Source organism: Microcebus murinus, chromosome 1, assembly GCF_040939455.1.
Source record: "Microcebus murinus isolate Inina chromosome 1, M.murinus_Inina_mat1.0, whole genome shotgun sequence".
Lineage (NCBI taxonomy): Eukaryota > Metazoa > Chordata > Mammalia > Primates > Cheirogaleidae > Microcebus > Microcebus murinus.
The window spans coordinates 152,845,171-153,133,528 of NC_134104.1; the positions used below are offsets into that span (position 1 = coordinate 152,845,171).

Consider the following 288,358-nt stretch of genomic DNA (forward strand, 5'->3'; position numbering starts at 1 on the left):
TGGCACCCGTGCGGGGTGGCTGCTGCAGATCAGAAGGAGCTGGGGGCTGCAGAGCCCGGGTTCTTGCTAGGCAGAGGGACCCAACAGCCGCCTCTCTTTCTCCCACCTAGAGACCTAAAGTCCTGCCAGTGTTGTGCATACTGGTACCAGTAGACGTCTTTGTTAGAGTGTGTATTAGGGTAGTGTGGGCATGTTGTTGCATTGTGTGTGCGTATTTTGTGGTCCTGGAAATGGGTGCGGAGGCGGAGAGAGGATTCAATCCCACAGCTCAGTGTGGGTCGGGCTGACGCCAGGCCTATTTGCTGCTGCCCAGCTGGTCACAGCCCACCTCCTGACCAGTATCCCGGAAGGGCCCCTCATGTGGTAAGTGACAAACGTACACACCCTACTGCTGCCATGTCCCAGACCCACTTGGCCACAGCACTGGGTTTCTTGCTGACTTTATGCACATAACCTGGGTGTGGTGCAGACCTACTGGAGAGTGGGAGGGCCTTCCCCCCGGTCTTTCCTCTATTTCTTCTCCAGGCAAGCAAGACTAGAGGTCTAGACCCTCCTTGGCCTAGACCAGAGGTCTGTCTTTGTCAGACCCCAGGAAGTGGGTCCCAGCAGATTCAGCCCTGTAGGATCCAGATAGGACTGGGTGGCCCTGTTCTTCAGGTTTCAGGTCCTGGCTTTGAATTCCCTGCCTTGGGGCTTTTAGATGTTGGGTTCCTGGGCTCATGCTGAGAAGCCTGGGTGTGAACCTCCTACTGGCCAGTCAGTATCTCCAGCCTGGTTCTGGCTGAGATAGAGCCAGAGGGTATGACTCCCTCATCCTCCCGCACCATTCCTGGACTCAGACCAGGTGATTGCCAAGGTCACTGAGATAGGGTGGTATTCAACCTGCCCTCCATCCTGAGCTATACCGTGAGCCCTCCAGCTTTGGCCAGCTCTGCCACTCCACCACATCTGATGCAGGAGGAAACTGATCTAGCCCTGGAGTGAGCTAGGAGAGAGGGACAGACTACCCCAAGGGACTCCCAACATCATACTTGAGGATTTGCCCTGTATCTCTGAACATAGCTCCTTCTGGACTGAGAGAAGCAGCCTTCCAGCTTCCCTGGCTAGACACTGCTCACAACACTCCAATCTCTTCACACAGCCCCAGGGAGCACTGCCCACCAGCAGAGCCATGCTTCACAACTCCCACCACAGCAAAGGCATGGTCTAGGTGGGTAAGCATCCCTTGATCCAGATCTTGGGCACTGTGCAGGCAGGGAGGTGCTGGACTTGGGGAGGTCAAATTAAAGTCCAGGCACAGGCTCTGGAGTCTCTATCCCTTAGTGCCCTGTCTGCACTGGGTTTGGGGGTGGGGGGAATGACATCTAACTCCCAGGCAGAAGACAACAGCATTGCTCTTCCAGTTCAGCTTTATTTTTGCAAAAATTGATAGGACCTCCTGTGCACAGAGACCCTTGTGGGGACCGACCACATGAATCAATGCGTGTTCTCACAGTACAGTACAGACTTGCTGGAGGAGACAGGGCTCATAGTTTAGTGCCATGGTAGACAGAGGAGGTGTAAATGGAGCCAGAAAAGACAGGCTCCCTTTCATGGGCTTCCTACCATTGCTGGCCTCAGCTTACCCTGTTCTGGGGAGGAACGCAGAAGATTCAGCCACCACTCACTTCCCTTCCCCTACTATCCTCTCTAAAACAGGGACCAGGATATGGTGGGGAGTTGCCATTTTGTCAAACAGAGGAGGTAGGACAGCAAAAGCAGAAGTCTAGAAGCTTGGGAGAACAGGGTACACCTGGGAAGGGTCAGGTGTCCAGAATGGCAAACAAAGAGGAAGCTACAGGAGATGAAGATAGAAAAATGGGCCATTCGACTCTTCATGTCACGGGATAAGCTTTCAAGTCTACATAGGAGGGACTACTGTTTTCAAACCATTTTGGCAACAAGGTTTAGGTGAGGCTGCCCAGGGGCCCTAGCCTTTGTTGCCTTCTTCCACAGGTAAGACCCTGAGGGGGTAAGATCAGGGATAGGTAAGAAGTATGGGTAGGAACAGGGAGAATCCTGGCCCCAAATACCTCCTCCTCATCTCCCCCACCATCCCGAGCCTCAGCCAGCATCATCCCTGTCTACTGTGCCCTCCTGGCCACCATGGTCCTTGGGCTGCTCGCCTATATAGTCTTTAAGTGGTAGGTGGTCTGGAAACTTCCCTGTGGCATCCCCCTCTCCATCGGGACTCCCAGCCAGCTCCCTCTGTCTTAAAGGTGGGAGGGAACAGATTGGCAGGTTTCCCCTCCTCCTGACAGCTGGCACTCACATAAGCAAAGACAGCAGCTGGCCAAGGCTCAGACTGCAGAGGTGGGGGGCCTCAACAGGGACCAGATGCACAGGGATAGCGGTGTCATCCTGGACTCTCCTAGCAGTCTGGAGGCCTGTGCCCCCAGCCAGGGTGAGCCCCTTTGCCCAATCTGTAGTTCTTTGGACCTACCAAGCGTTGCCCCACCATCCAGCCCTTGTAAGATTTATGTCTCCTGTCCCACGGCCATATCCTGAGCTTGGCTGCTGCCTTTACCTTCATTTCCCTCAGCAGCAGCAGGAGTGGAGCAGCTCCTGAGGTGTTGGGCGAACCAGGCAAGGGCTGGCAGGCCACCTGAGGCTGTGGAGACCATGGCCCAGGACCAGATGCCAGCCTACACTTGCTGAGGGACTGGGCCATCCAAGAAGGCAGTGGTGCCATCCTCAAGGTGCAAGAGGATGCCCTGGCTGCCATGGAGATGTGGTCCAAGCCCTGGGACCCCCAGCTGAGGGCTGCTCTGTGGTGTGGTGCCCCCATAGCCTTGCCTCACAGGGAGCCTGCTATGGTGCCCCCCCCCCCCCCCGACTGCCATCCCCTCAGACACCATCCCCTTCATGGGCCTCCTGGCATTGCTGGCCTTGGCATACTCTGTTCTGGGGAGAAACACAGAAGATCTAGCTACCACTCATTTCCCTTCACCCTACCATCCTCTCTAGGATAGGGACCAGGATATGGTGAGGCGCTGGCAATAAGGAGTGGGCCTGCCCTCTGGATCCCTACTGTACCTCCCCTTATTCAGCCTGTTATTTTTTCTACTTTTGTATGCCATATTAAAGGCAACTTTGGACTTCTCTGCTGGCTCTACCTGGCTCCTTGGGCCCAGGAGACAATTAGGTGGCTATGACGCAGAGGCCCAGAAAAGGGCTGGGAGCTGGGGGTACCTAGGATGTGGAAGGGCTCTCTCTAAGCAGTACCTTGGATAGCAGGCAGTATCTCCTGTAGACTGGTCCTGGGCAGTTAATAAACAAGTTAATAACCTCAAGTCATCTCTAGATGAGATTTAAAAAGAAAAAAAGGCTCTCTTTTAAGACCCAATCTCAGGAGGAGTTCCAAATGTGCTTCCACAGCTGTTCATGTCATTTCTATATAAGCCAACACAAGCAGGGTCATCCTGGGCAGTTGAGACAGGGGAGATGCAGCCAAACCACCTGTGCCCATGCATATACCCACCCTGAAAGGAGTGATTGGTTATTGTGCCTTTTGAGGGAGGTGGTACAGCAGAAAGGCCCTGCCTAGGAATGAACAATAGCTACTATCCAAGCATCCACCAGGATCAGAAGGCTTCAGAGGCATAGCCATCCACACTCATAAGACATGGGCTCCAGCTGTGATCCAGTGGGGCCCAAGGTAGATCATGTCCCCTTGTTAAAATGCGATGTGAATAGCATTAGCTACTCATCAGACCCATCATAGACTGCTGCTACTGCTACCCTTAGAAATAGTTTACCAGGGCTGTTTAATATCCTGTAAATCTTTCCCTTAAAATAAGAGCAGGAAGTGGTTGGGTACAATCACTCACACCTGTAACCCTAGTGTTTTGGGATGCTGAGCCAAGAGGATCGCTTGAGGGCAGGAGTTTGAGATCAACCTGAGCAAGACCCCACCTCTACAAAACAAAAAGAAAAATTAGCCTGGTATGGTGGAATGTACCTGTAGTCCCAACTACTTGGGAGGCAGAAGGATCACTTAAGCCCAGGAGTTTGAGGTTGCAATGTGCTATGATGATGCCACTGCACTCTAGCCCAGGCAACAGAGACCCTGTCTCAAAATAAAAGCAGGAAGTTTATAGACAGACACCTTCCTCCTGAAATGATCCTAGGACAATAACCCTGAATGACCAGGAAAAAAAGCAAGGAAGGTCTGTGTCAGCTGCTGGAAGCATTACACCCTACTTCAGCAGGGAGCTGGCCACAGGACTAAAAACCCTGCATTGAGTGGCATGAACAGGTTCTGAATTAATGGTACTTGTCACCACTGAGGGGATTTGGACCTGAGGGATATGGGGAAGAGATTTTTTTTTTAAAAAAAGAGATAAATAACTAAAGATCCCTCTTTAATGATGTCTTCTCCCCACCCCCAATACCCCACACCCTCTTCAATGATGTCTTATCTGAAACTTGACAACTTCCCAGTCACCATTTTTTTTTTTTTTTGAGACAGTCTCACTCTGTTGCCCAGGCTAGAGTGAGTGCCATGGCATCAGCCTAGCTCACAGCAAACTCCTGGGCTCAAGCAATCCTCCTGCATAAGCCTCCAGAGTACCTGGGACTACAGGCATGCACCACCATGCCCGGCTGATTTTTTGTATATATATATTAGTTGGCCAATTAATTTCTTTCTATTTATAGTAGAGACGGGGTCTTGCTCTCTTGCTCAGGCTGGTTTCGAACTCCTGACCTCGAGCAATCCACCCACCTCGGCCTCCCAGAGTGCTAGGATTACAGGTGTGAGCCACCTCGCCCGGCCAATTGTTTTTTTTTCGAGACACTGTCTCACTCTGTTGCCCTGGCTAGAGTGCCATGGCGTCAGCCTAGCTCACAGTAACCTCAAACTCCTGGGTCCAAGCGATCCTCCTGCCTCAAGCCTCCCGAGTAGCTGGGACTAAAGGCATGCACCACCATGCCCGGCTAATTTTTTCTAGATATATTTTTAGTTGGCCAATTAATGTCTTTCTATTTTTAGTAGAGACAGGGTCTAGCTCTTGCTCAGGCTGGCTTTGAACTCCTGATCTTGAGTAATCCACCTGCCTCGGCCTCCCAAAGTGCTAGGATTGTAGGCATGAGCCACCGCGCCCAGCCCCAGTCACCATTCTTAAATGGAAGGCTGCCTAAATTTCTTTGAAAAATCTGAACCCTGGAGTCTTGTGTCAAAACCATGAATCTGACTTGGCTGCAAGTAGCAGTACGTGTGGTAGCACCCCTGCACTGCAAACCCACTCAAAAGGGAAATATCCCCTTTTAACATGCTCAAACACATTAACTGAAACATTTAATAGATACAACTCTCACAGCTTTAAGTTTAAATTAAAAAAAAATAGATACAAGTTGAAAATGTTAAGGGGGCTGAAAAAATTATGGTCCATCTGATGTGCTTTAGTTAGTTTTGAAGGCTGCAGTATCATGGGAAAACACTTTGGATACATTGTAAAATAGCACATCTAATGACTGATTTTAAAGTAAGAATTTTTCTTCTAGCAATTCCTTTAATACTAGGATATCAGATGAGTTACTGAACCTCTCTGTTCCTCTTAATTTCCTTGTCAACGATGCCAATTCCTGTGCCTCAGAGTTGTGAGGATTAGATGAGTACAATCGGAGCTCTAAGTGTTCAGCACAGCACCTAGCAGGCAATGACTGCTCTAATTGTTGCCCACCCTGTCAAAGATTTGGCAGGCTATAGCCTGGCCTCACCTCCTTCCCAAGGGCACTGCTGAAGCGAGCAAAATAATAAACCCTGGTGAGGAACAGGTGAGACCAGTCTCTTTGCAAAGATGGGCCCTGGTCTGGCCTGAAGCCCTTGGCCCTCCTCACTGCCCAGACAAGTGATCCAACAAGAAGGGGACGGGTCCTCCACCAATGTCTACATCCACCAGGAGGAGATGCCCACTCTCATTATAACCTGTATGCTGTACCCCTTTTAAAGAAGTCCTCTCCTGTCCCTATAGCGTCCAAGCCTAGTATTGGGGGTAAAGGTGGGAGGTCAGAGAACCCAAATATCAAATGAGCATTCCAGTGGGCTCAGAGAAATCAGGTCTCTGGAGGGAAGAAGTTCAATGACTCTTTCTAGCTAGGAGGTATCAAGGGAGAAGACAGATTTGCATTTCTTGACTGGCCTATTAACCAAAGAAGCCCAGCATCAATGAGGACTTAGGTCATACTTCCTTTGCTCTGGAACACATGTGCAAATTGACCGAACCCCACAGCACAGCCACAAAGACCCCAAGCCCACAAATGTCAGTCATATGGCAAATGTCTGCCTCAGACATATTGGGACCTGTGGGGAACAAGTCCTGTAATAAAATCCAGCTGCAGGGATTAATCTTGGACCTCAAACACAGCCACTATCTCTCCTTTCTCCAGTGACATAACTACACCCAAATATGCTTGATCAACTTTTAGTGAACACACACACCAAGTTCTTTAATTGATTTTATTTTTTACATAAAAAGTTCAGTAAAAATTGGATAAAGTAAAGTGATTTTAAGCAGTAAATCAATCTTATCAACATAGCACAAGGCTGGCCAAAACCACAAGGCAGCCTGCTTTGGAATATTTACATGATAACAAATTAAACCTTGCAGGAGACCTTAAACCATCCTTACAAAGTCTTCCTGTGATCCTAGCATGTAGAGGCTAAAAGCAAAACAAAAACCAAACAAAAACCAGGAAAAAACAAATTATTTTCAATATATTCACATATACATTAAAATATAATACAGATCAAGGTAAGGGGTTGTGGGTGGGGATGCGCATGGGTCTGTGCGCTGACAGCACCGCCAAGGAGGAGACCCAGGTTTGAGAGTGGGGTCAGGTCTGGCCAGGCTCCTCCCTAATCCCTTGCTGCTGATGGCTTCTAACTACACCCCAACAGCTCACAACTAGGGATCACTTGTAGATGGAGCTCATTTTTGTGGCTTTCAGTTGACATCTGCAGGTTTGAATTTCCCAGGGTGACAAGTCATCAGTACCACAACCCTGACAGAGGGGGTAGGGCAGAGAGGCCCACAGATTTCATCTCCCCAGAGCCTGCCCTACCTGATCACCCGTCCTCCCACCTGGGCCCCATAAGTCACTCTAATTCAGTGTCCTCTTTGGGTTTGTAAACAGCCCCAAACTTTTGCATGTACTTCTTAATGTACTCCTTGGTTTTGTGTTTCACATTCTCATTACACTCCAGGTCTTCAGGATTCTTACAGTACTTCAGCTCCTTATTCATAACGCCGTGAGTCAGCTGTCCAGGACACAGGAAGAAAGACCACAGCCACCGATCAGAGTGAAAATTATTTGAGGGGGATGGCAGGGGTGGTAATCCATCCTGCTGCTTCAGAGCTGAGAGTTAATAATGGTATGGAGCAGGCTGCTGCCGGGATCACTAGTATGGAAAAGCTCAGCTCCGAAAGTTTCTTAGAGACCTACTGCTCTTAAGTTAGGTGGCCCCCATCCCTGCCCCTGTTCACCCAACCTGCCCTCCCTGTCCCAGAGCCCCAAGCCCTGACATCAGGGAAGAAAAACTACACTTTCTATGATGAAGGAAGCCTTCCCAGAAGGCACACAGTTTGCCCAGAACACTGACAGACCAGAAGCAGAGGGAGTACCTTGCGAGCTAGGTGTTTGAAGTCTTCTGTTGTGGTAATTCTTCCCACTTTGCAGTCAGGTTTCCGGTAAGGGTTTAGGCACTGGACAATGAACTGGGACATCTGCAGGCAGAGGAAAGAGAACACACTGCTTAACAGTCCAGAGAATGCAAAGAGTTATACTGAGGAAATAATTACAAAATGAAGCAAGTAGAGCCAGCCGGATCTTCCCTTTCCTTCCTTAGGATGGCTGCTTTGGACAGTAGAATGCTAGCAAGCCAGTAAGGTGTAAGAGAAAAGGCTCAGCCCTGAGAGAGAAAGAGCTCCCTTGGATGAACTTAACAAGCCTCACTTAAAGCAGTAGCTGGAGGCACCCAGCAACAGAATGTCACTGCTGAGTCTTACAGCAGCCCCAGGTTTCAGCCAACAAATTTTGTGTCCTTGGTATAAAGAGGCCGTAGCTGGTTCTCTGGCCCCTGGAAGCAGGGCAGTGCAGAGCAGGCATTCCAGAGCTACTAGGAGGCTTGGCAACCCCTGGCATTTTGTCACTGAAGCATAGTATGACAGCCAGTAGAAGAAGATCCAGGGAAGAATCCTTTTCATTCTACCACTTCTAATGTCCTCCCCTGGGCTATCTCGGTAGGATCAGCCCTACCTAATGGCTCTCAAAGAGACCCCAGGGAACAAAGAGGCCAATGATGGCCACTTCACAGGGAAGTGATGAACAGGCTTACCCATCACTGAAACTCAGTAAGCCTTCAGGTTTTTAAAGAACAAGGCTATATCACAAGGTTGGCAATAAACAAACAGCTGCTGGTTGGCTGAGCTGAAATACCAATACTTTCACACAGGGACAGTGAGAAACTAAGTTTTATCCCTAGATAAGCCTTTTTTTGAGACAGAGTCTCATTCTGTTGCCCAGGCCAGAGTGCTGTGGTATCAGCCTACCTCACAGCAACCTCAAACTCCTGGGCTCAAGCAATCCTACTGCCTCACCCTCCCGAGTAGCTGGGACTACAGGCATGCGCCACCATGCCCGGCTAATTTTTTCTATATATTTTTAGTTGGCCAATTAATTTCTTTCTATTTTTAGTAGAGATGGGGTCCCACTCTTGCTCAGGCTGGTTTTGAACTTCTGACCTTGAGCGATCCTCCTGCTTCGGGCTCCCAGAGTGCTAGGATTACAGGTGTGAACCACCATGCCCGGCCCTAGATAAGCCTTTTTTTTTTTTTTTTTTTGAGACAGGGTCTCACTTTGTTGCCCAGGCTAGAGTGAGTGCCGTGGCATCAGCCTAGCTCACAGCAACCTCAAACTCCTGGGCTCAGGTGATCCTACTGCCTCAGCCTCCCAAGTAGCTGGGACTACGGGCATGCGCCACCATGCCCGGCTAGTTTTTTCTGTATATATTAGTTGGCCAATTAATTTCTTTCTATTTATACTAGAGACGGGGTCTCGCTCTTGCTCAGGCTGGTTTCGAACTCCTGACCTTGAGCAATCCGCCCGCCTCGGCCTCCCAGAGAGCTAGGATTACAGGCGTGAGCCACCGCGCCCGGCCTAGATAAGCCTTTTATTCAAAGTTCTTCTGTGGTCTTCTGGCCTCCACTCTCCCCCTTTGATTTATTCCCCCAATATAGGAAGGGATTGCATTACCCCTCCTTAAAATCCTGCAGAGGTTCCCCATAATCCACAAACAGTCCCTATATTAAGAAGCACAATACCATCTAGCCTTACTTCCAGCACCCCTCACATAGCCTGTGCTATAGCCCATGGGACTACTTATAATTTCCTGGAAGGGATATTGCTTCCTCTTGCCTCTGTATATTCTGCTGCCTGAAGTGATGTCTTCTGATCCATCTGACCAATTCCTATCCTTGATTCAGGAACCCTTCCTGACAACCTGAATTGTGGCCTCTCGTCCTATTGTGGCACACTCTTCACATGGCCGCTATTACTCATTTAGAGGTCTGTTTCTTCCAAAACACTATAAGCCCCTACAAAGAATGAAGACTGAATCTGGATGCCATGAGGCAGACGAGAAGTTTAGTGCCCTAATTGCTACAAACATATATTTCCAGTAAGCATAAAGAGGAGCTGCATTATCCTAATGCCTTGAGGATTAGGCAGCCACCAAATGAGATACCGAAGAAAGAGAACTTGAACTTTGAGCAAGAAGGCCTGTGCTCAAGTCTTTTGTCTAGAACTTGCCTTCTCTGAACCTTAAGAGTTCCTTCACCTAAATAAGGGGAACAACAATCCCTGTCTTGCCCACAACAAGGGCTGTTGTGGGAATGAAATGAAATAATGGATATGAAACCGTTTAAGCAGTTGTAAGGGGCCATACCCTGACGCCTATAACTCTAGAACTTTGGGAGGCCAAGGCAGGAGGATCGCTTGAACTCAGGAGTTCAAGACTAGCCTGAGCAAGAACAAGAGCAAGACCCCAGTTCTATTAAAAATAAATAAATCCATTTTTTAAAAAAGGGCCATACTAATGTGTTATCCTATAACAACTACATAAGTCAAATCACAGAAGCAAGGGGAGCTCCAAAGATGAGGCAGCCTAACACTACAAACAGCTTTCCTTTGCCATAGATGCTATAGAAGGCCCACAGAGAAACAGGTAAATGTGCTCTGCATAGGCTTCTGTCAAGCAAAGAGATGGCTGAGGAGATCTCAATAGGAAAAGCAGCACTTAGCAAGAGGCATAAGCTAAATTGCATGTTCCTGCCTATTACAGGACAAGGGAAATGTTGTACATACTTAGGACAAGAAACGGAAGAGTCCAGTTTGAGCCTGAGTTGCTTAGTGCCCACATCCACCAAACCTTACCTCTTTTCTGAATACTTCTTTGCTTTTCTTAGCCAGCTCACTGGAGGTATCTGCTTCTGCTGTCTTGGGCTTTTTCGAGGTCTAAAAATAGAAGACAAAACACAACAGTGTTGGCATAAGCAGTTTAGTGATGCCCTACTGTCCCCAGAACCCTATTTTCGCTTCCCCAATTGGGATACCTGACTCTTGGTATTAGAATCCCTTTAGAAGCCCTGACTCAGGTGCACGGCCTAGAGTCAACTTGACTGCTGTGTTTCAAATTCTGTCATATGGCTCTTGCCTCCTTCTTATAAGCCAAGGTCCAATCCTCTACCCTAAGCCAAAGCTATACCCTTTGATGTAGCTATACATTTCCAGTTGTCTCAGAGTTACTTTCTCTAAAGATGAATGTGCTGTACGGCTTGGACCACTAATATAGTCCTGTTCTGAGCTTAAGCTCTCCACACTACCAAGTGAGGCCTAGACAAAACAAGCTTGACTTCCCCTGGCACTGACATTCTAAGATTTCAGGACAAAGGCAAAATACTCTATTCTGAAGACCCTTGGATACTCATCACTTCCCCCCAAACATGGAGTTGGCTAGACTGTACAAGACAGCATGCAGAAGAGGCTGCTTGGAGGTTGGTATCTACAGCTTAGGAATGGAAAGACTAAGGAGGTATTAAGATATTACAGGGGAGAAAACGAGGGTCATTCTAGTCAGTGAACAGATGCGTACAGTAAGACACAAAAGATACTCTGTCCCAAGCTGACAAGATGACAGCAAACCCAGGAACATTCTTTTCTAGCACTACTAGAGGGGAGGCCGCCAAGTGACGCCTAACCAAGCACTATCAACAGGTGACAGGTTGGCAGGCCTGCCATTCAGAGCACCTGCCATGCAGGCCATCTATCCATACTTTTGCCCACCACTAGCCATCAGGCCCCTTCCTAGTAGACATGCTTTTCCACAAAAAAGAGTAATTATAAGCATTCCCCTTTGAATACAAGGTTAGTTGAGATAAATCTAGAAGCTGCGGTTGGCAGTACTTCATGCTTTTGCTAGGGGTGTGGAATAGAGAAATTTTTCTATACCTCACCCATCCCCTGATTATGTTTCCTGCATTTCCACAAACATTATAAAGGCTCTGGTGCTGAAAAAGCATTTGACTCCCTTTGCTCAGGACTGGCTCTTTGGCTTTGAGCTGTCACAAAATCAGCTTTCTCTAATTTTATTAAATCAGAGAAAGTCATATTTTCCATTTTTCTACTTTCTTTCTGTGGCTGTGGAAGCATTAGGGGAGTTAGTTAGAGGAGCAGAGTAGAAAGAACAAACAGATCCAACCTCTGTTTTCAGGAACTAAAACTAAGCCAAAAAAATGCAAGTAACTATTTTCAAATGTTTTGCTTCGGGATTTTGTGATTATATTTTTCCAGTTGTAGAGTGTGGGTTTGCACCACAATAAGATCTCAGGTAGCAAGTCTCAATCACAAATTATTTGAATAAGCCAAGGAAACTTCTACCACATGCCCAGCTGTTTGTAGATCTTAGAAATGAGTAGCAAAAGAATGAGTACAGAAAGCTCCTTCAGGTATGACAACTATCTTCAGTATCCTGGTCCTATGGAAAAAGCCAGGCTCTCAGTGAGGATATTGTATACACAAGAATGTCCTGCTTCCCTCTTAATAGGGTACGTGTTCAGAAAGCTAAATAAATCCAATGCATATTCAATAGCTTTCTGATTTAATCCCTAACTTGATATGGTTGGGAGGACCTTAAAAACACTTATAGAGCATAATCCACTGAGCTCTGTCTAGGAGCTCTCTTGGTCCTTTTGAATGCTGTGCAATTGGGATTGAAATAGGAATTGTTCAAATGAAGGGTGCCTAGACTTACATCATGGAAATCGTTAACCATTCAGAACCCATGGGAGTACTGAAATTCTTGTACCTCTCTCTCCTTGATCTGTGGTCTGCAAATGGCATGGGAAAGTGTTTCAGAAACTGGCTACCACTTACTCAAGACCAAGGTAGGCAAAGGAGCCAGAATCAGAGCTAAAGACAGCACTTGTTATTGAAATGAAAACCTTGGGACCTTTTACCACCCTTACTCCAAAAAGGTTCCACTTAAAATTTTAGCATTTCTTAAGTTCTACTTAAACTTCTAAAACTAAGAGTTATAGTTTGCCTTTTCTCTATGTTGGTTCATATGGGGCATCAGTCAAACAAATTCTGGTGGGAACCTATGTGACCAGTGGCCAGACAAAAGCATATAATAAAATAAGCAGGCTAAGGGTCTGGCAGAAAGCCAGAGTTTACTACCTTCAAAGTTGGCCCTGCTGTCAGCCTTCATCTGTGGCATATTTGGATTCCTAGTGTCTGAATATAACAGGGGAGGCCTAATTACCATCACATCACCCAAGTGAGGCTTGAGTCCTACTGGCTTAGTTGGCAATGGCCTTAAGATTATTGGGCAGCTGTGGTAAACACACACAGACTGTGTAGCACAATAAACATCCTTTATTGTATATACAGACACAACCATGTCACAAAGCCCACGTGACTTGGAACCAAGGCCTGAGTTATAGAAATGGGTCCTGATGGAGAGCAGGGTATACCTAGCTAATGATTTTTTCTCCCTGAATTTAATTAATACTCTTTGAACATGAAATGTAAAACATTATTCAATGAGGAACTATATCTTTTGGGGCAGCAGGAATACAGAAGCATAGCTGAGTCATCAGAAGAAACACTACACACGTGATTCAACCTAAGCTCTGCAAGACATGAACCTGTATGTATCAATTAAAGGTTAAGAAGGCTGGGCACGGTGGTTTATGCTTGTAATTCTAGCACTCTGGGAGGCTGAGGTGGGAGGATCACTTGAGGTTAGGAGTTTGATACCAGCTTGAGCAAGAGCAAGACCCCATCTCTACTAAAACCAGAAAAAAAATTAGCCAGGCATGGTGGCACATGCCTGCAGTCCCAGCTGCTTGGAAGGCTGAGGCAGGAGGATCACTTGAGCCCAGGAGTTTGAGGTTGCTGTGAGCTAGGCTGATGCCACAGCACCTAGCCAGGGAAACAGAGTGAGACTCTGTGTCCAAAAAAAAAAAAAAAGAAAGAAAGAAAGAAAAAAAGGTTAAGAAAGGATATTTGAAATAACAAAAACTTAGTATAGTTGTTATTCTGCATCTGTGGGTTTGAAAAACTGCAGATAAAAAAATATACCAATCCTTCATGGATATGGAGGAATGACTGCAATGTGTCGAAGTTTCCAGTATCTGATTTTTCTTGTCTGTCTTTTTGTGAGACAGGGTCTCACTCTGCTACCTAGGCTGGATCGCAGTGGCACGATCACAGCTCACTGTAACCTCCAACTTCCAGACTGAAGCAATCTTCCTGCCTCAGCCTCCTGAATAGCTGGGACTACAGGTGCACGCCACCATGCCCAGCTAATTCTTTTAGGGTTTTTTTTTTTTTTTTTTTTTTTTTTTGAGACAGAGTCTCACTTTGTTGTCCAGGCTAGAGTGAGTGCCGTGGTGTCAGCCTAGCTCACAGCAACCTCAAACTCCTGGGCTCAAGCGATCCTCCTGCCTCAGCCTCCCAAGTAGCTGGGACTACAGGCATGCGCCACCATGCCCGGCTAATTTTTTATATATATATCAGTTGGCCAATTAATTTCTTTCTATTTATAGTAGAGACGGGGTCTCGCTCTTGCTCAGGCTGGTTTTGAACTCCTGACCTTGAGCAATCCGCCCGCCTCGGCCTCCCAAGAGCTAGGATTACAGGCGTGAGCCACAGCGCCCGGCCATCTTTTAGGGTTTTTTGTAGAGACAGGGTCTCGCTGTATTGCCCAGGCTGGTCTCAAACTCCTGGCTTCAAGTGATCCTACCACCTTGGCCTCCCAAATTGCTAGGATAACAGGCATAAGCCACCACACCTGGCCTAGTATCATTTATTTAATTAAGCATTCTGCCCCTTTCTCTTTTTCTTCTCCTTTTGGAACTCCTATAGTTCATGTATTTGTTATCCTGATGGCACTCCATAGATCTCATATGCTTTTATCCCTTTTTCTTTTAAATTTTCTAATTAATTTCAAATCACTTGTCTTTGAGTTCACTATTCTTTCTTCTGCATGATCTAAGTCTGCTACTGAAGCTCTCTAATGATTTTTTCTGTTCTGTCACTGTATTCTTCAGCTACAGGATTTCTGTTTCTTTTTTTATGGTTTCTGTTAATATTTCTTTATTAAATGTCTCATTTTGTTTATACGTTGTTTTCATGATTTTGTTGTCTGTGTTCTCTTGAATTTCACTGAACATTTTTAAGATAATTATTTTATATTCTTCGTTAGGCAATTCATAGATCTCCATTTTTTTGAGGTCAGGTACTAGAGCTTTATTAGTTTACTTTGGTAGTGTTATGTTTTCCTGATATTTTGTTATCCATGTAACCCTGCAATGATGTCTGTGCATGTGCAGAGGCAAACACCTCTCGCATCCACAAATTCTGGTATCCACAGGCAGTTTTAGAACCAATCCTCCATGGATATGGTCGGACAACTACATTAAGATGCTCCTCGACTTACAACAAGGTTATGTCCTGATAAACCCAGGGTAAGTCAAGAAGTGTACTGAATGCATATTGTTTTCTCATCATTGTAAACTTGAAGAATTTTAAGTTGAACCATCATAAGTTGAGGCCATGTGTATTCTCTTTTGGATGTGCTACCACTTTTGATAGAAACAACAAAATAATTTATTTTATCAGGTAGTTCTAGATAAGGCACACAGCTATACTGTAATTAAAAAAAAAAAAGGCAAGCAGTGGTAAGATAGAAACAAAAAGATCTCTAAGGCACTTTCTACCAATAGTGTTTCAAAAGTATGGCTGGACTGCACACAGACTCCATGTGATGCACTCAGAGGGAAGCAGGGTTTATGAAAAACCTGGAACTAAGGTTCATAAGACATCACCTGGAACCAGCAGGCATCAAGTATAGTCATCTTAACCATCTGTTCTGCAGACATCTGGGCTCTGGCTTCTGACAATCTCCTCTTAACTGTGATTTATGGTTCCCTTTCCATTGCCTAATGAATGATTCTGTTTTGAATCATTCCACAAATTGCCTCACCTCCAATGTGGGAACAACAACTGAAAAAACTTGGCACCTGATCCCACCCTCAGCAACTCTCTCAATCCAACAAATAAATACTCTACACTACTATTTTAACATAAGATAGTTAGAAGAGACCTATTATACTTTGTGACTGAATGTTAATTAAAAGCCAAGACAGAGCAGGAAATAAACTGCTGTCTTCTCAACTATGCAAGCAATCATCAATGATTCAGGTCTGGGGTTCTCAAAGGAAGATTTGACTTTACACTCATGACATGATGGAAAGAGAATACAAGATAACCAAGAGTAGGGAGCATGAATGTAGGAAAACAGAGAAGGAACATTCTCACAATGCTTAGTCTCATCATCAAAAGCTTTTACTATACCACCTAGCACTCTTCAAAGCATTTTCTACCTTCCTATATCATTCCATATACCTGTTTCCAACAAGCACCAATTTACTTGGTGCTTGTTGGAAACAGGTATATGGAATAGAAAGAAATTAATTGACCAACTAAAAAATATATATACAAAAAATTAGCCGGGCATGGTGGTGCATGCTGGTAGTCCCAGCTACTTGGGAGGCTGAGGTAGGAGGATCACTTGAGCCAGGAGATTGAGGTTGCTGTGAGCTAGGCTGACGCCACGGCACTCACTCTAGCCTGGGCAACAAAGTGAGACTCTGTCTCAAAAAAAAAAAAAAAAAAAAAAAGTGAGCCTTTGAACCACAGTCTTATTAAAACAAACAAACATGAGCATAATAGTCTCATTTAGAATATCTGGGGCTCTCAATGCCTTAATACCTAAAAGTAGAGTCACTGTCCTATTGTGTTTCTTGTTTCTATAGCCTAATAGGAAGATATAACTATAACTGATTTCCTGGGTAACAGATTATATAAAATATATTTTGAACAAAAACTACAATAAAGCTAGAAAATATGATTTGAGGTCTTTGCTTAAGTTTGAGATATTAATACTTGATGGGGCTTTATCCTGTAACATCAGTTTGCTTCCCTTCTGTCATCAATGACCGCCTAACCTTAAATGAGCTTTTTCAGTTAAACATATTCCTTTTCTTCTAGGATTTAACTACAAAAAGTGGACATTTAAATGAAGTAAAAGGTATTTATCACAAGTGTTTTTTAAAAAAATTAAAACTATCAAAAATAAGTGAATTAAAATTTTAGAGGTGAAAAATACAATTAAAATAAAAAATTAATCAATGGCTAAGCCTAGCTAACTAGATACAACAGGGGGGTAAGTGAAGATAAGGGGGTAGGAAGATAAGTGAACTTTGAAGAGAGGGGAACATAAACTATATAAACTGAAGAATAGAGAGAAAAGAGCTGAAAAAAAATTTGACAGAGACTTAGTGGCCTGTGGAACAATACTGAGCAGTCTGAAAATATGTATGTAATTGGAGTCCCAGGAAAAGCGGTGATGAAACAAATTGAAGGTGAAAATATTTCCAGATTTGATGAAAACTACCTTTCCATGGATCTAAAAAGGACAAAGAACCATGAGCAGGTTAAATACAAAGAAAACAAACCCAAGGTACATCACAATCAAATTGCTAAAAATCAATTTTAAAAGACAAAATTAAGATATTTGGGGGGAGGAGGACAAAGAATTATATATATATTTTTAAAAATTTATTTTTATAGGCACCTGTCCTGTGAAAGAATTATATTTTTATTAGAAACTATTTTAAGAAATCAATGAGCTAACATCTTTTAAGTGTTGAAAGGGCAAAAAATATCAACTGGGGGGGGCGGGTATATACATACATAATGAGTGAGATGTGCACCATCTGGGGGATGGTCATGATGGAGACTCAGACTTGTGGGGGGAGGGGGAGAAATGGGCATTTATTGAAACCTTAAAATCTGTACCCCCATAATATGCCGAGATAAAAAAAAAAAAATAGGTTGACTTAAAATGCCATTAAAACGTGTAAGGAAAGATATACAAGAAGTGTTGCAAATAAATCATGATATATTATCTACATAAATTAAATAACATAATAAATGGAGGGTTATGCCATGTCCTGGTTTCAATAAATTCAATATTATAATATAAAAAAAAATATATCAACTTAGAATTCTTTTTTTTCTAATCAGACAGAATCTTGCTCTGTTACCCAGGCTGGAGTACACTCGCCTGATCTTAGCTAACTGCAACTTTGAACTCCTGGGCTCAAAGAGATCTTCTCACCATAGCCTCCCAAGTAGATAGGACAACAGGAGCATGCCACCATGCCTGGGAAATTTTTTTTATTTTTGTAGAGACAGGGTCTCATTACATTGCCCAGGCTAGTCTCAAACTCCAGGCCTCAAGCAATCCTTGCACTCAGCTCAACTTAGAATTATATATCCAGTAAAATTATATATCCAGTAAAATATCCTCCAAACTAAAAGAGTCTAGCAGTTTCTTATAAAACTAAACACTCTTACCATATGCTCTAGCAACTCTGCTCCCTGGTATTTACCCAAATGAACTGAAAACTTGGGACCACATAAAAACCTGCACATGGATTTTTTATTACAGTAGCTTTATTCATAACTGCCAAAAATTAGAAACAATCAAGATGTGCTTCTGTAAGTGAATGGATAAATACAATGGAATATTATTCAGTGCTAAGATTAAATGCACTATCAAGCCATGAAAAGATATGGAGAAACCCAGACCAGACGTGGTAGCTCACGCTGGTTTAATCCTAGCTCTCTGGGAGGCCGAGGCGGGCAGAGAGCTCAAGGTCAGGAGTTCAAAACCAGCCTGAGCAAGAGCGAGACCCTGTCTCTACTAAAAATAGAAAAGAAATTAACTGGCCAACTAAAAATATATAGAAAAAAAACTAACCGGGCATGGTGGCGCATGCCTGTAGCCCAGCTACCCAGGAGGCTGAGGCAGAGCATCGCTTGAGCCTAAGAGTTTGAGGTTGCTGTGAGCTAGGCTGACGCCACAGCATTCTAGCCAGGGAACATAGCAAGACTCTTGTCTCAAAAAAAGATATGGAAAAACCCTAAATGCATACTGCTAAGTGAATGAAGCCAAGGTGAAAGGCTACCTACTGTATGATTCCAACTATATGACATTCTGGAAAAGGTAATACTATAGAGACAATAAAAAGATCAGGCCGCGCATGGTGGGTCACACCTGTAATTCCAGCACTCTGGGAGGCTGATGCGGGAGGATTGCTTGAGCTCAGGAGTTTGAGACTAGCCTGAGCAAGAGCGAGACCCTGTCTCTACAAAAAATAGAAAAATCGGCCAGGCATGGTGGCACATGCCTGTACTCCCAGCTACTGGGGAGACTGAGGCAGGAGGATCGCCTGAGCCCAAGAGTCTGAGTGCACTGTAGCCGGGGCAACAGAATGAGACTCCGTCTCCAATCAATCAAAATTGCTGTAAAAATAAGGAGTATTTTTTTAAAGGGGTAAAATAAATACCTCTTTTCAGACAAACAAATGCTAAGAGCATTTATCACCAGTAGATATGAAATACTTAGAAATATTAACACATTGACTGCCACACTAGAAAAAAATTTTTTTTTCCTTGGGGCCAGTGTTTATTACGAAAATAGAAAGAAAATTTCAAAAACAAAACTATCCTTTCTAATTTAATGAAAAATGTGTTATTTTTTATTGTTTTCCGTGAGTGTTATATGCAACTTGAAAAATAGTTCCCTCGGCTTCCAAGGTGAAAAGATGTGAGTTACATGTTTCACTATGCCCCGGGCTCAAAACTAGCGTGAGTTAAATACAACTCACGGGGCAGTTAATCTGTTAAAGGAGTCTATGGACATACTACCCAGAATGTGCCCTATCTTATCTAATCTCAGAAGCCATATAAGGTTGGGCTTAGTTACATTTGGATAGGAGTAATGTTAACTCCAGGTAGAAACTCATATTTACAAGACAAAATGAAGAGTGCTATATAATATATAGTTATATAATATGTGGGCAAACATAGGACTTTGCTGCAAGTTTTAAAAGTTAAGACTGTTTAAAGCAAAAAACCAATATATTCTGGGGTTCATAACATAGAAAAATACAATGTATGACAGCAAAAGCACAATGGAGAGGAAGTTGCAAATTATAGGTTCTTACAATTATAAAAAAGTCAATTATATAAGATAAGTAATTATAGAAAAGTGGTGTATTTTATGCCATGATAGACGTAATAAGGCAAGTATGCATATTGTAAACCTTAGAACAGTGGTTCTCAAATTTTAGATCTCAGGACCCCTTTACACTCTTAAAACACTGAGTACCCCACGGAGCTTTCATTTACATGAGTCGTATCTATCAAAATTTTTCATATTAGAAATTAAATTCAGGCTGGGTGCAGTGGCTCACGCCTGTAATCCTAGAACTCTGGGAGGCCGAGGCAGGCGGATTGCTCGAGGTCAGGAGTTCGAAACCAGCCTGAGCAAGAGCGAGACCCCATCTCTACTGTAAGTAGAAAGAAATTAATTGGCCAACTAATATATATAGAAAAAATTAGCTGGGCATGGTGGCACATGCCTGTAGAGGCAGAAGGATCGCTTGAGCCCAGGAGTTTGAGGTTGTTGTGAGCTAGGCTGATGCCATGGGACTCACTCTAGCCTAGGCAACAAAGTGAGACTCTGTCTCAAGAAAAAAAAAAAAGAAATTAAATTCAAACTGAGAAACAAGTATTTATTAATTTATTTTAAAATAACATTAACAAATCCATTACATAATTTTTGTGAAAAATAACTGTTTTCCAAAACTAAGGAAATTTCGTTAGGAGTGGCACAGTTTTACGCTTCAGAAATCTTTTTAATGTCTTACTAATAGAATACACCTGGAGTCTCACTCCCTTCTGCATTTAAACGTATGATGTACTCTCTGGAAAACTCCACAGTACATTTATGAATGTATGAGAGTGACAAAGACATATAATGTTTTATTAATAGTATCATTATAGGCCGGGCGCGGTGGCTCACGCCTGTAATCCTAGCTCTCTGGGAGGCCGAGGCGGGCGGATTGCTCGAGGTCAGGAGTTCGAAACCAGCCTGAGCAAGAGCGAGACCCCGTCTCTACTATAAATAGAAAGAAATTAATTGGCCAACTAATATATACAAAAAATTAGCCGGGCATGGTGGCACATGCCTGTAGTCCCAGCTACTTGGGAGGCTGAGGCAGGAGGATCCCTTGAGCCCAGTAGTTTGAGGTTGCTGTGAGCTAGGCTGACGCCACGGCACTCACTCTAGCCTGGGCAACAAAGCGAGACTCTGTCTCAAAAAAAAAAAAAAAAAAAAAAAAAAAAAATAGTATCATTATTAAAATAGTTTTGATCTTATGGCTTCTTTGAAAGGGTTTTGGAACCCCTAGAGGGCCCCACATCAAACTTTGAGAACCACTAAAAAATCAGTAAAACAAAGTATGACTAATAAACCAATAGAAAAGAAAAAAATAGGGCATGGTGGCTCACATCTGTAATCCTAGCACTCTGGAAGGCCGAGGCAGGAGAACTGCTCAAGGTCAGGAGTTCAAAACCAGCCTGAGCAAGAGCGAAACCCCATCTCTACTAAAAATAGAAAGAAATTAATTAGCCAATTAAAAACATATAGAAAAAATTAGCCAGGCATGGTGGCACATGCCTGTAGTCCCAGCTATTTGGGAGGCTGAGGCAGTAGAATCACTTGAGCCCAGGAGTTTGAGGTTGCTGTGAGCTAGGCTGACGCCATGGCATTCTAGCTTGGGCAATAGAGCGAGACTCTGGCACAAAAAAAAGAAAAAAAAAAAAATTAGAATACTTGAAAAAAATCTAAATTAATCCCAAAAAAGTATGAAAAGAAAAACAAAAAACTGGAAAACAAAGAGAGTAGACTTTAAACCGAATCCTACTGATATATAGTTATAAAGTATCAACAGAGACTGTCAGTCATGAGTTAGTGAAAAGTTGTTATTTTACAGCCATCCTTAAGACTCTAAATAGTTTTGCACAAACGTGGCAATTTCTTTATTTGCAGTGTCATTTCTGACTCTTAGGGCCTGCAGACATAAGCCTTGAAACATAAACATTGTAAAAATTAATGCACTAGTCACCTGCTCTCTCTTGTGATAGAATAATTCAACAAATATTAAGTAACTCTATGTCTCTAAATGATAAGCCAAATACACTTCCTCCTTTTATTCTTGGTAGGTACAGAACCTAAAGTCAAAAATCTATACATCATTGTTTTTTTTGTTTTGTTTTGTTTTTGAGACAGAGTCTCGCTCTCTTGCCTGGGCCAGAGTGTTGTGGCATCAACGTAGCTCACAGCAACTTCAAACTCCTGGGCTCAGATCCTCCTGCCTCAGCCTCCTGAGTAGCTGGGATTGCAGGTGTGTGTCACCACACCCGGCTTATACATCATCTTCTTGAATATTTATGAAAAGTTTCATATATAGTTATTATTTTCTGTGATATTTTTAAAAGTCTATGAAGACCGACTTTCACTTAGGACCAAAAGTGCCTCTCACTAGGTACTAGAAACATTAAGTGATTCTCCCTATGATTGCCCACATAGAGAGTTTCCCACATGTAGGTGGGGGTGTTGGTCAGCCCTCTCCTAGCTCCCATGGGTGCACAGCAATTTAATGAATTTCACAGATATTCTCTTCCACGTTCTATGACCAAAGTAATGCCAAAATCTTGCTTACCAGTCATACTCAAAGATCATCAAAAACATTTTACAAACCATTATTAAACAACAGAAATGTATCAGAATATTTTATCCTACTGTCATCCTCTAGCCGAGAACGATAACAAATTTTACCAATAAAATATTCAAAAATTTCCCACCATGCACAAGGTTCATATTCTTTTATAACATCTTAAAATCCCAAGGATCCATCCCCCACAATGCCCTTCCAACTTCACACTTGAATACAAGTTTTATGATGCCTATGTTTATGCCCCAAATAAACAGGGCCATTCCCCAAACATATCCTAAACTTTTCCCTCTTCCCTGCCTTTGCCCCAGCTTTCCTTTAGCCTCTCTTTGCTTATTGGAAAATTCTTTATCCTTTAACTTATATTTTAGCACATTCAAATACATTACAAATTAGAATATACAATTTTCCACTGAAACTCAATTAGTACATCCATTATCTTTCTACTGTTGTAACTGTAAATATCACATCATTTTGGGGGCATCCTAGCTTTTCTGGAATCCAGTGTATGCATTTATTTATAATTAATTCTAGGGCAAGAAGTTAGAAGCTACACTTTTGCCTCTCATAGTTAAGCGTATACACATACATACACACATACACTTGTGCCTGCACAGAATGAATCAGTGAAGAGAATCTGACCCAAGCCCCAAAGACAGGGAGGGCAATGGGCACATGGCTTGGTCCACTGTGTCTTCAGGAAATGACTGCTGAAATGAATAGCCACAGTACTAATTGTGCTTCAATGCTGTCAGCTTCCTAGGTCCTAACCTAATGAAAGTGGACATAATTCCATTTAACACTCTGTTTTCTGCTTACGAGTGTTAGTGCAGTGCTTTCCAAACCTTTGGTTTTCATAAGCCTGTTAAATAAAATACAAATTGGGGAAAACCAACACTGACATTGTTAACCTTTTATTTTGCCAAGGATATTAATAAAAAACTAAAAAACAACCAAAACAAAACAAAAACACACACAAAAAAACAACCAAAACACAACCATCACATATTATCATTTAAAAATGAGAATATTTTAACTCTAAAAAAGTCAAAAAGCCAAATAAAGGTCAGTCATTTTAAGATAATACATCTACCTTTAAAGAAAATTCACTACATTATCCTCTTTTGCTGTGGAAAAGTATTCAGGAAAAATGCACAAAGAAATACTTAGATGACCCTTGTAGCCTGGAACAAAACTCCCTGGGGTCACATTAAGGCTGGCAGGAGCTGAGACTTAAAGGAAAGGCCTCAAAAGAGGGTACTAACTCTTATTCAAAGCCCAATTATTCCACAGACCTTGTAGGTCAAAAAAAGCCCAATTAATTCAATTATCACCTTCTTTCTGAAGTTTCTTTGATTTCCTCCTAATGCTACATCTTCTCTTTCTATAAATGTCTCCGGTACTTACAGTCAAAACCTCAATTTGCCACTTAACTACACAATACTGTATAATTTTCAAACCTTATATTCCTATGACCTGAGAGCAATAATTTTGCCTGATATTTCTTTTGTATTCCTAAGTCTAGGTGCAACACTTATGCTCTAGCAGGGGTCCTCAAACTTTTTAAACAGGGGGCCAGTTCACTGTTCCCCAGACCGTTGGAGGGTCCTTGGAGAGTTCAGGGCACATTCCACACATGCGTACTGTGGGCCCGGGAGAAGTCAGCTGCTAAGCAGGACAGGCAGCAGCGGCAAAAACACCCAGTGGGCCGGATAAATGTCCTTGGCGAGCCGCATATGGCCTGAGGGCTGTAGTTTGAGGACTCCTGCATAGGAATTCCAATGTATGATATACAACCAAAACGTAAAGACGAATGGGATTAACCTCAGATCTGTGTGATTTGAAATATGTACTTGGATCAAAAGTTCCAAGCTATTAGACTATAATTCAGCCATTGCCTTTTGGTTGTAATATGTATAACATCTTAATCCCGAAACACATACACACACATCCTACAGTAGTAGCAGAGGAGTGAAAATCAGACATAACCTGACAAATCACTTGCTCTGGGTGGTTATGTATATAGTAACATTTTATGATTATACTTTTCTTATAGTCAATTACAAAAAGTACTTCATATTGCTCAGACTTTTTTTTTTTTTTTTGAGACAGAGTTTCACTGTGTTGCTTGGGCCAGAGTGCCATGGCGTCAGCCTAGCTCATAGCAACCTCAAACTCCTGGGCTCAAGCGATCCTTCTGCCTCAGCCTTCCGAGTAGCTGGGACTACAGGTGTGCACCACCACATCTGGCTAAATTTTTTCTACATATATTTTAGTTGTTCGGCTAATTTCTACTTTTAGTAGAGACGGGGTCTCGCTCTTGCCACTGCACCTGGCCTACTCAGACTTTAATGTATGTGTGAATCACGTAGGAACTTTGTATGACTTCAGATTCTGATCTAGCAGGTCTGGGGCAGGGACCAAAAGTCTGCTTTTTTCCTATTCTTTGAGATGGGATCTCACTATGTTGCCAGGCTGGATGGAGTACAGTGGTTATTCATAGACGCGATACCACGATACCACTACTAATCAGCACAGCAGTTTTGACCTACTCCATTTCCAACTTGGGCAGGTTCACCCCTCCTTAGGCAATCTGGTGGTCCCCAGCTCCCGGGAGGTTACCATACTGACACCACACTTAGTGCAGACACCTAATCAGCGTAGTGTACTATAGCCCAGAACTCCCAGGCTCAAGTGATCCTCCCTCCTCAGCCTAAAGACTGCATACCACCACTGTGCCTGGCTGAAAGTCTGCATTTTTAACAGATGATGTGGTGCTGCTGGGTGCTGAGTAAACCTAATTAAGCTCATTGCAAAGTCCCTGACTACCATGGTCAACCCCTCCAGTTCATCTCTCCCACAGAGCTTTCTAACAGGCAAATCTGATCATGTCACTGTTCAAGCCACTTTAAAGGTTTTCTACCACCTACAGAGAATGGAGATCTAATTGCTTATCATGGCATGTAAGGCTGCCCTGTTACTTGGCCTCTACAAGTGGAAAAGGATAAAGATCATTTTAATTCAATCACTAAGCACTTGATTTATATGACCTCTCATTCCAATTACTGTCTTATCAGAGGGAGCTATGAGGAATAAGCTCTTTCTTACCTTCTCTGCTCTAGTATTTACATAGTAAATTACCTCTGCCTCAAATCTTTACAGAAAGGGGCTTGGGGTGGGTTATATTCCTTTGGTGAGGTTTTTTTTTTTTTTGAGACAGAGTCTCGCTTTGTTGCCCAGGCTACAGTGAGTGCCATGGCGTCAGCCTAGCTCACAACAACCTCAAACTCCTGGGCTCAAGCAATCCTACTGCCTCAGCCTCCGAGTAGCTAGGACTACAGGCATGCGCCACCATGCCTGGCTAATTTTTTCTATATATATTAGTTGGCCAATTGATTTATTTCTATTTATAGTAGAGACGGGGTCTCACTCTTGCTCAGGCTGGTTTCGAACTCCTGATCTTGAACAATCCGCCCACCTCGGCCTCCCAGAGTGCTAGGATTACAGGCGTGAGCCACCGTGCCCGGCACTTTGGTGAGATTTTAATATAACCAGTTTAACTTCATTTCACACCCACCAATCTCAAAATAGCTGGGCATTAAACTGCAACATCAAAGTAAGACTTCAGTCAAAAAAAAGCAAAACACATGTGAAAACACACATACACACCCCTCACCATCAAGAAGATGTAGCAAATCTATACAAACTAAGAAGGAAAGTTAAGATATATTAAAAGAAGTTACAAAGGAGTACATAGTACAAAAGTTACTATGATGACCTCACCTCAGGGCCTCTCTTGTTCTCTCTCTTTGCCTTTTGCTATTATTAGTGTCCCACAAAATGCTTTCATGATTGGTCTATGCAAAAACACTTTTCCTATATATACATTTCTCAATTGAGTAAGTAGGTACTATGCATCTGAGTACTGGAAAGTCTAAAAGAGGTCTGTTTTCTCCCTGACTTCATCTGCACCATGACACATGACTGATTATTCAAATATTTTTCATAATCAGGAAAAAAAGAACCCCAAGATCATGTGGCTACTGGCTTTACAGAATGATAAGACACAGACTCCCAAATGATTAGGCAATATACGTGTAAGCCACACTCACCTTCATGGGATTTTCATCATATGTTGGGGTTCCCAGGTCCATCTCAGCTTCATGCTCAAGGCTGGCATCATCTCCTGGGCTTTCCCAAGTAGGGGGATCCCACTGAGTCTGCCTAGAAGGAGGTAAGAACAGTCATCCTGTCATAGCTAGAAAAGAGAAACCTGGCACAGGCACCTCTGCTCATACATACATAAGACATACCCCTGCTCACTGTGTAGCCCACCATATTTCTGTGGACAATGAATAATATGGCAACATTGGCTGGGTGCTGAAGAAAGCAATAAAACCAAACATCTTCTCTGCCTCTCTTGACTCTTAATGTCCTGAAAATAGGACTCAGCAAAGCCTAAAAAGTACATGGAGTAGGTAACTGCCTATGCCACCCCTCTGCAGGTAGAGAGATCAACGGTGACTGTACCTACCATGTACCTAGAGCAAAATAAAATAAATCACAACATCCCTCACAACCCTTTACCATGTGATAAACTGTCCCTTGCTGTAGCAGCATTCTTCTTTGTAGGCTCTACCCCTTTGGTTTAATGACTGACAGCATAGAAAATATGCACAGGTTAAAAACTCATACCCTCTCGCCAAAAATATTCTCAACTAACTGCAAAAAGAATGGCTCAGCTATGTTAGCTCACTGCATGTTTATAGTTGCTGTGAAAACAAGCAGGAAAAGATTTTTTAAAAATTTAGATCTATAGGGTAAAAACTGGAAGTAAAGATATTCATGATTTGGAGACCGAAGTCAGCTATTCAAGGAATACTATGAACAGTGACTTAAAACGTCAAAAGCCTCTAAGGAGGCGGAAATGGTGGCTCATGCCTATAATACTAGTACTCTGGGAAGTCGAGGTGGAGGATCAGTTGAGGTCCAGAGTTCGAGACCAGCCTGAGCAAGTGCAAGACCCCCATCTCTACTAAAAATAGAAAAAAATCAGCCAGGAACGGTGGTGCGTGCCTGTAGTTCCAGCTACTCAGGAAACTGAGGGAGGAAGATCATTTAAGCCCAGGACTTTGAGTTTGCGGTGACCTATAATCACGCCACTGCATTCTAGGTTGGGTGACAAAGCAAGGCTCTGTCTCCAAAAAAACCAAAAGCCTAAAAGGAGCTAGCAACATATCTGGTAAGTCAATCCTGCCACTGTAGTATTCTGCTTTTCTACCACACCAGTTTTTTTTTGTTTTTGTTTTTTTTTGGTAGCGACAGGTTCTGTATGTTAGCCAGACTGGTCTCAAACTCTTGCCCTCAAGCAATCCTCCTGCCTAGGCCTCCCAAAGTACTGGCATTGAGGCTACCACACCAATCTTTAGTCAGCAACATTTAAGGCACTTGATGTAAATCAGTTATACAGATTATTGTGAAAATAGGCTTATCTCTGACCTATGGAACTAATTTAAAAACAACAGGCTCAAAGAATTCTACTGTAATAAAAGAACCACAAGCAACCGTGGTTTTTATTATAGAAACAGAACAACAACAACAACAAAATATATATATAAATGTCTGTTCTTAGGTGTCAGATAAACAAAACCTTGTACAAAGATGGAAAAGGAACACATATAAATAAATACAACCTTTCCTATTTTTGAAAGACTGATAGTATATTAAACAAGTGGTTTCGGTGTTAAAAAACAAAGTTCTGGTTAAATTTGAAGATACTCATTCTTAAAATCACTATGAATTCAGTTAACATATTGAGGGCTCATTTTATAAAGGTATTCTGAATGGGAATAGAGTAGGCTTTCTAAGCATAAAACAAAGAGGGAAAATATTTGACTATATAAAAATTTTAAACTTCTTTATGTCACAAGATATCAAACACTCATAACATTCTTGATAAAGAGATCTAACAATGCAAACAGAAAACGGGTTGATGCCCCAAAGAAGCAACCCATAAAAGATACAAATGGGCCGGGCGCGGTGGCTCACGCCTGTAATCCTAGCACTCTGGGAGGCCGAGGAGGGTGGATTGCTCGAGATCAGGAGTTCAAAACCAGCCTGAGCAAGAGCGGGACCCCGTCTCTACTATAAATAGAAAGAAATTAATTGGACAACTAATATATATAGAAAAAATTAGCCGGGCATGGTGGCGCATGCCTGTAGTCCCAGCTACTCAGGAGGCTTAGGCAGGAGGATTGCTTGAGCCCAGGAGTTTGAGGTTGCTGTGAGCTAGGCTGACGCCATGGCACTCACTCTAGCCTGGGCACCAAAGCGAGACTCTGTCTCAAAATAAAAAAATAAAAAAAATGAAAAGATACAAATGGCCAATAATCTAATGAAGGCATTTCATCTCAATAATAAAAAAGTTGGGGCCAGGCATCGTGATCTCAGCACTTTGAGAGACCACGATGTGATGATCACTTGAGGTCAGGAGTTCAAAACCAGCCCGGACAACTTAGTGAGACCTCATCTCTACAAAAAATTAAAAACTTAGCCAAGTATGGTCTTACATGCCTATAGTTCCAGCTACTCTGGAAGCTGAGGCAGGAGGATTGCATGAGCCCAGGCATTCAATGTTGCAGTGAGCTGTGATCCCATCACTGGACTCTAGCCTGGATCACAGAGTGAAACCTCATCTCTAAAAACAACAACAAAAAAATGATAATAATTTTAAAATAGGAAATGAAGATTATTAGATTTACAAGATTAAAAGAGGTGACATGAGGAAAAAGGCACTTTTATATATTTTTTGTGTGTGTCCAAATAATATTTCTCAATTTAAAATATGCATCTGTTTTGCTCAACAATTCTAAGAATCTACTTGAAAAAATAGTAAGATTAGTGTTCCTGAGGCCATCGAAGGTTACAGTTAGATATAAAATAGTGAAGATTCATCAATCAGAGTGGGTTAAGTAAAATTTGCCATAGCTATACAACAGAGCAGTGGTTGGCAAACTTTTCCTGTAAAGGATCGGATAGTAAATGGTTTTGACCTTGTGGGCCATGTGGTCTCTATCACAATGACTCTGCCATTGTGGTGTGAAAGCAGCCATAGCCAATTGGTAAGCAAGCGAGCGTGGGTGTGTTCCAAGAAAACTTTATCAGCAAAAACAAGTGGCCTATGGGCAGAGTTTGACAGCCCGAAACAAAGTATAAACAAACATTAAAAGTAACATAATTCTGGTGCAGTGGCTCAGGCCTGTAATTCTAGCACTTTGGGAGGCCAAGGCAGGAGGATTGCTTGAGGTCAGGAGTTTGAGACTAGCCTGAACAAGAGTGAGACTCATCTCTACAATAAACAGAAAAATTAGCTGGGCGTGGTGGTGTGAACCTGTAGTGTCAGTTACTAGGAAGGCTGAGGCAGGAGGATTCGCTTGAGCCCAGGAGTTTGAGGTTGCAGTGAGCTATGATGATGTCACTGTACTCTGGCCTGGGTGACAGAGTGAGACTGTCTCAAAAATAAATAAATAAATAAATACAAAAACAAACAACATAGTTCTGTATAAATTAAGTTCTATAAAATCAATTAGTAAATAAATCAGACTACAAAAACATGCATCCTAATAACTTACCTAAGATTATATACTGATGAGTGTACGCCCCTACCCACTCACACATAGAAAGAACATATACACAACATAAAGGTATCTGTCCAAAATAAAATGGTATTTAAAAAAATGTTAAATGAGTCATCTCTAGGTAGTATTTTTAGTACTTATACTTCCTTCACAGTCTTCTTCTACTATATTTGTTTACTACAATAAGCACAAATAATTTTTGTCAGCATAAGCAATTCAGCTATCTTCAATTGGGAACAAAAAGTGCTGTCATTAAAAGAAAATTCTAAGAAAAAGATAAATTAGGGTTTTAATATATAGCAGGCATTGTCAAACCATGGCCCACAGACCAACTCTAGCCCAATGCCTGTTTTCGCAAATAGTTTAATTGGAATATAGACAAGCCCCCTCATGGTATATTGTCTATGATTGCTTATATAACAGTAGCACAGTTGAATAATTAATAACAGAGACTGCTTGGCCAGCAAAGCCTAAAATACTTATTTTCTGGCCTTTTACAGAAAATGTTTGGCCATGACCCCTGATGTATACAAAATGTTAGATTAAGTCACTACCATTTAAAAAAAATCTTTAGTTTTCTTCAAAAGAGTCTTTCAAATTAAAAGTACACCAAAATAGATCCAAAAAGGACCAAAGTCTAATGTCTAAGATGTGATTCTGGAAATCCAGCAGCCCTTTTAAGCACAATTAACAGTCAATGACAAGAAGTCCACAACTGTAAAACTCGCCATACAGTGGCAGCTTCTTTGATCACGTAAAAGCAGACTTGGGGATATCCATACAGCCCCTCTTACCTTGTGATCACGTGGTAGTAATAAATCTTCCCTTCTGGATCTCGGGCCGTCTTCCAGTTGGGAGGTAAGACGATAGTTTTTGGTTTGGGAGGAGAGGGAGGTGGCAGATCCAGGAGATTATTTGTCACAACCATTTCAGGCTACAAAGAACACAAACATGTTTGTGATCACTGACATCTCTTAATCTGGCTGAATAAGACAAAATAACCCACTTAGGCAATACACAAAAATGTACATATACCTACTCTTAAGTTCACCATCACATTAAAAACTAGACTGCAGCAGTTCATCATTTACAGTAGTATTTTTCAACTTTAAAAAACCAACTCTAAGTGGCATACCAGGCCAGGCACGGTGGCTCACGCCTGTAATCCTAGCACTCTGGGAGGCTGAGGCGGGAGGATTGCTTAAGCTCAGGAGTTCGAGACCAGCCTGAGCAAGAGTAAGACTCTGTCTCTACTATACATAGAAAGAAATTAGCCAAACAACTAAAAATAGAAAAAATTAGCTGGGCATGGTGGCATGTGCCTGTAGTCCCAGCTATTTGAGAGGCTGAGGCAGCAGGATCGCTTGAGCCCAGGACTTTGAGATTGCTGTGAACTAGGCTGACGCCATAGCACTCTACCCCAGGCAACACAGTGAAACTCTGTCTCAAAAAAATTAAATAAATAAAAATAAAAAATGGCAAACCAAATTCAGAATATCAATTAGCTGAATGGGCTTTAGATATACCTGAACCTTTAAAAAAATCAAAACCAAAAATATTTGAGAAACTAATATGACAGAATATTAACATTTATCCATTATATTTTTACTTTGTAGACCTGAAACTTCATAATGGTATTTTTTAAATTTTAGTGCCACATTTTAAAAAAACATAAAAACTTCAACTGTTAGGACCTGAATGTATCTGCCAAAAATATACATGTTAAAGACCTAATATTGTGACTGTTATTTGGAGGCAGGGCTTGTAAAGAGGTAATTAGGTTACATGAGGTCATAAGGGTAAGGATCTAATCCAATAGGACTGGTGTCCTTATAAGGAGAGGAAGTTATACCAGAAGACTTGTGCACAGAAAAAGCCACGTGAAGACACAGTGAGACCGTGGCCATCTGCAAACCAGGAAGAGGGGCTTTATCAAAAACCAACCCTGCTAACATCCTGATCTTGGACTTCCAGTCTCTAGAACTGTGAGAAAATTAATTCCTATTGCTTAAGCCATTCAGTCTGTGGTGTTTTGTTATAGCAGCCCTTGCAGATTAAAACAATCACCATAAAAATACATATCCTTGATTGTTCCTTCTATGTAAGTCTACTGATGAAGAATAATTTTTTCAGCTTTACCTTTGCTTGAGCAGAAGAGGAATCTGAGACATCAGGCTCAGATAAAATGTGCTCACTTTTAAGCAAGCACAGGTCTTTGAGCATCTCTGAATCCTGGAGTTTGTACATACCCTTTATCCCTATTTCACCTAGCCAGGGGTTTTTGGCCCAGCCCTAAGTTTTACTTCCTCCATTTCCCTATCCTCTGTCTGGCCTGGAAAGTGACCTATTTTCCCTAAGCTTCTGTGTCACTTAGGAATATTCCAAATCATTCAGCACTTATTAAATTACTAACCTTTCCCCTACGTAGGAACAATTCTTTCCCTCCTCAAATCCTCCAACACTTTTATCTGCACCTTTCACGACACTAAGCTCTGACTACCTTTAGGGTTATTCACTGTGACCCATTCTGTGACGAATTTGAAATGTAGGCTTATAAGAACATGAATGGAATCCTATCCATGTTTGTATTCAAAATGCCTAGAAGAGCCCAACTCATAACACGCACTCCATTGTAAGTACACATTGTCTTATTCTCCAATTGTTTCACATACAGTATTTTTACTACATCTCCACTATCTTATTTGTCTAAAGTCACCATCAATTGCTGGATTATTGCAAGAGCCTTCTCCAGAACTGTCAGTGTTATAAATTGCTGATGTGATTGATCATGTTATTCTCCTGTTTAGAATCTTTCAATTGCTTCTTATGTCAGTCTTATTTTCCATTTTATCCAAAAACAACAATAACACTATAAGATTTCACTATATCCTTTTATATATGTTGTAAAATACCAAAAGCTTCCCTTGGTATTAAAAATACTGTATAAAAATAAAAAACTGTATAACATGTATAGTGAAGTATATCACACAATTCCACACTTCTAGCCCATGGTCTCTAGTACAGCATCATATTCTAATACAGGTTGAGCAGCCTTAATCCAAAAATCCAAAGTGTTTGAGTGCCGACATGACGCTCAAAGGTCACACTCAAAGGAGATACTCATTGAAGCATTTTAGATTTCAGAGTTTCATATTAGGGATGCAAGTTAAGTATAATGTAGATATTCCAAAATCCATAAAAATCTGAAACACTTCTAATCCCAAGCATCTTGGATAAAGTGATACTCAACCTGTACTCAGTAAATACTAATAGTCTAGAAAATCATCAATTCAAAAATTCATAGTGAAGTATAAAAATATATGGTTGGCTAGGCGTGGTAGCTCACACCTGTAATTAGCACTTTGGGAGGCCAAGGCAGGACTATCACTTAAGGCAGGAGTTCTCAACCAGCCTGAGCACCATAGCAAGACCACATCTCTACAAAAAGTAGAAAAATTAGCCAGGCATGGTGGTACATGCCTATAGGTCCAGCTACTCAGGAGGCTGAGACAGGGGAATCACTTGAGCCCAGGAATTTGAGGTTGCAGTGAGCTATGATGGCACCACTGTACTCTAGCCCCTAACCTGGTCAACAGAGCAAGATCTTGTCTCAAAAACAAAATAAAACAAACAAACAAACAAACAAGGTCAGGGTAAATAATAACAAATAAGAATGATCCTAAAAAGTAAAATATGCATCAGTAACCCAATAAACACAACTGTTAATTCCACAAAATTAAAAATTTAGATAGAATGGCTAAGTGTATGCTCTTAGAGTATTCAGGTAAAATTGGTCACTACACAAACTAAAAAACGGAGTAGAAAACAACAAAAATATAACCCAAACCAAACCAAAACACCCCCCAAAAATCTTCTAAAGACAAAGTACACAGGCAATGAGTGTCTAAAACTGAAATATTTCTTACTGGCTGTAAGGACTGAGGCTGTCCTGGTGCAACTATTGTAGTCACTGCTGCAGTTGGCTGTACCACCACTCCTTGTGGGTGAGCTGTGAAAATCTGTTGGCCCTGGATATACTGAAGACTTGGCTGGGCATAGCTCTGAAAGATAAAATGAAGAAATCAATAATTTATACTTCTCTAGTTATTATGAAGCAGTAGGTAATTTCCAAATTGGCACAGTCTTATTAGAAGATACACCCATAAAATGTTTTAACTTTTCATGTATGTATACAAATATATAAAATAATCTTTTGTTTCAAACACCAAAGTTTCTTTTTGAGTAATGTATTTGTGTATCTAAGCATATCTAAACATAGAAAAAGTACAGTAAAAATATAGTGTATGAGATAAAAAATGGTACACCTATATAGGGCATTTAGCATGAATGGAGTTTGTAGGACTAGAAGTTGCTCTAGGTGAGTCAGTGAGTGAACATGAAGGCCTAGGACATTACTGTACACTACTCTAGACTTTATAACACTGTACACTTAGGCTACACTAAATTTATTTTTAAAATTTTTTCTTTCTTCAATAATAAATTAACCTAAGCTTACTGTAGCTTTTTTCCTTTATAAACTTCTGGAATTTTGTTCGACTTTTTGACTCTTTTGTAAAAACACTAAGCTTAAAAAACACAAACATATTGCACAGCTGTATAAAAATATTTTCTTTATATATATCCTTTTTTCTATTATTAAAATTTCTAATTTTTTCACTTTTTAAACTTTTTAGTTTAAAAACTAAGACATGAGGAGGGGATGAAGAGAGGTTGGTTAATGGGTAAAAATATACAGTTTGACAGCAGATATATACACCTAGTTTTTCATAGATCAGTAGAGTGACTATAGTTTACAATAATCTATTATATATTTCAAAATAGCTAGACGAAAATAATTTGAATGTTTCTAGCATAGGGAAAACAAAAATATATAAGACAATGGCTATCCCAATTACACTTTTATTTTTACAAATTATATGGATGTATTAAAATTATCACATGTACCCTGCAAATATGTACATCTATTATGTATAAATAAAAAAATTTTTTAGACTAAGACATAAACATATTAGCTTAGGCTTATACAGGGTCAGGATCATCAAGCCGTCACAAGGCAATAAGAATTTTTCAGCTCCATTATAATCTTATGGGGACGACTGTTGTATATGTGATCCATTGTTGACTGAAACATCATTATATGGCACATGATTGTATGTATGTATCATTATGTACGGGTTTGAGCATTCCTAATCCAAAAATCTGAAATCCTCAATGCTCCAAAATCTATAACTTTCTGAGGGTCCACATGAAGCTCAAAAGAAATGCTCACTGGAACATTTCAGATTTCAGATTAGGGATGTCCAAACAGTAAGTATATATAATATGAATATTCCCAAATTCAAAAATATTTGAAACCCAAAACACTTCTGGTCCCAAGCATTATGGATAAGGGATACTCAACTTATATATATTTTCTAAGCCCTCTATTCATACTATGTGCAAATGACCATATTCTCTTGCCTGGATTATTCAACAGCTTTTTAAGTGGTCTCCCTACTTATGAGCAGGACTCCTACAATCTCTTTGCCGAGAGCAGCCAGAGTGATTCTCTTAAAATGTGTCAGATCAGGCCACTCCATTCTAACTGCTCCAGCGGATTTCCACATTACTCAGACTAACAGCCAAAAATCCTTATAAAGGCCTAACCATTTATTTTTATTTTTATTTTTTTTTTTTTGAGACAGAGTCTCGCTTTGTTATCCAGGCTAGAGTGAGTGCCGTGGCGTCAGCCTAGCTCATAGCAACCTCAAACTCCTGGGCTCAAGCAATCCTCCTGCCTCAGCCTCCCACGTAGCTGGGACTACAGGCATGTGCCACCATGCCCAGCTAATTTTTTATATATATATCAGTTGGCCAATTAATTTCTTTCTATTTATAGTAGAGACGGGGTCTCGCTTCTTGCTCAGGCTGGTTTTGAACTCCTGACCTTGAGCAATCCGCCCGCCTCAGCCTCCCAAGAGCTAGGATTACAGGCGTGAGCCACAGCGCCCGGCTAGGCCTAACCATTTATAAGTAGGACCATCCCAAGGTCCTACTGTAACTTTTCTGACTTCATTTCCTATTACTGTCACTTTCACTTATTTGGACTAGAATGGGTTTCATAATTATAACACATATTTTGAGCAATAAACATTTCATATTCTGATTTTATAAAATAATAAAAAAGCTACCTCAAAATACTATTTTTGCAAAACACCATCACCAAAGCACAACATGTTATTAAGATTTCTACGGTCTACACTGACCAGGAGGCCAAGCATCTCAATCTATAATGGAAAAATAGTAATATTTTGGAGGAAAAAATTCCTTTGGCCCGCAGTGACAATGTATGTTCATGAGAAATTTGTCTGACAAGATCAGACAGTTAAATAAGGGTCATTATACAGACACTTTAAAGTATTTGATTAATGGAATAAAGCTATGGTTCTGAAGACTGAATCCGAATGCTGGCTGGGAGATAAATTCAGAACTGAAATGGAATCATCTAGCTTGATCATTTCCTGTATTCAGGACAATAGGTTCCAGGCAAATTTTATCTGTTTCTAAAATGCAAAAGATATATTTAAAGAAAGACTATTTAACATCATATATATCACAAATGGAAAATAATTCCCAAAGGAACTGGCAAAAAGTGCTGAACATCACCACCACGGCTAAATAATCACCCAAGATAACAACATTTATTTGGAGATACGCTGTTTGAACATTTTTCAAGGTTCTGTAGTTTCTTTCCATATCCAAACTAGCTAACAACCATGCCAATGTCAAAGCCAACAACAATAGCAGTATCTATTTATTTAAAAAAAGAAAAGAAAAGAAAAGAAAAAGAAAGAAAAGACTTTTAGGCTTTTAATAGTAAGTACTAATTAAGTTTATATAAACTAAAAAGTGCCAGGCAAGGTGTCTCACACCTGTAATCCCAGCACTTTGGGAGGCTAAGGCAGGAAGATTAGCTTGAGGCCAGGAGTTCAAGACCAGCCTGAGTAAGACCAAGACCCTGTCTCTACACAAAAAGGAAAAAAACAAGCTTATATAAACCAAAAAGTAGAAATTGGTTTGCTGTCTGCCTGGAATAACACAGAAGATGTATATCCTTGTAAGACGTACATAGATATGATGTGTCTGTAAATCACTCTATTAGCTAAAGAAAAACCTGTATGTGAGTTGAAGGGCTCGTCCATTCAAATGACTTAAAATTGCATAAAAGCTAATTTAAATCCAACTAGTAGGATCTTCAAAACATGATTTCTATTGGGAATTACAAGAGAAATCTAAGAAGGTCCAATATGTTATAGAGGGAAAAACGTAATTGTTCTGTCTCCACTTCTAGAGGGAAAAAACATTATTACTACATCTTAATCACTTTACTTCATAAAGTAAAAAATTATTGCCTAAGCACTCCACTCAAATTCTTGAGATGCGAATTAGTATAACTTTGTGAGAATAAGTTCACGCATTAATGTCACAAGACCAGTATAAATTACATGATATCTGTTAAAATTGAGCTTTTATGTTTAATGTGCAGTTGTGTAAAAAATGAGTCACTTCCTGAGAACACACTTGCTAATAATGTCAAAGATACTGAGTATGTATTAATACATAAGCACACATGCACAAATCTTTATCATGTTACATTTTACTTCATCATCAAAGTTATGATGGCTTGCGACCTCTCAGCAGCCCATGTTGGTACAGTACATACTGGGCTTGAACAACACAGACCTCAAGGCTTCTTCCTGGAAGTCAGATCTCTGGGCCAGACACCAGGTGGATGAACCCAATCAGCCCATTTATGTTAATATTCCCTCAGTACTATTAAAGTTACTAAGTAATACCTGTAATGCACTCTGCTCATTTTATAAATGAGAAAACTAAGACTCAAGAATATAAGTGCCTGTCTCCAGGACACACAGTAAATGATAAGCCAGGACTCAAAACACACACTAACAATATGCTCTATGCTTCTCATTACCCCAAAGCCCAACATCATCTCTGATCAACTAATCTCACAGAGAGGGGAAGGATTATAGTCTGAACCATCCCAGTCCATTTACCTACTACTCAAGCATCCGCAAAGTAGATCAAGGAGACAATAAGGATTCCTTGGTAGGGACAGACTGAAAGACTGGAAGCAAGTTAATTTGTAATGCTTGAGTCTTAAGGCCAATGACTAAACCCAAGAAAAATATTTTTCTCATTGAAAAGGAAAAAATGGGTTATAGTTTATAAGAACAACCATATGACCAGTGAGCTCTCTATTAAGGAGTCTTTAATGGGTATCTTCCATTGCTGTTACTTAGGGTCTAACACCAAGATTAGGGACATATTTCAGGAACAGAAACAAATCATTCTTATTGTATCCCTGATATACATTTTCAGGGAAAAACTCAAAAATAATGGTCCAATAAATAATATGGTAAGACATAGCAAGACAAGTTAGGATCTAAGTAATTTGTTTAAAATCCCCAAAACATTGTACAGGATGCAGAATTAAGCACACATTAAGAAAATTTATACTCAATGACCAATAATGCCCATTTTCCTACTAGTCTTATGTAGCTTATAATATTCATGTAAGCCAACCATCAAACAAACAAAAAACCAAGTATAAGAATGCTCAATAGGCCGGGCGCGGTGGCTCACGCTTGTAATCCTAGCACTCTGGGAGGCCGAGGCGGGCGGATTGCTCAAGGTCAGGAGTTCAAAACCAGCCTGAGCGAGACCCCGTCTCTACTATAAAAATATAAAGAAATTAATTGGCCAACTAATACATATATATATAAAAAATCAGCCAGGCATGGTGGCTCGTGCCTGTAGTCCCAGCGACTCGGGAGGCTGAGGCAGAAGGATTGCTTGAGCCCAGGAGTTTGAGGTTGCTGTGAGCTGGGCAGACGCCACGGCACTCACTCTAGCCTAGGCAAGAAAGCGAGAAAGCGAGACTCTGTCTCAAATTAAAAAAAAAAAAAAAAAAAAAAAAGAATGCTCAATAGAGGCTGGGCATGGTGGCTCACACCTGTAATCCTAGCACTTTGGGAGGCCAAGATGGGTGGATCGTTTGAACTAGGGAGTTTGAGACCAGCCTGAGCAAGAGCGAGACCCTGTCTCTACTAAAAGTAGAAAGAATTACTTGGACAGCTAAAAATATTTAGAAAAAATTAGCTGGGCATGGTGGTGCATGCCTGTAGTCCAAGCTACTCGGGACACTGAGGCAGAAAGATTGCTTGAGACCAGGAGTCTGAGGTTACTGTGAGCTAGGCTGATGCCATGGCACTCCAGCCCAGGCAACAGAGTGAGACTCTGTCTCAAAAAAAAAAAAAAAAAAAGGATGTTCAATGGAATGCTATTTATAAGTATAAAAAAGAACTTTACATTTAAATGACTACCCCTAAGAAAATGGGTACATAATGATTTCATAAACACATGGCATATTATAGGCATTAAAAACATTTATGTGTGTGTATGTATATACAAACACAGATAAAAATATATAATTTGAAAAATTAGTTAATATCCATAAGATGTTGAGTCCAAATCTCCCTCTCACACTGCAAGACCCTATTGCAGCAGTCCCTATATACTATCACCTTGCCATCCCTTGAATAAAGCCTGCCTTACTATCTTAAAAAATATCATGTTAAGTAGGAAAACATGGGATAAAAACTTCAAGGCTTCAAAACAAACATAAAATACATAAAACATGATTTAAAAGATGAGCAAAAAATGATAGTTAATACAGTTAGGGTTTCAAGCAGAAATTAATACAGGACACTCTGTCATGGCCATTTTAACACAATTTTTTGATACAACTTCATCACGAAGATACTAACAGATGTAAAAATTACCATTTAATACTAAGTAATGTGTGCAGGAAACATTGCTAAGTCTTCAATATCTGGAATAATTCACCTTTATGGGATAACAGTGTATGATTGGAAGGATATAAGAATGTGGTGATGATGATACTTTTAACAGTTTTTTAAAGCCTAAAATATACATCTTTGTATTTATTGAGGGGGGGAAAAAGGAAATGTGATTTTAAAAAATACAGAAATACACTTCAAAATTATTTAGGGTATAAAACATAATATAAAAGCTAGGTCTAAAGAAAGAAAAGGAAAAGCTATCTCCTAACTCAATTACCATAACAAAGGGTTCTCCCTTGGCAGGAATACAGAAGAAAAAACTGTATATAATTCACTACTTATAAGCAAAATGGAGAGGAATAATCCAAAAAATACTTATGTTAACACCAAATTATTTTCAAGGTATAACGTGGTAGCCACACCTCCACGATGGCCCCTAGTGATCACTGTCTCCTGGTATTCACACCCTTGGTATAGTCTTTCCTCCCTCCCAGTGTGACCAATAGAATATAGCAGAAACGGTTATATAATTTGTAAGATTATAAAAGACATTGCGGCTTCTGTGTTGGTGTCTCTGTCATCTTCCCCAGTCCCCCATTCATCTGCTTTGGGGAAAGCAGCTGGCATGCTATGAACAGCCCTATTGAGAGGCCTCTGTGGCAAGGAATTGAGGCCTAATAATAATCATGCAATGGAGCTAAAAAGTGAATCTCCATTCCCAGTTAAGCCTTCAGATGACCACAGCCATGGCTAACAACTTGACTGTAATTTCATGGAAGATACTGAGCCAGAACCATCTGGCTAAGCTGCTTCTAAATATCTGAAAACAGGCCGGCACATCTGTAATCTCAGCTCTCTGGGAGCCTGAGGCAGGCGGATTGCTCATGGTCAGAAGTTCGAAACCAGCCTGAGCAAGAGCGAGACCCCGTCTCTACTATAAATAGAAAGAAATTAATTGGACAACTAATATGTATAGAAAAAAAATTAGCCGGGCATGGTGGCGGACGCCTGTAGCCCCAGCTACTTGGGAGGCTGAGGCAGTAGGATTGCTTGAGCCCAGGAGTTTGAGGTTGCTGTGAGCTAGGCTGACGCCATGGCACTCACTCTAGCCTGGGCAATGAAGCGAGACTCTGTCTCAAATAAATAAATAAATATCTGAAAAACAGTGAGATGATAATTACTGATTGTCTTAAACTGCTAAGTTTTGGGGCAATATTTTACACAACAGACAGCTAATACATATGCTACTGAGCAATATATACAAGTGATCAATGGCAGGATTTCCTCCCTTACATCAGATTTAACTAACATCCTATGAACAGATTTGTAAGAAATGAGAAGTTTCAGAATTAGTTACCTGCACAATTGGTGGAGTTGTCTGTGAGTAGGGTGATGTCACACCATAGACAGTTGAACATGTCTGTCCTTGATAATATATGGTCGCTTGAGACTGTGCAGGAGAGTATTGCTGCTGTACACTGACAGACTGTTGGCTTGAATCCCAAACATTATAATTCTGTCCCTGAACTGGGCCTGAGGCTGGGACTGGCAAGACAGCAACACTGGAGTCTTGGTGTACCACACCATCACTCTGGGCCACATACTGTGAACTGGAAACTTCCACAGGGGCTGCCACATGTGGCACCACTGGCACTGGTGGAGGGGCAGAAAGGGGTTCTGTAGAATGTCCCACCAAGGGCTGAGCATGATCGTAAGGAGCAGGTGAACACACAGGGTCCATGCTGGGTGTGGGCAGGAGCACCTTTCCAGCATTAGGGTTGCTGGGATCCACATAAGCCTGCATGGGATAACCTGGTGGGTAGCCAGCAAAGGGGTGATGAGGGGCATTATAGCCAAGAGAGTCATAGGGCAGTGGTGACGTCATTCCAAGGTTCTGCATCTGCTGCTGTTGTTTCTGAGCCTCCCGCTGAGCCACCTCTTGCTCAAACAACTTTCGGCGCTCCTCTGTAGAAAGTTTATTGCGGTCTTTAATTCGTACTTTCTTTTTAGAAGTTGGTGTATCATATCTAGAAAGAAAACAGTAATAGGACCATAAAAAGTTTCTCCCTAAATCATAGATGTAATCAAAGCACTAATAAATGTTATGTCACGTATTAATAAACTAACCACACCAACCTCAATCTGGCATTGCTTAAAAATCATACTCAATATTACTTAAGCAGTCTTACAGATGGAACAGAATCCCAAGGAAATTGATACTTAGATGAAAATAACTTCATCTCTATTCTCACATTCTAGAACATCAAATACAGATAAATATAGCACCTTATTCTTTATTGTTAGGGACATTTCTATAACCACAAATTCTGAAATTAAAACAAAAACCAAAATAAATGGCATGAACCAAAAAATAATCCAGTACTCAATCAGATTCAGTGCCCCTAAGGTCCACAGTACAGTGAAAATCGGAAGAGAATTAGCTGGAAGATAATCTTCAACTTCAAAAAGTTCAATGAATTCCATCCAGGTTAAAAAGGGGGGGCGGCTAGAAATCCCCATAAAAACATACAGGAGAACGCCAAATACAAAGAGAACACACCTTAAAAGCAGACCGGGAGAAAAGCCAGATTACTTAAAGAATGACAATTAGACCAACAAGTTTCACAAACACAAGAAGACTTAAGCATAATAGCGTCAAAGTGTTAAGAGAAACTGTTAACTCAGCAAAACTTCCTTTCTAAAATGAAGATGACTAGGCCGGGCGCGGGTCACGCCTGTAATCCTAGCACTCTGGGAGGCCGAGGCGGGTGGATAGCTCGAGGTCAGGAGTCAAAACCAGCCTGAGCAAGAGCGAGACCCCATCTCTGCTATAAATAGAAAGAAATTAATTGGTCAACTAAAAAAAATATATATATATATATATACATATACATACATATACATATATATATATATATAAAATGAGCCGGGCATGGTGGCACATGCCTGTAGTCCCAGCTACTCAGGAGGCTGAGGCAGGAGGATCGCTTGAGCCCAGGAGTTTGAGGTTGCTGTGAGCTAGGCTGACGTCATGGCACTCACTCTAGCCTGGGCAACAAAGTGAGACTCTGTCTCAAAAAACAAAAAAACCAACCTGAGTGAGATGCTGTCTCTACTAAAAATAGAAAGAAATTAATTGGACAACTAAAAATATATATACAAAAAATTAGCCGGGCATGGTGGCGCATGCCTGTAGTCCCAGCTACTCAGGAGGCTGAGGCAGGAGGATCGCTTGAGCCCAGGAGTGTGAGGTTGCTGTGAGCTAGGCTGACGCCACGGCACTCACTCTAGCCTGGGCAACAAAGCGAGACTCTGTCTCAAAAAAATAAAATAAATAAATAAATAAAATGAAGATGACTGTTCACGTAATACTTACAGATAGTAGTAATATTCACAATAGTCAAAATGTGGAAATAATCCAAATGTCTATGAACTTGTAAATTTATAAAGTATGGTACATCAATAGAATAGTTCTCAGCAACTAAAAAACTACTGAGACATATAGTACCACAGATTAATATAAAATGATGTATAAGTGAAAGAAGGCAGATGCAAATGTTATATACTATTAATATATAATACCACATAAAAGACATTCTGGAAAAGATAAAAGTAGAGGCTCAGAAAGCAGATCAGGGGATTCAAGGAACCAGGGATATTGCAGGAACTGGCCACAAAGAGGCAAAAGGGAAATTTTAGGTGATGGAAGTATTCTGAATCATGAATGTGGTAGTGGTTACAAAACTACGCATTTGACTAAACTCACTGAATTATACATAAAAGCTGGTTTTTAGCCATGTGTGGTGGCTCATGCCTGTAAATCCTAGTACTCTGGGAAGCCGAGATGGGAGAATTGCTTGAGGCCAGGACTTTGAGATCAGCGAGAGCAAGAACGAGACCCTGTCTCTACTAAAAATAGAAAAATTAGCCCAGTGTTGTGCTGCACACCAATAGTCCCAGCTCCTCGGGAGGCTGAGGCAGCAGGATTGCTTGAGCCCAGGAGTTTGAGCTCTGAAGATGCCACTGCACTCTTGCTCAGGTGACAGAATGAGACACTGTCTAAAAATTAATTTAAAAAAAAACAAATAGAAACTAAAATGAGAGTGAGCAAGTAATACAAACAAGTAAACCTTTTAGACAAAAATTTAAACATTATGAGCAGAAATTCACTAAAGAAACCTTTTAAAGGAAGGTCTGAGATAAGAACAAAGAAACTAGTAAAGTTGGATAAACATAATTGAACTGAATAAACTAGTTTATGTAAATATATATATATATAAATTAACTGATGCAGGCAAGAAGGAATTACAATACTCAACAATAGCATATAAACTGGGAAGACTAAATGATCAAAGTGCCTACAGTGCTTCTGTTGTTCAAGATATTAATTTCAGACTTTATTAAACTGATCGAAACAACCAGTAAAAGGACTATCACAATGTATTAAAAAAAAATTATAAAATATTTATCAGACATAGGAAAGTTCAAAGAAAATGGAAGGAAAACAGATATACCAGCATACTTCCATTAATATCATACAAAAGAGAATTTAAGACAGACTATAAAAAAACCTCAATAAAATCCTAAGAACTGGTATTATACAAGCCAATTATTATCAATTAAGTTGGAAATGTCACAAAAAGAAATTTAAATGCACACTGGAAATCACAATGAAAATTTAAAAAATATTTAGAACCAGATTATAATAAACCTGCATTATCAAAAGCATAGTTCAAATGATACTTATGTAGAAATTATATAATTAAGCACTTTTATTAGAAGAGAAAACATGGCCAGGTGCGGTGGCTCATGCCTGTAATCCTAGCACTCTGGGAGGCCGAGGTGGGCAGATTGCTCAAGATCAGCAGTTTGAAACCAGCCTGAGGAAGAGTGAGACCCCGTCTCTACCATAAATGGAAATAAATCAATTGGCCAACTAATATATATAGAAAAAATTAGCCAGGCATGTTGGTGCATGCCTGTAGTCTCAGCTACTCGGGAGGCTGAGGCAGCAGGATTGCTTGAGCCCAGGATTTTGAGGTTGCTGTGAGCTAGGCTAATGCCACAGCACTCACTCTAGCCTGGGCAATAAAGCAAGGCTCTGTCTCAAAAAAAAAAAAAAAAAAAAAGAAGAGAAAACATGCTAAAAAATAATGAACTAAGAATACCAATTATTTAAATTAAATTACAGGGAAAAAGATGAATCCATATGATATAAACGGGTGACAAGGATTAAAAACAAAAAAAATAAAAAATTCCATGTAAATTATTGAAATTAATAAATTTTGTATCATCTCCAAACATTTAACCTACAAAAGCCAACTGCATATCTAAACACCAGCAACAAACCAAAAATGTTAACAAAAAACTAAGGTTCCTAGAAATGAACATGCCAAAGATGTCTTTCCAGAAAAAACTATAAACTTAATGAGATTAAAGAAAAACATTATCTTTATTAAAATATTTTCTAAAAGACCTAACTAGACAGACATAGGAATACTCAAAATTATAACAATGTTAAGTCTCCACAGAATCATCTCTTGGGGGAGAGGAGGGCAAGCAGATTCTAAGAACAAAAGTCTGAGAAAGGCCAAGACATCCCAGAAGAAAACCAAGAAGGATTAGAGATTTGCCTTACTTGCTATCAAGATTGAATACATGCCAGGCGCGGTGGCTCACGCCTGTAATCCTGGCACTTTGGGAGGCTGAGGTGGGTGGATTGTTTGAGCTCAGGAGTTCGAGACCAGCCTGAGCAAGAGTGAGACCCCGTCTCTACTAAAAATAGAAAGAAATTACTTGGACAACTAAAAATATAGAGAGAAAATTATCTGGGCATAGTGGGGCATGCCTGTAGTCCCAGCTACTCAGTACACTGAGGCAGGAGGACTGCTTGAGCTCAGGAGTTCAAGGTTGCTGTGAGGTAGGCTGGTGCCATGGGCAACAAAGTGAGATGATGCCTCAAAAAAAAAACAAAAAAGATTTAATACAAATTACATTCATTATGAGCCCAGAAACAGATTTTTCCCATATACGACAATTTGCTGGAAAGGGACGGCACTGCAGAGTGGTCGAGAAGGGGCTTTCAAGTAAATGGTGTTGGAACAATTGGCTATTCATTTAGAAAAACATGAAACTTGATCACCACCTTATAAATGTACAAAAGTTAATTCCAAATAAAGATTTAATTCTCTTAAAACACAAAAGAATACCATCATCTCAAGGATAGGGAAGGATTTCTTAAAACAATAAATACAAACCATACAGAAAACATATAATATATATGATACAATGAATTATACCATAATCAATAAATTTTGTGTATCAAAACACATAAACAAAATCAAAATACAAGCCATAAACTGGGAAAAAAATATTTGTAAAAAGTACCGCTAAAACAGAATTATAGGCTGGGCATAGTGGCTCATGCCTATAATCCTAGCACTCGGGGAGGGCGAGGCGGGTGGATCGCTCAAGGTCAGGAGTTTGAAACCAGCCTGAGCAAGAGCGAGACCTTGTCTCTACTAAAGAAACAGAAAGAAATTAATTGGCCAACTAAAATATATAGAAAAAATTAGCAGGGCACAGTGGCCACATGCCTGTAGTCCCAGCTACTTGGGAGGCTGAGGCAGAAGGATTGCTTGAGCCCAGAAACTGAGGTTGCTGTGAGCTAGGCTGATACTACGGCACTCTAGCCTGGGCAACAGAGAATCCCACCCCCCCAAAAAAAACAGAATTATATTTTGTGTATAAAGAACTTCTGAAACTCAAAAAGATAAGTAATTCAAGAAGAGCAATACATATAAAAACACACTCCACAGAAGACAAAACAGAAATGGCCAATAAAAACATGACAAGTTGTTCGATCTATTTGGTAATTAGAGCAATGTAAATTAAAATCACAATAAGTTACCATTACACACGCAGACAGAGTAACGTTTAAAATTCTGGCAGCTGCTATTTCTCTCCATTTTTTTTTAAAGAGAGGGGTCTTGCTATGCTGCTGGACTTGAACTCCTGGGCTCAAGCGATGCTCCCACCTAAGCATCACGAGTGCATGCCACCGCACCTGGGTATATCTCAATTTTTTTTTTTTTTTTTTTTTTTTTTTTTTTGAGACAGAGTCTCGCTTTGTTGCCCAGGCTAGAGTGAGTGCCGTGGCGTCAGCCTAGCTCACAGCAACCTCAAACTCCTGGGCTCCAGTGATCCTTCTGCCTCAGCCTCCCAGGTAGCTGGGACTACAGGCATGCGCCACCATGCCCGGCTAATTTTTTATATATATATCAGTTGGCCAATTAATTTCTTTCTATTTATAGTAGAGACGGGGTCTCGCTCTTGCTCAGGCTGGTTTTGAACTCCTGACCTTGAGCAATCCGCCCGCCTCGGCCTCCCAAGAGCTAGGATTACAGGCGTGAGCCACAGCGCCCGGCCATCAATTTTTTAAAAAGCAAATTTAATTTAAAAAAGAACTTCTCTGAGCTGGCTGTGGTGGCTCATGCCTGTAATCCTAGCACTCTGGAAGGCCAAAGCAAGAGGATTGCTTGAACTCAGGAATTCAAAGCCAGCCTGAGCAACAGCAAGACACCATCTCTACAAAAAATAGAAAAAATTAGCTAGGCATGGTGGCATGTGCTTGTGGTGCCAGCTACTCACGAGGCTAAGGCAGGAGTATCCCTTGAGCCCAGAAGTTTGAGGTTGCAGTGAGCTATGATCATTCCACTGCACTCTATCTCCCAGGCAATAAACAGAGACTCTGTCTCAAAAAAAAAAAAAAAAAAAAAAAAGTACTTCTTTGGGATAAATATTTTGTAGTCCCAGTGGATAGATGATTTTGTGGTTTGTTTTTCTACCAGTAAGACAAGAGAGTTTCTTACTCAGATTTTTTAAAATCAGCATTTTGATTTAAGTATGGCACAAGATTCAACATAAGATGGGATTAGTGGCTCACGCCTGTCATGACAGCACTTTGAGAGGCTAAGATGGGAGAATCTTTGAGGACAGGAGCTCGAGACCAGCCTGGGCAACACAGTAAGAACTCATCTCCACAAAAAATTTAAAAACAAGTTGATGTGGTGGTACACACATGTAGTTCCAGCTACTCAAGGAGGCTGAGGTGAGAGGATTGCTTGAGCCCAGGAGTTAGACATTGCACTGAGCTATGATCATACCACTGCATTCTACAAGCCTGGGCCACAGAATGAGACCATGTCTCTTAAAAAAAAAAAAAAAAAAGACTCACTAGAAAACGAAGTTCTGACTTTTAAAGAACTATCATTATCTTTGAAAAGGTATCTCCCAACAAACCCCCACTGTTCTTCAAAAAATAGGTCTTTAATTCCTCAAATAGCATTTAAATGTTATCAAATAGAAACCATTCAAGTACTAACAAATCTAATAATCTTCACAACTATTATTATTGTCAAAACAGAATCTGTCTTAAGATTTATCAGTAAAGTTTTATACTCATTCATCATGAGAAAATACTAATTATAAAAGCCCTTGATGTCCAAAATCAGAAGTATGAGACTTGAGTACTTTTTCACTTGCTCAAAAAGAAAGTAACTCACACAGGCTACTTACCTGTCATCTGGCCTTTTTGTTCCCCGCTCATAGGCCGAAGGGGGTGGTGAGAGGGAGCCCCTTCGTTTCCTTTTCTCTTTATTTTGAGTTTGCTTGTCTGGGTCTCTCTCTCTTGACCTGTTAGGAGTCTTTGGGGCAGCTGTTTGATCTCTGAAGCCAACAGCATCCCTTCCTCGTTCAGTTACTAAGGGAAAAGGTTTTTTTAAAAGTTTACTTGGTAGACTATTCTCTCTCCTGCTAGTACATCAACTGTAAAATAAAACTTCTACCCAAAAAATGGATCTATGGACTCTTCCTTCATCTGCCCAGTCCTGAATTTAAATGAGATACAAGCTCTTGTGTGTATGTTCACCATTTACTAAATGTCTCTTCTCTGAAATGCCCTTTTCTTCTCTTTCCCACCAAGACTCAGCCCAAGCCTTTAACATTTTTAATAAAATCTATGAGCAAATGCATGCAAGATATTCCCATTAACTTTAGCAAGAGAGTTTGTCAGCTCAAAACATAAAAGCCTTCAACTGCACCTGCAAAATCTCTATATTTCTAATAAGAAGATTAGGCAACTTTTTATGAACTATAGTGGTCCCTTGGTCTAAATGGGGGATTGGTTCCAGGAGAACCCCCAACATATCGAAATCTATGCAAACAAGTCCTGCAGTCAGCTCTCTAGAACCCACTTATTGAAAAAGTTGGCCCTCCTTATACATAGGTTTCATATTCCATAACACTGTATTTTCAGTATGCCTTTGGTTGAAAAAAAATCCACAGTGTAAGTGGAATCGTGTACTTGAAATCATGTTGATGAGTCAACAGCAGATCGGGCGAGGTGGCTCATGCCTGTAATCCTAGCACTATGGGAGGCTCAGGTGGAGGACAGCTTGAGGTCAGGAGGTCAAGACCAGTCTGAGCAAGAGCGAGACCCCATCTCTACTAAAAATAGAAAAAAATTAGCCAGTCAACTAAAAATAGAAACAAAATAATTAGCCAGGCATGGTGGCTCTTGCCTGTAGTCCTAGCTACTCAAGAGGCTGAGGCAGGAGGATGGCTTGAGCCCAGGAGTTCAAGGTTGCTGTGAGCTAGGCTGACACCATGGCACTCACTCTAGCCCGGACAACAAAGCGAGACTCTGTCTCAAAAAAAAAAAAAAAAAAAGAAGAGAAAAATAGCACAACTAAAAATGAAAAGTATTTTTTTATACAGGTAATCACTTAGAAAGTTATCAAAGCCAGAGAGCTATATATTCACAAATAGAATGCCAGCTTCATATTCAAAGATGGCACTACTAACCTTCCTCATTTAGTATCTCTCTTTACCTAGAATGGTTCTTAATCTGTCTACACTTAACCAATTCCATTGCCATTGCTCCCAAAAGCTGACCTAAATGCTACTTCTCACTGATCACAGCTCCTAGTTTCTCATCTTCATAAGAAGTCTAAATTTTACCACTCAACATTTCAATACAAATTGACTGGCATAATATGCTGTTGCTTTGTGTACATTAGTATTGCTCTATCCTGAGGAAAGAATTTCTTATATAATCTCTCTCATAGTATGAAGCAGATTCTCAATAAATATTCATCTGTTTTTCTTTTTCTTACCTCAGAAAAATGTGGTATTAGTTCTTTTACCCACCCTCAGCAGGGTTAGGTTTACACAAGCCATTCTTAGTCGTCTTTTGATTGGCCAAAACCCCCATGTATTTGCAAAACAGTTATTAATCTACAGCCATGCATTTAGCATTGTGAGAAGCTACCAGAACTCATTTGTACCATTTGCTGGTAGAAAATTCTGTACAATAAAACTGTTCCAGCTCACAAGGTAACTAGCACTACATCCTTCTGTAAGGTATCATTATCCAGTTTCATCTATATCTTCTCATGACTAATCTGTTTCCTCCTATAAATCCAGGTTTCTTGCCCTGGTGTGAACTTCCTTAAAATGTGGCTATTTCTTCACTATACCCTGGTAAAACAAAAAAGGAATCATACCAACAGATCATATTCAGACTCTGTATTTTAGAATATGTGAGGCAGAAAAGACAGTCCATTTATTTAGGCTCATTTCCTAATATAAAATGAGGGTAAAGTTAGACTACATATTTCCTGAAGTATCTCAAAAATCCTGTGGAATTTTAGGGATTCTAAGCTTTGTTTGATACTTAGAGGTAAAAAGCAGGTTTGAATTATGAACATTTCCTTATTCTAAAAACCTGAGACTGAGATGGAGGACTCCACATTCAGGAGAGACTAAGGCTGGCACACAAAATGCTATTCCCTGAAAAGATTACAGTCGTTTATTATAGATCATCCTCTGCATCTCCTGGGCTAAACCAGACTCTAGATACCTGCAAAATATTGGGGAGAAATCCTCATAGGTATTTATACTTTCTTTGCCTATGTTGCTAATGGTTTCAACTCAGTGATTTCAGAGAACGAGTGTCTGACAATCAACTTCATAGTGGAGCCACTAGTTTTGCCAACCAATACTGCCTAACCCTGCCTTCTTTCGTAAACAGCTCTTTACAGTCCTAAGTAGAATGCGTGGCTAAGAAGAAACTAAACCAGTGGAATTAAAAATATCCAAAAGATACAACAATAGTGCAAACGATATCTTACAGGTCTTTAACAATAACACTATTTAAGATTATATTAAAAGCCATGCACATGAAAAATAAAAAACCAAAAAAATAAAAAAGTCACACTAGCTCTATCACTCTACTTACACTGGGCTAGTGCTGAAAGGTCTCATGAAATCACTGCCAATATAATTACTCCCATTTTTACTCCCTAAAGTTTACTGAAAACATACCTAAGTGGTAAAGTCCAGAAGCAAGACTACCACGTTATCCCCGTTATCTGTTCTGTAACACTGACTCTTAACTTTTTCAGGGGTCGTTGACGTCCTAAGAACCCGATGAAAGTTTCAAACTTTCATCAGGAAAGTAAATATGGTAGACCCTTGAACAACACAGGCTTGAACTATGCAGGTCCACTTATATGCAGATGTTTTTCCATCTCTGCCACCCCTAAGACAGCAAAACCAATCCCTCCTCTTTCTCAGTCCACTCAACATGAAGATGAAGACCCTTATCTCCACTTAATGAACAGTAAATATATTTCCTCTTCCTTATGGATTTTCTCATTAACATTTTCTTTTCTCTAGCTTACTTTCTTATAAGAATACAGTATATATAATACATATAACACACAAAATATGTGTCAATCAACCTTGCTAATGTTATCAGCAAGGCTTTCAGAGAGTCAAAAGTTATATGTAGATTTTTGACTGTACAGGGAGTTGGGGCCTATAATTCCTGTGTTGTTCAGGGTTGACTGTATATACATAGGAGTTTGCATATAAACATTTAGAGGTAAAGACAGACATCCAGGAGTATAGGTTTAAGAATGCCTGCTCTACAGGAACAAATAGAAGAAAGGCTACTAAACTATGACTTCAAGGAAAGTAAAAACATAGGCAGTATAAGAGATATTTCTTTTGGCAAAGCAGCATTAAGAAAGAATAAAAGTACAAGTTTCCAAACTTTTACGCCAAATACTTCATTTATCTAGTTACTAGTTCTCTGGTTTCAAAATCAAAAAAGCTAAAGGTCTTATCAGTTACCTCTGCATATACCAAAAGAATACTTGTAAAGCCATCTACACAGAGTACCAAATACCTACTTGTGTTCTCCTTTTCAGTTTGACTTTTCTTTGGAATTCGATATACCTCCTGCAAAAAAATAAACCAGAATGAGAGTTATTAGCATGGGTGGAAAGAGAGAGATCGCTTTGAAGCTGATTGATTTCACATGGCAACAAAGAAATAGGAAAGAACAGGCTGGTATTTAATTATTCTCTAAAATTTTACTCACATTTCACTTTTTTAAAGAACATGTCCTGGCCCCTTAAAAACAATTGAAAACATATAGTACAAATGTTTGTTTACATATATTTATATATACATACACATCTACCATATATACACATCTACCAGGCTTGTATGATCTCACTAGCAAAGCAACAAACTAATGTGACTGGGGCATTATATTTCTGGCAAGAATATAATTCCGGAGAATCTTAATTTCTGCATGTGCATTCCTAAATATAAATTGAAGTCATCTACAGTTCCTTTTCTGAAAGTACTCATAAGGACAATTCTAACGTTTCACTTGACATCCCTACCTAAGGGAAGAAAAGGCTAGTAATAACCTAGTTATATAAAAACACTTCAGAAAAATTACATGTATAAAGACAATTACTGCTATTCAGCATATTTTTCTATAAATGCAAAACTAACATGGCTGTTGGCTAAATGTAGTATCTACTTTCATGTTATTAAAAAAAAAAAGAAATGATAAGCATCAGATTACTGCTGCTCTTTAAACGGCATTTAATACTGTACCAAAATTGATCTTGAGAAATGTAAACTAAGATTTTAAGCCTTTTCTTATTGTATGACACTAAGGCCTAGAACCTGTTTTGTTCTTTGATAGTTCCCTACTATTCTAGTCCATCAACTAGCTCTCGGGGACAACACTTTCTCATCCAGTCACCTTGTTAAGTGGACCAATAACAAACCCAAATACTCTCAATGTTATATGATACCCTCCCTTTAAGAATAATCTTATAATATTTACCACACCTTTGTGACCTGGTGATCCCATTTTGGGAAGTATGCCAAGAAAATCAAAGAACTTCTCTCTCCATGATTGTTGGTTCTAGCAGTATTTGTGGCAAATAAGAAATAAGCTGCATGTCACACAACTGAGGAAGGGACAAGATGGCAAGAATTTTAATGGCAAGAACTCACTTACCATTAAAAATAACAAATGTGGACTACACTGATACAGGGAAATCTTTAACAACACTGATTAAAAAAAAAAAAAAAAAACACAAAAAACCTCCAATACTATATATATCTTGACAAGTTATCTAGAAAGGATAACTGAAGGCCAGGTGCGGTGGGGCTACTAGGATCACGCCTGTAATCCTAATCCTAGTAGCACTCTGGGAGGCCAAGGTAGGAGGATCGTTTGAGCTCAGGAGTTTGAGACCAGCCTGAGCAAGAGAGAGACTCCGTCTCTACTAAAAATAGAAAGAAAATACTTGGACAACTAAAAATATATAAGAAAAATTAGCCGGGCATGGTGGCACATGCCTGTAGTTCCAGCTACTCGGGAGGCTGAGGCAGAAGGATCACTTGAACCCAGGAGTTTTAGGTTGCTGTGACCTTGGCTGACGCCACAGCACTCTAGCCCGGGCAACAGAGTGAGAGTGTCTCAAAAAAAAAAAAAAAAAAAAAAAAAAGGATAACTGATTGTTCACTTATCCCATGTGCCAGGTATCATGCTAAGCATTTCAAATGCATTATCTTGCTTGAGTTTCAAAACAACTCTAATAAGGTAATTGCTATTATCTCCATTTTATACACAAGAAACTTAAAAAGCTTAGCAATCTACTCAAGGGTATGATGCTATCAGATAGGCTTAACTCCAGAGTACTTTTATCTTCTGTACTAGATAACACAGGAGATGGCAACACACAAATTTAGGTGACATCCTTCATCCGCTTAGCTTCCGACATAAAAAGACTTCCATTAGAGCTGTGATTCTCTACCCTGGCTGCACAATTAGACCACCCCAGACAAACAGAATCTAAATCTATGGCCATGAGTCCCAAACATCCATATTGTTTAGAAGCTCCTAATACGATTCTGATCCACAGAGAAAGTTGAGAACTACTAAACTACTGGCTTCTATTAACAATCCTGGCTCACGCCTCCTCACAAGAGAGAATCTGGGAGAAAGAACCGTGTATGCTTGCCCCCAGCTCAGAGCCATCTGGTCTCTTCCCTCTTGATCTACTTTTGCCTGTAGAGAGGGGACACATTCCAATCTGCTACTTTTAGGGATGCCTGCAGTTATCTGTCAGTTTCTACCTATAGGTAATACTCGATCAGGGATAAAGACAGGGAGGACAAAGCTGAGACTTTTAGCTCTGACTCCTCTGTTTACCTCTCAGAGGGGTTACCAAATTTAGGATAAAGAATGCCACTTACCAGCACCTATCCACACTATAAAGAAAAAAAGGTATTCTGCTAATTTTAAGAAGCTTAGAATGACTTTTGCATTAGGTACTCTGTAAACCCAGGCTCTCCAAAAAATAATAGGTTCATCCTCAAAGGACACTTAGAACAGATGTATGGAGGGTCCAACTAAAAATAACATAATTTTAACCTACTTAGTTTCTTTTGCATAAAATATTGGCATTACAAGTGTTCATTACAAATGTTTAAAGTAATTTATTACACAGTGCTCAAGTTAGGGACCCACTCTGTGGTGGCAGTTAATGTACCATAGGAAATGCTTTAAAAGATAAATCCTTAGTTCCATTGAAAAGCTTTTATCAACTGCTAAATTAAAAATGTATTTTAATATTCAAAAAATGGATGATTACTACTAATGACAAAGAGCTGCTATTTACTGTGTGCGTAACAGCAAAGAGAACAAGTGCTACCAATATGTACCTAAGTACTCAGAGTTGCCAACTTGATCCTCCTCTTTATATAGTCAAAGCTACCTTCAAATTTTAAGCTGACAACTCAGATTATCTACTCCCTCCTTCTCCTCTTATACATTAGGAGAGTGAGGTCCTGAACATGCAAGTGGAGTTTTTCAAAGGCCCACGATATTGAAAGCTGAGAAGCAAACATGTGAAGATTACTGTGACATTTCTTAAGATTATTCTATCTTGTGAATAAATAGTATTAGTGTTAGCCTGAGTAATATGGAAGTCTGTTTGGAATAATGTCACATCCACAGGTCACAAAGTCCATTACAGAAAATATTTATCTAAATTGGCTTTATTCATGTTATGTGGTGATGTAAAACCACTTTACTTTGCTTAAAACTCTACTCAAGACACTGGCATATTATAACATTGAACTGTGACTCAGTAGACTATGGTTCTGGGACTAACCCTACCCTCAGAAAGGTCTAAACAAATCTTGTTTCCACGCTCCATCTGATATTCTTTTCATATTATCCCTTTTTATTTTTTTAGTGTCTAGGTGCTACTCCCAATTAACAGATATACGTATAGACATTCCAGCTATTAACTGTTATCAGCTCAGACTACCTTATTTTTTGCTGTTATCTCGAGCACCAAGAACAGTGTCTGGCACACAATCAATACTCAATTACCAACAATAAACCAACAAGTGTAATTCTATTTCTAACTTACAGAAATCACCTACATGGTGCTATATAAGCTCAAAGTATTGCATATGCCCCATGCTTTTTATCACTATACCATCACCCTCTTCATCCTATACTACTGATCTCTTTCATCCCTGGTAAGAGGTACTATTTAAAGCCCTTACCTATAACCAAAAACATTATTTTCAGCGTCAGAGTAATAAATGTGCTTCTGCAACATTCTTACTCTCTTCAGTGCTTAGAATAGCCACTTTAGTCAAAGGCTCAAAATCAATCTTCATATTGTTTAATAAATACCAAATCACTGATAAGCTCATGAAATACCAATGGATCCAACATCTATTATAGTGTGTAAATGTTAATAGGGATGTTTTTAATATGTAGACACATAAATAGCATGAGTTCTAAGATATCCCTATTTGTTGAAATCTGGTTTGCTCATCCATATAGCAAGATTTCAGTATCAACTATGTGCTATGAGCACATATTAAGGCTCTCCTTTTTGGATGCTTGAGATACACAGGACCATCCCATCTAGGAGTTCACAGGCTGAGACCTCTTGCTATGTGACGGGTCCTTTGAATACATTCTCATATACTTATACTGTTAAGAGAGGTATTATTACTATATGTCTACAATATATACAAAATATGCTAAGAAGGTTAACTACCCCAACACAGGGAGTTATGCATTGAATCTAGAATCCAAGCCTAGATTTGTGTCTGCCCAAAGCAAACACTCTTAACCACCACAACTATTACCTCAAAAAAACACTCAGGAAAAAAAAGTAAATATGTACTATTTTATGATAGATATGTAATAAAATAGTTAAGAGAAATATAATGGAGGGATACTAAAACTGATGTGGGCCTTTGCGAGAGGACTGGGAAATACATTCTGAAGTGAATATTTGAATTGTCTTGAAGGATGAGGACAGTTGTACAAATAAAGAATGAGGCAGAAAATACAAACGTGGTAGACTGAACACATATTTATCGCAATCTGTCCCGAAGCCCTATAAATAACAATGGAAGAATAAAAAAGGTATAAACCCATCTGTGGTATCTCTTCTTTCTAAGACTATAAATCATATGTGGGTACTGAATTAATATGTATATTTAAGGTTTTTATCTCTATTTCACACATTGCCTGATAACTTTAATTTTTTTATTATTCAGAAAGAAAAACTAATGTTATCTATGAAATAAGGTGTTATAAGAAAACAAAGAGACTGAGAAAAAGAGCAAATTCAGATTTAGTGAAAATATGTTAGAAAAAAAGGGTTAAGAGTTTCCAAGAAAGCACAATAAAAAGTCAAGAAGAAAAATAGGAGAATAAAAAATAAAATTAAAGGATAAATGCCATAAGTTCTATATCTAGTAACAGTAATTCAAGAAAGCAAGGAAAGAGATAACTAAATGGAGGAAAGTATCAAAGAAATAATACAAAAAAAAAAAAATCATTCAGAGCTAAAAAACATTACGAGTTACCAGACAGAGGGGGCTTGGAGCACCTACCACAACAAATACACTGAAATGGTATCAGATTTCAATAGTAACGCTGTAAACTATAAAACGATGCAGTGAGATCTTGAACATATTCAAGGAAAATTTCCAAGTCATAATTATATGATCTGCTAAACAAGGGGGATTAGAATAAAGGCATTTTTCAGATCTATAAGGCCTCAAAATTTATCTACCAGAAAAGAATGCTGAAGACAAAAACTGGAGGTTCTAAGATCTAAGATTCTAAAATCTGTGTCACACATCTTGATAACTGTCTACAAGGTATACTGTACCGTACTCAGTACTTAAAAAAGACGTAATTCCTGAGACAGCAATGGAAAAGCTTTGGATAATGTAAATACATTATCCAGCACATATTAATAACACATGTAGGCTGGGCGCAGTAGCTCACGTCTATAATCCTAGCCCCCTGGGAGGCCAAAGTGGGAGGATCGCTCAAGGTCAAGAGTTCGAAACCAATCTGAGCAAGACCCCGTCTCTACTAAAAAATACAAAGAAATGAACTGACCAACTAAAAATATATATACAAAAAATTAGCCGAGCATGGTGGCGCATGCCTGTAGTCCCAGCTACTCAGGAGACTGAGGCAGTAGGATTGCTTCAGCCCAGGAAATTGAGGTTGCTGTGAGCTAGGCTGATACCATGGCACTCACTCTAGCCTGAGCAACAAAGTGAGACTCTAGGCTGGGCGTGGTGGCTCATGCCTGTAGTCCTAGTACTCTGGGAGGCTGAGGCGGGTGGATTGCTCAAGGTCAGGAGTTCAAAACCAACCTGAGCAAGAATGAGACCCGTCTCTACTATAAATAGAAAGAAATTAATTGATCAACTAATACATATAGAAAAAATTAGCCGCGTATGATGGCGCATGCCTGTAGTCCCAGCTACATGGGAGGTTGAGGCAGTAGGATTGCTTGAGCCCAGGAGTTTGAGACTGCTGTGAGCTAGGTTGACGCCACAGCACTCACTCTAGCCTGGGCAACAAAGCAAGACTCTGTCTCAAAAAAAAAACACAAACAAACAAACAAAAACATGTATATAAATTCAACAACTAGGCATTCAATACAGATAAACCTTTGAAGCCTTAACTTTTGTGCAAATATCTAGGATGTGGTGGTTATTTAAAATAATACCTATAGGCCAGGAGCTGTGGCTCACGTCTGTAATCCTAGCACTCTGGGAGGCCGAGGTGGGTGGATTGCTCAAGGCCCGGAGTTCAAAACCGGCCTGAGCAAGAGTGAGACCCCATCTCTACTATAAATAGAAAGAAATTAATTGGCTAACTAATATATATAGGAAAAATTAGCCGGGCATGGTGGTGCATGCCTGTAGTCCCAGCTACTCGGGAGGCTGAGGCAGTAGGATTGCTTGAGCCCCTGAGTTTGAGGTTGCTGTGAGCTAGGCTGATGCCACGGCACTCTAGCCTGGGCAACAGAGTGAGACTATGTCTCAAAAAAAAAAAAGAAAAAAAAAAAGTAAGTAAGTAAATAAATAAAACAATACCTATAAAAGATCTGGAAATGTCATTCAAACCTGTCACAATTTTGAAAAAACATTGTCTTCCAACAAAATCATCCCTAAAAGAAAAGCTTAGTTATCTGGAAACAGCATTTTCAGAATAATTGCTGTAACTAGCAATAGCAATTTTTTAAATTAAAAAAAGGGGTAAATGTTTTGAATTTGGGTTACTAGGAAAATGATGAAGCTATTAATAGAAATGAACATCACAAGGTGAAGAACCAACTTGTAAAAGATGATTAAGAGCTTGAGTCTGAAGAGCAAGCGGAGGAGACAGCCAATAGAAATCTGAAAAACTACATGTGAAAATTCAGGAAATAGGCTAAAAGCAAAATAGCCACAATTTGAGGAAATCTTAAGAAACAATAAATTATATTGTGATGCTGTTGGGGAATGCCAAGACAGAAAGTATATTAAAAAAATAGGCAAATAAGCGTGATCAAGAGCAAAACCCCATCTACAAAAACAAGAAAAGAAAAATTAGCTAGGCACGTTGGTAAATGCCTGTAGTACCAGCTATTTAGGAAGCTGAGGTGGGATGACTGCTTGAGCCCAAGAGTTTGAGGTTGCAGTGAGCTATGATGATGCCACTGCACTCTAGCCCCGGGCAACAGAGTAAGACCCTGTCTCACAAACAAACAAATTAAATTAAATTAAAAGGTGGAAAGGAAAGTCTTTATACTTGATAGAGTATATTTTCTAATTCTTAGAAAACACCTGAACAAGTTACCTGCTACGACCAGGTTATTACATGGCCTAATCTGGAATGTTTTCTTCTAATAGTCTCAAAAAATACTCATTGGAAGCAATGCAACACTTTATTAACACATCTCAAATGAACTGCTAGAATTATATTGTAGAAATAGAATTAAAACAAAATTTTGAAACAATTTATGAGAAATCTTCTGAAAAGAAATTAACATGGATTTAGACTGTTGGCAAGCAAAACACTTATGAGAACAAAATAATTTACAATGAGAGTAAAATAAATTTCCTACCTTTTATTATATAGAGATAAGATTATCTATTCTGTAATAAAAGATTTTTAAAAAGTAAGACTACTTCAGGCACAGTGGCTCACACCTATGACCATAGCTACTTAGCACGCTGAGACAGGAGGATCCCTTGAGCCCAAGATTTCAAGGATATAGTGAGCAATGACGGTGCCATTTCACTCTAGCCTGGGCTACAGAGACCTCATCTCTAAAAATAAACAAATAAACAAAAAATAAAAAGAAGACTATTTTGTTTTCGTTATCAGCAAATACAAATCAAATCTTGTATGTGCCAACCAACTTTTTTCATAAATATTTTCCTAAATGACAACAATATTGACAACGAGGGGAAAAAAAGTGTCAACGAAGTGCCACTTTCACAGCTAGAAGAACAGACAAAAAGCAGGACAGGATAAAGAGATAGAAAATATGAAGGTAAGTTTTCCAGAATTAAGGAAATATGCAATACACTGATTAATAAAGCTAAGAGGGCCAAACTAGAAACAAAAGGACTATACCCTAGCAAGCCTGCACCTGGGTAGAAGGAGAGTTCTACTACTGTGTTTTCCTGAAAATAAGATAGGATCTTATATTTATTTTTCCTAAAGGAGACACCCCAGGGCTTATTTTCAGAGGATGTGTTATTTTTTTTAAGTATGGTACAACAATCTACATTTATTCAAATATAGTTACGTCGTCTTCTTCTGGAACATCATCATAACTCTCTAAACTTCGAATTCCATCCTGAATTTCTTGTGACTCTATTTCCTTTAGAACCACTGGGCCCAATCTCTCACGTCGAGCAATAGAGCTCTCATTAAATGAGCAGGGATGGCTTATTTATCAGAGATCCAGTGAGCACTGGATCCAATCTGCACAGTGGAGCAGAAATGATCTCTCTGGGCTCAGTAGGAGACTGCTTGCTGAAGCTTTTCCCCTATTCCCTGGTGTCTGTGGGGGGTGAGAGAGGCCCACAGTGCTGAGTAAAATGGCAGCCACAGCTTTCCTTTTTCCCCCTGGGGATACACAATATCTAAAGCGGAGTGTCCCGCTCCTCACTTCCCTGAGGAGACTTTTCCCTCAAAGCCTCAGCTTACAGCACACACAGGATGGCCAGGACCTGACTGGGGAGCTGACCTTGTTGGTGGGGCTGCCCGCACCTTTCCAGTCACCTCTGGGATAGTAGCTGTCACGATGGGGCAGATGAGAAGGGCTGCTCGTCTTCTTTACCACTCCATGATGAAATGCATGGGTTGTGCAGATACGCTGTGTAGCCACGCTCATCACTAGGTCTTATTTTCAGGGTAAGGCTTATATTTGCACAAATGCTTAGAAATCCTGCTAGGGCTTATTTTATGGGTAGGTCTTATTTTCGGGGAAACATGGTGGGTCAGAGATTTGATCAGAAAAACTGGAAAGAAAATGATACAAGAGTAGGAGAAAAGAAGAAGAAGAGGCAGAGAAGAGGCAGAATGAGAGGGGAAAAGAAGAGCAGAATAATTTTGTTTATTAAGAAAAGTTGGTGAAGTATTAACTTTGGAGAATCTGAGTGAAAGGTTTAGAGGGTTCAGTCTAATCAAGAAATCACATCCTTAAAAAAAAAAAAAAGAAAATGAATTAAAAATTTAAAAAAAGAAAGAAAGGTTTAGAGGGATTTTTAAACTGAATTCTCTCTACATCTGTCACTAGAATGTGTATTACATATAGAATACATACAGAATATTATTCTCACAGTTTTTCTGCAAGTCTGAAATTATATTATAAATTAAAAGTTTAAAATATTAAGAAGGAAAATTTATCTTTTGATTATGGTTACATAAAAGACTTAAATTTTACCACCTACATCTATACTGGAATAATCTCTCAAGTTTCTGCCAGACTTGATCACGGTTCTAAGGGAACAACAACATTCCTTAAAGGTCTTTTCTAGCCTGGAAATCCTATAACGTATATGCTCTCCCACTTCTCAGTCTTACATCCAAATCACTTAAAGTAACTTTTCCTAAACAGAGTCAAGACTTAAAAAAAAAAAGAACTTTAATGGCAGCAATAGAAACATGATCACTATGTCTTTAGGGAAACAATTAAGAGCTCACCCAAAAGAGTAAAGTGAAAATAACTTCATTCAAAACCAGAATGTTTAGAACAGCCAGATTCTTTTGGAGCAGATGTTGACCAACTTTTTTGGTAAAGGATAAGATAGTAAATATTTTAGACTCTGTAGGCCAGTCTCTGTGACAACTATTCAACTCTACTACCGTAGTGCAAAAGCAGCCATAGACAAATGTGTATAGCTGTATTTCAAAAAATTTTATCAAAACAGGCAGTGGGGCAGATTTGGCCAACCCCTGATTTAGAGTATTTAATTATAAAATGGACCACTAGTAAGTTGTAGACTATTTTTACCTTTTACCAAATAAAACACTCATTTAAAAAATTTTCAGTGTAGGAGTATTAAAACAGCACTCGTGGGGACAATTCTAAAACTTTTTAAAAAGGATAATATTAATCCTTATGGATTCAGAATAATCTCTTACTCTATTAAGAATTTTAAAACGTGGCCAGGTATGGTGGCTCATGCCTGTAATCCTAGCACTCTAGGAGGCCGAGGCGGGCAGATTGCTCAAGGTCAGGAGTTTGAAACCAGCCTCAGCAACAGTGAGACCCCGTTTCTACTAAAAATAGAAAGAAATTAATTGGCCAACTAATACATATAGAAAAAATTAGCCAGGCATGGTGGCATGCCTGTAGTCCCAGCTACTCGGAGGCTGAGGCAGGAAGATTGCTTGAGCCCAGGAGTTTGAGGTTGCTGTGAGCTAGGCTGATGCCATGGCACTCTAGCCCAGGCAACAGAGTAAGACTCTGTCTCAAAAAAAAAAAAAAAAGTAAGTGTCACAAGTCCAGGGCACATAATTTCATTTTCAAATGTTGCACAGCAGATTCCACATATAGTGTTAATGATGGATTGAAATTCCAAGTAGTGACTCAAAACCTTTCTGCTTGGGCAAGTCTTTATGTTTTAACTTTTCTATAGCGAGAATGCTTAGCTTTCTACACAAATAATATACTTGCTGAATTAAAGATAATGCCTTGAGATAAAGATGAAATAAGAGAAGAATTAAGAGTAGTCATTAAGAAGAGCTAAATGTATCACATATATGGAATTTCATCCCTAAATCATCTAAATCTAGATGTAAATGCAACTACCTAGATTTCATTATAAGGAGAGATGCACATCCTGTAATCTAAGTGTCAATAAGAGCAGCTCTGGAATCACTAACCATTACAATGTCTTGGTGTTTAACGGCAACTGAAACTGCACGTTCATGGAACCTTACCTCCTCTTCTCATGATCCAAATGAAGATAATTCCAGTCAAGTTATAATTAGTCACCACTTATAATCAGCTGTTCTGCCTGTGAAGTTTAGGGTATATTTTCAGCATGAGGGATGATGTACAATTCCTTCTGCAAACAGAAATATATGTACATGTCCCTGCTGAAAATGAAGCCCAGTAAATTTGCACATGAAAATGAATACATGTTCATAAGTTGCAATGTGCCATTTATGTTTCTGGTTGAGGTCTACTTTAGTAGTCAAAATGTGTAAGCCTTGTGGAGTCAAGGCAATAGACCTGTGTATATAGGTATAGAAAAAGTAGCTCACTTAATCCTTTCTCGCCAGGAGTAGGGATTTTCCCGGAACGACATCCATTGTCGGCAATGGACGCACCAAAATAACGCCGGCGCCAGTGAGTTAACCACCTCTGTCCTCTTTTCACCTATTATATTTTTCATGCATCATCCAACTTCCCAACCATCTTCCTGTTTCTTCACAGAATGCACGCTAGGTTCTTGTTTTTCTTCAGCACGAAGTTGGAAATGGAGTTGAGAAAAGGAGACACATGGTCAGCTGGTGATGTTAACAAGCTCCTTGCTGCCCTGAGAAGCTAGATGGAAATGGTTCAAGTTACAAGGGGGATCATCATCAGATCTGGGAGGACAAAGAGTAATTCATGAAGCTTCATTCCCTTCCCTCCCACCCTCTTTTATTTACTGATGATTCCTACAGTTTGCCTTTACAGCAAAACCAAGATTAAGGAATCTGAAGCAAAACACTTTCAGTTCTTCACTCCATCCAGTGTGTAGAAAAGCCAAGTGGAACACATGTCCATCTATGTTATGGTGGCCTCCAGAAGGTCAGGGAGGTTTGGAATGGCTAACATAACCACAATCTTAGATCAATGCTTTTTAGTAAAATCTTGGTCAGCAACTAACACAGTGCTTGGCAAAAGGTGCTCAAAATGTTGGTTGAGTAAGACATTTTCTTTTTAGCTAATGTCTACTCGAACACATAGGTGGAAGTCAGACAGAAGTAGTTAACTCTTTCAATGCCGGGATAATATGGATATTTAGTAATTACATCAGGTCAGTGAGTTTCCCTAAAACATGTTCAAATTATGGGTTCCTGATTTCAGACTTCTGGTCAAATGCTATCAACGCACTTTTTTTTTCTTTAAAAGAACAACCATATTCATAGTTTTGAAATCAGAGCCATAGTAAATTTTAATTAGAATGATAGATGAATTAAGAATCCCAGCTCCAATGTGTAACAAAACATAACAGTTCACAGTCAAATAAAGATGTTTCTCACTAATGCAATTCTAGATGGGTAATGATTCCAGAGCAAGCTAAGATTTGAAGAAGAGAGAATTTTATTTAATGGCTCCCTTGATGCTAAGAATCAGGAAAAATGCAAAGTATGAAGGAAAAGAAGGATATATTTTAAGTACAAATAAAATTTTAAACCTCAAGTCAAGAGGATCATCAAGCTACACAGTATTGTAAAACTGCTTTGATCTTTCAGATAGGAGTGGAGAGCATAAGAAGGGGAAGAAATAATTTCGTAGGACTCAAAAATGTATGTCTAGAGTGTGAGTCTAAATAGCCACAGTTATATCAAAATGGGTTAAGTATATCCTAGAGAGTAATTCATACAACTACTATTACAGAAACGATCACATAGAAACAAAAATATTTACTTTATCCAGATTTTAAGAAAAGACAGGTTTATGATGATTGTATCTCAGCAATTTTTAAAAATTATATCAACGAGTTACTTCCCAGGCAAAAGTGACCTACTGGGTTTACAACCCAACTATGGCTGTAAAGGCCTTTTCTATGTCCACTGAGTAGTTGTCTCCATCTCCATCTTCCTTTCTGAGCTACAGTCATAGTACAATCTCCACCAGCAGCCTCCAAACACAGACTTCTTTTAGGAACTCCTGTGCTGTCACAAAGCAGGCTGTAAATAAAGGTCTACCAAGTGACCATTTCAGCATCTCTTTCAATTGACTACAATTCTGATTCCTTCTTCACATATTGTATCATAAGTAGACTTAATATGAACCCTTCCTTTCATATTTACAAAAAGGCCTGATTTCATAAGATTTAATAAGGCTGAGTTTATGCTCAATAATAACGGATGAAAGAGTAACATGAGTAAGGGCTCAAATGGGTAAACAATAGCTGAAACCACACCATACTTAAGGGTCTCAACACAACAAATTAGGAAGCACAGTGCACAACCAACCAGTCATTTTGCTCAGTGTTAAGGCCAGTTCCATTGGATCGAATCACAGGATATAATGGGGTGAGCTTTTAGTCAAAATTTGGGACAGGAAGGATTCAGGTGTTCATCTTGCTGCAAATAAATATGGATTGCTGGTTTATCTGGTTGTTTCACCTCTGGCAGGAGAAGAGGAGGAATAGAAAAATAGAAGCTAGGAAGTAACCTGTTCCCACAGGGTCCTCCAGACCTGGGTCTCCAGTCTAGATCACTTACAATTGAAATATACCATGCCTCTCCTAGGTTCATCCTGTTTTTCACTCTTGTGTTTATCCAAGACCAAGTCTGAGTTTTCTGCAAAGCAAACCCTGCATGTCTACATTCTTTAATTAGAAGATTATTTATTAGGTATAAGGGTCCCAGGCTTTTCTATTTTTCCTCTTTTGTCCAAAGAAATAGGCATTTAAAACAAGGCCTAATTTAGAAACAATAATGGAAATTAATACCAAATAGCTCCATGAAGTTGTTTTCCTAGAATAGAAATTTATGTTCAATCATTTTTGATAAAAGGTTGCAAAATTACCTTGATTTTCTATTTTTAATTTATTTTCCATTAATCTAATAAATTTTAACTAAATTAAACATTAACTTTTTTTCATTACAAATAGAATCATAAATTTGTTACTCAAAGGATTTTTGTTTTTAATGTGAAGTACACTTAAATGAGTGAACTCAATATTAAGATATGCTTATCTAAATGAGAAGAAAAAGGACAACTATATATTAGTTTGGCTAGTATGACTCTTGCCAAGGTTTAATGGATGTTTGAGACACTTATCATTAGCTGACAGTAAGAGAGATGGTATTTCATTTTTTCAGAAATATGCTTGGCTAGCAAAGTAGTTAATTTGTCTCAGGTTTGTAGAACTCTAAACCTGAGTAATTCAGGTTAAAATGAACAAAGAAAATTTTCATACCTTTAGGTCTTTCCAGCTGTCCAGGAGCTTGGTGGCCAAATCACTTATATCTACTGTTTTATCTGGCTGTTCTTGGCTTCTCTCACTCTCCACATCAGACACACCCTCCTCTTCATCTTGGGATGGTGTTTCCTCAGCAATCGGTTCTTCTAGTTTTGTGCCATTGCTCTCTTTGGGCTCCATTTCAGTGTCAGCCTCTGGTTCAGATATAGGTAGCTTACTGGCCTCCACAGGGGTTTCACTATCAATTTTAGATTCAGGCAGCTGTTGTGGGAGAAGCTGTTGTGGGTGCAACTCTTCCTCTTCTTCTACAGGAACATTTTCTAACTGATCAAGGTCCTCTTTGCCATCTTTGCCTTCCAGCTCACTGGTTGCATCAGAGATTGCACTGTCCATACTATTTTCACTTATAATTTTAAGTCTGCGAAACATGAGTTTCTTGGGAGTATCTGTATCAGCTTCTGTGCTCAGCTTAGTTGAAGGATCAGGTGTGTTGAGTGGTGTGTGAGCACGTGATGTATTCTCACTAGAATACCCATCTCCTTCACTCAACTGAGGGACAGCAGTCTTAGTCTGAGACCAGCGTTGAATAATTGGAAGTACTTTGCTTTCCTCCAACATATTTTTAGTAGGAATGGGCAAGTGTTCCAAAGTCTTTATAATCTGATTAAATATAATAAAAAAAATCATTTTGTACAGCTAACTTTTCAAACCTCTGGATGAGACTCAGGTTATGTAGAAAGTAGTATAGTTTTGCTATTATCTTATTAAATTAAGACCTAAGTCTCTATAAACACAGGTGTATTTAAATGTCATAGTATTGTTTTCCTTAAGAAAGGAAGTAAAACTGTTTTTATAAAACTGATCCACAAGACTAAAATGTAGAGCACATTACTACTCACACATCAAATAAGAGTGATTAATATTCTCCACCAGTATTCCCCAAACCTAGTTAGCTCTTTAAAACCATATATACTACTGGACCTTATCCTGGGTATCTTTTTCTAAAAAGTTCCCCCAAGTGACTGTGATAGAGGACTGGGAACTATGCAATAACAAATATTTATATGATGCCTCACATACAAAAAAATGCAGACATTACCTCTTCAGCCTTTGGTAAACTGCTGTTTAGCAAAGAGAGGCAGTCTTAGAAATCCCTCACCCCTGAAGTCCAGTAACTTCTTCCTAAGTACACCCCAATATAGTTCTACAGAAACCCCAAGGCTTTCCCGATTTCTTACTGCCAAATCTCCTGGGAGAAGGATAGAGGCAAGAACAATTGCTTACTTGCCCAATTCCTTTTTTTATTGTTGTTTTCAAAAGTGTTTTATTAAATAAATGACTTTGGGATTATATTAAAAATTATGATTTTTAAAATGCTACAAGTTAGAAAATACTGTTAATTTCATAGAAAGGTATAAACATTAAAACTCTACTAACAATGCTGCCAACAATCCTTTACTTTGATCTTTTAAAACATTTATTTGCTCCTCAAAATGGTCTTACTCTTGTCATCTAGAATTCAGATCTTCACCAATTATTTAGAACCCCAGAACTCAAATTTTATATGGTTTCCCATCTTAAAACAATGGTTTTAGCAAAAAACTTGATCTTTCACTTAACTATGATATTATTATAATATTTTACTCTTGTAGTTCCCAGCTATGTAGCACCAACCTTAAAGAAATACTGTAGGGAAAAATCATGGGACAAACCACTAGCAAGGTCTTATGTTATAGTTATAGGAATAATACTGAGATGATAAAATTATTCAATTTTTTAATACCAGTGGTAAATATAGTTCTAAATCCATAATCACTAATATTATCATATACCCAAAACCTAAGCAAGCAATGTAACGGTTTTAAGAAACAAACAAGCTGAAAATGAACTGACCTCTTCCTGAAGCTTCTGGTTACTTTCCTGGCCATCGCCTAGCTCTGCCATCCAGATCCACAACAAAGACAGCCCATGACGTTCCAGAAAGGACTTCAGACAGGACTGTGAGTGTGTGTTCTTTCATGGGGGAAGGGAGACAGGATGCAGGCAATACCAAGGTGTTACAGAGAGTCCGTATAGAGTTCACTTACACATGATAAACAGTTCACTTATATTCACACAAAAAAAATAGAAACTCTATTTTTATTAATCCAAATAGAACCGTACAACCAAAAAAAAAAAAAACAAACCCAAAAACAAACAAAAAGAAAAAAAGAGAACTGTACAACAATGGCTTTAAAATAATGGGTTATAATTTTTTCTCATACATAAAATATACATAGTCAACCTGGATTTTACTAAAGTAGAAAGTTATATAAATATTAATAGGTTATTTACAATGATTCAATTCTAAAGAACTAAGAAAAAACTTGAATCTACCATTTATACTAAAAAGGCTGAAACCATAAAAATTAGTCCTTTTTCTTTTTTTGAGACAGAGTCTTGCTCTGTTGCCCGGGATGGAGTGCTGTGGCATGGAGTGCCTAGCTCAGAGCAACCTCAAACTCCTGGGCTCAAGCAATCCTTCTGCCTCAGTCTCCTGAACAGTTGTCACTACAGGTATGCACTGCCATGCCTGGCTAATTTTTTCTATATATTTTTAGTTGGCCAGTTAATTTCTTTCTAATTTTTTTGGTAGAGACGGGGTCTCGCTCTTGCTCAGGCTGGTCTCAAACTCCTGACCTTGAGCAATCCCCCCACCTTGGCCTCCCAGAGTGCTAGGATTACAGGCGTGAGCTACCTCGCCCGGCCAAAATTAGTCTTTAAGTCATTTTCTTTTCTCTCTCCTCTTCAGATGTTTGTTCAAAAGGCCTTTTCTTCCTGTTAGATTTTTTAAAAAATCAATCATTTTTTGTTGTTCAACATCTTGTTGCATACTTAATAAACTGGTGTAAATGAGATGACTGTTAAAATTCCTTGCTTTGAGATCATACAGTAAAAATGGCTTTGGCATGCTAATAATTGGGGGAAAACTATACTAAGTATCATGAACTTAAAACTTTATTTAATTTATTTAACATTTAAAAATCTCACCATGTTCTCTCACTAGAGAAAGTAAACCAGTTCTACTAACAGATTAAATGATACTGAACTCTTCAGCCATTTTTAAGAAAATACTACAAGCTTTCAAGGTCATATATAACTCATATCTCCATTTTAAAAATAACATCAGCTTTTCTCATCAGAATTATTCTTTCTCCATTCACCTGGATTACAGTTTAAATGTCCCACCCCAAAATCAGAAATAAAAATAAATATTAAAGTGTTCACCTGTATAAGCTTGAGACAGGTAAGTTTCTGCTCCAAAGTTTCGATTCTAACCATTAGCCGGGATAAGCTGAGCACCTGGTTTTTATCAGAGAGACCCTCACCATTTTCCATCAGAGCTTCTAGCTCTCCATCCACCTACCACAACAAAGAAAAATATTTAGTCATAAAACAAAAAACAAAACAACCCCCCCCACTAACTTAAGAATCATACAACTTGACAAGATGCTGAACTTCACCAGTAATCAGGAAAATGCAAATTAAGACCATAGTAGAAAATTGTGGGGGTTGGGGGGAAAGTAGTTTGATAGATATCAAGTGTGCTGTTGATGAAAATATAAATTGGTATGATAAATCTGAAAAGCACTTCATTCACTCAAATATGTACCAAGAACTTATTATGAGTCAAATATAATTATAGGTGCTAGAGATACTGCAATCAATGAAAAGAGAAAAATCTGCCCTTATGTGAGATAACAAATTATATGAAATATAAAAGTACTTCAGAGATTTGTTTATGGTTCATAACATGATGACTGAGTATGCACACTATTGTGTGAGATCTGCCTACCTCAAACCTTATTATTATATCAGCAAATTACCCACCTGAGGTAGGCTTTAAAAAAAAAAATTCAGAAAAAAATAAAGCATTAGTTTGAAAAATAAAATATTTATATCCCCATGCCCAGGAATTCCACTTACAAGAATAAACCCAAGAGAAACTCTGAACGTCTTTACCCAGAGATTCTTAAGATTGCTCAGTGAAACAACATTCATAATAGCAAAAACCTGCCAACAACTGAAATATTTGTGGAAAAGTTAGATAAACTGGCAATGTTCACTCAACAGTATATAATACCACAGTAAATAAAAGGAACCAAGGGCAGCCAAATACAACATTCATCCATCTCAAAAACATAATGTCATGTGAAAAAGTTCCAAATGATACACACTGTATGAATCCATTTTTATGCAAATATTTAGAGATATGTATGTGAAAAATTGCTTTTAAAAAGGCAAGGGAGAAAGACAAAATTGACAATAGTGGTAACCTCTAGAAGCTAGACAGGGAGAAGGAAGTAGAGAAGTGTTCACAAGGCTTTTATTTATTTTTGTTTTTTGAGACAGAGTCTTGCTCTTTTGCCTGGGCTAGAATGCAATGGTGTGACCATAGCTCACAGCAACCTCAACTCCTGGGCTCCAGTGATCTTCCTGCCTCAGCATCCCAAGTAGCTGGGACTATAGGAGCACACTACCACGCCCAGCCAATTTTTTCTATTTTTTGTTAGAAACAGGGTCTTTACACTTGCTCTGGCTGGTCTTGAACTCCTGACTTCAAGCAATCCTCCTACCTTGGCCACCCAGAGTGCTAGAATTACAGTCATGAGCCACTGTGCCCAGCTGGATTTATTTTATAATTATGCTTTATAACTTACATGTGTTCTTTGGATGTTTTAAATATTACATTTAAATAATTGAGAGGAAAATCAACCTACCAAAGGTCATTTCCAGCCCTGCACTGCATTGTAGCAGTTATAAGATATAAAGATGTCCTTACAGAAATTATTAGGGGAGATTAAATTAATTCACATTAAACCAAACAAGGAAGCATTACCTGTAAATGTTAATGTTATAAAACCTAAGAGGCCTAAGAAAAATGGGAGCAATTAGAATGAGTCACTGAAATGGGATTAGAAATAGGTTAAGATAAAGACAAGAGAAGGGGGCAAAGTAGTGGGGAAAGTGTGAATAAAGGGAAGCAGGAAATCATGACAGTGCTAACTAGCATAGTTGGAAGGAATGAGGCATAGCAAGGAAGTGAGAAAAATTATATCAAATGGAAGACTGGTGTTAGATTAGAAGATCTCAACGTAACATAAAAGAACTTGCATTTGATGTGACTTAAGCAAGGGAGCTCTACTACAGAATCTGCAACAGCAGAGTAATATGATCCCAGTAGAATTTAAGAATAATTAGTGTAGCAATAACAGAATGAAATTTAGACAAGAGAGAATAAAAGAGGAGATAGATAGCATTAAATGAATTTAGCAGACATTTTAAGTCTAGAATGAAATGATAATTTAGAGAAAAGCAAATCTAAAAGTAAAGACTCTCAAGGAAATTTTCTGTTACTTAACTGGCTATTTATCCTCTTAATATAAATGCTGCCTGAGGGAGGCTGAAGACACTTAAACCCACTTTTCCTTTTAAAAGGTACATTAGGTGTGTAGGCTCATGCCTGTAATCGTAGCACTCTGGGAGGCCAAGGTGGGCAGATCATTTTGAGCTCAGGAGTTCAAGACCAGCCTGAGCAAGAGCAAGTCCCCTGTCTCTATTAAACAAAATAGAAAGAAATTACCTGGACAGCTAAAAAAATAATATATATAAAACTTTGCTGGGCATGGTGGCACGTGCCTGTAGTCCCAGCTACTTGGGAGGCTGAGGCAGTAGGATCGCTTGAGCCCAGGAGTTGAGTTTGAGGTTGCTGTGAGCTAAGCTGATGGCACGGCACTCTAGCCAGGGCAACAGAGTGAGACTGTCTCAAAAAAAAAAAAAAAAAACATTTAAGGCTGTTTCATTTCCAATAAAATTGCTTAAGTTGTTGAACAGATTAATACATGAAAAGCCAACTTAAAGTTAAATTTTAATCTAAGACAATTTTGTTAAAGATTTTTTTTCCTTGTATCTCCTAAACATAAAACTTTGTGTCTCAAATTCTAAGGTATCAGAAAAGTCCAAGGAGGTGCTACAGTAATAGGGTATTGGGCAGGTGGGAGGGGGGAGGGGGGCGGGTATATACATACATAGTGAGTGAGATGTGCACCATCTGGGGGATGGTCATGATGGAGACTCAGACTTTTGGGGGGAGGGGGGGAATGGGCATTTATTGAAACCTTAAAATCTGTACCCCCATAATATGCCAAAATAAAAAAAAAAAAAAATCAAAAAAAAAAAAAAAGAAAAGTCCAAGGGCCTTAATATTCTACTTTTTTCCCCAAGTGTAACAGCCAGAATACTGTTTTTGTCAGAGTTTCAAGATGCATATATTCACTGGGCTAAAAGACAATTTCTTTATAACATGTCTATAACTAGACATGTTATGACTCCGTAAATGTGAAAACTCTTAGGTGAAACTGAGATATGATACTTTCACTAATTCATTCATTCATTAATGTTTCTTGCATAGATATTATTGTATATAAGGCATTTCTGGGATACAAAGAAAATAGCATTCTAACTTAAGGAAAATAAAAAGGAAACATGTAGAAACTACACTATGAAATTTTGCAAATGAAATACAGATTAATAATCCTTCAATGTTCCTTAATGTTGTATTATAATGCATACACACACACAAAAGTTTGCTAATCTCAGCAGTGATATAATACAGCTTCAATAAATTTGGGTGCTCAACTGGAACGATCAATTATGAAATAACTTTTAGGATACCTGAGGGAAGGAGGTAGGAAGACTGAATTAGATTCCTTTCATTAATTCACATTTACTAAAAGTATTTACTTATTAATTATAGGCTACCACCTTCTAGAGAGGATATGAGCTAAGTAACTAAAAGTAAACATAAATGTAAGAATGATTAGGTTGTATTTATAAATTGTTAATTGAAAGTTTATTTATACATAATTCTGTAGCACTTGAAAACTTACTTAAGTATTTAATCAGTCCAAGATATTCTTTCTTTTTAAATAATTTTTGCTAAGAACTTTCACTAAGGGGTCTAAGTACCATTTAAAATACCTTTTGTTGAAACATACAAAAAAAAGCACATGAACAGTTAGTAAGTGTAATAAAGAAATAGCTGACCAACGCCCCTGTAATCATCACCCAGGCAAATTAAAAAAATAACGCCAGCATTCCTGAAATGTCCATGTACTTCTTCAAGTTATAACATTTACCATTTCTGTGCTCTAGAGATAACTCATCCTATTTGGGAAATAGTTCTTTGATTTTCTTTATAGGTTTACTATCTATATATAATTCAATATTATAATTTAGTTTTGTCTATTTTTGATCTTTATGAAAATGAAATCATACTGAACAAAATCTTTTGTTACATTTCTTTCAACCTTACATTTTTAAGAGTCACCCATGTTTTTGCAGGTAGCTACATTCATTCTTATATTATTTCTCATTATATGATTATAATTTAACCCTTCTAATGTTGACAGATATTTTTAGTTGTTCCCAATTTTTCCCCCTTTTAGACAGAGTCTAACTCTGTTGTCCTGGGTAGAGTTCAGTGGTATCATAGCTCACCGCAACCTTGAACTTCTGGGCTCAAGCAATCCTTCTACCTCAGCCTCCCAGAGTGCTGGGATTATAGGTGTGAGCCACTGCACCCAGCCTATCTTTTCTGATATTCTAAGCAATTCTGCTGTGACTCCTAACACACATTATAGCTAGTTTACAACCTAGGAGTGCAACTGCTGGCTCATATGGTATATGTACGTTCACCTTTAGTAAATAATGCCAAAGTGTTTTCAAAAGTAGTTGTATCCATTTATACACCTCCCCGCCAGCAGTGTATAAAATCTCCTGTTGTTCCTATGTATCAGGGGACTTAATTTTTATGAATCTGGTATGTAAATGACATGCAATAGTAATTTTAACTTGCACTTCCCAATTACTAACAAGGTTAAATATCTTTCCATGTTTATTGGCTATCTAGATTAGTGATATGGTTGTGGAAGTTGCCTGTTTTTCTTTTGTGCTGGCAGTTTTTTGCTTATTCTTAAGGAGGAGCTCTAAACATGGTTGGTGCAAAAGTAATTGCGGCTTCGGACCATGAATTTTATTCTAAACCATTATAACTAAGTTCAAACATATCTTTATTAATCAAAATTGGAACCATTACAATCAACATATTTTTGCCAACAAAAAATAAGTTTATTTATTCCTATAGCATAAAAATCCACGCTTTGAGATTTGACGAACTCTTAGAAAGCATTTTCTGGATCCTGCTGGTTGCGCAAAGTGTTTTCCCTGCAAAAAGTTGTCGAGATGCTAGAAGAAGTGGTAGTTGGCTGGCAAGAGGTCAGGTGAATATGGTGGATGAGGCAAAATTTCGTAGCCCCATTCGTTCAACTTTTGAAAGTGCTGATTGTGTGATGTGCAGTCAGGTGTTGTTGTGGAGAACTGGCCCCCTTCTGTTGACCAATGCTGGCTGCAAGTTGCAGTTTTCGGTGTATCTCATTGATTTGCTGAGCATACTTCTCAGATGTAATGGTTTCACCAGGATTCAGAAAGCTGTAGTGGATCAGACCAGCAGCAGACCACCAAATAATGACCATGACCTTTTGTGGTGCAAATTTGGCTTTGGGAAGTGCTTTGGAGCTTCTTCTCAGTCTAACCACTAAGCTGATCTGTATAAAATCCACTTTTTGTCACACATCACAATCAGATGGAGAAACGGTTTGTTGTTGCATACAAGAAGACAACACACTTCAAAATGACGATTTTTTTTTAGTTTTGGTCAGCTCACGAGGCACCCACTTATCAAGCTTTTTCACCTTTCCAGTTTGTTTCAAATACCTAATCACTGTAGAATGGTCGACCTTGAGTTCTTTGGCAAGTTCTCATGTAGTTATAAGAGGATCAGCTTGAATGATTGCTCTCAATTGGTTGCTGTTAAATTCCAATGGCCAGCTACTGTGCTCCTCATCTTCAAGGTTCTCGTCTCCTCTGCAAAACTTCTTGAACCACCACTGCACCGTATGTTCATTAGCAGTTCCTGGGCCAAATGCATTGTTGATGTTGCAAGTTGTCTCCGCTGCTTTATGACCCATTTTGAACTCGAATAAGAAAATCGCTCGAATTTGCTTTTTGTCTAACTTCATTTCCATAGTCTAAAATAAATATAAAATAATAGCAAGTAATAAGTCATTAGCAAAAAAACATAAAGGGAGAAATGTGCATTAAAATGATGTATATAACATAACCACATTTATTTAAGAATGTATCCCAATATCAAATGGCAAATTTCAACAATGCTAAAACTGCAATTATTTTTGCACCAACCTAATATATTCTGGCTACTAGTGTATGTTTTGTGTTGAAAGTAAATATTTACTCTCACTCATATGGCTTTTTACCTTCTTCATTGTATAAATTAGTTATTAATTCATTTCACAAACTGAAACAGTAGAAACTAAAGAATGTTTCAGAATACTTCCTTTTTATATTTATGAACTATAAATAACAACACCAGGTCATGACAGGAACTCATTATACTTCCATCAAATAAGTAATTAAGTACCTGGTATGTGACATACCTAAAGACAGCAATCACCTGTCCTAGAAAACTTACAGTTTTGTTAAGGAGATAAGCTGTGTACAATCATAAGAACAAGGAGGAAAAAAGTTTATCAATCAAAGGGTAATTTGGGGGATACAGGATATAGTGCAATCACTATTAACATATTCTTATAAGTAGTTTATATGCAAAATTATCCTAAACTGCTATCTTGTCCTTCCTACGACATCCTCACCTGAAAGAATTCCAAAGCTCGCTCACTCTTATGAATTCAAGAGCTGCTACTTCTATGATTCTGCTCAACTGTAACTAACCGACCAGAAGTAAAAATCCAGGCATGCAAAAGGGAATTTGAGTAGGAGACAATCTAAGTAAAATTAAAGTAGAATTAAACTCTTCATTAGAGTCAAGGGCAAATGATCTTTCACATCATTCTAGGAACTTAGATTCATTCTAAGCATTCCTCTATCTGGGCAAAGTTTGATTCAAATCACTTTGTTCCAGAATGACTTCAAATTCACACCTGGAGCAACTGATGATTTCAGCCCACGAAATCACTTGATGTAAGTTACATCTAATTCAGTTCACAAGCACTAAGGGCTACCCTGCAATGGACACATCATAACTTCAATATAAACAAACAAACCAAAGGGATACCTTAGACATTAGTTCCTTTGGGTTGTCATTAAATCTTGTCAGAAAGGTAAAAAGCCATCTGATATATGTACAATACAGGTATAACACTGCTAATTTATAATAACATTATAAAGACACTCCTCACCAATAATTTTAGGTCATTAAATATGAAATGTCCGATTTCAAATCAAAAGTGTAGTTTATTATATCTCAAACAAGAAGCAGTACAGTTAATCAAAGCATGCGCCTAAACTACTGACACAGGTTTGCCATCTGAACTGTAGCTTGTTTATGCCAGCAACAAAGAAGCCTGGAGAGTGAGTGGTGATGAAATCGTGAAGGGTGTTTTCCACAGCTTGTTGAGAACTGAATGTTTTTCCTTGCAAGAAGTGGTCCAAAGCCTGGAAGAAATGGTAGTCAGCTGGTGCAAGGTCTGGTGAATATGGCGGATGACAGTTTCCAAGTGCAGCTTCTGTAGTTTGAGCATCATTGTTTGTGCGACATGTGGTTGAGCACTATCTTACAAGATCACTGGCCTGTCTCTATTGACCAATCTCGGCTGCTAAATTGCAAGCATCCTCCTTATTTTGTCCAGTTGGTTACAGTAGACATCTGCTGTAATTGGCTGACCAGGTTTCACGAAGCTGTAGTGGATAATACCAGTGCTGGACCACCAGATAAGACAGACACCATTAGCTTTTTCTGACGAATATTAGGTTTTGGACTGAGTTTCAGCACTTCATCTTTATCCAACCATTGTACTGAACACTTGCGATTGTCAAAAAGAATTTATTTTCATCACATGTAACAATACAGTGTAGAAATGGTTAGTCTTTATGTCATGACAGCAAAGAAAGGCATGCTTCAAGATGATTTCTCTTCTGATGCTCGTTTAATTCATGTAGAACACATACCTATACAGCTTCTAGACCTTGCCGATTTGTTTCACGTGGTCCAGTGTTGTTGGAATAGTAACGTCAAACCTTGCTGCTAATTCATGCTTAGGTTGAGATGGATTTGCTTCCACTAAAGCTTTCAGCTCATCATTATCCACCTTGGTCTCAGGCCACCCATGTGACTCATTTTCAAGATTAAAATCCCCACAATGGAACTTCTCAAACCATCAACGTACTGTGCGTTCATCAGCCAGATCCTTCCCAAACGCTTCGTTGAGATTTTGAGCTGTCTGTGCTATAGTGGTTTCACGATAGAACTCAGATTTGAAAACAACACGAACTTTTGATTTATCCGTGGTTTCACAAAAATTGCTCTAAAAAAAAATTTGAAAGATAATCACAAGCCAAAACATGCATTTGAAAGACTGAGGCTGAATCTTCACAATAAACATAACACAAGAAGTGTCAATGTGAAATGTCAGAGATATCAACTGTCAAACCTAGGATTTAAGGAAATTGGACATTGCATACTTAATAACCTAATAAAAATGTGTTTGTTGTCTAAGTTTTGAAAACAAGAAACAGCCACTGGGTAGTTTCTACGGAGATGCTAGCTTAGGTCAACATATTTAAATGACTATTTTGTGGCTGTTCTGGTACTATCAATTATATGAAACAAAAGTTGACAATAAAAGCAATCTTAATGGAGTTTAAGAAAAATCTCCCATAATAGACAAGTGCAGAAGGCTAACTAACAGGCCATGACCCAGCGATCCCAGTTCTACAAATAAACCTTACAGAAATATGCAAAAAGAGACACGTACAAAGATATTAACTCTACATTAAGAGTAAAAAATTGGAAACACAAGTGTCCATCAGTAAAAAAATACGTAAATAAACTATTAAATGAAGAAAAACATTATAGCAGTTAAAAATAAATGTTCATCTACATATATCAACACAGATCAAATTTAAAAATAAGAGTAAAGAACAAAATGCAGACATGTACATACATATTATATCTTTTGTAGAAAGCTTAGAAAACTCTACACAAAACAACTCAATATATTCTAAAATGCAGAAACATTGACTGTTAAGGTCATAGTTGCATCATATGTGGGAAAGGATGGGACTGAGCTCTATAGTTCAACTGTAGTGCAGCATGATGGTAAAGAGCAGAGACAAGACCTCGACTAGAGCTCATTTACATCACCTACTAGGTGACACCGTAACCTCTGTGCCTTACTGTGTTCTCAGCTGGAAAAAGCAGAAATTGCCATACCTAATTTAAGAGCTTATTGCTAGAATTAAATGAGTTAATGTGTCCAGTGCTCAGAAGAGTGACTGGCACAAAGTCATACGATACATACTCTCTAAAAAGAGAGCTGAAGAACACATGACACTCCAAAGAACATCTGTTCATCTTGGGCGGTACTTGGTATAAAACTGTCCTTTTCTGTATTTTTAAATGGCCCTTTTTCTCTGTCCTTTTGCACATTTTAAGTGGCACTTTCCACTGCTTTTTTCTACCTATGTACTCTTTTTTTTTTTTTTTGAGACAGAGTCTTGCTTTGTTGCCCAGGCTAGAGTGAGTGCCGTGGTGTCAGCCTAGCTCATAGCAACCTCAAACTCCTGGGCTCAAGAGATCCTGCTGTCTCAGCCTCCTGAGTAGCTGGGACTACAGGCTTGCGCCACCATGTCTGGCTAATTTTTTTTTCTATATATATTAGTTGGCCAATTAATTTCTTTCTATTTTTAGTAGAGACGGGGGGGGGGGAATCTCACTCTTGCTCAAGCTGGTTTCCAACTCGTGACCTTGAGCGATTCACCTGCCTTGGCCTCCCCATAGTGCTAGGATTACAAGTGTGAGCCACCGCGGCCAGCCTGTACTTAGGAGTTTTAAAGGCTCTGAAAAGCTACCAGCCCAGGTATTTTCAAGAATACTTCAATAGTTCTCAGTACTCAATTCTAATCTCTATGAACCTGAAATAAAAATATCAACCATATCTCTTTCCTAGTAACATTTCATCTGATTCTGAATTTCTCTGGTAGTAGTGTGACTTTTTAAACTTCAATCAGAATAGGTATCTCCCTTCTTAAAATTTTAATCGTGAAAGCTGAAAGAATGGAACACTTACTGAATCTTTCTTACGAGATCGTTCCTTCTTCATCTTCCCTCCTGCTGCTCTGATACTGACTCTGTTTTCTCCTCCCAGGTAACCCCGACAATTGGCTGACCCGCAGAAACATTTCTGAGCTTCTTTTCTGTTTAAGGAGCATAGGAAAGAAGTTTGTTAGGTGGAAGTAAACCAAATAAAAATGCTGAAAATAGAACAATTACACATGAAAGTCATACAAGTCAAAGGAAATAAAAAGAAAAAATCCTCACATTAAGAGACTCCACCAACCTGCTACTATCTAATGGAAATACCTGAAAATTACTCTTTAAAAATATTCATTCTTTTTCCAATTGTCTTTTATTCGTTAGACAAAACTAGCTAAGTTAGCACAAAGTAGGATGGAAAGAAAATTAACCACTTCAGTACAAGCGTTGACTATACTCCACAGCCACAGATGAACGCTCACAGCCAAGCGTCAACTTTAGCTGACAGCCGTGATATGACTTTTCTAATTTTTCATTAATCAAAATAAAATTGTGAACATTTAAAAATAATGTAATGAAAAGATATATGTATATGTTATCTATTCTGATTTACATTACAAGTAAAGCTGCCTGTAAAGTAAAACAAGCTTTCAGTGCTTTAAAGCTTTCTTCATCACACAAGAGCAAAACGGATTTGTCATCAATGCACAGTACAAACTATCGTGTGGACTATGAGTGCCAGCTGTGGGCAAGGTTTCGCGGCTGGTGAGCACCATACTGAAGTGGTTAATAAAAGAAAAAAAAGTAGCCAAGAAATTAATTTCTCCACTTTTATGAGAATGCCTACTAACTGATAAAAATAAGAGATCATATACATATCTGAGCTAAAAACAAAATTGCTTGAATAGCTCAGCTAATGATCACTTATATGTAAATGTTTAATTGGCACATAGTAAAAATAAAATGCATTATTATAAGCAGATATAAAATGGATCAGGATTCCTAAAAGGAAATAGATGATTAGTAAAAGTTATAATCACAAAAGAATAAGACACTATAATAACAAATACAGAAATAAATGAATATAACCATGGAGGCAAGGGAGACTGGTGGAAAAGAACACGCCTCAACAGAAACCACCTCTGCCATTTATTAGTGAGAACTACCTGAAGAAAACATGGAGATTCTAAAAGTAAACTGACAGATTTAGTATATGACAGTAGCAATTCGAGGCACAAAAACAAATTGTTCAAAAAATAAAACAAAGATTTACAAACAGCACTTGATTTCTACTTTCCTTTCCCTACAAGAGGACAATACAAGCATAGAGGGAGAAAAAATGGAGCCCAACACAAAACCTGATCTGCACTTATGCCCTGCATACCTGACAAAAGCAGCAGATAAAATAAGAAATAACGATCTTGCATTTGTCCTGGATTATAATCAGAAAATCATTTTCAGAACTGAAAGAACCTCAGTGTTCACTAAGTTCTAAGACATGAAGCATGAAACATGTGAAGAAGTATCTGAAACAGCTTCACTGCCTGAGTATCAGTGACTGACACCAGAGTGAATACAGCACAGGAATTAAATCCTTGTGATACAATAGCATTAAAAGGATTAAAATACCCAGGAAAACTATCTGTATGCTTTTTTTAGTATAAACACCAGAAGTTACTAATTCATATAATTCAAAAAAACAAGCAAGAGACTTTTAAAAGAGATGGGGTCTTTGCTATGTTGCCCAGACTGGAATCAAACTCGTGGGCTCCAGTGATCTTCCTGCCTCAGCCTCCCAAGTAGCTGGGACTACAGGCAGGCAGCACCACACCTGGCTTGTGTTAATTTCTTAATAATCAGAAATCATCTTGTGCAAGACAGTGATCCTTAGGACCCAAAGAAAGATAAAAGAAACTAACTGAAGAAAAAAGGAAACTATATAAAGTACCAATTTATTACCAGTATTTCAGGATGTATATCTAGAAGGACATGTTCTTAAACATATAATACCATTATCATGTTAAGAAATTAATAATTACTCAATATCAAATAGCTGCTAATTATTCTGATTTTCCCTATTATCTCAAATACCTTTTAGCCAATTAATTTATTCTAAATAAGGCCCAAACACTACAATTTTGTCTCCTAATCTGAAGGTTCACCCTCTGTCTTTGTTTTTCTTACAAACTATTTTATAATAAAATCATACGTCCTACATAGTTTCCCAAAGTCTGTTTTTATTCATTTATTTATTTATTTATTGAGACAGAGTCTCGTTTTCTTGCCCAGGCTAGAGTGAGTACCGTGGCGTCAGCCTAGCTCACAGCAACCTCAATCTCCTGGGCTCAAGCAATCCTGCTGTCTCCTGAGTAGCTGGGACTATAGGCATGTGCCACAATGCCCAGTTAATTTTTTCTATATATATATATTTGCTGGCCAATTAATTTCTTTCTATTTATAGTAGAGACGGGGTCTCGCTCTTGCTCAGGCTGGTTTCAAACTCCTGACCTTAAGCAAGCCACCCACCTCGGGCTCCTTGAGTGCTAGGATTACAGGCGTGAGCCACCGCGCCTGGCCCCAAAGTCTGTTTTTGATTGCATCCCTGCATGTAATTTATTTGTTCCTGTTTCCCATATTTCCTATAAATAAATAGTTAGATCTAGAAACCTGATATAATTGAGATTCAAAATTTCTTTTAGCAAGACTATTTCACATGTAATATTTTGTTCTTCATCAGGAAGCACACATTAGTACTCTTTTTGTAATATTACCAATCACCAATGACCACTGTTTAGATCCATAGTTTACTAAGTATTGCAAAGTGGTAATTCCTTTACTACTACATTTATTAACTAGAATAACTCTAGTTAACTTCCTTTCATCAACTATTTGGTTTAACCTGAAGCACAGTCAGTTGTGAAAGGCAGAATAAATGCTTAAATGCTTGATTTTTTCCTATTTTTAATCTAGTTCTCAAACTCATTAATTCCCTTTAATAACTAATGTAGTTTTATTTTTAAAATATAATTAAAACTCATAGATTTTATATAATGTGTTTCAAATAAATTCAATTATTATCCTTACTGATGCTTAAGTGTTAATAAGAACTCCTCCACTTTTGGCGTTAGAGGTGCTCTTTGCTATTACATAACTTACAATTTTTGGTAGACAGAACTAGGTAACAAATATCACTGCAGCCTTGAATTCCTGGGCTCAGGAGGTTCTCCTGCCTCAGCCTCCTGAATAACTAGGAATATAGGCATGTGCCACCAAGCTCAGCTAATAAGAGCTACAGGTCAGGCATGGTGGCACATACCTGTAATCCCAGCACTTTGGGAGGCTGAGGACAGAGGATGGCTTGAACCCAGGTGTTTGAGACCAGTCTGGGCAATACAGGAAGACTCCATCTCTTCTGTGCACAAAGCTGGGCATGGTGAAGTGCGCCTAAAGTCCTAGCTTCTCAGGAAGCTGAGGTGAAAGGACCACTTGAGCCCAGGAGTTCCAGGTTATGGTGAGCTACGATCATCACATCACTGCACTCCAGCCCGGGGAACAAAGTGATACCCTGTCTCTGTAAAATTAAACATTAAAACATAAAAATTTTTTAAAAAGTACAATATGGTATAGATGAAACAAGATTAGTCATGAGTTGATAACTCTTAAAAGCTGAATGATGAGCAAGGAGTGGTGGCTTATGTCTGTAATTCTAGCACTCTGGGAGGCCGAGGTGGGAGGATTGCTTGAAGTAGGAGTTTGAGGTCAGTCAACCTGAGCAAAATCGAGACCCTGTCTCTATTAAAAATACAAAAACTTAGCTGGGGGTACAGTGGCATGAGCCTATAGCCACAACTACTCAGGAGGCTGAGGCAGGAGGATCACTTGAGCCCAGAAGTTTGAGGTAGCTGTGAGCTAAGATCCCGCCACTGCACTCTAGCCAGGGCAACAAGAGAGACTGTCTCAAAATGAAACAAACAAACATAAAACAGTTGAATGATGAATACACATGAATTTACTATACTGTACTATTCGCTTCAGACACACAGAGAACCTGCATTTCTATAATGAAGGTTTTAAGAATGTTAGAAACATCATTATATAAGTTAGCATGAAGTTGAGAAGAAAATTATATAGTTGCTATACAATATCCCTTAATGGCCAGAAGTGTCATACAGTAGGCAAAGCACACAAACAGTATAGATAATAACTGATAGTAAATATAACTCTTAAGAAATTCACAAAGTTTTATATCTCTATATCTCAACAGCCTATTTCCCTATCAGAAGCAACAAAATAAGTACTTACCCATATCTTTGGAACTGATAGTCAAACGTTAACTCTGAGCCTGAAGGAACCAGCTTGGTGGTAAAAAACCCAACCCTCAGTTGTCCATTCACAGTCCACTGAGATGTTGTTTTAAAAGAAAAGAAAAGAACTTAGTAACTTATTAATGTGTGCATATAAAAGTCATTATCATCTGCCTCTATTATGCATGTGGCTCTTTAGGCAATAAAGGTTTTCCCAAATGGCAAATGTAGAATTTTTTCTTTAAATATTTAAGCATTACTCTTATTTAATGGACTATCAGATTGAATATATCAGTAATTTATCTCTAATAAAAGTAGCTGCTAAAAGAAGGGGAGGGGGAAACTAACTGCTACTTTAACATTTTCATCCAGTAAAGATTCTCTTGTACTAAGGCAAATCAGGGATGCTTGGTGTCACTGAGTATCAAAGACAAATCTACATTAACTTATCTTAAAAATAACCAGGTTCTCAGATAAGATGGGGCATGGAACCTGGGAAACACTAAGGCCAAAGGCTTAATTTCCTGAACCAGTAGTCATATAGCTGAGTACAGTGAAAGGGAGCAGCCGGGGACAATGGCTCATGCCTATAATCCCAGTACTCTGGGAGACCTGGGTGGGCAGATTGTTTGAGCTCAGGAGTTTGAGACCAGCCTGAGCAAGAGTGGGATCCCATCTCTACTAAAAATAAAAAGAAATTAGCTGGACAACTAAAAATATATAGAAAAATTTAGCTGGGCATGGTGGCACATGCCTGTAGTCCCAGCTACTCGGGAGCCTGAGGCAGTAGGATTGCTTGAGCCCAGGAGTTTGAGGTTGCTGTGAGCTAGGCTGACAACAAGGCACTCTAGCCCAGGCAACATAAGACTTGTCTGGGGGGGGGGGGGGAGAAAGAAAGGGAGGAAGGATGAGAACAGATACATAAAACTGAAAAATTAAAATGAGGGCAAATACACAGGAGGCAGACCATGTAAGCAAGTTATGGATTACAGAGCTCTAATCCAGACCATTTGCACATGTTACTGATAAAAAAAACAAAAACCGACTTACAGAGATTAAGGGACAATGTATAGTGGGAGTCTCACAGTTAGGCATGTGGCCACCAGATGTGGTAAAACTAGAACCAGAACTTGGAATAAATGATTCCAAACTGAGTTTTCCTCTTTGTTACACAGCTTGGCTCTTAGAAGAGCCATACATAAAATCCATTAGTGCATAGATCAAAGGGCAAAAATATCCAGGAATCAAAAGCACTATTTCAAAATAAGAGAAAATCAATGATATATATTTATCTGAGGAGTGGGTTCACAGCTTTCTTAACCTGAAAAAGTTACAACCCTTCTCAACTTTGGTCTTGTAGTCCCTTATGAATGTTATTAAAACAGTCAAATAGCACTTGGATAAGACCTAATAAAGAATCAGAGGCCGGGTACGGTGGCTCACGCCTGTAATCCTAGCGCTCTGGGAGGCCGAGGCAGGCGGATTGCTCGAGGTCGGGAGTTCAAAACCAGCCTGAGCGAGACCCCGTCTCTAATAAAAATAGAAAGAAATTAATTGACCAACTAAAAGTGTATATATACAAAAAATTAGCCGGGCATGGTGGCGCATGCCTGTAGTCCCAGCTACTCGGGAGGCTAAGGCAGGAGGATTGCTTGAGCCCAGGAGTTTGAGGTTGCTGTGAGTGAGGCTGACGCCACGGCACTCACTCTAGCCTGGGCAACAAAAGTGAGACTCTGTCTCAAAAAAAAAAAAAAAAAAAAAAGAATCAGAATATGGCAGTACACACTGGAGTTCATAAAAATTAAAATTTAGTTTTATATTTTGGCACCTTTGAAATAATATCTAAAATAATTACGGGCAAGGAGAGGTGACAACTAAATGCAATGTGAGTTCTTGGATTGGATCTTGTATCAGAAAAATGACAGTAGTCAAAATTTGAATAAGGTCTTCAAATTAGTTAATACTATTCCTTGTATATGATAATTTGGTTAGGTACAACATTAACATTAGGAAAGCTAGGTGAAGGGTGATACATATGTAATATAGTTTATACTATTTCTGTAATGTTTCTATAAAATCTAAACTTACTTCAAAAGAAAACTTTTAATAAAGCAGAATAGAAAAAACGACTAAAAAATAAAATTCATGAGTACCTTTGGTATAGGATCTAAAATCAATGATCAGAACAGCAATCTTCAACAAATACCCCAAACTCTAAATCCACCTCAACTTACTTTTTGGGTTTCACAGTTTGGTTCACAGCTGTGATTCATGAAACGAGAGCAATTTCCTTTCTGAGTGGCATCTATTATCTAGAAGAGGAGGATAATTTAAGGGTTAAAAAAATGATACCTTAAAATATTCATGCATTTTGCAAAGGAAAGGCATTAAGGCAAATTCAAGATAAACACACACACACACACACACACACACACACCCCGTTCCCCCTACCCTCTGCCCCACTTTAGAGAACTCTCTTATACTACTTTATACATTAAAGTGACAAATACCTGTTTCTTCTGGAAGATCTAACTATAAACCTTTACCTACAGGCAAAATAATGTCTGTATCTACAAATGTCTCTCCCATTTACTCTTAGCTATTTCTAACATTCTATACATTTCACTCTCATTTGTATGTGTAAAACTTCATTTTAAAGTACACGTTATATAACAGTAAAGTAGCTCTCAAATTTGAGCATGTATCCAAATCCCCTAGAGAGTTTGTTAAAACTTGCTGGGCCCTCCTCCAGAACTAAATTAAGCAGGTCTGGAGTCAGATCTCTATAATTCACATTTCCATATTGAATAGAAAGGCAGAATATATGAGAATATATATGAGAAACCAACTGAATTTTACTAAGCCAGACTTTAAAGACATTCATAAAATGTAAAGCAACGCCACTATTCTCATTAAACATTTTTTGAAAATATCTATTTTTCATTATACAATGTTTACCATGCGATCTGTATCAATAAGTAACAGGGTTATTATTGTTACAATAAGTACTCACTTAAGGTCATCCCTAGGCTCTTGGAAACTACATAACAAAACCAATTTTACCACAGGCTGAGTTAAGTTTCATGGCACATTTCTAAATAAACAAAATACGGTCAGTTTCCTTATTCAAAATTTTTTTTCTTTTTTCTTGAGACAGAGTCTTGCTCTGTTGCCCAAGCTAGAGTGCTATGTCATCAGCCTAGCTCACAGCAACCTCAAACTCCTAGGCTCAAGTGATCCTCCTGCCTCAGCCTCCTAAGTAGCTGGAACTACAGGTGTGCATCACCACGCTTGGCTAATGTTTTCTATTTTTGGTTGTCTAATTTCTTTTTATCTTTTCAGTATAGACAGGGGTCTTGCTCTTGCTCAGGCTGGTCTCGAACTCCTGACCTCAAACGATCCTCCTGCCTCGGCCTCTCACATTGCTAGGATTATAGGCGTGAGCCACCAATGGCATGGTCATTATTCAAATTTTCGCTGTCGTTTTTCCAATATAAGATCCAACCCAGGAACTCACATTGCACTTAGTTGTCACCTCTCCTTGCCCATAGTATTTTAGATATTATTTCAAAGGTGCCAAAATACAAAACTAAATTTTAATTTTGATGAAGTCCAATGTGTACTGCCATATTCAGTTTATTTAGAAATATGCCATCACCAAACTTCTAACTAAAGACCAAAACGCTGAAATAAATGTGAGCTATACATTTAAGAAACATTAATTAAAATGAGATAATTGGCCAGGCGTGGTGGCTCACGCCTGTAATCCTAACACTTTGGGAGGCCGAGGCGGGCAGATTGCTCAAGGTCAGGAGTTCGAAACCAGCCTGAGCGAGACCCCATCTCTACCAAAAATAGAAATAAATTAATTGACCAACTAAAAATATATATACAAAAAATTAGCCGGGCATGGTGGCGCATGCCTGTAGTCCCAGCTACTCGGGAGGCTGAGGCAGTAGGATCGCTGAGCCCCGGAGATTGAGGTTGCTGTGAGCCAGGCTGACGCCACAGCACTCCCTCTAGCCTGGGCAACAAAGTGAGACTTTGTCTCAAAAAAAATAAAAATAAAAAAAATAAAATGAGATAATTATTTTTTTTTTGAGACAGAGTTTCACTTTGTTGCCCAAGCTAGAGTGAGTGCCGTGGCGTCAGCCTAGCTCACAGCAACCTCAAACTCCTGGGCTCAAGCAATCCTGCGGCCTCAGTCTCCCAAGTAGCTGGGACTATAGGCATGCGCCACCATGCCCGGCTAATTTTTTCTATATATATTAGTTGGCCAATTAATTTCTTTCTATTTATAGTAGAGACAGGGTCTCGCTCTTGCTCAGCTTGGTTTCTAACTCCTGAACTCAAACGATCTGACCGCCTCGGCCTCCCAGAAATGAGATAATTATATACCCAATTATTCCAGTTCAAGGTTACAGGTGGCCAGCACCTATCCAGCAGCTCAAGGACCAAGGCTGGAACCAATCCTGGACAGGACACCATTCCATCACAAGGCACACTCAAATACACACTCATACTCACTCACACTGGGACAATTTAGATACACCAGTTCACCTAATGTGCATATCTTTCAGATGTAGGAGGAAACTGAAACACCTGAAGAAAACCCACGCAGACATGAGAATAGGCAAATTACACAAAGCCAGTGGCCCTAGCCAGAAATTATCTTGTTTTCTCATCAACGTTATGACAAACTGTAATTCAAGGACCTAGTGTACTTTTAAATGGATAAATATTTTTAAATTTCTCAGTCTTAACTTTTAATGTGATACATACTGATAAATATAATCCACATAACCCACATAAACAAAAGCACTTTGGGTATCAATAATTTTTAAGAGTTGTAATCTGAAGCACTGTACATTTACATTTACCTATGTATGTGTAAATACCTCCCTCCTCTAGATCCTTTTTTGTAAACAAATCTACTTATATACCATTCCGACCCTCCTTTTTGTCATTTAATATACTTAGAGATCAGTATCAATGACCCTTTCAAAGCCAATCAATTTTTATTTCCAGGCAAACACATCCATGCTGCTTACCTCATCATTCTTCAAGGCCATGAAATAATAGTGAATGTTTTTGTTTCGTGCATATTCCTTCACTCGAGCTTTAAACTCTTTATGATCAAGTACCTCTCCACAATATTCTAGAACAAAGGTGTTCCTGAAAACAAAAATGAAGAAAATAATAGAACTTTCTCCCTAGGAGCAATACAGAAAACATACATCCAGGCAAAAACAAAAAATGTAAAGAAATACAACAAAGTAGATAAATGTTATTATACAAAATATATTATTAGGTTTTTTAAGTATGAAATGTCCGATTTCTTTAAGCACTAAGTTTGACAGTTGATATTTCTGACATTTCACACTGACACTTCTTATTTTTATTGTGAAGATACAGCCTCAGTCTTTTTCTTTTTTTTTTTTGAGACACAGTCTCACTCTGTTACCCAAGGTAGAGTGCCACGGCGTCAGCCTAGCTCACAGCAACCTCAAACTCCTAGGCTCAAGCGATCTTCCTGCCTCAGCCTTCTGAGTAGCTGCGATAACAAGCATGTGCCCGCCATCCCTGGCTAATTTTTTCTACATGTTTTTAGTTGGCCAATTAATTTCTTTCTATTTTTTAGTAGAGATGGGGTCTCGCTCTTGCTCAGGCTGGTTTCAAACTCCTGACTTTGAGTGATCTCGATCCACCCACCTTGGCCTCCTAGAGTGCTAGGATTACCAGTATTAGCCTCTGCACCCAGCCCAGCCTAAGTCTTTCAAATGCATGTTTTGGCTTGTGATTATCTTTCAAATTTTTTTTTCAGAGCAATTTTTGTGAAACCACGGATAAATCAAAAGTTCGTGTTGTTTTCAAATCTGAGTTCTATCGTGAAACCACTATAGCACAGACAGCTCAAAATCTCAACGAAGCGTTTGGGAAGGATCTGGCTGATGAACGCACAGTACGTTGATGGTTTGAGAAGTTCCATTGTGGGGATTTTAATCTTGAAAATGAGTCACATGGGTGGCCTGAGACCAAGGTGGATAATGATGAGCTGAAAGCTTTAGTGGAAGCAAATCCATCTCAACCTAAGCATGAATTAGCAGCAAGGTTTGACGTTACTATTCCAACAACACTGGACCACGTGAAACAAATCGGCAAGGTCTAGAAGCTGTATAGGTATGTGTTCTACATGAATTAAACGAGCATCAGAAGAGAAATCATCTTGAAGCATGCCTTTCTTTGCTGTCATGACATAAAGACTAACCATTTCTACACTGTATTGTTACATGTGATGAAAATAAATTCTTTTTGACAATCGCAAGTGTTCAGTACAATGGTTGGATAAAGATGAAGTGCTGAAACTCAGTCCAAAACCTAATATTCGTCAGAAAAAGCTAATGGTGTCTGTCTTATCTGGTGGTCCAGCACTGGTATTATCCACTACAGCTTCGTGAAACCTGGTCAGCCAATTACAGCAGATGTCTACTGTAACCAACTGGACAAAATAAGGAGGATGCTTGCAATTTAGCAGCCGAGATTGGTCAATAGAGACAGGCCAGTGATCTTGTAAGATAGTGCTCAACCACATGTCGCACAAACAATGATGCTCAAACTACAGAAGCTGCACTTGGAAACTGTCATCCGCCATATTCACCAGACCTTGCACCAGCTGACTACCATTTCTTCCAGGCTTTGGACCACTTCTTGCAAGGAAAAACATTCAGTTCTCAACAAGCTGTGGAAAACACCCTTCACGATTTCATCACCACTCACTCTCCAGGCTTCTTTGTTGCTGGCATAAACAAGCTACAGTTCAGATGGCAAACCTGTGTCAGTAGTTTAGGCGCATGCTTTGATTAACTGTACTGCTTCTTGTTTGAGATATAATAAACTACACTTTTAATTTGAAATCGGACATGTCATATTTAATGACCTAATAATTAAGATGGATATAAAGTATCAAGGTTACTTTTCTCCTTCCTAGTACTTTCCAAAGAATGTTGATTCTAAGATGCTTTTATAATTTATACATACTACCAAAATACATATCCTTTCCCTAACTAGCTATTAAAACAAATGTTTGAGTCTGGTTTATAATATCATGAAATCAGTGATTCACAGAGGGAAAACAGCTCTGAAGAAATTAGAGGCTTATTGTTCTGGGAAAAAAGAAAGCAACTTAAATATAGCAGCTCTTCTGCTGCCTTTACTCTCAAAGGCTCTAATGATGTGAAAGGTCAAATCTAACACCTCTTCTCTGTGAATTCTCTGTGAATTCTCTCTAGCCTTTATCAATAATTATGATTAATCTCTCTTTGGCTTCTTTTAGTTACCATACCCTTGATTGTCCTTTCCTTGGTTATTTTTACCTATTTCTTTTGTATTGAAGATATTAAGTTCCCAGTCTTTTCCCCCTCCCTTTATTCTCTAAAAGCTCATTCTCACCAATGACTTCAACTTTTAATTCTATGTAGAAAAATGCTTCATTATGCTTTGCCCCCAAGTTCTGACATGAAATGTCTTGCCTGAAAGTTTCGCTTTATCCCCTCAGACATACCCCTAACTCTGACCAAAGAAATTTTTAAAATGTAAATCTTTTGTATTTGTTTACAACATACTGACATAATCAATGTACTTATTAAAGGAGTTACCTTGGACAACTGAAAAAAATTAAATCCAGTTAATTTGGAAAATAAAGCAGTTAAAAATGAATGAGAAAAGAAGATTATATAAAAAAAAGCAAAACCCAAAAACAGGAATAGAGAAACTTACACTGGACATATGTATATTGGTACAGCACATTTAGGTGTCAATAATGAAAATCGGATTATTCATGGATAAACCAAAAAATGCAAATTACTGTTCTTTTATAAACAATACTTAAAATTTCCTTTTTTTTTTTTTTTTTTTTTTTGGGGGGGACTGCATCTCACTTTTCACTCTGTTGCCCAGGAATACATTAAGGCAATCAATCATAGCTTACTCTAACCTTGAACTCCTGGGCAGGCTTCAGCAATCCTCCTGCCTCAGCCTCCCCAAGTAGTTGAGATTATAGGTATGTGCCATCACACTCAGCTAATTTTTGTTTTTAAAGAAACAAGGTCTCGCTATGTTGCTCAAGCTGGCCTCAAGCAATCCTCCTGCCTCGGCCTCCCAAAGTGATGAAATTACAAGCATAAGCCACTACGCCCAGTATTAAAATTTTCTTTTGAACCCTAGAAGCTTATCATCTTGTAATTCAGGATGGCGACAAAATTTGAGGTCCCACAATGTTAGACTTCAAGGATCAGTCCCTCCCTTAAGAAAAGGAAAATGACACATCACAGGGTGCTTTATCAATTAAATATGATAATGACTACAAAACATGCCTTACCTTATCCATAATCTAGAACTTCATAGGGAAAATATATTCCCATCCCCTCACCTACCAAAACAAAATTCTCTGCCTTGAATTTGCTCATTTAAAGCTTACTGATGCTATGTAACATAGGTATTATGCCCATCAGACAGACAAGACAAGAGTTTGAAGAAAGTAGTTGATCTGTCCAATATCACAAAACTTGATTATATCCTAGGATTCAAACTCCACCTATATGACTATTTCTCCCATTGTATTATAAACATATTTTCTTCTATCACAGTAGAATATTCAATTCTGATATTACTCATAAATCACCTTTTCATTTAGAAAAGGTTCTTAAATACCAGGACCTGATTAACCATTAAATCACTCAGAGCAGAGACTTCACATCAAAAAATCTGAAGGATATACCAATATCCATGAATCTAACAGTCTGAGCTTGATGAAGCTGCTGAAAGAAGCATCTCAAAATCCTCAGTAACTTAGGGAATACAGGGAGAGTGACTAGACCCTTCAGCTGCATAACCTCCAAAGAAACGAAATAAGGCCAGTGTAAAAGCCTATCATGCAGTCCTTAAAACTCTAAGGTTTAAATTTCTTAGAATCTTCATCTCTATTTAAGAAAAAAAGCAGAAAAACATCAAACTGCTTGGCATGCAGTGACTAAATTCCATGAAGGAATAGGCAATGAGACAAAATGATTCTTATTAATCTTTTTCTAAGTATGACTTTTGCTCGCGGCTGAATGGGTTCTCTTTACTGAACTCCTTAAGGCCTATTCAAGGCAACAGGGTTCCACTGTGGAAGGTGTAAGGGGGCAAAACCTGTCACTATTACTGCAAAGGTAGATGGTTATAGTTATGTAAGGTTTAGGGGTTAACTGCAATGTCTGCAATTCTCTTTTAAACATCACCAAAAAGATAGACTGATGGATGGATAAAGAGATAGGCCAGGTGTAGTGGCTGATGCCTGTAATCCTAGTACTCTGGGAGGCCAACACCAGATTGCTTGAGGTCAGGAGTTTGAGACCAGCCTGAACAACAGGGAGACCCTGTCTCTACAAAAAATAGAAAAATTAGCCAGGCATGGTGGTGCATACCTGTAGTCTCAGCTACTTGGGAGGCTGAGGCAGGAGGATTGTTTAAGCCCAGGAGTTTGAGGTTGCAGTGAGCTAAAATGATGCCACGGTACTCTACCTGGGGAGATAGAGCAACACTGTGTCTCAAAAAAAAAAAAAAGAGACAAGCAGATGGAGAATATATAATAGAGCAAAATGTGAACTATAAAATCTAACTGGTAGTTATAACAGCATTAACTGTTGAACTTTTAACTTTGCTGTAAGTTTAAAATTTTTCATAAAACACAAGAAAAAATAACTTCTATAAAAGTGACATTTGCCCAAATGTCCACCAACCAATTAAAGGATAAACAAAATGTGATATATCCACACAATATTTAGTCATAAAAAGGAATGAAGTGCTGATATACTACAAAATAGATAAAACTGGCCAGGCGCAGTGGCTCACACCTATAATCCTAGCTCTCTGGGAGGCCGAGGCGGGCGGATTGCTCGAGGTCAGGCGTTTGAAACCAGCCTGAGCAAGAGCAAGACCCCGTCTCTACTATAAATAGAAAGAAATTAATTGGCCAACTAATATATATAGAAAAAATTAGCCGGGCATGGTGGCGCATGCCTGTAGTCCCAGCTACTTGGGAGACTGAGGCAGTAGGATTGCTTGAGCCCAGGAGTTTGAGGTTGCTGTGAGTTAGGCTGATGCCATGGCACTCACTCTAGCCTGGGCAACAAAGGGAGACTCTGTCTCAAAAAAAAAAAAAAAAAAAAAAAAGATAAAACCCAAAAATATAATGCTAAGTAAAAGCAGCCAGACACAAAAATATTGTATGATTTCATTTATACGAATTATCCAGAATAGGTAAATCCATAGGAACAGAAAGCAGGTTAGTGGTTGCCAAGCCTGGGAGGAGAGAGAAATGGGAGGATTCTGCTTAACGGGTACAGTTTCCTTTTCAGATGATGAAAATGTTTCACTAGAACCAGGTGTCCTCAAATTATGGCCCGAGGGCCACATATGGGCCGCCTAGCACATTTATCTGGCCCTCCAGGAGTTTTTGCCGACACTGCCTGCCCTGCTTAGCAGCCGACTCACATCCCGGGGCCCACAGCGCACACTCTCCAATGGTCTGAGGGACAGTGAACTGGCTCCCTGTTTAAAGAGTTTGAGGACCCCTTATGTAAACAAAGGTGATAGTTGCATAATATTGCAAATGTACTAAATGGCATTGAATTGTAAACTTTAAAATGATTAATACTATATTATGTGAATTTTAGGCTGGGTATGGTGGCTCACGCGCCTGCAATCCTAGCACTCTGGGAGGCCAAGGCAGGAGGATCGCTCAAGGTCAGGAGTTCAAAACCAGCCTGAGCAATAGCAAGACCCTGTCTCTACTAAAAATAGAAAGAAATTAATTGGTCAACTAAAAATATATAGAAAAAATTAGCCAGGCATGGTGGCACATGCCTGTAGTCCCAGCTACTCCGGAGGCTGAGGCAGGAGGATCACTTGAGCCCAGGAGTTTGAGGTTGCTGTGAGCTAGGCTAACGCCACAGCACTCTAGCCCGGGCAACAGAGTGAGACTCTGTCATAAATAAATACATACATACATACATACTATATTATGTGAATTTTACCTCAATTAACAGGCCCACTTAAGGGTATCCAATAACATTCAGTCAACCTGGGTTGCTCTGCCTTCCATTCCTACAAATGGCATATTTCCTTTAAAACTAAAGGATTTTGGTGCGGATTTGCATGATTTTTTGGGTAGGGTCTGCTGTGGTACTTTAACTTGAACTAACAGCTTACCTCTAAATAACTCCTCATCCTGTGCACATCTTACAATATGTCCTTACTAAATGAAAATACAGGTGACTAAAGAGCCTTCAATTAATAATTTATGAAATTACTCTTACCACCAGCATATGGAAGTTACAGGAGTAGGAAGGGATACGAAATATGTAAACTTTAATTCCTAGTATATTTTACCAAAGCAGGATTCTTTCTGTATGGCCAAAGAAAGCTTAAGAGCTTTAGGAAATTTTAATGTGCTCTGTGAACCAGTCACACATTCTCTCCTCCTATTCCCAGTCTTTTCCCCCATAATATAAGAGGGATCCTGAGCTATCAGAGTTCCTGCTGCACATAACAAGAATTTAGATCAGGTTTGAAGCAATGCTGGTGCAGACTCTACCAAGAACCAGTGTCCAGACACATAAACCACTATTATCCCTTGTGCCCAAATTGTAGTACCTTAAAAAAAAAAAAAAAAAAATTACTCGCAAGGAGAAAGCCTGGCTGGCTTGAGCAGAATAAAAGAAGGCATTTTTGGGCCGGGCGCGGTGGCTCACGCCTGTAATCCTAGCTCTCTGGGAGGCCGAGGCGGGCGGATTGCTCGAGGTCAGGAGTTCGAAACCAGCCTGAGCAAGAGCGAGACCCCGTCTCTACTATAAATAGAAAGAAATTAATTGGCCAACTAATATATACAAAAAATTAGCCGGGCATGGTGGCACATGCCTGTAGTCCCAGCTACTTGGGAGGCTGAGGCAGGAGGATCCCTTGAGCCCAGTAGTTTGAGGTTGCTGTGAGCTAGGCTGACGCCACGGCACTCACTCTAGCCTGGGCAACAAAGCGAGACTCTGTCTCAAAAAAAAAAAAAAAAAAAAAAGAAGGCATTTTTGAAAACCAATATCTGGACTAGAGTTAGTGATTTTAGAAAATGCACTCGGCTACACTGAGAAGTAATGAGTTTTATGCCATTAACAGTGTTCAAAGGAAGATTAGCCAATTATTTGTCTAAAATATTATAAAGGATCGAATGAATTGGATATGGGACATGATGAGACAATTCTGTGAGATATTTACTTCAAAGAAATAATAATAATAATCAGTAATGAGTCAAGAAGTTTTGTTAAGGCCGGGCGCGGTGGCTCACGCCTGTAATCCTAGCACTTTGGGAGGCCGAGGCGGGCGGATTGCTCAAGGTCAGGAGTTCGAAACCAGCCTGAGCGAGACCCCGTCTCTACCAAAAATAGAAACAAATTAATTGACCAACTAAAAAAAAAATATATATATATAGAAAAAATTAGCCGGGCATGGTGGCGCATGCCTGTAGTCCCAGCTACTCGGGAGGCTGAGGCAGTAGGATTGCTGAGCCCCGGAGATTGAGGTTGCTGTGAGCCAGGCTGACGCCACGGCACTCACTCTAGCCTGGGCAACAAAGTGAGACTCTGTCTCAAAAAAAAAAAAAAAAAAGAAGTTTTGTTAACACTTTGTAGTGAGGGAAAAATCTATGAGTTTCCTACTACCCACTTTTTTATATAACAAAACATGTTTTGTCTGGTTGGGTTCCCAAAAGATAGACTGGTAAGAACAACATTTCCTATTTTCATAAGAAAAAAAGAACAATTTGGCTTTCAAAAGATATATGAAGATTTCTATCATAAAACTAAATTACTGCTAAGGGATGACAAGCAGAGGGGGGAAAAACTAAATTACTGCCTTAATACTTGGTTGATTTGAATCCCCATAATAAATGGATTAAACCTCCCTGGCTCCACCCCCCCCCAATTCCCATCCAAGTATGGCCAGATGCTTAGAGGATTCTGAAAGAATAGTTGTGTCTGAATTATGAGAATCTAGTAAATATTTTATTTTCTTGTTTTCTTTTATGCATTTTTAAAAATTTTCAACCATAACCACACATACTCTGTACATCTTTAACTTCAACGTAAAAAGGCACTCAATTTTCATTAAGAATATTTAAACATGCTAATAAGAAAATTAAGCATTTCAAGGAAATACCGAACATAGTAGAAAATAAAAGTGAACCTCTTGAGGCATTACATTCAAAACTTACATGAATTAGACGAAGGGCAACATTTATTCGATTAACAAATGTTTACTGGGTATATATCAAGTATGCTTTAATTATTTGCCTTGATATGCTCTGATACTCTCCTATACACTTATGCCAACTCAATTTTATATGCACTAATAGATTCTGTTCCAACTCCTTTTAATATAGCTTCACAGCGATTCTGGGAGTCTATAGCAAACACTTGATAATTACGTGAAATTAAAGGAAACATAACCATCAGACAAAAAAGACCTATGTAGTCCAAATGTCAAAATGACCAATATGTTCTTCCTATATAGACAGAAGGGTGGTTGTTTTTTAAAATTTCCTAGCAGAGGTGAAAATTCTTTTTCCTATAAAGGCGCTAACAGGTAGTCATTCTATACAATAATCATTATTAAACATTAGTGTAACAGAGAAATTATTTTCCTACAAGTTCAATAACACAAAAATGAAGTGAAAGTTGATCAAGTCAGAACTTACGAAGGAAGATCTTTGGCAGCTCTCAAGCCCCAGCCTTTCTTTTCTGTGAGTATGACTTCCACATCTGCATGCTGTTTTCTCTGAAACCGTCTATTGGAACAATAATCCCCATTTGGACACCGAGAAGAACTGAGAAATGGGTGAAAATTAATTCTTTAAAGTAGCAAAAGAACCAAAATATTTTCACTAGAATGTGTTGTGTAACTATATGTGTACATATTTTTATGGTATAATTAGCATATACGTGGTTAACTCTAAGTGAGCCTTCCTTAATAATTACTTTACAGCACAAAGGGATTCCTCAGAACCAAGTGTCTACATTGTTAAACACATCATATCCAAAATACAGCCTTGTCATCTGGTCATCACAAAAAAGATTTGTCTATCATTCCCTGGGTGCCCCGGATACATTTCCAGGCCGCATGTAAGCTTGCAGTACATCGACAACTCTGCAGAGCTAACTGTATCAGTGCACTTTCCCTTATATCCCACGCCAATCACCATTAATTTAGTCTTTTGAATGCAGTGAACTATTAATACTTGATCTACATTTTAGAGAAACCAAAGTCATTAAAAATAGCCCTATTCAGATTAAATGCAATGTAATATGGTAAGGCTCTTTTCCCATGGATCCTAGAGTAAAGATAATAAAATCAAACATTCAAAGAATTCTTAATATTCTAAAGCTGACACATACAAAGGCTTTTAATGCTGATTAACGCTACAACAGAAATTACCAATCATTTCTACTACACTATTATTTATTATCAAACCAGCAGTAAATAACATCTTTACTAATGTTCAAAGGATGGAGGATTCACCTGAGAGTGAGGTAGTGAAGGAAAGCTATCAGGAGGAAAGAGGATTAATGCAGAATCTTTAATGATACATAGGATATGAATAGATAAAGAGAGCTAGAGATAGATCTGTCCCCGCCAGTATGCAGAAATAGCAAACAAGGCCTACTTGGGAAAAGGGAATAAAACAGCTAAGTGATAAAAAATGTAGATTGCTGAAGGATAGAAAGGTAGGCTGGTTATATACTACAAAGGGTTCTAAATACAAGGCTATGTTGTATCCTGAGGACAAGAGAACTACTAAAAGCTCAAGTGAGGGAATAACATGAAGAAAGAAATTCTGCACTTCATATATGTTTAACAAGGTTGGCAGGAAAATTCAGAAGATTTACTAGGGCAACAATATCAAATTAGAATAGTGCTAGCCAATCTTATCTCCTCTTTGTATATCTGTACTGTCACCTCAAATTTTTGTTTGGATAAAACAGTACCAAAAATGCTCTTTGTTATTTTTTCTAGGTATAAATATTTTATTTTTGCGATACTCTAACATGAGCAAAACAAAAACCAAGCTTTTAAAAAAAAACATTTCATTAACAATAAAAAAAAAGGTATCTGCTGGCTGGCTGGTGAGGTGACTCCTGTCTGTAATCCTAGCACTCTAAGAGGCCAAGGTGGAAGGATCCCTCAAGGTCAGGAGTTCAAAACCAGCCTGAGCAAGAGCAAGACTGTCTCTACTAAAAATAGAAAGAAATTGGCCGACTAAAAACATATAGAAAAAATTAGCCGGGCATGGTGGTGCATGCCTGTAGTCCCATCTACTCGGGAGGCTGAGGCAGGAGGATTGCTTAAGCCCAGGAGTTTGCTATGAGCTAGGCTGAAGCCACAGCACTCTATCCCAGGCAACAAAGTGAGACTCTGTCTCAATCAATCAATCAATCAATCAATCAATAAATAAAGTATCTACACCAAAAATCACCTTAATACTTTTTCCATGTTAAAAACAGGATAAATTTTTCATCAGATTTTTAAAAAAAATTTATCAAATTTTTGTAGAAATATAGAAAAAAGTATCAAACATTTTTCTAATGTAAATATATCTACTGTTCCTAATAATATGGAAGCAAATGTCTGTCAATAGAAGATTAATAATTATAGGTTAGTTAAAAATAGAATATATAATGCAGCCAAGAGAAAGATTTAGGTAGACCTGTAAGTATAGTTCTGATTAGCAAATCCAAGAAGGTACATACAGTAAGATTTTACTTATATACATAAAAGGAGGAAAACGTCTACCTATGTTGGCATAGGCATTAAAAGATTACAAAAAGGGACTGAGGTTTGCACTTTATGCATTTACAAAATGCTAGGGTTTTATCTCATTTTATAGTAAAAGCTAAAAACACCAACATTTATCTCTCAGGACATGAACATTATAGGAGATAAAAGGGCACTGAATAAAAATAAATATTATAATGTTATTAGTAATAGGACTATTTATAAAGCACACAAAGCATGCCAGGTATTATAACCTTATTGAACCGTGCAAGGGAAATTTGTCCCCTTATTAATATTTGTTTTCTACTATCCATCAGAGATTTTATTGTGGATGAATTTATAAATATTCATCCACTGAATATGATAATGTTTCCATAGGAAGAAAGTTAAATTTTACCCTTATTGATCATTCTTTTTGATATTTAGAGACATTTAATAAAGGGGTTGGCTGAGCGCGGTGGCTCAAGATTGCAGTCTCAGCCCTTTGGGGAGGCGCCAAGGCAGGAGGATCACTTAAGGCCAGGAGTTTGAGACCAGCCTGGCCAATATAGTGAGACCTCGTCTCTCTAAACAAAAATAAATAAATAAATAAAAATTAGCTGGATGTGGTGGTGTACACCTGTACTCCTAGCTACTCAGGAGGCTAAGGCAAGATGGCTCAAGCCCAAGAATTTGAGGTTACAGTGAGCTAGGACTGTACCACTGCATTGTAGCCTGGGTGATAGAGACTGAGACCCTGAGTCTTAAAACAAAAACAAAACAACAAACAGGGATTGAGCAAAAGCAGAGCATTCTAATTTACTTACCATTCAATCATGAGGAGACGATTAAGACAATCTTCTCCACATGCTATTTCACCTTGAGCTCTTTCATCTTTAGAAAGAGGTGTACACTCACACTGCATTCGCTTAATATCCCGATGGGATTTGTTCTTCTTTCTATTGGATAAAATTTCATAAAAACTGGTTAAATAAATCTGGCAATGATATAACATCTACATTCAAATATGTGCTAAATATCATTAGTTTCACATTTAATGATTCCTATAAATCAACCATTCAAAAGAAAGAAAACATCTAATCACTAGCATTTGTGAGACGAAAAACCCTAAGTACTGTGTTGGAAAAAAGATGAGAGAGGCAACCTTAACCTTGGCATATGGGGAAGATGGGATGAGTTCAAGACTATCATTTTGGAACTCAGCCCTTATTTCCTAGTCTAGGTTAGTTAAGCCTTGAAGTCTGACGAAACTGAAGTATTAAAGTCATATTGGGCTCAAGGGAAAATAGGAAAACTCAGGTGTTTCAAATAGTGACACAGTTGGTTAAAGTTAAGTTTAAGAATCAGACCTCGGCCGGGCGCGGTGGCTCACGCCTGTAATCCTAGCTCTCTGGGAGGCCGAGGCGGGCGGATTGCTGGAGGTCAGGAGTTCAAAACCAGCCTGAGCAAGAGCAAGACCCCGTCTCTACTATAAATAGAAAGAAATTAATTGGCCAACTGATATATATATAAAAAATTAGCCGGGCATGGTGGTGCATGCCTGTAGTCCCAGCTACTCAGGAGGCTGAGCCAGGAGGATCGCTTGAGCCCAGGAGTTTGAGGTTGCTGTGAGCTAGGCTGACGCCACGGCACTCACTCTAGCCTGGACAACAAAGTGAGACTCTGTCTCAAAAAAAAAAAAAAGAATCAGACCTCATAGATGAACAATTAATACTTGAAATAAAAGGTTGAGAAAAAAAAGGAGTTTCTAGAAAATTAAGGCTTTTAAGTTAAGACTTTTAATTCAATCAAATCTTTTAGAGAACCCTTCAGTAATATCACACTTGTATAAATCTTATTTAAAAGAAAATAGAAAGATTTTTTAAAAAAATGAAATGTAATTATGGAGCAAGCAGATAAAGTTTTCAGAAGGCTCAACTTTTCCAATGCAGACAAACTTATTTTGGAGGGGAAAGGAAACTGCTCAAATTTGATTGAGTTCATAAAAACACATTCAGAGTTTTCAAAACAAAGGTGAAAATGTGATTATTTATTGGCCTTTTTGTTGAACTCTATTTTTCGATCTTGGTCAAAAAAATAAAATCAAGGGTGGTCAAAAAAGACCTGCTTCAGATAAGGGAACTATAACTCATTCTCACTATCAAATGGGGACGGAGAACATAGCTGTTTTAAGTGGCTATCTTAATCCCTAACTCTAATCTGATTTAATCCTAAATGTGTTATATTCTAGCCCCAGTTTTATAAATTACCTAAAGAGTATAGTGATAGTTTCAACTAAGTTTAGGTTAAAAGAATGATCCTTCTTGACCAACTAAGGATACAATTCATTAATAAGTATATGAATATGCTTAGCCTAAAGATGACTAAACAAAATATCTATTTCCAAGTACTTAAAAAGATATTATTCTGAAGAATCAGCAACAACTTTATTTTGTATTGCTCTAGAAGGCCAGATTAAGACTAATGGGCACAGATTTATGTCAACAGACATAAAAAAATTTTTTCATTATTCCATACTATTTTTACAACATCTTCTTGGTGCATCCTAAATGCCTAACATGTAACAGGCACTCTAAAATGCTGAATATATATAAATGCTTTCCACTCCAAAATGGTGGAGGCCCTCCTCCACCAACCAAATCTATATGACACTATCATATATCTGATTCCTCCCTCAACACACACATATATACCTGATTCTCACTGCTGAAGAAAAGCTAGAGGATTGAGCTGATTAGTTTTATTTTATACTCTTTTACGGGGACCCTGTAAGATCCACCAGTTACATAATTCCTAAAATGTACTACTTAAAATATACAATTTTAAATGTAAACCTAATTTACAACTGGATGTAAATGAATATAGTGTAAGAGTCTCTCTACAACATAAAAAATAAAGGTTATTTTTTAATAGAAAAAAACTTCTGGTGGGACCTAACTTTAAAATGAAGTCTTTTACCTTCTCCACAGTGGAAAATTTCTTCAATTTAATAAAATTTTGAATGCTCATAAGCATGATGGCTAGGTTGATTCTCAACTAGGAGGAAAATTTCCAAAAGGCGGGGGGTGAGTAGGTAGGAAAGTATAGTGTTTTCTTTTTTAAGCACATTCAACATATATTTGTATCAGGAAAATGAGAAAATTATCAAGGAGGAGGTAAAAGTTAAAACAGACTGTGAAGCTCTGCTCTAGAAGACTATTTAGTCATTATTCCTACTCTCATTATACCTTATTTTGTGTTAGGGATTTTTGATAAACCATTTTACCATTTGTAAAATATTTGTTATGCTATTGCCTGATTTAATCTATTATCAATAAGCTTTAAAAAAAAAAACTTACAGGAGAAAACTATGTCCTAGTCTAGTTCCATCTTTATAAAGGACCTAGACACTTCATTCTGCACATTTTTGAAAGGTTAAGAAAAAAATTCAACATAACTACTTTTTTCTTCTCTAAGAGTAGACTATTTTGCTGGGGTTTTGTTTCGTTTTCTGTCACACTTTCACATGTAAAAGGAATTAGAGAAAAACTAGGCTAGCCTAAATTATACTTTTAAAACCAAAGTAGTAACAAGAGAAAAAAATTAGGTATCATTTTCCCTGGGAAGAAAAAAATGGGGGGAGGGAATCTACACTATCAAATCTAAATAAAAACACTTTAGAGTTTTTAATTTACATTTTATCATATAACTCTTTCATATGGTTAAGAATTGTTGAAAAGCTAATTTTTTTTAAACAAAAAGTAGGTTAAAATTTGTCAAGTATAAATTAGGCTTACCTTTCTGTTAAATAAACATTTTCTTCGATAAGATCAAAGTAACAAGGCATCTTCCCCTGCTTGGCACATTCCTTCCATCGCAGTGGGTCCCTGAAGTCATCCATGACACAGGAAGGCCCAATCAGTGCAGAGCCTGGGAACACTGATGACCCTCCCTGCTCTATCTCCATTCTAACTTTCTTTCTGTCCTGAAGTTCACCATCACTTTCAGAATCACTCTCCAATTCCTGCCTCCTTTTTTTAGGAGGCCCTCTATCTTTGATATCATTTTTTTCTACGTTTTTTGAAAAATCTTTCTTTTCATTCATAGCTAAAGAGTCCTTAATGGAATTGCTGCTTATTTCAGGTGCTTGTACAGATCCCTTATCTTTCTGAAAGGAAAGAAGAAATTTACTGGACTGGCTTAAAAAGTGGGATCCACTCTGTTGATCCCAATTCTCCTCCTCTTCACGGTCATCTGTTAGGGAATCTGGTACCTGTCCTTGAATTCGATCATATACAACCCCAGTTCCCGGAGATCTACCTGCTGATCTTGGATCCCAGTAGCCATTGCCTTGCCAGTAATTTCGTGTCCCACCATAGTGTTCCGCACTTTGCTGATACTTGTGTCCACCACAAGCTCCATAGCTACTGTCAGGTTGCTGATATGTGGTAGTAGGCCTTTCTTGTTGAGAGAAGTCCCACCCTAGGTTTCTAAGCTCTTCTGATGAGTGCAAGCCATCCATACGGGAGATGTCACAAGATGAAGAAAATCTCAACTCTGTTTTTCCCAGTCTACTGTCTGGCCTGTTAGTGAAAGTGGTGTGTTGCCAAGACTTATTTGAGGCATCTTCAAAATCATCAGAAGAATAAACTGGCAGCTCTTCTTGCTGTCTAGAAGATATTTTAGCTTTTACTGCTTCCTCTGAATTTGAGTGTCCTAGAGAGTCAGATTTCACATCTGTATGACTTGTACTATCAACCCCATCACTCTGAGGATGAGCAATTTCTGGCAGGTGGTTTTCTACTTGTTTTCTACTTGACTGTGTAAAAGAAATTTCTGGATTCTTCTCTGATCCTTTATGAAGGAAGAATTTCTCAGTTTGAAGACAGCCTTTACTTGCTATACTCTCGTATTTTTCCTCGTATGAATATCTCCTTGGTTCCAATCTCTCATCTTCCCAGTGGTCAGAATAGTGTCTGTAACTTTGACTGCTCCGGGAAGAACAAGGACTTGTTTCTTCCATGGGCAAAGTAGAATTCTTTGGCACAACCACAACAGACTGGAGACGGTTTCTTGGAATACTGCTGTCATCAGAATCTGTATCTTCTGAATCGCTTTCATCACTTGAACTTTCAGAAGAACCAGAATAATCTTCATGGATAGTAGACACAATTTCTGGAGCATGACCACTACTATCACATTTTAAGGTACAAGTTATACTACCACCAGTATCTTCCATGGTTAAATTCAAATCGCAAGAAGAAAGTACAACTTCTGAATCATCAGAAGTATGTGCATGTCCTCTTTCTCCTTCATCTAAAGAGATTTCTGGTCTTCCTCTTCTATCAGGCAATATAGAATTCTCTTCTTCTTGAGCCTCTTGCAAACATTTCCCAGATAAACCATTATTATGCCTGTTCTCCCAGCAAATAAATCCCCTTCCTGAATCAGGAAGGCCACTACCTACTTCCATTGTTTCTTTACCTGCATGTTTCAGAAACTCTTTGCTTTTTTTACTCTTCACCACTGCATCCAGAACTGGAGATGTGTTTTCTCCACATGGCAAGAGAGTTAAACTGTCCACCTTTATTCCTGGTGGAAGACTCTGAAGAGATGAAGCAATAACTGAACTCCCAAGAGGTTGATATAAATCATCAAAATGATTAACAGGAGTTGAACTACTGCTACCAACACTCTGCTTATATTCTTCACATGCAAATTTTGAGTGATCTGTCAGATTCCTATTGTCACATACAACTGGTTTTGATTCCAAATACACATTCATAAAACTGTTTGAAGAAATCTTCATAACTGAAGGCTCAATATTTTCAGCTTCTGAATAACACGAAGGGTTGTTGTCATTTGAAGTACAGTATATATCTGAATCTTTGGTTTTACAGCAAGAAACTCTTGTATCAACTGGTTCTTTAATTACTGTTTTGGAATAATCTATAGTCATTACTGGCAAAGACATGAGTTTATCTTGCTGTGGTGACACCACAGGTTCTGTTTCCCTAAATGGGCTTTCTGATTTACTGTGCTGCACACAAGTATCATCCAAGTCCTTTTCTTTGCATCTACTAATATTCTGAAATCCATTTGAAGACAGCATGCATGCTTTGACCAAAGGGGATACCTCTGATCCAGTCACACTATCATCAGAAGTCGTCAAAACAGCATCTGTTTTAGAAGTGCAAAATGTTGCCAAACCAGATTCTGCTCCAGGAGATCCATTTACATTTAATTCTATGGGACAAAAACTTCTTAACTGATCATTCTTCACTTTAGATAAAGAGTCTAATTCCTTAATACTATCATGGCTATCAGGTCCTATGAATTCAGACTTAAAAATAGGTGATTCATCTAGCTTTTTTAAAGTAGGTGAATCATTTAACTCATGTGATGGAGATGGGGACCCTGTCTTTTCTCTTTCAGGAATTTTATTAATCATTCTCAACTCACTACCTTTTGAACAAGGAGTCTGTAAACTAAAAGAATGAGACTGTTTGATTTCCTCATTTAATTCTGTACAACAGAAAGAATTTTTAAATTTATCAGACTTGGGTGTAGGTTTTGAAGGGGTAGATTTATAACGGGAAGCACTATTATCGTGCTTGGAATATGATGACCCCCGTCGGAATCCCAGTTCATTAGGGGGAGAACAACATCTTTTCATTGCTTCATTTTCTGAAGTCCTTTTGGATTCTCTTTCTAGTTTTGAAGAATACTTTCCTCTTCTCTCCATCTCTAAGTAAGAGGTCTCAGCTTTACAGTCCCGATCAGATTTAGAATAAGATGATGATGTCCTTAGGTCTCTGTAGGAGGAAGAATGAGATGAGGTGCGCCTTGAGTATGTCTTCTTATACTCTTCTTCTGAGTCAGAACTCTCTCGTGCCCTGTTATCTGTATATGGCCGAGAATAGCGTGTCCTCTCTCGATAAGGGGAACTCCTGTGGTAGCGACGATCAGAGTCATAATAATGAGATCGTTCTGACCGGGAATAGGATAAACTAGTTCTAGAGCCTCGGTCAGACCTAGAACGAGATCTGCTCCGCCTTCGCTCTCTTTCTGATCTACATCGGGAAGACATATACCGAGTATCTCTTTCAAGTTTTGAGTAGCTGAAATATTTATCATCTCTCTCTGTTTTAGATCGTGAAGATTTCCCTAAATCCTCACTTTTTAAAGGTGCTGAGCTCTTTTTTAAATCTCTTTCCTTTTCAATGCTTGCTGAAAATTTTATATCATGTGATCTCTGACTTGAAGAAGTCCGTACAGAATCTTCATCAGATTCTGAACCAAGAAAGGTGCCTTCAGATTGTAAGGATTTCTTCTTAGAACTTGTTTTTTTAGAGCTCAGACTTATCTTAGAACTATCAGGAATTTCTTCTTCCTTCCCAATATGGGAATCTTCTTTTTGAGAGGGAATATCTGCTTGCTCATTCAAATTTTGAGTTATATGTTCTTCTGAACTATTAGATACAGTGTCCTGCTTAGTATCCACTTCTAAAGATTCTGGTACAATTATAACTGGTGGTTCTTTCAGAGCTCTAACTGCTACATCTACTGGTAAGGGTCCCGGTGTTGTCATTAGAACTGTCATTGACATGTGTGGCAAGGCCACTGGCTCGGTTACTGGTGCTGGTGGTGAAGGTGTTGTGCATTGAGGAGGTGGAGGTGGAGGTGGTGGAGGTGGAGATGAGGGTGGTGAGTCTATAGTTGTTGATTCTGCTATGGCTGCTGGGACTGTCGTAGAAGGCGGCGATGCTACTGCTGTGGTAGTAGCCAGCAGTGGCCTGGCTGTTACATGAAGCAGATGTTTCTTAAAATGAATTTTGCCTAATTCCACCCTTGATTTTGGTGGGGAAGATTCTTCTGTAGTAGATAAGGTATCACCAAGGTCCATTTTAATTTTAGGGGTTGAGTCTACTTGGAGAGGTACAGCTGGGGAGTTGGTAGTATCATTTTGCTTTTCATTCCCAAGTGCAGTGAGAAACCTATTCTGCAAAGTTTTCTTTGTAAGGCTAAAGCTGAATGACACCTTCTGTCGTCCCCGTTCCTCCAAGTTAACTTTTGTCTTAGTGCCTTTGGGCAAAAATCGACTAGAAGCAACACCTTTGAATACTGGTCCTTTGATGAAACCTGTTTTCTGCACATTTTCAATCTTTGCCTATAAATGAACAAAACAAGCAATTACTTCTAAAACAAATGGCTACTTTCAAATGCCTAGCATCACAGTTTAAAATGTTTACCAGTCAGAGCAATGAAAATCCCTTTTTTAATAACAAACAGTATGAATTTCACTAAGCTAAACAAGAATTTTTTAAAACTCTATTATGGGGCCAGGCGCGGTGGCTCAAGCCTGTAATCCTAGCACTCTGAGAGGCCAAGGCAGGCGGATTGCTCGAGGTCAGGAGTTCGAAACCAGCCTGAGCAATAGCAAGACCCTGTCTCTATTATAAATAGAAAGAAATTAATTGGCCAACTAATATATATAGAAAAAATTAGCTGGGCATAGTGGCACATGCCTGTAGTCCCAGCTACTTGGGAGGCTGAGGCAGCAGGATTGCTTGAGCCCAGGAGTTTGAGGTTGCTGTGAGCTAGGCTGACACCATGGCACTCACTCTAGCCTGGGCAACAAAGGGAAACTCTGTCTCAAAACAAAAAAAACAAAAAAACAAAACAAAACAAAAAAAACCCTAAGTATCCACTCCCAACTTCACAAAGTACCCATATTTTTCCACTCTTGTTCTTTCACATAAAAAAATTTATTTGGTTTTATAATTTTTTCAGGTAGCATTTTTTAGCAAAAAAATTTTAAAGCCTAATATGTATCTAAATGACACGTGTATAAAGGGCAATAGCTAACATCTCAGTACTCAAAATAGTTTGTTCTTATGTTCCATCACAGACAAAACATCAGAGGTCATCAAAATCAGTGGTCTTGGCGGAGCACACTAGCTCATGCCTATTACCGTAGCACTCTGGGAGGCCAAGGCAAGAGGATCACTTGAGGTCAGGAGTTCGATACCATCCTGAGCAAGAATAAGACCCCATCTCTATTAATAATAGAAAAAATTAGCCAGGGCATGGTAGTGCATGCCTATAGTCCCAGCTACTCAGGAGGCTGAAGCCAGAGGATCGCCAAAGCCCAGGAATTTGAGGATGCAGTGAGCTACAATGACACACTGAACTAAAAAAAACCCGGTGGTCTCCTGGCATCACATAGAATCAGTTGGGTACATAATATTAATAAAAATACTAGGCCGGGAGCAGGGGCTCAGGCACATAATCCTAGCACTCTGGGAGGCTGAGGTGGGAGGATCACCTGAGGTCAGGAGTTCAAGACTAGTGTGAGCCTGTCTCAACAACAACAAAAAAATAGAACAATTAGCAGGGTGTTATAGCACACACCTGTAGTTCCAGCTACCCAGGAGGCTGAGGCAGTATCACTTGAGCCAGGAGTGTGAGGTTGCTGTGAGCTAGGCTGATGCCATAGCACTCTAGACTGGGCAACAGAGTGAGCCTCTATATGTACGTACATAAATAAATAAAAGATAAAATACTGATCTACAATCCATACTATATGGAATATCAATTTGAAGTAATGAGCTCTAGGGTCAGGCAAGAAAGTTTGATTTTTTTTTTTTTTTGAAACAGAGTCTCACTCCGTTGCCTGGGCTAGAGTGCTGCGGTGTCAGCCTAGCTCACAGCCATCTCAAACTCCTGGGCACTCCTCCTGTCTCAGTCTCCCAAGTAGCTAGGACTACAGGTACATGCCACCATGCCTGGCTAATTTTTTCTATATATTTTTAGCTGGCCAATTAATTTCTTTCTGTTTTTAATAGAGACGGGGTCCCGCTCTTGCTCAGGCTGGTTTCGAACTCCTGATCTTGAGCGATCCTCCTGCCTCAGCCTCCCAGAGTGCTGAGATTACAGGCATTAGCCACCCGGCCCAGCCTCTGTTTTGTTTTGATACAAGCACCATAGGCAATTCTCTCAGGTTTGGGAAATCACTGGTATAGAGGAGCCTCCAACCTCACTCATTTTACAGATAAGGTAACCAAATAAGGAGTAGGCCTTCTGCCTTCCTGGAAATTTTACCCTGACACACAGCCACTGTCTCGGCCTGGGCCCCACACATGCAGATAATGCTGATTATCCTCTGATACTACCATATCAGCAGCACAATTATTATACAAAGTATATATCTAAGATGATTTCTCCCTCCATTATTTGCCAAATCACCTAAGAAAATGGTGGGCCATACATCTGTAGGATTTCGTTCAAAAAAAAAAAAAAGAAAATGGTGGGCTTTAGAAGTTAAAGGCATAACCTAGGTTGTAAAAAGAACATTAGAAAAATCTGTAGGAATAAACTCAAGCCAAAATTAAAGATAGTTTACTTGCTAGCATCAAAATTTTTCTAATTGATGTCCTTTAATCAACTTTGGCTATTGAAGAGAATAATATTCCCGTCAACATAAAATCTGAAATCAATTTTCAAAATTACGTAGTAACCATCCAAGTGGTAAAGTAAATGTTTTCACATGCACTATTACAGAGCAATGGTTTCCAATTATTATTAAGAAACACAATCTACTTTTCAAATTAAATCTCACATGGAAGCTCAGTACATAAAAATAGGTAAGAGCTATCACCAGAGCTGCCAGCTTCCTCCACCTTTTTTAAAGCGTTTGAAGCTCTTTTTTGAGTGTTTTCAGCTTTTACCCAATCTCTAAAATGTATTTAGAGGTCAATCCTATAATCACTGAATGACTAAATTATACTTAAATACTAGTTAAATTAACTTACCTCATTTTCTTCTTCTCTATTTCCATTCAGCCAAGAAAACATGCAAAAGAATAAAATGAAATCATGAATACTTAAAAATGACTTAAATGAGAGCTGTTTTTATGAGAATTTAAGATACTTATATTCTATATGGACTGTCCATTCCTTCATAGCCTTGGTTACACTTGATTTAACAAATTTTTTATTTCAGCTTATTACGGGGGTACAAATGTTTAGGTTATGCATATTGCTCTTGTCCTCCCCTCCCCAGTCAGAGTTTCAAGCGTGTCCATCCCCCAGACAGTGCGCACTGCACTCATTATGTATATATATACCCATCCCCTCCTCCCCCCATTCCCCCCCCATGCCCGATGAATGTTATTCCTATATGTGCACTTCAGTGTTGATCAGTTAAAACCAATTTGATGGTGAGTACATGTGGTGCTTGTTTTTCTATTCTTGGGATATTTCACTTGTAGAATGGGCTCCAGCTATATCCAGGATAATACAAGAGGTGCTATATCACCATTGTTTCTTATGGATGAATAGTACTCCGTATACATATATTTATTGAAGATAGTGCCATGCACTACCCTAAGTGCTGGAGACCAAAAGTGAATGAAGCAGAATCCCTGCCCTTAAGGAAGTTTGCAGTTTCCTGTAAGTTACAAATTTGTTACAAAAGTAATTCCAATGTAATGAAATAAATGATAGAAACATGTACAGTGTAGCAGCAAAGAAGTCAATAAGCAATTCAGTTTAGTGGGAAGAATCTTTCCTATAGAGAGGATTGGTTTTTGAAGAATATTGTGTGGGAAGATGCCCCAAGCAGAGGGAAATCCCAGGCAGAGGCACAGAGATTAAAATATAGAGTATGTTTAAGGAAACTATAAACACTTTAATATTACCTGATACAATGTGTAGGGCAGGAAGACGCCAACAAATATGTAGAGTAGTGGGGGGCAGTAGCCAGGTTTTTCATGAGGAGAATCATATTTCATCTTATGGAACAATGGTTCTCAATCTTTTTTGGTAACCATTCAATAGTCCCTTTGCAGAATGCAAGACTCTACTCCACATTATGGGTACATCTGCTCCATATCACAGTGTGTGGCTCTCCTAGTTATGTTTTTTTGAGACAGAGTCTTGCTTTGTTGCCCAGGCTAGAGTGAGTGCCATGGCGTCAGCCTAGCTTACAGCAACCTCAAACTCCTGGGCTCAAGCAATCCTACTGCCTCAGCCTCCCGAGTAGCTGGGACTACAGGCATGCACCACCATGCCCGGCTAATTTTTCTATATATATTAGTTGGCCAATTAATTTCTTTCTATTTATAGTAGAGACGGGGTCTCGCTCTTGCTCAGGCTGGTTTCGAAATCCTGACCTTGAGCAATCCGCCCACCTCAGCCTCCCAGAGTGCTAGGATTATAGGCGTGAGCCACTGTACCGGCCCCCAGCTATTTTTTTTTTTTATTGAGACAGAGTCTCACTCTTGCCTGGGCTAGAGTGCCATGGCCTCACGGCACTCTAGCTGTGAGTGCCGTGGTTGCTAGCTACGGCAACCTCAAACTCCTGGGCTCAAGCAATCCTCCTGCCTCAGCCTCCCCAGTACCTGGGCCTACAGGCATGTGCCACCATGCCCAGCTAATTTTTTCTATATATATTAGTTGGCCAATTAATTTCTTTCTATTTATAGTAGAGACGGGGTCTCGCTCTTGCTCAGGCTGGTTTCGAAATCCTGACCTTGAGCAATCCGCCCACCTCAGCCTCCCAGAGTGCTAGGATTATAGGCGTGAGCCACTGTACCGGCCCCCAGCTATTTTTTTTTTTTATTGAGACAGAGTCTCACTCTTGCCTGGGCTAGAGTGCCATGGCCTCACGGCACTCTAGCTGTGAGTGCCGTGGTTGCTAGCTACGGCAACCTCAAACTCCTGGGCTCAAGCAATCCTCCTGCCTCAGCCTCCCCAGTACCTGGGCCTACAGGCATGTGCCACCATGCCCAGCTAATTTTTTCTATATATATTAGTTGGCCAATTAATTTCTTTCTATTTATAGTAGAGACGGGGTCTCGCTCTTGCTCAGGCTGGTTTAGAAATCCTGACCTCGAGCAATCCGCCCGCCTCGGCCTCCCAGAGTGCTAGGATTACAGGTGTGAGCCACCACGCCCGGCCTGAGTTATGTTTTAATGAAAGTAACCACACAGTATCCTGACTAAGAGGAATCAAAAGTCCAAAGTCTGGAATGCACCAGTGTACTGTGGGACTACCTGCTTGGAGAAAGGTAAGATACAAAAGAGCATGCGAGGCAGATTTGTATTTTAAGCAGGTCACTCTTTAAGCTAAGTGGCAAGAGTACAACAATCTTTTTTAAATGCACCTGATAAGAAATGTACAAAACCCTTTTCCCCAAATGCAAGCCTGACTTCATCGTAAATCAGTCCATTCACCAATGTCTCTGGTAGTCATATAAAACCAAGTAATGAGGGGAAAAAAAGTTGGGAATACATGAATGAGATCTGAAGCAGTACCAAGATTAACCATTTTTTCCTACTCCAAAATCACTAAAATGCTCATAGATGTGATGTTAGAACTGCTGTACATACATTTTCCCCATATGTAATACCTCCACAGGATGCATTATACTATCAATGACATCAAAGTTTAACTGACAGAATTGTTTCCTTTCTTAGTGGTTCATAAAATAATTGTGTCTTATAGCTGATGGCATATTAGAACCTACAGCATATTACATTTGATTTAAATTAGTAATCCGAGCATTTTAAGAACACAGAAGGTGTTAAGAGATGTCTAAGCACATGTTTGTCTGCACTATTCCCACACACATGAGATGCTAGAAATATTAAGGTGACCAGAACTATTTCCTAAGCCTTAGCAGTTCTATTTTGGGCAGACAGATGGAAAAGAATAACCCTGACAAACTGTGATGGAAATCTACTAAAGAAATATAAATTTGTGGGATTAGGAGGGGAGAGGGAGCCATGGAGGTCCATTTCAAAAAATCAAAGAACTGCTTGACAGAAACGGCAAGACATTTCCTAGAACTTGATAGTAAAATGAAATGTTATAGCCAGGCATGGTGGCTCAAACCTACAATCCCAGCACTTTGGGAAGTCAAGGTAGGAGGATCACTTGAGACCTGGAGTTTGAGACCAGCCTGGGCAACATAGCAAGACCTCACCTCTATGAAAAAAGTTTAATAATTGGCTAGGCATGGTGGTGTGCACCTACAAGCCTAGCTATTCAGGAGGCTGAGGCAGGAGGTTTACTTGAACCCAGGAGTTTGAAATTGTAACAAGCTATGATCGCACCACTGCACTCCAGGCTGGGTGACAGAGCAAGACCCTATCTCTTAAAACAATAAAATATTTATAATAAAAATGTAAGTATTAATACATTCAGAAACTTTGGGGGAAAATATCAACTTTTTCCTCATCATTAAGAGCATTTAGGCTGGGCATGGTGGCTCATGCCTGTAATCCTAGCACTCTGGGAGGCCAAGGTGGGCAGATCACTCAAGGTCAGGAGTTCGAAACCAGTCTGAGCAAGAGTAAGACCCATCTCTACTAAAAAAAAAAAAAAAAAAAATAGAAAGAAATTAATTGGCCAACTAAAAATATACAGAAAAAATTAGCCGGGCATGGTGGCGCATGTCTGTAGTCCCAGCTACTCGGGAGGCTGAGGCAGTACGAACGCTTGAGCCCAGGAGTTTGAGGTTGTTGTAAGTTAGGCTGATGCCTCGGCATTCTAGCCCGGGCAACAGAGTGAGACTCTGTCTCAAAAATAAATAAATAAATAAAAAGAGCATTTAATGTTAATAGAGAAAAACCAAACTGCAAACAAGCAAAAGGAAAGGTCCACAATCCGACCTATCCAGAAATAAATGTTAACATCTTCATCTATAGAGCTTTCTAACACTTATGTGTGTGTGTTTTTTACTTAAACAGAGGTCTTTGTTTTCCTTTTAGCCATTTTGTATCTTTCTTTCCACTCTCATCAAAAATAGAGCTGGCGAGCAAACACGGTATTTATTTATTTATTTATTTATTTGTTTGTTTGAGACAGAGTCTCACTTTGTTGCCCAGGCTAGAGTGCCTTGGCGTCAGCCTAGCTCACAGCAACCTCAAACTCCTGGGCTCAAGTAATCCTGCTGCCTCAGCCTCCCGAGTAGCTGGGACTACAGGCATGCGCCACCATGCCCGGCTAATTTTTTCTATATATATTAGTTGGCCAATTAATTTCTTTCTATTTATAGTAGAGACGGGGTCTCACTCAGGCTGGTTTCGAAATCCTGACCTCAAGCAATCCGCCCGCCTAGGCCTCCCAGAGTGCTAGGATTACAGGCGTGAGCCACTGCGCCGGCCCAACCAAGGTATTTAGATCACAGAGAAAGTATGGAAACAGGCTGATGAATGAGTCATCTCAAGAGAAGGTGATTCAAATAAGTGAAGATATAGTTAAGTTTCAAAATAAAGCAAGCAAATCCCTTTGACCTCTATTTTTCTGAGATCCTTAGTTGAAAGCTAGAAGAAGAACAGGGTAAAAGACTTGAAGGAAATTCAAGTATGGGAAACAGAAACGGGTATGGACTGTAATCCTCACAGTGTTGCTGCCCAAAGTTGGACATTACCAATTAATAATAGAGCTCATCAGCACACCTATTTCTACTTCTGCTGACAGCATTAAGCTATCAGAGGAAATCATTAGTGAATTAATCCAGCAAGATGGGTGGGACAAGAGGGGTATAAGACGAGGGGTTGAAAGAACTGAAGGCCTTCCCAAGAATGTTAAAATGACTGACCTAGATATCCACAGATAATAGGGAATGAAATCTCAAGGAAGCTGATAAAGTGAAGGAACAGGGTAGGGGCAAGAGATCAGGGTCTTCAAAGAGTAAATTTGGTAGAAACCAATGAAGAGAGGAGGAGGGTAAATAGGGTATAAAAATTGGGAATTATGATCAGAGCACTATTTTAGAGTTAGGGTACACTTCCAGAAGAAAAGACCTAGATGTGGCCAAGAGAGTAGACTGCTGCAGCAATAAAGGGGCAAGACCTTTTTGAAGAAATTAATGAAATTATGAGGCCACAATTAACAGCAAGAATCAGCCACAAATGTTTTTTTTTTTTTTTTTTTTTGAGACAGAGTCTCACTTTTGTTGTCCAGGCTAGAGTGAGTGCCGTGGCGTCAGCCTAGCTCACAGCAACCTCAAACTCCTGGGCTCAAGCGATCCTTCTGCCTCAGCCTCCCGAGTAGCTGGGACTACAGGCATGTGCCACCATGCCCGGCTAATTTTTTTTTTATATATATATCAGTTGGCCAATTAATTTCTTTCTGTTTATAGTAGAGACGGGGTCTCGCTCTTGCTCAGGCTGGTTTTGAACTCCTGACCTTGAGCAATCCGCCCGCCTCGGCCTCCCAAGAGCTAGGATTACAGGCGTGAGCCACAGCGCCCGGCCCCACAAATGTTTTTAACTAAAAAAACGCTTGCTTTGGTAAATAATATCAAGAGCAAAGGATAGGGTTTTTGAAGGAAAGTTGACAAAACAAGGCCATGAGAGCCAGAAGCTGAGGAGTATTAAACCCCCTGTACTTCCACCATGAAAAATAAGGAGGCATGCAAAAACAAGTATGAAATCATGCTAGAATAGTCTTACTTCATCTTTTGAAAAACTACTACAGAAAAAAAAACACCAGTGGAATACTGCAGCCAATTGTCTATAAAGTAGGCAAATCTGCAGCTTGCTGAAGAACTGTATTTTTAAAATGTTAATTAATCCATGTCAATACAAGACAAATCTCTATTACGTCACAGGGTACATGTGGAAAAAGACATTGTTAAGAGTTTCAGGGCCGGGTGTGGTGGCTGATGCCTGTAATCCTAGCACTCTGGAGTTCAAGGTGGAAGGATCGCTCAAGGTCGGGAGTTCAAAACCACCCTGAGCAAGAGAGAGACCCAGTCTCTACTAAAAAAAAAAAAAAAAAATAGAAAGCAATCACTAGACAACTAAAAATATATAGAAAAAATTAGCCAGGCACAGTGGCACATGCCTGTAGTCCCAGCTATTAGGGAGGCTGAGGCAGGAGGATCGTTTGAGCCCAGGAGCTTGAGGTTGCTACGAGCTAGCCTGACGCCACAGCACTCTAGCCCAGGGCAAAAGAGTGAGACACTATCTCAAAAAAAAAAAAAAAGTTTGTGTGCATATATAATCACAGACATATCTTTTTAAGGAGAAAATATACACAGTGGAAACAAGTTTCTATACCTTGTTTTTCTCTATTTGAAGCCTTGGATATCACTTGATATCAGCATATACAGATGAAGTTTCAATATAGTTTTCCAGACAGGAGAATTGGTTGACAACAAAAGGAAGGAAGCCACCAATGACAAACTGAAGAGTATTTCATAAGGTTGCTTTTAACACAGCCTAACCTAGAGGTACACTCAAGTAGTACTCCAAACTCCCTAGAAAAAAACTGCTTGCTGGATCCTGTCTCAAGTAAGACAGAGAAATACAGGAAACTCTTCTCAATTATTAATACTAAGTGATTATCTTCATATTAGGAACGAAGTGGACTTTCACTGCTCCTGCCACCCTGCTCTGTTCCACCCCACCCCACCCCTCATGTCTTGTTCCCATTTTAGGTTTCTAAATCCTTGACCTGCTCCCCAGCAAGCGCACGTGGAAGCATTCATTGTGGGGGGAAAATTGTAATGAGCTAAATAAAGTCATGTATGTTTTGATATTTACACATTTAAGCACCTACACTATCATACACTCAAGAGTTAAACTGCTTCAGATCTTTGGTGATATAAAAATGTGCATCAGGCAGAAGAAAGTCTTCAAAATTAGAACTTTTATTACATCTACCTAGCTGTGTTTGGCCCAGTCATACACATTTGCAAACCTCTTCTACAGAAACTGAGTTAATCTTTACGTAGGTCAGAGTTTTGGTGGGAATGGGTATCGTAGCTAACTGAAAGAGTTAGCTGGGCTCAAGACAAATATGAAAACCGCATCAGAACATATCTCAGTTGCACAGAAACACGCTGATGGATTGCTAAATAACATAATTTAGAAAGGCAACACTTAAATATCAGTTCTCATATCAATAACAAGGCTATTTGTTCAATAATTATTTAAGGAGCCTTTTGAGAGCAGTGCTAGGACTGCAAATGTAAGATGTTAGTTCACTTTCTACCCCACTAGGAATTTTATACTTACTTGAAGTACAAGGCACAAAGGTATACCAATAATAAATATAATAAGGTAACAAATAATAATTGACATAAACGAAAAAGCTAATAAGGGACTTGCTTTCTAACCTTCCCTTTTTGGCTCAACCTGGTCTCAACTTTCCTGGTTCTCCTTCATGAAAGCACACTTTTAATATTATTTTTGCTTATTAGGGTAGCAATGTAATACAGCAAAGAGATCACACTTTGATAACTAGGTTGGAATCCTGCCCCTGCCACTTACTAAACTGTCACTCAATTCCCTTTCTACTCTCAATTCCCTCCCTACTCTCCCAGATTCCTATCTTACACATTTCCCCCTTTCCCAAATCTCTATTACCACAATCTCCACATATACTCTCAACTAATGATCCCACCAGTGTCCTATCCCCTTGAATCCTCAGGGACTTCCACTTTCTATGTATTTCCTCTCTTGGGTTACTAGTGACATCTTAAAGTCAGTGACCAATTTTTTTTCTAGGCTTTCACAGACTGCATTCTTCAGTTCTTCCTCTTGCCCTCACTGCTACTCTTTCTTAATCTTATTTGTTGGCTCTTCCTATCCTACTAGTTATCTACAGGCTGGGTGCCCCAAAAATTGGTCCCAGCTTGGCCTTTTTCTCTCCTCCACCCTACTTCCCTCCTACCTAATCTCATCCAGTTTCATGGCTTTAGGTACCAACTACAGGCTAGTAACTCACATCTCCAAATACAAATTGCTCAATGGGTATTTCTACTTAGAAATCTCATATTTATCTCAAATATAACATGGTCAAAATTGAACTAATGATGAAAATTGAACCCATACACCTAATTCAGTTCTCCCCTAAGTCTTTCCTATAACAGCAAGTAACACTATCCTATACCAAATTACTCAGACCAAAACCTCCCTGGTCCTTAATTTTTCTCTTTCCTCTCTCAGCCCACGTCTAATCCATCAAAAAGTTCCACTATGAAACACATCCCAACTCTGATCACTTCCCACCTTCACTTATACTACAACACTAGTCAAAGCTACTACTATTTCATGGGATCTAACATATCTCAGTACTCCTACACTTGTTCCCTAGAATCAATTTTTTTCATAACCAGTTAGTAATCTTTCAAAAGCATAAATAAGGTCATGGCACATACCTGCTTACATCTTCTGACCTTCTCTCTTTCCATAGTTCCTCCTTCTCATTCCCCAAGTTCTAGCCACATTAGTTGCCTTTCTCTCCCTCAAACATTCAAGTTAATTTCTAGTTCAGGCCTTTACACCTGCTATTCCTTCTTCTTGGAATAGTATGCCCTCTAGACTTTTTCCAGACTGCTCCTTCTCAATAATAAAGATGACACCTTTGACAAAATTCAACACCCTTTTATGATAAGAACGCTTAACAAAATAGACATAGACGGGGCTTCTCTAAAAATGATACAAGCCATATATGACAAATGCACAGCCAATATCATACTGAATGGGGAAAAATTGAAAGCATTCCCACTTAGAACTGGAACAAGATAAGGTTGCCCACTATCTCCACTTCTGTTCAACATAGTGCTGGAAGTCCTCACTACAGCAATCAGACAAGACAGCGGAATTAAGGGTGTCCAAATGGCAGCAGAAGAGATCAAACTCTCACTCTTTGCTGATGACATGATATTATACCTAGAAAACCCCAAGGTTTGAACCAAGAGACTCCTTGAACTGATAAATGAATTTGGTAAAGTCTCAGGATACAAAATCAATACACAGAAATCAGAGGCATTCATATACACCAACAACAGTACAAGTGAGAACCAAATCAAAGACTCAATTCCCTTCAAAATAGCAACAAAGAAAATAAAGTACCTAGGAATACATTAACTAAAGAGGTAAAAGACCTCTTCAGGGAGAACTATGAAACACTGAGGAAAAAAATAGCAGAGGATGTAAACAGGTGGAAGAATATACCATGCTCATGGTTGGCAGAATCAACATTGTTAAAATGTCTATACTACCCAAAGTGACCTACAGAGTGAATGCAATCCCTATTAAAATACCATCATCATTTTCCACAGATATAGAAAAAATAGTTTTATGCTTCGTATAGAACCACAGAAGACCCCGTATAGCAAAATCAATCCTAAGCAATAAAAACAAAATAGGAGATATCAATCTACCAGATTTCAAACTATACTACAAGGCTATAGTAATTAAAACAGCTTGGGACAGGCACATGAACAGGGACATTGACCTGTGGAACAGAACAGAGAACCCAGATAGAAAACCATCCTCATATAGCCAACTAATCTTCAACAAAGCAGACAAAAACATACACTGGGGAAAAGAATCCTTATTCAATAAATGGTGCTGGGAAAACTGGATAGTCACACGCAGAAGACTGAAACAGGACCTACACCTTTCGCCTCTTACAAAAATCAACTCACGCTGGGTAACAGACTTGAACATTAGGTGTGAAACTATTAGAATTCTAGAGGAAGACATTAGAAATACCCCTCTAGACATTGTCCTAAGCAAAGAATTTATGAAGATGATCCAAAGGAAATCACAGCATCAACAAAAATAAGTAAATGGGACCTGAACAAATTAAAAAAGCTTCTGCACAGCCAAAGAAACTGCCAAGAGAGCAAACAGACAACCGACAGAATGGGAGAAAATTTTCACAAGCTACACATCCGATAAAGGGCTGATAACTAGAATTTATTTAGAACTCAGGAAAATCAGCAAGGAAAAATCAAACAACCCTATCAAAAAGAGGGCAAAGGACACGAACAGAAAATTTTCAAAAGAAGACAGAATAAAGGCCAACATACATATGAAAAAATGCTCAATATCTCTAATCATGAGGGAAATGCAAATCAAAACTACAATGAGATATCACTTATCTCCAGTAAGAATGGCCTTTATCAAAAAGTCCCCATAGGCCGGGCGCGGTGGCTCACGCCTGTAATCCTAGCTCTCTGGGAGGCCAAGACGGGCGGATTGCTCAAGGTCAGGAGTTCAAAACCAGCCTGAGCAAGAGCGAGACCTCGTCTCTACTATAAATAGAAAGAGATTAATTGGCCAACTAATATATATAGAAAAAATTAGCCAGGCATGGTGGCGCATGCCTGTAGTCCCAGCTACTGGGAGGCTGAGGCAGGAGGATTGCTTGAGCCCAGGAGTTTGAGGTTGCTGTAAGCTAGGCTGACGCCATGGCACTCACTCTAGCCTGGGCAACAAGTGAGACTCTGTCTCAAAAAAAAAAAAGTCCCCATAAATGTTGGTGTGGATGCAGAGAGATAGGAACACTCCTACACAGCTGGTGGGACTGCAAACTGGTTCAGCCTCTGTGGAAAGTAATGTGGAGATACCTTAAAGCGATACAAGTAGATGTGCCATTTGATCCAGCAATTCCACTACTGGGCATCTACCCAAAAGATCAAATGACACTCTACAAATGGGACACCTGCACTCGAATGTTCATAGCAGCACAGTTCACAATCGTAAAGGTGTGGAAACAACCCAGGTGCCCATCAAAACATGAGTGGATTAATAAAATGTGGTATATGTATGCCATGGAGTACTATTCAGCTTTAAGAAACAATGCTGATATAGCACCTCTTGTATTTTCCTGGATAGAGAGAGCTGGAACCCATTTTACTAAGTGAAGTATCTCAAGAATGGAAAAACAAGCACCACATGTACTCACCAGCAAATTGGTATTAACGAATCAACACCTAAGTGGACATATAGGAATAACACTTATCGGGTGTCAGGTGGGTGGGAGGTGGGAGGAGGGGATGGGTATATACAAACATAATGAGTGAGATATGCAACATCTGGGGGATGGTCACGCTTGAAGCTCTGACTCAAGGGGGGAAGGGGAGCATGGGCAATATATGTAACCTTAACATTTATACCCCCATAATATGATGACATTTTTAAAAAATGGAAAAAAAAAAGATGACACCTCAAATGTTATCTCCTCTGAGATTCTCCCATCATTCTATCTCATAATATTTTATTCCTAACATTTATCAATATGAGGGTTGTTTATTTTGGTATAGTGCTGTTTCTTCCCACAAGAATATAAGCTCCTTTTTAGGACAGGGATTTGGTTTTATCCTGATCATAGCTGCATTTAAGTGCCAAAAACACTCTTGGAACATTGGAGGCACTCAATAATATTTGACAACATCAATACTTTCCTACCTAGTTAAGCTTGCTTTACATTACTCCTCAGAAGGAATCTCAATAGCTAAGGTGGTCTCCTGTAAGTTCAAACCTAAATCAGTCTTAACTTCAATTTTTTTTTCATACTGCTCTTCATCCTACAAACTTCCTCCCTCTCTCCCTGTCTCCACATACATATTACCCACACACCCATCTTAATCCACTCAAGGACCACTTAGGTCTCACTTTCACTCACCTGACAATTATCTGAATCCCTAATATGTACTCAGCACTGTACTACCTTTTCCTATCCCCTTCCTTACCATTCCAGATATTACTACTAGACTCCTCAACTTTTGTAACATATACTTTACAGTTTGACAATTAAACACATTACAACCTTGACCTGCACTTATTGTGCCTATCTTCTCACATAGAGTTTAAGTTACAGAGACAAAGGCAACATCCTGTCCTTATTATATAATCTCCCCCAGGTGTAACATCCCCATTCCTATCATAAATTCTTATCACTTTTGAATAAAATAAATTCTTTAACAATAATATCATCATATAGCAATACTCTCTGCCATAGGTAAAAAAAAGAAAGAAGAAAAAAAATAATTTTACAAAATTAAAAATTAAAAAAAATTAAAAAAAAAAAAAAACAGTATCAGATTTTAGTTTTTTTGTTTCAAGCCATTCTCAAAGGAAGAGGGAAACTCAAAAGTGACCTGGATGAAAAAGTATTATATACAGGCCATAAATTAATTTATAACATTGGCCACATTCTCATCCAAGAAATAAGACCCATGAGGACAAGCAAGGTAAAACACTGATGAGATGGCCAGGTGTGGTGGTGGCTCATGCCTGTAATCCCAGGACTTTGGGAAGTTGAGGTAGGAGGACTGCTTGAGGCCTGGAGTTCAAGACCAGCCTGAACAAGAGCAAGACCCCATCTCCACAAAGAATAGAAAAATTAGCCGGGCATGGTGGTACACCCCAGTAGTTCCAGGTACTTGGGAGGCTGAGGCAGAAGGATCACTTGAGCCCAGAGTTCTACACTGCATTGTGTTATGATGACACCACTGCACTTTATAGTCCAGAAGACAGAGCAAGATCATGTCTCAAACAAACAAAAAATATGCACTGATGAGAAAAATATGTGATTTATGTGGACAACAAAGCCATCAATACTATACTGCTTTATCAAAGGCCTTGAAACTTTAGGTAAAGTACTGTGGAATGGACATGCTAACCTGAACTAGTGTCAAAGGATTTGATAAAAACAGCACTAATTCTCATTTGCTTTAACCCCACGTACATCTTCAACTAGCACAGTATCTCAAACATACAAAGAATGCCTGATTTATATATACCTATTAAAGATTTTAAAAATTTCATAAGAAAAACATGTTAAAATTACAGCTTTCACAAGGCAATAATCATCTCACAAGAAGCACTATTTCTGATCTATAAATATATGCCAAAATGTCATACCTAAAAACTATTCTTATACTTCAAAATAGTTAAAACTTTATTTTATTGTGGAATTTCTACAGAAGAGTAAAGCTAACTTATTTCAAGCAATAAAACACTTTAACAAAGGTGATCTCAAATGTATTACCAAAGAATTCCAAAGTCAATAAGGTTAAGAATTATCATCCCAAATGTTAACAATTGTATTTATACCTGCAATATGTTTTTAAATGTGTCTTCCAGTTTAGTATGCAAGAACACTTGCATAAGCCGGGCGAGGTGGCTCACGCCTGTAATCCTAGCTCTCTGGGAGGCTGAGGCGGGCGGATTGCTCAAGGTCAGGAGTTCAAAACCAGCCTGAGCAAGACCCCGTCTCTACTATAAATAGAAAGAAATTAATTGGCCAACTGATTTATATATGTAAAAAATTAGCCGGGCATGGTGGCACATGCCTGTAGTCCCAGCTACTCGGGAGGCTGAGGCAGTAGGATCGCTTGAGCCCAGGAGTTTGAGGTTGCTGTGAGCTAGGCTGATGCCACGGCACTCACTCTAGCCTGGACAACAAAGCGAGACTCTGTCTCAAAAAAAAAAAAAAAAAAAAAAAAAAAGAACACTTGCATAAAGTGAAATATGTTCTCCTATTAAAGCAATCTTCTTTTTCCAAAACCCATAAATTGGCATGTAGAGATATAATCTGAATTTTTTAGAGACCTGTGTATTGTACACAATTGAATTCCACTACTTTTATCCACTATTTTGAGTTAATCTTTTAATTATCCATTTTGTTTTCCTCATTAGCAAAATATGAGGGGAACTCCCATTATTAAATAAGCTTCAAAAAACAGATATGCATAAATGTTGAAATTCATCTTTATTACCAGCCACACACACAGAACAGAAAGAGTTGAGGGTAAGTTCTTAGTGATCTGATCACATTACACTATTGTCTTCTAGCCACAATTACTAGACCACCATCACCAGTATAGCAACAAACACAAAATATTTTTTATTTTTCAGGTACTAGGTTAAATGCTTTACATAGAATTAGCTCATTTAATCCGCAAACCTATAAAAGGAGTACTATTTTTATTACCATATTAAATATGAAGAAGCCTAAGGTCATAGCCAATGAATTGGCAGAGCCAAGTATCCAATCTATTTCACTGCAGAGACCTTGCTCTTTAAATCAAATATGTATTAGCTATTTAAGAACTGGGACCAAAGGGTAAAGTTTCAGATAAACAGATTTTGATTCAATGTATTAGTAAATGTATCTACCTAGCAACAGAAGGGGCTGTATCATGGGGGCAGGGGGTAGTAGCAAGTGTTCAAAAGAGAATCCTAATGATCATGTGTCAGTCACTATTACAGAAGAAACTCCTAAACTGAATATAAGAAACAGGAGCCCGTCCAGTGCCTCATGCCTATAATCTCAGCAACTCAACTGGCCAGGCTAGGCAGGAGGATCCCTTGAGGCCAAGAGTTAAAAACCACCTTGGGCAACACAGTAAGATCTCATCTCTGAGAAAATGAAAACTGCTAGGATTACAGGCATGATCCAATGAGCCTAGCCCTAGGACTAAATTTTCTTAAGAGGAAGATACTCACAAAAATAGAAACAGCATGGAGGCTGGGTGTGGTGGCTCACACCTGTAATCCTAGCACTCTGGGAGGCCAAGGCAGGAGGATCGCTCAAAGTCAGGAGTTCAAGACCAGCCTGAGCAAGAGTGAGACTCCATCTCTACTAAAGATAGAAAGAAATTAGCTAGATAACTAAAAATATATAGAAAAAAAATTAGCCGGGTATGATGGAGCATGCCTGTAGTCCCAGCTACTTGGGAGGCTGAGGCAAGAGGATTGCTTGAGTCCAGGAGTTTGAGGTTGCTGTGAGCTAGACTGATGCCATGGCATTCTACCCCAGGTAACAGAGTGAGACTCTGTCTCAAAAAAAAGAAAAAGTGAAAAAATATACATAAGCTGCTTTCTATTTTAGTAGCATAGCAAATACAACAACTCAAAAAGTTTCTAGGCCAGGCGCAGTGCCTCACACCTGTAATCCCAGCTCACTGAGAGGCCAAGGTGGGCGGATCGTTTGAGCTCAGGAGTTCGAAACCAACCTGATTAAGAGCGAGACCCTGTCTCTACTATAAATAGAAAAAAATTAACTGGCAAACATATATATAGAAAAAATTATCCGGGCATGGTGGTGCATGCCTGTAGTCCCAGCTACTCAGGAGGCTGAGGCAGGAGGATTGCTTGAGACCAGGAGTTTGAGGTTGCTGTGATATAGGCTGACGCCACGGCACTCACTCTAGCCTGGGCAACAAAGCGAGACTCTGTCTCAAAAAAAAAAAAAGTTTCTAGCATGATAAATCACCACAAGACCAAAATCAAAACACACTGAAAAGCAATGAAATTCCATTCTCTTGTGGAACAAAAGCTTAAATGTTATAAAAATAGCCCTTTTTTTGGTGAAGAATTAAAGCATTTTTTTAAAAACTGTAATTTATGCTTGGTATATAGAAAGTTTCAAGTCAACTAATACAAGTACAAGTAGGGCAAAAGCTACCCATGTCTTAAATGAAAAAAAAAAAAACCCTGAAATTCTTACAAGGCAAAGAAAGCCAATGATAATGCAGGGTCATGATGAACTACAACACACTGAATACGTCACCATTCATCATTACACCACACAGGGATAATAAGGTTAAAATAAAGTGTAGTCCTTTTTGTACGACAAGAGGCCCCTTGGCTGAGGCATCTTGCTCTGTAAACCTATCTTATCCTTCCCTCAATAAACTTTGTTCACCCTTGCCTTGCTTTTGTGTGTCTAGTCAGTCTTTGGCCAAGAGCACACCAAGAACTGAGAACAGACAAGATTACCAACACAAACCCAACAAAAGCACAGATTCCAAATAGGTGTGGGAAATCTTTCTTCAAGCTACAACTGGCTTAGGCTTTGTTGAGTCTTCCTTTATACTATCAGCAACACTGGAGTTTTTCTGAAGAGTTTGAGTATGGTAACTACAGTCTTTGCCTGGCGCCATTCTCTCTCCTTTTGGATGACAGGTTCTACCAACATGACACAATTTTAAGTTTTACCTGCAGAGGTGCCGATGGCAACATCACACTTCAAAAGCCTAAGAGAGTGAAGCTGACGACCAGGGGTCAGAAATGCACCAATGAATGCCTACTTCAAAAACGCTGGACCAGGCCCAATGGCTCATGCCTGCAATCCTAGCACTCTGGGAGGCCGAGGCGGGTGGATTGCTTGAGGTCAGGAGTTCGAAACCAGCCTGAGCAACAGTGAGACCCTGTCTCTACTATAAATAGAAAGAAATTAATTGACCAACTAATTATATAGAAAAAATTAGCCAGGCATGGTGGCACATGCCTGTAGTCCCAGCTGTGAACTAGGCTGATGCCATGGCACTCACTCTAGCCTGGGCAACAAAGCGAGACTCTGTCACAAAAAAAAAAAAAAAAATGCTGGAGAATTGAAATGACTGCTGTGATAGTCTAAAACTAAAATACATTCAAGAAAGAAATGTTTTTAAAAATAATTATGTCTAATTATACTTAAGAGGTTCTTAGTATTTATGAATACAAAAATTAAAAAAATAGGCCAGGCACAGTGGCTCACGCCTGTAACCCTAGCACTCTGAGAGACTGAGGTGGGTGGATTGCTCGAGGTCAGGAGTTCGAAACCAGCCTGAGCAAGAGTGAGACCCCGTCTCTACTATAAATAGAAAGAAATTAATTGACCAACTAATTATATAGAAAAAATTAGCCAGGCATGGTGGCACATGCTTGTAGTCCCAGCTACCCGGGAGGCTGAGGCAGGAGGATTGCTTGAGCCCAGGAGTTTGAGGCTGCTGTGAACTAGGCTGATGCCACGGCACTCACTCTAGCCTGGGCAACAAGGTGAGACTCTATTTCAAAAAAATAAAACTAAAGTGTAAAAGGCGATCTGCATGGTAGCAAAAGAATGGAAATAATTCTCAATGTCCCACAAGAGTGGATGAATAACCCTAGTATATCAATGTAGTTTGCAGCTTCAAAAAGTAATGCAAGGCCAAGCACAGTGGCTCACACCTGTAATCCTAGCACTCTGGGAGGCCAAGGCAGGAGGATCGCTCAAAGTCAGGAGTTCGAAACCAGCCTGAGCAAGAGCAAGACCCCGTCTCTACTATAAATAGAAAGAAATTAATTGGTCAATTAATATATATAGAAAAAATTAGCCGGGCATGGTGGCCACATGCCTGTAGTCCCAGCTAATCAGGAGGCTGAGGCAGTAGGATCGCTTGAGCCCATGAGTTTGAGGTTGCTGTGAGCTAGGCTGATGCCACGGCACTCACTCTAGCCTGGGCAACAAAATGAGACTCTGTCTCTCAAAAAAAAAAAAAAAAAGTAATGGAGACTTTTGTATACTGTTCTGGAATCATCTCCAGAATGTATTAAGTGAAATAAAACAAGAAAAAGAACAGTACGCTATTGTTTGTCATGACTTGGGGGGGGGGGGAGGGAAAAATAATAAATGAAATTAAAAAAAAAAAGAATAGGCTACATTTTATTTAAAGAGGGGTAGGGGAATACCATATATGTATTTGTTTCTATTTTCAAAATAGAAAAATGGAAGACTCAAACAAAAGGAGACATTAATGGTTATGTATTAAAGGAAATGAGCAGGCCAGGCATAGTGGCTCACACCTGTAATCCCAGCACTTTGGGAGTCTGGTGGATTACTTGAGCCCAGGAGTTTGAGGCAGAGTCTCTAAAGCAGGGTTCCTCAAACTTTTTAAATAGGGGGCCAGTTCACTGTCCCCCAGACCATTGGAGGGCCAGACTATAATTTTAAAAAAACTATGAACAAATTCCTATGCACACTGAACATACCTTATTTTGAAGTAAAAAACAAACAGGCAAAAACATCCGCACATGGCGGGCCGTAGTTTGAGGACGACTGCTCTAAAGAATAAAATAAAAAAGGAAATGGGGAGAAAAGAACAGAGATGAAAGTTATGCTTCTTTAAACATTTTATTGTATTGGCTTTGGAATCATGTAACATGTATCTATTTTTTTTTTAGGAGAAAGGAAAAAAACAATTTTTAAAAACTGAAATCAAACTATTAAAACTGAATAGAAGCTGGTGATTAGCATAACTACATACATAAAAGTTAAGCTAAAAATTATTTTGACTACATATCATTTAATGGAATATACTCTAAGGGCAAAAATCAAAAATTTTGAGTTCTATTTAGTAGTTTTAGCTTTATAATAATGGTATTATTAATGAAACTGTCATATATAAATAAAGCAAACAAGTTATTATATTAATAAGAAACCAAAATTTTCAATGAGATACAGTACAAGTATTTTTAAAATCAAAAAATAAAAACTTTGCACACTTAAATGTGAATTGGAAAACCTAGTATCAACTCAAGAGTTTCTTTTTCTAAAAATATATATATATATATCTTAACTCTATTCAGTGAAATGGTCTAGAAGCACTGACAAACCAGAAGCAATGAGTAGCATGATTAGTATCTAGACTGTGGTCTCTAAATATCACTAAAAGGATCCACAGTTCACAGGTTAAATGGCTGCATCCAGGACTAAGGAAGGAAGTATACAAATGAGCCTGGACCAATGAAGTTATCAAAGATTATCGGGATCATGCAAAAAGACATAGAAGTCAATATGAAAGACTCCAGTGGACAAGGTGAGATATCTGAGCAACAGTAAGAACAAAAATGAAGGTAGGCACAGCAGCTCACACCTAAGTTCCCAGCTACTTGGGAAGCTGAGGCAGGAAGATTGCTAGAGGCCAGGAATTCCAGACCAGTTGGGGCAACATAGAGGGAACTCATCTCTCTAAAATTAAAAATATAGGCTGGGCGCGGTGGCTCACGCCTGTAATCCTAGCACTCTGGGAGGCCAAGGCAGGAGGATTGCTCGAGGTCAGGAGTTCAAAACCAGCCTGAGCAAGAGCAAGACCCCGTCTCTACTATAAATAGAAAGAAATTAATTGGCCAACTGATATATATATAAAAAATTAGGCCGGGCGCTGTGGCTCACGCCTGTAATCCTAGCTCTTGGGAGGCCGAGGCGGGTGGATTGCTCAAGGTCAGGAGTTCAAAACCAGCCTGAGCGAGACCCCGTCTCTACTATAAATAGAAAGAAATTAATTGGCCAACTGATATATATATAAAAAAATTAGCCGGGCATGGTGGCGCATGCCTGTAGTCCCAGCTACCCGGGAGGCTGAGGCAGAAGGATCACTGGAGCCCAGGAGTTTGAGGTTGCTGTGAGCTAGGCTGACGCCACGGCACTCACTCTAGCCCGGGCAACAAAGTGAGACTCTGTCTCAAAAAAAAAAAAAAAAAAAATTAGCCGGGCATGGTGGTGCATGCCTGTAGTCCCAGCTACTCGGGAGGCTGAGGCAGAAGGATTGCTTGAGCCCAGGAGATTGAGGTTGCTATGAGCTAGGCTGATGCCACAACATTCACTCTAGCCTGGGCAACAAAGCAAGACTCATAGCACACTGCAACCTCAACCTCCAAGGTCCAGAGATCCTCCTGCCTTAGCCCTCGAGTAGCTGGGACTATAGGCGTGCGCCACCACGCCTGGCTAATTTGTCTATTTTTTGTAGAGATGGGGTCTCAGTTTTGCTCAGGCTGGTCTGGAAACCCTGGCCTCAAGCAATCCTCCTACCTCAGCCACCCAAAGTGTTAGGATTACAGGCGTGAGCCACCTTACTAACCTAGGAATACCTTTTCACCTATCTCTAACAAAATGTTTTATTGTAGCTCAACAAAATTCACCTCTTTACTATAGATAATTCTTAACTACATTTTCACAGAGAAGCAGTACCATAAAAGGTATAGCTTATGCTTTAGAGTTGATGTAGATACTCTGATATAGAATTGATAAGTTAATAGAAGAGCTATATTTTAAATGGACATTTTTAAAGTCTGTGTGTGTGCTTAAGACCAGAATAACTGGATTTACATAGGGTTTTTTCAGCCACCTATATAACTTATGAAAACCATTTTTGCTCTACTTTACATTTACACAGAACTCACAGAAATTTTAAACCTTAAAATTAGCATCTTCTATCTACTCAAATAGAATATTTAATTAGTAACTATTCGCCAAGAGACCAAATATCAGGAAAAAGGCTTAAATACAAGTTAGATCGTGGGTTCACAAAGAGCTAATCATGAAGCAAATATTGTTGTTTACTGTACAGTACTCCTCAAAGAGAGGGTCCAACCACACTTGGCAAAGAAGTAGCCCCTAGGTAGGAAAAGGTACAGTCCAAAACAGTCACTTGTTCTAGATTCTTACAAGCCCACAGCAATGCTCCCAATAAGTAGACCTCCAGCAGCCTGACAGTACAATTAGTCTTATCAACACCCACACCATCCAAAGGATATATTCACTTGCATTCCAAAATAAAAAGCATCTACAGGAATTCAGATCAACCTTAAACTTCCATTGAAATAACTGATGTATCTGTTCAGTTGGCAAAGACACTAATGTAACCACTAGCTTGATCAAAAAAGAAAAAAAAAAGACTACTGGATTAAATATAATGTATATTATACATGAATTCCAAAGCTAAGAAATTCAAATACAACATTTTATTAACATATAATAACCCAAAATTACACAAGGTAATTGCCTCTCATTTGAATCCATGAGAGTATACTTTCAAATACTATATAAGTTCTACTATGAAAAAAACAACAAATCTATTGTCTTAGCTTTCTTGGCCAGCTTCAAACCAACCATTTTCAAGATCTCCACTTAAATGTCTTCAGTTTTCTCTTTAAAATAAGTAACTAATCAAAGTAGTGCAAGAATAAAAGTTACCTATTTAATCCATAAGCACAATACAAGTAGGGATTTAGAAAAAAAAAAAAACAACCTAAACAAAATCGCTGAAACACCATCATGAATAACCAGAAAAACTTGCCTTTTGGAGCAATATATTTGGAAGGAGACACCATCCACATAGCACAATATGTCCTAAGGCTTTTTTAAACTGCTTACCATGATAACTAGAAATCTTAATAAAGCAACTTAACAGTAAATCCATACTATAGAATACTGTTCAACTGTTAAAAAAAGATAAGCACATCTTATACATAAATGCAAACATACAGGTGATACAAAATATAGAAAAAAGGTAATAAGATGTATGCAGCATTTGTTCAATGTAGGTCCATAAGGAAAAAAAATAATCTATAAAGTTAAAAAATTTTTAAATAATATTAAATTTTAAAAAAAGATATATGCGACAGTATTACTCCACTTTTGTAAAAAACAAAAAACAAACAAAAGGGCTAGGCACAGTGGCTCACACCTGTAACCCTAGCACTCTGGGAGGCCAAGGCGGGCGGATTACTCGAGGTCAGGAGTTCAAAACCAGCCTGAGCAAGAGCGAGACCCCATCTCTACTATAAACAGAGATTAATTGGCCAACTAATATATATAGAAAAAAAAAATTAGCTGGGCATGGTGGCGCATGCTTGTAGTCCCAGCAATTCGGGAGGCTGAGGCAGTAGGATCACTTGAGCCCAGGAGTTTGAGGTTGCTGTGAGCTAGGCTGATGCCAAGGCGCTCACTCTAGCCTGGGCAACAAAGTGAGACTCTGTCAAAAAAAAACCAAAGGAAATGGTCTGCAAAGGTATAGTACATTGGATGTGGGACTTGAAAACATGGAGCAGGGAAGAGATGTTCAGGAGGGATTTTTATGTTTTCATCTATAAACATCTATATTATATGACCCTTTTGCAATAAGCATTTATTGTTGTGACAGGGCTTTTTAAAAATTTTCTTTTCTTTTTTTTTAAGACAGAGTCTCACTTTGTTGCCCAGGCTAGAGTGAGTGCCATGGCGTCAGCCTAGTTCACAGCAACCGCAAACTCCTGGGCTCAAGCAATCCTCCTGCCTCAGCCTCCCAAGTAGCTGGGACTACAGGCATGCGCCACCATGCCCGGCTAATTTTTTCTATATATATTAGTTGGCCAATTAATTTCTTTCTATTTATAGTAGAGACGGGGTCTTGCTCTTGCTTAGGCTGGTTTAGAACTCCTGACCTCGAGCAATCCCGCCCACCTCAGCCTCCCAGAGTGCTAGGAATACAGGCATGAGCCACCGTGCCTGGCCAAATTTTTTTTCTTATTTTGTCCCAGTACACTATATGACTTTCAAAGTTGTGGCAATTAAAAAAAATTTTTTTAAAGTACCACCAGACCTTGTCATTATTTCGTAAAATACCGCATTTATAATTAGTACATGGAGCTAATAAAGCATTTCTAAAGCTTGATTTTAAAGTTATCCTAGGCTGAAAAAAGAGGACATCTTTGGAACAACTGGCAAAATTTAAATATGAACTGTGTATTGGATAATATTATGATTACGTTAAATTGCCTGAAATTGATTATAGTATATTGATTATCTAAAAGAATGCTTATTCTTAGGTAATACTATGAAATATTTAGGAGAGAAGGATCATGATGTCTGCAACTTACTCTCAAAATGTTCAGTCAAAGATAAATAAAAGTGAATGTTTTTACATAGAAAGGTAATTTAAATGTGGCAAAATTTCAATTACTGCTTAATCTAGGTTAAAAGTATATGGGAATTCACTATACTGTTCTTGCAACTTTCTCTTCAAGTTTGAAATTTTTTCAAAATAAAGTTGTTTTTTCCCTAAAGAGTAGACCTCTCAGAAAAAGGGAGGATTCTAAATTGGATTTTCAGTGACTTTAGGTATAAATGGCTTAGTTTCTAATATGAATTGTCTCTCAGGGTCTTACAATAATAATTCATATTCTTAGTACATTACAAAATAAGGTGCTCTACAGCATTCTTTAAAGAATACAAACTATAAAGCTGGCCAACTTTTGATTCTCTAATCTAGGCTGGCAATCTTTTACCATCCAGCATATGACTATTATAGTTTCCCTGCACAAACTGACAGTGCTCATGGAACAACAGTGATTATTAGGGTCGAGAAAAATTATTACAAATATCTGTTACAGAATAAATAATAATGCATCTACATTTTTTAAAAGGGAATAGAGGAGGCTGAGGCAAGAGGATTGCTTAAGCTCAGGAGCTCAAGACCAGCCTAAGCAAGAGTGACACCCATCTCTACTAAAAACAGAAAAATTAGCCAGGCATCATGGAACTTGCCTGTAGTCCCAGCTACTCAGGAGGCTGAAGCAGGAGGAGGATCCCTTGAGCCCAAGAGTTTGAGGCTGCAGTGGGCTATGACAATGCCAGGGCAACAGAGCAAGACTCTGCACCCTCCCCCCCAAAAAAAAATATATATGGATTGGCCATTTGAGACATTTCTTAGGAAAAGACAACAGTATGAACAGTTGTTTAACACCTTTCTAAAAACAAAGTCAATAAAAGGAGAATAGTATGCCTAAAATTTAGCAAAAGGCAAGAGCAAAGAGGGACATGAATACTGAAGAGGTATACTCTCTCCTAAGCACTAAGATAGTTCATCAGGCTTTGTGTACTTACCAGGAAACCCTCTAAGTACCATTTTGGCCTCCTGTGTACCTCAGTAGCCAAAAAAAAATGTACCCTGGCCTGTAGAACCATACCTCAATCACTACAAAGCCATGTCTCCCTTATAAAATAACAAAAATTCTGATTCAACTGGCTGCAAATCAATTAAAGGTCCAGATCATAGACAAAATCTGTGACCGCATTACAATACTTTCAGTTGGCTTCCACAGGCATCTCTATCCTTTCTACTCTAAAGAGAAATTAAGAGAGTTTGATTATCCTCATGGCTTTATATTTTATTTGAACATGCTGAAATATTTTTTCCCAGTTAATAAACTTTCTTTTTACCAAATTCACACTTTCACATCATGGTGACTTGTAAATACTGTTTTAACTGAATCTTTCCATCCAATACCAATAATAAAAGAACCAACACTATCTTAATTCCTAAATCCTCATAAAACTCTCTGCAGAAGATACTATCACGATGATCCCCACATTATAGATGTGGCACAGAGTAATTAAGAAACCTCATGCCCAGGTTCACAAAGCTATTAAGTAAAAGCAGTGAGATTCTAAACCAGGAGTTCTGGCTCCAGAGCCCAGCAGTTTAACTTTTTTGTGTCCTGGAACATTCTGGCAGTCTTATGAAGCTAGAGGATTCCTTCTCAGCTTAGTATTTTTAAATACATAAGATAAAATACATATGGGGCAACACAGCAAGATCCCATCTCTACAAAAATATGTGTGTGTGGTGTGTGTATATATATATATTAGCCAGGTGTGGTGGCATGCACCTAGTGTCTTAGCTAGTCAGGAAGATGAGGCCAGATGATCACTTGAGCTCAGGAGTTCAAGCTTACAGTGAAGTATGACGGCACCACTGCACTCCAGTCAGGGTGACAGAGTGAGCGTGTCTCTTTAAAAAATTAAGTTAAATTAAAAATGAATGATTGCGAAGGAAACCAATTATATTCAGGGGAAAAAACACAATGTGTAATACTGTATGGTAACATACATGCTCCTTTTTATTTTTTCAGACATAGTCTTACTCTGTTGCCCTATCTAGAGTGCAGTTTTATCAACACATCTCACTGCAACCTCAAACTCATGGGCTCAAGCAATCCTCCTACCTCAGCCTACTGAGTAGCTGGGAAAAGAGGCATACACCACTATGCCTAATTCTTCTATTTTTTTATAGAGATAGCATCTCACCACATTGCTCAGGCTGATCTCAAACTCCAGGCCTTGGCCTCTCAAAGTGCTAGGATTACAGATGTGAGACACCATGCCTGGTCTATACATGCTTCTTAACTATCTGGTTGTGTATCTCATATCCATTGTAATTTCAATGTAATGAACATAAATAATATTTTGAGATATCTACAAAAACCATAATACAGTTGACCCTCGAACACAGGTTTGAACTGCACAGGTCCGCTTACACATGGACTTTCTTTTTTTTCAGTGAAAGTTACACGGGTAATAGGTGCCTGCCTCTCCTGCCTTCCCTTCCACCTCCTCTACTACCGAGATGGCAAGATCAACCCCTTTTCTTCCTCAGCCTACTCAGTGTGGAGAATAAGACCTTTATAATGATCTAGTTCTACTTAATGAATATATTTTTCTTATGATTTTCTTAATATTTTCTCTAGCTTACTTTATGAGTGCAGTATATAACATACAACAAAATATGTGTTAATCAACTATTATCAGTAAGGCCTCTGGTCAACAGAAGTACTAGTAGTTATTAGTACTTAAGTTTTTGAGGAGTCAAAACTTATGCATAGGGCCGGGCGCTGTGGCTCACGCCTGTAATCCTAGCTCTTGGGAGGCCGAGGCGGGCGGATTGCTCAAGGTCAGGAGTTCAAAACCAGCCTGAGCAAGAGCGAGACCTCGTCTCTACTATAAATAGAAAGAAATTAATTGGCCAACTGATATATGTATAAAAAAAAAAAAATTAGCCGGGCATGGTGGCGCATGCCTGTAGTCCCAGCTACTCGGGAGGCTGAGGCAGGAGGATCGCTTGAGCCCAGGAGTTTGAGGTTGCTGTGAGCTAGGCTGACGCCACGGCACTCACTCTAGCCTGGACAACAAAGTGAGACTCTGTCTCAAAAAAAAACAAAAAAAAAAAAAAAAAAAAAAAAACTTATGCATAAATTTGACTGCAAAGCAGGTTGGCACCCTGGCCCCTGCACTGTTCAAGGGTCAACTGTAAACTATAAAAATATTTGATTTGTAATGGTAGTAAAATCATAGGTACTATTAAAACCACTATAGCTTGTTGTTTACATTAGTAACTAGAAGAAATGCTAACTTCTACTTGGAGGATACTGAAGAGGTACTTTTCCCCATAAGTTCACAGACATCATCCATGTTAAGACTTCTAACTGCACACTACAACAATCCTCTTAATACTGGCAATTTAAAGGACAATTGGGCTGGGCACGGTGGCTCATGCCTGTAATCCCAGCACTTTGGAAGGCTAACGCAAGAGGATTGCTTGAGCCCAGGAGTTGAAGGCTGAAGTGAACTATGATCACACCACTGCACTCCAGCCTGGGCTGCTGGACTCTGAGTAAAACTTTGTCTCAAAAACAAACAAACAAACAAACAAAACAAAAAAAGGGACCAATTGTTGGCCCTTTTCTCTTTCTACCAAAGATCCCTTGGTAATCTCATCCAGTCTCATGGTTTTGAATACTACCTAAATTGATGACTAAATTCATCTCCATTCCAGATCTTTCCCACAAACACCAGACTTGGATGCCAACTCAACCCAAATGTCTAAGCAATCTCAAACTTAACCACGTCCAAAACTGAATTCCTAATCTATTCCCCAAACTTGCTCCTTCCACAGTCATCAATAACTATCTTAGGTGATGGCAACTTTCTAATTGCTCAGCCCCAAAACCCTGGAATCATTCTTCACTCCTCTCTCACAAGCCACATCTAATCAATCATGTTAGTTTGATCTTCAGAATATATCCAGAATTCATGCATTTCTCACCATTCTTATGTTACCAGCTTGGTACCAGCATCTCTCTTCTGGATCACTAGCTTCCTTACCAGTCTCCAAGCTTCTACTGTTATTCCCCTCTGCAATATGAGTGATCCTTTGAAGCTGAAAAGCAGACGGTGTCATTCCTCTGTTTTAAAACCCAGCAAAGTCCTTAGAATGGTTCTACAAAGCCCTATGAAATCTGCACCCCACCTCCACTAACCCAATTTACTATTACTCTTCTTTGTTCATTCCATTCTAGCCAAACTCACAGGTCTGCTTCAACACCTTGAAACTATTCCCTCTATTTGAAATGTTTCCCTCCCAGATATTAACACGGCTATCTCCCCCTTAAGTTTTTGTCTCTCATCCACTCCACCCTAGCTTACATTGCAACCTCTTCCTCAGCAATTCCAAATCCCCTTTACCCAGCTCAATTTTTCAGAGCACTTACCTTTGAACACTCTATATCATTCAGTAAACTCCACAAGGGCAAAATTTCATTTATTTTGCCAACTACCCCTAGTGTGCCTACATTTGGCACACAACAAATATGCATATGTTCAAAGTAATTATCACTGTAAAGTAGTTGCCTATCTCCCTCATTAGGAGAGTTCCTTGATGATGTCTGGATCTAATTTGCAGTGTCCTCAACACCTGTCCCTGGGCCTGCCCCATAATGGACACTTAATACACAGAAACTCAAGTGATTACAGCCATTTTCACCTGAAACGCTGCCCGCAAAAAAAGCAGGTCTTACAGCTGTGGCTGATTAAAAGAATGAGCACAAGACAAAAATACAACATCAGACCCCAAGTGTTAGTCAAACTAAACTTACATTTTCCCCTCACCTTTTTCATATATCTAAGAACCATTTCAAACCATACAAAGTCTAAAAGTGGCATTTGGTCATTTCCTCCCCTAGCCATATTGCCCCCTCCTCAAGCCCACTGAATTTTTTTCATGCTCAACTTAAATCCTCTTAAATTTTCCCTGATGACCCCAGCTAGAAGCACTTACACGTGCCCCGTTCTGCTCCAAGTGCTTTTCATGCATTATCTCATTCAATACTTCCCAAGGCCCTAGTAAGTTGCTACCACTAGATACCTATTTCAAAGATGAGAGAAGCCAAGCTCAGAGACATGAAGTCACTTCTCTAAGGTTAAACTAGTGTTCAAACACAGGTCTGATCTGAAATCCAAGTTCGTTAAACCTACATTGCCTTTCCCCTATCCAATGTTATAACTACTAGTTTATATACACTACCTCATAGGGTTTGCTGTCACTTCACTTCTTGAAGCTTCATTTTCTTCACTTGCAAAATATATGATATTGTTCAGTATACCTAAAAAGATTCCCGCCAGTGCTTACAGTACTATGAAAGAAAACATTTTATAATTCTTTCTATACTCTATACCGGTTAATACACAAGAAGAAAAATATATCATTACTTATATAATCACTGTTAGAAATCTAAAGCAGTGGAGGCAGAAAAGCAGTAAAAATAAAAACTCTAAGACCTTGAATAAAATATTCTTGATTCCTTCCTCACTCATGTCCACCAAAGATGCACTTTTGAGTCCACTTTCCCATACATTATGAAAAACTGTTTTCCCCCAAGAAGTGTAAGGATGTGATCCTTAAAGCTTCTGGACTTCACCAAACAACCTGGTAAAAGGAACTGAAAGTAGGGACTTAGCCTATTCAGGGGCTAGCATGTTACTTTGTACAGGACAAGTGCTCAATAAACATTGAATGATACAGAATTACTTTTTTTAGGTTTTTCAAACTAAAAACCTGTAACATAAGCTTTGTAATTGGATTGATTGTGCAGTAAATCAAAACAATCTAAGGTAATGTTAACTCGTGACCAAGAACCCATGAAAAGGATAAAGCCATGTTGAGTTTACTATTCCAAGTTAAGAATTGGGCTTTATTTTAGAAAGGTAAACAATGATTTCTCTTTTTGTGCAGAAATGACCATCAACACCTCAACAGAATCCTTTTCTGTTGCATTCAAACCGAAGATCCAGACTTTTCTGAACCCAGGTGAAAAGATGTGGCAACGGATTTTAAAAATGAGCCATAGAAAACCTAAGGTAAGCTCTTAGAATCATTCTGGTCATAAAAGTTTGACAGTTTCATTTGAAGCCCCTATCAATCCTCGAGTTTGAAATCAGTAGTATATTCCTAGGTCTAAACTTCAACACCAGCAAATGGAGTTCAAGAATGACTTTTCAAAACAATGGTCTTGTAAGGGTATAAGGAAAGAGGGGACTCCAGGCTTCAAAGTGGAAGCTTTCTGAGGTAACAGATACAGCAGTAGAAACAGCCCTCAAGAGAAACGTAAAAACGTCCTAGAATGAAAAAGTACTATTGGGCAACGCCACATTTTGGTCTTCCAGAAGGTTGTCTTCTTTAGAGAATCCTGAAACGATTCTTGGTTTTTAATTAAGTCTTCACAAGCAGAAAGTCATCCGTTTCGGGTAAGAGGTTCCTGTTACCAAGGAAATAGTGTCCGAAAGTATGAAAATCTCATAATCTGTAAGAAAATGTATGCCCATCAGAAGGCTTTCATTTTCGGGCGAAAAAACAAACCCGGTGTCACCTCAACAACGGACCACACAAACCTCGCCACCATTACAAAACCCAAGAGCCAAAGGTGCAGAACGTGAAGCCGGAGGCACTACGAGGCCAGGACTGAGATTCCAGGAGGAAAAATCAAACCCGAGAGTGCAGTGCAGGCCCCTCGGCGGCCCAGGGCCAGGCGACGCGCGCTAGGCCCTTCCGGTCCGAGCCGCCGTCTCGAGGAGGCCGGGCGACGGGCTGGGCTTCCACCCGAGCCCGGGGATTCGCGGCCTACCCTCGCCGGCGCCCTCTTGCCGGGCCTGGCACCGGCAGTTCCTCCGACTCGGGCCCTTCGCTAGCAGCAGAGCAAGGGCGATCCGCGGGAAGCCCGCGGGGACCGCCGAAACCCGGGCTGGCCAGGTCGGTGCGGACGCGGCGGCGGTAGTGGCCTCCCCTCCCCCAACGGCCTGGCCCAACTGCCGCAGCGTCGCGAGCAGCGGCGCCAACGCCTGGCCCAGCCGCCGGCCCGGGGCGGCCCAGGCTAGGCGGCCCGAGGTGGCTGCGCGGGCCTGCTCCCTACACCGACCGCGCGAGGCCGCCGTGGGCCCGTTACTCCCTGCGCCGGCCCGCGCCGCCCCCCGTCAGGACGGGCTGCCCTCGGCTCGGACTGAGGCGGCCGATGGCAGCGGGAGGCCGCGGAGCTGATACGTACTCAGGGGTCGGGTGCTCAGGGTCGTAGAAATCCCCCATCTTTGGAGGCGGCTGCAGCGGCAACTGCTTCATCAGAAGCGGCTGGAGGCGGCGACGCGAGCCCCCTCCCCGCGGCAAAGGCAACGCGGGGGAGGGGAGGGGAGGAGGCCGCTAGTCCGACCGCGGCGGCGGCGGCAGAGGCGGCCCGCGTCGCTCGCTCGCTAGCTCCCTCCCTCCCTCCCTCCGGCGCCCGCCCGCCGCTCTCTCCCTCTCACTCTCACACTGGGAGCGACGCACGCCCCACCCGCCCCTCAGCTTCGTAGGCCCGGCCCCTTAAAGAGACACGCACTAACTCTTGTTAGGCGCCTACAGCCCAGGCTGGGGCGAGCGGGCGGAACACAGCCTGGCGGACCTGGCCTGACCCTGCGGGCGGCTTTCTGGAACAATAAGCCCCGGGCCGGAGTGATGTCGGCCGGTCCCGAATCGGGAGGGGTAGTACCGCTACCCCTCCTTCAGTCTGCTGGACGGCCGGGGGCGGAGACGTGACTGGGCCCGCTACAGGATTGTTTGCTGCGGTCGTCTGGAGAACGCCCAGAGCTCGTCAGGAGCCTATCCTCCCTCTCCGGCGGCTCTCCGGGAGCCCCAGAGTCCGCGGCGGTGCCGAAGAGCCCTCCCCTAGACCTCTGGGCTCTGAGGTAACGCGGGGCTGCTTCTCCCGGGTCTCTCGCCCTACTCGCCCCTTTTCTATTTTTCCTTCTCGCTCTCTCTACGCGTTGCCTCTTCTCGTCCGCTTAGCGAGTACAGAAGTGGAGCTAGGCCGAGGATTCGCTCTCAGGCCGATCTCCCTAGGTGCACCCCGCGCCCTCCGGGTCTTCTGCCCGCATCGCCCAGCTCTGGGCGGCGTCCCCACCACCTCCTACCCTCCACCTCGGCACAGTATTCTGCCCCCACCCCAAAATCTGGAAGGCTCCAGCTCCCATCTTCTGCATGGTTCTTGAGGCCTTGGAGGCAGCGTCCTGACCGAAGGTTATTAATTACTTGCAAAAATGAAAAGATGAGATTAAATAAGGGTCGGGCATGGTGGCTCACGCCTGTAGTCCCAGCTACTCGGGAGGCTGAGCCAGGAGGATCGCTTGAGCCCAGGAGTTGGAGGTTGCTGTGAGCTAAACTAACTCCACTGCACTCTACCCAGGGTGACAGAGTGAGACTCTGGGGAAAAAAAAGGATTAAGTAGGATAACTTGAGAGGCTATAGGTTTTTAGTTATTTTTGGAAAGAGAAACAGGAATACATAATCCATAGCTAAACTTTCAGGACGTTGAAGAGTTTATGGCAATTGATAACCTTGAAATTAGGGATTCAATTTATGGCAATTGGTAACTTTGAAATTGAGGATTCATGGGGTGGGGTTTTTTTTTCTGTCACTCTAATATTGAATCGCGTTTTACCAGCAAACCGTTGGATTAAGGTATGTGTCATAATTAAATGTAATCTAAAAGATTAAATATCCTTCACTAGCTAACTTTTTTATATGTATCCGTTACATATATGTAGCCTAGCAGTGTCTATTAGTGTTTTATTATCACTTAGGGTTTGTTTTGGCATTTTTTTTCTGGTACTTTCAGCAGCATCAAGGTCCAGGGTCCATCTGACACCCTAGGTTCCAGTCTCCCCAAGGCCTCTTTACACAGGGTGCATGTGACTAATTTCCCTGTGGTTACAAATTTCCCTGTGGTTTTTCTCACCTTAAACTGAGAATATTGGTGTGAACTGGTCTTCTCACTGTTGTGATGATTGAATGAAATAACATTTGTAAAGCCCTAAACTTTAAATAAATGTCAGCATCATTCAGGCATTATAGTGGCTATTAATATAATAATTGTATTATTACTTATTCAGACATTATAGTGCACTGGTTAAAAGGCAGCTCTACCCAGCATTGTACCATCCACTTTCTAGCTATGTGACTTTGAGCATGTTGCTTCTCATGCTTCCGGTGCCTCACCTATTATATCTGTCTGGGGATATTATCCACCAGACAGAGAATGTTGTCAACATGCTGACACAATGCCTTTCATTAAATGCCCAGTGAGTGGTATCTTTTGGGCTTTAAAAAAGACTGGGTACAGGCTGGGCACAGTGGCTCATGCCTGTAATCCTAGTACTCTGGGAGGCCGAGGCAGGAGGATTGCTTGAGGTCAGGAGTTCAAGACCAGCTTGAGCAACAGTGAGACCCATCTCTACTAAAAATACAAAAAAAAAAATTAGCCAGTCAACTAAAAATAGAAACAAAAAATTAACTAGGCGTGGTGACTCGTGCCTGTAGTCCCAGTTACTTGGGAGGCTGAGGTGGAAGGATTGCTTGAGCCCAGGAGTTTGAGGTTGCTGTGAGCTAGGCTGATGCCACGGCATTCACTCTAGCCCAAGCAACAAAGCAAGAGTCTTTCTCAAAAAAAAAAAAAAAAGAAGACTGGGTACAGTAGCTCACACCTGTAATCCCAGCACCTTGGGAAGTGAGAGGATCCCTTGAATCCAGGAGTTCAAGTTTAGTGAGCTATGATGGCACCATTGCACTCTAGCCTGGACAATAGAGCAAGACCCTGTCTCTTAAAAAAAAAAGAATAGTTGAGGCCCTGTACCTTAGATGTCACATGGGCTCAATGGGCCATGGGCCCACTGGGAACCATTTGACTTTGGATAGGCAGGCAGTAAAGGGCTATTTTAGGTGGAGGTGGCTGAAACAACCTAAGTGTGAAGTGATAAGGATCTAAGCTGAGATGAATGAGGGAAAAAGCAGTCAGGTGCAGGCTTCCTATCTCCTTAATAACAAAGTTGGCAATTTTCTTGCAGGAGGTGCACCTGGGCTCTGAAATGCATAGTCTCAGATAGCCTTGGTTTGGTCAGAACCCAATGCAATAAGTATGTCAAACTATAGGGATCAGTGGGGAATTCTAAGCCCCAGACAGAAATAAATGAACTGAGTTGTTATGGGCAGTGTCATCATCTATGACAGCACTAGTTCTTTTGACTCATGTTTTTTGGTTTGTTTTGAGACAGACTCTCACTCTCTTGCCCAGACTAGAGAGCCGTGGTATCAGCCTAGCTCATAGCAACCTCAAACCCATGGGCTCAAGCAATCCTTCTGCCTCACCCTCCCGAGTAGCTGGGACTACAGGCAGGCACCACCATGCCCGGCTAATTTTTTCTATATATTTTTAGTTGCCCAACAAATTTCTTTCTATTTTTAATAGAGACAGGGTCTCGCCCTGGCTCAGGCTGCTCTCAAACTCCTGACCTCCACCAATTCTCCTGCCTCGGCCTCCGGCCTTCCGGAGTGCTAGGATTACAGGCGTGAGCCACCACGCCCAGCCTGGACTCATGTTTTTAAGTAAAGAAAAATGCATCCTCAGAACACATACTTAAGCCTAGCTTCCTGATGACATCCATGAAATAATTTGGTTTTAATAAATACTCATTGTCCCCTACTTTCTTACATAAAGGCTTCAGCAAATGTGTTTAAAAGAAAATATCTAATCTAAAAGTCCCCATACCTTCTTTTCTGAGATTTAAAAATAAATAAAAATAGATAAAAGGGCCGGGTGCCGTAGCTCATGCCTGTAATCCTAGCACTCTGGGAGGCCGAGGGGGGGGGGATCACTCGAGGTCAGGAGTTCGAAACCAGCCTGAGCAAAAGCGAGACCCCGTCTCTACTATAAATAGAAAGAAATTAATTGGCCAACTAATATATATGGAAAAAAATTAGCCGGGCATGGTGGCACATGCCTGTAGTCCCAGCTACTCGGGAGGCTGAGGCAGGAGGATCGCTTGAGCCCAGGAGTCTGAGGTTGCTGTGAGCTAGGCTGACGCCACGGCACTCACTCTAGCCTGGGCAACAAAGCGAGACTCTGTCTCAAAAAAAAAAAAATAGATAAAAGTCCTAATATGAAACATAAAAGGCATTCCAACCAGGCATGGTGGCACGTGCCTGTAGTCCTAGCTACTCTGAAGGCTAAGGCAGTAGGATCGCTTAAGCCCAGGAGCTCCAGGCTGGAGTGAGCTATGTACTCCAGCCTGTGTGACAGGAGAACCTGTCTCCAAAAAAAAAAAAAAAATAGAAAAGGAGACATTCCATCCCACGGTGCTGAAAACCATAAGAACCTTGGTTTGTTTGTTTGTTTTTCTAAGACAGGGTCTCACTTTATTGTCCAGGCTAGAGTACAGTGGTGTCATCATACCTCACCATACAACCTCAAACTCCTGGGCACAAGTGATCCTACCACCTCAGGCTCCCCAGTAGCTGAGACTACAGGCACGTGCCACCACACCCAGCTAATTTTTCTATTTTTTGTACAGATATCTGGCTATGTTGCCCAGGTTGGTCTCAAACTCTAGGCCTTAAGTAATCCTCCTCCTTCAGCCACCCAAGTAGCTGGGATTACAGGTGTGAGCCACTGTGCCCAGCCCATAAGAACCTTTAAATTGCACCTGCTGTTATTGTCTCTTCTGGGCACAGACCATGCCCATCCCAGGGGACCCTAGGGTGCCCAGTAGTGACTCTGAAACAAAATCAACTCTGGCATCTCTTGCTTTAGGGAAGACAGAAGTCCAAGGGTCAGTCATTCTCCATAGATAGGCTTCGGGTACTTCGTAAAGAGGTAGGAGAAAGAAAAAATGTAGCTGGGGCAGGAAGCACCAATTGATCCCCTGAGCACATTCTCTAAAACTATTAATATATGTAAACAAATTTTTGAGGTAATATATTACACTTGATCTTAGCCAAAAGGCAGAGGAGCCATTGAGATAATATATTGACCAGACAATTCTCAGGACAGACACAACATAGAACCACTTAAATCAAAACAGTGAGGTAATCTGAGGTGTCACTGGGTGGTTCCTTTTTTCCTTGTGTCCAGGCCAAAGTTCTGCTTCCTCAAATGGGAACTGGCCAAGGCTCTGGGAGAGAAGGAAAAGGTCATTCCCCCTTGAATCCATAGCTGCAGCTGAGTGGGGAAGCCACCCTACCCATTTACTCCACATAAATCTATCACATTCACATAACTTTTTTTTTTTTTTTTTTTTTTTTTTTTGAGACAGAGTCTCACTTTGTTGCCCAGGCTAGAGTGAGTGCCATGGCGTCAGCCTAGCTCACAGCAACCTCAAACTCCTGGGCTCGAGCAATCCTGCTGCCTCAGCCTCCCGAGTAGCTGGGACTACAGGCATGCGCCACCATGCCCGGCTAATTTTTTACATATATATCAGTTGGCCAATTAATTTCTTTCTATTTATAGTAGAGACGGGGTCTCGCTCTTGCTCAGGCTGGTTTTGAACTCCTGACCTTGAGCAATCCGCCCGCCTCGGCCTCCCAGAGAGCTAGGATTACAGGTGTGAGCCACCTCGCCCGGCCTCACATAACTTTTATTATAGTATATTGTTATAATTGTTCTATTTTATTCATTGTTAATTTCTTACTATGCCTAATTTATAAATTAAACTATCATAATTATGTGTAGAAAAAACATATATAGGGTTTGGTACTATCCTCAATTTTAGACATCCACTAGGGATCTTAGAATGTATCCTCTATAGGTAAGGGGAGACTATTTTAATTATAACTGATTTTTAAATTTTTTTATTTTTAATTATTATGGGTACGTAATAGTTGTATATCTTTTAATTATAATTAATTTTTGTTCATGTTCATTCTACACATTCCAACACAAGGTAAGAGGAATGTAGAAAACAATACACAACATACACTGAGCTTTACCTCCTACAACTCCTTTTACATATATGTATCATCACCTTCCTACATGTTATTATCAAACTCTATAGTTGTTTTTACTGTACAAGCAAGCTTTCTGTTTCAGGTTGCTTTATTAACTGATTTTTTTTTTTTTTTGAGACAGTCTCATTCTGTTGCCTGGCATCAGCCTAGCTCACAGCAACCTCAAACTCCTGGACTCAAGTGATTATCCTGCCTCAGCCTCCCAAGTAGCTGGGACTACAGGCATGTGCCATTTCTATTTTTTTTTTTTTTTTAGTAGACATGGGGTCTCGCTCTTGCTCAGGCTGGTCTTGAACTCCTGAGCTCAAAAGATCTGCTCACCTCTGCCTCCCAGAGTAGTAGGATTACAGGCATGAGCCACCACGCCCAGCCTGTTAAAATGATTTTAATTACATAATATGTCTATCTTCCCAACTTTTTTTTTTGAGACAGAGTCTCACTTTGTTGCCCGGGCTGGAGTGCCATGGCGTCAGCCTAGCTCACAGCAACCACAAACCCCTGGGCTCAAACGATCCTTCTGCCTCAGCCTCCTGAGTAGCTGGGACTACAGGCATGCGCCACCATGCCTGGCTAATTTTTGCTATATAATTTTAGTTGGCCAATTAATTTCTTTCTATTTTTGGTAGAGATAGGGTCTCGCTCTTGCTCAGGCTGGTTTTTTTGAACTCCTGACCTTGCGTGATCCTCCTGCCTCGGCCTCCCAGAGTGCTAGGATTACAGGCATGAGCTGCCACATCCGGCCTATGTTCCCAACTTTTATAAGTTTGTTGTAGGCAGAAACAGTCTGTCTTTCATATTTTATAGTATGTGACCCTGTATGTACCAGGTATTTATATTTATTTATTTATTTATTTTGAGACAAAGTCTCACTCACTCTGTTGCCCGGGCTAGAGGGCCATAGCATCAGCCTAGCTCACAGCAACCCAAACTCCTGGGCTAAAGCAATCCTCCTGCCTCAGCCTCCCGAGTACCTGGGACTACAGGCACGTGCCACAATGCCTGGCTAATTTTTTCTATATATTTTTAGTTGGCCAATTAATTTCTTTCTATTTTTAGTAGAGACAGGGTTTCGTTCTTGCTCAGGCTGGTCTGGAACTCCTGAGCTCAAAAGATCTGCCCACCTTGGCCTCCCAGAGTAGTAGGATTATGGGCGTGAGCCACCGCTACCAGCCTGTACCAGGTATTTAATGAATAATTACTTTGCTTCTTTTCTGAAAATCTTTTCTGTTTTTTACCAATTCTTTCTCTTTTAGAAACTCTTAGTGTTCACATTGGATTTTTCTGTTGAGACTAGATTGTTGGACTTAGCTAAGAAGTTGACATCCAGCCAAGCACTATCTTCTGTAAAGTCTCCTTTGTAAGCTCCTACAGCTAGCTATTTCATTGATCTTGAAAATATTTATTAAAAAGAACCACATACTACAACCCTCAAGTATACAGGAATGTTGTTATTAGGTAACTTTTTTTCAATATGTGTTAACCTTGTCTTCCCCACAGTTACCAAACATTCAGGAAAGTGATTATAGTATATGTTTGTTTTATTCTGTTTTATTTTAGATCTTGGCACACTTCCAGAGAACTCATCTCCTCAGAAGTTTCTCATTGCATCTTCCACGAAGACTTGTCCTACCCAACAGAGGATAAAAGCACTCAAGATTATCCCAGTTTTACAGACAAATAAACCAATGATTCCAGAGGTTAAGATATATATCAAGGGTCATATGACTAAGGAGAAGTAAAGCCAGGATTTGGACCAGGTAATCTGATTCAAGACATTTTCAACAAAAAACCTGGAATTTACCACCAACAAAAAAACCTGATAACAAAAAGGAATGATGAACAAATAAATTAATAAGTAAGTGATAATAAGTAATTTGTGTGGATAGTAAAACAAAATAGAACTAATACCCTGGACAACAAAATAACATTCATATAATTTGGAAGTGCGATAGGTGGGGTTGGAGTTGAAGTTTTCCAAGGTCCTTGTATTATTTAAGAGAATAAAAATATTGATTGACTTTAACCTTTACTCTTTTAAGTAACTTAAAGTGAGTGGGGTAACTACTAAAAGAGTATATAATTTCCAAATGAACAGAGGAAGAAAATAAAATGAAGAAAAATACCAAAAAAGGCACAATATGAAGATAGAAAAAAGAAACAGTGAGACAAATAGAAATCACAATACAATATGATAAAAATAAATGAAAATATTTCAGTAATTACAGTAAATATAAATGGAATAAACTAATTTTTTTAAATGTAAAATGGACAAGAAAATAAAATTCAGCCACATATTATTAGATATTCTTAAACCCAAGAACACAAAAAGATGAAAAAGGTTAGAAAAAGATGTCACGCTAATATAACAATAGAAAGCTGGTAGAGCTAAGTTAACATCAGACAAACTAAAAATAAATGTCAGCCGGGCGTGGTGGCTCACGCCTGTAATCCTAGCACTCTGGGAGGCTGAGGCGGGCGGATTGCTCGAGGTCAGGAGTTCAAAACCAGCCTGAGCAAGAGCAAGACCCCGTCTCTACTATAAAGAGAAAGAAATTAATTGGCCAACTAATATATATATAAAAATTAGCCGGGCATGGTGGTGCATGCCTGTAGTCCCAGCTACTCGAGAGGCTGAGGCAGAAGGATTGCTTGAGTCCAGGAGTTTGAGGTTGCTGTGAGCTAGGCTGATGCCACAGCACTCACTCTAGCCTGGTCAACAAACGAGACTCTGTCTCAAAAAAAATAAATAAATAAATGTCATTACTAAATAATGACAAAAAGTTCAGGTCTCCAGGCTAGAACTTTAGAATTCTAAACATACATGTACCAAAATTACATATCCCCTAAAAAAATAAAAAGTAAAATGTGACGGAACTACAAGGAGAAATTGATACCACTATAGTAAAAATTTTCACACACTTCAAAATAATGAATAGATCTTGCAGACAAGAATGAGAAGAGATGAGCAACATAATTAAGAAGATTGAACTAATGGACATATAAAAAGTGTTACATTCAACAATTAGAGAATTCACATGCTACTAATGCATGTGTGGATAGTTTATGTAAATTGTCCACTTTTAAGTCCATATGGTAATTCTCAATAAATTGTAAATGATTACTATTATACAGGCCACATTCTTTGACTACCATACAGTTAAGTTAGAAATCACTAAGTGTATATGGGCAGGATGGGGGTACATTTGAAAATCCAAAAGCATACTTGCAAATAACTCATTGGTTAAAAAAATCATAATGGGAATCATAAAATAGGAAAATTGTAAAATATAGCTAAAGCAGTATTAGAGGAAAATTTAGAGCTTTAAATGCTTATGTTTTGGGTAAAAAGACTGAAAATAATAAATTGTTTCTCAAAGTTAAGAATTTAAGAACTAAAGTAGAAGTAAAAAATAATAAAGATCACAGTACAAAATTAATGAAAGAAATAGAAGGCATGTAATCCTAGCACTCTGGGAGGCTGAGGCGGGTAGATTGCTCAAGGTCAGGAGTTTGAAACCAGCCTGAGCGAGACTTGTCTCTACTAAAAATAGAAACTAATTGACCAACTAAAAATACATATATAGAAAAAATTAGCCGGGCCACCTGTAGTCCCAGCTACTCAGAAGGCTGAGGCAGTAGGATTGCTTGAGCCCCGGAGATTGAGGTTGCTGTGAGCTAGGCTGAGGCCACAGCACTCACTCTAGCCTGAGCAACAAAGTGAGGCTCTGTCTCAAAAAAATAAATAAATAAAAATAAAAAAGAAATAGAAGGCATATGGTGCAGAAGCTGTACAAGTCAAGACTTGATTTTTTAAAAAGACTATTAACAGCCTCTGGCAAATTGGGGAAAAAACAAAAGAAACAAAAAATGAAAACAAAACTATGGAAACTGGCCGGGCGAGGTGGCTCACACCTGTAATCCTAGCACTCTGGGAGGCCGAGGCAGGTGGATTGCTCGAGGTCAGGAGTTCAAAATCAGCCTGTGCAAGAGCGAGACCCCGTCTCTACTATACATAGAAATAAATCAATTGGCCAACTAATATATATAGGAAAAAAAAAAATTAGCCAGGCATGGTGGTGCATGCCTGTAGTCCCAGCTACTCAGGAGGCTGAGGCAACAGGATCGCTTGAGCCCAGGAGTTTGAGGTTGCTGTGAGCTAGGCTGACGCCACGGCACTCACTCTAGCCTGGGCAACAAAGCAAGACTCTGTCTCAAAAATAAATAAATTAATTAAATAAACAAAACTATGAAAACTACAGAGATTATAGAATTAACAAAGTTAAGAATAATTTGATGTCAATGTGAAAATTTGTCAACTTTCTTAGAAAATGCAGATTAGCAAAACTGACTCAATGTGAAATAGAAAACCTGTTTTATCCTAGAACTATTAAAAAACAAATCAGTCAAAGTCTTTAAGACAAAGTTAAAAAAACAAACAGCAGTCAATTTTTCCACATAAAGGAAGGGATGGAGAGAGGATAGATGAACAGAGGCACAGGCAGACCCAGACAGGAAAAAGAAAAATTTCAAGCCATTCTCATTCTTCAACAAAGATGCAATAATTCTGAACAATATACTATTTAAAGCAAATCCAGCAATTTGTTAAAAAGATAATAATCATTATCCAGTTGAGTTTATTTCAGGAATTCAAGGTTGGGTTCAATATTGCAAATCTTTTCAAGTAATCCACCATATTAACAAATTATGATGGCATGGCAAGCAAAATAATGGTTCCTCAAAACTGTCCACTCCCTAATCCCCGGAATCTGTGAATATATTACTTTACATGGCAAAAGGAACTTTGATGTGATTGAGGTCATAGACCATGGGGTGGGGAGATTATCCTGGATTATCTGGGTAGGCCCATTCACTAGTTCTTAAAATTAGAAGAGGAAAGCAGAAGGGTTGGTCTAAGAGACAAAGGGACAAGGACTCAACCTACTCATTGTTAGCTTTGAAAATGGAGGAAAGGGGCCATGAGCCTAGGAATGTGGTAACCTCTTTAAGATGAAAATGATTCTCACTCAGTTTACAGTCAGTAAGAAAACAGGGATCATCGTCCTACAACCTAAAGGAACAGAATTCTGCCAACAACCCAAATGAACAGGAAATAGATTTTCCCTTAGAGCCTCCAGAAAAGAATGCAGCCTGCCAAAACTTTTTAGGTCAGTTAAACCCCACACTAGACTTCTGAGATGCAGAGCTGTAAAATAATAAATTTGGGTTGTCTTAGCTTCTAAGTTCATAGTGATTTGTTAAAGCAGCAATAGGAAGCTAATACATATTAGACAACCAAATACCTTTAGATGCAGGAAAAAGTGTTAAAATGCAGCAACTGTTTTAAGAAAAATAAAAAAGGAAAAAAATTCCTAGCAAACCAGGAATAGAAGAGCACTTCTTTAACCTGATAGAAAGGTATCCACCAAAAAACCTAGAGCAACTATTATATACAATGGTGAAATAAAACATTTTCTTCAAAATTAAGAATAAAACAGGCCAGGCGCGGTGGCTCACGCCTGTAATCCTAGCACTCTGGGAGGCCGAGGCAGGCGGATTGCTCGAGTTCAGGAGTTTGAAACCAGCCTGAGCAAGAGTGAGACCCAGTCTGTACTATAAATAGAAAGAAATTAATTGGCCAACTAATATATATAGAAAAAATTAGCTGGGCATGGTGGCACATGCCCGTAAAGTCCAGCTACTCGGGAGGCTGAGGCAGAAGGATTGCTTGAGCCCAGGAGTTTGAGGTTGCTACGAGCTAGGCTGATGCCATGGCACTCACTCTAGCCTGGGCAACAAAGCGAGACTCTGTCTCAAAAAAAAAAAAAAAAAAGAATAAAACAAGGTACTATCACCATATCTGTTCAACATTATACTTGTCCTAGCCAGCAAAATAAAACAATGAAAGAAATAAAACACATAAGGAATAAAAAAGAATTATTTGTACGTGATGTGATTGTCTTAGAAGACCCAAAATAATTTACAAAATAATATGTAGAATTATGACAATTTATCAAGTTTCCCAAATTAAAAAATCAACTGTATTTTCATAGCAGGTAGAAGTTAGCAAGTAAAAGTAAATAAAATGTCCTATTTACGACCTGGCAGGGGAGATACCATGATCACGAAGGTGGTTTTCCCAGGGCGAGGCTTATCCATTGCACTCCGGATGTGCTGACCCCTGCGATTTCCCCAAATGTGGGAAACTCGACTGCATAATTTGTGGTAGTGGGGGACTGCGTTCGCGCTTTCCCCTGATAAAAAAAAAAAAAAAAAAAAAAAAAAAAAAAAAATGTCCTATTTACAAAATTAACATCAACACTAAAATATTGGAGCTGGGACCATTGGTTATCTATTTGGAGAAATAATAGAAATGGATTTTTCATATTATACCTACAAGTCAATTCTAGATGGATCAAAGACTTTAATATAAAAGGCAAAAGATGAAAAGATTTGGTATATAGAATAATACATTTTCTTTGGAACATGCCCTAGTGAAAGGGGAAAATTTCTCAAAACTCAAAGTGCAAATCAAAGAAAACAAAATCAACTCTCTTGAAACTGTTGTCATCAAAAGACAAAAAGTATATAAAGTCCCAGATCAGTTGACAAAAACAAAAACAAAAAAATACAAAAAGTATAAAGAAAAATCATAATCTGGAAGGAAAGATCTGCAACACAAATTACTATAAAAAAAAAAATCTAGGCCGGGCGCGGTGGCTCACGCCTGTAATCCTAGCACTCTGGGAGGCCGAGGAGGGCGGATTGCTCAAGGTCAGGAGTTCGAAACCACCCTGAGCAAGAGCGAGACCCCATCTCTACTATAAATAGAAACAAATTAATTGGCCAACTAATGTATATACAAAAAATTAGCCGGGCATGGTGGCACATGCCTGTAGTCCCAGCTACTCGGGAGGCTGAGGCAGGAGGATCGCTTGAGCCCAGGAGTTTGAGGTTGCTGTGAGCTAGGCTGACGCCATGGCACTCACTCTAGCCTGGGCAACAAAGCGAGACTCTGTCTCAAAAAAAAAAAAAAAAAAAAAATCTAGAACTATACTGTCCAATACTAACTACATGTGGCTATTGAGTACTTCAAATGTAGCTAGGCCAAATGAAGATGTGTTTTAAATATAAATACATACCAGATTTCAAACAGTACAAAAACAGTTTTTTGTTTTTTTCTTTTGAAACAGGGTCTTGCTCTGTTGTCCCTACTAGAGTGCAGTGGTATCATCATAGCTCACTGCAACCTCACATTCCTGGGCTTAAGCAATCCTCCTGCCTCAGCCACCTGAGCAGCTGAGAATACAGGCATGCACTACTACTCCCAGCTAATTTTAATTGGGTCTTGCTTTTGCTCAGGCTGGTCCCTAACTCCTGACCTCAAGTGATCCCCTTGCCTTAGTCCCCCAGAATGCTAGGATTATAGGCATGAGCCACCACGCCCAGCCCCCAAAAGTTTACTACATGTTGAAATATTTTGGTAAGTAAATGCTATTATTAGGTTAAGTGAAATGTATTATTCAAATTAATTTCACCTGTTTTTCCCTTTTTTTAATGTGCCTTCTAGAAAATTTAAAATTACACTTGTGACTTATATTTTATTTCTATTGGACAGCACTGATCTAGAATATATATATAGAACACATGAAAATTAAGAAAAAGATAACCCAGTTTTTAAAATTGGCAAATATCACAGAAAAGGAAAAATTAATGCCAAGAAACATTTGAAAAGTTGTATCAGGGAGATCAGGCATAATATGTTGCTGATGGGAATGTTCATTGATACAGTGGTTTTGGAAAACAAGTTGGCATTACCTAGTAGAGTTGAATACTCTACAACCCAACAATTATACACTCTTAGATATATAAACTAAAACTTTTGGACACCAAAAGACATGTTCATACCAGTATTGGCAAATGTCTATCAACTACAGTATATTTATATAATGAACTACTAAATAACACTGAAAATGAATGAAGTTTTCAACTATACCTACCAAAATGGTTAAGTGGTTAAATTTCAGTAACATAATAATGAACAGGGGGAAAAGGCATAAAAGAATATGTTTTTCAGCTGGGCGCGGTGGCTCATGCCTGTAATCCTTGCACTCTGGGAAACTGAGGTGGGAGGATTGGTTGAGGTCAGGAGTTTGCTTAGGTCCCCAGCCTAAGCAAGAGTGAGACCCCGTCTCTACTAAAAAATAGAAAAAAAATTAGCCGGACAACTAAAAATAGAAAAAAAAAATTAGGCATGGTGACTCACACCTGTAGTGCCAGCTACTCGAGAGGCTGAAGCGAAGGAAAGAGTGAGCCCAAGAGTTTGAGATTGCTGTGAGCTAGGCTGACACCATGGCACTCTAGCCCAGGCAACAGATTGAAACTGTCAGTGGTCCCACCCAGTCTCTACAGAGTTTTGTTTTTTTTTGTTGTTGTTGTTTTTTTTTTGTTTTTTTGAGACAGAGTCTCGCTTTGTTGCCCAGGCTAGAGTTGAGTGCCGTGGCGTCAGCCTAGCTCACAGCAACCTCAAACACCTGGGCTCAAGCAATCCTGCTGCCTCAGCCTCCCAAGTAGCTGGGACTACAGGCATGTGCCACCATGCCCGGCTAATTTTTTCTATATATATTAGTTGGTCAATTAGTTTCTTTCTATTTATAGTAGAGACGGGGTCTCGCTCTTGCTCAGGCTGGTTTTGAACTCCTGACCTCGAGCAATCCGCCCGCCTCGGCCTCCCAGAGAGCTAGGATTACAGGCGTGAGCCACCGCGCCCGGCAGAGTTTTGTTTTTTGTGGGGGTTTTTTTGTTTGTTTTTTCAGATAGGGTCTCACACTCTATGGTCCCAGCTCAAGTGCAGTGGTGTCATCAATGCTCACTGCAACCTCAAACTCCTGGGCTAAAGCAATCCTCCCACCTCAGCCTCCCAGAGTGTTAGAATTACAGGCGTGAGCCACCTTGCCCAGCCTGCTATAGGACTTTTTTTTTTCTTTTTGAATTAATGTAATCAGAGGGGATAAACAATTTTATATTCTAGTTTTTTCATATAGTATTTTTTTTTTGAGACAGTCTTGCTTTGTTGCCCAGGCTAGAGTGAGTGCCATGGCGTCAGCCTAGCTCACAGCAACCTCAAACTCTTGGGCTCAAGCGATCCTGCTGCCTCAGCCTCCAGAGTAGCTGAGACTACAGGCATTCGCCACCATGCCCGGCTAATTTTTTATATATATATTAGTTGGCCAATTAATTTCTTTCTATTTATAGTAGAGACAGGGGTCTTGCTCTTGCTCAGGCTGGTTTTGAACTCCTGACCTCGAGCAATCCACCTGCCTCAGCCTCCCAGAGTGCTAGGATTACAGGTGTGAGCCACCGTGCCCGGCCCATATAGTATTTTTTGTATCTAAATTTACAGATTTCTATCTAACTGTCATCATGACAAATGCTCATTTCAATGATTTATCTATAATTTATTTATTCATTTCCCTATTCTTGGGTTTGTAAGTGGTTTCCAGTTTTTCACTATTATAAATAATGGTGCCATAGGCTGGGCTCATGCCTGTAATTCTAGCACTTTGGGAGGCTGAGGCAGGAGCATTGCTTGAGGTCAGGAGTTTGAGACCAGCCTGAACAACATAGCAAGACTCCATCTCTACAAAAAACAGGAGAATTAGCTGGGTGTGGTGGTGAGTGCCTGTAGTCCCAGCTACTCAGGAGGCTGAGGCAGGAGGACCACTTGAGCTCAGGAGTTGGAGGTTGCTGTGAGCTAGGCTGATGCCTCAGCACTCTAGCCCAACCAACAGAGCAAGACTGTCTCAAGGAAAAAAAAAAAAACTTGGGATAGAGTGCCCAGGTTTATTCTTAACAGAAATGAGCCCAAGACAGGGAGAGATGAAAAGCTCTTTCCAAGAATGGAGAAGGGTAACGGGGTATAAGTTTCTCTTATAAAGGGCCAACAGGCTATTGGTGACCCTGGTCCAGATTCAGGCAGATCAATGTTAAGAAAGAGAATTTATGGACAATGAGAACCTGGAAACATGTATTGATAACCTCAAAGGGCCTTTTCATGCCTCCGGGGAACTAGAGACGCTGGCTTGAGGACTACCCATCTCAGTCACAGTAGGGCTGATGAAGTGATTTTGCCTTTTAACTACCAAATCCAAGAGGTAGAATTGGGGAAGTTCTTTAGGCTGCCAGAAAAGGTAGGGCCTATGACCTTTTAACAAATAATGAATAATAATAGTAAAACCTTTTCCTCTTAACTTATATATGGTTTTCACAAATAAACTATATATCACCACTTTCATTATGCTTAGTTTTCTCACATACTGATTTTCACATGTATTTGACATTAAAGTTGATAAGAGAGATCTTTTTGTGTTTTTAAAAGCCAAATTTGATTTTGATTTTCTCTTTAAAGTTTTTTTTTTTTTTTTTGGAGACAGAGTCTCACTATGTTGTCTGGGTTAGAGTGCCATGGCATCAGCCTAGCTCACAAGTAGCTGGGACTACATACAGGCATGCACCTCCATGCCTGGCTAATTTTTTCTACATATTTTTAGTTGTCTGACTAATTCTTTCTATTTTTAGTAGAGACAGGGTCTCACTTTTGCTCAGGCTGGTCTTGAACTCCTGATCTCCAGATCAGATCCTCCCATCTCGGCCTCCCAGAGTGCTAGGATTACAGGCGTGAGCCAGCAAGCCTAGCCTAGATCTCTTTTTGTTTAGAAATGTAAGCTCTTTTGTTTAGAGATGTAAACTATGTGACCTTGATAAATTTCCATATTGAAGCTACCTCAGAGCACTCTTTGAAGGCTCAATCTGCCTAAACTCTTATACTTGGGAAATGGCTTAAGAGATGATAAATTATCAATGTGATAAAATACCAGGCAGTCAACAGAAATTGCAATGTTGAAGGCACACAACATGGAAATGTGTAAAATAGCATTTTAAGTACAAAAGTTGAACATTGATTTCAATGAGCCAGGATCTGTTTTGGTTCTGTGGTAAAAAAAATTTACATGTTAGATACACAAGGAATTTTTTTCCCCTAAATTGTTTTCTTTTTTTTTCTTTCTTTCTTATCCAGGTGGACAAAATTGTTTTCTTTTTTTTTTTTTTTTTTTTTATTTTTTTTTATTCTGGCTAGCCAGGGTCCAAGCCCCAGAGCACCAACACAGTGGCCACTCTCGCAGGCAAGGACCCAAAATTGTTTTCTTCAATGTGGTTAAAACATGGATTGTAAGGCCGGGCGCTGTGGCTCACGCCTGTAATCCTAGCTCTTGGGAGGCCGAGGTGGGCGGATTGCTCAAGGTCAGGAGTTCAAAACCAGCCTGAGCGAGACCCCGTCTCTACTATAAATAGAAACAAATTAATTGGCCAACTGATATATATATATAAAATTAGCCGGGCATGGTGGCGCATGCCTGTAGTCCCAGCTACCCGGGAGGCTGAGGCAGAAGGATCACTCGAGCCCAGGAGTTTGAGGTTGCTGTGAGCTAGGCTGACGCCACGGCACTCACTCTAGCCCGGGCAACAAAGCGAGACTCTGTCTCAAAAAAAAAAAAAAAAAAAAAAAAACATGGATTGTATAATAATATATACAGTGTGTGTCAAGAGCAGTGATCACTGTTAATGAGTAAACCAAAGCATTTTTTGCAAATTATTAGTAAATAAAAGGACTTTCAAAGGGCAAAGAGCTTAAGTTATAAAAGGAAGGGTTGGTTACAGGAAAACCTATTTGGCAAATTTAGGAGGAACACAGTCTTGATTATTCCTGAAGAGTGCATTCTGACGGAAAGGGCCAGAAAACATCTCTTTAAGGGATAAATTCAAGAAAGGCCAAAGTACCAAGCTCCTAGGGCAGTAAATGAATCTGTAGAATACAGGTCCAAGGATCTGATGCTATTGATAAACCTGAATGTTTTGACATTCCCTCTCACAGGGAAAAAACCAGCCAAGGCTGGTACAAAGAGAAATGTAGTGGGTATAAATTCAACAATCACAAATCAAAGGTAGGCCAGGCGTGGTGGCTTAACGCCTGTAATCCTAGCACTCTGGGAGGCCGAGGCAGGTGGATTGCTCGAGGTCAGGAGTTCAAAACCAGCCTGAGCAAGAGCGAGACCCCATCTCTACTATAAATAGAAATAAATTAATTGGCCAACTAATATATATAGAAAAAATTAGCCGGGCATGGTGGCACATGCCTGTAGTCCCAGCTACTCGGGAGGCTGAGGCAGCAGGATCGCTTGAGCCCAGGAGTTTGAGGTTGCTGTGAGCTAGGCTGATGCCACGGCATTCACTCTAGCCTGGACAACAAAGCAAGACTCTGTCTCAAAAAAAACAAAAAACAAATCAAAGGTACACAATTTTGCCTTGTATTTCAGCATCTCCCACTCCCACCAAAGAGTTCTCCCGTCTCCTCTTCCCTTCCTTCCTCAGAGCCTGGGTAAGGAAACCTGAACAAGGAGAGTTAATGGTCCTTACCTGTTAATCTGTTCATCCCACTTTGATTATATCCCTGTCCGGCACCTCACTGGTGTATGCTGGCCAGTGAGGCTGACCTTAGGCTCTGCCACCTAGCAGCCTTCCTCAGACGCAGGTACTCTATGGCTCAAGAGCCATGTTGATCCTGTTGTCACACTCAATGTAGTGCCATGCTGAATAGAGTACTATTGTGGTAATGATACCTTGTTGGATAGAGCACCTTGGTTTCCCTGACAATGTCATCAGTGATCAAGTGGTAGCCCAGAACATCAGAAACTCCATCTAGTCAACAAACTTCTGCTTCACTGTTGACTGTGGTAAGCAGAAAAATGTCCCCTCCTCCCAAGATGTCCATGTCCTAATACCTGGAAACTGGGAATGTTAGATTATAGGGCAAAGGGAAATTAAGGTTGCCTCTAAAGGTTTTAATTCCCTAGCATCTGAGGCCACCCTGAAGCAGCACCTACATAGAGAAAGCCTTTAGGTAGAAAGTTGCAGATGCTTTCAGTAGGAAGCCATTAGCAGGAATGGCAAGTGCAAGAGATAGTGGCATGCCAGCAACTGCTATATAGAAGGTGACATTTAAGCAAGGATTTGAAGGAAGTGAGGGAGTGAGTCATGTGGACATGTGGGGAAAGAATGTTTCAGGCAGAGGGAACCGCTGTTGCAAAGGTCCCAAAGCAGGAGCTGTCTGGCACATTTGAGGAGCAATAAGGAAGCCCATGTGGCTGGAGTAGAGTAAGCAAGGGGGAAAGTAGAGGAGATGAGAATACAGAAATCACAGGAGTCAAGAACATATAGAAGGCCAGATGTGGTATTCATGCCTGTAATCCTAGCACTCTGGAAGGCCAAGGCAGGAGGATGGCTTGAGCCTAGGATTTTGAGACCAGCCTGAGCAAGAGCAAGACCCCGGCTCTACAAAAATTAGAAAAATTAACCGGGCATGGTGGCTTGTGGCTGTTTTAAGGACTTGGGATTTTTTTATTTTTTTTTAGTTGGCCAATTAGTTTCTTTCTATTTTTTAGTAGAGACGGCGTCTCGCTCTTGCTCAGGCTGGTTTCGAACTCCTGAGCTCAAGTGATCCGCCCACCTTGGCCTCCCAGAGTGCTAGGATTACAGGGGTGAGCCACTGTGCCCCACCAGGACTTGGGATTTTACTCTGAGAGAAAAAGGGAGCTGGCCCCCTCCCCTAGCCTGGCCCAGCTCTGGCCTGGTCCTAGGCTGGACTCATACACAATTTATTTGACGTTTTATTTTGGTTTCCCCCACCCCCTCAATCTGTCCTTCACCCCTTCCCTTGGGTGAAGCCCCTGCCCTTCACCCAGCTCCCTTGGCCAGGAGTGAGCAAGCCATGGCCTTGGTGAAGCTGCCTGCCTCTTCTCCCTTTGCACTACAGCCCTGGTGGGGGAGAGGAGATGGGTGCTGCTTGTGGTTTAGTTTTGGGGTTTTTTTGTTTTTGTTTTTTTTTATTCAATCTGGAATCAGAAAGCTGTGGATAAATGGTCTTGTGTCCTTCCCCTTCTCCTACTCATCCCTGGTCTGGTCCCCTATTCCCCATAGCCCTTTATCCCAAGCACCACTCCCACAGACTGGGGACCAGCCCCCTCCCCTATTTCTCTTCCCAAACCCCTTTAGATGGGGAGGGAAAAGGAGGAGAGGGGAGGGGTCCTGTCCCCTCCTCAGGTATCTGGGAGGGCCCTGCCCCCATGGGCTTCACCCTTTCCTGCCCGCTCTCTCCCCGACAAATTTGTTAAAATCAAACCCGAATAAAACTACAAGTTTAATATGAAGCCCCCCCCAAAAAAAAAAGAAAGAAAAAGGGAGCCATTAAAAGTTTGAAAAGAGATGTGACATGATCTAACATATTTCAAAAGGATCAAGCAGACTCCTATTCTGGAAATAGACTACAAGAGAGCAAAGGAGGAAGGCGGGGGACAGGAAGCTGTTGCAATATCCAGGCAAGAGATGATAGTGGCTAAGAGTAGGGGCAGCAGAAGTCATAAGAAGTGGTCAGATTTTGAATATAGTAGGAAGATAAAGCCTACTGAATTTCTTGACAGATTCACTGTGGATGTGCGAGAAAGGAGTAAATTAGCCTGATCAATTGGGCTGAAATAAGGGAGACTATGAGTAAAGCATGTTTAGGGGTACAATTAGGCATTCAGTTTTGAACATGTTGATTTGTGGATGTATACTAGATATTCAAGTGGAGATGTCAAGTTAGCAGTTAACTATACAGGGTCGGAGCTCAGGAGTGTGGTCTAGGCTAGATATATAAAATTGGGTGTTGGTGTTTAGATGATGTTTAGAGCCATCATTGAATGAGATCAAGAGAGTGATCTCTCTATCTTTCTGGATCTGTGATTAGATGTATATTGGATCCTATCTTCTGTCCAGCATAATTCTTATCCACACTTTCAATTCTCCATCTCTTCATCCCTCTATGCTACATTCTAGGCAATTCCCTCAGATCCAGTGTCCAGGTCATTAATTCTCTGTTTCACTGTTTCTACTCTATCATTTTAATTTTGGGACTTTTTTTCACTCCTAGAAGTTCTGCTTTTTAAAAAATCTGCAATATGGCCAGGTGTCGTGGCTTATCCCTATAATACCAACAGTTTGGGTGGCCAAGAAAAAAGATAACTTGAGACCAGGAGTTCAAGACCAGCCTGGACAACATAACAAGACCCTGTCTCTCCCCCCCCCAAAAAAAATCTATAGTCTATTTTAATAGTCTTTCTCATTTTTTGATTACTTCTGTCTTTATAACATATATGTTGTATATGTATATAAAAGCATATATACATAAATTCATCCATATAATTTAAGTTCTTATAAGTACTATGTTTCCCAAAAAATAAGACAGGGTCTTATTTATTTTTCCTCAAGAAGACACCCTAGGGCTTATTTTCAGGGGATGTGTTACTTTTTTTAAGTAAGGTACAACAATCTACATTTATTCAAATATAGTTAAGTCATCTTCTCCTGGAACATAATCATAACTCTCCAAACCCCGAATCCCATCCTGAATTTCTTGCGATTCTATTTCCTTTAGAACCACTGGCTGGGACCCGACAGAGGGAGCCAACCTTGTTGGTGGGTCTGCCCACACCTTTCTAGTCACCTCTGGGATAGTAGCTGTCACAATGGGGCAGATGAGAAGGGCCCCTCGTCTTCTTTACCGCTCCATGACGAAATGCATGGGTTATGCAGATATGCTGTGTAGCCACGCCCATCACTAGGTCTTATTTTCGGGGTAGGGTTTATATTGCCCAAATGCTTAGAAATCCTGCTAGCGCTTATTTTATGGGGAAACACGGTATGATCCTGTTTTCACTGTGCCTCCACTATGGTAGGTTGTTTCTGGGTGTGTGTGTTTAATTTTTGGAGTTCATGTTTTCTAGGGCTTTGTATGTGGGGATGGTGTATGACTGGGTAAAGAGCATGAACAGATTTTATTTTTTTTTTTGTTTTTATTCATGAACAGATTTTAAAATCTGATTTTACTAAGTGTTTAAGGGTTATCACCAGCCTGGGGCTAACTTTTATGCTAATTCCTCAGCCAGGTGGTTCCTGAACCACATAGTGTAAATTTGAATACCAAATCTGTACGTGGTAGCAAATTCTCATGGAACCTGTTCCCCCTCAATCCTAGGGAAAGTTTCCTTGTTATTTCTCCATGCCAGTGGGGGAAGTTTTTCTAGCTCACCTCTTCACCAAGGATGAAGGTTTCAGGGCCTTCAAGGATAAAGGCTTCAAGCCACTTTTATGCAGGTAGTCCCATTTCCAACTTCCTTTTTTCACGTCCTCCTTTCCAAGATTACAAAGAAAAGAAGGAACAACGGTCATGTCAAAAAGGGCCGAGGCCATGTGCAGCCTATTCGCTGCACGAACTGCACACGATGCGTGCCTAAAGACAAGGCCATTAAGATGTTTGTCATTCGGAACATAGTGGAGGCCGCAGCTGTCAGGGACATATCTGAAGCGAATGTCTTCAATGCCTATGTGCTTCCCAAGCTGTACATGAAGCTACATTACTGTGTGAGTTGTGCTATTCACAGCAAGGTAGTCAAGAATCGTTCTCGGGAAGCCCGCAAGGACCGAACACCCCCACCCAGATTTAGACCTGCGGGTGCTGCCCCAAGACCTCCACTAAAGCTTATGTAAGGAGTTGAGTCCTTAAGGACTGGAGAAAAACTATCCGTTGGAAAAAAATAAAATGGAGAGTATACTTAATATAGCATGTTAAATATGTCTGTGCCAGACAGAGTGAAAGTTTTTGTTATACCAGGTGTTCAAGTGTGAATTGTCACATAATGTTTTCCTTTGAAAGAAAGCTAATCTTTCAGGAATATCAAAACGCAATCAGGATAAAGATAATAAAATAAAAATTAAAAAAAGAAAGCTAATCTGTGTGAATTAAATAACTCTTGTATTCTAAAAAAACAACAACAAAAAAACTTCCTATCTGGCATGGGCCAAAGTCTCATTTCTCGTACTTGTGTAGGCATTAACACTCAAGAGCAGGTGGGGCGCAGTTGCCTGTAATGCAGGCACTCTGGGAGGCCAAGACAAGAGGATCGTTTGAGGTCAGGAGTTCGAGATCAGCCTGAGCAAAAGCAAGACCCTGTTTCTATCAAAAATAGAAAAATTAGCCAGGTGCAGTGGTGTACACCTATAGTCCCAGCTACTCAGGATGCTGAGACAGGAGAATTGCTTGAGCCCAGGAGTTCGAGGTTGCAGTGAGTTATGATGATGCCACTGCACTTTACCTGGGGCGGGATGACAGAGGGAGACTCTGCCTCCAAAAAGACAAAATGAAACAAAAAAAACACTCCAGATCAATAATCCACTCACATACCTACTCCTGGTCTCTAACAGCCACAGCCAGTTCACATGCTGACTACTCTGGTTTTCAGTTCTCCCTTTGTCTCCAGCTCCTGGCAGTTCCCTTTCCTACAAATTTAACTTTGGACAGTTGTCCCTCAGTATATTGGGGGATTGGTTCCAGGACCCCTCATGTATACCAAAATCCATGCATAAGGTCCCACTGTCAGTCCTGCAGAACTCACTTATAGGAAAAGTCAACCCTCTTTATACACAAGTTTTGCATCCCACTAATACTGTATTTTCGATGCTCATTAGGTTGAAAAAAATCCACAGTATATGTGGACCCACATAGTTCAAACCCATGTTGTTCAAAAGTCAACTGTATTTAAAAGAATGTTATACTTTAGCCAGTATCTCTTTTTGTAGTAGGAATGTTTTCAGGTTATCTCATCTGTCACATTTTTGCAATTGGAAGTCACTTCAGGGGTGATATGGATGGTCAGATTAATTCAGCAGGAATTATTTTCTGGAATGACAGGCTCATTTGAGTGAATGCAATGCTCCTACCTTCCTGTCATGTCAGAAGGATGCACACTTGTGAGGAGTCTGAAGAGTGATCTCCTGAGTACTGTCCTGCTTTATTCCTGTGGCTCTGTCCACCCTGATGATTTACTTCAGTTTGTGCCAGAACTGACCAAGGAGGCCTGTGTGATGACAAATGAACTGGAGACAAATGTGACTGCATCCAGGACCAAGTGCCATTACAGAGGCTCAGTTTGTCTTCGCTAATAGACTCCAGGACTCGGTGAGAACTTCTGTGGGCAGGACATCCATCAGGGCCATGCCATTCCAGCCAGCAACAGGAACTGAAGGGAAGGGGTCTGGTGATATCACAAACAGCTGTTTCCTGTGGCCCCAACAAGGTGTACTCCCTGTTTGAACATCAAACAAGTCCTTATAAGGTTAGGGGCAGCCAAGAAGGGAAAGAGACAGAAACCTCTGCCTAAGGCCTCTGTAAAAAGTCTCTGAGAGCTGTTTCAGGACCATAGTATATCAGTCAGTGAAAGCAAAATGGGCTGGCAAAGGAAGAGGGCAAAAACCTCAAGGAAATCCTTTCTGTTTTCTCTCATCAACAAAACCCACATTTGTCTGCTGATAGGCTGAAGAACAGAATCATGGAGTCTTTGATTGGATGGACACCATCCAATTCAGCTTTCTACTGGGTGCAACCTCCTTACCTGACAGCCTACTGCTGTGGGGCTCTCACTACTAACTTCATGCCAGGATTGCTCTTAATTTTAAGCCTCTTCTTATTTTGAGATAACAATCTTTTAGCCATTTCCACCTTTTGGAAAAATGTTTGCTTCTACTCATCTAGCCTGTATTTGGGGACCATACAAGGCAAATCCTCTTGCTTTTTCTTCCATTTGGGCACATTTCTCTTCCTCTTCAGGTAAGAAGACCTGGTTCCTTCCATCTTTCCTCATATAAAGTGGTCCCAGAGCTGGACATCACCCACCAGATGTGATCTGAATTTTTTTCTCTCGTAGCTTCCAATGACAGGGTTGCCAGGTGATTAGAACCTCCTCCCTACTGTTGGCCCAATCACAGCAACATCAAGGGATTGATGGGTTTCAGATGGAGGGAGCACTCACAGACTACAAGGCAAAGGCCCTTACCCACAAAAACATCATCATAACTCTCCAAACCCCGAATCCCATCCTGAATTTCTTGCGATTCTATTTCCTTTAGTGAGTGTGAGAGGAAAGATTCCAAGGAAGCACTGACATTTTTTACTCAGTGGAGACTGGGTTTACCAACCCAGGGGCACATCAATCATCCCTGGAGCCCCCAAAGGGCCTGAGCTTGTTCTCTAAGCAAAGTAGTGAAATCTTTCTCTTTAGTATCACCACCAAGAGCACAAAGCCCAGCCTGAGAACTTCTAATGTCTTCTCTTTCCTGTATAATCCTGACAGTGTGATCTCTGTTCCTATCCAGGGTAAACTGGCCACTTTCACTTCTGCTTATCTGCATCCTACATAGTTAGAAAGAGAGAAAAGAGGAGGTGAGGGGGAAAAACCTTGACACACAGCCCACATACATACTAGATAGGGAAGGCTGCAGTGTTCTCGGAACACACAAAAGGTATGTCCCCAGAAGCTGCTCACTCATTCCCTGGCACACAGGCCCAGCTCTACCTCATCCCTTTCTGGAGTCAGTGGCTAAACCCAATCATCTCCCGGTTGCCAAGGAAGTAGGGCCTCCTACTGTCTTCACTGGCTCAGGAACACAGAAAAGATGCCCTGAGAGAACTTAGGGTCTGAGGGAACTGAGAAAGAGGTGACCAAGAGGACAAAGGCCTGCCAGGAAGCACCTGGCTGCGCTACATTTTGCTTTCCTACTTAAAACTCAGTCCTGACCCCACCTGTACATAGGGAAAACACCCTTTCAGAAAGGAAATAAAACAAAGTTCTTAGTTGAGCACTAACATCCAAACCAAAACGTTATTTTATCCCTGTATAGAAGACAGTGAATTAAAGTCAAAAGTGTTCTGTGGCAATGACCAAGGGTGTCCTTTGAAGGATGCTTCTCCTAGCAGGCAGGCCATTATGTGTTCTCTGGGCTGGGTCCCAGCCTTGGAGCAGAGTGGCTGGAACTCTGGGTAGGTGGTTTAACAGTTCTGCTAGAGCAGGTTGGAGTTGCTGGTTTCGTCCTTTAAGGTACTGGTGATGAGACTCTATTTTCTATGTATCTGCTGGAGGCTAATCATGGTTTTCAAGTAATTGCGCTGGACACATAAAAGGAGAGAAAACAGGAATTGATTAGGAGCTATGGACTTAACAGGGACTCAGAATCCAGCCCACTGACATTCACCGTATCATTCTTCCTGTAAACCTCATAGTTTTGGGACATAGATTCCTTCTGACTAGCCCCAATTCTGTGGGAAATAACTTTTTTTTTTTTGAGACATAGATTTGCTCTGTCACCTAGGCTAGAGTGCAGTGACACAATCATGGGTCACTGCAGCCTCAAACTCCTGGTCTCAAGAGATCTTCCCACCTCAGCCTCCTAAGTAGCTAGGACTACAAGTGTGTACCACTGCTCCCAGCCAATTTTTTTAAATCATTTTTTGTAGAGACGGTGGCTTCCTATGTTGCCCAAATTAGTCTTGAACTCCTGGCCTCAAGCAATCCTCCTGCCTTGGCGACCCAAAGTGCTGGGATTACAGGTGTGAACCACTGTACCCAGCCCATAGAAATAACATTTCATTCAAATCCTTTCATTCTTTCATCTTGTAGAAAGTGTGTAAAACTAATTTAAAATGGCCTGGAAGGCATGTTTAAAAGGAGGCATGTATGTTTCAAGGGCATACTTGAAAGTTTCTGACATGGAATAGGTTCAAAAAGAAAAGAAGGGGATTCTGTCTCCAGAGGAATTGGGGTCCACATACTCTGAAGGGGCCTCCCTCTGCAACTTCAATGAATTAGATGTTTGCAAATTCTACCCTTTTACTGCATTGCTATGCTCTTAGAAAGCAGGTGAAAAAAGAGGGCTGAAACATATACAGTGGGCAGTAAGCAAATGCTAAAACTGGCTTGGAATATGGATTCCCCACAAGGTAGGGGACTGAACCTGAAGCTCCCACATTAAGCTAGAATTTATAAAGGGGGTTAATATGGTCCTGGGTTGGTAATGCCCCATGACTAACTGCAAAAAGCACCTACAAACCTTTCAGAAGGAAAGTAATTTTAACTTATGCACTCAGGACTTCTAGAGTTTAAATATGAGCTCATGATTTTACACACACATACCCCACCATGAGACCTGGCAAAATAGGAAATAGATTTTTACTTTGAAAAATCTGATCCTATATAAAAATATATGTGAAAAGTTTAAATAAATATAAGATAGAATCAAAAGAGCAAGGAATGTTTCAAGTATCTGGATAAAAAGTTTATGCATGGGCATGTCTTAAACATTAAAAATGACCAGTGCAGAAAGTTCTCCTAGAGATAGAGGAATGGTGGGAGAAAAGAATTTTGACCTGTAGAAATATAGGATTACTCTGTTTAATGATTTAGAATTTAAATGTTTATCTGAGACTTTGAAACAAAGAAAATTCAAGGTTTATCTGGGATATCAAGAGAGAAATTCATGGTAGTAACCATGCAAATAATTTTGGTTCTATGATCTGTTATTTTGGTTCAAGACATTTTCTAAGATCTTGAAGTAACTTATACTAGTTAAAGCAAGTTTAAAATAATTTATTTATTTATTTTTTGTAGAGACGGGGTCTCGTTCTTGCTCAGGCTGATTTCGAACTCCTGACCTTGAGCCATCCTCCCGCCTCAGCCTCCCAGAGTGCTAGGATTACAGACGTGAGCCACCACACCCAGCCTAAAATAATTTATAATAGGTGGCTCATGCCTGTAATCCCAGTGCTTTGAGAGGCTGAAGTGGAAGGATCACTTGAGGCCAGAAGTTTGAGAACATAGGCAACATAGTGAGATCCTGACTCTATAAAAGACTAAAAAGTAGCTGGGCATGATGGCATGAACTTGTAATCCTAGCTACTCAGGAGGATGAGGCAGGAGAATTGCTTGAGCCCAGGAGTTCCAGGCCACAGTGAGCTATGATTGTGGCACTACACTTCAGCCTAGGTGAAAGGGTGAGACTATCTTTAAAAAAAAAAACTAGCCTCACCAATAATGGGGCAAACCAATATCATGTGCCTCCTAATATACCAAGAAACACGTAACATAATTTCTGTGGTATTCCTGCCAAAAATATATAAATTGAATTTAAATCACAAGAAAACATCAGACATACCCAAACTGAGAGGCATTCTACTAAAACTGGCCTGTATACTTCAAAAATTATAAAACACAAGGAAAGACTGAGGAATTATTCTAGATTAAAGGAGACACAGCAACTAAACGTAACGTGATCTTAGACTGGATCCTGGACTGCGGCAAGAGGGGAGAACAGCTATAAGGACATAATTAGGACAATTGTCAAAAGTTGAATGTGGACTTTAGATTAAATATTACCATATCACTGTTAATTTTCCTAATTTTGATTATGGTATCATGATTGTATAAAAGAATATCCTTCTTTTTTTTTTGAGACAGAGTCTCCCTTTGTTGCCCAGGCTAGAGTGAGTGCCATGGTGTCAGCCTAGCTCACAGCAACCTCAAACTCCTGGGCTCAAGCAATCCTTCTGCCTCAGCCTACAGAATAGCTGGGACTATAGGCATGTGCCACCATGCCCGGCTACTTTTTTCTATATATATTAGTTGGCCAATTAATTTATTTCTATTTATAGTAGAGAGGGGGTCTCACTCTTGCTCAGGCTGGTTTTGAACTCCTGACCTTGAGCAATTCTCCCACCTCGGCCTCCCAGAGTGCTAGGATTACAGGTGTGAGCCACCACGCCTGGCCTATCCTTGTTCTTAAGACATAAAAATTGAAATATTTGGAGCAAAAAAAGCAGAGCATAGGCCAGGCATGGTGGCTCATGCCTGTAATCCTAGCACTCTGGGAGGCCGAGGCGGGCAGATCATTTGAGCTCAGGAGTTTGAGACCAGCCTGAGCAAGAACAAGACCCTGTCTATACTAAAAAAAAAAAGAAATTAGTCAGACAACTAAAAATATATAGAAAAAATTATCTGGGCATATTGGCACATGCCTGTAGTCCCAGCTACTCAGGAGATTGAGGCAGTAGGATTGCTTGAGCCCAGGAGTTTGAGGTTGCTGTGAGCTAGGTTGATGCCATAGCATTCTAGTGAGTGAGACTTTGTCTCAACAGCAGCAACAAAAAAGCAGAGCATAATATGTTCTAAAATTCACTGTGGTGATGATTGCATGTATTTGTAAATATACTAAAAACCAGAGTTGTATACTTTAAATGGGTGAACTGTATGGTATGTAAATTATATCTCAATAAAGCTGTCTTTTTGAAAGCATGATATAAGAGTTTATCAAAAATAACGAAGTATATTTGAAGGAGAACCAAATAGAATTTTTAGATAAAGCTGATTATACACAGCTGAGGATAGTATTAATACACTGGAACCGAGGTCTAAAGAAGTTACCCAAATTACAGCGTACAGAGATGAAGATCTGGAAGAAACAAGTTTAAATAGATATAGAGGACAGAATGAGAAAGTCTAAAATACATCTAATCAGAGTCCTAAACAGGAAAATAGAAAGAAAAGGAAGGCAAAAAGATAATAGTTCCAATATCCCTTCATGATTTAAAAAAAAAAAACACTCAATGAACTAGGAATAGAAAACTTCTTCAACCTAATAAAGGGTAGGTTCTAAGATAGAGTCTCAAAGTGTGCTACTCAAAGCATGGTCCTGGACTAGCAGCATGGACATTATCTAGGACTTTATTATAATAGAAATGCAGAATCTCAGGCTTCACCCTAGATACTACTCCATCAGTATCTGTACTCCAACAAGACCCTCAGTGATTTATGTGCATAGCACAGGGTGAGAAGTGCTCTGTGAGACCTTCAGAATCCATATAACAAACCCCTTTCATTCAAACCTCTCTGAATGGGCCATCAAGCCCATCACAGCCATCAAGTCAGTGAAGACATCAGCTTAATCCTAAATGTAAAGAGTGAACTCCATTTGGGGGAAGGGCTTTCTAATTATGACATAAAATCTAGAAAGTAAGAAAGACCAGTAAGACTAATAAACTCATGTTATGGGCTGAATATTGGTGGCTCCCATTCATATGTTGAAATTTAACCCCCACAGTATGATATTAGTAGGTGGGGCCTTTGAGAGGTGATTATGTAATGAGGGCTCTGCCATCATGGATAGGCTTAAGTGCCCCTATAAAAGAGGCATGAGGGAGCTTTTAGCCTTTTGCCCTTCCACCATGTTGAGGGCACAGCTAGAACATGCCATCTTTGAAGCAGAGAGCAAGCCCTCACAAGACACCACTTCTGCTGCCACCTTAATTTTAGACTTCTCAGCCTCCAGAACTATAATCAGGCTGGGTGTGGTGGCTCACACCTGTAATCTTAGCACTATGGGAGGCTGAGGTGGGCGAATCGCTCAAGGTCAGGAGTTTAAAACCAGAACTATGATCAATAAATTACCCAATCTATTTTGTTATTAGCAGCCAGAATGGACTAAGAAAACTTGATTTCATAAAAATCAAAATAATTACAAAAAAACATAAGTTCACCTTTCACATTGGAAAAACACAAAAAATGAGACAATATATCTTGTGGGAAAGGCTGTGGGGAACAAGCATCCTGTATGTTTTGTGGCTGCTATGGGGTACAGATGGGTTCAGTTCTTGGCAGACAATTTGGCAGCAAACATCAAAAATACAAATATCCTTTTGACTAAGAAATTCACTTCTATAAAACTACCCTTCGGATATATTCACATGTGTGAATTCACATTTTGTACAAGGTTAATTATCATAGTTATATTTGGTGTTTGGTTTTTTTTTTTTTTTTTGAGACAGAGTCTCGCTTTGTTGCCCAGGCTAGAGTGAGTGCCGTGGCGTCAGCCTAGCTCACAGCAACCTCAAACTCCTGGGCTCAAGCGATCCTCCTGCCTCAGCCTCCCGAGTAGCTGGGACTATAGGCATGTGCCACCATGCCAGGCTAATTTTTTCTATATATAATAGTTGGCCAATTAATTTATCTCTATTTATAGTAGAGATGGGGGTCTCACTCTTGCTCAGGCTGGTTTCGAACTCCTGACCTCGAGCAACCCTCCCGCCTTGGCCTTCCAGAGTGCTAGGATTATAGGCGTGAGCCACCGCGCCCGGCCTATCACAGCTACATTTGTAATAGTAAAGAAATAGAAACTCCTAAATGTTCATCAATATGAGATAGGTTAAGTAAATTTTAATGGAATACTACTATGCAGCTGTAAAAAAAGAACACAGAAGCACAGGTCAACGCAGCATGATCTTCAGGAGGTACTGCTAAGTGGAAAAAGCAAGATGCAGGACAATGTGCAAGGGGAACACTAGAAGCCAGTGAAGGGGGTTCCCTGTCAGAGGGGATTGGTAGGAACTGATGGATGGAGGACAGGGTGTTTATTTATTTATTAGTTATTTTATTTTTTTGAGACAGAGTCTCCCTTTGTTGCCCAGGCTAGAGTGAGTGTCGTGGCGTCAGCCTAGCTCACAGCAACCTCAATCTCCTGGACTCAAGCAATCCTGCTGCCTCAGCCTCCCTAATAGCTGGGACTACAGGCATGAGCCACCGTGCCCGGCTAATTTTTTCTATATATATAAGTTGGCCAATTAATTTCTTTCTATTTATAGTAGAGATGGGTCTTGCTCTTGCTCAGGCTGGTTTCGAACTCCTGACCCCGAGCAATCCACCACCTCAGACTCTCAGAGTGCTAGGATTACAGGCATGAGCCACCACGCCCGGCCAGGACAGGGTGCTTATACTTTCATGCTTTTTTTAAATATTTAAAACACCTGAATGTACCACTTAATGCAAATGTAAATAAATAACTATGAAAATATTTTTAAAAGAATGAGCTTACTTGGACAGTTACCCCTTGTGCATCTACCCCCTGCTGTTTAAGTACTGCTTCTGGGCACAGACGAGTGCACCCCACCACCACCACCATGTTGTGGCTCCAGGCTGGGCCTTGGCAGAATGGAGAACCTCTGCTCCAGCCCAGTCTACTCAGGGAGGAGACTACCAGACCCAACATATGACTAATACAATGTCTAGCTCTGCCTCAGCTGTATGTGGTCCTCTGTCCTCTGCCACCTATGCAAGGTGGCCCCTGTTAGAAAAGTCCTCCCTGATAGGCAGTGGCCTCAGGGGATCCTTGGGCCATATCCTGGGCTGTGAACCACATCTGGGCTGGCTTAGCACTCACTGATCAGGTCGCCTCTACAGTCTCCTCTACTGTGGGACCTCTCAAAAGGCCAGCCCAATCCTAGTCTGGAGCTGGCAGAAGACACCCACTGAGTGTGGGAGACTCTGGATCTCCTTGGGCTGGCACCATTCCTCCCCACCTCTCTAAAGTAGGGAGTGTGAATCCTGGGTTTCCTAGTAATGCAGTCCCTGAGGCCCCCACCCTCCTAGAAACATGAACTTCCTGAGTTACCTTCTGTTCTGTCTTAACTTTGGCATTGTAGAAGGAGATGGAATCAGGGCCCTCAGGCAGCACCATCTGCTGCAGCTGGCTGAATTTGTCCTGGTCATCTTCTCCCTGGGGGAGGCCCAACCCAGCACAGTCCTTTTAGCATGGCATTGTCAGGCTACACCCTGGCTGGGCCTGTGGTGGGCATCAAGGCAGTATCTTGCTACATTTGCAAACCCCCACTGAGGGTATCTCACAACCCTCCAGCCTCCATGTCTGTCAGTATCCTCACAGACACCACCCTGTAACTGTCACCTGGCAGCTGATGAGCAGGGTGAGCAACCCCAGGGACAGGATGAGCAATCCCAAAAAGGCGGCAATAGCAAGCATGGTGTTTTGTGTCCCCATCCCCCAATAACTGAGAAAAGACCTGTACCTGCCCACCTGCCTGGGCCAGCTGTGGAAGAAGCTGGGAACACCTCACATACTTCCATATGTGTGGAGAGGACCGAGGACAAGGGGCATTGCCACTGCCCCATGCTCAACCATCACCATGTCCCTGCCCTTGTGCTGCTCACCAGAGACACAATCCTGCTGGTAGGCACCATGCCTGGCCGGATGCTGCTGCCTGGCTTCAGTGCTACCTGTACGTCCTCAGGGATGATAAAGGACTCATTGTACCAGATGTCAAATTCTGCAAGGAGATGAAGAGACAGAACCGTGAGGTATGAGGGAGTCCCTGTGAGGAAGCAGGTAAAGACCATGAGCACCCATCTGTCTTACACCTGTTGTAAGCTCACCACCTGTTCAATTCCTGTTCCAGGGTCTCACCTGTACTCATCTCCATCTCTGGCCCTCACAGTCCTGGAAACTACACATCTGAAACACCTTCCCTGCCTCTGCCAGAGAGAAGCTCTGATAGTGCTTCTAGAACTCAAGCTGCAGCCTTGCCCTGAGCCCCCCTCGACCTCAGGTGGCCAGCCAACCTTCCCAACTGGCGCACCCGTGAGCAGACGATGGCGACACTGATCCACCAGGCGCTGGCAGTACTGGATCTCAGCCCTGAGGTCACGCAGGTCCTGGTACTCGCTGCGGTACTGCTTCTTGAGGTCTTTGAGCTTCAGAATCAGCAGGAATTCCTCCTCATCAATGATCATCAGCCCCTTGTTTTCGTACTCGCCTGCAATGTGATAGAGGAGGTCAGGGAATAAGAAGGCATCTATCTGGGGTGGGAGAGGAAGACATTCCAGAAGAAGAGAATAGTGTTGGCAACACAAAGATTGAAGACCACAGGCAAGGCCAGCGTGTGGCAAGGAGATGGGCAAAACACAAGAAGGCCAGGCTGGGCCAGGCGCCCTGGCTATAATTCCAGCACTTTGGGAGGCTGAGGTGGAAGGATCACTTGAGGCCAGGAGTTCGAGACCAATTGGCTCAACAAAGCAAGATCCTGTTTCTACCAAAAAGTAGAAAAATAGAAAAAAAAAAAAAAAAAAGAAGGCGGCGGCCGGGCTGCCAAGGCATGTCTCATAGGGAAGAAGAGCTCAGATCAGTGGGGCCATACTAGTATTTTAGGACAAGCAAGAGAGGTGGCAGAGGAAAAGGGTGCAGATGACCCATGCCTCACACCTATTTTGATCTTAAACCCTATTAGCCAAAGATATTTAGTAAGCATTCCTATTATACAAATGTTTATTTTTCTTGTAAATTATATGCATAACTTGCCATCATTGGTTAGTACCACAAGGCATTCAGGCAAGGTTCCTTGTTAGCAATGATGGTGTAAATCTATGTTTCAAAGGGTGTGTTTTTTTTTCTTTTTTTTTTTTTTTTTGAGTCTCATTCTGGTATCCAAGCTGGAATGTAGTGACATCAACATAGTTCACTGTAACCTCCAACTCCAGGGCTCAAGCAATCCTCCTGCCTCAGCCTCCCAGAGTGCTAGGAGTAGAGGTGTGAGCCATTCTGCCTGGCCAGTTGTGTCTTTTTACATGAACCTAAATTTAAGGTCAGTTTGGTGAGAGTTGTCGCGTTAAGACAAAATAATACGGTCTGCAAAGACACTCATCTTGCTGTCCATTGTCCACAGCACCAGAAAGCTTAGCAAAAGCATCACATCAACCCCTCTCCCAAGTGTAGGGTAAGTGAGTTCTGCATGTGACCAGAGGTGAGGGGCTGGGGTACACAGGGCAGCCTCCAGGTGTTGGAGGAAAGTGTTAGCACTTCCTCTGATGTTTACTGGGGAAAAGTAAGACACACTAAAAGTCACTGACATCTTTAATGGAGAGGCAAGGGTCTTGACTCGGTTCTAGGATCCGGGGTGAGAGGGGTCCACAGTCACCCTCACCAGGTCTTCCACCTTTTAATGTGGAGCATTCTGCTATGGTCTGTGTGCTGTGGGGCATCCCTGATGTGGTTATTTATTTATTTATTTTGAGACAGAGTCACACTTTGTTGCCCAGGCTACAGTGAGTGCTGTGGCATCAGCCTAGCTCACAGCAACCTCAAACTCCTGGGCTCAAGCAATCCTGCTGCCTCAGCCTCTCGAGTAGCTGGGACTACCGGCATGTGCCACCATGCCCGGCTAATTTTTTCTATATATATTAGTTTGCCAATTAATTTCTTTCTATTTATAGTAGAGACGGGGTCTCGCTCTTGCTCAAGCTGGTTTTGAACTACTGACCTTGAGCAATCCGCCCTCCCAGAGTGCTAGGATTACAGGCGTGAGCCACTGCGCCCCGCCTGATGTGGTTATTTATTTATTTATTTATTTATTTTTGAGACAGAGTCTCGCTTGTTGACCAGGCTAGAGTGAGTGCCGTGGCGTCAGCCTAGCTCACAGCAACCTCAAACTCCTGGGCTCAAGCAATCCTTCTGCCTCAGCCTCCCGAGTAGCTGGGACTACAGGCATTCACCACCATGCCCGGCTAATTTTTTCTATATATATTAGTTGGCCAATTAATTTCTTCCTATTTATAGTAGAGACGGGGTCTTGCTCTTGCTCAGGCTGGTTTCGAACTCCTGACCTCGAGCAATCCGCCCGCCTCAGCCTCCCAGAGTGCTAGGATTACAGGCGTGAGCCACCGCGCCCGGCTTGATGTGGTTATTTTGATAAGCAGAAATTCTTTACAGAGTAGAGTCTTCACGGTACTCTGTTGAGGCTGGAAGTGACTGTGAACATCTTATGTTCTACCTAGAGGATTTCTGATTATCTCCAGGAAAAAACTTAAAGGATTTTGCATTTTTCTTTCATTTTCTTTCTCTCTTCCTCTCTCTCTCTCTCTCTCTCTCTCTCTCTCTCTCTCTCTCTCTCTCTTTTTTTTTTTTAGACAGGCTCTAGCTATCTTGCCCAGGCTGGATTACAATTCCTAAGCTCAAGTGTTCCTCCTGCCTCAGCCTCCTGGTTAGCTGGGACTAGGGGTGTGCTACTGTGGCCAGCAATGTTGCATTTTTCTTTTATAGAAGACTAATGTTCCATATATGCTACTTTTCTAGGCCAACAAGTGGCTGTTAATCATAAGATATCTAGCAGGTATATTTAAACAAGAATTTACTTGATCTGTTCCCTCAAAATAAAGGTATTTTATTTGGCATTTTTTTTTTTTTTTTTTTTTAGAGACGGGGTCTCGCTCAGGCTGGTTTCGAACTCCTGACCTTGAGCAATCCGCCCGCCTCAGCCTCCCAGAGTGCTAGGATTACAGGCGTGAGCCACCGCGCCCGGCTTTTTTTGGCATTTTAATAACCAGTGGGAAAACAACTGCTTTTGGAGGAAAAGAGCAAAAATGGAGTGGTTTTTTGATACTGATAGATAAAATTTAAAATATTGGCCGGGCGCGGTGGCTCACGCCTGTAATCCTAGCACTCTGGGAGTCTGAGGCGGGCGGATTGCTCGAGGTCAGGAGTTAAAAACCAGCCTGAGTGAGACCCCATCTCTACTAAAAATAGAAAGAAATTAATTGACCAACTAAAAATATATATACAAAAAATTAGCCGGGCATGGTGGCGCATGCCTGTAGTCCCAGCTACTCAGGAGGCTGAGGCAGTAGCATTGCTTGAGCCCAGGAGATTGAGGTTGCTGTGAGCTAGGTTGATGCCATGGCACTCACTCTAGCCTGGGCAACAAAGTGAGACTCCATCTCAAAAAAAAAAAAAAAAAAATTGTTTATTTATTCTTCATCTCATCCTTTGAAAACATTCATTTTCAGGTATACTTAGAAGTAAATGATATGCCAGCATAGCATGCATGCATTTTATTTCAAATATGAAATAAGGGGCTATATGTTCAAAGAAGATGTGGGCAGAGGGGACAAAGAAGTGCTTACTGGTCCTGTAATAACTATGTCCCTTCCCTGGATGTTCTGGGTAGGTGCACGTCTAAAGTAACCATCACTGGCCTTCTCCAGTTTCCTAGACCCTTACAGGGCTTTGTCCTCTGGAATAGCATGTCATGGCTGGTTTATAGGATATGAGCAGAATAGCCCTAAGAATTTGAAAATAAAGTTGCCCTCTGAGAAGTAAATGAGTAAAATATACCACCTGTGACTGAGATGACCCATCTGACCGGTAGGAATAAACCAATTGACATCTGGAGATCATTCATGAAAGCTGGTCTGGAACAGGATTATGATTTATCAGGGAAAGCCCAGTAGTAACCTGTGTTGTGCCTTGTCTAGAAAAAGACAATAAGACTGAGCCAGGAATATGAAGAACAGTGTGGCCTCTGTAACACCTGCCTCAGAGTTGGGATGGTCACTAATTAAAATGCAGGTTCTAGGCCCTGCTTCACATTTCTTGAGTCAGAGTGACTGTCTGGGGGTCTAGGAATCTACTTAATCATCCCTCCCAGATGAGTCCTCTGCCTGTTCAAATACTTGGCCCACAGTACAGGTGCTGGGCAGAGCATGCCATTGGGACAAGGGCACCGGGCCAGGGTAACCAATCAAGGGTCCTTGCTCTTTGAGACTGGGGCCCCTTCTCATGCCACTTGCCCTAGGAAATGAGACTCTGCCAGCCTAGCACAGTGTCAAGGATTCAGCATGGGAAAGGGTCTTACTGATATGGAGTCCCTTGGCCCTCTGGTAGCCACATTCTTATTTCCTTCCTTGTCTTCTCATAGTCCCTTAGTCCCCAGCCCCATCTGACTACCATGGCTGGTGAGGATATCACATCAGCACCCAGGGACCTTGTAGAGGTCACCAACTACCCATTTCCCAGGGATACCTCTGCAGGACCAAGGGCCTCTTTGTCCAGGAACAGTAGCACATGTTGGGTGCAAGGCCCAGCACCTAGGTGTAAGATAATGCAATAATGGAGGACCAACAGCCTGGCTGACAAGGAGGGACTCTGCCCCCTTGAACTGGAATAATATGGTTGGAAAATGAGTGAATACATACAAATATCATCAAATAAAAATTTATAAAGTATATCATAATCATACAAGTGAATGACAATAAATAATGTGGTATAAAAACATTCAAAGAGCCTGTCATATTTGTTCTTGTTTGTTTTTGAACTGAATGGTGTGGTAGAAGGTACTCTTTACAATTTTCAATTTGCAAATATTGAAATATTTTCCAAATATTCAGTATTCCAATATTAAAATATTGGAATATGCCTTGACCTAACCCATCAGGCTGACCATGGCCAAGTGATATGGCCAGGAGTGAAGGCTACATCCCAGCATCCCTGCTGGCCCCCTCCCATCTCAATCCTCTAGTGCCTCAGTCCCACTTGGAGCAGGATGACTTTGAGACCCCATAGCCCCCTGGCCATCTTCTCGTCACATTTACCTTGCTTCTCCCGTAGTGACTTCTGGAAGTTTAGTGCCTCCTTGGTCACATCAATCTCCCGCTTGATGGCATTGATGCGCTGTGTAGTCTCACTGGCCCTTTTCTTCCGTTCGTTCAAAATGGATTTGTTTTCTTTGAAAATGCGGTTGATCTCACTACCTCGCTCACTCTTAAACTCCTCAAAGGCCACAGGCTTTGGGGGTGGGGTGCTGGGCCTGGAGATGGAGGAGGAAGCCAAGGAGGAGAGAGAAATGGGGCAGCTGCCTTGGAACCACCAGACACTTCATTTTTCTTCCCTGGGATTTCTATAGGTAGGAGGTAGAAGTCTTAGGCACCACCTACTTCAGACAGGAGCTAAATTGTGTAGGAATCATTCCCTCATCTTTATCTTATGCAGCATACAAGGGCACATGCCAACTGCAGAACATGAGGAAAGCAAGTAAAAGTGTAAGAAACAGAAAACAGAATAAAACAAAAACTATTCACTACCTTTATTCAACCACACTTTCATGTATCGCCTTCTGGATTTCTTTTTTTTTTTTTTTTTTTTTTTTTTTTTTTGAGACAGAGTCTCACTCTGTTGCCCAGGCTAGAATGCTGTGGCATCAGCCTCACTCACATCAGCCTCAAACTCCTGGGCTCAAGCGATCTTTCTGCATCAGCCTCCCAACTAGCTAGGACTACAGGTATGCACCACCATGCCCAGCTAATTTTTTCTATATATTTTTAGTTGGCCAATTAATTTCTTTCTATTTTTAGTAGAGATGGGGTCTCACTCTTGCTCAGGCTGGTCTCAAACTCCTGACTTTGAACGATCCTCCCTCCTTGGCCTCCTAGAAAGCTAGGATTATAGGTGTGAGCCACCACGCCTGGCCCGCCTTCTGGATTTCTTTCATATATTTTTTAATGGTTGAGGCCAAGTAGTATATATATGTATGTATGTTTGTTTGTTTGTTTGTTTTTAGAGATGGGGTCTTACTATGTTGCCCAGGAGGGAGTGCAGCGACCATTCACAGGTGAGATCCTAGCTCACTACAGCCTGAAACTCCTGGGCTCAAGTGATCCTCCTGCCTCAGCCTCCAGAGTACCTGGGACTACAGGCACACACCACTGCACCCAGCTCTGGATAATTTTACATTTTACTTTTTTCAAAGAAGAATCCTTTCATGCTATTAAAAACTCCTTGAAAACTCTAGTTAAACGAGATGTAAGATGTAGTGTTGAAGCATGGGTAAGTGAATTGATGTAGGCAACTTACTTTGGAATGGACCAAAAAATTAAGATGGAAGGATAGAGGGCTATTCACATGATGAACCAAGTCTAGTAACAGGTTAACAGCAGAATTTGGAGAATGCTCAGTGTACAGATGTCCACTGCACAATTCTTTCAACTTCTTTCAATGTTTGGAAATGTTCATAGGCTAGGGGAAAAAAATTCTTCGTGCACATCCTTGCACAACTCAAAGGCAGAGATAATAAATTCACTTAGTGCCCTATACCTAATGCTGGCTATTGAAGGTGTTTCAAAACAAATTGTTTTTGCTTTTTTTTTTCTTTTTGAGACAGAGTCACACTCTGTTGCCCGAGCTAGAGTGAGTGTCGTGGCGTCAGCCTAGCTCACAGCAACCTCAAACTCCTGGGCTCAAGCAATCCTACCGCCTCAGCCTCCTGAGTAGCCAGGACTACAAGTATGCGCCACCATGCCCGGCTATTTTTTTCTATATAGATTTTTAGTTGGCCAATTAATTTCTTTCTATTTTTAGTAGAGAAAGGGTCTCACTTTTGCTCAGGCTGATTTTGAACTCCTGACCTTGAGTGATCCGCCTGCCTCAGCCTCTCAGAGTGCTAGGATTACAGGGGTGAGCCACCTGTGCCGGTCTTACTTTTTAAATTAATGATGCAATGAACATCTTTTTGTATAAATCTTGTCCACATCTCTATTTCCTTTGGATAGATTCTTAAAAACTCAATTACCAACTCACTAGGGAGGGGGACTGGGTGGTTGGAGGAAAGAAGAGTTACATTCTTTAATCCCTTGAGAATTTTGTAGCGTTTAAATGTGTTATTTATGTAAAAGATATATAATATATATATATGTGTATATATATATTTTTTTTTTTTATTTTGAGACAGAGTCTCACTCTGTTGCTTGGGCTTGAGTGCTGTGGTGTCAACCTAGCTCACAGCAACCTCAAACTCCTGGGCTCAAGTGATCCTTCTGCCTCAGCCTCCCGAGTAGCTGGGACTACAGGCATGCGCCACCATGCCTGGCTAATTTTTTCTCTATATATTTTTGGTTGGCAAATTAATTTCTTTCTATTTTTTTAGTAGAGATGGGGTCTCTCTCTTGCTCAGGCTGGTTTCGAACTCCTGACCTTGAGCAATCCACCCGCCTCAGCCTCCCAGAGTGCTAGTGTGAGCCACTGCGCCCAGCCTAAGATATATAATTTTAATTAAATAATTGCTACTTTGAGGGTCTAAAATGATTCTATGTTTAATTGTGTCTCTTTGTGGATGACTTCTGAGGTTGGATCATTTTGCATGTGTGTAAGTCATCATATTTCTTCTTTCAGGACCGTGTTCCCAGCTGTGCCCATTATCCCCTATTTTATTTCTCTTCTATCTGCAGGCATTCTTTACATGTTCAGCATCACACTCTGGTTTTGGTTGATCTGGTGCAGGAACTAACATTAGATGGTTACCACTCTTTTTGCACCCTTCCTTTTGCTCTCCCTTTGCTGTGACAATGGGTCAGGTCATAGGTACCATGCTCTTAAACCTATATCTTGCTCTTGCCCTATGATCCTATCTTTCTGGCCTCAATAAACCTCATTTTCATGCTCACCTCCCAAAAAAACCAAAAAAACACAGATGGTTACCTAATTGGGCGTAATTCCTCCTTTGGGGAGTCTGAGGGAAGAGGCTCAAGGCTGGAGGTTTCCCGGTCTCGCAGAGCTACGTCTTTGACATCCCCATCCTTGGAGGATGGAGCCAGCTGGGTCTTAGAAGTGGAAATCACGTCCAGGTCCTTGCCACTCACGGGGCTGCCAGCACCTTCCTTTCTTGTTAAGGAGCTGAAAGGAGAAGGCAGGGAAGCCCCAGGGCTCACTTATGGGCAGTGAGGTATTTCAGATGCCAAGGCGAGTGACCTTTCCCACCCCTCACTATACTAGGTGCTCCTCCCTCCTCAGCTCCTATCTTGTTCATATACCTAGGTCACAGGGCAAAGAGTCTGACCCTAAGCCATGCACATAGGGAGGGAGAGGAAAGCATTTTTCTCCCTTTGATCAGAATAAGGAACTCACAGCAGTCTTAGCAAGGGACACCTGGGAAGAATGAGTCTCCATGGCTCGAAAGTGTATGGACCTGCAGGGTGGGCTGCAGGCTCTCAGGAGCCACTACAGCTGCTGAGGTATGAGGTGGACGGGCATCCCCGGAAGGACAGGTAGAGCCCCCATCCAGAGTGGGTAGGTCTGTGTACCAATGATAAAGTGGGACAGGCCTGCCCTGCTTCTCTGACCAGTCCACACCAGCTCTCAACCTCCCTCTCCAAGTGTCAGGGCTCGGTGTGTCTTTCCTTCAGGAGAGACACATCTGAACAGGACTGAACCAACAGGAGGATGCCCATGGCTCTTCCCACCATTTCCTCTCCTTTTCTGCTGCTGCTGCTACCTACAATCAGCTTTGGCTCATGTGCAGGGACTGCATTCACTCACTTATCCTCACAACAACCCCAGTGACTTTGATGCTATTATTATTATTCCCATTTTAGGGGTGCAGAAACAGAGGTTCAGAGAGGTTGTCATGTCTCACACAAGGTGACCCCTTGGTATAAGAAGTGCAGAGAAGGGAGAAGAACCCAGGCATCAATCAACTCCAGAGCCTGTGCTCTTGGCCACTGCTACATAGCACCTCCCAAGGAAGGTGGGCTCTTAAGCGAACCTAAACATTCCTCCCACCTTGCACATGCAAATGAGTCTTGCCAGAAAGGTAAATTGGGCTTTTTTGTTTATTTGTTTGTTTGTCTCACTCTGTTGCCCTGGCTAGAGTGCCCTGGTGTCAGCCTAGCTCACAGCAACCTCAAACTCCTGGGCTCAGATGATTCTCCTGCCTCAGCCTCCCAAGTAGCTGGGATCACAGGCATGTGCCACCATGCCTGGCTACTTTTTTCTATATATTTTTAGTTGACCAATTAATTTCTTTCTATTTATAGTAGAGACGGGGGTCTCACTCTTGCTCAGTCTGGTTTCAAACTCCCGACCTTGAGCGATCCTCCCGCCTCGGCCTCCCAGAGTGCTAGGATTATAGGCGTGAGCCACCACACCCGGTCTGAATTGGGGTTTTAAGTGACCTGAGTGCTGGTCAGCAGAAGGGCCCTGGTGAGGTGGAAGGAAGGGTACCACATGAAGTACCAGAAGGCATGAACTCTGGAGTGCTGGTCCGGCTTCTTGCTGTGACCCTGCTCATTAGTGGTGTGACCTTGGGAAGTGACTTCCCCTTTTTAAGCCTGAGTTTCCTCATCAGTATAATGGAGACATTAACCCCCATCTCATGAGGTTGCTGTGAGGGTGAGAAGTGAGTGACCTTTGTACTATGGCTGGTTCCAAACCAGCCCCAGCCTGGGCTCCACAGATTTGCTAGTATTGGCAGCAATGATGTCCACTGTGACAAGTAACTGAGACACAAGGAGGAGGGTGGGAACAGCTCGTGTCCTTCCATTCACCCACCGCAGAGGGCCAGGTACTGAGCAGGTAGAGTAGCAAAGTCACTCACCTGACCTGATCTCTGAATGTCTTCCTGGACTTAGATTTCTTCCCAGGTTTGGAAGAGAAAGGGGCGACCCCAAGTCCAAAGCCTTGTCCGTCTGGTTCCCCCACTAGGTGGCCATCAACATCTGTAATCCCCGCCTAGAAAGAGAGGCCAGCCAAAGGTTCGTGAGTTAGAGTAAGGCTTTGGGCCCCTCGAGGACCCAAGTGTATGTGGCCCAAGGCTCAGGGCAGGCATGTTCACCCCATATACCAAAGTTTAGCTGCTGCTAATGCCAGCTTCAGGCTATCCCCAACAGAGCTGTCCCTGACCACGCTACCAAATGTCAACTTTCCACATCAACCCCCCTGACTAGTCTGGTGCCTCATTCCATACTCCAAAGATCTTAAGGTTTGTTTCCAACCAAACTCCAGGAATTGAGCTTGCTTGTTATTAACCATGTCTTAAATTTATGGAAATCATTTTCAATTCAAACATGGTTTATTCTTACACAGGTCATCCCACAAACATGCATGCTCATCCTGACGTTGCCTTTATCTGTTGCAATCCTAGCTCTGGTTTAATGTATGACACCTACTGCCTTTGCAAAGGTCTGAGGGTGGAAAATCTGAGGTGAGTGTTGTCAGCAACAGGCAACTACGCTTACCTTCTGGACAGCAGAAATGGCTGCAAAGTCATTCTTGTCTATGAGGGTATACTTTCTGCGCAAAGCAGACTCCACTTCCTGTTCCTGTTGGCTTGGGAGAGAGAACACATCCATGGCTGTGCTCAACCCATTTGGGCAAAAACTAAGTCCTAGGATTAGAAGTCATTTAGATGAGGCCCCTTGCAATGGAGCCATGCTCATCATGAACCAGACTAGACAAAAGAGACAAAAGGGCTCATTGCCCCTCCCCCAGTGCACAAACCCAACATCTAGCCCAACAACTTGTAGGGGCCACCCTTATGAACCAGGTGTGTCTGCTCCAAGATGACATTTAACAAGGACTGTAAGCCTGACTCAGGACCATGCTCCCCCACCAAGGTTCTGTCTCTAACAGGCCCCTTGGAATCATGTGATCAGCTTCTGTAACACCACCCAGCATGACCTACTCAGGCTGTGGGTATGCCTGCACCTTAACAAACCAAAAATGCCTCCTAAGGTAGAGGGAGTGGGGAATATTCTCAGTGCCTTGCTCTGGGCACACTCATAAAGACCTCCTTTCCAATTAATGAACTAAGTAAACATCCACTAGGGATGTGGGCACACCCCAAGGACTCTGATATGGCTCCTCAACCACAAGAGAGAAGAGGGTGCTCCTGGAGGCAAGTGCCGAGATCATGGGAAATGAAAATGGCAGCCTGACGTACAAGTGTGTGGCAGGGGGGACATCCCTTACTTCAGAACCACGCGGAACTGGTTGAACACCTCCTGGATCTGTCGGAGGTTGATTATCTGCAGGAAAGAGAGCAAAGCAGAGGTTAGCACACAGGTACCAGGTACTGACCAGGCTGTCTATGTTAGCAGAGAAGTCAGGACCCCTTGGCTGACCTCTGAGCCATCTGTATTGAGAAGGGGATGTCTGCAAACAGCCTCTTAGCAAAGTGGCAGTCAAGGCCTCCTCAAGAGTGGAAAAACATCTGATTAATAGCTTTAAAACTAAGTATTTAATGACGCTATAAAAACTACATTTTCTAAGTAGAGATCTCTATAAGATGAAAATGATTCTAGACTTTGAAAATACTTTCTAAAAAATCATTTTAGGCCAGACGCGGTGGCTCACGCCTGTAATCCTAGCACTCTGGGGGCCAAGGTGGACGGATTGCTCGAGGTCAGGAGTTTGAAACCAGCCTGAGCAAGAGTGAGACCCTGTCTCTACTATAAATAGAAAGAAATTAATTGACCAACTAATATATATAGAAAAAATTAGCCAGGCATGGTGGTATATGCCTGTAGTCCCAGCTACTCGGGAGGCTGAGGCAGTAGGATTGCTTGAGCCCAGGAGTTTGAGGTTGCTGTGAGCTAGGCTGATGCCAGGGCACTCACTCTAGCCTGGGCAACAAAGCAAGACTCTGTCTCAAAAAAAATTAAAAAAAAAAAATTAAAAAATAATTGTAATAAATATGTTTCCTTAGCTTTCTCCTGCTGCCAAAAGTTTCAATTTGTTTTGTTTTGTTTTGAGACAGAGTCCTGCTCTTTCACCCAGGCTAGAATGCCATGGTGTCAGTCTAGCTTACAGCAACTTCAAATTGCTGGGCTCAAGAGATCCTCCTGCCTCAGCCTCATGAGTACCTGGGACTACAGGTGTACACCATCATACCCGGCTAATTTTTTCTATTTTTAGTTGTCCTGCTAATTTCTTTCTATTTTTAGTAGAGACGGGGTCTCAGTCTTGCTCAGGCTGGTTTCAAATTCCTGAGCTCAAGCAATCCTCCTACCTCAGCCTCCCAGAGTACTAGTATTATAGGCCCAATCTGTTGTCTTTAGATGGAGCCGATTTACAAACCTTTCTGCACAGGCACTGGCTTTCCTCCTGGCCCTAAAGCCCACAGCATTACCCTTGATCAAAGGTTAGTTTGGTACTGCCCCTCCTGAGAAGGCCAGAAGAGCCTACCCCTCAGTTGTCCCAGGCCTGCCTCCTGTAGCCGTCCATAGTAGCAGCTGGGGTTAGGGGAAGGTGCTGCCCATGTGGCTCCTGGAAGAGGAGCTTCATGGCCTGCCCAGTAAAAACAGGATGCATCTTCCCCCCTGAGGGTCCTTCCTGGTGTGGCTGCTGTTTCCCTCTCCTTGGCCTACTTCAACGTGGGCCCTGGGATCTGCCTTGTAGACAACCAGCATGACCACCATCCTTTAACAGCTTCATTCTTTGGTTCACAGCCGCTTGGTTTCTCTCCCCACTGTGCAGGTGAGACCATTGAAGTACATGAGGTTGAGCATTTTGCTGAGGTGACTTAGCAAAGAATCAGGAGAGCTGGGATTCAATCCCAGAAAGCTGGGCTCCAGGGCCTGTGCATGTGTTCCCCGAGATGGGCCCCTGACACCAGAGGTCCAGCACCACCTTCCACCCACTGCACCCACTCAGTATGCAGTTCTGAAGCCAGCACAGCACACGTAGGGGTGTGCCCAGGACAAGGAGGCTCAGCCAGCTAAGCATGGTGGTCCCACAGAGGGGGTCCTTACGTCGATCTCATCCAGCGTCCCCTCCAGGTATCTCCGCACCTGCGAGTTGATTTCAGCAATCTGAAATTCATCCATGGGGTCGTAGGTCACAAGGGTACGGTTGGCCTTGAAGGAGAATGAAGAATATTTGGATTTGAAATGAGAACCTGAGCCTAAGCAGGAGTAGCAGGGGCCATTCTGAGAGCCAAAGTAGGGAAGTTGGGCACAAGCCCTGCTCTGCTGGCTGCCCAAGCTGGCTCTGTTCCTTTCATCATCCAGTCCTGGCAGAGAAGGCCTGAAACACAGGCCAGATGCTTGGATCAGAGAGAGATAATGGGGTAGGGGAGACAATGGAAGGCCCCTGGATATGGGGCCTGCGACTCCAGACAGAATCTCAGTAGACTCTGTAGGATAAGGACTATGAGGAGGGGAAAAGGGTTACTGCCTCCAGCTTGAGTCAGGATCATGAACATCAGCCCAGGTAGGCTCTCAGAGGACTCAGACTCCCTGTCCTCATGGCCCCTGCTGCTGCCCCCTTACTGCCCCAACTCCCCTGACTTTGACCCATCATGCTGTCTGCCCCAGCATCTCCCCCCTCCTCCTTTGTCTCTAGCCCCTTACCAAGCTGTCATGGATGGCCAGCTCCTGCTTCAGCAGTGCTAGCTCCTTCTCCAGGTTCTTGACCATTCGCTGTCATGGAAACATTGGGGTGGGAGGTAACAGGAGAGGTCATCAGAGAAGTTACCCCACCCCTTCCACATCAAGCACACAATTCCTCATTCTGTACCCAGACATCCTGGCCATTCCTGGTAATCCACAGAGTGTGCTCTTAGCTTCTGAGTGATTCCCTTCCCACTGGAAACCCTTCCCCAGCTGGGGTGAGTTAGGGTCGGAGAGGGCCTGAGCAGTCTGCTGGCCTTTGCATCTTCCAGCAGAGAAGATTGAGAACAGAGTGAGCATAGGCCGCAAGGCCACCTCAAACCCCAGTCCCAGGGGTACCAGGCTCTTTCCAGTCTACCAAGACAAGGGTCCATTTGGTGCAGCCTATGGGCTCCAGGATGCTTTCTATGCACGGTCATAACTCTCATCCTCCCCAACCATGGCATGAACATGTCACTATTCCCCAATAATAAGCATGTATGTCACCTCTAATTTTTTGCTGCTATAAACAATGCAGCAAGAACATCTTTATACTCATATATTAGTGTCCTTATAGATTTCCCTAGGATAACACAGTGATCTATGAGGCTCTAGAGATCTGTGTCCATTCCCTTGTTTCTACTGCTCTTTCCTGGCTCATTCTACTCCTACCAAATTTGTACACTTCCACCTCTGTATTGCCTATTCCCTGCCCTGGCATGTTCTTTCCCCAGGTTTTTCCATGACTCTCCCTCACTTCCTTAAAATCTTTGTTCAAAATCTTCTATGTTAGGTGCACTCCAATCGCCCTATTTAAAATTGCAATCCCAACATATCCTCTTCCCCATGTTAACACATAAAAAGAAAGGAAAACAAATTTATAAAAAAAAAAAAGAAAAGAAAGGAAAAAAAAGAAAATTGCAATCCCTTCCCCACCCCTGCACCACTCTAAAAATCTCTAATTTTTTTTCATAGCATGTATTACCTTCTAACATATCCTAGACCAGTGCTGCCTACAACAACTTTCGGCAATGATGGAAATGTTCTATGTCTGTGCTTTCCAATATGGTAGCCACAAGCCACATACTGCTATAGGACTCTTGAAATGTGGCTAGCATGACTGAGAAAGTGAATTTTATTTTTATTTTATTTTATTTTATTTTTTTGAGAGAGAGTCTCGCTTTGTTGCCCAGGCTAGAGTGAGTGCCATACCATCAGCCTAGCTCACAGCAACCTCAAACTCCTGGGCTCAAGCAATCCTACTGCCTCAGCCTCCTGAGTAGCTGGGACTACAGGCATGTGCCACCATGCCCGGCTAAATTTTTCTATATATATTAGTTGGCCAATTAATTTCTTTCTATTTATAGTAGAGATGGGGTCTCACTCTTGCTTAGGCTGGTTTCAAACTCCTGACCTCGAGCAATCCGCTCACCTTGGCCTCCCAGAGTGCTAGGATTACAGGTGTGAGCCACCGAGCCCAGCTGTAAATTTTAACTAATTTAAATAGCCACGTGAGTAGCAGTTACTGTATTGAACAGTGAAGCTTTAGGACTTACCTATTTATTGTGATTATTAATATTCATCTCCCCTGCCCCCAAGAGACTGTAAGCTCAGACAGAGATTTGTATTTCTGTTTGCAGTCATGTATCCCAAGTGCTTCAAAAGGTGCCTGGCACATAGTAAGTACTCTGTGGATTTTAGGTGAATGGGTAAATGATATATTTTGAGAAGAAGAATTGCTAAGTAATTTTACATTTGATAGATACCATCTGAGTGTCTTCCATGAAAGAGGCACAAGGGACTTCATGCTGAGAACCCTCCCTGTGAATAGGGCTTCCTTTAGTTGTCATTAAAGGGCCATTGGAGGGAGCCCCTAACACCTGGATCCCAGGTGACCATGGGATCACCTGGTGACCATGCTGAGACCAGTCCACTGTCCCACTGGCCCTCTCCCAGACCAAAGGCCTGCTATACTCTAGCACTCATCCAACCAGGTCACCTAGGCACTGAGGCCCTCCTTCCACTAGGGAGGCAGGGGTGACTCATAGCAAGGGGTGACACACCCCTGGCATCCCAGTGGCTCTGTAGCAATTAAGGCACAAAGCCTGGGACTCAAGGCACATAACCAGGGTCCAAACCCTGGCTCCGCTCCCCTGGAAATCCCCAAGATTGTCTCTTTCAGGTATAGACTTCCTGTGGGATCAAGGGGAGAGGCTTGGTGGCCAGTTCCACCAGTCTGTATCCCCTCCTTCACCCAGCAGAAAAGGCATCATGGCTCAGCTAGAGAAAGTCTGGCTGAGCTACTGGGGGCCTCCAGCTTAATAACTCTGTTCAGTGTGGCACAGAGGAGAGCCAGGTTCAAATGTCTGGGCCAATTAGAAGGTAATGTGAGGAAATGGACCATTTGCTCCCACAGGACACCAGCCTCCAAGTCATACCTTCAGAGAATGGGAGCCGCTTTTCCTAATGCCTGGCAGACTTAGTGGCTTCCCACTCTCCCTCTTCTACTGACTTGAGAGCAGCTGCCTAGAAACACAGGGCTGGGGCAACAGACCCCACAGAACAGGGTCTGGCAACACCTCCTGGCTGACCAACTTTTGTAAAAACCAGGGGCATGTTGGGGGTGGAAAAAAATGCCTTGGATGGCAGACTCAAGTAATATGGTCAGGAGTCTGCCATCCCAGAGGGAACCTCTGGCTTCAGTTTGCTCTCTTCACTCCTGCACAATTTTTTTTCTTTTTTTTTTTTGAGACAGAGTCTCACTTTGTTGCCCAGGCTAGAATGAGTGCCCTGGCATCAGCCTAGCTCACAGCAACCTCAAACTCCTGGGCTCAAACAATCCTCCTGCCTCAGCCTCCCAAGTAGCTGGGACTACAGGCATGCGCCACCATGCCCGGCTAATTTTTTCTATATATATTAGTTGGCCAATTAATTTCTTTCTATTTATAGTAGAGACGGGGTCTCGCTCTTGCTCAGGCTGGTTTCTCCCAGACTGCTAGGCACATCTTTTTTGCTATACATATATACACCCATTAATCATAATCAGCATCACTCTGCATGTTTTTATACTTGGTGTAAAGGATAGATGCTATCATGACAGCACTGTGCTAAGAGGTTTCTACACATTATTTTATTCTTCCCAAGACCTCTTTGAAAGTAGATTCCGCTATTTACCCAATTCACAAATGAAGAAAATGAGTCTTAGAAAGGGCATTTCATTGAGGCTATACAGCTAATGAAGGTAAGAGCAGGTTGCTGAACGCAGGACAGCCCAACCCAGTGTGCCAGTGTTTCTCAAAGAGTGGCCCCGAGAGCAGCAGGAGCAGCAGCACCACCTGGGAACTTACTAGAATGCAAATCCTCAGCCCCACCCCAGATGGAGAGAATCAGGAACTCTGGAAATGGATCCAGTGACCCGTGGTTCAACAAATTGGCCAGGTGATTCTGACACCTGCTCAAGTTTGGGAACCAGTGCTCTACATTCCACTCCTTCTCCAACCTTCAAACAATGGGATAGTTCCACAGAGCCACAGGGACTGTAATTTTCCTTCAGAATTTAGAATCTGAAAAGTTTAACTGACTTGTCATGAGCTTAGGGCATGCAAATGCTCCTGTCTCCAGAAACTATGATTCCATAAGCATCTTAAGGGAAAGTCAAATTAATGATAAATGTATTTTTACTATACTAGATGTTGTCAAAATGCTCCCCAAAGTGGTTTTATCAATTATACTCCAACCAGAAATTGATAAGAGTTCCTGTTTCTCCACATTCTCATCATCCTTTTGCATTGTCAGAAAAATTCATTTTCAGTGGTTTGAGAGTGGAATTCCACTGAGGTTTTAATTTGTATTTCCCTGGTTAACGGTGATGCTATGCATTCCTTCTGATTGGTCAGCTCTGGTTGGAGGGATCACTCAGGCTGAGAGGAAAGAGATTTTGTTGTGACACAGGCAATTCTGAAAGATAGTCCATATCTCATGTAGAAGCCCAGGGTAACCAGAGTTCCCTCTCATGTGAACTGGGTGGTAGCCTAACCTCTGTGTCAGCCTCTAAGGTTCTCCAGGGACTCTGAAAACTCTAGCCTATCCCAGAGTAGAAAGAAACTGATCCAGGGCTGTAAGGTTATCTTTGGTTGAGGAAAGAAGGGATGCCAAGCTTGTATGACCCAGGTAGCAAACCCATATACCTCCCCCACAGTGGGGCACCTGTCCATAAGCCCCTCAGTACCTCAGCATCATACTTTTCATTGATGGCAGGCTCTGTGGTGACCAGCTTCATCCTGCTGGCAAATCGCAGAGAAGACAGCTGAAAAATAGACCAGATAGATATCAGATGGCTCCCCACTAAAGTGAGACCCCAAGAAAATCAGCCTCCTCAGAGACCCAGCCTGCCTTGTCCAACCCACCATGTTGGTTCACTTCACTAAGGGGACATTGGTCAAAAGAGCTCTTGGCAGTGAAGTCCTCAAGTCGGGTGGGAGTGGAACAGGAAGAAATTGTAGAGGGCACATACTACAGCCTGGTCCTCATCGTGTACATGATGAGAATACACCTTGGTCTATTTCTTTATCTAAACCTGACCATGTTCTTCTAGGCCTTTGCTCAAGCAACCTTACCTAGAGTGCCCTTTCTTCTCCTCCTATGCTGTCTGCCTCCCCATGTTCCACTCTATCTCCCTGGCCCAGCTGAAAACGAAGTCCTCCTGGTCCTCCTTCACATGAAGGTTCTCTCTGCTCCTTCCACGACCCACAGGGGCCCCTTTTGGGAGGGTGGCCCCTGTCCCCTTTCACATGCTTCTTCGAGTCCAGATCAGTGATGTCCAACAGAAATATCAAAACCACAAATGCCAGACATATAAGAATAACCCTCGGGTGTCGGGCAGGTGTGGGGGGGAGGGGATGGGTATATACATACATAATGAGTGTGATGCGCACCAACTGGGGGATGGACATGCTTGAAGCTCTGACTCGAGGGGGTAGAGAGGGCAAGGGAAATATACATAACCTTAACATTTGTACCCCCATAATATGCTGAAAAAAAAAAGAATTGAATATTTAAGAGTTTAAAATCTCTAAATGATTCCCATTAGAATCATGTGATAAATTAAAAAAAAAACCCCAAATGCAAGCCATCTATGTAATTTTAAATTTTCTAGTAGCCATATGAGAATAGGTGAAAAGAAGCAAATGAAAATAATTTTAATATATTGTATTTAAACTTTAATATGTCCAAAATATTATTATTTCAATATATAATCAATATTTTTAAATGATTGAGATATTTTACATTTTTTTATAGGTCTTTGAAATCTGGTGTGCATTTTACATTTACACTATATCTCAATTTAGACCAGCCACATTTGACACTCAATGGCTACATGTGGCCAGTGGCTGCCCTGAGCCATTGCTGGGAAGGCAGGTGTTCAGGCTGACTGTAGATGGACCAGCAGTCTGAGTGGGAATTGGTAGTTCTGCGGCATACGGGGAGCACGGATCTCCAGCCACACATGCTGAGAAACATGGGCATGACTGCTCTGGAGTGATGAAATCAGGACTCAGCCTCCCAGCCTCAGCGAAAAGTGTCTTTCCATCATCCCCAATGGGTCTCCACAGCATTTGAGCTAAAAGGCCTCACTGTCACCACAGAGATGGGCCCCTACCAGCCTTGTCCCTCAGGGACCTCACTGCTGCTGAGCCACGAGGCCGTGTCAGGATAGGATGGGGTACTGAGCCCCTGCTCTCTCAGCCTCCCTTCAGCAAGGCTTATGGCTATCACATCCAACCCTGCATTGGGCACCTGGGGCCTAAACCTCCCAAACTGTCAGCTGGAGGAGTGCCTCAGCTTGCTCAGCCCTTCATTCTGCTAGATAATGGGTAGGTGAGCTTGCTGTGGCTCAGGCTCTGTTCTAAGTGATGTAAGAGTGTTAACTCATTTAAACCTCATAACTCCATACAAGGCAGGAGCATCCTCAGTCCCGTTTTATAGATGAGGATGGCAAAACACAGAGAGGTCAAGCAACGCACTCAAGGCCACAGAGCTCATCAGTGGTGGCACAAAAATTCAACCCAGGCACTCTGGTTCCTAAGTGTGTGCTCTTCACTTCTGGGAGGAGGAGGATCTATAGGAAATACTTCTAGTGCCCTGGGTAGGGACAAGAGTAGAGCCTGGGAGGGGCCAGAGCTGTAGTTTTCCAGGTGATGGGAAAGGGGTAACAATATCCTGATGGAGGGACATCAGGCTGTGCCCTAAGTGTGAGTGAGGCAAAAGCCAGGTCAACATCCAGGGGCACTGAGACAATGAGAGGGTACCACAAGAGGAAGCTCAATGTGTGCTAATGGTAGACGTGAGAACAGCCTTGAGTGCCTGGGCAATCAGAATTTCTCCCATTGGGTCAGCAAATGGTAGGTGTGTGGTAAATGTTGAACTTGAGTGGAAGGAGGCATTAGAATGTACTAGTTAGCCTTTGCTACTCAGTGGCAAAGCCAAAAATTCAACTCAGTAGAGTTCTAACATGCGTGTGTGTACTGGTTGGCTCCAATGTCTTTGGTCCATCACTTGTGAATACAGATATCTGCAAAACATGTAAAAGGAGACCACTAGGAAAGACAAATCTCCGTACAGAAGTGTGCTCCAAAATGGACTGTTGGGTCTCCTTAGCCTATGCAGTGACATCTGGGGGGTCCCACCAGAGTCCCTGGTGGGCAGCCCACCTGGTGGGTAATCATGGCTAGAAGCCCATGAGGTGGCCACATGAGCAGGCACTTGGGAAACTCCGACACTATGCCCCACTGCACGGATGTTAGATGAGGGGTGGAGGCCTCCTCCTTGGCAGTGAGGAGCAGCCAGTGGCGGCAGGAGGCAGGCCTTGAGATTCCTGTCTCCTACCATGCTGGGCTGACTCATAGCTCAGCAAAGGGCCCCTGACTGTGTGGAGCCAAGTCAGACTCCCCTGCTTCACTCACACAGCAAGTATGGCCACAACTCCATCGCTGTGGTTACTTATGTACTCATGTGCAGTGTTACTGCATACAGCTACACAATCCATGACAGGAACATTTTTAAAGTTTTAAAACATATGGAGAAGAAATCATTAGCTTCCATACTCCCAATATACCTTTGTCCAAAACCCATGAAACCCCTCCAACAGCTCCTCTGGGCTTGTGGACTCGCCTGTGTCACTGTGTTGGACCCTTATTCTTGCCTCTGATTCTCACAAGCTTCTCCCCTTCCCAGGCCACCTGTGTCTTGTCATTGGGTTAATCTGCCTGAGTCACACCTCTGGCCATAATCCTACCCTACTGAAATGCTTTGAAGGCTCTAGTCACCTGTAGAAAAACAGCCAAGGCCTCGGCCTGCCCACCAGGCCCCATCCAGACCCTGCAATTTATTTTCTTCTACTGGAGACATGCTTCTCCTTCCCCTGCAGTAGCCAGATGTTTCTAGCATGGGTCACACTTTCAGTCCTACTGTTAGCTCTGCCAGGAGCACCTCTGCTCATCCTACCACCAATCCTTTAACCCCAGCCAGCTCAGTTCCCACTTTCCCCTACTCCAGCCTTAGGAAAAATCCCTCGTCATCTCCCTCCAGCCTTCCTCTGAAGGTCTCTTCCATCTGGGCCTCTAATGTTACTTAGGGCCATGGCTTCTCTCTTCTTGAGTTGGGATTTCTGAGGTCCAAGGCCATGTATGACTCATCTCTACTGAGCTACTTCCCTCTCACCACCTTGCACATGGCAGATGATTAATACCTTTCTGCTCATACAGGCCTTATAACCACAGCCTGGAATCCTGTGACGTTTTCAAGATGTTTAAACATGTATGATTATGAAGAACAAGTAAGTTGCCTGTCCTTGTTCCCCATTCATAGGAGCAGCACCCCAGGAAACATGGTCCTTTCCCCCACAAAGCTAGTTCTCAGTCTCCCTTCCTTGCATGGTCCTTCATGCTGAGCCTGCCTCCTACCTTGCCCTCTTCTTCAGAGGAAGTGCTTAGTGCCTGGTGTTTGGATCCTGCCTCTGGGCCCCACTCAGCATTTTGGCTCAGACTCATCCCTGAGATCTTTCTACTCTTCATAATGCCTATGGATACTGTGCCAGATCAGCCAGGAGTCAACTGACCCAGTCCTGGCTCCCATGAGGAAAGATTCCAACCTGGTCACACTGGCTGTCTATACGTACTGTTTCTTCCAACTGGGTGGCTTCTCCATAGATGTTTGTCACAAGGACCATATTGCAGTTTCCCCCTGCAGAAAGCAAGAAACAGAAGGGCCATGAACCATGTGGTTTTTCTGCCAAGAGACTGCCTTGGGGCTAGTGGGAGTCTGTTATGAACTGAATGTTTGTGTCCTCACAAAATTCTTATGTTGAAACCCTAAATCCAAAAGTGACGGTATTTGGAGGTGGGGCCTTTGGGAGGTAATAAGGTTTAGAAGAAGTCATGAGGGTGTGGCCCCTGTGATGACATTAGGGTTCTTTTTAAAAAAGAAAGAGAGATCAGAGCGCTTTCTTTTTTTCCATGTGAGGATACAGAGAGAAGGTGACCATCTACAAGCCAGGAACAGGGCCCTCACCAGGAACTAAATCTGCTGGAACCTTGATCTTGGACTTTCCAGTCCCCACTACTGCAGAAAATAAAGATCTGTTGTTTAAGCCACTTAGTCTATGGTATTTTGTTATAGCATCCTGAACTGATTAAGATAGGGTCAGAGAGGACATACCCAAACATGTATGAGGCTGAGAGGCAAGGGAAAGAGAGAGAGAAGATAGAGAAGCTATCAGATATACCTAAAAGAGCAGTCAGGAAAAAACAAAAGAGGAGACATGGTGTGGGGCAGGGAGGGGCAGGGTTGGGAGAGAGGAGTATGAGCCAGAGCTTTGTTCATGGTGACACTCAGTTAACAATCAGACACCAGTGACTATGTTGTCAAGCCCAACACAAAGGTCTAGGTTCATGGGGATCATAAGACACAGCCCCGGCTGCTCTGCCCAGGAGGCTGCAGGGGAAGGGAAGACGTCAAGGGAGAAGCTCTCCTCCTAGAACTTTAAGGCTATGAACAATTCTGTGAGTTGGTTTAGGGATGACAGGAAAAGAGAAGGTATTCCCAGTAGAGATAAAAAAGCTTAAGTAAAGGTTCTGAGAAGTGAATAGCATGGCATGTTCTGGGTACAAAAAGAGGGCACCGTGTGTGATTCTGTCTTTTCAGGATGTGTCTGAAATCACTGTGAAAGGACTGTAAGTAAATCCATGCCACCAGGAGGGAGGGGTTCCATTATCATCAGTGGCAGCTGTGCCAGGCCTGTTCTTCCCCAGGGACACAGACCCTTCATCCTGGGCACCAACAACATCCCCTCACCTAAGGAGTCCTTCAGGGCGTGAGTGAGCTTGCACTGCCGGAAGGGGATGTGGTCCCTCTTCTGGTCCCCGAGGGCAACGATGGCCTGCTCCAGGAATGACAGCGACTTGTTGATGTAAGTGGCTTCCTTCAGGACTCGGCCCTCAGACTACAAACCAAAGGTCAGTTATATTTTGGACAGAGTAGAGAGACTGCCCCACTAAGAATGGCTGCCCTCCTGGTTTGGGGTGATATTATAAATCTGTGGTCAGGTCAGAGCGTCCTTCCCAGAACTAAGTTCTTCCCTTAATGTCATGGGACTGTATTCTATCTTGGGCTAATAATGGTAATACCAAAATTCATAGGAATACTCAAGCAAATATTCATATGAATGTTCATGTGAATTTAAATACTTATGTGAATATTCATTTGAATACTCACTTAAAATTCACTAATATGAATACATTTAGGAATACTTGTACAGATACTTGAGCAAATAATCCTGTGAATGTTCATACAAACATTCATATGAATGCACATATGAATGCTCATTTAAATACTCTTGTAAATGCTTGTGCTAATATACTCATACAAGTATTTATTTGAAATAAAATACTCATGCAATCACTCATATGAACATTCATATTCATACATAGAGAAATGCTATACTTGTAATAGTATGAAGTATTTTATGAGCACTTACTGAGTATTAAGCACCTTGCTAAGCATTTAGGGGTATTATCTCACATTTAACATTTAAAAATTCCTGATAGGTAGAAACTGCCCCTAGGTAGCAGTTATTCAACCTCTGCCAATTCTGTCCCTCTAGCAAGGCCACATGCTTCACATAACCTAGCTCAGGACTGTGCTCACAAATACCTGAAGAGGGGTGGCCCACATGCATAGGTACTATGTCAGAAGCAGGGCCCCTGGTTTGTGGAGAAGCAACCTCTTGCCCTCCTCACTTACCCCAGACTTGCCCAGCCTCTCTGAGCCTGCCAGATCCACCAAGTTAATTTTGGAAGTGATGTACTTTTCATCTGATAAAGTCCGAGAATGGGCCTACAAAACATCCAAATTGAAGTTAGACTGTCACAGAGGGAAGTTTCTGATTGAGCAGGCCCCATTGGGAATTGACTGGCCCTCTCAGGCTGATCAAAGAGCCTTGTACCTACCTCCACATAGATGGTAAAAATGCAGTGCGATCTGGAAGAGTTTTTATTCAATGTGTGGGAGGCTATAATCCTGTTGGTCTCTCCCTGAAGAAGAAGGGAAATATAGGCAACATTTTGAAAAATTAAAATAACAAAGCATTTGGGTCATTTTTCAATTACACCAATAGCTACACAAGTAATCTCTGATCACTGCAAACTTGGCATTCCAGGCAAACTTCTTTTATAAACTAGTATAATAGAAAGGGAGATAAATTGGGAGTCCAGACCTATACTTTCACCTGCTGCTGAGAATGTGTGAATTGGTGTGTTTTTCTGAAAAGCAAGAACCAAGAGCCTTAAAAATGTTCATTAATATTGAATCAGAATCAACCTGCATATCCAACAAAAAGGGACTAATCTATCTGTACAACGGAATATTAGGCAGGCAGTAAACAGTAAAATTATTGGCAAATAATTTTCGATAAGAGAAATGCAGAATCCAAAATCATATTATGGGCCGGGTGCGATGGCTCACGCCTGTAATCCTAGCTCTCTGGGAGGCCAAGGCGGGCAGATCGTTTGAGCTCAGGAGTTCAAAACCAGCCTGAGCAAGAGTGAGACCCCGTCTCTACTATAAATAGAAATTAATTGGCCAACTAATATACATAGAAAAAAATTAGCTGGACATGGTAGCACATGCCTGTAGTCCCAGCTACTCGGGGGCTGAGGCAGGAGGATCGCTTGAGCCCAGGAGCCTGAGGTTGCTGTGAGCTAGGCTGATGTCATGGCACTCACTGTAGCCTGGGCAACAAAGCAAGACTCTGTTTCAAAAAAAAAAAAAATTAAGAAAAATAATTAATTTGTATTTTTAAAGGGACAGCAGACCCTTGCCTCTCATTGGGCCCTACAACCAGAATACAATTCAAAGCAAATGCAGTGAGTGTGGAAGTGGCTGTTCTTAGAGAAAAAGGTCCTTGCAGAATGGACTCCTGTCTCCTTAAAGGCCCCTGAGAAATGTTTTGAACAAGCCTCAAAGCAGTGATGCCATGACCCCTGGGGACAGGAGACCACATGCTGAGGAGAGGAGGCCTGGGGCTGTGGAGCAAGTCTGTCAGACCCCCATGGCTACATCTCAATAGCTTCTCACTGCCTAGCTATCTTGCAAATGCAGTGACACTCACCAAGAGTATTAGGGTTCACTTCACCTTTACTGTTCAGTCCTCTCTTTCTGAAGTATCCTCTTCCCTGGTCTTTCTGGCTCCTATTCAGCAAACTCTGAAGGTCAGAGAACTGTCCCTTCCTCCATGAAGAGTTCTCTGCTGACTTTCCCCACTCTAGCCCACATCCATCAGGGTGCCTGTCATTCCTGAACATGTGTCATGGTCGTCATAGGTTTTTTCCTTTTCCTTTCCCACTCCACAATGAGCTCATTTCAGCCTTGCATTTGTCTTTTTACCATCAAAGCTCAACAAGGACAGGTCCGGGAAAGCATCAAGGTTTGAGGAATTATTGCTGCTGACAAAGTGTTTTGTTCAATTCCAAATATTAAATATAAAGAGTGCTCAACCAATACCAATCATACTTCCGAACAGCTTCCACTGAACACTTACTGTGTGCAAGGCCCTGTAGTAGGTGCTCAAAATATGTGATTAGATTCTCATAAATCTTTGGGGACAGGTATTATTAGTGTTCCACTTTTACAGATGAGAAAACTAGGAATAGGAGAGATTAATGATTTGCTCAAAATTAAGGCTACATAGCTTTAAAGAAAATTGAATTAAAGCCCAGGTCCCCCAATTCCAAGCCTTACATCTTTTGCACTGTATCTCAACACAAAACATGAAGGAGGCTTCTATTTTCAGCAATATAAGGAACTAAGTATTCAGTAACCCTTCTACTGCAAAACATCTAAAGGTGATGGCGGAATATTTAAAGTATCCTTTTGAGTGAATGCCTGAGATTGCAAGAAAGTAAAAGAAATACCCAGGCGTCATACACAAAGTGGGAGCTGGAATCCAGGGACTGTAAGAACCAAGGCTCTTACTGTCCTGCGGGCACCCATAGACAGGTGCTGTAAGGCAAACCTCTGGGGATTTCTCCCTGTTGCTCTGAGCGATGAAACTGACTTGTTATAAAGAATGTCTCCTTTTTGCCCCAGAGTCATTTGCTCTTCAAATTCTAAGGGTGGTAGACCTGGAGCCACTTACCTCCTCTCCTTACTCTTCTACCTCTGAGGCCCCCACCCACTCACCCAAGCCACCTGTTCCCACAGGGTGACATAATCTATCTTTCTTGCCCAGAACCAAATGCTTACAACATTCCAGGGTAGAGAACTTCCCCTCCTTTCTCAAGAGTGGATTTGCTTATTCTAAAAGAAAAGCATGCTTTCTCTAATCCTTCCTTTCCTTGTCTCCCTTCCCCCACCCTTCAACCTTCTCTCTCCCCACATAGGGAAAAAGAGGTACATGTGACAGTTGCTATATAAGCTCTGAGATTCATAATAATATTGGAGTTCCTCTCCTATGGTACAAATACTTACCCCCTCCATAAATGCATGTGATATCTGCTTTCACTGTTTTACTACAGGGGAGACAGGATGTAAGGAACCGATGCAGTGGTGGGGAACCTGTGGCCGTGGGGCCACATGTGGCCTTCTGGATCCTTGAGTGCAGCCTTTTGACTGAATCCAAATTTTACAGAACAAATCCTTTTATTAAAAGTAGTGCACACTCTGGGAAGCCGAGGCGGGCGGATTGCTCGAGGTCAGGAGTTCAAAACCAGCCTGAGTAAGAGCGAGACCCCGTTTCAACTATGAATAGAAAGAAATTAATTGGCCAACTAATATATATAGAAAAAATTAGCCAGGCATGGTGGCCACATACCTGTAGTCCCATCTACTTGGGAGGCTGAGGCAGCAGGATTGCTTGAGCCCAGGAGTTTGAGGTTGCTGTGAGCTAGGCTGATGCCATGGCACTCACTCTAGCCTGGGCAACAAAGTGAGACTCTGTCTCAAAAAAAAAAAAAAAAAAAGAAATATCTCATCACCCCCAAAACTCCCTCAGGTCCATTTGCAGTTAATTCCCACTCCCACAAGCAACCGCTGGTGTGTTCTCTGTCTCTATGGATGTGGCTATTCTGGACATTTGATATGAATGGAGTCATATAATATGTATGACTGACTTCTAATTAGCATGTTTTGAGGTTTATTGTAGCATGCATCAGTACTCCATTCCTTTTATTTTATTTTTTTTGAGACAGAGTTTCACTCTGTTGCCTGGGCTAGAGTGCCGTGGCATCAGCCTAGCTCACAGCAACCTCAAACTCCTGGGCTCAAGCAATCCTTCTGCCTCAGCCTCTCCAGTAGCTGGGACTACAAGCATGCACCACTATACCCTTGGCCTCCCAGAGTGCTAGGATTACAGGCATGAGCCACTGCGCCCGGCCCATTCCTTTTTATTGCTAGTTTTCCATTCCCTGGATATACCAGATTTTGTCCATCCATTCACTAGCGGACAGATATTTTGGTTATTTCAAGTTTTTGGCTATTATGAATAATGCTGCTATGAATATTTGCGCATAAGTCTTTTTGCACACATATGCTTTCATTTCTCTTGGGTAGGTACCTAGGAGAATTGCTAGGTCCTATGATAAAATTTATGTTGAGCTTTTCAGGAAACTGCCAAAGTAGATATATTATTTTACATTCCTACCGGCAATGTATAAGACTTCCAGCCTGTAAGACTTTTTTTTTTTGAGACAGAGTCTCACTTTCTTGCCTGGGCTAGAGTGCCGTGGCATCAGCCTAGCTCACAGCAACCTCAAACTCCTGGGGTCAAGCGATCCTTCTGCCTCAGCCTCCCAAGTAGCTGGGACTACAAACATGTGCCACCATGCCCAGCTAATTTTTCCTATATATTTTTAGTTGTTCCACTAATTTCTTTCAGTAGAGACAGGGTCTCATTCTTGTTCAGGCTGGTCTCTAACTCCTGACTTTGAACTATCCTCCTGCCTCGGCCTCCCAGAGTGCTAGGTATGAGCCACCGCACATAGCCATAGCATGTAAGACTTTTTAAAATTTTTCATTTATTTTCTTTTAGAGAAAGGGTCTTGCTCTGTCACCTGGGCTAGAATATGGTACAGTGGTGCGATCATGGCTCACAGCAACCTCAAACTCCTGAGCTCAAGTGATCCTCCTGCCTCCGCCTCTCCAGTAGCTGTTACTACAGGTACACATCACCATACCCAGCTAATTTTTAAAAAACATTTGTTGTAGAGATAGGGACTCACTATGTCAAGACCAGGCTGGTCTTGAACTCCTGGTGTCAAGTGATCCTCCCACCTCAGCCTCCCAAAGTGCAAGGATTACAGGTGTAAGCCACCATGCCAGGCCAGCCTTCTAAAAGAGTAACATACACTTGATTGATTTGTAAGAGCTTTTTACATACTAAAGATGCTAATCCTTATATTTTCTATACTACAAGTGCTCATAATTTAATGTTAACTGAGTAAAAGGATGTTAAGAATATTTTCAACTATGTAAAGAAAACCATTGCACTGGAACAAAGACTGGAAAGAAATAAGCTAAAATATATATAATTATTGCCTTATGTAAAAAACAGATGAGTGAATTCTTTTTCGTTCCTGTATTTTTTCAATATTATCTGGACTGGCTAAATGAGCATATATGAATTTTCATTCTGATTATCAAAATAAGTGAAAAACTAAGCAGGAGGGAAAGAAGGAAGGAAAGGAAAGGAACCCTTAGACTTGATCATCTCACCTCAAAGAGGAGGCTGAATGCATCCTCCTCCTGACTTGTGAGGTGGACTGACAAGCCCTTAATGAAGACCCCTTGAGAGTTTTCCACGATGGTCATTGGTGTGACTGAGGGTCCAACATAGGGCAGAGTGGACAGGAGATCAAACAGGCTCTCATTATAGATTTCCAGGTAGGAAACACGCACAGTGATGGCGTGTGTGGGACGTTCTTCGATCATCCTAAAAACCTGGATGGGAGATTGAACAGCAGTCACCAAGAGCAGAACTCCAACAGCCAGCTTGTGTTAGGGTAGCTCGTACCTCAGGAGGGAAAATCAAGAAGTATAAGATAATCCTTGTCCTAAGGGAATTTACAGTCTAGTTGGTGTGATGGTCATCATCAATAACAATTATTACTATTAGTCCATCAGGTGATACTTACCATCATCGTGTAGTTTTTTGAGGCTTGACTTACAGATTGGCTAATAGTTGTACAGTCCCAAGAAGTAGAAGCATGAGTAAATGGAAAGGACTCTGAATATATCTTATTTTGTGGGGCTCACCATGTATATCCCCCTTTCATATCTATTATTTAATTACATCCTCATAAATCCCCTGTGATTGAGGCAGAGAAGAGGCAATATCCATTTGTGGAAGGCTCCATGCAATCAAAGTATTTGTCCATGGTGATTCTGCTAGCAAGAGTAGAAGGGAAGCCAGAACTCAGCCTTCTCAACTCCTAATACCCTCCTCAGAACTTGCCAAGCAAGTGACTTTGAACTGGTCTTTCTCCCTCTGTGGATTTTAGTCTCTCAAATGGGGAGTGGGTCTAGATAATCCATGAATCCCCGCCTTCCTCTAAGAATTTAGACCTGTGCTGTCCAAAATGGTTGACACTAGCTACAGATGGCTGCTGAGCACCTGAGATGTGGCTAGTGCAAATTAACTGAATTTTAAATTTTATTTAATTTAAATTAAAAAACTGATACTCAATTCAGTTACTGTTAAACTTTTAAGTATGTCTGGAACAATATGGGTATGTAAATCTACTTCTTAACACTAAATTTCATGAAATCTAAATATAGATCAACTATTTCTTATGAATATTTAGTATCAAAATTGAAATGTGTTCCAAGTGTAAAAAACCACTGGGGCCAGGCGCGGTGGCTCACGCCTGCAATCCTAGCACTCTGAGAGAGCGAGGCTGGAGGATCGCTCAAGGTCAGGAGTTCAAGACCAGCCTGAGCAAGAGCAAGACCACGTCTCTACTAAAAAGATAGAAAGCCGGGCGCGGTGGCTCACGTCTGTAATCCTAGCACTCTGGGAGGCTGAGGCAGGCGGATTGCTCGAGGCTAGGAGTTCGAAACCAGCCTGAGCAAGACCCTGTCTCTACTAAAAATAGAAAGAAATTAATTGACCAACTAAAAAATATATATATACAAAAAATTAGCCGGGCATGGTGGCTCATGCCTGTAGTCCCAGCTGCTCGGGAGGCTGAGGCAGCAGGATTGCTTGAGCCCAGGAGTTTGAGGTTGCTGTGAGCTAGGCTGATGCCACAGCACACACTCTAGACTGGGCAACAAAGTGAGACTCTGTCTCAAAAAAATAAATAAATAAAAAAAATAAAAATAAAAAGATAGAAAGAAATTAGCTAGAAAACTAAAAATATATATAGAAAAAATTAGCCAGGCATGGTGGTTCATGCCTGTAGTCCCAGCTACTTGGGAGGCTGAGGCAGAAGGATCACCCAGGAATTTGGGGTTGCTGTGAGCTAGGCTAAAGCCACAGCACTCTAGCCTGGGCAACAGAGTGAGACTCTGTCTCAAAAAAAAAAAAAAAAAAAAGAAACGAAAGAAACACTGGATTTCAAAGATTTAGTATGAGAAAAAGAATGCAAAATATTTCAATTTTTATTTTGACTGTATGAGGAAATGATTTTTTAAATATATTGAGTTAAGTAAAATATACAGTTAAAATTAATTATACCTTTTATTTTTAACTTTTTAAAATGTCATTACTGGAAAACTCCCAATTGCATATGTGACTTACATTGTATTTCTATTGGGTAGGCAGCAATGGACTAGAGTACTAAAAGTCTAAGATGCTGAGATACTTTAGCTTTGACAGTGGGATATTAAGTATATTACTTCAAAAACTGGAGGATGGATAGTTTATATACTAGAGGGATGTCTATACTTCTTATAGGACAGCACTATGAAACCACAAGATGCTTTTGGGGAAAAACCTTTTGCCTTCAACCTCCAAACCAGAGAGTCCTCACAGAACCCAGGCTAACAGGGCCCAAAGGAAGGGCCTTCTATCCTGACTTCAGTCATACTTCTTGAGTCCCCACACAGTCCTGAAAGGTCATGCCTTGCTTCTTGTCTTAGCTTTTTCAGGGACTACGGGCAGAAATAGCCAGAACACGCCAGCAAGGAAGCTCTGCAAGGTTGATATTCTCCTCATTAAAACCAGAAGAGGGTCAGGTGCAGCAGCTCACACCTGTAATCCCAGGACTTTTGGAGGCGAGGCCAGAGGATTGCTTGAGCCCAGTTTGAGACCAGCCAGCACAACACAGAGAGACACCGTCCCTAAAAAAATTTAAAAATTAGCCTGGCATGGTGACACGCACCTATAGTCCTAGCTACTTGGGAGGCTAAGGCAGAAGGATCCCTTGAGCCTAGGAGTTTGAGGCTGCAGTGAGCTATAAGGACACTACTGCACTCTAGTACAGGCAACAGAGTGAGAACCTGCCTCAAAACAACCACCACCAAAAACAACAAAAAATAGCCAGGAAGGAACATGATTAGGATCTCCAAATACCTTGGTGTTTTGTTTTGTTTTTTGAGACAGTCTCACTCTGTTGCCTGGGCAAGTGCCGTGGTATCAGCCTACCTCACAGCAACCTCAAACTCCTGGGCTCTAGTGATCCTCCTGCTTCCCAAGTAGCTGAGACTACAGGCATGAGCCACCATGCCCGGCTACTTTTTCTACTTTTAGTAGAGACAGGGGTCTCGCTCTTGCTCAGGCTGGTCTTGAACTCCTGAGCTCAAGCAACCTCAAACTCCTGGGCTCAAGTGATTCTCCCGTCTCAGCCTCCCAGAGTGCTGGGATTACAATGAGCCTGGCCTCCAAATCCTTAATTACAGGATCATACACCACTGGAGCAGCAAGAGGCTGATTAGTATCCTGACTCCCTTTTACAAATGAGGAAGCAGGCTCAGTACAGGTGTGGGTCAGAGTCTGAAATCTGAACTCCTGGTTTTCTGAGGCCTCTGATCCTATCCACCCTTCAGCCACATGTATCCCATCTCAGGTACTAGAAGTACCAGCACCAGCTGCAACTCCTTTGAGTGCTTGGCCCCACTGTTTCTAGTAGCTGGCGTAGGGTCAGCTGCATCTATGGCATACAGAGGGGACCTGTGTGGCATCCCACCCATGGGCCCACTCTCTACCTGCTGCAGGGCACGAGGGAGGATCCCCCGGTGCTTGTAATTCTCAGTTGCCCCCGTCATGGTGTATGTCTTGCCAGCTCCTGTCTGCCCATAACACATGATGGTCCCTGTAAACATTTCAAAACATGTCTCGGTGACATCCAGAAAATAGCTCCAAGGACAGCTCTCCCATCCCCCAGCATTACTGGTACCAGCCAGGACCCTTGGAGCAAAGATAGCCAGTGGGAACAACCAAGGACTTCAGGAATTCCACCATGGAAGAGGGTGGGCAGGCAGGGGAACAGGTACATAAAGGGTCAAAACAAGGCCAACGGCCATGAATGTGTGGTCCATACAGTGCTCTACTGTCCCCTTCACCAAGAGATGATCTGGCCCTAGGGCTTCTGTGAACAGGGAATCTCAGGGTACAGAGGAACTGGAACTTTTCCTAAAAAGGTGAGTAGAGAGAGAAGGGAATTAGACTCCAACCCTTTTCTTGCAAGGCCATGAACTGCCAGGGTCTCAGGGCCAGCAGGAGGCATCAACTTCCAAACAGAGGCAAAATAGGTTTTCAAAATCTCCAGGAAGAGATGGAGTGGAAAGGGCATTTCCTGTCAATGGTAAGAATTCTTTGTAGACTGCAAGTTCCCACAGAACAAAAAGGGCTGTAGATGAGCACATGTCACTACCAGAAATGGACCACCATGATCAAGCCCTGATCTGGTCACATTGCTCCTGCCCTGGGAAGACTTTCATTTGTACCTCTGAAGTCCTTTAAGTCTACTTTCACACCAGGCTCTGGGACACAAACCACACAGTCATTCTGGGTTCCAGCTCCCACCTAATCTTCCTCTTGGCTTGGGTAGCCTGAGCCAGACCCCATCCCAAAGGCTGCCTTCTGGGTGTTTGTTTAGACATCTGCCTGGGCAATGTTGGGCTGTGGAAATCAGTATTTGCCTTTCTCACACAGACTCTCTAGATCTTGGGATAGGTAGCAGGTTTTACACAGGGGGCCCTGATTCAGCATCTGAGTTAGAGCCAGAAACAGTGTCTATTAACCCAATAGAAATGAACAGGAAGGAGTCACTTCAGCTGAGACTGAGTCCATTTGTGCTTCCACAGCACCCAGTGCCCAAGACTCTTAATCTCCTTGGGCCTCATTTTCTCTGTCTCCACCTCCTCAGGGCCACATCCCCTCAGGGCACCATGAAAATAAATGAGAACATCCTTGTGTCAGTGGGGACCACACCAATGCAGGATAAATTATGATGTTTGGGCGTCCGCACTCAATGGATTTTTAAATATAAAACCTAACTTGCAAAACAGGGAACATTCTAGTCATCAGCCACCAGATGGCAAAGCCTACAAACGGTGAAATATACATATATATATATATTTTTAAAGGATTTTTAAGCTTTTTAAGATTTTTAAAACAATCTTAGACTCAACAAATTTATAAAAATTTCCCAATAGTTTTTAATTTGTGAAGAAAATTGAACTCAACTCCAGTTTTTATTAATAATGTAAATAATCCCATAACAGAATATGAAAAGTACACTGATTATGCTTGTAGAATAAATGAAAGTAGTTTCTAGCAGGTAGCTGACAGAAAAAATATTTGGACTTTATCAAATTTATCATAAAGACATATCTTGAAAACTAGGATTTGAGAGGTTTGAAACAGAATAGAATGCCCATGACTTATACACAGCCAGGATCTTTAATTTTCCTATGAAGGTAGGATCCTAGGACATCGGATCGAGCCATGCTCACAAGGTCAAAAAGCAAATAGTCAATTTTATACCATAAAAACATGGAGACAGGCCAGGCGCAGTGGCTCATGCCTGTAATCCTAGCACTCTGGGAGGCCGAGGCGGGTGGATTGTTCAAGGTCAGGAGTTCGAAACTAGTCTGAGCAAGAGTGAGACCCCGTCTCTACTATAAATAGAAAGAAATTAATTGGACAACTAAAAACATATAGAAAAAATTAGCCGGACATGGTGGCACATGCCTGCAGTTCCAGCTACTTGGGAGGCTGAGGCAGGATTGCTAGAGCCCAGGAGTTTGAGGTTGCTGTGAGCTAGGCTGATGCCATGGCACTCACTCTAGCCCAGGCAACAAAGCTAGACTCTGTCTCAAAAAAACAAAAAACAAAAAAAACCCATGGAGACAAGACAAATAAGCATACAAATGTTAGTAAGTGAGGTTATGTTTTATTTTATTCAGCATAAAATACTTGTACTTCTTCCCCCAAGAGGAGCTTTTCAGGTTCTTACATAAGACAACTGTTAATTAACTAAATTACCATTATAGCCATCGAGGGCCTGAGAAACCACATCCTTCGCAACTGTCTCATAAACCAGGTCCTGGGAGGCATCATGGAGAACTCCATCCAGCTTGAACGACCAGTTCGTCTGCTGGTTATTGACAACTCCTCTCCTAGTGTCTTTTTTTAAGTGAATATCAATGCTCTAGGAAAGAGAGAGGGAAAGATAAAGTTATTTGTAAAGAAACTAGTGTAAGAAAAACCACTGACAACTGAAGCCTGACCTGGAGGAAACAGGAAGTGAACTTCAGGATGAATAGGGTCTCCCATGTAGGGCTGATATTCTGGATGAATTTTTTGGGATGGGAGAAGGGAGCTCCTGCAAGAAGGTCACATGACCCTTAGGGTGAAAAGATCAGGAGACTAGAGCACTTAACTAGTTTCAGTACCTCTGACCCCAGTTTACAAGGATGTTCTCTGTCTTGTTTCCCCCATCTATGATATGGGATCATTCAAATTTACCACATTCTTATTAAATAAGATTTAGATACATTCAATATGCACAGAAAGGATTTGAATTAGGACAGAAGGAACAGTGAGCTTGGTAACAGAGGCCTGGGCTCTGTGGTTATTGGCAGTAAGGATTCTTTCAACTCTGCATTGTGGTGATCATCTACTTCCACACACATGCTATGGACCAACGTGAGTAATGATGAAATTGGCACAGAAAGGCTGTGGGCTTCTCAGGCACATTCACTTACTGGAATTAGAGTAAATTGAGGGTGTCCAACCTACTTGTAATCAGCAGATTTTTAGAAGCATGTCCCTTCATAGCAAGCCATTGTAGCAGCAGCTGGCTTAGGGACATACTGGGTAAAGGGCAATGGTAGATTCCAATCTTCTGAATAGGAACTTCTGATGAAAAGACTCTTGCTGAAAACTTATACTAGCTGCCCTACTCCAGCAGGCATTACCTGGCCACACAGAGAAAAATTAAGACCAAAAAAGACAGGCTTGATCCATTCACACATTAAGTGCTCTGTGTTTCCGTGTTCACCGAAATCATGACCAGCAGGGTACATTTCACAGGGCTACATTTGAGTCCTTTTTAACTGCTAGGACCTTCAAAGCTTGAGCAGTTTGCCTTTGAATTCTTCCTTTAAAGAATGTCTCAGTGCTGCCCACAGTAGGCCCATAAATGTTTGCTGAATGAAAACATCTAACACTCTCACTTTAGCCTGTCATAGGCTTCTGAAGGGTTCTCAGGACAGTGGTAAGGGTACAGGGATGAATAAATCTTTCTAGATCTCTTTTTTTTCTGTTTTTTGTTTTTTAGAGACAGAGTCTCACTCTTGCCCAGGGTGGAGTGCAGTGGCCCAATTATAGCTCACTGGAACCTTAAATGGAAATCAAGTGATCCTCTTGCCTTAGCCACCTGAGTAGCTGGGACTACAGGTGTGTATCACCAAACTTGACTAGTTTTTTTTTTTTTATAGAGATGGGGTCTTGTTATGTTGCCCAGGCTGTTCTCAAACTCTGGGCTCAAGCAATCCTACCCCCTTGGCCTCCAGAAGTGCTGGGATTACAGGTGTGAGCCACTGTACCTAGCCTCACGTTCTCTTGATAAGAGTTTCCCCCACTACTTTCATAAGTTTAATAGTAATAAACTCAATATAGTCTTTCTATACCCCTGGGAGATTATATAACAGCAGATCTAATCACCAGAAAGTTTTATTAGTGTGGACAAATGTCAATTTTTCTATGTCAGATATAAGGGTAAAAGTAAACATTAACTTACCAAAGGTAAAATTATTAAAAGACAACTAAAGATGGGAATTTTATGAATTTCCTCATTAACAGCATTGTGAGGGAGTGGTTTGGATTTGATGGACTCTAGCATCCATTTAAACTTTTACCAATTTTGTTTTGGTCCTTAAAAGACTGTATGGAAATAGGGTCACACTGTAGCAAGGTGGGACAGATAGCAGCTCAGGCAGGTGAAGGCAAACATGTTGCACTTACTTTGTTGTCATCTCCATATTTGATCACATCATGAGCAAAGTCATCGGTGGGTTTGACACGAACAAATGCGTGAACTTTTTTCCTAGTACCCATTCTAGCTAAAGAGAAGAGAACAACAAAATTTTGAGTAGTCATCATCAAATAACAATTAGAGGAAAGGGGCCATTAAGAAGTTCGGAAAAAAGCAATGTCCAGTACATTTTTTCGTGCCCCTCAGAGAGCCAGTCTTCCTTTTTATCCCTCAGCATTTCAGTACTCTGCCCACGGAACACTACACAAGTATGTGTACTTCCTGTTTTACAGGCTGCTTCACCATTTTCCATCAATGACCCCAAAGAACCCAAAATACACAGCAAAAAGAATGCTCCCTTAAGTGGCCTAATCTTAAATGTTGTTTCTAGAAATGTTCTGCATCTAAGATGAATACACTTATGCTTTGCCTCATTCATTGTATTTTCTTCTAAAATACTATGAAATACATTAAAAGTAATTTTCTGTTTTTCTTCATTAGCACACCTTGGTTCAGATGCACCATCACCTCCTCTATCTCCATTAGACTAACCAGATCAGAAGTATATACCCCAAAACTATATTTCGTCCTTACTGAGATAATTCTTCTCTCACTACATCGAGAGAAAAATGATAGTCCCCTATCTTCTCTTGCTTTCCTAAAACCTAACTATATTCTCATCATTTTCTTTTAGGGAGCCACACATATATATAAATATGTATATCTGTCTTCCCTTATTTATACTATCACAAATAATTACCACATGTACAGTATAATAAAATGTTAAAATAAATATTTGATGTGGCTTTATGGAATAGGATGAAAGCTTATAGGTAGAGAGACAGATTTAGGTAAATAAATTTTCTATTATGTAGAGTTGTCCCATAATGGAAAAGATCTTCTCAAGGCAAGGACTATAAACACCAAAACAGTCCAACAAAGTGAAGCCACTTACTGGCAGAGATGCTACAAAAGGAACTGTTGCACTTGGTGGAGAGTAACTAATCCCTTAAGATCCTGTCCAACTAAAATATTTTATAACAACTTTATAAATTTTTGTTCACCAACTCAAACCAGAATTTACAACTTTTAAAAATTGTATTGGGCCAGGCACGGTGGCTCACACCTGTAATCCTAGCATTCTGGGAGGCCGAGGCGGGCGGATTCCTCTAGGTCAAGAGTTCGAAACCAGCCTAAGCAAGAGCAAGACCCCGTCTCTACTATAAATAGAAACAAATTAATTGGCCAACTAATATATATAGAAAAAATTAGCCGGGCATGGTGGCGCATGCCTGTAGTCCCAGCTATTCGGGAAGCTGAGGCAGCAGGATTGCTTGAGCCCAGGAGTTTGAGGTCGCTGTGAGCTAGGCTAATGCCATGGCACTCACTCTAGCCATGGGCAGAGTTTGTTGCCCTCTAGCCTGGGCAACAAAGCAAGACTCTGTCTCAAAAAAAAAAAAATTAATTGCACAACACCCTAAATGATAACAAAAAAATTTCATGTTTTATTACATATTAGTATCATTGATCAAATCACACTAGGCTTTCTCCTGGGAGTGCTTGTGTAAAAATATTAACTACTAATTAGACAGTAAAGTTTGATTCTAATATTAACAAAAAGTGAGAAGCAAAGAGGGTTATTAAATAGAGGTGATAAATGCACTGATTTTTATTGCTTTAAGGGTGACTTAAAACTTAGCTCTTCAGGTGCCTCATTTTATACATTGATGATAAAGGATTAAATATTGAGAGAAAAGCCAAGAACTCTAGGGAAAGCTAAGTAAAAATCTATCTGTAGTCATCAGTAATTGTGTTAAATCTAGTTAAGTAATATTAGAAAACAAGATCAAAGTCTATGAAATATACTAAATAATTTGTTCAAAACGATTGGGCAAATTAACATAATGCAGATTTGTTTGTTTTGTTTTGTTTGCGACAGGGTCTTTCTCTGCTGCTCAGGCTGGACTGCAGTGGCATGATCATAGCTCACTGTAACCTTGAACTTCTGGGCTCAAGCGATCTTCCTGTCTCAGTCTCCCAATAGCTAGGATGATAGGTATGTGCCACCACACCCAGCTAATTTTTATATTTTTTGTAGAGATGAGATCTCACTATGCTGCCCAGGCTGGTCTTGAACTCCTGGGCTCAAGCAATCCTCTTGCCTTGGCCTCTCAAAGTGCTAGGATTGCAGGCGTAAGCCACTGCACCTGCCTTAACATTTGTTAAAAACTAACTTTAAGACCTTTATGATAAAAAAAAATCATGCATTACAGCAATTTCTTCTTTTAATTAAATTATTTTGCTTTTATAAAAAGCATACTAAATAAACAAAGAACAGTAACATTTTACATGTAATTATCTGAGAAGTTCAATGAGTGTTAGCTAACAAAAATTACTTCAGGTTTTTAAAGTATTCACATCCTTCCACATTTCCAGACACAACTTGTGACCATTTGATTTCCTCTCACAATTATATCAACTATCATTAAGTGGTATTAAGTATCTCTATAGGAGCAAGTTAGACTTTTTTTTTTTTTTTTTAAAGAGACGGGGTCCTTGTAATCCTAGCACTCTGGGAGGCCAAGGCAGGCGGATCACTTGAGGTCAGGAGTTTGAGACCAGCCTGAGTAAGAGTGAGACCCCGTCTCTACTAAAAAAATAGAAAGAAATTAGCTGGAGGACTAAAAATATATATAGAAAAAATTAGCCGGACATGGTGGCACATGCCTGTAGTCCCAGCTACTAGGGAGGCTGAGGCAGAAGGATCGCCTGAGCATAGGAGTTTGAGGTTGCTGTGAGCTAGGCTGATGCCACAGCACTCTAGCCCAGGCAAAAGTGAGACTTTGTCTCAAAAAAAAAAGAGACAGGGTCTTGCTCTTGCTCAGGCTGGTGTTGAACTCCTGAGCTCAACTTATCCTCCCAACTCGACCTCCCAAAGTGCTAGGATTACAGGCTTGAGCCACCATACCCGGCCTATAAGAGCAAGTTAAATAGAGACAGGTCCTGCCCTTTCAGCTAAGTTTCAATGATGTGGATGAAACAAAACTCTGGACACCTGTTACAAGCCCTTCAGATGTCAAATTAAATAAGTAAATATGGCACTTACATATTTGTCTATTGTAGAGTGTGTGTACATTTCACACTTTCCTCAAGTCATTGTTTCATGGAAGTTTTTTCCTAGCCACTATAGGATCATTCAGACCTTTTGATTTTTAGGAAATGAATATGAAAGATACTGGGGTGAGCAAGGATAATAGCTTGTCCAATTTAAGTCCTAAATTTTTGCCTGAAAAATTTAGCTCTAGAAATAACCACAAACAGCTCTAACATGACTCCCACACTGAAGAAAACATCTCATCTACAAGTTCATTTTGATCTATGTTGTTGGGAAGTTGAGACTAGAGGGAAGTGTGTTTTGATGCACATTCAATTTCTAAAGCTCTGGGAACGGCTTCTCACACCAGCCTTCAAGGCCCATCCTCCTGCCTGAAGAAATTCAGATGCCACCCAGGGTGCCGCTGAAATGGACCATGAAGAAAAGAGGGAGCTCTGGAAGCATGTGTCCAAGCCTCCCTCCCTAAAGTTCCCACACATCAACAGAGTAGTACAGACCAGATCAAAGGATTGCCCTCCCTCCTGAGCCTGCCTCTTCTTTGTCCTACAATTTGCCAACATGCACATGCAGTCACTACATCTGTACTAACATCCCAAGTCCTTCTCCTGCTTACACCATGGCTCCAAACATGCCAGGAACCATATCCACCTGCAATAAGCCTTCCCTAAGAACCACATCCCTCCTGTGAGCCTGCTATTCAGAAGCGCCTCAACACCCAGACATTTGGGGACCCCATGCCATTTTGCACTTACTGAAATACTGCTTGTTACCGTTTTTATGCCGCTTCATGTGAGTGGGTTTCGGCTCCCAAATTAAATTACAAGCTGCTTGAGGACAAGGACTGTGCCTTTTATCTCTTTTGAATCCACCCACAATGTCCAGAACAATGCCCAGCACATAGCAGATGCTCAAGAAATGGTGGTTGGTGTTGATGGTCATGGCTGGAAGTCAGAGGGCAGCTGAATCTCCATATGTGGGTCCATCTTCAGTCACTACTGAGAGAGTCCCAAGGGGCATATGATGTCACTCCCCTCCCTCACCACCTCCAACCCCAGAGGCCACAGCCCTTCCAGGAGGACACCTGGTTTCCAGGCCTAAGAAGTCATGTTCAGTCCCTCATCACGCCCTCCCTTTTAGTAGAGTCTTTCTCCCTCAAGGCCTTATGGGGAAGGCCTGTCTATTTTGGGAACCACCCTTAAATATTTGTAACAAAGTGAGTCTCTGAGAGGCCCCCGGTTTCCTCACTTTAGGAGTGGAAATGAACAGAATTGCCACCAAGCAATCTTCAAAGCTCGACAAGAGGGGGAGCATCTGGTGGTACAGTAAGCACCAGGTGGGTCCCTAACTTCCAGCTCTCCTGCCCAGACCAGGGGTTCTCAAGGGGAACCCTTACAGTTACTGCAACGGCAGCAGCAGCACCTGAACCCAAAAATATAGGGTCCAGCTGTACTTGGCCTTGGGCTGAACACAAGTCTAAGATCTTAGCAAACTAGCCTTTTTCTTTTTTCTCACCCAATGCGCTGGACCCCTGTATGGAGCCTGGGCGGCAGTGGGCCATGAGCTCATTCCCGTCCCTCTCTGGAGATGTTTCTTCATCTGTAAAGCGAAGGGCTCGGACTGGTGATCCTGAAGCCCCCTCCAGTTCGAAAACTGACGAGTACAGAAGAGTCCGGACGATTTCTGCCCCCTTGCCTCAAACCCCCCGTGTCCTGGGCGCGACGTGGGGCCCTCGTCGGGTCAAGGAACATTAGCTCCAAAGACCTCAAGTTGCGGCCAGGCTGAAAAGGCCTCCGCAACGTCCCTCTCCTACGCCTGGGTTTAGCAGAGGAGCGAGCCAAGCCGGGAACTCCCGGATAGAGCGGTTGTTCGGGCCCCAGCCACCGTCAGCGCCTGGGCGCACACCCTTCTCAGGTCTCTCTTCTCCCCAACCCCACCGGCGCACGGCCCCTGCTCACCCTCGCGAGGCAGTGGAGCTCCCAGAGCGCGACAGCCTCAACTGCAGATACCCAAGCCCAGCACGCGACCTGGATTTCTCCACGCAAGGCAGCCAGGCTGTGTACAAAGTCGCCATAGCAACGGGGCGCTTCCGGGGATTCCGGAAGTGTCAGGGGTGGCGGAAACGAAGTCCGAGGTCCTAAGTCTAGGATACGGGTAAGGTCATGGTAGAATAGAGAAGATGAGAGATGGGGCCTATTAATGTGGACAGACTGCAGCAGCTGCATCGCGGAGCCAAGGTCGGGGTAGCGAGGAAAAGAAGGCTGCGTGCGAACCAGGAAGCAGGGCAGCGGGGCTTCCGGCATAGAGGCGTTTGCCACTACGGCGGCCGCGCAGGCCCATCCTATTCCAGCTCCGCGCTCTGAGCGGCTGTCGGCGTGCTCCCTCGCCCCGCCTTGGTTAGTGTGGAGCCGGCCGGCCAGGCCTGCGCAGTTGCGGCGGCCGGGGAAGATGGTGGAGGACGGCGCGGAGGAGCTGGAGGACCTGGTGCACTTCTCGGTGTCCGAGTTGCCTAGTCGCGGCTACGGCGTCATGGAGGAGATCCGGCGGCAGGGCAAACTGTGCGACGTGACGCTCAAGGTACCGCGGGATCGGCGGCAGCTGCGGACTGAAGAAAAAGGGGCCAAGCGGGGAGAAAAGAGAGGCGGGGGACCGGGAAAAGGAGGTCGAGCAGGGAGAAGGGTAGAGGGAAGAGGCTGGAGAGGGACTAAGTAAGAGAGGGTGATTGGGCCGAGTGGAGAGGAGGAGAGGAACCATCTTTCAGCCCTTGGAAGGAAAGGTTGAGAGGTGCGCCGCTTAGGCCCTTGGAGTGGGAGACATTGGGGTGCCCGCGTCCTTTTTCTGTCTCACAGAAAAGAGAAAATTGACTTACAGCCCCTCTATGGAGGAAGGGGCGGTGGCTGGCTCCACATTCTGATGCACCCCTGAAGCATCTTCTCTTGTCATCGTAGACATTTCTTTGTGGCCCTCGAAGTTGGCTGTGCTGTTGTAGAGCAGAAGGTTTCTCTTTAGGAGTCATTGCCTGCCCTTGATTGTTAGATTACTATTTTGTCTTTCAAGAGATTATAAATTTGATCTAGGAAATTTTTGAGGTGGGAAGCTACTCTGTCTCACACTGGAAGGCACCAACCATTACCACTACGACAAAGTTCCCAGAGGCTGGGCTGACGGGCTGTGTGGGGAGAGGGATGCTGACATCAAGAGGAGGTTTCTTAACCAGCAGCATTCTGGTCACAAGAGCCAGCCTTCCTCCTATGCTTTGGGTCCTTTCCTACCAGAGAGGCAAGCTGTGTTGCTGAGCCATGTGCTCCAGTTGGAGAGATGATGCTGCAAGTGGTGTTCCCTGTTGGGCTCTGGCTGGAAGGCTCTCAGCGTGTGTGAGTGATCCCCTGTTTAAGAAAAAAAAAAGCGCTATTCAGAGATCTGTTTGCTCTTCTAATTTTTACGTGGTTAAGGAAACTTTTCTTTTTCCACATATTTGAGTCACACCTCTGGAGGTGGTAGAGTAGGATGGTTAAGAGTGTGGCTTTGGAGACAGGAGGATTTGGATTAAAATCCGAGTTGTAACCTTGAGCAAATTACTTAATCTCTCTAAGCCTCGGTTTTCCAAAGGTAAAAATAGTGATGATTCCTAATTAGCAGTATTAGTGTGAGGGTTAAATGAGAAAATTTGCGGTATTCTTTGCATTATATTTGGCAAAATTTTTTCATCACTCTAGATGCCTCCTGATGGAGGTTGGTTTTCTAGGAAAGGAGTGAAATGGTCCGAGAAGGGACAGGGTCTTCTCTAATGGCTGAGGAGTACCAAGAAGATTGAGAAGGAGGCAGAGGAAGTAAAAATAAATGAGAAGTTTTTGTCAACAGTGATTATATGGTGGAGATGTTGATGCCACTAAAAGAAAGATCTGGTTGTGGTGGTAACACTTGGTTTGTGAAGAGATTGGTGAAAAGCAGTAATAGGGGAGAATTTTTGGATTAAGATTTAGTCTGTAAGGGTGAGTCAGGGAAAGCTTGTAAGACAGAAGATAAAAGGACATGGTAGAGTCACAGATACTTCTACATAAATTAAAGTATGATAGTACATTTTGCCTCTGCATCTGATACAAGTACAGAATATAGCAAACTTGAAGCAGAAAAATGCTTTTTTGATTTTTCCACTAAGCTGTTTTTTGTTCATTCAAAAGGACAAGTAAATTATCTGACATAGTTCAACTGAGAGGGTCCAGTTTGAATTGTTGTGTTAGTTTCAAGGATCTGGGACATAAGGACCAGTATAAAGGCCTAAGCTAGAGCTGGACAGGACTGTAGATAGCATTTATTTCATTGGTTTTGAAACTATTCTTTATAGCCTGAGGAGTAGCTCTATAGCAATGTGATGGTGGGGGCCAGGCAAAAGGCAAGGAAACCAGGCTCTGTCACATCTCCCTACCCCCACCAGAGCTGCTCTGTGAAATCTGTTTTGGTCTCTCCCTTTCTTGATAGAGATATTAAATATCTGGTGATTCCAGTCTGTTTTTCAAATAAAAAGGCACTGGAAAGCTGGTTGCAAGCTTTTTGGTGTGTGATGGTTTATAGTGGGCCTCCCTGTAGGGCAGTGATTCTCAAACTTTAGCAGGCTTTAGAATCACCTGGTGGCCTTGTGAAAATATTGGTTGTTGGGCCTCACCCCAGAATTTCTGATTTATTAGGTCTGGCCTGGGCCCAAGAATTTACATTTCTGACAGGTTCCCTAGTGATACTACTCCAAGTGGGGAACTACACTCTGAGAGCCATGGCTGTAGGGTGATGGGCCTATCCTTTTCATGGGATATGTTCAGAGTCCATAGAGCTTCCTTCAGGCTTCTTCCTAGGTTGTATAAGTCTGGCTGTTATTCTGGGGACCTTATAGTGGGAAGGGATTGGGGGCTCTCCCTTCTGTATGCAGAGACTTTCACTTAATCCTTCTGAATGGTGCTACGTATCATGTCTTCAGTGTTGCCCTGGTTATCCAAGTCTAGAGTCTCTAGTTCATCCTGTGCAAAAAGTAAACCTTCAGTTTTCTGCTAGGGCAGTGATGGAGCAGTTGCTTGCCTGGGGAGGGGACCAGTACTTTTCTGTTTTCAGCTCCTCCTCATGTTGGCATCTTCTGAGGAAACAGGTGCCTCTGATGGTTGAATTTTGGAGGGGGTTCTGCAGTGTCCTGCCATCTGCAGCACTCAGTATTCTGTATCTAGGTCAGTTATTACTCATTTGTTTTTCATCTTCTAAAATTTTGTTGACTCTTCCTAATCTGTCTCTCTCTGCTTCTTTCCTTCGGAGGTTTGCTGTTCCTGGATCATTGGTCTGAGAAGGAGTATTACACAAATTCTGGAGTCAGACTGCTGGTTTTGCATTCTGGTTCTGCCACTGATTAGCTGTGAAAACTTGAGCAACTTCCTTAAGCACTGGTGATTCATTTTCTTCATCTGTAAAATGGGGTTCATCACCTTCTTGAGTGTTAAGGATTCTATTAGTTAATATACTTCAAATAATCATGTAGTAAATGCTTAGTAAGTAGAATATATAAAGAATAAATAATAATTTAATGGGGTTTTTAGAAGGCGTGGAGATAAATGCATGCATTCAACCTGCCATTTTGAATTTGCTTTAGCTTCTGATGAAATTTAGATGATTTTATTTATTGATTGATTGATTGAAACAAGATCTTGCTCTGTTGTCTGAGCTAGGGTACCTTGATGTGACCATAGCTCACTGCAGCCTTGAACTCAAGCGATCCTCCTTTCTTGACCTCCCAAAGTGCTAGGATTATAGGCATGCGACACCATGCCTGGCTGGATGATTTTAAATGAACAAAATGTTTATTGCCTTAAAAGAGTTTGAAAACACCTGCTCTGCTTAAATAGCTTGCATTTTATAGATGGGGACCCAATCCCAAAAGGGGAAGGGACTTGTCCAAGCTCACAGATTGAATTAGGTATAACTAGGACTATATTCCTAGTCTCCATATGCAGGTGTTCAGATGTTCTTTCATGTTCTCCTGTTGCTTACCTCTTCTGTCACTGGCAGTAACTGAACTGATTTCAGCTGCTACCATATGAATTTACTTCAGGTCTACTGTGCTCATCCTTAACAACATGTCATCTTTTCTATCTTTCGGAGTTTTAGGGATAGTGTGGAAGTGAGTATTAGTAGGCATACCACATTCTCAAAATTCACTGCCAACACTTGAATCTAGACTTAATTTCCTTTTTGGAAATATTTGAAATTTAAATTCCCTGAGAGGCTGCTGGATAGTTAGGTAGAGATATGACAGAAAAGAATAATATATTAGCTTTTTTAAAAAGTCATATTCTCTATCATTGGTGACTTGGACCTATTATCAGAAAAAGTCTGTGGTCCTTTTCTTTGTAAATCACTTTATTTTATTTATTTTATTTTTTTTAAGGACGAGGTTCCGGAGCCCTGAGAGGGGAGCCCCAGAAGTCGCCCTTGTAAATCACTTTATATTAAAGGTTAGGAGAATAGTAGTACAAGACTTCTTGGCAACCAATGGCATAAGACTTGGTCTGGGTAGAAAGGTTTGCATTCATGGAGGCTCTCATGCCCTCTTCTCAATGGTTGGTTTCATCTCCTTTCCTCTGAGCTGCCAGGAACCCAAGGCTCAGGCAGTGTCGTCATGTTAATCTGGGTCCATCCAGTTGAGCAGACTCCTCAGATTTAATGAGTGTTCTTACTCATAAGATCTGGAGCCACCAGGTTCCTATATTTCTATTCTCCCTTCACCTCACATAATCATTTTCTTTTTCTATATTTATGAGAGCAGAATGGGGTCACCAAAGCTGTATATTACAGACCTATAAACTTAGAGGAGAGTGGCCTTCCTTATGTATACACATACACTGTTTTGCAACCACTGATAAATGGTTTCTAAAAGATCTGTTGTCATCAGTCTTCTCAGCATTTTCCCAAGGCCCCCACTGAGATTTTTTACCTGGATCTGAGAATTTAACCTTTAGAAGAAATGTTTCTTCCATAGGTAAAAGGCACAGTATTAGAATATTTCCTTTTGACCCACTAAATGCACACTCACAATTTTCACTGAATCTGGCTTTGAGAGCTATACGTTGGAGTCTGGAATCTTGCCCAATTTGTTGTCACCACTGGCATTGTGATGACAGAGTAGGTGGAGGAGGATGTCAGGAAATGAAGTAAGGACTTGTTGTTGCATGCTGTTTGTATGTTATGTTATGTGTAGTGAGTAACACAGGGATAATTATAGAGCTAGAATAATCATATTTAAAGGAGCTGTAGAGGTTCTCTATCAAAGCCATTTCTTTTACAGATTAAAAAAACCCTCAGGCTTAGAGCTATTAAGGGATTTGCCCAAGGCACAAAGCTATATTAGTTGAGATCTAACACAGCTGTTTATTGGTAGAAGCGATGCTTTTACATCCTGTGTCAGATTACTCACCTGCCCTGCTGATGGTATGAAACAGAATAGGGAACAAGCCATCTTCAGTCATTTTTGAGCATGGAGCGCAGTGATATGAATGTCCAGATGTAACACCACTGTTCTATTTCAAGAGAGAAGGAAGATGCAGGCTTCCTCACCTAGTCTTCTAGACATATGAATTCTTGACTCTTTGATTTTGAAATGACATAATATTAGAAAACTTGTGTATCTGAGTATTGCTCATTCCTAGGGTTTTCTGTTGACTTTTTTCAGATAGTTGGGTTCATCTTCAGCCTTTTCTCTTTTTAATGAGCAATTAGAACTGAGAAAAAGAATATGTTCCTTTAGGGGCAGAGTTCTTGAGATATGAATTTCATATTCATCAAAAATTCAGTTTTGATCTCTTTTTTGTTCAAGTTATGTTGTAGGTAATGCTGTTAAATTTGGACACCAACTAGATGAGAGAGCTTGATGCTGCGTGACATGAGTGGGAAAAGAGAGTTGGAGGTACAGCCTGGAAAATCTCTTACCAGCCAAGCAACATTCATTGGGTTCACTCTGAGGCTCTGGAGCTTGGTCGGCTATCTGACTAGGTGAATTTAAGAAGCCTATGTTTGGGGATGTTTCTTACCGCAGACAGTTTTTTTATTATTTTGTACATGAGACACCATTGTTTGCACCTTGGCCCCTGCCTTAGCTGGTAGGCTGGTTGATAGAAAATGAAACCACACTGTTTTTCTAAAAGCGTGTTTCTATCCCTTCCTAAATTACAAGCATAGTGTCTACCTTTCTACTTTAGACTTGTTGAGTGTTAGCACTCTTGTTGCCTCTTTGGCATGGAACCAGCTAGCTTCTGTGAAGTTAGCTTAGGAAGACCTTATGAAGAATATTCAAATAGCTGATTTTATCACCACTTGTTTCCAGTTGGGGACAAAATGGAGTGAACTAAAGTGTGTGAACTAGGAGTTGGCAAACATTTTCTATAAAGGACTTGATAGTAAATATTTTAGGATTTGTGGATAATAATGGTTTTAGTTGCAACTACTCTGTGATGTTGTAGTGCAAAAGCAGCCATATGTAATACATAAACAAATGGGTGTGACTATGTTCCAATTACACTTTACCTATACACACAAGCATGAACTAAATCCCTTGGCTATAGTTTACTGACCTCTGTCATATACTGATACAGCGTTTGTAAAATTTGGGGTTTGTGGAGTAGGTAACAATTCTTTTATTGCCCCGATGTATACTCCTGTGGTTTCAACACAGTATCTAGGAATTGGGAGCATCTCTTGTTAAAGAGTACAGATGAACCTGAAGTGAAGAACTTTTTTTCCAGCTTATTGCAGGTGATCATGGGACTGTGCTGGCTGGTAAATGAATAACTGACATAGGAGAAGTTACTGTTAAATTTTGCATCTCATCTTGTAGCTCTGCTGGAACTTGAAGCAGAATGTTTCCAAAGTGTTAACTAAAGACACTATGTTCCCTTTCTGTCTCAGTTGAAGCTGAGGATGCTTAGCTGCCTGCAAAATGGCAGGCCAGAGGAGACAGTGTTGGCTTCTATGTTCCAGTTGAACATATGTTTTCTGTTCAGGTTCTTGAAAATAAGGGTCAGACTTTGGGCTTCACCAGGCAAAGTAGAGGATCAGTAGTTCAAATATGACCCAATATAGTGGTATGTGTGGGCAGAGTGTGCTGAATATCTGATCAGAACACAAAAATGCTTTTCAAAAAAATAAGCTCAAGAACAGATACTTGTACACCCATGTTCATAGCAGCATTATTCACAATAGTCAAAAGGTAGAAGCAACCCAAGGATCCATCAGTGGATGAATGGATAAACAGAATATGGCATATACATACAGTGGAATATTATGTAGCCTTAAAAAGAAAGGAAATTCTTCTATAACATGGATGAACCTTGAAGACATATGCTACGTGACATAAGCCATAAGTCATATAAGTGTTAAAGGGACAAATGTTGTATGTTTCTACTTATGTGAGGTCCCAAGAGTAATCAAAATCATAAAGACCAAAAGTAAAATGGTGTTTGCCAGAGGCTGGGAAGAAGGGGGATTGGAAGTTACTGTTTAATGGGTGCAGAGTTTCAGTTTGTGAAAATGAAAAAGTTCTGGAGATGGTTAGTGGTAATGGTTGTAGAACAATGTAAATGTATTGAATGCCACACAACTGTACACTTAAAAATGATTGAAATGGTAAGTTTTATGTTATTTGTATTTTATCACAATAAAAAAGAGAGCGATAATAAGCTCAAGAAAACTTATCAGGTGGGCAAGTGAGGTTCCTTATAGTGCTTTGTGACTCTATAGGCACTAAAAACAGAATTTATCTCTGTTTCCCAACCTATTGATCAGAAACATTTGATACTAAGGAATTATCTTTCCTACACTATTTTTTGTAGTATGCTGCCTCAGCTGTTAAGAGCCAAATTGTATTAGCTCAGCCCTGTAGCTGCTCTTCAAATGGTTCCTTAAAAGGAATGCTTCTAAGAGATACATATTCAAGTGATGTGTACATGATGTGAGCTTATTTTTCCTGTGTTTTATAAAATCTAAATGTCCTGTAACCTTGATGGAGCCATCCTGAGGACCAGCAAAACACTCTGTGCTAACATTTCTTTCTCTTCTCTTCTCTTCTCTTCTCTTCTCTTCTCTTCTCTTCTCTTCTCTTCTCTTCTCTTCTCTTCTCTTCTCTTCTCTTCTCTTCTCTTCTCTTCTCTTTTTCTTTTCTTTTCTTTTTTGAGATAGAGTCTCACTGTGTTGCCTGAGCTAGACTGCCGTGGCGTCAGCTTAGCTCACAGCAACCTAACTCCTGGGCTCAAGCGATCCTCCTGCCTCAGCTTCCTGAATAGCTGGGACTACAGGCATGTGCCACCATGCCCGGCTAATTTTTTCTATATATTTTTAGTTGTCTAATTAATTTCTTTCTATTTTTAGTAGAGACAGGTCTCGCTCTTGCTCAGGCTGGTCTTGAACTCCTGACCTCGAGTGATCCTCCCACCTTGGCCTCCCAGAGTGCTAGGATTATAGGCGTGAGCCACCATGCCCGGCCTGTGCTAGCGTTTCTTCCAAGTAAAGGTGCATTGGCATAGTCTACAAATAACTAATAGCTTTTGAATCTATATCTCTACCCCTTATTTTGCTCTCAGTTGGTAGACCTGCATTTCCATTTGTCCTATGGATCCTCAATTTTGTCCAAGATGAATCCTCTTGCCCTTCTAAACCATCCCTTCTTTTGTTTCCTTTGCGGAATGATGGCACACTGTCCATCTAGTCATGCATGATTGAAACTCTGGAATTATCTTTGGACCACCCTCTCTTTTATGTGTATTTTGTGGCACTTATCACAGTAGCAATTACATAATTATTTATGGTATTGTAACGCCATGAGAGTGTGTGACTGAATTATTTATTGAGATGTCTACATAATAGGTGCTCAGTAAACCACTGTCCTAATTGAGATCCTCTTCACCTTTTACCTAACCCAGGATTGCATGTTGAGAGAATTCTTACAGACCCTTTAGGGAATTATTCTTGTGCTGCTCTCAGATTGTTTTTCTTTAGGCTTAGCTCTGCTCTTGTTCTGCTCTGAGTGGCTTCCCATTTCATTTTCATTCAACAGTATACTTGGCAGATATGTCAACACCTTGCATGTGCCAAGCACTGTTGTAAGTGCTGAGGGTGCAGCAGTGAGCAGAGTAGGCGAAGCCTCTGTGAGTGTGAGCTTGCATTCTAGTGGGGTGGCAGACAATAAATAAACAGATGGAAAGTGTCCAGTGCTGATAAGTGCTATGAAGAAAAATAAAGCAGGATATCTGAGGGAAGAGTAATTTAGCCAGAGGGAATAGTAAGCACAGAGCCCTGAGGCAGGACCATATTGGTACTGAGCTATTAATAGAATCTGGTGATTCTTACATTTTGTGCACAAGAAAGTTCAAGAAGTATTGACTTTACACATTGCTTCTACTCTCCCCCCCTCTTTTTTTTTTTTTTTTTTTTTTGAGACAGAGTCTCGCTTTGTTGCCTAGGCTAGAGTGAGAGCCGTGGTATCAGACTAGCTCACAGCAACCTCAAACTCCTGGGCTCAAGCAATCCTTCTGCCTCAGCCTCCCGAGTAGCTGGGACTACAGGCATGCGCCACCGTACCTGGCTAATTTTTTCTATATATATTAGTTGGCCAATTAATTTCTTTCTATTTATAGTAGAGGCGGGGTCTCGCTCTTGCTCAGGCTGGTTTCGCACTCCTGATCTTGCACAATCTACTCACCTCGGCCTCCCAGAGTGCTAGGATTATAGGCGTGATCCACCATACCCTGCCTGGCTAGTTCTTGAAGGAAATTCTATTCTCCACACAGTGAAAATCAGATATCAGAAACTTGTCAGAGAAACAGGCAGTAAAGCAAAGCTTCTCAGCTCTTGGTGGTTTTAAAGGGTACCTCTACTCCATGTTGGGTAAAGTTGTCTTTTTTTCCATCCATATGGCCTACTATATATCATCAGGCTGTCCTGAGGGGTGATGGGAATGCAGGAGCAGCAGGTGGTGGCTAGTTTTCAGTAGGATTTAGGAAAGGACTGCTGATTTAACTGAATCTCTGATTATTCTAAGCTGCTCATAGAAATCCGTAACTTCACTACTGTGTCAGATGTAAGAGGGAGAAGCTTAAGAATGTTCTGTTGTTGTTGACAACCTCTCTCAGGTGACTTTTCCAGCACTTCCAGCTGTCAGTTTATTTTATTTTATTTTATTTTATTTTATTTTATTTTATTTTATTTTATTTTATTTTATTTTATTTTATTTTTGAGACAGAGTCTCACTTTGTTGCCCAGGCTAGAGTGAATGCAGTGGCATCAGCCTAGCTCACAGCAACCTCAATCTCCTGGACTCAAGCAATCCTCCTGCCTTAGCCTCCCAAGTACCTGGGACTACAGGCATGTGCCACCATGCCTGGCTAATTTTTTTTTCTATATATATTAGTTGGCCAATTAATTTCTTTCTATTTATAGTAGAGACGGGGTCTCTCTCTTGCTCAGGCTGGTTTCAAACTCCTGACCTCGAGCAATCCGCCACAGGTATGAGCAATCTGCCACAGGTGTGAGCCACCACGCCCAGCCCCAGCTGTCTTTTTGATATTCATAGTCCTCCATATAGCTGCTTGTCCTTTCTCAAACAAACAAACAAAAAGTCCTCCAGACTTGGCCCCTCTCTGCTGTCCTCCCCTAGTTGCCCATGGTCTTCTCCTGCAGCAGGCAGCTGTCTCTTCATGACCTATGTTCTCCATCTTCTGGGCCTTTGTTCTACTATTCTTTTGGCTTAGAGTATCTGCTCACATCTGCCAGGCAGAGTCCTATTCATACTTCAAAGCTCCTTTCATATTTTCTATTCTCAAGGGACCCATGCCATCTTCTTTATTTTGCTGTGTGTTGTCACAGTGGGGGCTTATGTGAAGTCCCATCTGCCTGAAGACAGTCTTCTCACATTCTTCCAGGTGTAGTTACTCTCTCCCTCTTCCCTTGTACCTTAACCCCTCATTTCTCAGTGTTGTCTTTGGACCAGTAGCATCAGCATCACCAGGGAACCTATTAGAAATATGGAATTTTGGGTCCTGCTTTAGACTTACTAAACTAGAATGTGGTGATTCTTACATTCTGTGTACATGAAAGTTTGAGAAGCATTGACTTTACACATTGCTTTTACTCTCCTTGCCATACTGAACAGAGTGTAAATGTGTTCAAGTGTTTTTTCTTCCTTTCTATTTATTGAACCCTGGGAGCATGTGACCCATCTAAAGCATAGTTTTTAGTATATTTCAAGTGCTCAAATTGTTCGCTGAATTACCCTAATGGGCGCCTGGCATTGTTTCAGATGCTCCTTTAGTCAGCATACCATAAAAGTGCATTTAACTGTGTTTGGTGCTTTGCTAGGGTGCATGAGGCACCCTGCTATGAATGGGAATCAGCCTTTGTCTTTGGTGTTTATAGATTAGTAGAGGAGATAGATACCTATCAATTAATTATAAGATAAGACAGAGTATAGTAAATTCTGTAACTGCACGGGTATCACCAGAGGCTTAAGGGGACACCAAAGGGGTGGCAGTTACTTACGATTCAGAGCATTTGTGACTATTTCAAGGAAAGGATAGTATTTAATTGGTACCTTGCAGAATGAACAGGACTTTGACAGACAGACACCAGTGGGAAAAGACATTCCAAGGGGAGAGGGTGAGTGTGGAAAAAAATGTATACTCAGCATATGTTTTTTCCTATTCTCTCACTAAACAAGTACGGTCAACACAGAAAACTTCTTTGACCAAATGTATGGGGCTATTTCTCCAGCAACAAGCAAGTAATCAGTTCTGCAGCTGACACCAACTAGGTATCCTTTAGTTCAATTCTTTTTTTTTTTTTTTTTTTTTTTTGAGACAGAGTCTCGCTTTGTTGCCCAGGCTAGAGTGAGTGCCGTGGCGTCAGCCTAGCTCACAGCAACCTCAAACTCCTGGGCTCGAGTGATCCTTCTGCCTCAGCCTCCCGGGTAGCTGGGACTACAGGCATGAGCCACCATGCCCGGCTAATTTTTTTATATATATATCAGTTGGCCAATTAATTTCTTTCTATTTATAGTAGAGACGGGGTCTCGCTCTTGCTCAGGCTGGTTTCGAACTCCTGACCTCGAGCAATCCGCCCGCCTCGGCCTCCCAAGAGCTAGGATTACAGGCGTGAGCCACAGCGCCCGGCCCCTTTAGTTCAATTCTAACACTACCTGGAGATAGTCAGATCCCATGGGTTGAGGGCTCAGTTCCCAAGGCTGCCCCATGCCCCTGATACTAGTTGTAAGTCTGGGCTTCCAAAACTTCTGACCTACTGGCTTCAAGATGGGGTTCCCATGACCCCTTTTCAGGTTTGATTAATTTGCTAGAGTGACTTATAAAACTCAAGGAAACACACACTTACATTTACTGATTCATTATAAAGAATATTACAAGGATACAGATTAAGAGATGCATAGGGCAAGGTATGGGAGATGAGGTGCAGAATTTCCATGCCCTCCCTTGGTGCACTAACCTCCAAGGGCCTCCATGTATTCAGCTTTCTGGAAGCTCTCTGAACCCTGTCCTCTTGGGCCTTTTATGGTAGATTCATTGGATAGGCGTGGTTGAAGCATGAACAACCATGCCAAAATGTAATTGGAGAAAAAGGGTATTGGGGAAACCCAGCAAGGCCTGTCTGTTCAGATTCTTCTGGCTTCGTATAGCATTCCTCCAGGGTATGGGGCAGGGCCCTCTCTGGAATGAGGGTTTTATGAACCATAATCGGATTATAGTCCTGCCTTGAGCAGGTGAAAGGAGGGCAGGAGAAGGTCAGAGAGAGAGATTCTGTTTCTTAAGGGCTAAGACCTAAAACACCGCAACTGTAACAAGGGCTATGGGAGTTATGAGGCAGGGACTGTGGATGAGATATACATAGGTATAGGTAGATAGATCATAATATCCAGGGAAAGTCTGTTCAAAGGCCCAGGCCTGAGAGTACACATATAGTATGTTTCCCAAATAAGTAAGACATGGAGAAGCAAGGTAGAGGTGAGATTGAAGAAGTGGTTTGGATGCAAACTGTGAACTCCTTGAATTCTCATGGTGGAGAGTCTGGACTGGTAAGGAACATCTGCATATCACTTGATGTTGGTACAATTAGATGTTCAGTGGTTCCTGAGGACTCTGCCCTCCCATCTCCCTCCTTCTCCTCATTCTGCCTTGCTAGGTGTGGGTGATAGGAGGTGGTGGGGACAGGACTGAATGTTTTAGCTAGCTCTTTATATGGGACTGTAGCCCCAGGTCTTTTTTGAGTGTGAGCTGGTCAGCCACTTCCTCCTTCACCCCCTTCCTGAGTCACTACCCTAAAGCAGAGAAACCAAAGCTCCATCAGTAGAGGGTTCAGACAGAGTGCTTTAAAATGTCATCAAAACCTCAGACTGAACCCAGTATGTTTTATTTGCTATCAGTTTCTCAACCCCATGAATTTATGAGGACTCATCATTTATGCTTATGGTGGGATGGATAAGTGTTCCTCTGCCTGTGTTCTGGGCTGGCATCAGACCATCAGCATTCGAGGTGAAGGGACTCCCCCCACCCCCATTTCCTTATATGCCATCTTGTTAGAAACCCACCTAAAGGTAGCTGGTGGGCTTGTTTATTCCTTTAGGACTGGGAATGCACTGTTAGCCTGGAAGTCAATACCTCCACAAGTTGGCCCTAAGCCTTACCATGTTTTCCTTGAGCCTTTTACTTCATCCAACTGAATTTTCAGGCAAGGTTAAAGAGTAACACTCCCTACTTATGCTTTTCCACCTTTGAACTCGTGCTTTGTCTAGCTCCACCAGTTGTTAGCCTGAAGATCAACAGTTAAAGAGAAGAGGTAAAATTCATCAAAAATTTTGTCACTTGTTTGTATCTCAGATGAAGGACTTTTAGATGAAATAGGCTTTAGGATTCATTAAGTACTCACTTGAGTGTGAGGCACTGTGTTAAGCACTAGGACACGACCTCCCTTTCTGTGGGAAGAATATTCAACCTGGCTGGAGAGACATTCATTAGAGACAATATAATGTGTACCGTAGTGGTGGCTTGTACCAGGTGCAACACGAAGGAGAAAGCTGACTGCCTGGAAGTCAGAGAGGCCCTTCAGAGGAGGGAACATTTGAGCTGAGCCTTCACGGAGGAAGAGTAATTCACTGGGCTGAAAAATAAGGGGATAAGGATACAAACAGAGGGAATAGGACAGTTTGAGGGAATTGCCAGCAATTTAGAAGAGAGGCATGGTGGAGGGTAAAACTGGATAGGGTAGATATGGGCTGGTTTAGGGTTTGGATCTGACTTGTAGGCAGTAGGGAGCCCACCCAAATGGGGACTGACAAGACCAGACTCAATTATATGTTGACTCATTCAGAAATTTCATTCATTTAACAAATACTGAATGTTAATTTCCAGACTGTTCCAGGGTACATGAAACATGCAAATATTGTTCCCATGGTAAAATTCATATTTTGGTAAGGATAGGTAAGTTAATTATATCAGGTCACCACTATTTGCTCTAATCAAGGTTATCACAATCAAGGATCTCCATAATACAGAGCTATTCCATAACCACAAAGATCTCCCATGTGCTACCCCTTTATGGTCACAGCCATCCCCCTCCCACCCACCATTCCTAATATCTGGCAACCACTAATTTGTTCTTTACTTCTTATTTTGAGACTATTATGTAAGTAGAATCATAGTGTGTATTACCTTTTAAAGATTGGCTTTTTGACTCAGCTCAGTGTCCTTGAGGTCCATCCAAATTATTGTATGTAATTTTTTTTTTTTTTTTTTTTTTTTTTTTGGAGACAGAGTCTCACTCTGTTGCCCAGGCTAGAGTGCCATGGCATCAGCCTAGCTCACAGCAACCTCAAACTCCTGGGCTCAAGCAATCCTTTTGCATCAGCCTCCCAAGTAGCTGGGACTACAGGCATGTGCCACCATGCCTGGCTAATTTTTTTCATATTAGTTGGCCAATTGATTTCTTTCTATTTTTAGTAGAGATGGGATCTCGTTCTTGCTCAGGCTGGTTTTGAACTCCTGACCTTGAGTGATCCTCCTGTCTTGGCCTCCCAGAGTGCTAGGATTACATGTGTGAGCCACTGCACCCAGCCTATTGCGTGTATTGATAGTTTTCCTTTTATATTTCTGAGTAGTATTCCATGGTATAGTTGTACCACACTTTGTTTAACCATTTACCCATTGAAGAACATTTTCCAGTCCTTCTCTCTCCTGCTGTCTCTCCCCTATCAGTTCTAATTCTATGGAAAACCCTAATTAATGCAGTGAATGATCCAGTTCTTTTGCATCTTCACCAGCATTTGGTATTACCACTATTTTTTATTTTAGCCATTCTGTTAAATGTGCAGTGATATGTCATTGTGATTTTAATTTGGATTTCTCTAGCGAGTAATGATATTGGACATCTTTTCATGTGTTTGCCTACCATCTGTACCATCCCATCTGTATACCCTTTTTTTGTTGTTTTTTGAGACAGAGTCTGGCTCTGTTGCCTAAGCTTGAGTTGAGTGCTGTGGAGTCAGCCTTGCTCACAGCAACCTCAAACTCCTGGGCTCAAGCAATCCTACTGCCTCAGCCTCCCAAGTAGCTGGGACTACAGGCATGCGCCACCATGCCCAGCTAGTATATATATATATATATATATATATATATATATATATATATACAATTTTTTTTTTAGTTGGCCAATTTCTTTCTATTTTTAGTAGACATGGGGTCTCGCTCTTGCTCAGGCTGGTTTTGAACTCCTGTCCTTGAGCAAGCCGCCCACCTCAGCCTCCCACAATGCTAGGATTACAGGCATGAGCCACCACGCCTGGCCTGTATATCCTTTTTTTTTTTTTTTTTTTTTTTTTGAGATAGAGTCTTGCTTTGTTGTCCAGGCTAGAGTGAGTGCCATGGCGTCAGCCTAGCTCACAACAACCTCAAACTCCTGGGCTCAAGTGATCCTCCTGCCTCAGCCTCCCGGGTAGCTGGGACTACAGGCATGAGCCACCATGCCCGGCTAATTTTTTATATATATATCAGTTGGCCAATTAATTTCTTTCTGTTTATAGTAGAGACGGGGTCTCGCTCTTGCTCAGGCTGGTTTTGAACTCCTGACCTTGAGCAATCCGCCCGCCTCGGCCTCCCAGAGAGCTAGGATTACAGGCGTGAGCCACAGCGCCCGGCCTGTATATCCTTTTTGATGAAAGATCTCTTCATGTCTTTTGCCCATTTTCTCATTGGATTGCTTTTTTTTTTTTTTTTTTTTAAAGGCCAGGATCTCACTCTTTTGCCCAGGCTGGAGTAGAGTACAGTAGCATGATCATAGCTCACTGGAGCCTCAGACTCCTGGGCTCAAGCAATCCTCCCACCTCAGCCTCCCAAGTAGCTGGGACTATAGGCATGCACCACTATGCCTGGCTGATTTTTATTTTTATTTTTTTTTTAAAGAGATGGGGGTCTCATTAAGTTGCCCAGGCTGGTCTCAAACTCCTGGCTTCAAGTCATCCTCCTGCCTTGGCCTTCCAAAATGCTGGGATTACAGGCATGAGCTACTGTGCCTGGCCTCCTCAATGATTTTCTTAATGGCCTCTGGGAATTCGTCTACTGCCTCTTGGTCAGCAGAAGCTGCTTCTCCTGTTATATTGACTCCCCCCCACCCCCCAGACAGAGTCTTACTCTGTCAGCAGGGCTAGAATGCAGTGGCATTATCATAACTCACTGTAACCTCAAACTCCTGGGCTCAAGTGATCCTCCTGCTACCCAGCCTGAGTAGCTGGGACTACAAGTACCTGCTACCATGCCTGGCTAATTTTTCTATTTTTTGTAGAGACAGGGTCTCACTCTTGCTCGGGCTCGTCTTGAACTCCTGAGCTCAAGCAATCCTTCCTGCCTACGCCTCCCAGAGTGCTAGGATAACAAGCATGAGCTACCACACCCGGTCTGTCTTGACATTTTTAAAGCGAAATCTCTTTCTAAACTTACCAAACCATCCTTTGCTGAAATTAAATTCTGCAGCTTTAGATCCTTCACCTTTCTTTTGTTTTAAGTTGTCATATAATGACTTTGCTTTTTATTGAATTATACTAGAGTCTATAGGTATGTCTTTCTTATGGTAATCCTGTACCCACATTAAACCTGCATTTTCAATATGAGATTACAAAAAAGTATTTCTCAAAAAGTCTAAGTTTTTCACACCTGCTGGCATAGCTGTAGTGCCAGCTTCATGAATTTCTTAGTCTTATTTTACAGTGATCTTTATGCTAGATTCGTTTATCTTGAATGGCAGGCAACTGCAGCTATAGACCTCAATCTAAGGTACATATCAAGCAATTCAGTTTTTTCTTATAATGTCATGATCTTTCTCTGCTTCTTGGAAGCACTTCAGCATAACATCACCAATGCCACTTCTATGGGTCCCAGTAAACCTAGTGTTATGCAAGGTTTACAGTATTACACTAAACACCATGAAAAATACGCAAGAGATCGCTTTTTACTGTGATATGCAATTTGCTGGGGAGATGAACTGCTCACATGGAGATGATTAGCATCACACAGCATTTTAAGCAAATACTTGTAACACTTGAGCTCACCGCAGTAGCAATTGGAGGTAGCTGTGAAATTATTATAGTAGTATACTATATGCTACAGTCAATTTATGCAGTTATTATTTAATATTACACTTTACATTTGTTTATTTTTCTCTTGACTGCAAATGGTTCTGTGTGTGGTCTGTGAGTGCATAAGTTTTGATTTTTTTTTTTTTTTCCTTTTTGTAGAAATGGAGTCTCACTGTTGCCCAGGCTGCTCTCAAACTTCTGGGCTCAAGCAATCCTCCTGCCTTAGTCTCTCAAAGTGCTAGGATTATAGATGTGAGCCACCATGCCCATCTGAACTTTAACTTCTTATAAATAGACTAATGTCTATTAATACATATATTTTATTCATACATGACATACCTTTTTGTAATTTTTTCAATATTTCTAGGCTATGCAGTTCATTCGTGAGTTTTTTTCAAATTGTTGCAAGTCTCCAAAACATTGTCTAATATATGTATTGAAAAAAAATGTGTGGTTAAATAGACCCTCACAGTTCAACCCTATGTTGTTTAGTGGTCAACTGTACAATGAGTCTTGAAATGGGTAGAGTGGTTTCTCCTACTTTATTCTTTATTTTACTTTATTTTTTAAAACATTTTAACCATTGTTAAGTGGACAATTCAGTGGCATTAAATACATTTACAATGTTGTATAACAATTAAGGCTATTCACAAAACATTTTCATTACCTGAAGTAGAAACTCTGTAACAATTAAGGAATAATTTACCATATCCCTTTCCCCCAGCCTAGGTAACCTCTATTCTGCTTTCTAACCCTAAGATTTTGCCTATTCTAGACCTCTCATATAAGTAGAATCATACAATATTATCCTTTTATGTCTGGCTTATTTTATTAGCATATTTTCAAGATTCATTTGTGTTGTAGTTTGTATCAGAATTTCATTTCTTTATTAAAATAGACTTTGTTTTTTAGAACAGTTTAGTTTCACAGCAAAAAAGTACAGAGATTTCCCATATATCCCCTGCCCCCACATATGCATAGCCTCCTCCACTTTCAAAATCCTGTATCAGAGTGATATGTTTGTTACAATCAGTGAACCTATATTGACACATCACTGTCACCCAAAGTCCACAGTTGACATTAGGGTTCATTCTTGGTGTTGTACATTCTGTGTGTTTTGACAAATGTATAGCAACATGTTGATGCCATTATAGTTTCTTACAGAATATTTCAGTGCCCTGAAAAATCCTCTATGCACCACCTATTCTTTACTTCCTCTCCCCAAACCTCTAGCAATCACTGATCTTTTTATTGTCTCCATAGTTTTTCCAGAATGTCATCTAGTTGGAATCATACAATATGTAACCTTTTCAGATTGCCTTCTTTTTGCCTACTAATATGCTTTTAAGATTCTTCCCTATTTTTTTGTGGCTTGATAGCTCATTTATTTTTAGCATTGAATAATAATCCATTGTCTGATGCACTGCAGTTTGTTTATCCATTCACCTACTGAAAGATATCTCAGTTGCTTCCAAGTTTTGGCAATTATGAATAAAGCTGCTGTAGACATGTGTTTGCAGGTTTTTGTGCGAACATAAGGTTTCAACTCATTTGGGTAAATACCAAGAAGCATGACTGTTGGCTCATATGGTAAAAGTATGTTTAGTTTTGTTAGGAAGCTGCCCAACTGTCTTCTAAAGTGGCTGTCCCATCAGAGAGGCCATGACATAATGGTTCAGAGCGTGGCTCTAAAACCAAAGTGGCTGTATTATTTTGCTTTCATTCCCACAAGCAGTGAATGAGAGTTCCTGCAGCTCCACATCCTCGCCAGCATTTGATGTTCTTAATGTTTTGGATTTTGGCATTCTTTTAGGTATGTAATGACATATTATGAACATATTTTGATATGCTTATTTGCCATCTATATATCTTTGTTGATTTATTGGAGTTTTTTATATACTCTGGATATTAATTATTTGTTCTATGTTTGCAATTATCTTCCCTCACTTGTAACTTGCATTTTCATTTCTTTTTTTTTTTTCTTTATCTTTTTTCATTGATTCTCCCTGTTCATTTTAATTTTTTTCCAGGGCCAAAAGACCTCCTCAGTCCAAGCATTTTCATTTCTTGGTGTCTTGATGGACAGAAGTTCTTAATTTTACTGTAGTCAAATATTGAATTCTTTTTTCTTATGGTTAATGTCTTTTGAAATTTTCTTTAAGAAATCCCAATCTCAAAGTCAGAAAGACTCTACCATGTTTTCTCCTAAAAATTTTAAAGTTTTTCCTTTAACGCTTAAGGCTTTATTCCATCTGGGCATTGATTTTGGAGTGTGATGTGAAGCAGGTTTCAATTTGATTTTTTTTCCACATGGATAACAGATAACCAACCAGTTGTCCGAGCACTGGTTGGTTATCTGTGCTAGATAAAGATAAAGATAAAGATAGATAAAGAATCTATCTTTATTAGATGGATTCTTTTCCATATTATCTGCAATGCCATTTCTGCCATTTATCAAGTTTACATATATATGAGACATATTTCTGAGTATTCTGTTCAATTGATAAGTTACTTTTAGTACTACAATTTCCTAATTTCTTTTGCTTTATAATAAATCTTGACATCTGATAGGGTAAGTCCACCTACTATTTTATTTTATTTATTTTTATTTATTTATTTTTTAAGACAGAGTCTCGCTTGTTGACCAGGCTAGAGTGAGTACCGTGGCATCAGCCTAGCTCACAGCAACCTCAAACTCCTGGGCTCAAGCAATCCGCCCGCCTCAGCCTCCCAGAGTGCTAGGATTACAGGCGTGAGCCACCGCGCCCGGCTGTGTTTATTTTTTTGAGACAGTCTTGATTTGTTGCCTGGGCTAGAGTGCAGTGGTGTCATAGCTCACTGCAACCTCAAACTCCTGGGCTCAAGTGATCTTCCTTCCTCAGCCTCCCAAGTAGGTAGATCTACAGCCATAGGCCACTGCACCCGGCTTATTTTTCCATATTTTTGTAGAGACAGGGTCTCGCTCTTTCTCCGGCTCGTCTTAAGCTCCTGGCCTCCCAGAGTGCTAGGATTACAGGCATGAGTCACCATGCCTTGCCTCTTTTATTTTATTTTAGAGATTAATTCAACCCTTACTGTTTCTCCATTTTTACACACCAGCTTCATAGCTTTTATGATTCAGATTTGTGCTTCAATAGAATTATGGATTACTTCTTATTATGTACTTTCAGCATCTCTTGTGACTGCCTAAAAGCTTAGTCTTAACCCCACTGATCCCAAGGGTAATCTGTCTGTACAGACAGGGCACTTAACTGCTTATTGCTTTATTTATATTTATTGTGAGCTTCTAAAGATATGAGCAATAGTATCAAAATGTTTTCCATCAAAAAGAAATCTATTCTAGGTGTATCTTTTGCTTTTTTGGGGAACACATTTCTCAGATTACTCCCAACTTGGATTTTACCTTGCTGCTTTTCCTGCTTGAATAAACAGCTGGTTGAATGTTGAGCCCCACCTGCCTGTGATAGAGAACAGAATTTGTGGTATCATTTTCCACTATCCCTGTTGCTCTAAAGATACCACCAAGGCAGGGCCAGGAAAGGAAGGTTTCCTATCTTTCCAAGGAAGAAAATGAGAGGGTGTGTGTGTGTGTGTGTGTGTGTGTGTGTGTGCGTGCGTGCGTGTGTGTGTGTGTGTGTGTGCGCGTTAAAACAAATCAACACTGAAGTAGAAGGTGAGACACTCAGGATTTTTGCTTCCTGTGGTTTAGTCATAGTCATAGACTGTACTAACCAGGCAGGACCTTTGGAGCACCTGTGATGCAGTGGTTCCCAGGCCACAGAGATTTCAGAGTTAGTGCCCTCAGAGCCACATGTGCACCAATATATAGGTTGAATAAATGGTATCTTTTACATGTATGTATAGTTACTTTTCAAAACTATGCAGATGACATCATGATCAAAAGCTTTTCTAATTTGTGTTGAGCTACTGTTATTAGCACAAGTACTCTCTGTTGGGAAACCTAATTCAGTTAAAGCCTCTTATTTTACAGAAGAAGAAACTGAGGCTTGGGAGTGAAGGGAAGAGATTTGCCTGGGTCATACAGAAAGGTAATAATTGGCTTGAAAACTGGAGCAGTTAAGTGCAACTTGTCTGTACCATATGGCTTATGCTCTGTGTCTCCCCTGGGGTGGGCACAGGGTGAAGAGACTGGCAAGTATTTTTTTTTTTTTTTTTTTGAGACAGAGTCTCGCTTTGTTGTCCAGGCTAGAGTGAGTGCCATGGCGTCAGCCTAGCTCACAGCAACCTCAAACTCCTGGGCTCCAGCAATCCTTCTGCCTCAGCCTCCCGAGTAGCTGGGGCTACAGGCATGCGCCACCATGCCCGGCTAATTTTTTCTATATATATATCAGTTGGCCAATTAATTTCTTTCTATTTATAGTAGAGACGGGGTCTCGCTCTTGCTCAGGCTGGTTTTGAACTCCTGACCTTGAGCAATCCGCCCGCCTCGGCCTCCCAAGAGCTAGGATTACAGGCGTGAGCCACCGCGCCCGGCTAGCAAGTATTTTGATCTTCAGTGCTGTGCTGTATTTTCCAATATTGTTTCATAAAGTGGTTGCCTGGGTAACATTTACCAGTATTCATGTAGTGCCTCTCTTAAGAATCTAAAAATTTTTTACTATATTCCTTGCCCATAGCATGGCCCATAGTAATAATCTGTATTCCAATCTAGAAACCTGAAGCATGATAAAATTGAACAACTTACTTATATCCATAGTAGAACTACATGTAAAACTCAGAGCTTTAATCTCTGGGCCAAGATTCTATTTATCAAACTGAACTTGTGATGAGGATTTTAGTTATTTATGTCTTAGTCTCAAAGCTGGCCCTCTCAGCTAGATGCAACAAAAACTTTGTTAAATCTCTGCTAAGTTCCTGACACTGCTAGATATTTTCACATGTACTACACTACATATCACTTAATTTAATAAGGCCAAGGTTGTGATTCTGAGGCTTCTCTCAGGAAAAGCTAAATACCTTCAATCTGTTCCAAAGCCCAATTATCCAGTCATTTATTTATCAATTCACTATTAAGTGTTGTAAAGCTTTGTGTTTAAAAAATAAAAGTAAAAAAAATAAATAAAAAAAATTCACTATTAAGAAGCTCCTCTGTTTGTTAGGTTTGCAAATGTACCCTTGAATCAAATCAAGGGTACATTGGCCAAGTTCCAACAAATCAGCATAAATCTGTGTCTCCAAACAAGACCCAGGATTGGTACAACATTAGCTCAGTCTGCACAGAACACTTTTTTCTCACTGACACTTCAGGAATTTGGAGAGACCTTGGTGACTTGGTCAAATGACATGCATATCAATCATTCTCTTATACCTTTATATTTGATCTTCTCAAAAACTCTTGAGGGGTCAGATGAATAGATATGATCTCATTTTATAAGTTGGGAAGCCAAACTTGGAGGATGCCTATCTGTGGTAACATAGGTGGTGAGGGCCTTCTCACTGTGGTGTTTATGCCATGTTGCCTGTCTGGTAGACCATTATTGCTCCTACAGACATCTCCTTGCTTCTCTTCTCATTTCCTTTCTTCCTTTCTCTGCCTCTCTTCTATGTTTTCTTTGCTCATGCATCTTTTATTAGGTGATCTTTAGATGTACCTCAAGGCTATCTTATGCCCTCTCTCTTCGGATTCTAAGTTCTCTCCCTAAGTGGTCTCTTCCCTGTCTTCATTGATAATTCCCAAAAGCATCAGCTGAGCCCAGACTCATCTCTGTGTTCCAGACTTATCCATCCAGTTCCCACCTAGTAGCTCTGTTTGGATGTCTCCAAGGCACCCAATGTCAGTTTGTCCAAACCTTTCCTCATTTCTCTGCCTTGACCTAGTCCTTCTCTGTTGTTCCTGATCTAAGCAAATGGCACCTCTATGTACTGAGTCGTACCAGTGACCTTTCAGTCATTTTGACACTTTTTTTTCCTCACTTCCATATCTAGTCAGTCAGCAAGTCATAGCAGTTCTAAGGTCTCAATATCTTTCTTGAGTCTAACTTCTTTTCTCCTTCCCAACCTCTTCTCTTTCCTCTGGACCAGGCAGTGGTCTCCTGGATGGAGTTCTCGCTGATACTCCTGCCCTTCCAGTTCATGTTCTGCCTCCACAGAGTGGCCCAGCCAACTTGGAATTCCTTCCTTAATACTGCTCCCTGGTTTCCTCATATTCTTAAAGTAAGAATAGAATCCTTGAGTGTCCTATCTACTTCATATCACTTTCCTTTTCATATCTGTACTCGAATCATGGAGACCACTTTGATCTTTAAGTTACCAAAGGAATAGCATGCTCATGTTTTTAAAAGCAAGGTATAGTGGAATTACGACTTGTGGATATTTAAGTTACTGATTGATTTTTAGAACCTAATCTCTCTTCCTTTTGTGTAACTCCATCACCTCTTTTAATTTTCCAAACAAAGCTGTTGATAGGTATTAAAGTTTCAGGGGCCTAATAGTAAAAAACAATATGAAGGAATCCTATAGGCTAGCTTCAGTCTCAGTCTTCAGATATTATGCAGCTCAGAAAGACATTCTGTATCTACTCTTTGTAGAAACCAAGTAGCATGAGTGTTGAATCTTTGCTATAGTTTTAGTAGAAGTTTTCAGTTTGAATTTTTTTTCTTAGAAGCAAATTTGGGGGTATTGTACATACCTATAATGTCCTATGATTGCCCCTAATTTGCTTTGTAGACATTATTCATTGCAGATCATCCCACAATGGTTAAGTGACTGGTGCTGATAGATGTCCTGGTTAAGTGCCAGTGTGGGCACAGGCATAGGTATGTGTTGTGTATACAGGGAGATCTATTATAATATCCTGATCCAGCCTCAGCAGCTTCCATGTGTATTCATGAGTTTTGCTCTTTCATTCAGAGTGTTTCATGTATACCATAGATTCATTTCTTTCTTTTCATTCTATCTCAGACTTTGAACCTGACTGTAATACTTTAAATTTAGTGTCTGATTCCATTTCATTGATATAACTTTATAAGAGGTGTGGTTTTAGAGGTGGATATGTAGCAAAGTGTGCCTAAGTTTTCAAATAGCCTTAAGTTTTCTGACCAACCAGTTATATGTTTCTTACATGGATGTTTTTTTCTAAATTGTATTGCACCATTTCACATGTCTTTGCCACCTTAGGGGTGGAGAAGAGGGGAAATTTTAGATAGCAGTGTGTAATTGCAGATCAATGGAGAAGTGGCCTTTGCATGGGCCTAGATATAAGCCATAATGTATATTATAATATTTACATTTATTGGTAAGAAAAGAACATTTTGAGTTCCCATTTGCTTTGTCCTTTTATTTATTTGTTTGTTTATTGAGACAGGGTCTCACTCTGTCTCCCAGGCTGAAGTACAGTGACATGATCATAGCTGACTGCAGCCTCAAACTCTTGGGCTCAAGTGATCTTCCTGCCTTAGCCTCCTGAGTAGCTGGGACTATAGGCGCACATGACCACATGTGACTAATTTTTCTGTTTTTTTATAGAGACAGGGTCTCACTATGTTGCCCAGGCTGGTCTTGAACTTCTGGCCTCAAGTAGTGCTCTCGCCTTGGCCTCCCAAAGTGCTAGGATTAGAGGCTTGATTTACTGAGCCCAGACTTAAAAGCTTCACAAAAGTGTAGTATCACAGGATTGTAGAATTAGAAGGTCACTTAAGTAGTCACTTAATAGTTTTAGAATTGGTCCAGGACTCCCTTATACATTCTTTGGTGGTGAGTTATTAACACTTTATGATAAACTAAAATCTGTCTCCTTGTAATTTTCAAGGTCTGCCCTCATCCATGTGATGGGCTTTCTAGGATTTGAGGACAACCATCATGCTCCTCCTAAATTATGTCTTCCAGACTAACTATCCTTTAGCCATTCCTCATAACATATGGCTTTTAGATCCTTTTTCATCTTGGTCTCCCTCTTCTAGACAAGGTCAAATTTGTTGTTCCACTTAACTGAACAGAGAACTCAAATGTAATCTGGCTAGCATATCCCAAGATAAGTCCATCTTCTCTCTCTTTTCTTTTTAGACAGAGTCTCACTCTGTTGCCCTGGCTAGAGTGCCGTGGCGTCAGCGTAGCTCACAGCAACCTCAAACTCCTGGGCTCAAGCAATCTTTCTGCCTCAGCCTCCTGAATAGCTGGGACTACAGGCATGTGCCCCCATGCCCAGCTAATTTTTTCTATATATTTTTAGTTGTCCAATTAATTTCTTTCTGTTTTTAGTAGAGACGGGGTCTCACTCTTGCTCAGGCTGGTTTCAAACTCCTGACCTTGAGCAATCCACTCGCCTCGGCCTCCCAGAGTGCTGGGATTACAGGCGTGAGCCACTGTGCCTGGCCAGGTCCATCTTCTCTTTAGCTGAGTTTTTTTTTTTAAGAAACCAGTTCACTCTTTTGATGCATATACAGCTTGTTCTTTTGTCCTCTGTTTATGAAAAATAAATGCACAGCAGTTAAACACAGCAAATTGAATATACATTTAACTTTCATTCTCTCCTGTAACCCATTAAAATGATAGTAAGAGGGGGAAAAGATATCAGCAAATGAGAAATCAGTGGAATATTAAAGCCAGAGAGCATGTGTGACAGACTTAGTGGGCCAAAGGAACTGAAAGTGCCTCCCAGAGGGAGAAACTAAGAAGGAAGAGGATTTGTATTGCAGAACCCTTGAATAGCTCCAGAATTAGAGACACCAACTACTGAAAACAGGAAGATTAGTTGAAGGTCTATGTGAAAAGCAATTAGATGCCTATTCAGCCTCCCCAACTCTCCCAAAGAGAGAAAATTTAGTCTTAGGAATTGAACCAGAAACTCAGAATTCAGGCACACCAAGCATAGAAGAAGGGGTGGGATATGGAGCAAAACGGCAATTGAGAACTTTACGTTGAAGTTCTAAGCAGTAATGGTAGGACCATCCCCTTCTCTCACCCAGTTTCCAGAATATCTGCAGGTAGATACTCCCATGCAAAAGATTAGAAGATCCTGCTCTGATAAAATTAGCCCTAGAGAAAAAGTCCTAAAGAAACTCATTACTTCTAGAGATCCTCAATAAAATGGCAGATTCTTGTCTGATCACCCTAATATGAAGTCCACAAATTTGCAAAGACCCACATACACAGAGCTTTCAAACAGTTTTAAAAATATGAACAAATAGCCAATGTCACCAGACATTTAAAGAAAACTTCTGACATAAAAGACATAGATAAAAACAAATGAAAGAGAAAATAACTCTGAGAAAAAAATAAAAACAAGGAAGAAAAGAAAAAAATTGACTATATAATATCTTAAGAGATATTATAGAAAATATTGTAGTCATGAAACATAAACAAGATTTTTTTTTTTTTTTTAGAGAAAAACCTTCAGAAAATAAGAAAGACCTCTTGGAGATTAAAAATATGATAGCCAACATAAAAACCTATGACACAGAAAGATTGAAAGATAAAGTTGAAGTTTCCTAGATGATAGACCAAATGAAAGAAGACACCAACTTCTTTGGAAAATTGAGGATATAACAATAAGAAAATCAGAGGATTATCTCAAGTCCTTCGCCTAGCTTATCAAAAGTTAAGAAGGGAAAAAAGAGACAATAGAGGAGAAGAAGTTATCAAAAATAATATGAGAAAATTTTTCCAGAACTGAAATAATGTCTATAGATTGTTGCTGTTTTTGTTGTTGGTTTTGTTTGTTTGTTTGCTTTTGAGATAGAGTCTCGCTCTGTCACCCAGGCTAGAGAGCAGTAGTGTTTTCAAAGCTCACTACAACCTCAAACTCCAGGGCTCATGTGATCCTCCTGCCTCATCATTCCAAGTAGCTGAGGCTATAGGCGTACACCACTACACCTGGATAGTTTTCCTATTTTTTGTAGAGATAGGGTCTCACTCTTGCTTAGGCTGGTTTTGAACTCCTGGCCTCAAGCAGTCCTCCCACATTAGGCTCCCAAAGTGCTAGGATTACAGGCATGATCCACCAGGCCCGGCCAATGTCTATAGATTGATACAGAACAATGAGTGAAAGAAAACCAACACCAAGGTACAGTGAAATTTCAGAACTATAAGGATAAAGAGAAAGTTCTAAAACCTTCTAGAGAAAACAGTCACATATTTAGGGTCAGTATTTAGAATGGCATTAGATTTCTCAAAAGCAACAAACTAGAAGACAATGGAGCAATGTTTTCAAAATTCTGGCAGAAAATAACATTCACAACTTAGAAATTTTCAACCAGCTAAATTATCACCCAAGTTTGAGGGTAGAAAAAGCATTTTCAGACATACTGTACATACACCCTTTCTTAGGAACCTTTCCTAGAAGATACTTTACACCAGAACAAGTGAATAATGAAGAGGACTAAATGGGATCTAGGAAACACGGTTCCAATGTAGGTGAGGTAAAAGAAATTCCCAGAAGGATAGAGTTCCAGTAGCCAATAGAGCTGTCTCAAGAAACAGACAACTGGCCGGGCTTGGTGGCTCACACCTGTAATCCTAACACTCTGGGAGGCCAAGGCAGGAGTATCGCTCAAGGTCAGTAGTTCAAGACCAGCCTGAGCAAGAGAGAGAGAGACCCTGTCTCTACTAAAAATAGAAAGAAATTAGCTGGACAACTAAAACTACATATAGAAAAAATTAGCTGGGTGTGGTGGTGCATGCCTGTAGTCCCAGCTACTTGGGAGGCTGAGGCAGAAGGACTGCTTGAGCCCAGGAGTTTGAGGTTGCTGTGAGCTAGGCTGATGCCATGGCACTCTATCCCAGGCAACAGAGCCAGACTGTGTCTTAAAAAAAAAGAGGAGGAGGAGGAGGAACAGGCAACTGATAGAGAACCTGATTTGAACTTATTAAAAAGGAATTTTATACCCCAAGGAGAATAAAAATTATACAAAAAAGGAAATATAATCATAGTATTCTGCATAGCTTGGCTACAAATAATATCTTTACATAGACTTAATAATGCAATTCTTAATATCAATTTAACTAAAATTTGACTTAATTATATTGGAAGGCTAGGGAGCATATATGGGGTGGTATTAATATATGAGGAAGGTATCAGGACAAATTCCAAATTCCTAATCTTTCATAATAGGAATTAAATTAGTGATATAATAGTTATGTTTTACACATAACAAATTACTCCAAAATTTGGTGTCTTAAATTAACAAGTATTTATTATCTCACAGTTTCTATGGGTCAGGTGTTCAGAAGAAGCTTAGAGGTTTCTCATGAGGTTACAATCATCTGAAGGCTCGACTGAGCCTGGAAGATACTCTTCCAAGCTCACTCAGGTAGCTGTAGAAGGAGGCTTCACTTCCTTTTTATATGATTCTATCCTCAGGATATGTTATTTCGTTTCCTGTAGAGCAAGTGGGCCAGTAGAGAGAATAAGAAGAATTTCAGTGCCTTTTGTGACCCAGCCTTGAAAGTGACATATCATCATCACTTCTGCTATATATTCTGTTGGTCGCGTAGACCAACCCTGATACACTGTGGGAATGGACAGCACAAGAGTGTGAATACCAGGAAGCAACAGTCTTTGAGGCCTATTTGGAGGCTGGCTACACATGTAATAACTAAAAGTGAAAAATCACGAAATTATATATAGGAATATTATTATTATTTTTGAGACAGAGTCTCACTCTGTTGTCCTGGCTAGAGTGCCATGGCATCAGCCTAGCTCACAGCAACCTCAAAAACTCCAGGGCTCAAGCAATCCTTCTGCCTTGGCCTCCTTAGTAGCTGGGACTACAGATATGCACCACCATGCCCAACTAATTTTTTCTATATATTTTTAATTATCCAATTAATTTCTTTCTATTTTTAGTAGAGACAGGGTCTCGCTCTTGCTCAGGCTGGTTTCAAACTCCTGACCTTGAGCAATCGTCCTAGGAATATTATTTTGAAAAGTGAAGACGAGTCCTGGAAGAAAGAGGTTGACCTTGGGAGCAGGAATCAGAGAGGAATCAGGGAAACAGAGACTGCTGCTTTTCCTTATAAACCTTGTAGGACACCTTTAAGAAAGATGTACATGTATTACTGTGATTTTTTTTTTAATTTATGAAAAACCCCCAAAGCAAGTATCTGTTTAATGTCCCCAACATTAGTAGTAGAGAAACATCTGGATTTTATGAGGAACATATAGAATTTGAATCTGATAAGGATCCTTTGGCATTTGGAAGATTGTGTATGTGATCTTTCAAGATAATAATATCTTGACTGTTTAATATCTCGACTGTTTCCAGATAATAAATCTGAAGTTTAGTGAAAGAGGAAAGACATAGTGATCAAACCTGAGCTAGAATCCTTGTATAAGCATGACACAAAGAGATGAGCATCAGGTAGTGAGATGCTCTGGCATTTCACTAATGTGGATCCTGAGGAAAGGAAAAAAGAAAAAAAGGACAGTTTTATTCTTCCTGGAGTGTGGAAAGTTCTTAAGTGGAAATGTTTGTATAGCTTGGAGCTGTAAATGACAAGGCTCATTGAAGGAAATAAGCTTTTGGCAGATAATTGGAAAAGAATTCCTCAGGCTTAAGGGTATGTCAGTGATGGTTTGATATAGATTAGAGAAAGAGCTGACCTCTGTCCCTGCAAGCCACACAGAGCACTGGCCGGTCCTCAGCACCGGTCTTTCCGACTGGCTGCTGCCAGGCTCATTTTTCCCAGACGAGCTCTGGGCTCCTTGCTGTCAACCACAGCCTGCTTAGTGCCCAAGGACATCCCTCCACCCCAACATTTGAGCTCATGATGCCTACTCTGTCCTTGGTCCCCACACAAGGGTGGTCTAATTTCTCTTCAAGTCTTCTTGTCACTATGTATTTTCAGGAACATACTATTAGAAGCTCCGTCATTCTTGGACAGTTTGTTTTGTCTATCTGCTTTCTAATAAAACTGGGGTTGGGATGAAGTGTTATAGGAATCAGATATTTGAGTTGGTGGAGGAGTTGAGAATGGGTGCATTGGGGACTGCCATATAAGTAAAAACTACTACTTGAAGCATTCAGGCTTACATTTTTTGTCCATTTTAACACCTCATTAAAATGTATTGTTTACATTCTTCTACTATAACTGAGAATATTGAATTTAAAATACTTGAGGGTCTGCCCTGCCCTGGGATGCCTTCAGTGCCATTGCAGTGGGCAGTGAGGTAAGCTGTGGAAGGGACAGGGTTTTTCTGTTTGTGTTCCTCAGTATCTGTCTTTGTGTTTTACTTTGCCTACAGATTGGGGACCACAAATTCAGCGCTCATCGGATCGTCTTAGCAGCCTCGATCCCGTACTTCCATGCTATGTTTACAAACGACATGATGGAGTGCAAGCAGGATGAGATTGTAATGCAAGGAATGGACCCAAGGTACTATATCCCACCATTAGGTTTCACAGGCTGCTTTCCAGGTGCAATTTTAGCCTGTCCTTGGTACCATTCGAGGTCCTGCTGTAGGACCTGGTGTCTAACAGCATATCCCCTTTCCACACATAGTAGGTGATTAGTAAACAGATTATAACCTCAACCAGTGACCTCAGATAGGGTTAAAATGAAGGGAGTTTTGAAGCTATTTAATTAATTAATTAATTAATTAATTTATTTATTTATTTGAGACAGTGTCTTACTCTGTTGCCTGGGCTAGAGTGCCATGGCATCAGCCTAGCTCCCAGCAACCTCAAACTCCTGGGCTCAAGTGATCCTCCTGCATCAGCCCCCTGAGTAGCTGGGACTACAGGCATGTGCCACCATGCCCAGCTAATTTTTTCTATATATTTTTAGTTGGCCAATTAATTTTTTTCTGTTTTTAGTAGAGACGGGGTCTCTCTCTTGCTCAGGCTGGTTTTGAACTTCTGACCTTGAGCGATCCTCCCACCTCGGCCTCCTAGAGTGCTAGGATTACAGGCGCGAGCCACCTCGCGCGGCTGCTATTTTAATCTATTATTAGAGTAACACATTTAGTAGGACCTGGATGTCAAGATATTTTTTTAAACTGGGGCTGGGTACAAGGGTGGTGGTATGTTACTCTCTGCACTTTTCTGGTCTAGTCATTTTAGCTGGCAAAACAGTTCTTCAAATAAGTGCCTTCATTTAAATCCCTTTTCATCAGTGTAGAATAGTGTTGTCCATTGGAACTTTTTGCAGTGATAGAGATATTCTATTTGTACTGTCCAAAATGTAGGCACTAGTCACAGATGGCTGTTGAACACTTGAAATGTGACTAGTAGCACTGAAGAACTGGATTTTAAATTTTATTTAATTTTAATCAATTTATATTTAATTTTAAATAGCCATCTGTGGCTAATGGCTACAGTTTTAGACAACACAGGTTTAGAATGTGCCAGATATTATGGTTATTCGATGGATCAGAAAATTAAAGCCCAAGGAGACCAAGCCCAAGCGAGTAGTCAGTTGTTACCTAACCTCTTAACCTCATAGTGGTAAAAACTAGGGGGAAAGGAGCTACGAGACTGTATGGTTCCCTCTGGATGATTGAAGACGATCTGCTCCAGTACATAGAGAGGGTTTATATACCGAATGCAAGGTAGAAATCTCTGAGGTCAGCTACTTGTAAGGAAAGACACAGAAGTGGGTCTCCAAGGGCAGTTGTGTACTCCTTCTCTCTGAGGTGTGTGTCTGAAAGAGCCATGCTAATCCCATGTATAGTCCTGGTGTTTCACTTAACAAAAATTGAACATCTATGATGTACACAGCTCTGGGCACTGAGGTATAGCAGTAAGAAAACAACACTCCTTCTCATTGCGCCAACTTTCTAGTAATGGGGATCTGGCAGTAACCGAATATATGCATGGAATGGCTGGGAGTGAAAGTGATGTGAGAAGGTAAATCAGAGTAAAGGCTAGACAATGATGGTAGGGGTATGTGTTATTTCAGGGTGAACAGGCAAGGCGTCTGGTCGGGTGGCATTTGAGCCAAGACCTTAATTGAAGTGAGGGAGTGAGCCATCTGGGGGAAGAGTCCTCAAGCAGAGGAAGCAGCCAGTGTAAACGCCCTGAGGTGAGAATGTATTTAGGATGTTGGAATAGAATGAGGAAGGGAAAGAGTGGAAGGTGATGAGGTCAGACAGATGGAGAGGGGCCAGAGCACACATAGCCATATAGATGGAATTTGGATTTCATTGTAGTGTGAATTGAAAGCCAGAAAAAATGTTGGGCATCTCATTCTAGAAATTTACCCCAAAGAAATATTAATTCAAAAACGTTGTAATGGTAATAAGATGGTAATAGCTATTATGCCTATCAATAAAGGAAATAGATTATACCATATTTACATGTTGAAATATTAATAGCAGCCACTAAAAACAATAAACATGACATTGTAGCAACATGGAGAAGGGCTTGATAAGTATTTTATGATTATATACATATAATTCATGCATGCAGGTAAATAGGGACTGAAAATGGACTTAGAAAAATGACCGTGGTTGATTTGGACAATGAAGGCAACTTAGTAGAATGAGTTTTTGGCTGTGGTGAAATAGTTATTTAATTTAGATAGATTCTCAAGGGCGTAGGCTAAATGGATTTTAGGGCTGGGGCCCATATGTTCTCCAGGTAGTAAAATCAGTTCAGTTGGAGCCTGGTCTCTTAAGAGTATCTCATGGCTTTCCTTCTTTCCTCTAGTGCGCTGGAGGCTCTGATCAACTTTGCCTACAATGGCAACCTTGCCATTGACCAGCAAAATGTGCAGTCATTGCTGATGGGGGCGAGCTTCCTGCAGCTGCAGAGCATCAAAGACGCCTGCTGTACATTCCTCCGAGAACGGTGAGGTGATGTGGTGGGCTTGGCCCATGTAGGGGAGCATGACTATTTCATTTATGGAATCCCTTGCCAGTTTGCTGAGTCCTTGGGGGCATATAGAGTTTTATGAAGGGAGTGAGCTGGAGATTACTGTGCAGAAATGGCATTTCTTAAAATCAGCATCAAGCAGTGACCATGTCTTTGGGATGAACCCTTTTGGAACAAGATTTACATAGTCCTGCCTGCTTTCTCCCTTGGCTTGACATGTACCTCTTCTGATCCTATCTCTCCAGTCTGACCAGCCACTAATTAAGTTGATTTCTTACCAGGCTAATTTATTCAGGGTTTCCTCACTGTTCCATAGCCATCTCCATCATTGCTTAAATACTTTCCCTCCTTGAATTTCTTGACCTTTTTATCCTTCAGCTCTTTAAGAGCCCACCCAAATTTCACCTCCTAGAATTCTTTATCCCTCCCTGCTAATCTCCTGGGAGCAATCGTTGTCTGCTCTTTAGGGTAAGGATGAAACCCTCACCTATTTTCAGTGCTTGGCAGTGGGCCTCATGGGTCTCCCGTGACCTTCTAACCCCTTTTAACCGAGCAAATAAGAAGGCTTTTCCTCCTCCCTCAAGAGACAGAGCTCTTGGTCGCAAGGTAAAGGCCTTTAACCACCAGAGGTTTATGGGTGTGATGCTGGGCCACACATGGGCAGGGAGCAACTGAAACAGCAGCCCTGTGTCTGTGATGCTCTCCCATACCCAACCTCCACCTCAGCCTACTCTGATCACCAGGTTTCTGGTCTGAAGACCAGCATTTCTCCAGAATCAGATCTGCCCTTCTGAACCCCATTCCCTCTTAGAGATGATGTCCGTCTCTCACATTCCCACCCACTAATCCAATTCACTCAGCAGCTCTGTCGACCCTGTCTGCCGTCCACATCCTGCCCACTTGGTGCTCATGGTAATCAGAGAGCAATGCTGTGTGTGCCGCTGGACATAATAACCATAGTAATGATGCCTTAAATGCAGGGGCCGCTCCTCTGTTGGGTACCAGGTAAATGCTTTCATCTTGAGATAAGTGGCACTGTTCCCAGGTATGTGGATGGAGACCTTGTAGTGAGAGTGTAGCCCCAAAGCCAGGCTTATCCCTGCCCTGGGATGCTTTCTGGGGCAGGTGGGAGGGGTACTCATGGGAATGTGTGGAACACACAGTCTTTCCTACTCATTGGTGAGCTTCTAAGACACAGACTGGACTTAGTTCATCTCTTTGTTCCCACAGAACTTGCAGAATGGCTTTCTGACTAAGTTGGCACTGTGGAAGATTAAGTTGGTTATCCTTACATCTTCACCAAGGGACAACAGCTCCACCTAGGGGCTTTTGAGCTTATCCCTGTCAACACTGGATCCAGACTCTGTTATATCTAAAAGATACTTAGAAAAGTGACTTTTAGACCAGTGCAGTTTTTACATACACCAATAATATTTTAGAAACAGGTACTTAAACATAAAGCCTGATGTTTAGAGTCTATCCTTGACATTTTTTTCATTCAGCCCTGCAGGACCCCTTTTGAGACTAAATCCTTACCTCATTCCTGTCTTTTCTTTTTTTGAGACAGAGACTCACTTTGTTGCCTAGGCTAGAGTGAGTCCCGTGGCATCAGCCTAGCTCACAGCAACCTCAAACTCCTGGGCTCAAGCAATCCTACTGCCTCAGCCTCCCGAGTAGCTGGGACTACAGGCATGCACCACCATGTCCAGCTAATTTTTTCTATATATATATTAGTTGTCCAATTAATTTCTTTCTTTTTATAGTAGAGATGGGGTCTCGCTCTTGCTCAGGCTGGTTTTGAACTCCTGATCTTGAGCAATCCGCCCGCCTCTGCCTCCCAGAGTGCTAGGATTACAGGTGTGAGCCACATTCTGTCTTTATTTCCTGCCACAGACCCATAGGCTTGGCTTGCTTTCTGTTTTCTTTCCAGTAGTTACCATTACTACCACTGTTCCTTGGAGTTGTTCTCCCTGAGCCTGGCTGCAGAATGTGGTGGGGTCTCCCATCTCCCCACTTACTATGTGCCCTTAAGGACAAGCATGTGGACACTTCATTTCAAGATTTGATTGCCAGTGACTTGAAGGAAAACCATTCTGAGCAGTAATGGAAAAGACTTGAGGTGACAGCACAGAGAAGCTGTGATGCCATCAAAATTCAAAGGGCAACAGTTCCTCAGGCTACTCAGCCTATTAGATCTTTAGCCTCTTGCCCTGAGGCTAGGGTTGAATTTCTTAGGGCCTTTTCTGCAGCCTTCAGATGTACAGACTTCCTTGCTTTTAGGTGAGCACTACAACTATGTATTTTCTAAAACTCTTCTCTCAGAGCTAGATCGGAACATCAAATATATCAGTCAATCAAGTCAATAATATGTTTAATTCAAGTTACTGCTTTCTGCCTCTGATAAAAGTATTACATCTTATGCAGCCTCCTTGCTTACAAAGTCAAACTATGACAGCAAGGAAAAAGGTTGTGAAGTAGCTGATGAAAGATGTAGGTCTCTATCTACCCTTTAGGTTTATTTTCCCTCCTCTGTCTCTTCTCCTCCTAAATGGGCCCCTTTCCTATGTGTCAGCTCTGCCTCCTCTTTCCCCACCAGTTGCCTCACAAACAGGCTTCTCACATCCCATCCTCTTGGATGTGAAAGCCCAGTATTTCTCAGTGGCCATACTGCCTTGCCTATGTGTTGCTCCCTGCTCATGTTTCCTTGGCATTTGGAAATCCACATAGGTTTCCAAAGTAAGAGACAGAGCAAGTTCAGGCTGGAATGAAACAACTATATAGAATTTTGACTAATCATAAAGCTAAGCTCATGAGATACTCTGCCCTTTAAGTCCTTGGTGGGTCTGCTGCTGGGGACAGTGGTGACTGTTGCTAAGTAAACATAACTCTGTGCCTATAACCTGAAATCAATATGGGGCAAAAACAAAAAAACATTCTAATGAAGGAAAGTAAGCCTGGGCAATTTTCAATCTGGTAAATACCATCTCCCTTCACAGATTATTAGTTACAAAATCAAAATAAGAAAAGGTCCATTCCCTAGGGTCTGCTGCTGTCACCAAGATTTCAGAACCACACTGGGTTCATTTGAACTTTTCTCAGATGAAACAATAGTAAGAAGACAACCATTATAAAAATTAAAACAGCAGCTAACTTCATACCAGGCACCATGCTGAGTGCTTTTGCCTACATTCTTACATCATCATGGCCACAGCCCTAACAGGTGGGTAGCTGTTACCATCTTTTTTTAGGTGAGGAAATTACTGACAATTGTGAGAACTTAAGAAACCCACCCAAGTTGCCCAGTTAGCATCAGGGCCAGGATTTACCCCTGGTTTCCCTTGTCATGATCAGTGTAGGTCTCCTTTGGTGCTTCTGGAAACGTGTACAGGTGGCCTAGGTTCAACCTCAGGCACTACCACTTGATTGTTTAGGGACTATGGGCACATTTTTTGGTTTCTCTGAGCCTCAGTTTTCCATCTATAAAATCAGAGCAATTACTACTTTGCAGGGTTGTTAAAAAGATTCTGGAGAATGTGTATAAAAGGCCTAGCAAGGCCGGGCGCGGTGGCTCACGCCTGTAATCCTAGCACTCTGGGAGGCCGAGGCGGGCGGATTGCTTGAGGTCAGGAATTTGAAACCAGCCTGAGCGAGACCCCGTCTCTACTAAAAATAGAAAGAAATTAATTGACCAACTAAAAGTATATATACAAAAAATTAGCCGGGCATGGTGGTGCATGCCTGTAGTCCCAGGTACTCGGGAGGCTGAGGCAGGATGATCACTTGAGCCCAGGAGTTTGAGGTTGCTGTGAGCTAGACTGACGCCACGGCACTCACTCTAGCCTGGGCAACAAAAGTGAGACTCTGTCTCAAAAAAACAACAAAAAAAAAGGCCTAGCAAAGTATTTGACTCACTGATGGTGCTGAAAAAAAAAATGATAGCTGCTGCTGTTTCTGGATGTCTGAACAGTTAGGTCCATGGAGCCTCTTTCTGTCTACAAAAGTATAAGGGTCCCAGTGTTAGAGAAGCCATCTCTCCACATGTTTTAAATTATTCTGCAAATTCAATGCCTTCCTGGTGACCAGAGGTGGAATAGTGCCTCGTCACTCAACCAGGAACATCAGCAGTGGAATGTAGCAAACAAGTTTTCCAGTACATGCTCTCCTGTTCTCCTTTCCTGACAGCTACTTCACAGGACTTCCCAGAGAGCTTATTCCACCTCAACATATAGAACACCAGGCCCAAGAGGCAGGGACCTTTGAGGATAATCTTTCTTAATCTTATCTTTAGAAGCTGAGTCCCACAGCTTGGTGTCACACAAGGAGTTTCTTCCATCAAAGCTGAGGACAAAATTTGTTTGTTTTCCTTCTGTGGCTTTACCCAGACCAACCTAAGAATGATCAAAGATAACATTCTTTCTTCCTCTAATTTTTTTCTTTTCATATTTTCTTGTGCAAAAAGGCTTCATCCAAAAAATTGCCTGGGTGTGCGCCAGTTTGCTGAGACAATGATGTGTGCTGTGCTGTATGATGCAGCCAACAGCTTCATCCACCAGCACTTTGTGGAGGTGTCCATGTCGGAAGAGTTCCTGGCCCTGCCCTTGGAAGATGTGCTTGAGCTGGTGTCTCGGGATGAGCTGAATGTAAAATCAGAGGAGCAGGTATGTGAACACACTGGCAGTCTGTGCAGGTTGCATGAGATGCTGATCTTTTTAATTATTGTTTTCTATTAAATTTTTTTTTTTTTTTTTGAGACAGAGTCTCACTTTGTTGCCCAGGCTAGAGTGAGTGCTGTGGCGTCAGCCTAGCTCACAGCAACCTCTATCTCCTGGGCTCAAGCAATCCTACTGCCTCAACCTCCCGGGTAGCTGGGACTACAGGCATGCACCACCATGCCTGGCTAATTTTTTCTATATATATTAGTTGGCCAATTAATTTCTTTCTATTTATAGTAGAGACAGGGTCTCACTCTTGCTCAGGCTGGTTTCATACCAGCCTCGAGCAATCCTCCTGCCTCGGCCTCCCAGACTGCTAGCATTACAGGCGTGAGCCACCTCGCCCGGCCTTTATTAATTTTTTTTTAACAAAGTTCGTGACATGTATGTAGTTATTGTATATTATGGGGTTTTATTATATCATATGTATTTTTCATGAAAAAAATTGTATGCATTTTTGTGTCTAAATGATATTTTATTGATTTTTGTCAATCTTACCTCCCTTATTCTTGGACATTTGGGTTATTTCCAATATTTACTATTAGAAAGAATGCTGCTGTGAACTGGAAATAGCAAGTGTAGATAACTTTCTGAAAGAGTCTTGGCCAGGTGCGGTGGTTCATTCCTATAATCCAGCACTTTGGGAGGCCAAGGCAGGAGGATTGCTTGAGCCCAGGAATTCAGGACCAGCCCAGGCAACATAGTGAGACTCTGTCTCTACAGGAGGGAAAAAAGTAATTAGTCCCAGCTACTCAGGAGGCTGATGTGGGAGGATTGCTTGAGTTCTGGAGTTCGAGGCTGCAGTGAGCTATGATCACACCACTGCACTTCAGCCTGGGCAACACAGTGAGACTGTTCCTGCCCCCTCCAAAAATAGAAAGAGTTTTTTTCTAAAGACAAGCAGAACATTGGGGCAGTCACAGAGGGGAACGTGAAGTTAAGAGGGGTTTGCTTTTTTAAGATGAAAGAAATTACAGTATATTTGACTACTGATGAGAATTTTCCAGAAAAGAGGTAAGAATTGGTAATGTAGGAGAACGGGGAGAATAGTTGTTGGAATGATGTTCTGGAGTGAGAGAAAACAGAGTCCAGGACACAAGGGGGTGTGTATTTGATAGGAGCACAAGCCATGCACATCCTCAGCAGCAGGAGGGAGAGCAGCGTGCACACACCCAGATACAGGGGGAGTGGGAGGGAGGAAGGGAGATGCTGGTAGGTTCTAATTGACATTCTCTTCTGATTTGTTTCTGTTTTCTCAGCTGAGAGTGAGAATGAGGGAGGAGTGTTAGAAATTGAGAAGAGATGGAAAGGTATGAAATAGTTCTCTAGAAGAGGGGGAGAGTAAATGGACAGTGCTAGGGAAATGGAGAGGGCTTGAAAGGAGGCAGGACCTGATGATATTAGTAGTTACAAATTTTAAATAAACTGGTCAGCGCTATTGTGTGTTTTTTTGTCAGCCACGTATGCTGGTATAGGTGCAGAATAGGGGATAAGTTGAGTTTAAAAAGCTGAACTTCACCAGGTTAGAGATTTTTTTTTTCAAGTGAATGTTATTAAGGGAGATAGGAGCATGACATGGGATTGAGGGCACCTGCATAATAACCCATGGAACCCATAATGGATTTGATAGGTATGTAGGGAGTTGAGAATTGGGGGGTAGTGTCAAAAGCTATTGGAGTCAGTTACTGAGCTGGGAGGATTGTAGGTGGTGGTCAGGTGAGCATATTTAAAATTATGGAAGAGGTGAAGCTATTGATGATGCCAGGGGATAGTTGTCATGGAAGCTGAAGCTATTGGCAAAGCAAGGTTTGGGCAATCATAGGGTCCTCTAAAAACAAAGAAGACAGATCTTCTTAAAGTGGTCGAGAAAGCATAAATAGGAGTATAGGGTGTTGGTAGCCAGAAAGGAGTGAAGGACAAGCCTTTCTGTTCAACAAAGGTTTCGTGCAAGTTGTCTTAAGAGGATAGTGAATAAATGTTATTTTGGGCTGAGGGTGGCTAGGGCTGGCAGTGAAGGGCGTTGAACGCCGTGGTCCAGAAGTTTGGACCTGGCCCTACAGGCACTGGGAGCATCACTGCTGCAAAGCTGATTGGTTGCAAAGTCTAGCCAAAGAGCAGCTTAGGATGTTAGAAATCAAGAGTCGTGGCCTGCCATGAGGAGCCCTAGGCTCTAAGAGGTGAGCATTGGGATGTTAGTCCCAATTCAGCTAATTTTCTGAATGTTTGAAGAACCCTCACCCCTAAATATTAATGACCAGTAGAAAAGTAGACCCTGAGCTTGGCAGTATAGGCACTGTGATTTAGAGGAAAGAGCCTCATCCCAAGAACAAGATGTCCTGTCCCTAGCTCTTCCAATAACTGATATGATCTGGGGTAGCTCACGTTTACTTGAGTGATATATTTTGTAAGGGTTGTATGGTTTTAGAGGGAGACATCCTTGTGGCTGAAGCCATTAGGAAAGGCTCCTTGGAGAATATGGATCTTGATCCAGGCCTTAAAGATAGGCGGGTAGGTTTAGATGAAGAGAAAGAGATGAGAAGGTACTTTAAGTGAGAGGGATAGTGTGAACAGGGGAACCAGCCCAGGCTGGCTAGAATAGAGGGTAGTGGAGGAAGTTTGGAGGGGTTAAGGTACAGGGACAGCAGGAAGAGATATGCATTTTGTTGTGATGTAGAAAGGAATAGGTGGCACTGATGGTTTTTTCATTAGGAAGTCATAATCGTAATGAAAGCCAGGAAACTGTTATAGTAACCTAGTAAGTGGAGAGAAATCAGGGATTCAGGATAACAAATAGGGAGAAAGATTGATGGGCCCAAAGAATAGCTTCAGTACAGTAAGTAGAGGGATTGAGGGTACAGGGGTGTACTTCTGGGTGGGAGGAGTTGCTGCCAGAGCTTCCACTCTGTTGTGGCAGGTCTTTGAAGCTGCACTGTCCTGGGTCAGATACGACCGGGAGCAGAGGGGACCCTGCCTGCCTGAGCTGCTGTCCAATATCCGCCTACCCCTTTGCCGGCCCCAGTTCCTGTCAGACCGAGTGCAGCAGGATGACCTGGTGCGTTGCTGCCACAAATGCAGGTGAGTGAGGGTGGACCTGCACAGCACAGTGCCAAAGGTCTGGGCAGAAAATAGGACTTGGCCACCTATTCCACCTCAGGGGAGGAAGGATTTGGAGTGGTCAGTCTAATTCATGGCACGCAGATTGGTTTGCCCTCTAGGTGGGAAGAACCTTGGAAGAGGAAGTGTTAAGAGCCCGAGTCTTACACCTTGGGCAGAGAGATGTCCTATGTGGAAGCCTTAAGGCAGAAGAGGCTTTCCTCTGCAGAGTTATCTGAGGATTTTCTAGCATCTTCATCCACTGAGCTGTTTATAAGTGTAAAGGCTGCAGCCTGCCCTGCCCTGTCCACACCAGCAGATCATGTGGTGGTGCGAAGGGTACTTCCCGAGACTCGTCACACTCTTCAGTAAATATTAGTGCCCTAGCCTCTGGTGGGTGTGGGCTTTACGTCTACATTGATAGGCAAAGGGAGAACATGTTTACCAGCACATGAAGCTTTTACCCAGAGCAAATCAGTGAAGGCATGGCGCGGCAGAGCTACCAAAACAGTTCAGCCCTATAGGAGGATTATTATAAAAGTAGAGCAACAGAGAAAAATGTCCATCCTCCTTCAAATTGCTTGTCATGTGCACAAGAATAAAATATTTTTTTCTCTTTTACTGATAAAATTTTTACCTGTATTCAGCTCTCTCCTTCATTTTCCACCCCTGGTTGGGATCAGCAGGCTCAGGAGGAAGTCAGTGCCTGTCAGTGGCAGGTGGTGTGAAGGTGTATGGCTGGAGGTAGTTGGGGCCCTGCGACCAGAGTCTCGGGGGTGCTGTTGAGGAGTTTAAACTTCATTCTGTTGGCAAGGGTAGCTATCGAAGGTTCTTAGAAAGAAACTTGGACTAAAGTGGGGGGGGTGGGATGGAGGGGCAGGCTGGAGGCAGGGACATGCATCAGGAGCTGTTGGCTGTTGCTGCCACAGTACAAGTGAGAGGTGATTACTTGCAGGGTAGCAGCCATGGTGCGAGCGTAGGAGTGGAAAAAAAGAGCTAGATCTGAGTGGCCACAGGGTGCAGGCTGTTTGTTGAACCTCCCAAGCCCAGCATTTTAGCTGCCACCCTATTTTTCTCATGCCTGGCTTGTGCCTGTTAGAAGCTACGCATTCTGATTATACTTGCCATGTGGACTCTGCTCATCTTGTGCCCCTACAATTTTGGGAATATCTCAGTAGCCATGTATGATTTCCCCAGAACTCACCTGAGTTCTTTAAGGCCAAACCTTCCAGAAGCCTTCTCCTCCCAAGTTTGCCCTGCCATTTGGGGGTTGGGGAGCCAGGCTTAGAAGTGCAAATGTGGACCAAGCGGAGAGGATACCTCCTATCCTAACATCTTGCACCTTATTCCAGAGACCTGGTAGATGAAGCAAAGGACTATCACCTCATGCCAGAGCGCCGGCCCCACCTGCCAGCTTTCAGAACTCGGCCACGCTGCTGCACCTCCATTGCTGGGCTTATCTATGCTGTGGGGGGCCTCAACTCAGCAGGTATCTTACAACTCCTCTTTGTAGAGCCCTATCTTGGGTTCTGTGGATGAAGAAACACCAGACAAACTAGCCTGGCCCTCTGGTTCTTCTCCTTTGTGCTATTACCACATTCACCCCTCTTGATTTTATGTCATTGCTCTGCAGTTAGAGCATATCCTGTGTTCATACCATTGAATCAGAATATCAGTGCTAAAAAGGCCTTTTAGAAATCCTTGAGGCCTAGCCCTCTTACCTTACAAATGAGGAAATAGAAGCCCAGAGAACTTTCACTGTGTTCATATAAGTTGTTTTTGGCAGAGCAAGGACTAGAACGTAGGTGTCCTGGTTCAGGAACCAGCACTTTTGCCCTAATATCACCTTGGTTATAGCATTTACTCTGCCCTGGATAGGACACAGCCCTAGGTCTGTTACCAGACTATTCATGTTCAGTGATATGAATCTCTGGTGTTAGACTGTGAGAATGCCCCTAGGAGGAATATTATCCAGATGCACAGGGTCTGCCACTATCAATAATACTTTTCACTGCTCACCGCCTGCTTCCTATGAAACACACATGTGCTTCACAATCCATGTGTTATTGGCAACTCTTGTGTCATACAGTTAGGTTTTCAGGAAAGCTCCATGAGCTCCCTCCCCTCCTGGGGGAGTTGGCGGGCAGGCCTGGGCAGTTTTGTTTTTAAATGAAGTTTAATGAGAGGTGGTGGGTACTGGTCTGCTGCTTGTTAATCTTATGACCTGGAAAAGGTAAGTCATCAAGTCAGCGTACGCTGGAGTGTGGCGAGTGCTAAGTGTGCCAAGGCAGCATACAACAGGGAGGGGAATTTTATTTGATCTTCACAAAAACTTGTTGAAAAAGGTAGGGTTGGAATTTTATCATTCCTTGCTACTATGACTACTATATTTTGAACACTGAATCTAGAATCATGCTAGATGCTTTACCTATTATATCATTTAATCCTCATGGCAGCTCTGCCGTAAAGATTATCTCCACTTCACATGTGAAACACAGGATGGGGACACAAGGCAGTCCACTAGAAAGTCAGCATTGGAGCTCATGCCTTTCCCTCTGGGCGTGCCTCCCACATTGAGGAAATATTGTGTCCATTTGCCTTTATCTTTGGCTTTAAGCAGGTGGAGTACCTGATTGTAACTGAAAACTACCCTCTCTAAAAAGTAAGTGCCTCCTGTCTGATTCTGATTTTCCTTAAAGAATTAGGTTTGAGATTATCATGGTTGAAATTTCTGAGTGGGCCCTTGTACCTTGAATAATTCTGTGGGAAGAGCTAATAGAATCAAGTCAAATGTTCCATATAATCAGTGCCCAATAGCTGTGATCTAAACTAGTGGTCTCATTTGTTTTAATTTGAGTAGCAAATTTTTATGCAGGTGATTCCCTGAATGTGGTGGAAGTGTTTGACCCCATCGCCAATCGCTGGGAGAAATGCCATCCCATGACAACAGCCCGCAGCCGCGTTGGCGTGGCTGTAGTGAACGGGCTTCTCTATGCCATCGGGGGATATGATGGCCAGCTAAGGCTGAGCACTGTGGAGGCCTACAACCCGGAGACGGACACATGGACCAGAGTGGGGAGCATGAATAGCAAGAGAAGGTATTCTGGAAGCCACGTGCAACCTGAGCATATACACTGAGCATCTGGGGAGCGCCATGCTAGACAAGCAGGGGCACATAATAAAGTAAAACACAAGTTTTGGCCTGGGAATTTCCTGCAGCCAGGCCAGCCACTACCGGTACCTCCTGGGAGCGAGCCCCCACCTGCTTAAATGTAAAATACCTGCCTGGTCCTTTGAGGAACTTGGGGAGACGAGACATGGACATGTGGATGTTGTATTGTTATTTAAGTGCCAGATAAGGACTGAAAATGTGTATTATGGAAGATTCGAGGAGGGAGAGAAACTGCATTGGAACGTCTGGAAGATTTCAGGGAAGAGGTGGGATTAAAGTTGAAACTTGAAGAATTAGGAGAATTTACCTTTATTAGCAATAAGAGGAAATCCAAGGTATTCTTCTGTATGCTTTCCTTCTCCTAGGACCTCCCCTCCACACACACACACACACACACACACATGTGCTTTGACTACCCAGGGAGTGTATAAACCAAAGCAGTGTTCTTTACTTCAGGGTCAGACACATTTTCCCAGACAGGAGCACATAGGTATTTGCAGGGAGGGCCGAGTTTGTATGTCACTCAACGCATGCCAGCTACCTGTTTCCTCCACCACTTGCCTGCTCACATTGTCTGAATAAGTGGGGTTAGAGGACATCAGTTAGGCCTCTTAGTGCTGAGATGACAGGTGGCGTCTTTCCTTAGGTCAGATGCGTGGTGGAATAGTCAGTCACATGCTTGGTCAGTGGGAGGGCCGATGCTGCTTGAGGTGGGAGAGGAAAGCAGTCCAAGGCCCCTATCCATTTACCCCAGACAGTTCTGCATGTATCTTTTACATATTGAGCTTCCTTCACATATGCCTAATTTCAGAAGAGAAAAGTTACGTGAATTTTTTTTTGTAAGGGGTAGTTTGAAAACCACTGGACCAGCTGCTCTTTAAGGGCCTTTCTGCTTTGTAATTCTGTGATCTAAGTATTTGCCTCACAGATCTCTCACTGGCCATGCTTCAGGGTCTCTACTTGTAAGTGCATGTGGTGAGGGGAGGTCAGGGGACTGCACATGTGGTGAGGAAGAAGAGTTAGCGTGGAAGTCCTGTGCCACCTAACAGCATCCTGGCCATGATGCCCATGTTCTACATTCAGCAATGTTAGTATATGGACATGAGCTGGGAGGGATCTGCATTTGTACCAATAAGACCAGATTCACAAAGGATCAAAGTAGGTTCATTTTGGAAGGGAAAAAGTATGTACATAAGATCTGCATCTCACAAGAACACTCTCACACTTCTTTCTTCCTGCCGTCTTCACTTTGGTGCTTCCCCCTTCTGCTCCTTGGATACTTTGCAGCTTTCTGTGATGAAGGGATTCATTGCTCCATGTCCCCAACCATGAATAGCTTTTTTGCTCTGACTGCAATCAGTTGTCCTTCCTTGTGTGTCCGCTCTGGGCCACTTCTTTGCTTTGATGTCACTGGGTTGGATTGTTGTCTTGGAGGAAAGTCCTCTGAGTATTCCTTTCCCTCATTGTGGTTAATGCCCTGTTATTAGCAGCATGGGCCCAGTTCCTTTTAAATTACAGCCTACCTTAAAATGTTCTTAGTCACTTCTCTCCCAATATCCCACACAACTTTCTGTCCTGCCATTTAATGACATCCTCCTTTCTGCCATCTTTCCTTCCTTTCTCTGGCAGTGTTCCAGGCTACCTCCATGGAGCTTTCTTATACTGGACTATTACAGGCCACACTGATCAACATTTTCTCTTATCTCTTCATGCTTGCCTTTACACTTAGTTGATAGTTAATCTCATATAAATCTGTGGCACCTCTTAATTCATTCTCATGTTGTTGTTGAACACCTGTATTATTATTTAAATTTTATGTTTGTCCAGAAGGATGGTAGTCATATCTAGTAAATTGGCCATCTTGCCTAAGGCCAGTCTCTCTCCTCTTTCAGGCTGGGTCAGGGATCTGTTATCATGTCTCTCAAAGGGACCAGTTTGATTTTACTATGGACACTCAAAGGCAGCATTAAGCCTAGTATATTTTATTTTCCTGTTTGTTAGATACCCAGATTCATTTTTAATCTTTCTCAACATCAGGCATGAAAATTGAATCAGGCAGCTTGGCATTCATGCTTAATCAAACAGGACAGCTTAGCATCCGTGTTCAATTTCTCATAAGGCTTTGTATAGAGCAAAGATTACGTGATTCCACCAGACCCGTGGGTCTTTGATATTAGGAGAGCTTGGCATGGTGAGGAGTGGGGGAGTCGGACATCTCTGAGGCATGCCTCCCTGGGCAGACTTGAGGAGAGACTCTTGCCTCCCTGAGCCATGGCTGCCATTCTGTACAGTGATTGTGGTGATCCTTCCTTCCTTGCAGTGTGTGGTGAGGGTTGAAAATACAAGTGTAGAGTACCTGACACATATAGTAAGTATGCAGCAAACAGGAGCTATAGCATCATCCACTAAGACAGTAGGAGCCACGCATGTAATGAAAACACATCTGTTAAGCTTTGATAGTGAATCAAATGGGAAAAATCAGAGGTAACACAACAAACGTATATTGAAGGTTCATTATGTACAAGACACTGCACTAATCCTCTGGGGGTCACACAGGTGAAGACCCTTTCCCATCTTCCAGGAGGTCCTTGCTTGTTAAGGGGTCGCAGATAGACTCCTGGTACCCTATGGTGCCAGAACATCAGTGCCTCGTGGGCAGGGGCTTTGGCTTGCTTACCACGCTAAACTTAGGGCCTAGGACGGCATGCCAGTCAAAATCTGAAGAACTATGAAAAGTGCTGTAATAAAGAGAGAAGCCAGTCTGGGAGTGTGCCGTTGGGAGAGAACAGTTCTTATTGAGGGTTGGGAGAGAGAGAGAATTTGACTTGGGCCTTTAATGTAAATTAGAACCTCAGTATAGGGAAGTAGAAGGTGAGCATTTCAGACAGTTCAAGGACTAAGAGAGTGGGGAGAGGAGATAGCCCAGGACAGAGGGGTAGGAGACAGGAGGAACCACAGGAGAGCTTCTGTCACCTCAATTTTACACCTTTACTTAACACATACCTGGGTCTGTTCCAGAAAGAGGCAGTTGATAGGTTTATTTCTCAGTGGGCATGAGAGGCTACCCCAGGAAGTCTGAGGCCCACTTGAGATGACAGCTGTATCTGTTTCAGTGCCATGGGGACAGTTGTGCTGGATGGGCAGATCTACGTCTGTGGTGGCTACGATGGCAACTCTTCCCTCAACTCTGTGGAGACCTACTCACCTGAGACAGACAAGTAAGGACTCGAGCTTCCCTGGGGCAACTGGAGCTTATTAAACAGAGAGTATAAAAATTAGAACTGCAGTTTTTTTTTGTTTTTTTTTTTGAGACAGAGTCTCGCTTTGTTGCCCAGGCTAGAGTGAGTGCCATGGTGTCAGCCTAGCTCATAGCAACCTCAAACTCCTGGCTCAAGCAATCCTCCTGCCTCAGCCTCCCGAGTAGCTGGGACTACAGGCATTCGCCACCATGCCCGGCTAATTTTTTGTATATATATTAGTTGGCCAATTAATTTCTTTCTATTTTATAGTAGAGACGGGGTCTCGCTCTTGCTCAGGCTGGTTTCGAACTCCTGACCTCGAGCAATCCGCCCGCCTCGGCCTCCCAGAGAGCTAGGATTACAGGCGTGAGCCACCGCGCCCGGCCTTGCAGTTTTTTACTTAAGCTTCTTCTTGGTAGAAAATGTCTAACCTTTTTTTCCCCTATAGTATTTTACACATAGTCGGTATTTAATAACCCTTGGTTAAATGAATGAATGATTAAATAAATTTTTAATACAAATAGTCTACATAGATCCTTGGAAACATCTATCGAATAGTCTGTACCTTTTAATGGGAATGCAGGCAAGAGAGGATAAGAAGTAGATGAAAAACATGTTCCAAAGTGGGTAGGATATGATTTCAAAAAAAGGAAAAAAAGTTATGGTCAAATAAGCTTGGGAAGTGTTGATGTCTGTATGACTAGCTTCCTTGTCTTTCCATAATACATATTAACATTTAAAGGTTCTGAAAAATTCTGCAGTAAAAACCCTGTTTAACCTTATGTTTAACCTGTTACCATCTTGTTGGGACTATTTGTGGAATACTCTTTGAAAAATACTGACAAGGTAGCCCAAATTTTTCATTTCGGTATTTGAATTCTTTTATATTATGTAAGAATATGTAGTTGAATGGACTCATCAAGATACTTTTAAGCTAATATTCTTTTAAGTTAACCAAGCACTGTGTATCAGGCAGCAAGCTGGGTATCCGAGATCCTTTAAGGGGCACCTGGCGTCGTGGGGCCACAGATGCATCATGGTCCTCCTGAGGTGGGGGCCTGTGTCAGGAGCTCTTGGGCACAGAGTGGGGAGCGCCTTCACCTTCCCCAGGATGGTGGGGAGAGACAGGGTGGCAGGGATGCCTTCCGAGGTGATACCTATCATGGGTAGTTACTAGTAGATGTTCCTCACAGGCAGGGAGACAGGAGGGAGAGAAGCTCACATACCTGCTCACTGTAATTGAGGACAGCAGTGATCATCTCATGGGCTAGAGCACAGAGTGGAAGAGGGAGACGGAGCAGGTGTGGGTGGTGTGTGGTCTAAGTGGTAAAGAACCAGGTGCAGCCAGAGAGAGCCGTCAGCAAAGGTGGCAGGAGAGGTGGTAAGAGTGTGGAGATGTGCAGCGCAGTTCACCAAGCCCAGCCGAGCCGTCTTGGGAGTACAGGAACACTGAATCTCACGCCTCCCCTTCTATTTTGACTCTTTCCTAAAGGTGGACAGTGGTGACCCCGATGAGCTCGAATCGCAGCGCTGCTGGGGTTACAGTCTTTGAGGGCAGGATATATGTGTCAGGCGGCCATGATGGTTTGCAGATCTTCAACAGTGTGAGTCTGGGCTCCTCCTGGGTAAGGGCACCTATTCCTTTCATTTTTGAGAGTTATTTTGAAAGACAGTCGTTTGAAAAACTTCAGCCTTGCCACTGCTGGACAAAGCATCGTTTAGTGAGATTTCAAGCCATCTACTACCTAGCAGTGCATCCTTGGGCACAGCCTGTTTTTATTTCCTTAGATGCAGACAGAAAGGCTTAGGTGAGGTGACCTTTCTGCCAGGAGCAGGCATGTAGCTGAGGGAATGATATTAGAGCCAAGGCACACTCTGGCAGAACTCCTTGTCCCCAAGTCTCCCACAGGAGTCTGACATCATGTGGGCCAGTGTGTCCTGCAAGGTCACCCCACGAACTAAGCTTTGACTCTGACTGTCCTATACCTGTGCCTCTCTCCCCACTGCAGGTGGAGCACTACAACCACCACACAGCCACCTGGTACCCAGCAGCTAGCATGCTCAACAAGCGCTGCCGGCATGGAGCCGCCTCCCTGGGAAGCAAGATGTTTGTTTGTGGGGGCTATGATGGCTCTGGCTTCCTCAGCATCGCCGAGATGTACAGTTCTGTGGCAGACCAGTGGTGCCTGATAGTACCCATGCACACACGCCGGAGCCGGGTCTCCCTCGTGGCCAGCTGTGGGCGCCTCTATGCTGTGGGGGGCTATGATGGACAGTCAAACTTGAGCTCGGTGGAGATGTATGACCCAGAGACGGACCGCTGGACATTTATGGCCCCTATGGCGTGCCATGAGGGAGGGGTCGGTGTGGGCTGCATCCCTCTCCTCACCATCTAAGGCAGAGGGTGGGATGTGGTGGGTGGGAATCTGGTACAGACATACATAGGCACTTCCTTCCAGGAACAATCCCTCTCAGGGAGAAGTGGTGGACCAGAAGATGGGGTAAAATGTGAGCTTGCCAGACATACAGTTTTTCCAGGTGCTTAAGTCCTCCCTCACTGACCTTCAGGCCTGGGTCATCAAGATGCACAGCATAGGACAGGACAAAAGCCCCTCTGGGACCTGCAGATGGTGATATGGAAGTGTTTTGCTGGTCCACATGAACACTCCATCCAAGCCCAGCTCACACCCACCTCAGCTCTGTGGGCCACCTATTTGCAGAAATTTCGCCTTCCATCTGATGTACATCCTTGCCTGCTTGTTTTCCATCTATGTTGTGGCCAGTTTGCCATGGGGAAGCTGCAGTGGCCAAGCCTGTTGGAAACTGTGGGGTATAGCTGGGAGAGAAAGGGCACACTCCAAATGTTCTTACTGCCTGTGATGATGCAGCTAAAGCAATGTGCTGGCTACACAAAAGCATGTTCCATCTTCCATTGTAGGGCACAAAGAATCTTGTTCTAATCACCAGTAAGCAGGAAATACAGAAGTTTTTCCCATGTCTAATTTTGGGATTTCAGTGAGGTCTTTTTCATTTGACCAGGAGAAACAGAAGGGAAAAAAAGATACTTGAAAGAAACTGAAAGAAATTTAAACAAAGAAACACACTTGAAAGAAACTGGAAAGAAAAATACTTTTTTTTTATGTGAACATATTTTGCAGGAAGAAAAAAGCATAAAAGACACCGAAGGCAAATATGTGTAAATGGAAAACCGTCCAACAGGAGAAGGCTGGTATCCACTCCACCTTTGGATTCCTGGGCCCTGAGGCCTCGCACAGCACTTGGGGTTCCCTATGAGCCCCGACGCGCCTGGAATCAGTACATCCTCAAGTGGTCCTGTAGCAAGGTGCTCATGGGGTTTGTCTTCACAACCCCCGTCAGGGGACCTTTTTAATCATAGGCTTAGCAAGCAGCCATTCTTCTAGGTGGGAGCTCCCAGCTGTAGCTGGGGGCTCCAGAAATCCCTGTGATTACCTTCCACTGCCACTGCAGCACTCATTCAGGTTCCCCACTGTCACTTACATTCCTTCCCTTTTTGACCAGCAGGAAACAGCAGGTCTGGCCAGAATCTCACTTGCCCATCTGTCGTCCTTGGATAATTTTCTTCATTGTGATACTTCTGGGGCATATCTGCACCTCTAGAACCTAACCAGGGGCTTCCTCCTCCTACCAGCCATGGGCTGGCTTGGTCTGGTAACCTTGCCTGCCCTGCCATTCCACTGCTTCTCCATCCGGCTGCCAATTCCAGGGGTCTGGCCTCCCTCCAGCCCTTGGCAGACTGACCAGCAAGGTGGACCTTCACATTCAAGTAAAGCTGGCTTTATGCATAAAGAACTAACAGCTAAAAGGATCTGCTGCTGCAAAGAACAGATTTTATATTTCTTCCTCTAATCTTGGCAAATGACCTCTTAAGGAGACACCATACTCCTTCCTCCTTCTCCCTGGATGGGACCTTAATGTAGCACAGCAGGACCCAAAGAGGAGGACATTTTCTATTACCAGTGCACTGGGCAGTGGGGCTGTCCTTAAACTGCTGCTGCCAAAATCTGGTTTTCTAAAATTCTTTTAGTAGAGACTAAAAGAGGATACAATTCCTTTAACCCAAGACTGGGTTTTAGGGTCCCAATCTCCACCTGGTCGGTTTCCTGTCCTTTGCTGCCTGCCTAGGATGGCCTGAAAGCCTGTTCAGGAAGGCACAATGTGGAGCCTGGGGTGTGTGCCCCACCGCAAGACTGTCAGGTTTATCAGCGTGTGCAATCACCATGTATTCAGAGGAAAGTACCTTTGTTACCTGCAGTTTAGGAGCTGGGCCTCTCCTATAAGCACTTGAAAATGATATTTTTATTTTAAAAGACTGAACAATCTAATATCTGATATAGTTCAACCTGGGCTCGTAGTGGAGCTCCAGCATTTCTCCTCCTCTGGTGTGCCTATAGAGGTAAACTAGGAAGGAGGTTAGGGTCTGCGTTTCCTGTAAGGAGTGTGTCACTGCTCTTATTGTTATAAGCCCCTTTCTTTTGTGAATTTGAACCAGCACTGATGAACCTGGATTGTGAAGGTATTAAGAATTGACCAGGCAGGGTGGCTGCTGCCTGTAATCGTAGCACTCTGGGAAGCTGAGGCAGGAGGATCACTGGAGATCAGGAGTTCAAGACCAACCTGAGCAAGATTGAGACCCTGTCTCTACTAAAAATAGAAAAAATTAGCTGGGCTAGGTGTCATGGGCCTGTAGTCCTAGCTACTCAGGATACTGAGGCAGGCGTTGAAGGTTGCAGTGAGCTATGCTGATGCCACTGCACTCTAGCCCAGGCAACAGAGTGAGACTCTGTTTCAAAAAAGAAAATTGGTCATTGGGCTACTTAATGGGCCTCACTGGATCCTTAGGATGCTGGCCCAGATTTTGCTACCAGGGATGATAGATCATTTTCCTATGGCCTTGCTGGTGTTGTAGTGGCCTTCCTGAATCCACTCCTACCTCCTGGTGTAGAAGTTACACTGCTGCACCTGAGGTCAGTGTTGCCAAGTAAGATCAACCCAGTGCTTTAATCTGGGCTTTGAGCACAAGCGAGCAAACACCAACATTTTCACACACTCCCCAGTCGGTTCCTCAATTTGATGGTGAATGGCTGTTTGCACATGGCTGGTCTAGCTCTTTGGCATTGGAGCCTTTCCAATAGTCCCATGAAAAGAAGAAGTATCACCCAGGGATATTGTGAAAAGGATGTAACAAGGAGATAGAACAGACATTGTGCTCATTGGGCCTTGGGGTCTAGCCCAGCTCTGAGCAGAGGACTATAATGTTCACTATCCTTGAGTGTTTCACCTTCTTGGATACATACAGAGACTCTTCTAGATTTCATCTGAAATCACAGCTGAATGGGAGCTGAAGACCAGCCTCTTGACCACAAAGATATGACTAGGTGGGAGTTCCCCCCAATTTATTATTTCCCAGAAACTATTATTTCCTTTTATTTATAGAATGCATGTCTTTTGTGTTAAGAAACCAAAGAGAAATAAAGAGAACACTTCTAATAGCTCTTGCCCTTTCCTGATTTATTTTTTAAATATTAGAAGTAAATCATATTTTTATTGAGTCACCAAAAAAAACATACTGGACAAAATGGGAATATTTCTATGAAAATAAGGGAAAAAACAGATGTACAGCAAAAGCAGTCTTTGGAGAGATATGTGTATTTTATAAGAACAAGTTCTGGTGCAAAATATGCAAAACCCTCATGTGCACATTGCTACTGCATATTTGCTCCCGTCCAGGTTGCCACTTCTCCCAGTTTTCCCCTTTTCTTCTCTTACTGCCATAAAACTCCAGCGTTCCCCAATAGAATATGGCTGGCCTGTTGACTGCTGGGGCCAACACTTCCAGCTCCTTTTTTATGCTCTAGGCCAAAGATGCTTTAACTGTGATGTACATGAAAGTCACTGGAAAAATTTTAAACCACAAATTCATTACTAGGTCCCCTCCGGAGACAGATTCTCTGGGGCTGGAATGCAGCTCGGCACTCTGGTATAGGCTAGATTCCTTGATGATTTGTATGCTCACCAGTGTGTGAGAACTGGACTCCTGTCTTTAGTTTCCACTTCCCCAAATACAGCCGCATTCCAGATCTGCCCCCCTAAGATTACACCCTGGTTAATGTGGTTGTGGATGTTGGAAAACTCTTCAGTCACACTTTTCCAAAAGTCAGCCTGTGGTTAGTCTCATCCATTGGGTAATGATTATATTTTTGGATGGCAACTTTATTTTTTAAGTCTTTGGAAGGTATATCACTCCCACACACACCCCACCAGCACATGTTTCACACATAAACACTCTGCCACTTAATTCTCACTTGGTCCTCTCAGTAATCCCCACGGAGCTGATAGCATAGCTCGTTTCAGCGTAAGCAAACTGCCTCAGAAGGGCTGAGTAACTGACTCATCAGCTAACTGGTGGTATTGTCAAAAATTGAGACCAGGCCGGGCGTGGTGGCTCACGCCTGTAATCCTAGCTCTCTGGGAGGCCAAGGTGGGTGGATTGCTCAAGGTCAGGAGTTCAAAACCAGCCTGAGCAAGAGCGAGACCCCGTCTCTACTAAATAGAAAGAAATTAATTGGCCAACTGATATGTATATAAAAAATTAGCCGGGCATGGTGGCGCATGCCTGTAGTCCCAGCTACTCTGGAGGCTGAGGCAGAAGGATCGCTCGAGCCCAGGAGTTTGAGGTTGCTGTGAGCTAGCCTGACGCCACGGCACTCACTCTAGCCTGGACAACAAAGCGAGACTCTGTCTCAAAAAAAAAAAAAAAAAAAAATTGAGACCAGATCTCCACACTCACAGTCTAGTTTGCCTATGGTGAACAAAGTCTTGGATCTATGAAGCAGCTAGTCCATCCAGCCTCCAGGTTCATTGCGTGGAGGTCTGCTGCCCAACGCTGGGGTGGACCTTGGACGCAGACTAGGCAGTGAGAGAAAGATTGTAGAAGTGGACGCCTCTGTGCTAAATAGAGGTGGCTGGACTCTGTAGGCTCTGCCCTGTGGAAGAAAGGTCAGATGCTTATGAAGTAATAACAGCCCTTTCTGTGTATCCTACACCTCGTTGATCATAACCAAAGAGCCCCATGAGTAAAGAGTGGGCTGGGGAGCCAAGTTAAACTCATGTGTTTGACTTTCCATATCTGTCTGTCTGTCTGTCTTTTTTTGTTGTTTTTTGTTTTTCTTTAGACTCCTCTGCCCTCACAACTAAGCAGCAGAACCCACTCTTCACCCAAAAGTCCAGCAATTGCTGGTTTTTACTGCTGCTCACAATAACATTACACAACCAAAAAAATTATATGGGAATTGCACAGTTCTCATAGGAATTATTCCAGGCTTACTGTTCCCAATTCATTTCTTGTGGTATTCAGATGTTTTTCCTCTCTAACAAAGCTAAGTTCCCTATTAAATTCTCTTTTTCTAGTTTTTCAGTTCATGATAAAAGCTGAACTCCATAGCATGGCACAGAGGGTCATCATGATATTGGCACTTCTTCCCACTCAGCCTCGTGAAACAGTCCTTCAGGATCTCACATGTCACCCCCTGTAGGAAAACATCTCTGGTTGGCCTGGTGTCCCTCTGTGCTTGCCCTTGGCTATGCCCTACCGTGCAATGGCCTGTTTTCCTGTCTGTTTCACCTAATAGGTGGTGAGCTCTATGACAGTCCCTTATTGTTGTGGACCCAGCATTGGGCACAAAAAAGAGGCTCAAAAATGTTTCTTAAGGAACCTAAGGACAATCAGGTATATCTACATTCACAGATCACCTAATCATGCTTCCCTATTCTCCACTTTACACCACTGGGTTTTAATAGTTTTACTAAGTTTATGGGGTATAACTTATATACCTTAAAATTCATCCATTTTAAGTGTCCAATGATTTTTTTAGTAAATGTACAAGGTCATACAACCATTACCACCATCCTGTCTTAAAATATTTTCACTACTTAGTTAATCACATTTGTGATTACACCTTTGTGTACACCCCCTGTGTAGCCCTATCCTGAGGCAACCACTATTTTACTTTTTCTCTATAGATTTTCCTATACTGGACATTTCTTTTTTTTTTTTTTTTTTTTTTATTTTGAGACAGAGTCTCCCTTTGTTACCCAGGCTAGAGTGAGTGCCGTGGCGTCAGCCTAGCTCACAGCAACCTCAAACTCCTGGGTTCAAGCTATCTTCCTGCCTCAGCCTCCTGAGTAGCTGGGACGACATGTGCAAGCCACCATGCCTGGCTAATTTTTTGTTTCATTTTTAGTTGACTGGCTAATTTTTTCTATTTTTAGTAGAGATGGGGTGTCGCTCTTGCTCAGGCTGGTCTCAAACTCCTGAGCTCAAGCAATCCTCCTAGAGTGCTAGGATTACAGGTGTGAGCCATCGCTCCTGGCCTATACTGGACATTTCATATCAATGCAATCATACAATATGTGGTCTTTTGTATCTGGCTTCCTACTTTAGAATAATGTTCTTGAGGTTCATTCATGTTGTAGAATGTATCAGTAGTTTGTTTTTGAATTGTATTCCACTGTATGGATATACCATATTTTGTTAATCCATTCACCAATTGATGGATGTTTAGATTGTTTTCAGTTTGGGGCTATTATGAATAATACTTCTGTGAACATTCATGTATAAGTCTTTGTGGATGCATATTTTTGTTCCTCTTTGGTTAGATTCCTAGGAGTGGAATTGCTGGGCCACATAGTAAGTTTATTTAAAAAACCGCCAAGCTTTTCCAAAGTGGTTATACCCTTTTACATTTCCACCAGCAATGTGTGAAATTTCAAGTTTCTCCACATCCTTGCCAACACTTGGACTTGTCTTTCTTTTTTTTTTTGTAACTATTCCACTATGTACATTTTATTGTGGTTTTAATTTGCATTTCTCAACTAATGATTTTGAATATCTTTTCATGTGATTGTTAGCCATTTGTATCACTTTAGTGAAATGTATATTGAAATCTTGTCCATTTTCAAGTTGGGTCACATGTCTTATTAAAGAGTTGTAAGAATTATTTACATATTCTAGATATAAATCCTTTATCAGATATGTGATTTGCAAATATTTTCTCCCAGTCTGTGGCTTGGCTTTTCATTTTCTTCATGGTATCTTTTGAATTGTGAAAGTTTTTAACTTTGATGAAGTTCAGTTTATCAATTATTTCTTTTATGGGTCATGCCTTTGGTGTCATAAGAGCTTTTTGAAGTTTTATAGTTTTATTCTTGCATATAGGTACATGATCCATTTTGAATTAAGTTTTATGTATGGTGTAAGGGAAGGGTCTGAATTCATCTTTTCATGTGTGGATATCCATTTGTCCTAGTACTATTTCTTGTAAAGATTATCCTTTCCCCATTGAATTGCTTTGCTACCTCTATCTTTTTTTTGAAACACTCTCACTCTGTTGCCATGGCTAGAGTGCCGTGGCATCAGCCTAGCTCACAGCAACCCCAAACTCCTGGACTCAAGCAATCCTTCTGCCTCAGCCTCCCAAGTAGCTGGGCCTACAGGCACACACCACCGTGCTGGGTTTATTTTTTCTATATATATTAGTTGTCCAATTAATTTCTTTCTATTTTTAGTAGAGACAGGGTCTCGTTCTTGCTCAGGCTGGTTTTGAACTCCTGACCTTGAGCGATTTAACCGCCTCGGCCTCCCAGAGTGCTAGGATTACAGGCATGAGCCACTGTGCCCAGCCTGGTATCTCTGTCTAAATCAATTGATCATAAATATAAGGGTTTATTTCTAGACTCTTAACTCTGTTCCATTGATCTTTGTCTTGTGTGGTATTGATTATTCTGGCTTTAAAGTACTTGTAAGTTGGCTGGGTGTGGTGGCTCACGCCTGTAATCCTAGCACTCTGGGAAGCCGAGGCAGGTGGATTGCTCGAGGTCAGGAGTTTGAAACCAGCCTGAGCAAGAGCGAGACCCCGTCTCTACTATAAATAGAAAGAAATTAATTGGCCAACTAGGAGGCTGATGTAGAAGGATTGCTTGAGCCTAGGAGTTTGAGGTTGCTGTGGGCTAGGCTGACGCCACAGCACTCACTCTAGCCTGGGCAACAAAATGGGACTGTGTCTCAAAAAATAAATAAATAAATAAAGTACTTGTAAGTCATTAAAACATATGATGTCAGACATCCAACTTTGTTCTTTTTCAAAATTATTTTGACTTTTCTAGATACTTTATATTCCCATATAACTTTATAATTCAACTTGTCAATTCTAAGAAAAGCCTTCTGAGGGTTTTAATAGCTACTGTGTTGAATTTACAGGTCAGTTTGAGGGCAGTTACCATCTTGACAATGTAAAGTCTTCCAATCCATGAACATGGAATATGTGTCCATTTATTTAGATCTTCCTTGATTTCTCTCACCAATATTTTATCATTTTCTGTGTGTAAGTCTTTCACTGGTGAGCCTAGGTTTTAGTAATTCCATAACCATGGCCCTTTCTGAGGTTAGAACAAGAAATGGGCTAATCAGGGCTGGGAAAACCCAGAGTGGTTTTTTCCTTTTTTTGGTCATAAGAACATTTTCTTCTTTAAAGAAATGTTTTTTATTCACATGGTTGTAGAGATTGATACCAGAATTTAAAAAAAAAAAAGAAATTGAATATTTCAAGTATAGATATTATAAGGTCTTTAAAAGCCTAACGTTTTTATAGATTTTCAAACTATAAATGGGAAGGTTCCTGAAGCCTTTTACAGGTTTTAATTTCCAATAAACTAAGTATCAATCTCTATAACCATGTGAACAAAAAAGGCTTGTTTTCTTTAAAGAAGAAAATGTTCTTGCGACCAAAAAAGGAAAAAACCACTGTTATTTATACCCAGCCCTGCTTGGCCCATTGCTTGCTCTGACCTCATAAGGCACCATTGTTACCTAGCTAGTAGCACCTGTATGAGCCCCTGGCTGGGCCTAAGATTTCGTCCTTGTTGCCCAGGAAGCTGCTGTTTGGTGACCCGTGGAGTTTGACTATAGCAAGACTGCTTTTTCCTTGTTAGTGAGCATTGTTTGTTAGTTATGTTATGGCAGGATAGTACTGTTAGTCTTGAATCCGTACTATAATTAGTATTGTTTGTTTGTAGTGTTAGCATACCATAGTTAATACTGATTTTTATTAGTGTTAGGAGAGTATACTTACTATTGTTTCTTTGTAGTGTTAGTATAATGAGTATTGCTAGCCTATTTAGATTATTTATTAGTATCGTTAGCATAGTCCATATAGTTAGTATTGTCAGAATAGTTAGTATGGCTAGTACTCTTAACCTAGTTAGTATAGTTGGTAGTGTTCATTAGTTAGTTAGCATAGTTAGGGTAGACTTAGGATATTTAGAGGTGACCGTAGAGCAGGCCTTGGCCTCCCATTCATCCACTGAGGAGCTTAACAATTGTAAGCTCATCAAGATAATTGGCTCGGGCACCTACGGCAAGGTGATGCTGGCCCAGCACCTTCCTACTGGGACCCAGGTGGCCATCAAAATCATGTCCAAGCAGATCATCCCCAGCCTGGAAAGTGTCACTATGGAGGTCAAAGCCACGAGGGCCCTGAACCATCTGAGCATCCTTAAGGTTCTGGATGTCATCGGGAATGAAGACACCCTCTGCTGAGTAACAGAGTACGCCAGTGACAGGGACCTTTTCTGGCACATAGTGAGACATGGCCGCCTGAAGAAGGTAAAGACCTGCACCAAATTCCCACAGATCCTGGCTGCCATGCAGTGCTGCCACAAGAACCACATCATCCACCAGGACCTGAAGCCCCAACATTCTACTTGACGAGAAGGAGAACATCACAGGAGCTGACTTTGGCTTTGCCATGACACTTAGTGAGGGGAAGAAGCTGGACACCACCTGCAGAACTTCTTGTTTTCTGTCCCAGAAATGTTCCTGGGTGAGGAATACACAGGACAGGAGGTGGACATGTGGAGCTTGGGTATTGTCCTCTACACCATGACAGCTGGGAGTCTTCCATTTGATGGTGACAACTGGGAGGAACTTAAAAGTAACATCATACTTGGAAGGTATGAGATACCTGTTTTCTTTTCTAAAGAATTGAAAACATTTTTGAAAAAGTTTCTGACTGTTGAACCCAGGACAGGCCCACCCTTCCTGAAGTTATAAGGGACATTTGGATCAAGGAGTAGCAGACGCCACAGGTGATCGGGAAAGCCACAGTGACTGCCAGTCTTCTTCTACACAGCCTGCAGACAAGTCCTGATCCCAGCACAGCCCCACAGCATGGCCCCACGGCGTCCCCTCCACCACAGCACCGGCAGCCATGGGGAAGAGCAAGGAGGAGACACCTCTCCCCAGGACACATCCAGGGCAGCCACCCGTCTTCAGGCTGGGCAGCCAGATGGGACAACCTCTCCCTCTCCCTCTCCCTCTGAGCAGGGCCAGAGCTGAAAGGGGCTCACTAGGAGATTTCCCAACTTTATATTAACAATGTGCTGTATCTGCTGGCCGAAAAGATCTGCTGCAGACAGGTAAACAAGGTGGCGCCAGGGAATGTGGACAGCTGAAACAGCAAGAGCAAGTACGGGGGGCAGTCCAGCAATGCTTCCTGCATCTATTTTATTTGTTACAATTTTACTTGCATTAGTTTTAATAGAGAAGTCATAGTTGCATACATGTATGGGGTACAGTGTGAATTTTATATACATGTGCACTATGTGGAATGGTGACATAAAGCCAATTCACATATCTGTCCCCTCCGAAAGACAAATGCAGCATGATATCACTTACCCGTTGAATCTGCAAAGCTGACCTCATAGAAGTAGAGTAGCTTGATGGTGATGAGAGGCTGGGGGATGGCAGAGGGAGGGCTTGGGTAGTTGGTGACAGGGCACAGAGTTTCAGACAGACAGGAGGAAGAGGCCCTGACATCTGTTGCACAGCAGCGTGGCCAGTGTCAATTAAAATGTGTTACACATTTCAAAATACATGAGAGTCCCTTTTAAATGTGTCCTTGCCTTTAGAGTGGACAGGAGGAAGACCCAGAGCTCCCAGGATCCTGACAGCACGGAGTGGGAGGTCGGCCAGGTGTGGACTCACAGCTCCGGGTGGGAGCCGGCAAGAAGCAGCCTGTGGCCTTCAGAGACATCTGAGCCACAGTAGAGTGAGCTGAAGCAGGGCCTGGAGCCCTGGAGACAAGAGGGCCCCTCCATCCCCATCGGGTCCCCTTTCTTCCCCAGTGTGCGTTTTCTTTATGCTGAACAGCCCAGTGAGGCGTCACCCAGTGCTGCTGTCCCTAAACTCCATCCCTGGCCCTCACCCCTTCAGCAATTCCAGATTGTTATTCTATTGCCTTTGAGGTCTTTCTTGAGATTAGATGGATGTTGAGGGATTATCCAAACCTGTCTTGTCTTGTTAGTTGACTTTCTGTAGTTTCCAGAGCAAAAGACACAAGGTGGAAATTGCACTGTCCTAGATTCTGAAGTTTCTAGTTATGGTCCTTGTGCCAACCAGGAGAAGAAGGTGAGTGGAGAACTGACTGTATTTTAGTCTATTGATTTATTTTATATTGCTTTAATACACTGAATAATTTTGAGTGGCATATTTCTTTGATTTAGGGAGAAATAGTGTGAGCATTCTCTTTTGTTGAGGGTAATAACAAGTTTGTTCACAAGGGAATCCCTGTAAAATCTTGTATCATTGCTATCGATTTTTATGATCACAAAAGAGGCAAAGGGAAGATTTGAAGGAAGAGAATCTTAAATTTTGAAAATGATAACTTTTTCTGTTGTTTTGTCTTTGGTTTTAATTTAGTGTTTGTATATGTGAAGATAAGTGTGTGCAAAATAATGACACAGAAGTTCACAATAGGGCTTCCTTGGGTAAAATAAGAACTACAATGGATGATGGGATTTACTTATGTTTCCTGTTGACAAATTATGGTGATAGATTATTGTAACATTTTTCAAGACAGAAGTGATGTATTTAAAATCGGGAAACCTACAGAATGGGATTATCCAAAAGGCAAATAAAAATTTCTTCAAGGCTTAGTCTGATTGATTAGGCCAGGTGATTTTTATACCAGTGCGTACTGATTTATGCTGATTATATTTCTTTACAAGAGCAACAAAAACCAACCAAAAGTGACTTTCTAGACTTTGGATATTGGGCTGTATAGATTCTTAGGTTTAGCGAGTCTAAGTCTTTAAAAACATGAAAACAAAATAGGAACCATGACATCCAAATATTTTACTAGCTCGTTTTGTCTACTAAACATACATGATTGATTTGGAGTAGTAGAGTTCTGGCTGTATCCATCAATCATGACATTCATATATATATACAACATAGAACAGTTATAATAGCAAAAAATTAGTAGCTATCTAAATTTGTCCTGAAGTCAGAATTGAAATATTCTACTGATATCCAACCTCTGCTGTTATTTGTGTGTTTATTGGAAAATTGGTAATATTTTACTTCTAAGTAACTTGATTTTCACCCTAGGAGGTTATCTTTCATATTTTAAATTTTTCCACAGCAATTTTATTCTGTATGGGAATAGCTCCCTGAAGAACAGACCCTTTACTGCCTTGAAATCAGATTGGGTCTCAGTTGTACTACCTGTGAACGGGAGCAGGTTGCTTCATCTACCTTTTCTGAAATAGGGGAAGTACTAGCCACCCTACCTAAGTAAGATAATGCTTGGAAAGTGACTGTGGAAACTTGCAGAAGTGGTAGGTATTCTTTTTCAGGGTAGCATTTTAAAATAAGGGGAGAGAGAATAAATTACACTGGACTACCTACTAAATGCCATGGCTTTTGTCAGGCACTTAACATATATATATATATTAGCTCCTTTAATCCTCTGACATAGGCATTGTTGTCTTTATTCTCATACGTGACTTTGAGGAAGTTATATCTGCAACCTACATAAAACATAGTTGTTCACCTACAAAACAAGAGAAATAGCTATATCCAGTTTATAAGGCTGCTGTGAGCATTAAAGTAACACATGACTGATTAGACTAGTGCCTGGGCTCTCTTTAATGCTCAAAAATGTGAGCTAACATTACAACCTTATAGACTTTGGGTTAATTCATGGGACCTGTTACATAGTAATGCCAAATTAGGAAGATGTCATTGGTGAGAAATCTTGTGGCTTACTGTACCTGTTATCTACCTGTTTATCAACTATCATCTATATTCATCTATTTTTTATTAAGCAGATGGAAGAGAGAAAGAGGAAAGTTTCTTTTTTTTTTTTTTTTTTTTTTTGAGACAGAGTCTTACTCTGTTGCCTGGGCTACAGTGCCTAGCTCACAGCAACCTCAAACTCCTGGGTTCAAGCGATCCTCCTGCCTCAGCCTCCCCAGTAGCTGGGACTACAGGCATGCACCACCATGCCTGGCTAATTTTTTCTATATAGTTTTAGTTGGTTAATTAATTTCTCTCTATTTTTAATAGAGACGGGGTCTTACTCTTGCTCAGGCTGATTTCAAACTCCTGACCTTGAGCGATCCTCCCACCTCGTCCTCCCAGAGTGCTAGGATTACAGGCGTGAACCAACACACCTGGCCCAAAAGAAGAAAGTTTATTTTGGCATGTAGACACTTAAAACATGTCATTGTATCCTAGCTCTTGGGAGGCCGAGGCGGGCGGATTGCTCAAGGTCAGGAGTTCAAAACCAGCCTGAGCAAGAGCGAGACCCCGTCTCTACTATAAATAGAAAGAAAATTAATTGGCCAACTGATATATATATAAAAAAAAAAAAAATTAGCCGGGCATGGTGGCGCATGCCTGTAGTCCCAGCTACCCGGGAGGCTGAGGCAGAAGGATCACTCGAGCCCAGGAGTTTGAGGTTGCTGTGAGCTAGGCTGACGCCACGGCACTCACTCTAGCCTGGGCAACAAAGTGAGACTCTGTCTCAAAAAAAAAAAAAAAAAAAAAAAAAAAAAAAAAAAAAACATGTCATTGTAGTGTCCTTGTACCAAGTACCCACTGGCTGCTAACCCAGATAACAAAAGTAAAAGGCAAAGCAAGTTGTCCTGGCTCAGGTTACTTTGTGTTGCTGTAGTCTTGGGAAGATTCTCATAACAGAACAATATGGACTAAGTTTTGTTTATCCTGAAAAATATGAACACTCATTCTCTTAGAAGATATATATAAGGGGAGTGTTCATGTGTTTTTGTTGTGTTGAGGGATTGGAGTAGGGGTGTCAAATTGGGAAAAGCGAATTATTAATACTTGATAAATAATGTTAAACTTTGATTCAAAATGGAAAAACAACTGTGTTACCCAGAAAATCTGTGAAGTAGAGCAGTGAAACAAATTCTAATGATAATTGGGAATATATTCATGTCAGGTCTATGTTGAGTGTGGGATTAAAGTTAATAATGTATATTTTAAATTAATTGTAATATTTTTAGACACTCATACTTTCCAAATCTTGAAGGGGCACTGATGATTGCTGCCAGCTTTTCTTCCTCTACTTTAGTTCTACTTATTGTCAGGTCATTGTTTTTGGCAAGAAACAAGAAACTGCTGAAGTAAAAGTGTGCAAATTCTTTCATTTTTAAATTATTACTAGAATGCTTCTGTATTCCTTTTTACCTTTAGACTTGCTTTTGTGGCTGCCAATATATATAGGTTACAAGTGCTTTGTAAAGTGAAAAGCAATATATCAACATTAATTTTTGTACCTTCAGTTGAGAAATAGAAAGAAAATCTTGATCATTTGAAAAACATTAATTTCCTAAAACTAATTTACGTAATAATGAAATGTGGTGATACTTTTTAAATTATGGACAGAGATAAAAGCAAAATAGCTTTCTAAAAAGCATTTTCATGCATTTCAGATCAGATCTCTCTGGGGGAGTCTTTTAGGGCAAGGGGTTGCATAGATAGCCCTTTACATCATGCAGTGAAGAAAAAAATAGGGAAGAAGAATCTACTCAAAAATTCAGAAGAAGATGAGCCTCAGAGGAGACAGAGGTTGTTAAAATAATCTAGATACCACACTGGCAAACCAGAATGTTCTTACTTGAAGCATGTCCTGTAGTGCAGTACTTATAAATAATGTCAGGTAGGAAACTATAATGACTTCCGTTTTCATGTTGCAGAAAGCAGAAGCCACTGGAAAATAATGGCCAAGAGGCAGATGTAAATGGGTGATTAATAAGATATCATTGATTTCTGTTCTTTTTTTGTAAAGTAAAATTTCTGAGTTTTTTTATGAGAAAAGTTGTATTCATTAATTACATGAATTTCTTTTCTTTTCTTTTTTTTTGAGACAGTCTCACTCTGTTGCCCAGGCTAGAGTGCCGTGGCATCAGCCTAGCTCACAGCAACCTCAAACTCCTGGGTTCAAGCGATCCTCCTGCCTCAGCCTCCCGAGTACCTGGGACTACAGGCATGCACCACCATGCCCGGCTAATTTTTTGTATATATAGTTTGTGAATGAATTTCTTTCTATTTTTAGTAGAGATGGGATCTCGATCAGGGTGGTTTTGAACTCCTGACCTTGAGTGATCCTACCGCCTCAGTATCCCAGAGTGCTAGGATTATAGGCGTGAGCCACCACGCCCGGCCTAATTACATGAATTTCTATGTTCTGATTAGATGAATCTTTGAAAGGGTTTAGGCAAGTGACAAAGTATCACCACTTCTTACCATTAGGCTCTAGGTGTTTACTAAGAACACTTGGGTGTTCTCCTGAGGTGGCTCCTTTTTCTTTCTCTTATCAACATCAAAAGAGTCTCCACTCTTCCTTCCAATGGGGCAACAATGAGATCACTTGTTTAATAGGTTGAATAACTAAAGTTAAAGCCTATTAGGAAGCCGTGAAAATTGATTACAAATGGTGATAAAATTCAGATGAAATGTGTGAGACAACTTTATACTGTTTTCTATCCTGCCACCGTGGTGTTTTGGACACATCTCATTGTTTAAGCGGCTTCTGCTTTCTTTTTCACATTGACTTTGTTAGGAAGCAAGGGTTTAATATGCGTTTTTTCTTGCTTCCCTTAGTAATCACTCTTTATGTACCAACATTGGAGACAGTTGCATCCAGGAATGTGCACTTGGTCCTACAGGCACACAGATGCTGTATCTTTTGAGGAAAGAAATTCAGTGATCTCTTTAAAACTGCTGTGAACTAAAAATCTTAAGGCTCCCCCCACTCCACCAGCTGACTGAACAGACCCCCTCTTGGCCAATGGGGTATCCTATAACTAAATTGCCTTCCATAAGAAGGGAGATCACACATACCTCATCATGCCCCCCTTGTTTCTTGAAGACATCCTTTATAACCCATTAGCAGGCCTAAGAGTATGCAAGACAAACTTGCAGGTCCTCAATTTATACAAAACGTATATGTCCAGTGGCTTGTCTCTGATTAACAAGACTTCCTTATCTTAAAACATTCCAAGCGTTTAGACAAAGCTATATGTCTTTACCCAATTACAAGTCAAAAAAATCTTTAAACCCATCTATAACCTGTAAGCCTCCCACCCCCCACTCGAGATGACCCACCTTTTGGGGCCAACCAAGGTATGCCTTCCTTCCGTGTGTTGATATATGACTTTACATGTAACCCGTGTCTCCCTCAAGTGTATAAAACCAAACTTTAACCCAACCACACTGAGTCTACTTGCTAAAGTCTTCTTGGGAGTGGCTCCAGGTCATGGTCCTCAAATTTGGCTCAGAATAAACCTCTTTAAAATTATTTTACAGAATTTGGCTTCTTTTCCCTTGACAAGATTGGTGCCCAGATGTGGAGCTCAGAGAAGAATCAGGACTAAGATGGAGCCTGAACTCAGTTACAGGTACTGGCATGACATGGCCCTCTTGGGCTCTGCATCTCCAAGCTTTTCCTTCCATGGAACTAGTAAGTCCTCCTGAGCTCCAGACCTCCTGTTTTTGGTTGATGATCTTTGTTTACTATGAGCTGGTTCTTTTCCTAGGAATTGATGTTTGGGATCCCAATTTAAGATTTGGAGGTGCATTTAAAGGGTCTTCTCCATTGTCTTTTCATCCTAAAATTAATCTTAATTGGCTTTTCTATGCATTTGGGAAAGAGGGAACTAAACTTTCTTATGTGTAGATAAATTAGAGACTGACTTTCACACCTCCGAAGACAGGAGCATTTTACTCCTCCCAGCCAAAAGGCAGCCCTGGGTGACCGGTGTCTTAAGTGGGAGTTGCCTGGGGTGATTCTCTGAAGTGTGAGTGGTCCTATAGGGAACCCCAAATCAATTAATTAAAAGAAGGCTCATCTAGGAAACACATATAATAGCTGATCACTCTACAATTTGAGCCCTCTCTTAGGTACTATACTCCCAAAGGAGAAACTGAGACATGTGAGAGGGTGGGACGAACTCATTGGTGAAACATTGGTTATCCCCATCCACAATCAGCACACTCTGATCCATGACACCTAACCCTAGACTGTAGTTTGGTTGCTTCTTTTAAAGAAAAAGAAGAAAAAAAAAATTCCTTTAAAAATGAGGAAAGACATGGAGAATGACCCCCTTCAGGCCCCCCAGTTGATTTGTGGCACCTCTACTTGCAAGTATTTTTGTAAATAAAAAGGTTCAAAGGCATGCCAGGTTTTCTAGGGCTCCAGCTGGTTATAGCCAACTCTGTGCACAAGTGTTTATGGAAGGGAAAATTACATCAAGGAAAATTCAGAGCTCAAATGATCGACCTACCACTATAAAATAAAAATGTCTCTCATGGTATTTCTCTTTTCTTTTCTGGCTACTCTAAAACCTCCTAATTTTTTCTATTCATGTTAAGATAACTCATTGTTTATGGTATTTACAATTGCAAGTCTGCCTGGAGATCCTGCTGCCAGTTGTAGCTCAAATACAAACATTCAAAACTAATTTTTTTTTTTTTGAGACAGAGTCTCGCTTTGTTGCCCGGGCTAGAGTGAGTGCTGTGGCGTCAGCCTAGCTCACAGCAACCTCAAACTCCTGGGCTCAAGCCATCCTGCTGCCTCAGCCTCCCGAGTAGCTGAGACTACAGGCATGCGCCACCATGCCTGGCTAATTTTTTCTATATATATTAGTTGGCCAATTAATTTCTTTCTATTTTTAGTAGAGACAGGGTCTCGCTCTTGCTCAGACTGGTTTCGAATTCCTGACCTCGAGCAATCTGCCCACCTCGGCCTTCCAGAGTGCTAGTCAAAACTAATTTTGAACTGAAGAACAAAAAGGGTAAAAGAGGTTTTTTAAAAAATTAAACTGCCATGGAAACTACTTTTCCCACAACTTTGATCCCCAGGCCTAATTAAGTTACTAATCAGGGCAACTAAAGTTTGCCATGCGAACAAGTTCCAGTTTTATGGGAAGAAATTTGCATCCAGCTGTCTTTTACAGACTGGTGAGTCGTGTTACTATCTTACGGCTAGCGTTCTAGGGTAAAATCTATTAGAACTTTGTGTGCATGAGTGTATCTGTTTAGGTATGTTTTGTGAATGTCCAGGTAGTACATGTTTATGCTTACATTGTTCCAGACTGGCTTAAAAATAAGGGAACACTTACAATTTAATTAAACAAACCCAAATGGTTCAAGTGAATTTAGTAATCATTGCTAAATAAGCAGGATTATTTTTTTAAAAATAAACAGGTATTAGTAAGGTAACCTTCAAAATGTTTTCAAATGGTCAGCATACATTTGTTTTTGCCTGGGTTTTACTGGACTTATTTTATGTTCTTGAGGTGGCAAGATTTGACGTAAAGGTTATAAAACTATAAACTCAGCCAAAGACAAAATCATCTGTTGTTTGTATGATTCTTGATAAGTAAGGTAAATTTAATATTTGGTGTAATCATAACCACTAAATCTGAGTTACCAACAAAAAATGCCTATGTGATTAACTTTAAAAATGTAAACGTGCCTAAGTGCCAGCAAATGAGAATAAATAAAACACCAAGTAGATGGGACACAAAAACAAATTTATGGTCAAAGGTTTATGAAAATATTTTGGGTTTGGTCTTTTAATCCTACTTGCAGATGGAGTTTCTTTCCACTGATACAATGTCTGTAGAAAGGTGCACAAAATGTGTTTTTGTAAGTCACTGTTATCTGGTATTAACAGTACTGTTGGGGAGACAAAGTTGTTCTTGAAGATGTAGTTAGAAGACCCCTTATCGTGGAAGGTTTAGTTTTCCCTTGATCTTGTTCATTTTTGTCTTACTCTTTACAAGCCAGCCAACTAAGTGCACATTATGTTGCTAGAAGAAAGTTTTTGCCTAGAAAAAATTTCCTAAACTTTTAATTTTTGTACGGTAATTTATTTTAAGGTAAAAAGTCAATGACTATTAAAATCCAAAGAGAATCTCAAACCAGGCTTTCCTTTAGAAATACTCGATGTACTCAAGTTTATACCAAAGCGGATAAAAAATGTTTTGAGACTATTTAGATTGTTTTTAAAGAGCTTAATCTTGATCCTAATGTAAAAAAAAAAAAGATGTTACAACTTTCTGTCACATTTCAGGTATTAAGCATTGGTGCTGAAGTGCTTTTTTCAGTCTAATGACAAGTAATATCATGTTGATGAGGCTCAAAAAATATCCCAAAATGAAGGCTTCAGAAGCAAAAATTCTCTAACTTGCCTTGTCTGCCTGCCTCTTCTTTCAATTCTTCCCTGAAGCTAACCATAGAAATCAGAGTGCCTCTTCCACAAGGCAGTTCATAAAGGCCAGGACCCCTTTTTCTGAAAGCTAGCCATAAAGCATAAAATTATTTCTTATAAAAACTGGCCATAAAGCAATAATCTGACCTAGTTTGCTTTAGAAATAGTCCATGTACTCAAGTTTAAACACGAGTGGAGAAAAAATGTTTTGAGACTGTTTAGATTGTTTCTAAAACATCTTAATCATGATCCTAATGTAAAAAATAAAAGAAGGTGTTACGACTTTCTGTCATGTTTGAGGTGTTAAGGATTAGTGCTAAATTTTTTTCAGTCTAATGTCAAGTAATATCATGTTGATGGGGCTCAAAAAATATCCCAAAATGAAGGCTTCAGAAGCAACAATTCTCTAACTTGCCTTGCCTGCCTGCCTCTTCTTTCAATTCTTCCCTGAAATTAGCCATAGAAATCAGAGTGCCTCTTCCCAAGGCAGGTCATAAAGTCTAGAATCCGTTTTTCTTTAAGCTAGCCATAAAACCTAAAATTATTTTCTGTAAAAACTGGCCATAAAGCAATTATCTGACCTAGTTTGTTTAACCGTAAAACCCCAATTCCAGGAAGGGCCCTGCCCTACACCCGGAAGGAAGGAAGGCACAGTCAGAAGAGCCAAACACAATCCAGACCCAAGGCCTTGCTGAGCTCACACCCTTTCTGTCCAATCATATTTCTACATGCCTCTCCACACTTTAAACATGAAAGGAAAAATTTTCCTGCATATTGGAGTGTTCATCCTGAAGGCGTCCATGTATTAGTATTTAGTTTTGTCCTAATAATCTTAATGTCAGGAATATGTTCAGCAAATCATTATGGGAACAGTGGCCTTTGCTCCCTACAGTTCGACTAAACATTGGGGGCCAGGGACACTTTGATCCCTATGATATTAATAAATTTTGTTTTGGGATGTGGTGTTTTGGAAGAATCTAATTAACTAATACCTTTTAAACAGGATATATTCTAAAATGTCTACTATGTTTATAAAATTTTAAAATGATAATACATTGTTTAAAATAACAAGTCTTATTAAAATAGTCATATTTTCTTGGTTAATAAAACAAGCACCACATGTACTCACCAGCAAATTGGTATTAACTGATCATCACCTAAGTGGACATATAGGAGTAACATATATTGGGTGTCAGGTGGGTGGGAGGGGTGAGGAGGGGATGGGTATATTCAAACACAATGAGTAAGATGTGCAACATTTGAGGGATGGACATGCTTGAAGCTCTGACTCGAGATGGGGGGCATGGGCAATATACATAACTTTAACACTTGTACCCCCATAATACGCTAAAATAAAAAAAGAAAAGTAATTTTAAAAGAAAAAAAATTAAAACTATAAGGATCCATGTTCTGTATTATATATGTAATTTATAGGGTATAAAAATAGTTAACAAAAAATAACTTAAAGTAAGAACTGGAATCTAAGTGAACTTCTAAAATGAATAAATTAAATAAATTAGATAAATATGAATGGGAAAACACAAATGAAATTTTCATATAATGTAAAATCTTACTAAAACATTTCAAACCTAAGTTTAATTTTATATAGCTTGATATCTTATTTTTAAATATATTAGGAATGCTAATAAAATTGGTAAGTGATAATAGCTCAAAGTTACTTTAACTTCCTAAGTTTTTCTAAGAGTTGATATTATAATTCACATATGTAATTGAAATTTCTAGATGGAAAGGAAACAATTGCATATGAAAAAGTTTTTTCAATAAAAAGGTTATAAGACATAAATATTAATAGTTTTGTTAAAAAAGATAATTGTGTCTAATTTATTGGTTTTGAAACTGCCTTAAATTAAATAAATAAATAATAAAATTAAATGTATATGAAATTTAAAGGTTATAAAAGGTTTATAAAAATCTTAACTTACAATCAAATTGGTTAAAATTAGATGGATTTCCTTATAAGATTTTATTAAAATTAACTTTATCATTAATACACTAATAAAATGAAAAATTTGGTTTTCTCTTTCAACCTAGATTTTCATATGATATTAATAGGAATAAGAAAAGAAGTTAGGAATAACAAAAGATTTTTTGTTCATCTTTTTAATAAACTACAAAAAGTGGAGGAAGGAGAGAAACAGACAGATTCAGCCTGCCTCTTTGTTAACTTGTGCTTCAGCCTGTCTATATTAGGTCACATAGTAGTTTGAGAAACTGAGTCTCCTCTCCATCAAAGAATAAGATTTTTGCATTTTAAAAATATTTGGACTATCAGTTTGGCTAAGATAATGTCTATAATTTTATAGTAACCTGTAATCTTTTGTCATGACAAATGTCTTATAATGAACAACTCATGACTTCCTGCTCTTGAAGCTTTCACTAAAATTTAAAGTTACTAAAAATAAGAATTCTAGTCAATGCATCTGATTTTATATAAAGTGTACCAAGGAATAAGATATGTTTTTAATAAGAAATTATAAAGAAGCATAAAATATGTTCTTATTTAAATACATAATTTTGTGTAATTCAGAAGTTGAATCAAAATATGGATTTAGAAAGAAAATAAAAACAAAATAGAAAGTAACTGGTGGTAAGCAAAAGATGTAAAAAGGCAATGAATATAGAAATCTATTTGTGATAAGAAAGGTTGAATATCCTAGCTCTCTGGGAGGCCGAGGCGGGCGGATTGCTCAAGGTCAGGAGTTCGAAACCAGCCTGAGCAAGAGCGAGACCCCGTCTCTACTATAAATAGAAAGAAATTAATTGGCCAACTATTATATAGAAAAAATTAGCCGGGCATAGTGGCGCATGCCTGTAGTCCCAGCTACTTGGAAGGCTGAGGCAGAAGGATTGCTTGAGCCCAGGAGTTTGAGGTTGCTGTGAGCTAGGCTGATGCCATGACACTTACTCTAGCCTGGGCAACAAAGTGAGACTCTGTCTCAAAAAAAAAAAAAAAAAGAAAGTTTAAACAGAAAGTTCGTAGGCATGTTTTGTAGATAGTCTATTCAGATGGGGATAAGATTTATAAAGGAAATTTATTAAGGAACTTTGTGGCTGGGTGCGGTGGCTCACGCCTATAATCCTAACACTCTGGGAGGCCAAGGCAGGCGGATTGCTTGAGGTCAGGACCAGCCTGGTTCAAAACCAGGCTGGTTCAAAACCAGCCTGAGCAAGAGCGAGACCAGTCTCTACTATAAATAGAAAGAAATTAATTGACCAACTAATATGTAGAAAAAATTAGCCGGGCATGGTGGCACATGTCTGTAGTCTCAGCTACTCGGGAGGCTGAGGCAGCAGGATTGCTTGAGCCCAGGAGTTTGAGGTTGCTGTGAGCTAGGCTGACGCCACTGCACTCACTCTAGCCTGGGCAACAAAGCGAGTGTCTCAATAAAAAAAAAAAGGAATTTTGTATGTGGTCCAGTTGGATATAATTTAAAAAAAAGAAATTTTGTTTCAAACAGTTTTCTTGAGATTAATTTACTCTTAATGAAATGGAATGATGTACTCACTTTGATTCCATAACATGTTTCCTTTTTAATTAAAAAAAGTCACATGATAGGAAGTTTGTCTTTACTTTTAGATAACTGGCCTGAAAAGAAGCAAAGATTTTATGCTTTATGGAGATAATCCCTGTGCTCTCTTTATTAGGTTTTGACTAACTAGAAAAACTAAACTTTAGAAGGGTTAAAGTTATACCCATATAAGTCACTTTATCACCTTTAGGATCTTTTGGTGACTATATCTTTTTTTTTTTTTTGAGACAGAGTCTCTCCTTGTTGCACAGGCTAGAGTGAGTGCCATGGTGTCAGCCTAGCTCACAGCAAAATCAAACCACTGGGCTCAAGCAATCCTTCTGCCTCAGCCTCCTGAGTAGCTGGGACTATAGGCATGCGCCACCAAGCCTGGCTAATTTTATATATATATAATATATATATAACTAAAAATATATATATTTTAGTTGTCCAATTATATATATATTTAGTTGTCCAATTAATTTCTTTCTATTTTTAGTAGAGACGGGGTCTCGCTCTTGCTCAGGCTGGTTTCAAACTCCTGACCTTGAGCAATCCGCCCACCTCAGCCTCCAGGGTGCTAGAATCATTTTTAAATTTCATAAACATAGTAGACATTTTAGAATATATCCTGTTTAAAAGGTATTAGCTAATTAGATTCTTCCAAAACACCACATCCCAAAACAAAATTTATTAATATCATAGGGATCAAAGTGTCCCTGGCCCCCAATGTTTAGTCGAACTGTAGGGAGCAAAGGCCACTGTTCCCATAATGATTTGCTGAACATATTCCTGACATTAAGATTATTAGGACAAAACTAAATACTAATACATGGACGCCTTCAGGATGAACACTCCAATATGCAGGAAAATTTTTCCTTTTCATGTTTAAAGTATGGAGAGGCATGTAGAAATATGATTGGACAGAAAGGGTGTGAGCTCAGCAAGGCCTTGGGTCTGGATTGTGTTTGGCTCTTCTGACTGTGCCTTCCTTCCTTCCGGGTGTAGGGCAGGGCCCTTCCTGGAATGGGGGTTTTACGGTTAAACAAACTAGGTCAGATAATTGC

General features: G+C 41.2%; 3 protein-coding genes, 1 long non-coding RNA gene, 2 other non-coding genes and 1 pseudogene across 16 annotated transcripts; 5 read left to right on the plus strand and 2 right to left on the minus strand.

Moving 5' to 3' along the window:
* Positions 1 to 6,485: 6,485 nt before the first annotated feature.
* On the minus strand, positions 6,486 to 140,184 carry SETD2 (SET domain containing 2, histone lysine methyltransferase). Of its 2 annotated transcripts, XM_012771078.3 has the most exons (21): positions 139,940 to 140,184; positions 110,277 to 110,292; positions 103,260 to 107,632; positions 100,290 to 100,421; positions 97,409 to 97,537; positions 88,677 to 88,800; positions 85,860 to 85,937; positions 83,624 to 83,721; positions 79,356 to 79,482; positions 69,418 to 69,552; positions 68,044 to 68,163; positions 66,148 to 66,810; positions 52,032 to 52,080; positions 48,352 to 48,535; positions 41,132 to 41,801; positions 33,817 to 33,951; positions 30,685 to 30,824; positions 26,366 to 26,477; positions 10,474 to 10,554; positions 7,665 to 7,766; positions 6,486 to 7,300 (listed from the first exon to the last, which is right to left on the minus strand). In XM_012771078.3, the coding sequence occupies exons 1-21, from the start codon at positions 140,008 to 140,010 to the stop codon at positions 7,139 to 7,141; spliced, it is 7,701 nt and encodes a 2,566-aa protein (XP_012626532.3). In that variant the 5' UTR covers positions 140,011 to 140,184; the 3' UTR covers positions 6,486 to 7,138. The 2 variants fall into 2 exon arrangements, 1 of the variants encoding a protein (XP_012626532.3); XR_001155723.3 differs by lacking the exons at positions 6,486 to 7,300; positions 7,665 to 7,766; positions 10,474 to 10,554; ... (2 more) ...; positions 33,817 to 33,951; positions 41,132 to 41,801 and adding an exon at positions 63,269 to 63,551 and having other exon boundaries at positions 48,452 to 48,535; positions 139,940 to 140,165.
* Positions 69,924 to 70,026, plus strand: LOC142875519 (small nucleolar RNA U13). The gene has a single exon (XR_012922878.1). It is a non-coding gene; the product is annotated as a small nucleolar RNA U13 (small nucleolar RNA).
* A 6,577-nt stretch (positions 140,185 to 146,761) lies between the features above and the next one.
* LOC105874901 (uncharacterized) lies at positions 146,762 to 147,724 on the plus strand. Its single transcript, XR_012921392.1, has 2 exons — positions 146,762 to 146,881; positions 147,259 to 147,724. It is a non-coding gene; the product is annotated as an uncharacterized LOC105874901 (long non-coding RNA).
* Positions 147,725 to 151,792: 4,068 nt separating this feature from the next.
* LOC142874833 (U1 spliceosomal RNA) lies at positions 151,793 to 151,955 on the plus strand. Its single transcript, XR_012922431.1, has one exon. It is a non-coding gene; the product is annotated as a U1 spliceosomal RNA (small nuclear RNA).
* A 6,100-nt stretch (positions 151,956 to 158,055) lies between these two features.
* LOC105874899 (small ribosomal subunit protein eS26 pseudogene) lies at positions 158,056 to 165,450 on the plus strand (annotated as a pseudogene).
* Positions 165,451 to 165,487: 37 nt separating this feature from the next.
* On the minus strand, positions 165,488 to 214,762 carry KIF9 (kinesin family member 9). Of its 9 annotated transcripts, none has more exons than XM_012771084.3 (22): positions 214,466 to 214,762; positions 213,281 to 213,505; positions 209,386 to 209,483; positions 207,403 to 207,568; positions 205,119 to 205,225; positions 201,687 to 201,911; positions 196,928 to 197,011; positions 196,722 to 196,814; positions 195,774 to 195,921; positions 194,599 to 194,663; positions 190,651 to 190,728; positions 186,405 to 186,473; positions 185,805 to 185,909; positions 184,024 to 184,079; positions 183,291 to 183,381; positions 182,651 to 182,784; positions 180,757 to 180,951; positions 177,879 to 178,093; positions 173,096 to 173,272; positions 172,671 to 172,786; positions 172,117 to 172,221; positions 165,488 to 165,790 (listed from the first exon to the last, which is right to left on the minus strand). In XM_012771084.3, the coding sequence occupies exons 2-22, from the start codon at positions 213,447 to 213,449 to the stop codon at positions 165,740 to 165,742; spliced, it is 2,547 nt and encodes an 848-aa protein (XP_012626538.2). In that variant the 5' UTR covers positions 213,450 to 213,505; positions 214,466 to 214,762; the 3' UTR covers positions 165,488 to 165,739. The 9 variants fall into 9 exon arrangements, with proteins under 9 accessions (XP_012626538.2, XP_012626534.2, XP_012626537.2 ...); XM_012771080.3 differs by having other exon boundaries at positions 213,263 to 213,505; XM_012771083.3 differs by having other exon boundaries at positions 213,263 to 213,502; positions 214,466 to 214,554.
* A 41-nt stretch (positions 214,763 to 214,803) lies between these two features.
* KLHL18 (kelch like family member 18) lies at positions 214,804 to 267,670 on the plus strand. Of its 2 annotated transcripts, none has more exons than XM_076007099.1 (10): positions 214,804 to 215,084; positions 245,357 to 245,487; positions 247,761 to 247,901; positions 252,385 to 252,583; positions 255,552 to 255,712; positions 257,083 to 257,219; positions 258,591 to 258,828; positions 262,016 to 262,120; positions 263,634 to 263,745; positions 264,151 to 267,670. In XM_076007099.1, the coding sequence occupies exons 1-10, from the start codon at positions 214,956 to 214,958 to the stop codon at positions 264,535 to 264,537; spliced, it is 1,740 nt and encodes a 579-aa protein (XP_075863214.1). In that variant the 5' UTR covers positions 214,804 to 214,955; the 3' UTR covers positions 264,538 to 267,670. The 2 variants fall into 2 exon arrangements, with proteins under 2 accessions (XP_075863214.1, XP_012626549.1); XM_012771095.3 differs by having other exon boundaries at positions 258,606 to 258,828.
* The last annotated feature ends 20,688 nt before the right edge of the window (positions 267,671 to 288,358 follow it).

Coding starts and splice junctions, on each gene's coding strand:
- KIF9 (XM_012771080.3), bottom strand. CDS start 213,449: ATGACCATCAACACCAACCACCATTTCTTGAGCATCTGCTATGTGCTG. Junction 201,912..205,118: donor TCCCTCGTGCCCTGCAGCAG/GTAGAGAGTGGG, acceptor TCTCCCATCCAG/GTTTTTAGGATGATCGAAGA. Junction 186,474..190,650: donor ATGAAAAGTATGATGCTGAG/GTACTGAGGGGC, acceptor TTTCCATGACAG/CGAATGGTCAAGAACCTGGA.
- SETD2 (XM_012771078.3), bottom strand. CDS start 140,010: ATGAAGCAGTTGCCGCTGCAGCCGCCTCCAAAGATGGGGGATTTCTAC. Junction 85,938..88,676: donor TGGCCTTGAAGAATGATGAG/GTAAGCAGCATG, acceptor CTCCTCTTCTAG/ATAATAGATGCCACTCAGAA. Junction 48,536..52,031: donor AACTGAAAAGGAGAACACAA/GTAGGTATTTGG, acceptor CTTTTCCCTTAG/TAACTGAACGAGGAAGGGAT.
- KLHL18 (XM_076007099.1), top strand. CDS start 214,956: ATGGTGGAGGACGGCGCGGAGGAGCTGGAGGACCTGGTGCACTTCTCG. Junction 215,085..245,356: donor TGTGCGACGTGACGCTCAAG/GTACCGCGGGAT, acceptor CTTTGCCTACAG/ATTGGGGACCACAAATTCAG. Junction 257,220..258,590: donor GGGGGGCCTCAACTCAGCAG/GTATCTTACAAC, acceptor TAATTTGAGTAG/CAAATTTTTATGCAGGTGAT.